The following is a 288358-nucleotide window of genomic DNA, read 5'->3' as shown; positions in this document are numbered from 1 at the left end:
GACTCTAGGGCAGTTCTTGTGCCTCCACCTTGGCTGGTTCCCCCCTGCATCTCTCCCCTGGCCCTGAGAACATGGCCCTAATGGAAGCTTGCTTCCAACGCTCCTTCTGCCAGTCACTGCCTTTGGAATTCCACTTCAACGCAGGGCGTGGGGAGGAGGGGCTCCCAGTTCAGAGAAGACTCCACAAGAAAGTTAATGAAACCTTTGGCAAGATTTGTTTACTTCAGTGTTCTCTGCCGAGTTGGTGGAGGAACAATTCAGATCCCACACACAGCCAGCCCACTCCCAATCCCAGTCTCTCCCAACATGTGGAGTCCCAGGCTTGTGGAGGGTCACAAGCAGCATCTATGACTGATGGGGACAATGCCATGGGGACAGATGAACTCCTCCTGCATCTGGAAGGGATGAGATCAGCATGTGGAGGTTCCTCTCTGTGTCCAGAGCTCAAAGATACAGTCCTCTCCCCATACCCAATCATTAGGGCCCTACCAAATTCATGACCATGAAAAACATGTCTCCCCCCGTGAAATCTGTATAGTATAGGGTAAAAAGCACACAAAAGACCAGATTTCATGGGGAAGACCAGCCTTTCTCAAATTGGGGTCCTGACCCAAAAGAGAGTTGCTGGGGGTCACAAGGTTATTTTAGGGGGGGTCGCAGTATTGCCACCCTTACTTCTGCGTGGCCAGAGAGTGGTGGCTGCTGACTGAGGGCCCAGCTCTGCAGGCATCAGCGCAGAACTAATGGAGGCAATACCATACCCTGCCCTCCTTACTTCTGCACTGCTGCTGGCTCCGCCTTCAAAGCTTGGCTCTCGGCCAGCAGCCACCACTCCCCAGCTGCCCCGCTCAAAGGCAGCAGCGCAGAAGGAAGGCTAACAGTATCACAACCCCCACTACAATAACCTTGAGACCCCCCCACCCACACACAACTCCTTTTTGAGTCAGGACCTCTACAGTTACAACACCATGAAATTTCAGATTTAAATAGAAATCATGAAATTTACTATTTTTAAAATCCTATGGCCACGAAATTGACCAAAATGGACCGTGAATTTGGTAGGGCCCTACCAATCATTATTTGGTCCTGATCCAATGCCCATTGACCTCTATAAGTGTCTTTCCATTGACTTCATCAGGCACTCGATCCGGATCTAAACCTGTAAACCCTTCCAGGCAGGGACCGATCATTTTCAATATGTCAGCAAATTGCCTTCCATACCTATGGTGCAATCATCATCATCATCATCATGCACTATGATTGCTATGATTCCTTGACCAATGCAAACTGAAAGGGCTGAGATAGCAAACCCAGAAATCTATGGTTTGATACTGGAGACAGTTGCTGACTCTGCATTATGAATAGGTAGGAATGAGACTGTAAAAGACCTTTATGTAAACAGACGGGGCAAATGAGGAGTATGAAATGTAATTGTCATTTCTAAGTGTGTGATTTGCATAGTGATTAAACAATAGACATTCTGGGAGGGCTTACTAAATAAATGTCAATTACCAGGATATACCGTCCTTGGCTAATTTGCAAAGCAAAAGGAATTCATTTGTCCTGCTATGCAAAATGATAGCAGGATTTATGTTACTGGCTGGTGCACTAGCAGCCTTCCCAGAAACACTAAGCGACCTTTACAGTCTGAGTTACGTTGGAATTTATTGACGATACACGGCATAGCAGACACTCCTCTACAAAGTGCCTTTATTAAATGTGCCTTATGGTGGAAGCTGGCATTGGAGGAGGAATAGTTTGGTTGTTACAAACTAAGAAAAATTGTCTGTTCAGGAAGGGGCCCTGAGGAAGGAGATTAGCTTAAGAAAAATAATTGGGGATAATGGAGGAAATATTGGGAACAGAGAAAAGTAATGATACAAGAAGGATCATCCAGCATTGAAATGCAGGGACCCCTGAGGTGGAACACAGAAGATGTTTAACACTGCACATAGGACAGGAAGTGAAGAAGAATACTGTATCCAATGAAATGGCAAGGGGGAAGGGAATTAGGCATAATTAGGTGAAAATTTGGCCAAGAGACTGTCGTTAACATGCCAATCTTTGCAGAACCCGCAGTGAGATCTTTAATGGCCCCAGGCTGTCAGCGGCTTGGCTATAAATTGTATCTAATACTTGGCCCCTCCAGCAGCACTGTGCTCTGGGGCATTACTCAAGTATTGACTTAGAAATAGCCCACCTATGGAACTGCCAAGACTGTACAAAAAATTCAAGCCATAGGATTTTGGAGGCTCTTAATTTAACCTCAACCATTATTTTCCTTACGCAGGATTTCTTTGCATTTGCAAAAAGGTTTTGGTCCTGCGTTTAAAAAAATTATGTATCATAATGTCCACTTTTCTGGGAATGCCACCAGTTAGACGTGTAAGAAAGCAATTTTAATTTTCCAGACTCAAGGCATTCACAACTGCATCCAGATTTTTGGATGCTTATTTGAACTGAACCTTGGGAGGTTCACATATCACTAATCTGAGCAAGCCCATAGTAAGTAGGTTGCATCACCAAAGTAACACCTCTTTGGCCCTAAGTATCACATGGAACATTTAAGAGACTCATCAGGTTTGGATCTGACTTCATTTAGAGAAGAGCCTGTCACCACATACTCAGACACCCCCAAATCTGAACAATTGAACTTTGTGAACTTTTGGGAATCAAATCTGCTTCCAGATCTAATTTTCCAGCTGGTTCCCATCTTCATAATGAGTAAAGATAAAACCCTTGATGCAAACCCCCCACAAACTCAGATTTGGATCTGGAATTTTTAGCTTTGCCTGCATCTATGAACACAGCTCTGCCTCTTTAATTCATATTCATTTTGATCTCTCGGAGCAAAGCACAACATTATGTGGAGGCCTCTTCAATCTTGTAGATTTCTGGGAATTTCATTCAAAGTTTTCAGATTTATTTACAATGCCCCTTTATTATTTATAATGCTTGGCTATATTATTATTGTCTTTCAAGGCCTTCAGCCATTATTCCAAGGCATAAACACATTCATATGTCAATGCTAACCCATTACATGATGAAAACTGAGTTCAGCTCACAGGGAACAAACTAACTGCTATTGGCCCTGACTATTAAAAGTCTCTCCTTCATTAGAGAATGTTCAAGGAAAGTTTATATTTTATGCTCTAGAAGTTTATATTGTATGCTCTAGGCTACATGACTTTTCCCCTGCAAGAAAGGACAAATGAAAATTGCTGTTTGTTATGTAAAGCAAGGAAAGATCCACATCTATGTTCAGGATCAGCACATTGGACTGACTGAAGAAGAGCCCTCACATAATTCACCCCACGATTAAAATGAAAACCAGTGCATGCATGGGTGATCATCTGGGGGACTGTGGCTAGTTCCAGGTAGGTGGCCAGCCTGATACTGAGCTGTAGTAACAATATGGGACCAGACCATAGGGCCACAAACTTTTAAGGTCTGTGAAATCCAGATCAAGCTCCACATTTTGTTGCTTGAACCCAACTCAGAACTAACGGTTCTCAGTAATCTGGAACACAGTGGAACACACAAGAAGCCAAATTCTGCCCTAGCTAATATGTGCATTACCCCATTGCCACTAATGGTGTTACATTGTTGTAACAGGGTAAAATGGATCCCTGATTTTTCTAAGACCTGAAACACTGTCTAATTCTTGCCACTAATGATGAGTGTTAAAGCCAAACAAAAGTATCTTTTCACCAAGCCTCCCAAACTCACAGGGCATTTCAAGGTCATTCACTGACTAATTCTGCGTGGTGTAAAACTCATGGTCTGACTTCTCTCCTTCTGCTTTCCTTCCCAGCCAGCAACCTTTGGTCATTGCTGGTAGCTCCTGGATTTGAACTGGAATCCTATGCCCGACGGGCTCTGAGTTGTATGATCACTCCGTTTTCCCTGTGCTATACTTCCTGCTCTAATCCTTCCAACCCAGACTGCATACTACTTTTCTATTTCTTCCCATCCCTTTGCTAATCTTTTGCACAGAAACATTGTGGGTCCACACGTTTATCCTCATTACATTAGGCGTTTGGTACAGGCAGGCAGCTGGCCAATTAAACTGAGCAGTGGCTTAAATGCTGGCTGTAAAAACTGCCACAGTCACTATTTAGTTTATCAGTTTTATTGGGTCACATGTGTTTAGTTGAGGGTCAAAAATCATAAACCCCCTCTACTTAATACGCCAACTAATCATCGCAAGTGTTACAGTATGAGAAGAAAATTAAAACAAGCTGATGATAATTTTTATGGCCTCCTCTGTCACATCTGTGGCTAAAATAAATCACCCAAATAAAGGCTTTAATTCCATGGTAGTGCACGCAGCAGTTTATCGAGTTTATGGCTGACGGTTAAGGTTTGCAAAAGCACTGCAGTATTTCAGGGCTACAAGGAAGGAAGTGCTGAATGCAGACTGTTTGCAAGGAGTGATAATAGGATAATAAATTACTGCAAGGTAAAGAAACTCTCAGCTCCATAGACTTATTGCTCTTATTTATGAAGCAACAATATCTTCATACGTGGTGTAATAAGTTGTCAACAATGCCCGGCTGGTGTTGAGAGATGCATAGATGCAGGACACTGCTTGGTGCTTAGGGGATGGGGTTTGGGCTTGTTCCAATCAGCGTGACTGCAGTGTTCCCTGTCTCTATTTCTTTGAGTCCTCATTTGATGGTACGGGCTGAGTAGGTAACCCATACTGAAATTCAAGGATGCAGTTCCAGAGCTTTTGAGACTGCCAGAGGGGCACTGGGGAGGTTCCACTGGAGGAGAAGACAGTCTATCGCTTGGGTCACCAACAAAGGGGGAGTGACTAGTGATTCCACATTTGTCCAGGTGAAGTCTAAATGGTGTTCTTCACAGTCTGAAGGGTTCGAACTTAAGAGGAGTGCCCAGAGCCCTGGATCTGAACCCATTAGACTTGGAGAAAGGTAATTCACATCTGGCTTCTATCTGTCTAATCAGCTGACTCTCTGCATAACATACCTTCTTTATACAGCCTATACTGGTAATGTTCCCAAACCAGAATCCCAAATCCAAATACTGTTGAGCTAGAGACAAGGGCAGATCTGGGTCTGAATTTCATAGCAGGGGCTCAGCTTCGCTTAACATACGAGTGATCACAGTGCAGTCTGAAGAATTTTGCCCTATCTCCTCAAGGGCCAAATCCGGTTCCTACTGAAGTCAATGGAGACACTCCCATTGAGCTAGTGGGAGTTGGATCCTACATTATTGGGTGCATATCAGCATGGGGCTGCACACCCCAGTATGGTATCAGGGACTTGGCCTTTAAGGGCCGAGTTTCCGAGACAGAGCCTGTGTGGAAGGCTATGAAGCGCTAGTTGCTGGTATGCCCAGGCATTTGGACCCAGGCAGGCACAGAATACAGCACAGCTCTTGCAAGCACCTTAAGTGCTGAGTGATCACTGAACCCCGCATCCAAGATGTCTTGTTTTGTTCGATTGTACCACCGCTCAACATCATGTGAAAAATGTAAGATAAAATTCACTTCTATTAAAAACTCACTGTTCAATAGAGGTTAAAATGGTTGTAACTTTGGTGTTTGCAGAGTTGTTGTAACTGTTGTCCGCAGGATATTATAGACACAGGGTGGGTGAGGTCATATCTTTTATTGGATCAACTTCTGCTGGGGAAAGAGTCACCAGCAGAAGTTGGTCCAATAAAAGATATGACTTCACCCACCTTGTCTCTCTATTACACTGCGAACATCAAATCTACAACCATTATAACCTTCAGGAGCTGAAGAAGAGCTTTGTGTAGAAGAAGAGCTCAAAAACTTTTCTCTTCTATCAACAGAATTTGCTCCCCTCACCCTTGTTGTCTCTGTCGATTTTATGACTTTATGCTTTTATATCCAGACACAATTTTGCAAAACAGGTGCAGCCAGTTGGCTCATGGGGAGGTGCCACAGTGGCCTTTGATGGAACAAAATCTGGCCAGCTGTGACTTAACTTTTAATTGCCTTGTTTCTACTAGCATATGTGATTATCCTCTATATGATCAGAGTAGGAACTGGGGTAGATCAGGTAGCAGACAAATTCTTGTGTATGCCACCTAGCCACATTCCTTCGCATGTGTATCAAAGTTGTCACCACTTGAAATTCCTCAAAGCTCACAAGTCTGTGGGAGTCTCTTTTTCTCGCTTCTTCCAGGTAGATCATAAGTGAACCCAGTGGAGCAGGACGAATGCACCTTCCTGGGCACTATCTGTGTTTGGGGCATGGGTTATGTGTTTCAATTAATTTCAGTTCAACACGCTTGCTTTTATTCCCCCTGGTGCCAGCAGATGATGTGCAAAGGGCTGTGGTAGGCTGGAATCACTAATTAAACTTCCTCTCTCATTTAGAAGACAGAAACTCCCTGTGAGGCAATTGTGCTTAACAGGCAGGGGGAAAAATACATTACGGCAGATCAATAAGTAAAATGTTCTCCTTCTTTTCTGCCAACTTTGCTGCTTTTCCAATCCCTATTTAAACAAGTCACTTTCTATTACCCAGGGATAAAGAATATGAGAGAAGTAGGGACTTTGCTTACATCCTGTACAGAGGTGCAGGATAAACTTGTGAATAGACATTGGACTGGCGTCTGGGAGCCCTTCCTGTGGGACCATAGACATGTCACTTAGAAGCGCTGCACCTTAGTTTCCCATCGATAAAATCTCCCAACCTCTCGGAGGGCAGAGCTCAGATACAATGGTGAAGGAGGCAAGGTGCACACCCGTCCATCTCATCGATACACTCCCCCGTTTGGACTATGAGGCCACTACAAGTTTACCAAAAAGTTGAGCTCAGTGAACATGGGGGCGGGGCGGGGGGGGGTGTCAATTCTGACATGTTTTCAGCCCCCCCAGTCTCTAAGTGCCAGTAATTTATCTGCGACTCATTCACTGGGTGGGAGCCACTGGCTCTGGCATGCACTGGCTTCAGATTGCAGGCATTATTCACATTTATTATTCAAGAAGGCATATGTAAATTTCAGAAGGGGAATGTATGGGGAGACAAATGTTTGTGAACAGTGCCTGCCTCCAACACCAGCACGGGTCTGGCTGGAAGACGACGGGTTTGCACAGGGTGCAAGTGCCGTAGACTCTCTGCACTTTTATCTCATTAATACTGTCTTGCACTTTACAATCTACAAGCCCCATTTCCCCCTCCAGGGATTATTCCCACCTGGGCAGGGCAAATTTCTCAGGGTTTGCTTTTAATTCTTCCATGAATGGGGAAAGGAGATGCAGTTTTCTCTTCCCTTCACTTCATCCCAGGGCAGTGACAGGGAGTCAACCTCCCTCACTGCCCTGCAGACCTCAGGGGATCTGGTATGGGCAAGAGGCATCTGCAAGGAGGCAGCTTACCTCCACATTGCTGCCTGGCTCCTTCAGATCCCTGAGGCCCCAGCACAGCCCCTGCCCTCAGGGACAGAGGGTGCACCATGGCACAGAGGGAAGAGCAATGCAAGTTAGTGCAGAGTTAGGACTTGATTGTGCTCTCATTCTATGTTCATGTAAGTCAGAGGAAGTCCAAGGCAGCCTGGCCAAGTGACACCAGTGTAAAGCTTTTGTGGGCTGAGAATCAGACCTGAGTCTGCCATAACTTATTCTGCTTTTCCCTGCATGTTTACAGATGTGGAGAATCCATCAGACACCACACCCCCTCATACCCTCTCTTGACAGAGCAAGAAGCAATGGTCTCAAGTAGCAGTGGGGGAGGTCTAGATTGGATATTAGGAAACACTATTTCACTAGGAGAGTGGTGATGCACTGCAATAGATTACCTAGGGAGGTGGTGGAATCTCCATCCTTAGAGGTTTTTAAGGCCCTGGCAGGGATGATTTAGTTGGTGTTGGTCCTGCTTTGAGCAGGGGATTGGACTAGATGACCTCCTGAAGTCTCTTCCAACCCTAATATTCTCTGATTCTATATATGAGACCTCCTAAAATTGCCTCTCTGTTGTCTCTCTATGTGGTCTTGAACAAGAGGCAACATGAACTAAGGACTGAATAAAATATTTGCAATGAAATTTGAAAACCTTGACATTTGGGATTTTTGTGTTTTGTTTCCATTTTGCGAAACTGACAACCTCAGGGAAAAGTGTGAAATGCTGAGATTTTTCAGTCCAAAACAGGCCCATTTCCAAGTGAAAATGAGCCAGTTCTCATACCAAAATGGTCCTGGTTTTGAGAGAAATCTTCAAAATTCAATGCTGATGAAAATCCATCCTAATGCTGAAACACGGGAAAGTTTCAAGAGTGGCAAAACTGAGGAGGCACCAAATGAAACGATGAATATTGTGAAAGAACAAACGGCTATTTTCAGATCTGAAAAAGACTGAAAGGGATGCTGGAATGGCAACCTTACCTAATATGTAACATGCTGCTGATCAAGCATTTTTCTCTACTGACTTCTTTTTTTCATATCTCTGTACTTGCCTCTGTACCTGCTAAGGCCCAAATATGGGGTGCAAGGCAGGACAAACACCCCAAACAGAGGAAACAAAAAAATATCTCACGCGGGAAACTTACAATGCTGTGCGATTCCTACCATTGGTGTGGACAGCTCCTTCTAGAACCTCAGCTCCATGATTCTTTCTGTCCGATACAAACAATTTCCAGCATTAAAACTGAGGAGAAACCACATCTGTGCAGAAGCTAGGAACAGTTGGGACTGAAAAGGGGACATTTGAGAGGTAAGCCTGCACTTGTCCTTTTCTTTAATTACTAGCCTTGCACTTTGCAATGTCACCTTAACTCAGACCCGTTAATAATACTAGTCTTGTGTACTAAAGGAGAAAAAAATGCTCAGCTATCGAGTGCTGAGAACAGCACCCCCCGTGGCCGTGCTTTGCTATACATAGTGCTGAAGGCTAATGAAAGATGTGGTAGCATATTGAATTGGCTGTGTGAGTGGCAAGAACACGCTGCGTTTAATGCATTGACTAGAAAGATATTTTGAGTACACAGAGCCAGCACACTCCATTATCCGTTTTATTTTTTGATCAATATGATCACTCTATTAGTCTATTGGAAAAGACGGCTCATTGACGTAGATTTCAGAACCCATCACGTGAGTCAGGCTCTATCTACAAGGTGATCAGCCTTGACTGTGCAGGTCTGTGGTACAGAAAGCCGTGGTGGAAAGTTGCCGAATGACCTACACTGTGACACTGCAAAACCACAGCTCAGTGGAAGACTGAGCATCCGAGCAAAGCAAAGGGGGTGGGGCGTAGTATCTTCCAAGTCTTCAGAATTCTGGATCTATAAGCTGTGCAGCCACCACCAAAAATTGTCCGTAAATATTCACACTCTGTCCATGTTTGTGCCCCTTTCATGTGTGCTTCCCATGAGCATTCAAGTGACCAGCTCACAAAAAGCTAGCACTTCGGAGTACTTGTGAAAAGAACGGTTTGGAAAACATTGGTATTTTGATATTTTGAAATTTTCCCACACATACAAAATTAATTTGGGATCAGTCAAAATGTTTTTCTTCTTTTTAAAATATTTTACATAAAATACATTTAAAAATGAAGGTTGTTTCAAAAGGAAAAAAATCTAAATTTTCATGGTTCAGACAATGTCAAAATGTTACATTTAGACATTTTCAAAACTTTTTCCCCAGTGCTTTTCTCAACAAAGTGTTGTTGAACTCTATACAATTTCACAAAAAGAATTCATTTTTGTTGAATGGTATTTTCCAATAGAAAACTCTTTCAACAATTTTTTTCCTGCCAGCTTTCCTTTTGAATGGGATCCTGGTTAACAAGGCATGAGGAGAAACCCCACAATAGAGTCCTGGTACAGAAGCCATTAGATGACAAGGATCGTAGCACTAAGTTCACACAATAACACACAGCTGGCTTTGTGTGGGCAACTGTGATGAGACAGTTACATATCTGGAATATGCTTTCTGGGCTGTGATGCTGCTTGACAAGACAGAGGGGTGTGTGGGTTTTTGGAACACTGTTCCAGAGCCTTCGCACACAGGCAATTAAATGAGGATCTTAACCTTTGCAGCTAGGACAGCACGTGTGTGTGCAATTATTTTCTGTGCATCTAACTAATACATTTTACACCAGCAGAATTTTTCTAGGGATGATGTCTCTTCAGTCAAAAGCAGTGTGGCACAGACAGGAAAAGTTTTTAAAATGTCTAATTATCCATAACCCTGTTTATCTTCCCCCTTTTCCTGAGAGATTCAAGGGCCCAATGGCTGATTAAAACAGTTATGCTCATCCAGTCAGGGATATAAAACAGCTAACCATAAAACCCAGGGAGCATGAGGAAGAGGCAGGAATGGAATCCCGTTCTCCTGGCCCCAATCTTTGACTTAACTAGGAGACCATCCATCTTCCCCTCCCATGGTGTACCTCATTATTTAGCTCATAAATTCATTATTTACACTGTAATCTCTTTGGGTCAGGGCACTCGTCTAGAAAGCCCCATGCTCAGCAACGCCACTAAATAAATAAAAGAGTAATCACGCTAACCAATGCTATCACCATGGAGGACACTTCCTAGTGCTCTCTGCTGACCTAAGGCGCACGCTTCTATTCCTTTATTAGGCCTCCTGGGAGAGCGAGAGGGTTTAGAAGCGTCGTTAATATTCATCTTCCTCTGATATGATTTGGTTTCAGAGCCTCCATGGGAACCAGACAGATTAGAATAATAAAATAATAGCAAATTGCCCGCGGCAGAATTTGTATATAAAGTCTCTCTAATACATTCAGTCTCTGGACAGCAACAAGAACATGATAACTGAATTATACTTTTAACGAGATTTCAACGATTGATGAAACAAATACTGCCTTAAAAAGAAAAAAGGATTCCCTCCTCCTAGCCATGTCTGAACTGTCAAGCGGGGACATCTTCATGAATTAGTCATTGTATTTATGTATTGCCTCTCTCACGCTCTCATAATTCCCATTTGCTGTGAAACAGCCCAACCCAGCTTATTTTGTCCAGGCATTATTAAAATTACTATTACCATTGCAAATGCTTCCAGGGGAGATAGTATTAATAACAATCTGTTCCATCAGATCCTGTCAGTTCCCAGGGTGATTAATATTCCTGTCTGCAAGAAGCATTATATCGTTTAGAGAGAGCATATTGCTTGGCTGGTAGGCCATTCTTCATCGGCTGTGATAAGTGCATTGTGAGCTGCCATTATTGCATTACTGTTTACACAGCTTGAGATGCCTCATAAAGCAGTTAGGAATGAGACCAAATGCAGATAGATTCAGATCTGCAAAATGAGAAAACCCATCACAGTTATTGTCGCTTGGACTGTTTGGCTCCCCTTCCCCCTGTAATTGTCATGTGTGTTTTATCTTTCCTCTTATGTTTGGTGGGCAGGACACATGAATTCCCAAGAACATGAACAGTGAAGGAATTCTTACAGAACACAAGTGGCTAAAGGCAGCCTGCAAACTATGTAGTTCCACAAGACAGACTGCAGCTACCCTACACTGATGCCAGCCTGTAACTCACAGCGACTACAGGTCCTAGTATACAAGGTTCCATTGTGATTCAAGTTATCTCCATTCAAGCATTTGGCATATGTTGGCTCAGGTTAGCTGAAATCCTGCTTTTATTTATGTGAGAGGCATCCAAACTTTGAGTGAGCTGGGATTCCTGAAGACTGTCTCTTATTTGTATAATAAAGTAGGTTTCAATAGTCCTCATCTTCAATCAACAGGTATGGCCCACAGATACTACAGGGCCCACCATATAACACTCCACCCAGAGATATAGAAAAGACCAAGGATAATGCACTCTGTTCTCTTTTGTATAAATTACGTATAGCCCTCAGGTTCCATAGCAAGTTGCCAGAGCAGTCCTTGACTGGGTAAAGTCTGAAGGCTCCTGCCATAAATGAACTAGGTTCTGACTGCCTTAGGCACTTGGTTTTCCTGTCTGGCCTAACGCAAATCCCCAGGAATGTTCATCTTCACAATGTTAAAGCCATCTGATACCTTCAGTGCTTAGGCTGCAGATTATGTAGATGGACTCACCCCTTGAGCGGTTGCCTCGAGAGATCTTTACAGAGTCAGTCAAACCCCGTTAACATCACAAGGCTGGACAGGAAGGGCTACATGGAGTCTGGGAAGCTGGCCAGATTGTCTTTGTCTTGAAAACAGCATGGAGAAATGGGGATGGATCCAATATTTAAGTTAGGTGAGAGCATCTTCAGTGACTGAAGTCTCCACAGCACCTTTTGTTCAGAAGAGAAAGGGATGGATGCAGCAGCCACCGATGCATACAGCAGAGGACTAATTAATTGCCGTTTTCAGCTATACCTTTCTACCCATATAGACAAACAGGAATGCAAACGAGCTAACTTCCCACCTAGCCCTAGAACAAAGTAGGAGAAAGGAATAGGCCACCACCATTTCAGTGACCTCCAGGGTAAGTAGGAGGGTCCAGGAATTGGAGAGAGAGAGTTTATGACAGGGGTAGGGATATCTGAGTGAGTGTTGTCAGCCTCTCTCTGTGTAATCCATGCCAGAATGTGGCACTCTGTCCCTCTCTAATGGTGGCTGGGCCACATTGAGCTCAATGAGCCCGCTAGTGCCTGGGCCGACAGACACTGCTCTTTTAGCTCAAGCAGTAGAAGCCTGTGTGCTAAAATCCCAAGATCCCAAGTTCAATCTCTCTTGCCAACGACCCACTCTGAACTGAGCCATGGATTCAGCGTTCCACCTGTTAGGGAACCTCGGGACTATCAGGTTTGAGGTTCAAAGTTAGTATTTCCCATGGCACTGCTAGGAGTGGGTTGGGGCAGAGGGATAGCCAATCTGTCTTCCCTTACGTCTTTCCTTTTGTCTCGTAGGGACAGCCAAGGTGCCTTTATGAAATGTTTTCACAGCTCTCTGCTGCTGTAACCGTAACCGTACATTCCAAGTTGCAGCCTGGAGCACATTTTTATAACTAAATTATAAACTCTTGCAAAACAGAGTTTACAATGGAAATGCTGACAGACCTTTAAACCCAAGCAGATGCTACTCAGTGCTGCTCGAACACCCCATAGAGATTAAAAAATTATCTCCAGCTCTGATGAGCCATTCACTGGGACAGGCCATCCACCAACTGGCACACAGAGAGGATTCCAAAGAAAGTACAGTAGACAATACAGAGCTCTAGAGACAACTAGGGGGTAAATTGTAGCTACAATGTCACAGCCCCTGTGCCAGGAAGGGAGCACTCTATCGGTACATGACCCCAGCATAAGCGCCCAGAGTCACTGGGCCTGACTTGGGGGCATCTGAGGGGAAGCATGGGCCAAAGCAGCCCTGCTACCTGCTTTGAGAAGGTGTAGCATATAGTTCCCTAGCCTGCACACCTTAGCTCCACTGCCTGGTGCAAAGGAACAGGCATAGCCATAGCCCAGCCTCCTCTGCAAGGGGTTCAAAGGCTGGGATTGTGACTAGTGCCCAGGAGCACAAAGCTGGGAAAACCCACACTCCCTCTCTCACCCATGCAGGTTTAAGCACAATCTAGCCCTTAATGTTTGGGCAGGTATATCCATTAGGAAAGAGATTTTGTTAAGACGTAAGTTGCTTGTACATTTCCCTGATAAATCATTTTATTTGCATTCCTCTGTGTGCTGTCTCCATCAGGTCACAACCTGAACATCTGACTCAGGGACCACAAATCCTTACTTCCGAACTATTCACCTCGCCAGAGCACACCCACAGGAACCAAACATGTTGAATCTCTGGCACACAAACACACACACACACAATGAATCACTCTGTTCAATTTCTGTGCCTCCCGGCCAATGCACAATGAAACCAGACTCTAAAATGATCCTTACAATTTCTCTAACTAGAGAAAACATTGCTGGTATCCCCAGCATTATTATAATAGATACCAATCCCATCTGACTCGCAATCCTGATGTATAGTATCAGAGGGGTAGCCATGTTAGTCTGGATCTGTAAACACGGCAAAGAGTCCTGTGGCACCTTATAGACTAACAGACGTATTGGAGCATAAGCTTTCGTGGGTGAATATCTACTTCGTCGGATGCATGTCGTGGAAATTTCCAGAGGCAGGTATAAATATGCAATCAAGAATCAGGCTAGGGATAACAAGGTTAGTTCAATCAGGGAGGGTGAGGCCCTCTTCTAGCAGTTGAGCTGTGAACACTAAGGGAGGAGAAACTGCTTTTGCAGTTGGCGAGCTGTTCACAGTCTTTGTTTAATCCTGAGCGGATGGTGTCCAATTTGCAAATGAATAGAAGCTCAGCAGTTTCTCTTTGAAGTCTGGTCCTGAAGTTTTTTTGCTGCAGGATGGCCACCTTTACCTCTGCTATTGTGTGTCCAGGGAGGTTCTACTATGGGTTGTTGTATTGTATTGCCAAGACAAAAACCTATAGGAGAACGCTTCAGACTTCAAAGAGAAACTGCTGAGCTTCAGTTCATTTGCAAATTGGACACCATCCGCTCAGGATTAAACAACAGCAGACTGTGAACAGCTCGCCAACTACAAAAGCAGTTTCTCCTCCCTTGGTGTTCACCCCTCAAATGCTAGAAGAGGGCCTCATCCTCCCTGATTGAACCAACCTGGTTATCCCTAGCCTGATTCTTGCTTGCATATTTATACCTGCCTCTGGAAATTTCCACGACATGCATCCACAGAAGTGGGTATTCACCCACGAAAGCTTATGCTCCAATACGTCTGTTAGTCTATAAGGTGCCACAATCCTGATGTATGAATGTGCTATGGGTGTGTGTCTAGTGTAGCTGCACAGGGCGTTCCTTCTGATATCCAGTAAATATCAACATCTAGAATACATTTTAGGACACACAAATTTCTACTATCAGTGGGTTTCAAGTGAAACAGCTTAATTTGGCTGTGGACTTCCAGAAATAGAATTGCCACTGCTCAGAAAGAGTGGATGGGAGCTGGAAATGTACATCGTTGCTGCTGAGACACACATGCATTCATCTTCCCTCGCTGACGCTTATAGCTTACTAATATACGCATAGCCTTGGCAGTCATGATAATTATGTTCAAGCTGGTAATTTGTGAGCATAACATACCATTGCGCCCACTGGTTTATATAGTGCATGGCCCTGACATTCAGAAAAATGGGAGCACAGTTGCATGCTCAAAAGTGCACTCAAATTATGTGCAAGCAGCTGAGCTGTGGGCCACTGGCACATGCAATTACCTTGCTTGCATGCTTTGGCTTTTCTGAACATTCAATTCTGAAAATCTGGGACTGGTTTTTTTAATGGTTGAGAGCTATATGTGGCATAGTGAGTTAACAAAATATTTTGCCCTTCTATGGCATTGCCATCCAAGAGTTCCAATGCACTTTGCAAACCTTCTTAAGCCTTCCAGGCCCTTTGTGAGACTGTCGGTGTTAGTCCCATTTTACAGATGAGGAAACTGAGACACAGAGCTGGTTCCATAGTCAGACAGGAAATCAGTGGCAAAGCTAGAATAGAACCTACCTCTTCTACCCTGTGTTTTAACCAGTAATCCCTGCACAAGCCCTGCACATCTAGAGAGCTGTGCTCCAAGTGTAGAGCTCAAATGACAATAATTGGTCTACATTTGTACACATCACAAAACCACCATATTTTTCGAGACAGTCTGAAGTCTCTATTCACCCCAGATTAGAGCAGTCGGGGTGCTGTAGGTCAGAATGGAGAAACACTGACAAAGCTGGGTGTGGGGTCGGTTTGGGCGGGAAGGCTGTGCTGCAGGTCAGAGTTGAGGTGCATTGGCAGAATGAAGTGCAGGATGTTTTCACAGCTCAGCTCCACTCCATGCTATTAATTCCTCACTTTTGGAAATATGAAAATGACAGATTCAGGGACAAATCCTGAAGTCCTTGTTCAGGCAAAACTCATACAAGGCCAAACTCTGATTGCAACCCCATTAAGTCTCTGGGAATTACAAATCTCAGGTGTTGACCCATTGACTTTAAGGGGAGTTTTGCCTGGGTGAGGCCCTCAGTATGTGGCCTTTAGAAAGTGTTTTCAGGAGCAAGTGCTGGGGTCGGGGTATGTTGTGCTGAAAGGGTTGGGAACAGACGCAGGGAAGATTAAAGGCAATAAGGTCAAAAAGAGGGGGTGTTGGAATATTTAGTACAAATAACGAGGATTTCCTTGCTGGTAATGGACAGTGTAGGAGTGACCGGCTGCCTGTAAATTAAACAACGGCTGCTGAAGTGTGCTCATGTGGGTTCAGATGGGAGATACGATAGGTATGGCAGCTTGCCAATGCCAGGGATTTACAGCAGAGTGCTGTTGAAGAAACTATGCTTTATTGTGAGATTGTTACATTGCCCCATCACTTGATGGCTGTATGGTATTTCAACCTGGCAATAGACCCCAGTGTTTGGAGCCTTATTTGATTGAACAACTTACTCTGTGCCTTTGTAATCACCTTAGTGCCTGATCTAGCCTAAAACAATGGTACTCTGGAGTGTAGTTGACTTCCACAGCTGCCTGTTAAATCACCTGTACAGGGAACACTCTTAGTAAAGGTATCTGGACATTTGGACCTTGGTAATGGAGTTGCTGCTCTGTAATTATTGTGATAGGCTGCTCCATGTGGTGAGACCACAGCACAGGGCATCTGGAAGGTAGATTCACTAGCGTGCTGTGTTCATGCTTAGGGTGTTCATGCTTAGGCTGTGTTCATGCTTAGCGTGCTGCATACCATAGATGGCATCCCCCCAAAGTACATTAAATCTGTTTATTAAGCAAGCAATCCACATGGTAACTGAATTTCAATTTGTTGGCCTTGCTAATGCAGGACTGCTTACTGATAGGGCCAAAATGCAACTGGTTTATGTACTTGATCTAATCAGGCTCTCCCTTTCTGTTCCTTCTTGTCATTTTAAGCTTTCAGGTGCCCTGTAGAAAATTGGTCTAGTGCCGGGAAAGCACCTTGTACTCTCTCTACCACCTTTTTCTGGCCAACTTTGCCTTTCTGTAACAGACTAGGACCTCTGGTCGTGAAAGTGGAATAATAGTGTATCTTCATCAGTCACAAATAACTGTCCTCAGCAGTCCCTGGTCACTGCCCTGAGCACTTCTTATGATGGATGGTCCTGAACCAAACCCCTAAATCTTAGTGACCACAGACTTCAGGGTGGTTCAGCTTTGGCTCTGAACTTTGTAGCTGGTTTCTACATTGGGCTAAAACAAGGCCTTCTCAGCCCTCCCCTAGTTATTAGCCTGATGCGCACAGGCCAATGAGCTGCTGTTTTATAGCTATACTAGTAACCCGCTATCAGTACTGTCTGTAAAGAAAAACTCATGAAGTGTCTGCTTATCAGGCGATCTATATCTCTGACAGCTTAGGCCAGGGTGGTATATGACTTGTCAAGAAGGAGGCAATGACAGGCACACAGAAATCTCTCTCTCCAAAGATAACCACTGGCAAAGCTAGTGACTATAGAGACACATAGGAGCAAAAGTCACACTTTGTGGCTGTGCGGAAGCAACAGCATCTGAGTACCTGGCGGTGTGTCAAGGTGACATTTAAGTTGCCATTCACAGATAAACCCACTGGTTGTCACCTGGGGAACCCTTTCGCCTTTAGACAAAGAACAGAGGCTCCCCTTTCATTCCTTGAAAAAGGGCAGAAAGCATTTTGTTGCTTGCATGGTTAAAAGGAATCTGATGTCATATTTGGGGGACGGGAAGCAATGGCTGTATTTTTAATTCGCAGGTCCTTGGATGTCACTAATATCCACAATGGGAAACTAGAAGACAGAGCATGTGCCTTTGAGGGCCTTTAAATCATCACATTTAATTTTGCCATGGTATTTGCAGCATTCCTGGTGCTTAGAACGGGGATGCCAGAAGAAATGTCAAGACTTCCACTAGTAATTGCCAAGCTCTTAGTAGTGCTCGACGTAGCTATGCTGCGTTGATGACAGAAATAAGAAAAGGCTAAGATACGACTATGTTACCAGTGGAGCTCCCTATTTAAGCAACAGGGATACATTCAGCCCTGGTGTAAGCAGATGGAACTAATACGAATTCCTTCACTTTGGTGCCCAGTGGAAATGCAGATGGCTTGTTCTACTCCACTGCCTTCACAATGCAATAATTGATCCTTTGTGGTTGCTAATATGCTTTAATAATAACCTTTCTTATCCCTCTTTTTCTGAAGGAAACTTCCCTGAGGATCACTAGTGCAGTTTATTTGAGCATAGAGAACTAATGGGGTAAAAGCTAGGCTAGTGATGTGGAGTCTTAATGGTTTCCAAAGGTGTCCTATTAAGTGTCCATAGAATGACTTTGTTTTGCAAGCGCACTTCTTCAGCTGAGCGCTGCTAACAGCACAAGAAATGCATCTACCAAATGTGACACTGTAATAAAATTCCGAAACTATTGCTAAGCCCGCGTGATAGTTTGCATACACTTTTCACTTTGACTTTTTGGAGTCTTCACTAGAGCTGGGCAAATAACTGATTTTTTAGTTCGCTGGCAGTTATGAAAAAAAATCAGTTTGGCTTCAATGAAACATTTGGTTTTGAGTAGAGCTAGCTTCACAGGCTACAACAAGAGGAGACGCCCATGCAAACACACCTTTAAATCCTGTGGTTAGGGCACACATTTGCAATACGGGAGACCCGAGTTCAAATTCCCTTTCTGGAGCAGGGACTTGAACCAAGGTCCCTGCCCTACCCACCAGGTTATAGAGTGCTCTGGGGTGAGGTGCTCTCATTCTATCCACTTTGCTGATCTGTTACTGGATCTAAAGGATCATTTTACCTAATCTGAACTAGAGATTCTGAGTTGCATAGAAAGTTTAGGGTGGAGAGAACCACCTATCTTCCAAAATGCATCCTCATGCTCTTAGCAGGTAATCCTACCTATATCAATACAGTATACCCTGAAATACTCGGGGGGAGTCTGGCAAATCACCATTTTCTTAAGCACCTTTGCATTAACTGCTTCTGCTACTCCTTGGACAGATTGTTCCAAACTCCAGTAACCAGCTGAGAGTAAAAGCTCTTCCTGACATCTAGCCTAAGCCTTCTCCTCCTCAAGTTTCCAGTCATGACCATGTGTGATGCTCTCTCTCTCTCTGAAAGCTGGCAAAGTCTTTTCCTTAATCCTTATATAACCTCTGACGGTATTTACTGATGTAAGACTTTGTTATATCTCTCCTCTCTGTCTCCAAAAGCCGTTATGTTGGAGTCAATACCTACACAGAGGTGGATACAATGGAAAGTTTCTGGGACAACTGAAATGAACTAAGTGTTTCCTAAGCAAATCTCTTCAGTAGTTGAGCAGCCATGTAGTTTCGATTAACTATTCACTCACCTGGTTCAAAAACCAGATACTTTTAACAGCTATCGGTGAACATGTGAGAAACAAACCAACCCCACTCATATGAGTTCTGCAGTCATGCTGCAGTTTCACATATAATATCTTGTTTCTCAACCTGTAGGTCACAACCCAAAATAGGGTCGGCAGAAAGTGTCAAAGGGTTGGGAGTGGGAAGGAGAGGAGCCAGGTCCTACCCTCTGGGGGAGTGGGATGCCCTGGGAGGCAGTATAATGACCACCCTGCACACACCCCGCAGTGGCGACTCCAGTTGAACAGGGCTGGCTGGGCTTGGCTCCCCACTTCAAGCACTGAGACCTTGTGCGCCTGATCACAGTGGGCTCCTCTGTCATGATGATGGGGGCCGGCCAGGCCAAATTTGTGAGAGAGATCTTGCAACCTGGCAGATGATATTGTGACCTGGCTAGCCCTGGGTGGTGCTGCAACCCAGTGTGACAGATCATAGTGCCCGCAGCAGGTAGCCAGGCCCATGGGACCAGTGCTACAGGAGCCACCCCTGTGGAGTGAGTGTGGGACTGGTTCTGTAATAGCCCCTACCCAGGGCCTCCCACATGACCCTTTAACACATTCTGACAGGCCACAAGGCCTGGAGCTTGGCTCAGCCAGCCCTGCAGGAGCTACCACTATGGTAGACATGGTGTACTTATTTATTACGTATGTTAATGGGTATATTATATTGTGATGCTCTGTACCTTGGGGGAACACCTAGCACCTCCATGTTCATCCTTGTAAAATGATTGTGTGGTATCCAATGCAAAATTTGTCATGTTGGGTGTCTTCGGAAGGTTCATGAAGCACTGAGCATTGTTATTATAGTGATATTATAGTAATTGTTGTTACTGTAATGTTATAGGTTATAATTTCATGTGTATAGTTATGAGGCTGAAAATGTATCTTCATGGCTTAAAATAAGCCCAGACAAAAACTTTCCAAGAGCAGAGAGGCAGTTCACACCTCATCAGGGCATGTATGGGACAAACCCAGCCCAGCCTCTCAGGAACAAAGGACGCTGGCCTAGGTAGCAACAAAAGGATCTGTTAGACTCTCGAGTGAGTCACCCCCTCTTCCTTTGGTCAGTTTGGGACTGCGATGAGGTAATGCTCACCTGACTCTGAAAGAGGGGGGGCAAAGCCAAGAGGAAAGAAAGAACATGATAAAAGGGAGAGATGCTCTTCCTCTCTCTTCCACCTAAATGTACAGACACCACCACCACACCAAGCGACTGAAGTGCTGATCAAAGGGGAGAGCCTGGCTGACGGGCAACCTGCCAGCCTGTGGTGAGAAGCATCTAAGTTTGTAAGGGCGCTGAAAGTGTCAAGATCAGATTAGAATGTGTTTTGCTTTTATTTCATTTGCCCAAATCTGACTTGTTATGCTTTGACTTATAATTACTTAAAATTTATCTTTGTTGTTAATAAATCTGTTTGTTTATTCTACCTGAAGCAGTGTGTTTGGTTTGAAGCATGTCAGAGTCTCCCCTTGGGATAACAAGCCTGGTACGTATCAATTTCTTTGCTAAATTGACGAACTCATATAAGCTTGCAGCGTCCAGCAAGCATACCTGGACACTGCAAGATGGAGGTTCCTAGGGTTTTGTCTGGGACCAGAGATATTGGCTAGTGTCATTCAGTTGCAAGTAGCTGGGAGCAGCTTACATGCCAGAGGCTTTGTGTGAATAGCCCAGAAGTGGGGGTTCTCACAGCAGAGCAGGGTAAGCCTGGCTCCCAGAGTCAAGGATTGGAGTGATCTAGCAGATCACCGGTCCGGATAACACCAGCAGGGAACGTCACATATATATCGTAGGTAAGAAATAGAAAGCCAGATTTTTTTTTGCCTGGGTCACCACAGGCCATCCAGGTGTACAGATGGGTCCCAAAAAGGTTGAGTACCACTGCTCTGGCTATTTTCCCCCACCACTACAGCATATAATATGTGACAACAGTCAATAATAATAACATTCTACACATTTACTTAATACCTTGCACCTGAAGGTTCCCCAAAGTGCTTTACAAACTAATTTTGCACACTGCCCAGGAATCTCTTCATTTACCACTGAAATACAGCAGCTTTTTAACAAAGTGCTGTCACGTGATGGTTCAGGGACTTCAGGACAGCAAGTGCATAAGGTTGTTGTAGCCAATTAAAGGTGCAGGGGCACTGTTTGCTATGTGGAAAGTAATTACCTGAATGATGTTTGGGCAGGGCATGTGGGTTAACATATGAGAGTTGACTGAACTCTTGTTTTGAGTAGGCAATACCCGGAGGGATGAGCTGGAGTGCCAATGAGAAGCGCAGCCAGGAAAGTAACTCAAATACTTTCCTGGCGGACTGTTTTTTTTCTTTAAATGAACACCCTATCCTAAATTCTGAATTACTGAAGGACAATCTCTGTATAACTTTTTTCATGAGTAATGTACCCGAATACATGGATGCTAAATATCTAAACTGTATTCTTAAATTCATTCACCTAAGTTTGGGTTATCGCTGATTATATGTATCTTAATGACTTTAAAAACAAACTTTGTATTTGTGGATAATCTAAGCACTATACCCAGAAGTACAGACACTCTTTTAACAACCTATATATTATATATGTACTTTTAATATTAGCATTAATAAATTTTTTAATCTATTATGAATCTAGGCTCCTGTTTTGGTTAGTCAATCATTCATGGATTGAGCTGGGTTTTTTTAATGTTTTCATTACTCTTAAATACAGTTGCAATTAATAAGTTTCAGTTTATGTGTTATTTGTGAGCTGATTGCTTACACTGTTCAGTACTGATGTGATCTAATTGGCAGGGGTGGAGTGATAGTGGTATCTAAGTCACATGGTTTTTTTCAGCTCTCTGATTGGATGGTTGAAATTTTTTTTAAAAGGAGAACAATGAACTTTATTACAAAACTTTAAACAATTTGTGCTAAAATCCATGAAGCTTCAGGATCCACAAACATTTTCCCAGCTATCCACCAGTCATGAATGACCAAGAACATCCTCACAATGTTCACAACATCCTCACAAACCACAGTGACCCAAACTTGGCACCTTGATTCACAAAGTTTTCATGTAGCAGTTGTTTAATTACTAAAACAGTTATAGTGAGTACCCGTCCTCTTATAAAAAAAGTAATGGGACCTTTCATGACCACAAGTCATGAGGTGTGGACAGGACATTGACTTTATATTTCAATGGTGAAGAGGTTAGAATTTATTAAGCCAGATACCTATTGGGTAAAAAGTAAAAATTGAACAAATGCCCTTTATATAAATATTTAGAAGCCAAGGTGGTGCTCTATAATCTGAAAAAGAATAGAAAGACTTTGCAAGATACACGGCTTCACACTTTGACTTTCAAGGAGTACCTTAGTAAGGCCTCCCTGAAAATAAAGACAAGAAACAACCTTATCAGCAAATTAGCTGGTTCCCTGGGGAACCAATGCACAGACACTAAGGGTATGACTAAACTACAATAAGACACCCACAGCTGGCCCATGTCCCCTGACTCAGGCTACAGGGCTACAAAATTACTATGTACACATCTTGGCTCCAGCTGGAGCCCAGGCTTTGGGAACCTGTACTGCTCACTCCAAGCCTTCCCTGCTATTTCCCTGAACCTATTCCTGCCAAACCCTTTTATCTCAAGCCCTATCTGAGGGCCAACATCCTCAGATTCTCTCTGCAATCCCAGCCATGTAACTTCAGCCAGCCATAAACTCTGTCTGATTGTTGGGCTTCTTTGGCTGGAGAGGCACACCCTTCTTCACTCCTCTGGTCCCAGCCAGGGATTGAACTGCTAAGGCCAGGCAGCTCCATTTATCTGGGCCAGCAAGGCCCTGATTGGCTGTTGCTAGCCCCTCTAGCCCTTGGATGACTAGGTCTCTGTGGTTTCCAAAATGGTTGCTCCGGAGCAACCTCTCTAGGGAAGCTTGGGAGGACTCACATTCACTGCTTATTTCCTTCCACCTTGTTGCTTCTGGGATGGGGGTGGTGTGTAGTAGGACCATGGAGCCTCCTGTAGGGAGCCACAGAGGCTATGTACACCCCTTCACACCTTCCCTCAGCTACCGAGTGGTTAAGACAGTTAGGCCATATCTACACTACTCCAGCTGTGCCATTGTAGGACTGTAATACAGACGCTTCCTACATCAGTGGAAGGAGTTTTCCATTCAATGTAGTTAATCCACCTTTCCAAGTACCAATAGCTAGGTCAACAGAAGAATTCTTCCATCAGCCTAGGTGCATCTACAGTGGGGGTTAGGTCGACCTAACTACATCACAGAGGGAGCAAAAATTTTTACAGCCTTGAGCGATGTTGTTAGGTCAGTCTAATTTATAGGTGTAGATGAACAATAACATGCTCGACTTGATCATCTATGTAGATGCAATCACTATATATATACACACACACAAACACCTCTGTCAAATTTCTTTCTACTAAAAAGGAGGTCCAACAATCATCTTTACCATCTTCACATAGACACCTTCTCCCTCAGTAACACCCCTCAATATAAGGTCCCAGTGGAAGAGGGCAGCAATCTATTTTGTGTACAGCAAGGCAGGAGGTATCATTGAGCCAAGGTGCTAGCTGCTTACTATTGTTTATATGGCAATGATGAGCATGTCATATTAACAGCATAGAAGAATACAAGCTCCCTATCCCAAGGAGCTTGCAGTCTAAATTAAATATCTAACCTAAAAGGTAATAATATCCAAGGTAGGCAGACAAGGAGCAAAGAGTAAAAAGGAGAATGGAATACTGCCTACAGAAGAGATCAAGGACATTAGATCATCAGAGTTGTTTTGTTTAATATATTGCATGTTCATTAATATATGAACCTGGTCCAAGGGCAGAGCAGGAGTGGATAGTGCAGGAGTGGAGATCAACAGTGGAATGTTGCCCAAAAGATATACCTTTGGAGGAGGGACGGCAGACAATTTAGTGTATAGTCCTTGGTGGGCTGTGATCTAACCCAGTGGTTCCCAAACTTGTTTCGCTGCTTGTGCAGGGAAAGCCCATGGCGGGCCGGGCCAGTTTGTTTACCTTCCGCATCCACAAGTTTGGCCGATCACAGCTCCCAGTGGCCGCGGTTCGCTGCTCCAGGCCAATGGGAGCTGCTGGAAACGGCGCGGGCCAAGGGACGTACTGGCCGCCACTTCCAGCAGCTCCCATTGGCCTGGAGCAGCGAACCGCGGCCACTGGGAGCCGCGATCGGCCGAACCTGCGAATGAGGCAGGTAAACAAACCGGCCCACCGAGGGCTTTCGCTGCACAACATTTGTTTCCCTGAGGAACAAGTCTGGGAACAACTGATCTAACCCAATGTGGATATATCATCAGTTCTAAAACTTGGGAAATCCACTAGACACCAAGTGATCCCCATTCCCAGAAGTATCTTTAAATGTCCACAGTGAAATTCAACTCAAACTCATAGATAGATTCATACATATTTAGGTCAGAAGGGACCATTATGATCATCTAGTCTGACCTCCTGCACAATGCAGGCCACAGAATTTCACCCACCACTCCTGCAAAAAACCTCACACCTATATCTGTGCTATTGAAGTCCTCAAATCGTAGTTTAAAGACTTCAAGGAGCAGAGAATCCTCCAGCAGTGACCCGTGCCCCATGCTACAGAGGAAGGCAATGGTGTCTTCTTGTTCACTTAAAACAGTATTGGTTTTCTTCTTCTTCAGACAGAGGTATTATCATAGAGTGTAAGGCCTGAATTTTCACCTCTCTTAGAATAGTCTATTACAATCTGATAGAGTGATAGAGTGTCCTTCAGGCCGTAAAGATAGTGTGTATGTGTGTGTGTGTACACCATATAAAATCAGCTTTTTCAGAGACACACAAGAATATCATCTATGTTCTTAAACTTCTGGGTGTAAGCATTTTTGCTTTAGAACCTCTGGGCTGTATGGCCAGCTGCTGAGGTTTTGGTTGGTTGGTTTTTATGTAGGGATGTATGACTGAAAACCTGCTCCCAATGCCCCAGTCTCTGACCTTTTGCTGAAATGGATCATTTCATATATTTTACAATCTATCTGTTTATCCAAGTAAAGCGTTCACTTTGCACTTATTACCATAGTGTCTAAGTCCCTTCCAGAAATCATTAAACACATTGTATAAAGTCCTTCATATAATCTAATATAGTTTCCTCCTTAATTTCCCGGAAGTAAGCACCTGGAAACTAATGCAAAGGATTCTGAGAGACAGCATGCATTTGAATTTGAGGCTGTGAAACGAAAAAAGAAGAGGAAACTTATTTAGATCAAGGGCTGTGATGTCAATTTTATCCTCTTCCTTACTCTGTTTGAATAAAATGCAATGTATTTTATATCTGTTTTTAAAAGCCATTGGCTCTCTCTGTAAACCTCCTTTTGCCCTGTAATTGTAATGATGCGCTTTTGCAGTTGGCTTGCTAAGGTCAGTAAATGTAACCAGTAAAATAGCTGCTTTGCCCAAGACTTGATTTAATTAGCTCCAAGGAGCCAGTTTGTGAGGCTGAAAATGTAGCAAAATTCCATTCAGGTGCTAGTTTGAATAAATTGCTCCAATCATTGAAGTTGGCATGCCAAGGAATGCCAAGGGATGCCAAGGAATTCCCAGCTGCACAATGACACATACACACTCTTCTGGAACCTGAAAGCAAGAGCTTGCTCCTGGGTAGCTGCTTGTTGCATTGGCAAGGCAACAACATCCATCCATCTCAATTTCACAAGACACTGCTGATTACAAACACAGATTTTCTCATTCCAGACAGTCGCCAGCTAATTTTAGTGTCCCCAAAATTGTGGCCATCATGAAGGCAACGTTGGGAGACCCCTGTTGCCTCACCACAAAAATTTACTCCTTGTTTCCTCGGAGTTCTCTTACTCCAAGGGGGCCGTAATAGCTCTTATCGCTTCCAGCTGTAGTTATTAGCTCCTTCTAACATTCTATTGGGCATGAGTAATCCACAATTAAATTCGAGGCGCAAAATCTACTGATCATTCACCTCCAGGAGGTTGCACGATATTTGACTGGCAACAGCTCAGTGTGGAAAGCAATTTCAGTTTAATGGGAACTAATTATATAGGAGAAAAATCAATTTCCACAAAGCCTGTGTGTGTGTGTGTGTGTGTGTGTGTGTGTGTGTGTGTATTTCAAATCCTTGCAGCACCTCCCATCTTCTAGTCTTCTAGCAGTAGGAAACACTTCTGTAATGAGCTGCTCCTTTTCCGGCTGCACACTCTGATAACACGCAGGGGGAAGTGGCAAGGCTAAGATACCATTATCTAGAGGGAGCGCAGTCAAGTGGCAAGGTAGAGGAAGTGATGGAGGCAGTAGGATAACTGGACTATGGAGAAAGGCCTTGAGCGGAAACAGAGATGCCTTGAAGGACCGAAGGGGACTTACAGGAGTGGCATTGAGTAGAGAGAGAAGCCAAACTGCATTAGAGAGCGGAAAAAGGCTCACAACCAGAGCGTGGGAGGAAAAGGGAGATGTTACCACCTGCAGAGATGGAGAGAAAGGTCCAACTGGAACGTATCAGACCCAGAAAGATACATTTTTGCTAAGATAGGATCTATGGGCCTGATCTGCAGGTGGAGTAAATCAACATCTTTCCATTGATGTTAATGCCACAACCAGTTGAGGATCTGATCCTATATATTTGCTTTCAGATATTTTTGCTTTTCATTCCATATAATGGTGATTATTCTCCTGTTTAGTAAGAAATAAACACTTGGTGATGCACTGAGGAATTTCCAGTTGCAGTCAGAGTTTTGGGGATTACTTTAAAGTAATCCAGACTGAAGAAATAAAGTCTCCTCCCTCCCCTCTACACACACACACACACACACACAGCTCTAGGTGAATGCAGTCCATACTTTATGACACTGGACATCCAACATTTGAAACTCACCAGATGCCCAACGGCTGCACTTGACTTGAGTTGTGTCTGAGTGTTCCTGTAGATTGGAGATGAAACTGAGGTGCAAAATCTGGATCTGGATTTTGAATACCCCCTAGTTCAGGAGTGTTTGGATCCAGGGTTCTGGTTCAGCCCATTATAGAAAGAAGAGCGTCCTGCACAATTCGAATCCAGATCTCAGATCAGATTCCAAAACTCCCTTCTTTCAAGTGAGTTCAGGTCCAGGGTCTAGGTTTGGGGCCATCTCTGTGGAAGATTAGATAGAGATTATAAATACAATCCTCCTATTTACTTTCATATTGTTTAAGAATTTCTACTGGGGGGAGGGGTAGAGGAGAAAAGGAAACTTTTCAAAAGCTTTTTCAGAATGTTTCCCCCCTTTTCTGACCAGATCTGATTTGCCCATACTTATATTTTCTTTAATAGATAGCTAGGAATTGCTACTTTTGCAGCAAGAAACTCCTGCATTTGATCTGCTGTGTTGCCACCATGAACATACAGGAAGATGACAGCTCTTCAGAACACTGTGCCCATCCTTTTGGGCTCAGATTATTCACACACAGAGTGTGTGGCATTCAGTGGCAAATGATTTCCCATTTCTCTTCCCTAGTTTCTGGAAAGCATCTCTTCTTCATCAAAAATTAGATCTCTGTTGCCAGACAGCAGCTCTCTTCCCATGGCACAGTATGCCTTCAGTTCCAGCAAATCCCCGCTCACTAGGCTGATGATGGTTTCCTGGAGTCTCCCCTGGCAATGGTATCAGGCCATTGTGCTGTTGTATTGCTAATTGATACATAATACATGTACCTTGTCTCACATGGGGGCACTTTCAAGCGATGTTTTTTTTCACCGTGTTGTTTCCGTTTATTGTAGCTCTGGAGAAGAGCTAAGCCATAAAAACTGGAAACAGGCCCCGGCTACAAAGCTCAAACCCAAAGAGTGAAAATGTTTGGATTCCGGTGTCAGTCTGTGCCCATCTCTAATAAAAACATGTCTTTCGGACAGTAGCAGTGTGCACACTTCAAAAGCTGTTCATACAAATGAAATCCTAAGTGATAGTCCACCTAATTAGCATATATGCAAAGTGACCTGCAAGTTCAGAGAATGAGTCACAGCCATATCTCTGGCCTTAAACCCATACACACCCACAAGCCCCATGGAAAAACCTGCCCACTAATAATAAACACTTTGGATTTCTACAACTTCTTTATATCTGAGAAGCTCTAAGCATTTTATTAACATTTATTAAGCAAGCCTCAACACCTCTCTTATATACGTATTATCTCTGTTGTAAAGCTGACTCCACAGCCCAGAGAGATTAAGTTACTTGCTTGAAGTCACACAAGTCAGTGGCAGAACTGGGAATGGCCCGATAAATGCTGGCTCTCAGTCCCAAGCTGCAGCCACTAGGCCACATTTCCTCCTAGAAGGTTAGTAATTAACCATTTTCTGAAGTCCTCTGAACTGCAGTGGCTGCTGCTGGTATTAACCTGCTAGCCAGGTCTTGACTCTGCAGCAGTAGCAGCACCTACGCCTAGTCAGCGAGAGAGAAAGGACTCCACTTCCAGATACACCAGGCCACCCTGACAGCATCAGAGCAATTCAAGCAAGAGAAATTAAGCACCCAATGTCCAATGGAACAGACAGCACAGGAGGAAGGGATAGAGAAAGGCAGGAGTGAAAATGACACCCACCTGCCTCAACATGTGGAAAACTTGAGGGAACCAGTGGTGACTGCAATAGCCCCGTAGGAAGTGGGAGGTGAGCAGTCAGTTAGTTGAAGCCCCAATTTTCCACCAAAAAAGAGTTTCAATGGAAAATTTTCAACTGGCCCTAGAAGACATAGATGGAATAGTGGTCTGGCCACTGCTATAATCCTCTGTTTCTCTGTGGAACATCAAACCCACAAAGTTCACCACTGGTGGTAAAATTCACTCTCTCTCACACCCACCCTCAAGACAATTCATTGAAAAGCCAGCAGCAAAAAGTGGCTGAATAACTAGTCTCTAGATCTGAGAACCAGGCACATGCTTTCCCTGTGTGTTGAAGGAGAAAGATACATAGCCACAAGCCTCCTGCGGAAGAGAGGAAATTGCAGAAAAGGTTAACAGACAAGAAGAATGATACCCATACCCATCCTGTATGATACTGTGCATCCTACTGACCTTTAGTGGGGAGTGAAAGTATTCTGGACCTTGCAGACCTAGAAGACCGAAAGACCCCAGCAACTAATGGGTCTTTACAAACCAACGATGTCTCTTATCTCATAGTCTGGCCTTGTGACATGATTATAAAAAGCAAAATCTGGCTTACACCCTCATTTTCCACTGCCCTAAATGCTTCCATTGTTTGAGAAGGACCAGCTTGCAGAAACCTCTAAAGAGGAACATGTTTGAAGGGTGAATTCCCTCTCCTCACTAAACTGTGTGAAGCAGGAGCCTTCCTACAATGGATCACCCTTGCTACAAGTCCTACAAGTGCCACAACAGCGAGCTCTCGAGTTAGTCAAGAAACATGAAATGCTTTTAACAGAGCAGTCAGGAAGCTGGTGAGCAACCCAAACACTGTTGCTGGGGAAAATACATTCCAGACCTTCACACATCTGGATTTTGCAGCTGACAAGGTCACCTTGTGTGCAGGGATTCTGGCAAGATGCTTCGGAAGTGCACTGCTATCTTTAAAAGGTCAAGCTGCATGCAGCATGGTCAAATCAAAATAGAAAATGCAAATGGAGAGAACTGTAGCAAACGGGAACATTTAATTGTTTCTGCTTCTGCACGGCTCCTATATTTAGACCTTCTTGCCAAAGTGTTGAGTGGAAAAGACAGTTTTTGAATCTTAGTTGTAAACATTAATCTCACTTAAGAGCTTTTTTTATTTTATTTTTTTAAAATTGTGTTCCACAAAACCATGACTCACGTCTCACACAATACATGCAAACGAGCGTGTGCGTGCGCGTACACACACACACACACACACACACACACACACACACACACACACACACACACAGAGCAATTTTTATTCTAGGCTGAAATTCATTTTCTTTTTCATTTTAAAGCTATTTTTGTAGCTTTTTTTGCCCCTACAAACATTGTTCTGCAAAATCGAAGATTATTACTGCATACATTTCCCAATAATAATCATAGTAGCATTTGAGTGCTCTACAGCTCAATGACACTTGCAAGTCCCATTAACTCAGTATCCCTTAGGATCAGGCCCTTAACTAGCAAACGGAACTCAAGGAGAGCTTGCACATGTTGGCAGACGGTATCACCTTGGTGTTAGCAGAACAATTGACTCTAATACAATAACCAATGTATTAGACAATCAATTGACCAATTCAGTTTAATTCAATGAACTGAGGTTGACTATGTGACACTCAAAATTATTCAATTATAGAAGCACTGAGCTGAAAGGGGATGCAAGATCAGACACGGGGACAAATTAATTCCTGGTGTAACTTCACTGAAGCCACTGGAGTTACACCAAGGATGAATGTGTCTTATTATAACAGATGAGCCAACTATTGCTTTGGCTAAGGGTCACCTGGTGAGTCAGTCAGACCCTCAGGGTAGCAAAATGAATTTATCTTTACATTCTTTCTATTGTATTTCAGTAATGAGAAGGGAGGTTTATGGGGGACTTCTGCAAAGAGCAGGGTTGATATTATTACCCAATGTAGCAATGTCAATTACTCTTGAATCCACAGACCTTAGGGCAGGTGCCCTGGCCCATCTTTTGTCACAGGAATACTAGTAGTGTTACATAGTACTGGGAATGGCTCAGCAAATCTCTCCATCTTAATGCAGAAGGTGATCAGAGTCAGAGCCTTTTGTATAAATTTCCCCACTCCCTATCTGTTTTTCTGCGCTGCCCCTTATTCACAGAATCCATTCCACCTTATGGTCCACCAACACACCACTTCTCCATACTCCTCCTTCTGCGTTGCCCACAAGAATGAGTCAATAACAACAATGACATAAATAAAACATCCAAGTCAAGGCTGCCTCTGGGCTTCCCCTCGCCTCCTGTCTGCTCTGCGTCTGTCTTGGGTAGACTGTAAACTCTGTGGGGCAGAAGCTGTCTGTTTTTCATGTGCTCTACAGTGCTGAGCACATTGAGGGTGCGTGCTTAACAAATACTAGTAGAAACTCCAGCTAAGAGCTCCTTAATGCACAGACTATGTCTACTAGTGTGCATGTAAAATGTCCAGGTGGATCTTGATCCTGATTAGGGTTTTTGGGTGCTAAAGCTCACTGAGTAATTTCACAGAAGGCACCTTTATACTATTGATTAGTGTTACTATGGATTACACTGTCCTTGGTTTCTTGTACACATAACAATACTGCTTTTTATACTATGTTTGTAACAGAGTAGATTATTTGTTCGATTAATCTAGATTATGCATAGGCAATTAGGGATTTAGATATGATAAGGATGAGACAGACAGACATTTTCCTTGACAGACGATAATCCTTGAAAATGAAATATCCATTCTGTGTTTAGGTGATTAAAGAAAATTAAGAAAAGGGCTAATTATTATCAATAGATTAAGTACATTCCCGCTGATCCTATCTGCCCATCAAGCCATCATTGACTGGCTGGTTTCTTATAGGCCTGTGGCAGACGTGGGTCTTGAAGAGGGCTATAAAGGAGAAGAAAGTAATGACCCTGGGGATCGGTTCAGGACTGGCATTCCATGTTAGGAGTAGGAGGAGAACATGTGGAGCTGTTTGGAAGGGAAGCTGCAGGGCAGATGGGACTTGCAGGTGGAGCTGAAGATGCAGGGGGGCTGTGTGATAACAGACAAGCAGAGCTGTGAAGGATCATGAAGGTGAGGACCAGAAGGTTGAATTGGGTGTGATGAAACAGGGAAATATGGAAGAAGTCAAAGGGGCAAGGAGTAGTTTGGCCAGAATGGCAAGCAAGGAAGATGATTATCAACTGTGTTTTGTATGGAGCAGAGTGGGGTGATGTGGGTGTCAGTGAATCTGGAGAGGAAAAGGTTACAGAAATCAAGAAAGAAGATGTTGAGGGTCTGGAGAAGAATTTTGGAAAGAACATACAGATCTTAGAAAAGTCATGGAGGTAGAAGTTATCCTGTATAGTCAAATTATCAGTTCCCCTGTGGCATTTACAGATTTCCCAGGATCTTGTTTACCCTTTTAATTTCTATTTGGTGGCGTTATTGTCAAAGCGCTTTCGAAAGCCATGTAAATTTAGTAGCAGGAAAAAAGTTTGTTGAGTGTAGAATCCACCCCTGTTGCTCCAAAACAATCAGAGACAGGAAAAAGTAATCAAAGGGGAGTTTAATGAGTTATAGAGCCATTGTTTACTGGGGAGGGCTGAAAGACTGAAGCCCAAGCCTGCAGGACCTCCATGACCCTGCACTGCCTCTTGGTGGCAAAATATTTGCTTGAAATTCCATCAAAACAAACACAATGTGTATGTCTGAAGGCCAAGAGGGGAAAAAAAAATTGAGAAAAATAGTGGAAATTCCCTAAGTCTCTGAATGTACTGGAGGCTGTTCCTGAAAAACAAGGAGGTAAACAGCAGCTGTATTTACATGTTGAGCTTAGAGTGGGCAGTTTCTTTTTCAACAAATGTGAAGGTGTAGGCTTTATCTGACTAGCACCTCCAAAAATATTTGTAAACCTTTGTTCCTCTCACCTATTAGCAAACCTAACCCACTTGGGGTGTCAACAGGGGGGCAGAGAGAGAGTGTGTGTGTGTTCTGAATCAGGAAGTAAAGAAAAACACTGGTAGTAATCCAGAGTCTGTCATGTGTGCAACAGTTCCAGCTGGGAGCTTGCCCACAACCTTTCTTTGATCTGCAAAGCCCAGGTTCCCTCTACTATAGCTCAAGAAGGACATTTGGGGGTTCAGCAGCTTTGTTAGTTTGTGAAACAAATCACCCCAAGACAAGACACATAGTCAAAGTGGAAGCGTCAATCAGTCTAGAGCAAGTTCTTGTGGAGAGGTTCTGAGAATAGGAAATTCATTTTCTTAGGAAATAAATGTATGAAAGGCTTTTTTTGGTTCTTTTGTTCAGTACCACAGCAATTCCCTCTGAGGCATATCAACAGTTACTGCTAAATGGTAATATTTACCCAAAGGAGAAACAGGAAAATTTCCATGATGGAATAGAGCAAAGGTTCATTTGATCAAGAATCATGCGTCTTTCAATGGAGAGTGATGCTTTTGGGTAAGATATATCAACACCAACAGCACCCCATGATGCATTTCATTTTGGATGTAAGGATTTCTTCCTGAACCCCGAAGTCATGATAAATCTATGTCCAGAAGAATGAAGATTCAGTAATCTTTGCCAGAAATACTGCAGATGCTACGTCTAGTCCTTAAACTTACTAACATATTTGACACAATAATTTCCTGCAGCAGCGAGTTCCACATATTAATAATACATTCCCTATTAATTCCATTTTCTCCTATGGGAAATCCAGTTCAAGGTACATGATCTGAGGAGTAATAACATTGGTTGTTTTGTTGTCACTAATACAAACTTAATTACATGCTAGAGTTAGTTAGAAATAAACTTGAGACAGGAGATGTCAATATTTTATTGAGAACTCTCTGTAAGCTCTCTCTCAAAGCCACTCCACCCTGCACTTGAAGGCAAAGACTAAATATTATATTTGTGCTGTGTGTGTTAAAGAGCCTGATCCTGGATCTTCAAAAGGAACTATCACAGAAGTAAGTGGGAGCGCTTCACATTGAAGGCTGGACAGATTGAGCTTCTAGCCTTTATTGCAGCCTGCAGGACCTACCATACAAATGCAGACCATTGTTATATCCTGCCTACAGAGTGGCCAGTGCCTGATGAAAGCTAAATCTTCTACCCACAGTTGCACAATTGTGCAAAGCTTTATCAAAGGGAAAGGGGAGAATCAATTCTTTGCACATTTGATCATTTATGCCCTGAAGCATGTGGGGTTATCCTTTGTGTTCCAAGCTGTATCTAGCTTCCTTAGTTCTATGTAGCTAGATGTCTCTATCATGCCTCCTTATATCTAGTCCTTCTGAAAATCCTGTTTGACAAATGGTGCAACTAGCGACTCAACAGGATAGCTGATTTTAATATTCCACTGAACTGCTCCAACTGCATGAGAGCCTCCCTCTACAGTTAGCACAGCTGCATTTTTAATACAATATATTGATTTTATACAAATTTGAGCTGGGATTCTGCTGACGGGGCATTCTCAGCGACCGGAATTCTCGTTTGCAACAAATGATTATAGAAATCCTTTTTGATCAAAATTCAGACAGGGAGAGGAAAAAAGAACAATGGATTTACTGGGACACAACAAATAAATAGGCCTGCTGCCTCTGCTGCCACCCCAGCATGATCGTGGTTTTCTTCGTGTGTTCTCTAAGAAGGCATGTTATAAGGACCCATTGCATTTGCCCAACATCACAACCAACAGGCAGGTTTACGAGGGTAGCTCTCTGCAGAATTAGACCAGTGTATGTTGCAGAGCTAATGCAATGATCAGTTAATGGCGTAGCATTAGTCAGCACTAATGAGAATCGATGAAAACAAAGGTGCCAGAGTGGGAGAAAAGTCAATGGGGACAAAGATAACAAAGAATGTTAAAATGTTTGCAGAAGAAGTGCCCTGTTTAAACCACAGTAGACCTGCTATGAAAGAAGCTAGCTCAGAGAACTATTAAAGACCCAGTGAGTTGAGCGGGCTAGTGATTACACTGGCAGCATGAGAGCAGATGGATTATGGCATAAAATCACAGAATCACAGGGTTCGAAGATACCACAAGGGTCACCTAATCTAACCCGCTGCCAGGATAGGCAGGATTTGTTGTGCCTAAACCATCCAAGCCAGATGGCTATCCAGCCTCCTTTTGAAAACCTCCAGTGAAGGAGCTTCCACAATCTCCCTAGGCCGTCTGTTCCATTGTCCTACTGTTCTTACCATTAGGAATTTTTTTCTGAGATTTAATCTAAATCTGCTATTCTACAGTTTGAACCCACTGCTTCTTGTCCTGCCCTCTGTGGCCAGAGAGGACAACTTTTCTCCATCTTTTTTATGCAGCCTTTCAAGTATTTGAAGACCGCCATCAAGTCCCCTCTTAATCTCCTCTTTTCAAACTAAACATACCCAGTTCCTTCAGAAATGGCTTGCATTCCATCCCTGTGATCAGCTTTGACTTGCTTATTCTTGCTTATTCTTACCATAAGCATAGCAGTGGAAAAAATAATATTTTGCTTGCCCATCAAATTAATTTTCTCACCCCAAATCCTATTCATGTTCAATATAGCATGGCTGGACATCCATGGAGCTTTGCTAATTTATCTTAACTGAGCATATCATCCCACATCTATATTGATTATTCCAATTATTCCATTTGCAATGGTGCTGCCTGTGCATGGATTTAGGATATTAACACCTGGACTGAGACCACCAAACAGTTAGCAAAGATTATACTTTTGCTCACTGTTGACCACGTAGTGGTCTAGAAGTGAAGAGCTTCCTATCCCCTGATCCATCCAGTTTCCTTGCAAATGTAAATTCTTTCAGTAACCATCTAGGAAGAAAGCCTTCCTTTGGCATATAAAACTCCAGCTGGCTTTATTTTACTAACAACCTCTAAACACTGTAGTTATTGCAATAAATAAAGAGTCAGCTGAAAGAGATATATCTTCATACTGTCCATTAATGGCAATAGGGATGAAAGCCAGCAGCTCAAGTGGTGAAGGGAGGAGATGCATGCTAGTTTTTATAGACTTTGTGAATTATGGGAACTGGGAATTGCATTTGCCACAACATTTGCAATGTTAACTCTAACTTAGCTCTAAATGTTATTATCCCCATTGATCTTCTACATCAGACAGAACTCCAAGCTGGCCCATATCTTTTTATTTAGCCATACAATTGCTATAATGTATTACTAATAAACTTGCTTTCCTGGATCACTAAAATGGTGCAGGTACTTATACATTATCTTGGTTTGCCTGTACGAAACCTATATTTTGCTATATAATATAAGAGGATTATTTGCTGGAGTACCTCATCATAAATGGGCATGGTATTTCCAGGCAAAATATATGGTCATGTCACACTCACATGTGTAATTCCATCAGCAAGGGAATTTGCATGAGAATAAGAGTGTAGAATCAAGGTCCAAGTTTAACAGAGTATTTAGTGACGGAACACACCTGCAAGATCAGGAACATAGATTTTCAAAAGCCTCCATTTCTGGGAGCCCATTTTGAGACATTTGGGCCTGCTGAACTTTCACAGCCTCACTGTCTTCAACTAGAATATCACATGCTCAGCACCACCAAAAATCGAGCACAAAGGGTTTCAGGTTGGACTCCACAAAATTAAAGCACCCATCGTCAGTGATTGTATTTGAAACTTCACATCGACTATCTATAATACATACACATATGAGCCTGAGTCTCTATTACTTTACACCAGTGCAAAGTGCATGTAAAACACTACCAAGAAAGCTATACACTAGTGTAAATAACTACAAAAGGTACAGGACAATGGAAACTCAGCCCCATATAGCTGTATACATACATAAAGTAATCCACACACCTGTTACCTACAAATATGTACCTATATACTGTAATGTTTTTGATCAATACTTAAGCTATTAAAAGTTTACCTAAATATATACAGCATGTCCAGTGTAAACAAGCTAACGTTACTATGAGAATCTTAACTCTTGTATTGCAGATGTTTTGGGTCTGTCTAATTCTGCTCTCAGTTCTGCCAGTTAAAATCCAGGATAATTCCAATGAAGCCTGTGGATTTACTCCAGATATACACTGGTGTGAATGAAAGCAGAAGCTGGGAATTTCTGTTTAAATATGTAAAGTTAAGTCTCATGAACATGGGGCTTTTTTCGCATTTACAAGTCATCACAAGCACTCATATGGTTGTCAGTATGGAAAGCGCCAGCATATTGCAAAATATTTACAAATGAGATGTGGGTCATAAAGGTAATCTCTAGGGTGGAAGAAGGGGTTGGGGGGCTTTTTGTTTGTTTTTTGTTGTGGGGTTTTTTTTTTTAAGCTCTCAGAAAAAAGTAGCTGTAATTTCCTTTCTTGGTGAAGGAAAACATGTTTTGCCTTGTCTTATGTCTGTAAGAAGAATTGGACTAGGGGAATAAAAACCTAAAGGTAAAAGGCGTGATTACCCCCTGCACTTTTCCTAGTTGCTCTTTTAGAATTCTGGTGTAAAAATGAGGAAGTAAAAGGCTCAGACTGACTGCAAAACTGTTTTCCTGTTTTCCTTTGAGACTCCATCTGTAGAAATATTTATAAGTTGTTGGGAAAACACCAAAAAAACTAAAAAGTCAAAAACAAAAGTGCCCCCTTTCTCTGAAAAACAGAGGATGTTTGAAATATTTGCGATGAAAACATGTTTTTCAGTTGCTGTTTTTTCTGTTTCTTGTCCATTAGAGGTTGCTGAAGTCGCTTGGCCTGCCTCTCGACTGGTTTTCCCAGGCTGAAATATTATTAACCCCACAATAGATTGGGTTGTTCTCACCAGACATGTCTTCACCCTCTAGGTATGTCTACAGCACAGTGCAGCTCCGGTCGACATACACACACTAGCTTCCACTGAGCTGGCATTGCTAAAGACAGCAGGGTCGATGTGGTGGTGTGGGCATCAGTGGAAGCTGTACCAGTGTGCTGGGACTCCTAGGTACATACTCATGTTGCTAGCCCTGGCTGAAGTGAAACCTGTGCGGCTGCCTATCCATGGCTATTTGTAGCCATACTATTGCAAATAAAGATAGCACAGGCATGATAGAAATAGTGCCTAGGAGCAGCTCCAGCCATGGACCAGGTAAGTACTGTGCAAACACAGAGCAGTTATGCCAGGGATGTTAAGAATCCCTTTGATGCCCCTGTATGGTCCACCCAGATCTTGGGTCTAGGTGTGCAACAGAAAGTGTGCATGCCCCATAAAGCCAGTGGACAAGCACTGAAAGGGGCTAGGTGAAGCCTTAGCTACACTCAAAACCTCCCTCTGCATGAGCTGGTCAGCACAGCTGAGAAGGCAGATGGAGTGCTATACTTCCCTGTTGCCCCAAGCCAGCAGCAAATTATTAGACGTACACTCCCAGAGCAAGGGGAAAGCAAGACATGAATGGTTCCTCAGAGGTGTCTTTCTGGGCCACACTGCCTCCCAAGGAGGGGTGCAGTTTACCCATCACCCTTTGACCAGGGTTGTGCCAGGCATGATCTAGCCCATGGTAAAAAGCCATCCAAGAGCTTTTATTAATGTATGCATTAATTTATTACATGCCTATCCCACAGTATGTGAGTAAAAACATGGCAGCTGATAGAACAAAACACTACACAAAATGGACACTAAATGAAGCCATTCCCCGCTCCCCACCAACCGATATTAACACACACACAGGTGACTGAAAAGCCATATTGAATGGATGTATCTTGCACCATTCTCTAAAAGTTGCTGAACTTAAGACTTCATAGTCTGCCAGAGGGAATGAACTCCAGAGCTAAGAGTCATGTTTCCGTTATGAGAGCATCATGCTGTCCAGCCCCAAAAGTCCTGTCCCTGAAACAAATCACAACTTCTATGCTGGGGCAAAGAGAGATGAGCTGGGAGAGAATTATAATGGATTGCTTTTAAGGAAGTGGAAAAGAAGGCTAAGGGCCAGATTCATTTAGGATACTTCAGATCTATATGGATGTGATTAAGTTCGGAGTCTGGTTCTAAATAATAAACAGTAGGTAACATGACTACTTTGTAGGGGGCTGGACTTATGGAAAACCTGGGTCAAAATCAGAGGTGATGTGTATGTGGGGATAAATGAGGCCTAAGGATATTTATCATTTATATGCTGGGGTGGGGGTTGTAATCAGAAAAAAATAATTAGCAAAAGGGTGTGAGATGGCATAAGGTGCAATAAACCCCCCACATACACACTGGAATGTATACCTATTTCCAGCTCCTCACCATGTAAATTACATCTACTCAGACTCCCTTCTAACTACTTGACACTCACATGCCAATCCTCCCTCCATGTGGGGACAGCTAGGCACTCTGGACGGTGCTAGCCAGTTTGTGAGTGGAGCCAACAAGAACTATGGAGGTCTCAGTATCTTTCAGGTTTTACTTTTATATAAATAAAACTAATTATGATGTCTGGCTTGGAACATTCTGTGGCAGCATGAGCAAAGCAACCTGACAGTTCATGAGAGTCAGAGAGCAAAACTGGTTGGGAACTGACTGTACGAAACCAACTACTTTATTTTCAGCAGCGAAGCAAAGAGCACTCAGCACTAATGCAGAAAATATATTTTAAAACATTTGCCCATTTTTAATAATCTCAAGGGTTATGACATGAAGGAGAAATGTGTCTGGATTTAACCTGAGCTGCCAAATTCAGTATAAAGACATATGTAGACACTCCCAGTGACTTTATTAATTAATATCAATGGCAGTCTGATTTGCATATCCAAGGAAAGAATCTGAACCAATGTGTTTTAACAAAGGACCGAGCATTTATAGGGCTTATACAATATGCAATATCTGAACTTGACTGGGGCCTCTGAAGGGACCCAGATTATGAATATTAAATAATAATAATGATGATACAATAATTAATGAGCAAAACAGATTTGACTAAAACAAGAATCATCCCAAATCAAATTTTCTTTTGAGGTTTAAAATGGCTGCATTTCAATGGTAGTTAAAGCCATTCATTCATATTATTACAGCAAACTGATGTCCACTTAGTTAGTCACAGCATTGTATACCATGTGCTGTATACCATGGGAATTCAGAGCTGCTGGATTAATTAAAAAAAAAGTGAATATCAGCTCTTCCTGCTTCAAGAGCACAGATCCTTAGTGACTGCCCTAACGGGGCTATGACACAGTAGATTAATTAAGACTCTCCTGAAAAGGGTGGTGATGTGCATACACACTAGACCGTTCATTACACTATCCTGTCTACACAGATTCTAAAGTGCTTTTGGAATCCTTTAGACTAAGAAGCATGGTACAGATGCAAAGTATATTTATCACCAGTACTACATATGGATGAAATGCAATTTGATCCTGTGCCAAAGTAGCAATTTACAGGTGATTTCTTCAGAAATTCAACACCTGACCATCCTTTTTCAGGAGGCTGCTGTTTCTGATTTTGAAACCTTGGGTGTTCTGGGTATTTCCACGTTAGTTTAAGAGGGTTGGGATTATCTCAAATTCCATCTCCTTTGTTTTCCTTCATAAATTGATGATCAGGGAGACTATTCCCTACTTCGCTGCACGCTGTTGATCAGCAGCTTGGCTAATGGCAGCTCTCAGCATCTGGTATGGTTTTTGTCTTGGAAAAGAGCAACACAAAGTAGGAGCCACTTTTCTACCGCACCCCGCTGCCCAAGTAAGAGTCTTAAAAAATGTGCTCTCCTTATGTTGGGAAAGTTGTTTCTGACCCCAAAGAAAACAAAAATTTTGAATGTTCCCTAAAGAGAGCTCAGTGTTACCCTCCAAATTGGACTTAAACTCTCCTTCCTGGTGCCCTGAAAAAGGAATTTGGAACAATGTTCTTTTCTTCTTTTCCCACTCTATTTCCTAAGTGTCCATTATGCTGAAATTGCAGCTGTTCTCGAGACTTTGTAGAGCGCTTCACTATGGAACAGAGAAGGCCTCTTAGAAATGTGGAGAGCTTTCAGGGCTTAAATCTCCGAGGACTGCCATGCCCAGAATCCTAATGACTTCAATAAAAAGATGTGTAGAGCACTACAAGAGATAAAAAGAAACCAGTGTATCTGCTGGCTGGAATTATCTGGAGGTATTAGGCCAAATCCACTCCTTGTTTAGGCTGGCTCCTTCCTGCTATCTCCCTTTTGCTGAGCCACCAGTAAAAGTTGGCAGAGATGTCCAGGGAGGGGTCATGGCTAACAACGCCGGGACATACACTGATTCAGTGCATCCACTCAGCGCTCTCCTGCAGAGGAAACTGAAGCTATCCTGTGCTGGCATAACCCCAAGGGATGGCAGTGAAAACATTGCCTGCCTCAGGCTGAGCGAATCCCCCCTGGAAGTGAAAATCCTGGTTTTTCTGAGGTGCGAACATTAAACAAAGCCCCCTGACTTCCAGGGGAGTTGGCAGGTACTTGGCAGTTCTGAAAATCAGCCCGTAAAGGGTGAAGCTCAGAACACTCAAACACACTGCTGTCACCAGGTAGCTCATACTGAGGGAGGATGCAGAGAGAGGAGACACCAGCCCCATTATTAGACTCAATTAATTATATTAATGGGTATCTGAAAAGAGGAAATAAAGAGAACCCCAAAGTGGCGCAAGCACATCAATATCACGTTGATTTGTCATATCCCTGCTTGTAAATTGAAACACTTAAGCAAATTAAATGGCCTCTAACAATGTTCCTTGATTTAATGGCATCCCCTTTTTTCCAGTTACATTTGGTGTGGAACCTCTGGCTCAGGATTAGAAAGCAATAAATAATTAAACCGCAGGATGAATTATGATAGTTTCTCTCCGGGTTTCTTCCACTCCCTCGTATTCAGATCCCTTAGGCTTGTTTCCTCTCAATTCGTCCACTAACTCACCTCTTCTTCTCTGGGGTGGAAGGAGAAACCTGGGATTGAGAGTGTAAAGGTGGGGAGCACGGTGGGTAGGTGGTTTCTCAGGCTGATCCTGAACTAATCATAGGCGTTAGGGATGGGGAAAGGAACATGTGAGTTCATCTAGTTGCCCTCCCCGCCAGCTGGCATTGGTACCGTTGGCCTTTGCCAGTTAGGTCACTTGTAGAGTATTTATACCACCAATCTACTTGACCATATTCTTTCACCTTGGCCTGAACCTGAGCAGCCTCAAGCAAATCCCCCATTAGGGGCACCACACACATAAAATGACAGTACATCGCATCACCCTGAGCAGACAGACCACCCAGGAACTAATGAGATGACCTGGACTAAGCCATCTGAGCCCCAGGAAGATAAATAACAACGCACATCACTGCAGATGGCCTTTCAAGACAATCAGAACATATTGGGTCATTTTAATAACAGTTCAGCTTTGAAAGGCTGCAGCATTTTGGAAAAACTTCTTGTGAAATGCTCCGTGAGGCAATATCATTCTGTATGGAACAAGCCTACCTCACTCTGCTCGTGCTCCAGAGGAGGAGCTTATCAGAGGCGCAGAGAGCGCGGTTGGTTCCGTGCAATAGGTTTCATCTGCTCTGTGTTGTTTACCCTGCAAACCCAGATCAATGCTCAGATGCTTTAATTAATGATCAATGCCCTAGAGCAATCTGAAAAAACTATCACAGAGTGCAGTGAGGAGTGAGTCAACATTCTTGGAATGCCTCACGCCCTTCCTCAGAAGCGCACCCACTTGAAGTGCATTGGGCTGCGTTGCAACACAGCAATATATTAACCCACATGCAACCAAGAAAGCACAGGGTTGGGTCTAAACACACTGGAATCAAAAACAAATGGTCTTGCTGATAAGGACAGGAGAATCATATAAGATGAAATAAGCACAGATATGAATCATCAGCCAGAGCTCACAATAAAGCCAAAATTAATATTTTGGGGTTCAGAATTGTGGAGCCAACTTTTCTTTTTTGTTTCATACTTCTGGGTCCTGGAAGGACTGGAAGCAGACTGGAAATACCATATGAAAGGCAGTTCTTGCAGTATTTCCAGCTCACTCTGAAATATGGGGTATAGATCTGTAACTGTTATGGCTCTTTTCTGAGTACTGCTCTTTAAATTTCTAAGGAATAAGCCTGCCTGCATGCTATGAGGCCCTCTATTTTAGACAAGTTTCATTTTCAAGATGGCTACTCTTATGGAATAAGTCACACATACTCTGATAGAACAAATGTAATGTCTCTAGTTTTTCTTCTCTCATTGCTTTCCTTAATTTAAATTCAAAGTCATTCATACTAAAAGGGCATATTTGCTTCTGTGTATATGGAAGACATAACAGAAAGTACAGAAAATGTCACAAACACTGAACAGTTTGGATAAATATCTGAGTACTTTTCCAGAGTTTTGTAGATAGGTTGGGACAGATTTGTGGTTTTGCGCTTGATAGTAAAGGTGAACAAGGGAGCAAATTTTAGTTATGAATAAAGATTTCACACACTGAAACATTTTTGTTTTACTTAATGACAGGTTTCAGAGAAACAGCCGTGTTAGTCTATATTCGCAAAAAGAAAAGGAGTACTTGTGGCACCTTAGAGACTAACCAATTTATTTGAGCATGAGCTTTCGTGAGCTACAGCTCACTTCATCGGATGCATCCGATGAAGTGAGCTGTAGCTCACGAAAGCTCATGCTCAAATAAATTGGTTAGTCTCTAAGGTGCCACAAGTACTCCTTTTCTTTTTGTTTTACTTGTTTGTTCCCTACTCATACTTTGTCTACCCATGTTTCAGATTTATCTGATCTGTGTGTCTTTAAAGGAAATGTGTTATACAGCTAGGTGGGTAAAATTTTCTATTCAAATGTGACTGTTTATATTAATCTGAAATTACCAAATTTAATCCATATCCAAATTTTGACCAAACTCTAATAGATATGGTAGATGTAGATATAGCCTCAGACCCTGATCCTTTAAAGACACATATACTTATCTTTATGCGTGTGTACAAATTTTTGCAGGGTTAGGGGCCTACAATTTTCAAAAGTTGCTAGTGATTTTTTTGAATGCCCAACTTAAGAGTTCTTAAAAGGGTCTGATTTTCTTAGGGCAGGTGCTCGAAGTCTGAAGCATCAGATATATTTAATTATATTGACAACATATAAATGTATAGTATATGGCCGAGTCACTTTTGAAAATGTAGACTGCGCAATAAATATGCAAAAATCTTCACAGATTGTGACCATATTGCTATTCAATATTATATCTTGCCCATTTTATAATGTACAGCATTATAAAATTATTTCCAGAGATATTTGGGTCAGCACTTAGACACTAAGGTGAAAGGTGTCTTTAAAATGCTTCATATAGTTAACTAGGATAGTCATTCTCTAATCAGCCTCCAGCAAATTGAATGATGCAGCAAATTATATAGAAAAGGACGTTGCGCAGTGATGATGAGATAGGGACTACACAGTAAAGGCTCGTTCCACCCTTCAGGGCAGGATTGTGGTTTAAATTATTACCTCCTACGGTATCCGTAATGGCACCCCAGTGGTTAATAGGAGTCCTCTTTGTCCAGCAGTTGCTAGGGGAACAGTTCCTGGACTTCAGGAAGCAGGGAGAGCAGTTTCCTGTTTTGAAGAAGGTTTAAGGACTGTTTTCCTCCAATCAGACAGCAGCTGCCTGAGCAGGAAATGGAGAACACAGCTGCCAACACCAGTTTGGGTTTTTTAACTGTTATACTAGGCAAAGTTTACAACACCTACACCCAGCCCCATAAGATAAGCGGGGTACTGAGTTAAGGGGAGGACTTGCTGTGGAAGGAGGCCTGGTCTGAGAATGACACTGGATGAAGACCAAAACAAATCCAAATACTCCAAGGAAGTGGGCGTTTAGTTTCCTCCGTCTACGTACCTCACACACGGTACATCACACCCATTGTATAGCCACGATAAAAGTGCTACAGGAGCTAGCAGGAGTTCAGATAACTGCATCTGACTCAAAACAAGTGTGATTGCCATCAGTGTAGTCACTTTCTCTCTTGTAAACGATTCCTCGCCAAGAAGGACTTGTGTATGGTGAGGACTTGTGTATGTATCTGTGTATGTGCCAAATGCAGGAAACAAAACAATTACTCTAGATGCATTCCTTTCTCTTTAAGATCAAGTTAAGTGCACATTTGTTTGCCCCCAAAATTAAAGTTCAGCTCCTGGCCCCACTGAAGTTAAAGATCCTGTCGATTTCAGTTGTAACAAGATTCAGCTCTTACGACTCAGGGCCTGTTTTTCACTTATATCCGTTTTATACGTATGTAATGCTGTTCCCTTCAATGGTGGCATTCCTGATTTTCACCAGGTCACATTTAGTAGTGTCTGAGGCTCAGTTCTGCATTCCTTCAGCACGCAAAACTCCACGGGAGTCTATAAAAAATTAGTCCTTCTCATTGTTGTTTATATAGCATACACAGGGCGCCAGCTAGGGCGTGCAAGGTTTGTGTAGCGTTGTGGGTTTGCAGGAAGTGCAAGACCAAGGCCTGAGTAAGTGCAAGTAAGCAGAGTTATAAAGGACACAATGCTTCAGTTACTTTACGAACACTGAGTAAATACACACACACAGTTCTGAAGTGTGGAATCCTTAAGTCCCATTTAGTAGAGACAATCTGTGGGATACATCCTGAAGCCCTTGCTCAAGCAAAACTCTCAATGATTTCAATGGGAGTTTTGCCTGGATACGAATGTAGTAAAACCTGAACAAAGACTTGAGAATTTGGCCTTGTGGAAGCTATGAAGGCAAGAACGCCTCCATGACTTCTAGTCAGAGCTCAGCAGTGACTTGGTCATGAGTCCCCTGCATGGGGCTGTGCACAGATGTGTTGCCCCAGGGGCAGAGTGAGAAGCAGATTATGTTCAGTCACCACTTGCCTGGGATGATCCCTATACCTGGAGCATGGTAGGTCTCCCAAGGAAGATGTGCTAACTGGGGTGGGGGGAGAGCAGAGCCCAGGTTCCACCCATTCCTGGGGTGGTCCCACAGAGATAACCCTTCCTCCTTGCACAGCTACACATAGTAGGGGTAACTGGTTTAAATGACTAAAGGGCACCTTACACATCAGTACTCTGCTGTGTAGGCACATAAAACAGACCACAGTCTGGCCCTTAATAAAATCCCTTATGTTAAAAAAACCTGCCACAATCTAGAGTAATAATACAATAATCTGAAGTAATCTTATTTGAAGTTTCCATGTTTTGCACCATTAGTGCAAAATATTGCTGTAATTTTTTTTTAAATAAGGTGCCAAAGATCCTGAGAGTGGAGTATAGAGCTGAGAACTTTAATGTTAAAATGGAATGAAACCATATAATGGTTTCAATTATTGTATTTATTTTTTGCAAGTTGTTCCTCGTATAACTTCCCAGGAGTGATGTACCTGCGTGTTTGAATCCTGATATTCAAATTGTACTGTTAAATGTCTTAACCCTAATTTGGGATATTGCAGATTATATACTATATGCATATTAAGACTTTTTAAACCAAACTTGCTACTTTTGGACAATGTAAGCATTATGCCCAGATATGCTCACCCATTGCTGGGTTTTGGAGTAAAGACCCCAATCTTACCCAATTACCATGTTTGCAATTCATCAGTTACTTTAGTAAGTGCAGGTACAGTCAAGGACATGTCTGGTGACTCAGCTGTCAGCCCTTTTGTGCATGGTGAGTACTCTTTGCCAATGTGGAAGTCTGCTAAGAAATTCAAAAGGGAGAAAACCAGTTTTCTGAGAACTAATGCTTACATCCTTCTAGGCTTCCCTGCAGTGCTAATTGTCTTTATATTTCAAACTTCCTTAGAAATCTAGTGACCTCCTAGGGTATGTCTATAAAGCCATTAAACAACTGTGGTTGGCCCACATTCACTGATTTGGTCTTACAGGGTTAAGGTGAAGAGGCTGTTTAACTGGAGCATAGACATTCGGGCTCAAGCTGGAACCCAAGCTCAGGGATCCACATGGGGAGAGGGGGTGCGGAGGGAAGATACCAAAGCTCAGGCTCCAGTCCAAACCCAGACATTTACACCACAATTTTACAGCCCTGCAGCCCAAAGTCTTCTGACATGGGCTGGCCTCGGTTGTTTAATTGCTGTGCAGGTATACCCACACTGTTTACAACAAACTCCCTTTGCACTTAATAGCATGGTTTCATTGTTATTCATGAGTAACTGGTCATCATAATTCTGTTTACAAAAGAATTTAAAAAGCCTACAACAAATCAAAATAACTAACTGCCAAGATGCATGTGGAATCACCAAAGAAAATTCATCATCTTGTCATTGTAACCCTCTTCTTCCTCTCTCCCTACCCAGTTCCTTTGTGTACGGCTTCACTTGTCTTTTCTTGTCTTTGTTTAGAATGTGACTGAGAATGTGACTTATTTGTCTGTTGAGCTCCTAGCTCTCATCTTGGGTAGAAGGAGAAGAGTCTAAAACAGAACAAAGGCACTGAGTAAGCTGTCTATAATGAAAAGCATGTTGACTCACAGGGGGAAAAAAGATGAATTTTGCATTCAAGAATTGAAGTATTGAAAAGAATTTCACTGAGCTGAGGAACTAACCCCGTTACCTTCAGCAAAAACAAGCACAGAATATCTGATAAAACACAGCGGTAACTCAGGACTGTCTTTCTAAATAGTCTTTGGCATGACTGCAGAAAGTCAATGATCTCCGCTCAACACCCAAGTGACTTAGAATGATTCTTTGGCAGGTATTTGCATTAATTTATTTCTTTCAGTAAAATAAGGGATTAATCACCTGATTTCAGTCAGTCCAAGTGTAACTAAGTGCCCTGCGAGCCTCAACTCTACCTACACATAAACAAAGTTCTGCTAATGAACCACAGTCCTGAACTGCAACATCCCACCTGGTATTTCAATCCTAGGTCACGTGTGCATTCCTCCCAACACTCCTCAAATCTTAATACAGCGCATCCCTTGCTATTGGTCTCCTGGATCCCCATGAAACTCTGCCAATGCCGCTCAGTCCTGATTTACAACACTCCCTTCTATTCTGGTTTTGAGCCTCTTATGAAAAGAAAGACTTTTGTGGAGTAGGGAAGAGGGCTGGAGAGGTTTACATCCTCCCCCCGCCCCCCCCCCCACACACACACACCCAATTCATCTGAAAACAAAAAAGGAACAGTAGCAACTGCCGTGAAATAAGAAAAAATACAAAGGTAATGTCAGTATCAAGCCATGTTAATCATTCCACACAAAACTGTTTTCCATTTGTCCACTGCTTTATGTTGGGAGAAAATTTAGGGAAAAGGAACCAGAGCCAAGAACAAGAAGAAACAAGGGATAGGAAATGAGGGAAAGATGACACATCAAACATTGTAGGGCAGACAAAATACCAGGAACACACAGAAGTTGTCATCATGCAGCAATGACATCAACTTACAACTGTCTCCAGCATTGTCATAAAAACAAAGATATGTCCTGAAACACAAAGTCACCAGCTGTTCTGGCCTCAGGGGAATTACTATATGCAGCTGGCCAAAGTCACCCAAACTTTTAACGTATGCTTTATCTCCAGTCATTCAGAATGAAAGTGATCATTATTCTTATAATAGTGCCTAGGGACTCCAGCTGAGATCAGGGCCCCATACAGACATAAAATATGAAGCAGACCTTTCCTCAAAGAATTTACCATTAAGTAGACAAAACAGACAAAGGTTTGGGTGCAGGGGAAGGATTTTCACAGCAACCTCCCCTTGATCAAAAGGTTTTTCCTTTTGCAGATTCTGTAGCAGGATGTCTGCATAGGGAGGCCATGCCAGATATTCCCAGATAGCCTTCTTCAGCCTCCATGGATATAGATTTACTCAATCAGATGATGAACTACACTAATATCATGAGCTGACATATCCAATATTTAGTCTTCTGGGTGATCTGTATGGTGGATGGGAAAATGAGGAAGTGTGTCAAGTTTTACATTCAGTAGGTGCCTATAGGACCCTGTGATTCATGTATTATAAGCCACTTAGGAATGTGCAAGATGGAGAACACACCTGAATGTTTTCTAACAGCCTCTTTTTAAGAGATGACATACTGACTTGTACAGTGAATAGCAACAGGCTTTTGGATTATCACTCTTTTGAGGAAAGAGTTCTTCAAACTGTTTCTGAACCCTGCATTTTTCTTCTGTTTCAAAAACTCAACTGTGGGTGAATTAACACGCTAGAGTCAGATTCATCACAAAGGTTGATATAGGTTTAAACTCTCATTTATTACAGTTTGAATACTACAGCAGCACCTCTAGGAGGTGCCATTAACATCCATGTCTCCCACTGGCACTTTATATGATATATTCTACCAATAAAATCAAATCTGAGTAACGTGGTTCCATAAAAAGTGTGATCACATTCATCCAGTGATGTATGAATGCCATTCAGAGCTGGCCAGAAAACAACAATTCTATTTTGCAGCAATTTTCAAAGTTTTAATTTTGCATTGGAATGAAAACAAAACCTCTCAAAAGATTTTCCAAATTGGAATTGCATTAAAATGTATGGTTTTGGATTGCAGAGATCATGGTTTTGATTTGGGTCTCTCTCTTTTTCTCTGGAAATGACCAAAGAGTCCATCATGGACTTCAGAAACCATCCCACTGAAATGGATATGTATCTGCAAAATGTTTTGGCTTTGACAAAAAAAAGTTTCATCAAAAAATGTTCCAACCAGCTCTAGTGACATTTATTCAGCTTATTTTGAATTTATGAAATGCATCCATCAGTTATCCCTGAACAATTAAAATATCAAAGTGCAATATTTAATAAATTGGTCGATACCAGCCTAATGGATTCACCTCACAAATTAACCTATTTATATAACCCAATTGCCCCTTTAAGGAAAAACCTGAAAGATTAAATGCACCTTACAATGTACCCTAAAGATCAACAGACTCGGGCTTGTCAGGACACTGATGGAAGTAAATGTCAAAGTCAAGAGCTCCTCCCACTGATTACACCCAATGCGTAGATTTTCCAGTTGATGGATTGTTAATAAGCATGCCCCCAAATGATCTGAAATAGTATGATGCATGGCTGCACTTACAGAGAAAGTTTCATACGCAGCCAGGACCTGATCCATGCAGAGATTTATAGAACAATGTTAGTTTCTTAAATTGCACCCAGAAGGAAGGAGGACGTTCAGTGTTGTCTTTGGAGAATTCATTGTATTATCAGTCCAGTGCCACTGAGTTTATTTTGGCCTTTTCTATGGCTGTTTACACCCTAACAGTGGAAAGGATGCTATTGGATGTAGCCCCATCTCAAAAAAGATATATTGGAATTGGAAAAGGTTCAGAAAAGGGCAACAAAAATGATTAGGGATATGGAACGGCTTCTGTATGAGGAGAGATTAATAAGACAGGGACTTTTCAGCCTGGAAAAGAGACGGCTCAGGGGAGATATGATTGAGGTCTATAAAATCATGACTGGTGTAGAGAAAGTAGATAAGGAAGTGTTACTTACTACTTCTCATAACACAAAAACTAGGGGTCACCAAATGAAATTAATAGGCAGCAGGTTTAAAACAAATAAAAGGAAGTATTTCTTCACACAATGCATAGTCAACCTGTGGAACTCCTTGCCAGAGGATGTTGTGAAGGCCGAGACCATAACAGGGTTAAAAAAAGAACTAGATAAATTCATGGAGGATAGATCCATCAATGGCTATTAGCCAGGATGGGCCGGAATGGTGTCCCTAGCCTCTGTTTGCCAGAAGCTGGGAATGAGCGACAGGGGATGGATCACTTGATGATTACCTGTTCTGTTCATTCCCTCTGGGGCACCTGGCACTGGACACTGTCAGAAGACAGCATACTGGGCTAGATGGACCTTTGGTCTGACCCAGTAGGGCCATTCTTATGTTCTTTAATGAAGTGCAAGCATCAGGGTGAAAGACAATGAAAAATGCCATGTGAGTCTGCTTATAATGAAGTAGACCTCGTCCTAAGTGACCCCATCTGTAATAGCACAGAGGAGCTTTAAAAATAGCAATTAGGAAGCATAGTTAGGGTAGTATGATGGATGAAGGTCCTGGAACTTCATTAAAATGGCAAGAACAGTGGTAGTCTATGATAATGTGACAATGACAACAGAACTCCACATTGCTATAGAGCCCTGATCCAGCAGAGTACTTGAGCATGTGAGTAACCTTGCTGAAGTAAATAAGACTGCTCATATGTTTAAAGTTAAGTATTTGTTCAACTGCTTGGCTGGTTTGAGGCCTGTGAGCCTAAAACATTGATTTAATAAATTTAAAGCTAGTCAGACTTACCAAAAGGACCCTTAGATTACAGAGTGCTTTAATAGAATTTTAGATTATTAAACCGAAAATTATTATAAAAATCTCATTTAGTTTCCACTGTTACTTCATTTGTTTACCTTTTGCATTTCTTTCCCTTGGGCAATGAAAATGGATTAGTCAATTTCACCTTTGTTTCTAGTCTGTTTCTAGTCAATTTCACCTCAGGTACCCACTAACAGGAGGCTAGAATGGCTGGATTACAAATCCTGCAGGGGAATGTTTACTACTACTTTTCACACACCCACACACACCCACACACACCCACACACCATCTCTTTTCATTGTAATTTAAGGGGGGAAAGTAAAAAAAAAGGTTTTGGTGGTTTTAAAAGCTTTTTATGACCCATTGTTGTTCCTTGAACATGTTCTTATTACAGTCCTTTTATTTTTAACAGGAAAAGCTAATCCAGTTAATTCTCTTCTACTCTTCTGCATTTGCTTGTTGATATGGGGCCAAAAAAATAAATAAACACACAGACAAATGTAAGCAGTTTTATGGTTCTTATTTGCATTTAGCTATAAAGCTCTTAAATCTTTTCATTGTCTTTGGTATAGGTAATTATACCCTAGATTATCTTTTAAACTGACAATAAAAAGACTGTGGGCCTTTTGCTTGCTGCAACAGTTTCAGATCTTTTAAGGTGGCAACCGCTACATGGAGTATTTTTTCCCCCTCCTAAATTGTAGCCCGATTTCCCATTGAATTGAGTTCTTTGATTCAAGCCTTAGATTGAACTGATCAAAAATAAATTCTTTGGTAAATTAGTAAATACTGCATTACCTATTAGTAGCAATTTTAACTCAATATGAACCAACAGGGATCCAAGTTCAAAAACAACTGGATTGATTGCTACCCAAGAGCCCAGTCTATGGGGTTCTGAGTGCCTTCTGTGAGATGCCCAGGGTCCTGGAGCTCTCACAGTAGTGCATGAAAGTTGAGGACATTCAGCACCTTGGTCAAAGCACTCAGCATCTCCAAGGATCAGCTTTCAAAGGCGCTGTTAAATAAGGCCTATGTTCAGCAAAGCTCTAAGGCATGCGTCAGTTTAAGCATGGGAAGAATCATATTGTATTAAAGTTAAGCATATGCTTAAATGCTTTGCTGGATTGGGGTCAAAGTGCTGAGCACCTTCTGGAACTGAGTCCCAAAGTATTTAATGCAATTTAAGCACATGCTTGACTGCAGAGAGATTTAACAACTTGCTTAAGTGTTCCTCTGAATCAGTCCTAGACCACTGAGCCTTATTCTCCGTTGTCTTGCACCTTTTGTAGTCATTTACATCGGTGCAAATTGGGTGTAAACCACTACCATTCTGATGTGGTAGCATTTTACACCCACTTTTCACTGGTGTAAAATAACAACCTAGGTGTCAGGGCATCAAAGAACCAGACCTATTGCTTTTATAATAGGAAAGACTGTTTTCTGTCTAAAGCGAAAAAGCAGAAGAGAGGAGTTCCTTGTTCAGCATTAGAAGAAAGCAGGTCTTTCTGTTTTGCTTTATAATTGTCACACAGCATCTTCCCTCCTAATGTAAGTTAAATTAAAATATATGAGAGAAACTGACATATTAGTGAGATGGAACCTGACTTTGTATTATAAGTCTCTTATTCTGCACTCTACTCTTGCAAAAACAGGCAAACACACCTATTGTTTGAAGCGAGCTGGACTGTATGTTCATCTTTTCTTACATAAAGAAAAACATATATTTTTGTAACTTTTAAAATTGTTCCTTCTCTCACTGTTATTTAGCATTAGCCCCCAAGAAGCTTGAAATTAATGTGTTGATTCTTATTGGATTCCAGTGGGTGCTGTGCGGCATAGCAGAATAGATGTCTTGAGCTCCAGAGACATCTGGTAATATCCATTTCCATTCAGAGTCCAGGGCCCTGACCAATCCCCCCCGCAATAAAGGAATAGGTACCCCAAAATCTCTCAAATGTCAGCAGGCAAAGGTTTGTCCACTGGGAGCTCTACGAGTAGCTAAAAAACAAGGAGAACAGAGACCATTCACCCCCTGAGCAAGATGGCTGCTCCTGAGGGCACTGTGTCTATGATGGCCATGCTGGAGAAAGTTGCTGCAGACACAGTAGATATCAAGGCCACAATACAACTGGCTGTTACCTTGATTAACTCTTTTCTGCAAGCACTGACAGATGGGTGAATGAATCAGAAGAAAGAATATAATGGGGGGAAGATCAGGTACAAGGGCTCTCTGCCCAGGTGCAGAGAAGCCTCACAAACTAAGCTTCTCTTAAATCAAAAGTAGCAGACCTTGAGGGAAGGTCTCGACACAATAATCTGAGAATTATAGGAGTATGTGAAGGAACAAAGGAAGATAACCCTCTATAATTAGTTCACCAGCTCCTTTCAGAAGTGCTTAGTCTGCCAAATGATTTTAAATTTGATTTAGAGAGAGCTCCTAGATCCCTAGCTCCTAACCCAGCCTCAAATGCCAAACCTTGTGCACTGATTGTCAAATTTTTTAAGATTTACTGTAAAAGGAAAAAATAATGCAATAATGTTTTGGGGGATGCCACAAAATAAGATAATGATTTTTCAAGACTTTGCAAAGTATGTGATTAAACAGAGATCAGCCTTTAAATGATCAAGGAAACTTGCCAAGCTGCAAGGGCTCAAATATTTTATAAAGTTTCCACGTGAGGGAGTGCATCTGGTCCAAAAGCCACAAGATGCAGAATGTTTTTTAAATAGCCTATTTTTTAAATAGCTTCAGTACCTGTTCTGTTTTATACCAAGTTTATTTCCCAGTTGTTATGTCTGCCCCATCTGCACTGAAGAAGTTAGCCAGTTACTGTTACTAACTTACTTACAGATTTAGGTTATCTCTGGTGCTCCAAGCTTATACTTTATTAACTTTTGGGACATGCAGATCAATTCTCATCAAATGGCAACTTACTGAAATTTTATCAGTGACATATGATGAACCTGAATATTAGCCTTAGAGACAGAAAAGTCGCTTGATAGCGTGGGCTGGAGGTATATGTTTCATACCCTACAAGAATTTGGATTTTGACTCGTATTTAGCTCCTAATCCAATGGTTATAGTCTCACTTATCCTTTTGCATTACAATCAACAATGTGACCTGGGATACCTCCAGCCTCTTCTGGGCACCAGGCAAGGATGCCTGTTGTCTCCATCACTTTTTGATTTGGCTCTAGAGCCCCGGCAATAGCTATCCAGACATCTGAGGCATTCAACTTGGTTCCATGGAGCACGAACTGATGTTGTGTGCAGACACCCTTTTGTGCATACGCAAACCAGAAGCCACTATTCCAACCCTCCTATTGCTCATTCAAAAATTCAGAACAATATCTGGTTACAAAATACATTAGAAAAAATTGACAGGTTTCAGAGTAGCAGCCGTGTTAGTCTGTATTCGCAAAAAGAAAAGGAGGACTTGTGGCACCTTAGAGACTAACCAATTTATTTGAGCATGATCTTTCGTTGGAAATCTCCCATTGTCATGTAGTGGGGCTTCTTCTTAATGTGATTTCCATAGGCAAACTGATGCAAATAAGTCCCTAGGTATATAAGTATCAAGAAACATTAATAAACTAGTGAAGATAAACACAGATCCTATATTCTCTCAAATAACTAGCGATACAAATAGGTGGCAGTATATGTGTGTGTATATCTCTCTCTCTCTCTCTCTCTCCCTCTGTCTTAATTTAGAAAATGTAACATTATAAGAGCCTTTCTGTGCGGCCCTGGTCAATGTCCAAGCCTAGCACTTAAAAAACACACCAGCTCCCTGTAGTCAAGGGACTTACAAAATTACTATTATGGTTTTATCATGTCACAAATGTCAAATTGGTTCCAGCATGCTAACGCTCTTATTCCCACATGGGTGGGAACTGAATGGGTATTAATGCGTCCAATTCCCCCTGTGGGTCTGCTTGGTTCCTATTTTTCTCCATCAGACAAAAAGAAGGTGCCCACAGTGGTGGCTGTGCAAAGGGTCTGGGTACCAGTTTCATTCTCACCACCATGAAAAAGCACCTAACTGGAGGAACGCAGACTTGTAAATTTGGAAACAGCCTGATTTGGAAGAACTGACTGAGCAACAGCCTCATATGGCTTTCCCAGTTAGTCAGGGAAAAGGGCTTTGTTTCTTTTCTAACACTGACGCAGTGATTCTCAACCTATTTACCACTGTGGGCCACATATGTGTTATGTGGGCCGCATGCACAATATATACACTACCTGTATGGCCCTGAGGATGTCATATGGGCTGCAACTGTGTGCTGATTGGGCCCCCGAACGTGGCCCGCGGGCCGTGGGTTGAGAACCGCTGCACTAAAGCAATGACATGACCTTCCACCCTCAGTGGAGAGGCAGTACTTACAACTAAAACACTTGCTAACGTTATCAATTTGGTCCAGATGCCCTAGGATTGCCAGAGGGAAATTTGGAAATGCTTCATAAATTCCCCAGGCCCGTGTCCACTATGTATACTTCTCTAAGGAAGAGGACCTCCATTTGTCTGGAGTTCTTTGTGAAAATGTGGGAAAGGGAGTTATCCCAGCCCTTAAAAGAACTCCAGTGGCAGAGCATATTGTGGAATGTTAAAAACACGTCTGCCGATCTCAAGTTATACCTAATACAGCAAAAGATTCTACTGAAAATGCAGTGGATGCTACAGAGGTTGTGCGAGACAGAGGCCCCGTCCTCTGGTGTTTGTTGGCGCTGCAGTAAAGAAAAAGGAACCCTGATGTATGTGCTGTGGGGCTGTCCAACAGTCAGACAGCTGTGGAAAGAGGTGGACACAGGGGTGAAAGTTGTGCGTGGCTTCAGCCATGGCAATACATGGAGAGGGGGGAATGTGGGGTCAGGTGCCGCTCCAGGTTGCTGCTCGGCCTGCCAGTGCAGTCTGGGGAGAGAGGCTCTGTCCTTCTTCCGCTGGACCTGCTCCCCAACACCCTCAGCCCATCCCTGTCAGCCGGGCATGGGCAGGGAGCCGAAGGAGTGGAATTAGTCACTTCTCCCTCCGGCTGCTCTGGGTTGATGCTGGGGAGGTGGCAGTGGCGGGGGCCACTGACTGGGCCCAGCTGTTGGGGATGGGGACCGTGCGAGCAGGAGGCCACTCTCCCCTCTGGCACATTTCTAGCTCACTCATTCCTTGTCCCCAGCAGCCGAGACCTGGCATGGAGCAGGCCACTGCTACCACCTCCCCAGCCAGGCTGTCTCAGGCAGATGCTATGCTGCACAGAGCAATGACCTGGAGCAGCGGCCTTCAGCTGTGTGAGAAGTGGCTCCATTCCACTCCCCACCCAGGCCCGGCTGCCAGGGAGAGTGGCCGAGCATGCTGGGGCTGAGGCACAGAGGGAGAAGGACAGAGCCCTCCCTGCCCCCCAGCAGGTAACATTGGTTGGGGAGAGTGTAGCAGCCCCAACCTAGGCACAGGGCAGGGGATCACTGGGCAGAGGAGACATGTGGAGCAGTCATGTGTCCTCCCCTTTAGATTGTGCCCCACAAATATAGGGAGGCACGAGTCATCTATGGTCAGCAATCAAACCTCAGCTGAAAATTATACCCTGGTTTATGTACCTACTACACCGGGTTTACCCCACCACAAAGACTTTGGTGCTTGAGGGCCCCAATGATGCCCCAATGATTTTACAAAAATAGACGAGTACGCTTATGCCCAGAATAGAGCAGCAGTATTCCGACCTGTCTGCATTCTCAGCAAAAGAAAGAACAGCTTATCAATGTAGAGAGCAATTATGTAATTCAAAGAAATTTGGACCCTGTTTCTTGATACATTTGAATAAAGAATGCAGAGATAGCTCAAATAAAGCCAAACTTCCCATTCCATCTGATCTCTCCGCTTTTCCCTCTTCCCACCTTTCTAGTCCCGAACTTCCTACTGGTGCCTATTTGTGTATGTCTTTTATTGCTGTTGTTGTTACTCTCACCCCAACATATTGTGGCTGTGCAAAATTGCCTGATTTTGTACTGTCCGGTCTTACAGCTTTGACAAGTTGTAAAGTTGTGTAATTGCATAACTTTCTTGGATATCCTGAGAAGTGTGTGGTATCTCGTAACATAGACAAGCTGTAAGTCATTTATCTTTTTGTATGTCATTATTTGTTTATGAAAAGTAATAAATTAATCACCTCCTCCCCCACCCGCCCTCCAAAAGAAATCTGTAGTCACTTTTAACCTGGACAGGATCCTTTCAGATTCTAAAAAACAGGGCTTTGTGGCTGGAGGACATATTTGGTGGCCCTCTTGAACCAACTGCAGAGTTAAAACAGATTGAAGAGACTCATATGTATGTGAGAAATATCCAATCTGGCTCCACAAACAGAGGAGAGGGGAAAAGCTCAATCACGCTGTCCATGAAAAGACTGTTGAGATTTGGGACACAGATCTGTGAATTTTCCTGGCTTCTTTTTACCCTGTAGAAAACTGCAAATCATTATGTGTGAAGAGAACTTTGGACAAGCTGTGTTGGAGAAGCTTCTATGAGACCTGGTGATCTCACATTTGTGACACTAATCATTCTATTAACTTTGCAATACTGTTCAAATAAAATATCTGTCAAATATTTTTTCCATTAATCTTTCTAGCTCTAGTTAGGAAACCCTTTGCTGCTCAGAATTAGTTATGCACAGTATAACCACACCCAAGCTTGCTTCAGTGGACATCTCCTATAAAAACAGGATAAGAAAAACTCCATTAGTGTGTTACAATATGTAGAAACTGCCTGTTTCCCTTTGAACAAGTTCCCTTTGCTTGAATACTGGAAAAATAATAATGAGCACAGCTCCTAAATTTACTAAAAATATGCCAAACAAATGAAATCTGATAAGCGAGCTAATGACATGAATTCATCTTGATTTGGACTAAATCTGCTGCAAAACATTTGGTTGACATTGCTCAATAGTAAGAAACTTTTTTTTAAAGAGCTGATCAGGAACCAGTTATTTTTCCCATGAAACATTTTGAGAAGAACACTTTCTTATTTGTTTTCAGCAAAAATTTTCAGTCACTGAAAACCCAAAGAAATTTGGTGCTTGTTTTCCATTTTTTCCAACAAAAAAAACACTTTTTCACAAAAGTTGAGCTTTTTAATTACATTTGTTATTGAATCAAAAAGTCATTTTCCTTCAAAAATGTGTTTCAGTTGACATTTTTCAAATCATTTCTGCTTTGAATACCTAATAACTACAGTCTCTGGCTGTCCATCATGTCCCTGACCTTAATTTCCATGCCCAGTTTCTTGTTATGTAGGTTCATATTTAGAATTTTTCTGACATTTTTAGTTTCTTGCAAAAATGCCAAACCTTCCGTTCTGTAACCCACCTGAGTGCTACTTGAAAAGCAAGTATTAAATTTGCTCGTTTTCAGATTCCATATTATGCCCTAGATGATCAGGCACTTTGGATTCACACAAACTGGTGGTTCCGGAAACATTTCTTAGATTGATTTGATTTGACTAAGTGGATTAGGGCCTGATCTGGTCAGATGCCATAGTGATGAATGCAATGCAGGAACAGATTAGCCACAGTGGCTGAGAAGCAGCCAACACAAACCTAGTCCTCTTTTGCTCCTCAGGTTAGTGAATTTGCTTCCGTTACCTGTACCTCTTTAGAATGAAATCTATTTAATATCAGTCACAAGGAAACAACAGTGAAGAAGGCTTTTGAACGTCTTTGGTCGCTCTCTTTTCAGCTGTGTCTTATAAATTAGCAGATAATGACGATGTTTGTTATTAGATGCTTTATAATAAAATCAACATGAAACAATGCTCCATGAAATAAAGCTGCTGTACACTATCAGCTTACCTTTATTAATGCTACTTGTCTTTTAACATAAACCACCAAACACAAATAATCCTTTCGGTGCATAAAATATTTATGTCACTTGTAAGCTATCCTGGGGCCAGGTATTCGGGAGCTTCTCACTTTCTAATCTTACATCTGAATATTCTGCCGCTCAGTAAAATCAAGTTAGACCCAGCCGTCTTTGGGACCAAACAGATTGCTCTGTGATGCACGAGTGCAGAGACCCGTAGGTGTGAACGGGGCTGTAGACTATAGCAAACCCCTTGGCTCATGGAGTTGCAGCCTATAATGATCCTACCTTTACAAGGGGAACAAGAGCCCAGCGTTTCCTCACTTATTCCGCCCCCTCACCTCCCCCCCCCCATAAATTCATAATAGTGAGTTTGCCAAATTAGGGGATGGAGTGGAGGGGGGGAGATCTCTCACCTTTGGAGAATGGACATTTTCTAGCCTCCCGGATTTATTTTTGAAATTCCTGAGCACAGTGGGGAACCACACCAAGGTCTTGAAGCTTTGGACTGAAGCTAAGAGCACACAAGAACAGCGGGCCTGAGCTGACAGCACTGACTCGCACGAGTAACCCTTACTCTCCCGAGTAAAGACGGCAGGATCGGGGCTCTATTTCGCACAGTCTACTGCAAGCCGCACAACTATTGGGGGGGGGGCAGACGGATTCCTTTTCTGGGGGCGTGTTTCGAGCCAGAACGTAGACACACCTTTGGTGGGAAGGGAGGAAGGAAGAAGAAGGAGAATTTCTGTCTCCCCAGTTATTTCTGCGCAGAAAAGGCTGATCACAGAGACCAAGGCAGGGCTAGCTAAAAAGAGGGGGAGAACAGAAGGAGACAAGGCAAACCTTTCCTTTAACTTGCTTTCTCCCTCCTCCTCCCCCCCGTGTCGGGGCAGGGGCTGCTTTTGTGCAAGGAGAGGCACTCCTCTCTAGTCTTCACGCCCTTTCACTTGCCCGTTGTCCACACGCTCTACCTGTGGCTACCGATCTCCAGTGCCTTTGGTTCCCTCTGCAGGGACGTGCCGGGCGGGAAGCGGGCGGAGAGAGCTAACCCCGGCCACGCCGGGCAGAAAGGCTCTGCTCTCGGCTCCGGGGGACTGGTGCGAGCTGCCCTGCCTGCCCGCGGGGGGAAGGCACATCCCGGCCTCGTCTGTGAAACAATCAGTGCTTTGCAACGCTCGTTCAACCCTCTGCGGCTGCAGGATCTGGGGACGAAACGGTCCCGAGTGTCTCCTGAGAGCCGGTTTCCCTGGACTTTCAGCTCCACGCACAAACTTCCACGTTCATCATTTCTTTTTCCAAACGCTACCAGGGGAGGAGAAGCCTCTCTCCCCATTCCCCTCCCCCCGCTGCTTGTGCAAGCCCCATTCACACTCCTTGAGCTTATGCAAGATCCTGAAGTGTGTGTGTGGGGGGGGGGGGACATAAAGGGGGTGAGGGAGAGAACAGCTGCTGTCCCTTTAAATCTGTTTGTTTGGCACCCGTGCCCCCCTCCCTTGTTTCACTGCAGCTTTCAATCCCTGAGCGAGCCAAAGGGCTTCCTCTGCAGGAAAGGAAGGGAAATGCCAGTGAGGAGGAGGCGGTGGCGAGCCCTGGCCAGTGCGCTGCGATCAGGGAGGGCCCCTACAAGCTCCCTGCAACCAGTCTGCCTTGCCAGGCTAAGCATGGGGCAGGACGAGGGCTGCCAGCGGCAGTGATCGCCCCTCCTGAGCCGACACCCTCCCCACGCAACCCCCCCCCCCTTCTCCCCAGCCAAAGAGGCTCCGGCCACTGCTGACTACTTATCCCCTCCCTTCTCAGCCCCGTGGGCTGGCCACACCGACCCCCCGCTCCAACTTCGTCCCTGGCTGCCGGGGGTTAAGGAGGTGCGACCGACCCAGGCGCGCAGGACCATGATCTGAGGGCGTGAGACCTGAAAGTTGGGGGAGATGAGCAACGCAGGTGAGTGCCGGCTCCTGGGGGCCTGATTTGGGAAGCGGGTGGGGAAAGTCTGGGGCGGGGAAGGGCTCGCTCCCGGGGAGAGCGGCGGAAACTGACCCACGGGTGCACTGGTGCTATAGCCTGGCGGAGGCTCCTGGAGACATCAGCGATCTCCTCTCTCTCGCCAACACAAGTTGCTCGGATAAGAGATTATTACCTGGCCCGCCTTGTCTCTCTGAAGTTGAGTGCCCCTCTTGTGTAACCGGGCTGTGCGCAGCCTGGTCCTGAGCAACTAAAGGGGAGAGCGGCGCCTTCCCCCTCTCACCTCTCTCTCTTTCCTTTTCTTTTGCCCTTCACCCCCATTTCTTTCTTGGGGTCGTTTATTCTCTGCCAAATCCGAAGCCAGGGAAAGGGGCTGGTGGCGGGGAGAGGCACGCCTTGGCTTCCACTCCGGAATAATGGCACGGTCCTGATCTGGTCAAGATGCGGTTTATAAAGGGTGCCTAGGTCCAGAGGTGGTGAACCTGTTTGTACAGTGGGGGTGCTGAGAACCATTGAATCCAACTGTAAACCCTGGATACCAGGGAAAGCACTTCAAGCCAGCGGGGGCGGCAGCCCCCCCCCCCGCCCCCAGACTTCCAGCACCTATGTCAGGGACTAGAAAAGTGAGTGGTTTGGAGGTGGGTTTTATTAATCACTAGAAGGGAACTGCCGGACACAGGGAGAGAGAGAGAGAGAGCTAAAGGCGCTGTATGTTGGGGGGGTAGATGCGTGATGTGAGAAACTCTTCGGCCGGCTGGCAAGTTGACACATGGATGCTGGAGCCCTAAGGGGTGTTTTAGCTCCTGGCTGATTTGGTGGCAACTTGGAGATGCCCAACTTTTCACCCCCTCCCTGCCCCGTCTGCTCCTCGGCGCGAAGCCGGGCTGGGAGAGGCGAGGAGCGGGGCTTTACTGCGGAGTTTGTTACCCTGATCCTGTCTGTCTGCGGTTTATTTTGCGGTTGACTTTGTGAACAGATTTGCGGTTTGGGGTAACGGGGCGGGGCGGTGCCTTTTTCTTCTCCCTCGGCGGCGAAGTGCTGGCTGCCGGGGCGTGGGGAGGCTGGGCATATGTGAAACAAACGAGACAGTTTTAACCTGCAAAATCACAGCGTCATTTGCCACACGCATCGATTTCCCACCTAGAACGCACCCGGTGCGAGCAAAGGACGCTCCCGAACTCTGCGCCTCAGAGCGGGCAGATTTTTAGACCCACTAGAGAGTCATTGATTGTCCCACGCGAGTTTTCACCGCCTGTCTCTGGCCTTTTCTCCCCTCCATTCTCCTGCCCTGAGTTCCCAAATGCCAGGTCCTAAAGAGACCCTTGCCGGTAGAGGGCACAAGCATTATTACACGGGTTGAACCCGGAGGAATCTCTTTGCCCAGCGTTGGGGGACGGATTTCAAAATTGCTCCGCTCCCCTTGAGAACGAAGAGGTCGGATTTTGAGAAGTTCTCGGGACCTAGCAGCTCCCATTCAGAATAACAGGAGCTACCGGGTGCTGCTTAGAGGTGGCGAAAAGGGGAGTGTTTACTGTGAACATTTTGGAAAGACAACTTTTTTTAAAAGGGCAGAAATTTCCCCCCTTTTTTGGCCACACTTTTTTTGTTATTGAGTTTTCCCCTCTATTGGTCTTCCTTTTCCCCCCTACTGGGGGAGGGGGGGAGGATACTAACCTCCAAATGTTTAAAAATAAAAAATGTTTTGTTTTTCATTGAACGATAGGAATGTTTTGGCCAAAATGAAAATGTCCCAGGGACCCTTTTGTTTCTGGGGGGGGGGGCGCGGAGGAGGGGGAGTTGATGAAAAATTGCCATCAGCTGTAGTGGTGAGCTCTCTGGAAAATACAATGCCACAGCCGGTGGCTTGGTGGAGTAGAAATAGGTCCTCTGCCCCAACCCCCCAACTCTTCCATTTAGTTTCATTCCCCCAGACGATGAAGACTATTCAGTGCCCTGCTTGAGATGACGCATCATGGAGCCCAGTGGTTTTCCTGCCATAGTCACACTCACTTTCAGACCCACGTGTGTTGGGAACTGTGAATCAGTGTTTACCAAACTAAACGCTCTCTCGACAGGTGGGTGGGGTGGGGTTGTATCCTCTTTGCCCACTCAAAAAGTAACATTTTAATTCTTTTTTCCTAACCCTCCCTGGCCAGCTTGGACTCCTTTCTGCTTTGTGCCAAAGAAACTTATTCCAAGTGTAGCCATCTGGTAGAGAGTGGCTTTTTGGCGTTGGTTTAAAAACTTCATCTTGACATAATTTAATACACAGGGACTCCAGCCTGATCCCAGTCTCAGAACAATGTGTACTGTCAGCACTATCAGGCTTGTTTCTTTATAGGACCATAAGTTTTATTTGCAATAATTGTTATTTGATCCACAGCAACATAAAGAATGTATCCATCAGTGTGAAGCACAACTCTCCATTGAATTCAGAGGAGAGTTTTGCTTATTAATTGATGCAATATATTGTCCATGTGCTCCATTATTTATATGACAGTAGCAATTCGTGGACCCAACCAAGATCAGAGTGCCATGGTGCTAGGCACTGTACTATGCATATTAGGGCATTGTAAATTCTTTGGAGGCATAGACTATCTTCATAGACAAGGGAGAAAGGAAATATGATTATCCCCATAGATGAGGAGTTAAGGCAGACCAAGATTAAGTGACTTGTTCAAGGTCACAAAGGAAGTCCATGGAGGAGCCAAAAATTGGAACCAGCTCGCCTCAGATCCAATCCAATCCTTAACCACAAGACCGTCCTTCCTCTAATTATTCAATTGCTTGAAATTGTGCCACACAAAAGGAAAATTGCAATTAACACTGCCAGTTGTTAAAAAATGTAAACCACCTGGTATCATTTTAAAAATGGTTATCGAATATAATAAACGTGAAACTACTTTAAGAAATCTGCAGGAAGCTACCATCATACCTGCTCTTTAAACTGAAGCCATATCCTACTGCCATAGACTTTCATGAAACACTCCTATTGATTTCAATGGGACCTCAGCATGTGAAATGATAGGAGGGTATAAGCTCTCTATTTTTGCAGACAGGGCTTCCTGTTGGGAAGTAGCTGTAAAATTGTAGCATTCGTTGAGGCACCAGAGCCATTCACAGTTATTGGGATATTAAACTAATGGCATATATTAAGTTTTGATCATTTGGATGTTGTATGTATATTTTTTTCTAGATATCCAGTCTAAGCCCACAATCCTGCAAATATCCTCAGGTGCATAACTTTTCAACCCATTGAAGCAATGAGACCACTCACATGAGTAAAGTTCCATACATGTTTAAGGATCAGAGCTTTTGGTATTAGAATTAATCATTTCCCTTTAAAAGCAGGCTTTCCACTCAGTTTGGTACACATGGACTTTAGGTTGTATTTTTCCCCAGTAATGCTTCTCTGTAGGATGGTATATGATTGTATTATGGTTATGAATGGTGGCCATGAAGTTCTATAGTAAGAGAAAGTTGGAACCTACTGATGTGATATCCCAAAGTCATAAACCATTGATCCTATCTCAGAATGACAGAGTCCAATAATTGTATTAGAATGCATTTTATCTTTGCAGAGTGGTATCTGCTCTGAAACCCTGGGTGCTAACATTCCAATTAAAATCATTTAAAAAGACAAAATGCATAAGAGAATTATGGCCTTTTTTTGAAAATTCAGATCTGCCATTTAAATGGGTATTCAGGAGACCTTATTTCAAAACCAGTCAGGTAGGGCCTGATCTAAGCCCATGGAAGTCTGTTGAATTCCGACAGGCCCTTAAAGCACAGACGCTAATAAGTGTGAGTAAAAATTCTGAATGACTTAGGATTCTCAGTCCCACTGAAAATTTTACCTCTAGGCTCCTAAATCATTTAGGTTCTTTTGAAAACCCCATCCTATGTCACTTTCACTTATTTCAAATGGTTTGAAACACACAGTGCGGGACCCATATGTCACAAATATAAAACAACAAAAGATCTGCAGTCAGTGGTGTGAAATTAATGACATCTTGGAGTTATTTACTGTACATCCTGGAGTCCTGGTGATGACAACTCCAGTGGTTTATAACACAAGTGGAGTCCCCTCAATGGAATTACACTTTCCTTGTAAATCACTCTAGCTCATCTAATTTCATCTCGGTAACATATCAGAGCAGGTTCCATAGCATATGCTACGTATTTATCTAAAGTCTGAATGATGGTAAAATGGCTTATCTACGAAGGACTATTAAACACTGGTTTATTGGCTGGTTAGGGTAGCCTGCAGAAGGATAATTGCCATTTTGGACCTAGCGCTTCAGAGTGGAGATGAAATAAATGAGGTTTAGGACTCTGCTCTCCGATTACTTTATACATCACATAGCACACAGCATTACTGGGGGGTTGACAATAGGCTGACCAGCTGAGAAGCTAACTCTGATTTTAGAACGTTAATAGTTTGCTGTCCCCCCCACCCCCTGCATATTCAGGATGACCTTTGTGTGTGTTATTTCAATAGCAGGTTCAGTCTGGGCTCCACCATTCTCACCTCCAAACAAAGTCTTCTTAAGCTGTGTGCACACCATGCTCATAATTCAGATACCCGCCAGTTAGCTAACCGGACAGAGATACAGGAACAGAACATTTCTATGGAAGCATTATTCTGAGTGAGAGCATCACTTTACCATACGCACATGGGGCCAAATTCATTCCTGGTTTTGCTCCATTAAAAGCAAATGGAGGTAAGCCAGGGATGTTGTTAGCCCCTTAATACAATCCATTATTGGTAGAAACCTTTTCTTCAGTTGTGATCACAGCTGTATAACTGAGGAGCTTGATCAATCCACCAGTAAACACAGGTATGAGGAGCAAATTACAGCTGTGCAGTTGAGCATTTTGGCTGGTTTTGGTAACTCCAGAGGGAAGGAGCAGACCAGAGAAAGAACGTGCCCAGTGATTAGGACACCCCTATTAGTTCTATGGCCAGCTGGAGAGTAGGAAAAGACACATCCATTCTGCCTTTCATGCTAATGGATAGTACTCTGAGGTTTCCAAGCTAGGCTTTGGGACCTATCTGTAGTCCGACGTTTTATTCAGGTCCAGAATGTTATGATGTGACAGATTCAAATCATGGCCCAGTTTTCATTGCTCCACCATAGCGTAGAGAAAATAAAGGAATGAGTCCATGTCATTACTTCTTTCACCCTGCATTTGGGGAGTGATTGACTATGCTCAGATTTCCACTGTGTGAAGCTAGCAAAAAATGCTTTGACTATGTCAGCCCTCTCTTTGCATCCTTCTACTGGCTCCGCCTTCTCCACCACATCAAACAGGAGTTATTTGTTTTCATTTTCAAGGCCCTCCATTGCCTATCCCACCCTACCTATCATCTCTCATTCACTATTAAGATGTTAGGTCCCTCCTCTGTTAGGCCGCTGGTGTCAGGCTCTGTTGCCCACTTGTTAAATTTTCAAACAAACACCTTTGTGCTTTTTCCCATGCTTGGCCCTCACACTTGGGCCCTGCAAACATCCTCAAAGCTACCTCACTATCCTTCAAATCCCTGCTTCAGACTCTCCTCTTCCACGATGCCTACACAAACCGTGACAACAGTTAGACCACTAGTGAACTCATACCATCGCCTATCAAACTGAATATTGTATCATTGTTTCCTTGTACTCCCCCATCTGTCTGTGGCTCTTGTCTTAGATTTAGATTGTAAGCTCTCTGGGGCACAGACTGCCTTTTTGTTCTGTGTTTGTACGCACCTAGGACAAATGGGATCCTGGTCCATGCTTGGGGCGTCCTACGTACTATGGTCATACAAATAAATAAATAATAATAGTGCTGAAAGATAAGAGAATATTTCAGCAACATGAACATGTAGAGAGTCTGAATTGCCTAGAAGGCTGGTCCTCACACTGTTTCTTCATTTCCTTCCCTGAATCCTCTGTATCCCTTACAGCAGTTACAGTGTTTGGCTACAAGAAATGAAAATGAGTTTGCTTTGGATGATTCTGGCCCCTCCATTCAGTTTATATTTGTGCTACTTATTCCCTGTCCCTCTGGGAAGGGATTTGTTCATGTGGAAGCTGCCCAGGTCACAAGCCTGATTTAATTCTTTGAAAAGATTACAGGTTTGGTTTGTAAAGGTAACTGAGTAGATATAACATACTTAGACTTCTGTAAGGCATTTGACTCAGTACCACCTGACATTCTGATTTAAAAATTAGCACTCTACAATATCGCTAAAGCACACATTGAATGGATTAGGAACTGGCTCACTGATGGATCTCAAAGTAGTCGTCCATGGGAAATCATCACTGAATGGGGATGCGTCTAGTAGGGTTCTGCGAGGATCAGTACTGTGCCTGATGCTATTTGACATTTTCATCCGGCAGAAAATATAAAATCATTGCTGATCAAATTTATGGATGACACAAAGATTGGCGGAGTGGTAAATAATGATGCGATCAGGGCAGTCATACAGAGAGCTCTGAACCACTTGGTAAGCCAGGCCCATTCAAACAAAATGAGTTTTAATACAGCCAAGTGCAAAGCTATACATCTAGTAGCGATGAATGCTTGCTGTACCGACATAATTGGGGACTGTGTCTTGGAAAGCAATGACTCTGAAAAGGATTTAAGTTTAATAGTGGACAAGCAGCTCAACATGAGCTCCCAAGTTCACTGCTGTGGGGAAGAGGGCTAATGAAATCCTTGGTTGTATAAACAGGGGAGTAATGAATAGGAGCATGGGGGTGATTTTGCCTCTGTATATGGCAGGGATCGGCAACTTTTCAGAAGTGGTGTGCCGGGTCTTCATTTATTCACTCTAATTTAAGGTTTCGCGGGCCAGTAATATATGTTAACGTTTTTAGAAGGTCTCTTTCTATATATATATAACTAAACAATTGTTGTATGTAAAGTAAATAAGGTTTTTAAAGCTTCATTTAAAATTAAATTAAAATGCAGAGCCCCCTGGACCGGTGGCCAGGACCTGGGCAGTGTGAGTACCACTGAAAATCCGCTCGCGTGCCGCCTTTGGCACGCATGCCATAGGTTGCCTACCCCAGTATATGGCATTGGTGAGACTGATCCTGGAATACAGTTCTAGTGTCCTCATTTTTAAAAAGCTGTTGAAAAATTAGAGAGTGCAGAAAAGATCCACAAAAATGATTCAAGGACTGGAGAAAATGCCTTATAATTGACAGCTACCTGATTACAGTGTATAAGCATCTTCCTGGGGAGAAACTACCTGGTACTAAAGAGCTATTTAATCTAGTGGGAAAAGGCGTAACAAGAACCAATAGCTGGAAGCTGAAGCCAGACAAATTAAAGTTGGACATCGGGCACCCATTTTTAATAGTGAGAGTGATTAACCACTGGAACAGAACACAAAGGGACATGGTGGATTCTCCATCTCTTGAGGTGTTCAGATCAAGACTGGATGCCTCTCTGGAAAGTATGCTTTCGTCAAACACACGTTATTGGGCTCAATACAGGAATAAGTGGATAAAATTTAGTGGCCTGTGATAAACAGGAGGTCAGACTAGATGTTCTAATGCTCCCTTCTGGCCTTAAACTTTTTGAATCAATGAACTATGCAGTTTGGACTGTCTTCCTCTGTGCTAGCTATCTCTCCAGTTGTGGGTTGTCTGAATATTTGCTCACGGTTGAGTTTATGCCAAAGAAACATCCAACACAAAAGGAGGAGCCACTAAACAGGCTACACAAAGGTGCTGGAATTTCTGTGGTACACAAAAAGCCTTTTGGAACTCTAAAAGACTCTTGAACGGAATCCTAGCTACCAACAACCTGGACTGTTGCTAACAACATCTTGAAGACTCATGGATGCTTCACCCTTGTAGCCAAAGCAGCACTACAGACCACAGGTCAGAACATTGGCTAGAACATATTTACAAACATGCCTGCTTTGCTTGAAATATCAGCATTCAACTAGATGTTCAAACCAAGTCCACCAAGTCCCTGATGGCTTTACTTAAACCTTCAATAAATACGAAACCATATTAATTTTGACGAATGACCAGGTTTGGAGAATATTAGTAAACGGACATTTTGCAATGTTTCAGGTGATAACAGCTGCATATTGAAAAGCACTTTCCCTCTCTTTTCTTGCCTTCAAGCTCCAGCACAAAAGATATCTAAAGGGGCTCATGAGCAAATCTATGTATCATTAAAAGGACCTTTAGGATGATGGCAGTGTGGTTTGGATGCCATTACAGGACGGGTAATGAGCTGCCGTTCACTCCCTGATGACTCAGCTGGTGGTCAGGGATTGCCATTTAATGTGCATTGTGAAAGGGATGCAGCCCTGCTGGAATTAATGCTCACCAAGAGGAAGGTAGTCAAGGAGAGGAGGAAGCAGTGGCTAACTAGGAAGCTTCAAACAATAAGGGGAGGAGAAGACTAAAAGAGCATCTGGTCCCAAACAGCTTCCCTTAGGCACAGGGTGTTTCTCTCTCCTGAACACAAAGATTCACAACTTGAAATAAACATGCCATATTTATTATTTATAAACAAGCACATTTCTTATGGGGTGGTGTTATTTTTGCCCTTTAATAAGTTATGTTAGAATCTTCTTAAGTCCAACGGAAGCAGAAGCAAACATACCCAAAGTGAAATTGCCCTGATCATCAAAGGCTCATAGGGATCCATTGTGCTGGGACAGATTTGCTTTTATTTCATGATTTAAAAAAAAAAGAAAAGAAAAATAAACATTTGTATATAAAAAAGAAGTAAACAAACAATTTCACAAGCTCTGTGAAGGGCAAGAGCAACATGGTGAGCAGTTATAACAGAAAGAGGAAGCATCCTGAAGTGAACAAAGGCTGGCACAGTGGGAAAATTAGGCCACTGATCGCTAATTCATACCAGCAAGCTACTGTGAACAAGGCTACATACAGACTGTACCAGTCATACCACTGAAGGGCTGTTCTGGTAATCACTAAATCCACACAATTTTTTAAACAATTGAAGTTTGTGTATATGAAAATTATTTGAGAATAACTAAATACTCCTTAAATACTTTACATAAAATGATGCACATAGAGTTGGAGAAAATTTGGGACCTATGTATGTACTTCTAGAAATGCATTTTTTAAAAATGCAGGAGATGGATAGATAGAAAAATCCTGGTTCCCTGGCCAGATTCAAATACATTCTGTCCCACTTCATTTTCAGCTGGATACAGTATTCGTTACTTCCTGTGCAGAAACGATGCATGGAATGGTTGCTTTGTTATTTCATTCCAAAAAATTTGTAAAGTGCTTTGGAATGAACAGCTGTATATAAAATTTAAGACATTATTAGCCCTACAACCTGATTAGAAGCAGCAGAAGATGGTGTGGAGAGGAAGAAAACAACTGTATTGGAGACTGTGAGATTATATAGCTTTCTCTTCTTACTGCACACCTGCTTTAAGCCTCTCTTATTTCCCTCCATTCCCCCATACATTGGTATTTCTCTTCAAATCCACTGAGGAAAGATATCTCCTTCAATGTGTGTGCTTTGTACTTGGCCTGGAATGTCTAGCTCCTTCAGAATAACTGGGCACACAGTTGACTGCTACCTTTTGAGCCGCAGACATCTCAAATGAAAACTAAGGAGGTAGAGGACCAGAAGAAAGGTCTCAGGAACAGTTGAGAGGCAGAGAAGTTGTCTCTCTCTTGTTTTTTGAGCTGTCATCTCTCACTCTGCACCCAAGTCCCCAGCCCAGCTAATGATGGAGGAGCAATCAAGATGAACAGTGATTTCCTCTGTCTGCTGATGGACCTTCAACATGCTGGTATTCTCCAGAGACCATTTGATTTGTGGAAAGAAAAAGTTCTCTGGAAGTATTAATGGAATCACTCGTGTCGCAGATTCCTAAAGTGAACAAAGTGATCACCATTTAGCTGAAATAATCCAGTCAGTGGATATTTATTTTTACAGACTCATTTAAAGATACCACTTGCCAGTTGCAGAACATGTTGATTTAATTCATTTCTGGAGCTTGAAGAGGTAAGAACCAGCAGGATGCTATACTCTGACTACTAAGCAGAGGAGCATCTCTGATGCAGATACTGAAGACAAAGATGGAAATAACAGAAGCCCAACTCCCTTTGTCCTCAGAACTGTCTGATTTGGTATTAAGGAATCTTCATAGAGATTGGACACTGGAAGCTACAAATACTACAGTAAATTATCTGATAAGGATGTGCTCATATTGTCATTTTACCTTTGCTACATGTGATATTTCTAGAGCTAACATATATGTTATCAGAGCATTGTTATACATTTAGCTGCACTTTGTGGCATGTTAAAAGTACATGAAATGCCCAACGTTGATAGTTAAGTGAGATTAGACTTTCTTTCTTTCCTTCTTAGCATCCAGTAACTGTACTCTTCTTCCCTTATCGTGCGTGGTTTTAGTGGTGAGTGCCTTTGCAACTTGCTCAACTGAAGCAAGGATAAATGTGTTGAATGACCTCCAGTAGTTGCCCATGCAGAATGCAGGGGTTCCTCATCTTCCTTTTACTCAACCATCAGAGACCTTGCCCCTTACATTTGCATTTTCCCCAATTAAAAGCCAATGTAAAGAGCTGCCAGAAGAAGCTATTTGCATTGTACAAGTTTGATTAGTCCTACAAGATTCAGGATCTATGCTACATATTCCTGAGTGCCATCTAGTGGCACCTTATCTATTAACTATTTACCTATATACAGTTATAGAGCACTCCTGTAACATCCACCCAGTTCATCTTAAAGTAGCCAGAACTATTGGCAGTCTAGACCCTGCTGCTGTACACATGACTTCTAGATAGGATTTCTCCTCTATCTTCCTGATCAGGAGATATGTGTCTGATGACCTTCAGCAGCAGCAGTTTTGTTTGAACAGGGTTTCCTCCTTGGGAAATAGGAAACTAGATAGGACACGTCATTAGATAATGTACTGTAATAATTTTTCATTGGCTTCTGTGAGATTGGGATGGATGACCTAATGAACAAATTTATTCTAATTTTAATTTCTATGAGGCATATTCTGAAATCCTTTGCTCAGTTTTAACTCAGTTCTTAAATCCCACTGGCTTCAAGATGTGGCTTTATGATTCTGTGAAGATTGTTTTCTGAGTAAAACAAAGAATGCAAATCTACAGCATCAACCCGCATATTAGAAGCAATTGCATCAAGGGTAGGAATTTCAGAAAAACCCTCCAGTCATGTCTCTGAAAATCCAATAAGCCAAATATACCTTTTAGTCAATAACAATGTTTACTTATGCATGTGTCTCAGCATTTTCATTTATTTATTTTAAAAAACAGAAACTTGGTTGCAGACATTGGGGAGCAGTGCCATATAAAATCTTACTTGTGAGCAAAACATTATTTTGTTGAATGGAGTTATCAGTGTATTCTGAGTTAGTAAATCATACAACTTTTGATTGAAAATGAGGTACCAGGGAGGCTATGGTATAAGGAGCCTTTCCGTTCCAGGCTGTTGGGTCAAATCCAGGCCAGGATGGTTGTGAGGTAAAGTTGTCACCATCTGTTGGCTATTCAGTGGCCCAGGTTGGGGTCTCAAGTCCAGTAGCAGAGGGCAGGTATGTCTACATCACGGGGATGATGACCATCACCACACCTGGCACATATTGACCACCTTATTTGCTGTCACAGGGGAGCAGTGTGAATGGGAACAGATGCTCTCCTACCCTCTCCCTCACTGAGGTGGCTCCTCCATTACAGAAATGAGGCATCTTGCCAGGACTATATAGCAACTTTCACTAATGCTCTCCATGCTAAACCTGTTCCAGGGACGAACAGGAAAGAAAAAGAGTACTTGTGGCACCTTAGAGACTAACAAATTAATTAGAGCATAAGCTTTCGTGAGCTACAGCTCACTCCATCTGTAAGTCTCTGGCTTGTGTTCCTGACATGTCCACATACTGGCATTAATGATATATATGCTGTTCATTAACAGACTTGAACCACCATCCTTGAGTCACTTTATTCTGGTGCTTATCTAGATGACCAGCATAGTTAAATGCAGACCTAGAGAGTGCAAGAAACTGAAATTTCACCTCAGAAGACTGCAGTATGAGTGATACTGTAGAAAACTTCCAGAAAAATCACATAGCTTGCCACAAATTGTATCAAAGAGACCTAATGCTTTGTAGCCTACATAGGCCATTAACACTAATATAGAAAAAGTCTTGGTGAATCCAAAATATTGCAGGATAATATTTGACAATTTTAATATTGCAGCCCTGCAGTTTTGCTTCTGAATATCTTTGGGTTTGGTGGGAATCCCAATAGAAAGATAATTTTAATCAGGATGGTTTTCTTGGCTCTGATTAAGGTGTTTCAAAATAATGCTTTTAACATTCTAAAAATCATCACCAAAAGATTGCATTTGGTAAAACTTCTTTTGTCACAAAATGTTGCAAGTGTCCATGAAATGTTTGAGGTGCAGGGTGTTACAAAACTGCAGTACATTGCTAACTTGCTGGGCAATTCCACAAGGGATGGCAGCTTTAAGCTCTGGTGCTAGGAAAAGGAATCAGTGCAGCTGCTAGTTACACTGGCCATGAACCCTGGCATGGTCAATGGCACCCATCTGGGGGCTCTGATACACAAATTCAGGCCCCACCCAAAAAGAGACTGGAGGTTGCAGACACCCTGAACTGTTCCAACCCCTCTCTGAATAAACTTTCTGTCACCAGGGATACATGTGTATATGCTGGGATGAATACAGCCTAACAATGGGCTTTTAAAATACCAATAGGACCTTAGTACTGGACAAATTTTCCCTCCAGATAAGGAACTAGTAAATTAAATTGTTTGAGAAAGGTGATTGGACAGCTCATATGAATGGTGATGAGATATTGAGCCTTTCATCTCAAACTCACTGCTTCATGCCTTGCCCAGGTCATCTGATGGCTATTCTGTGGCCTGCATGACCTGAACTGAGGGTCTGTCTAGTTTGTAGTGGATGAGTCTCTACATCACAAAACTCACCACAAATTGGCATTAAATGGCTCTCTTGTTGGCAGTGTACCACCTGAGGGCTGAATGTACATGGATAATTAAATACCACCTCACCCTATAGGTGGGTGGCCAGGAAAGCCCAGGTTGACATAATGGAGTCAATGTTGGTGGTGTGGAAAAAGCTTGCAGTCTGCTATGCTCTTCTTCAGCTAAAACATGGCCTTCAGTTTCCAGGGCCATCCATGTTCAACTTTTAGGAGTACCAAAATGTACTCTAAATAAAAGAGAATTGCTTGCCAAGTGGGATTGTCATTTACATTGTTGTTGTGTCTTCTGAACAGTGAAGCAACTGAAGAAGTTATACATTTTGAAAACTGAACTTAAGTTGACACCAATTACCTCTCCTCATTTTAGGGTACAAGGATTTCATTCAGTGTGTTGTAGCTCAGCTACATAATTAATGTAAAGACTTAACCAAGCCTTCAGAAATTCTTTTCGCCCTGGGTGAATAAATTAGTTGACCAGCAAGTAACATATCATTGAGTTTTTCATTATCAGTCACCATAGTAAAAGTGGGAGAATAGATTTTGTGCTTTGGGCTGGTAAACATTCATGTCAGTTTTACAAGTCTGAATTAACCATTTAAATTGCTGGCAGAACAAACTGAGTGTTGGATTTGTTTTGCAGTCTACAATACAGATTAAAACATTGCTACAAATTGCTTGCACTGCATTTTTATGGATTAAAACTAGAACTGGTCAAAATTTTTCTGTTGAAAGACTGTTTTATGATGGAACTGGGTGTTCCAATAAAGGTTTCTAAGTGTCTTCTTTCCACTGAAACTTTTGATTTTTAATTGAAAATCTGAACATAAAAAACTGAAAACATTTGGTCAAAACCCCAAAATTTCATTTTGGAAATATTGAAACATTGTTTCAATATTTCTGATTGAAATGAAAAATTTTGACATTCCTGTATTGATAGGTTTCTGTTTGGCTCAGTCTGATATTAAGCTGTGTCCGCCTGAGTGGCCACATGCTTCATGGGAGTTGTAGTTCAGTGCTTCCTGCCACCATTCTCCTCTATGGCCCAGCTGCACTACAATTCTAGTCAAAATTACTATAAACAAATTGCAGTGGATTCTCTGGTGGCTTCACTGCCACTAAATTTCTATTAAACCAGTGAATAGATATTTGTTGAAACCAGGATGGCAAACTGCTAATATGGCTTTTTTGTTGTTTCTTTTCCAGACTTCACAAAACCACCACTAGCACCAAAACCAAAGATTATCAGTCATCTTTCTTCCGTGGCTGTCTCCAAATTTCCTTCTTCATTGTCAAGGCCTGATATTCTTCATAATCCAAACTCTATGTCTAGGGGTCCAAAACCACCCATTGCTCCCAAGCCAAAACTCTCAGCTGACACCGAGGGCAGATCCAGTGTTTATACCAACAATAACTTAAATAAATTCACAAATGGAAAACTGATATGTCCTGATGGAGAGCTGTATGAAGGAAATCAATGCAACATTGAGTGCTTAGAATCTGAGGCTGGTGATGAATACATCGTAGTTCCTGAAGCTCAGCTGACTGATAAAGACTGTGATGACTTTGAACATGCGCATGACCAGTGTTTAGAGTCATCACCAGAGAATGAGGTCTTAGAAACTCCAGAAGCAGCAGGGGAGGTAGAGGATCACAGCATAGCTGATGAAGAGGAGATCTGTAATCCAGAAATAACTGAAGCCAAGGACAATGACTGTTCAGATGCTGTGGAACATGTGGAACTGGAGTCAGATGGATCAACAGAAATGAGAGACTGTGACAGGTCTGAAGCACTTAGTCAAGTGTCTTCAGGAGCCCCTGAAGTAGATGTTGCTTCTAAGAATATGGATGAAGAGATGGACTGTGTAGATGATCCGAAAAACTATTTCAAAGGTGAGGCTGAGGAAACGTTTAATAACCTCGATCTGGTAAAGGACAATAATGAGTATAACCTGGAAAACTGTAAGATTTTGAATGGAGATGAGGACTTGACGGGCAATATCTGTGAAGACATTATTCTAACACATTTACCTGTAGATGATGAGCCAACACCAGAAGAGAATGATGAACTGCCCCAAACTTTAGAAGATGAGCTATCAAATGATGACACGGAAGTGAGTCCAGCAAATAATGGTGACCTGGATGATAATGCAGAGTTTGTATTGAGTACAGAAACGGAATTAGTAAATTATGATTGTGCAAATGCCGATGATGTTGATGAAGAAGAAACAGACATTGGGTTAGGACTGAAAGAAAATGAACCTGATGCAGAAGAGGATTTGGGAGGTTCCATCAATGAAGCTGCAGCTGAAGAAGAGGAAGTAGGTCCAGATAGCGACAAAGAAACAAATGTGGAAAGGGAAGACTATATAGATGATGGGTACCAAACCATTGAGATGAAGAGTGAGGAGGAAACATCAGAGACAACATGTGAGCCTAGAGAAGACTCTGAAAAAGAGGAAGAAGTGGTGAAGGCAGAAAATATAGATGATAGTTGTCAAATTGTTCCTTTTGAGAGTGAATGCAATGAAGAGGTCATTGACTCACCCCAAGAAAACTTAGATGAGAATTTGCAACTGGAAAGGACTTTGAGTAATGATAGCCAGCTCTCTAGCCCTCAAACTGTTAGTGAGCCAGAGCTGGAAGTGGAATCTAAACCAAATGTGTTTGTTGAAGATTGTGGTGACAATGAATGTGTCTTGGGAGAATCTGAATCAGATGAGCAAGTGTTTGAAGGCAACAAGGTCCGTCATAGTAGCTTTGAAGAAAGCTCCCCAAATCCATCCGAACAAGCATCAATTGAGGATAAATACCATACAGCGGAAGAATTAGCTAGATGTGATGACAGTAAATTTAAAGCAGACTGTGCTAGTGAACATGAGTCTAGTGAGTATTTAGAAGTCCCTGAAGCAGTTGTTGTACATGAGGAAGGAGAAACAACCAGTGATTCTCTAGATGATCCTTATGTGATGCCCTCAGAGAATGCAATCCCTCATGTTAGAGAAGTGGTGCAGACTGAATTAGAAGATATTCCATGTGATTACAGCATAAGAGAAGAACTAATTGTAGACACTGAAAACAACCTGCTATCCATTGATCGAAAAAGTATGGTCACTAGAACAAGGTCACTCTCTGGGAAAGTGCCTGGCTATGTGCCAGAAACTGTTCCAGAAGAAACTGGACCAGAAACGGATGTACAGTCCTCAAATGATGATTCTATGACTGAATATTTAACCAATAACTTAGTGCCATTGGAAGGAAAACCAATGGAAATCAATAGGGCCTTACCAGCCACATCAAGACGCTTTATTTTATACCCACGGTCTTACTCGGTAGAAGGGAGAGATATGCCAGTCTCTGTTTACAGAGAAACCGATGGCTCTACGTTGGATGACAATAGAATAAAGAGGACAGAAGACAACCTCTCTTTGCCCTGTGTAATTGGTTCTTCAGGTAGCTTTTCGCAGAGGAATCACCTTTCATCAAGTGGTGTGTCCACCCCATCCTCAGTTGTTGATATACCACCTCCTTTTGAACTAGCCTGTATCACCAAAAAGCCAATCACTAAAAGTTCCCCCTCGCTTTTAATAGAGAATGAATCTCCTGATAAGTACACTAAGAAAAAGAAATCATCTTTTAAGAGGTTCCTCACCCTAAAATTCAAGAAGAAGACAGAAAATAAGGTCCATGTGGATGTTAATGTTTCCTCTTCAAGGTCCTCTTCAGAGTCTAGCTATCACGGGCCTTCTAGGATTATGGAACTGGACAGAAGGAGCTTGAGTAGTTCACCTCAGCTAAAGTCCCATCCTGGGAAGCTGCGAGCTTCTGAGTCTCCCTCTACTGTTCTTTTCTACAAGGATGGTAAAAGAAAAGGGACACCCAAAACCTTTAGCAGGAGTGTGTCAAGAGTGGAGTCCTTTGAGGATCGATCCAGACCTCCTTTCATGCCACTTCCCTTAACTAAACCTAGGTCTATTTCGTTCCCTAATGCTGATACTTCTGACTATGAGAACATTCCAGCTGTGAGCTCTGATTATGAAAATATACAAATTCCGCCTCGAAGACCAACTAGAGCAGGAACTTTTACAGAATTTTTTGAAGATCCCAGTAGGGCATTGTCTGCTGCTAATGAGAATGACGGCTATGTGGATATGAGCAGCTTCACAGCCTTTGAGAACAAGCAGCAAACCACAGACCAGGAAACAGAAAGGTACTGTAGTAAATTATTATGTAAGACCTGCTAGCCTTGACCAATCAAGACTTCCTCTGTTAGGTGTCATAGGCAGATCCTCCGTTTTGCTTGGCTTATTCTCCTTGTTCAGGCAATGCTTTCAAGAAAGAGTTTGGAAGAATACAAGATAAACCATTATCAATGAAAAGAGACTAAATTAAGATGTATTGAAACTCTTTTTGTAAACACATACTAACAAACCCAGTGGAATTGGATGATCATATCTGGGTAGAGGACATAAGTCAAACAAAGTGCATTTAAAAATAATCATTTTACTCTGGTGGACCTATTTTTTTTTATGAGCAATATTTCTGAATTCTTGTTTGAATGGAATTTATTACAGATACAAACTATCTTACTGGGTCCTGGAATCTCGGCTTTCATTTCATCATTCTTGCCAATTTCCATATGCAACATTGTGTACTTAATTTATCCTTCAAAGTACAGCAATTAGATATGGACCAAAAAATGCCAAGCAAACCAGGACCTAATCTGAACAGTCTATTAATTTATTAAATTGCTTAAAAATCTTTCATTATGGAGTTTTGGCAGCTTCTGACTTCTGAATGAATTACATAAATGTTTTTTCTGAAACTGCATGTGTTGCATTTTGTGATTTTTCAGCTTCGCTTTAACTATTTGTTCTGGTGCAACTCTATTTGGGACCGTTTGTCTTCTCCTTGATATGCCACTATAACCTCCCTATTTCATTTTATAATCATATCATAGCTTGAAGCCAATGGGGTGAGATTAGTGTAAAGGAGAAGGAAATTTAGCCCACTGCTTCCAGTTAGAACAGGTAACAGGGAAACAAAGGAAAGGCACCTGAATGAAAAATCTGGGGTAAGTTACATGAATTAAAGTCTTCCAGCCACATTTTAAATGCATCTTTTGTTCTTTCCCACCTGAGCTGTTTCACACTCATGTTTCACTTTTTCATGAAATGTGTGTTTTCAAATATCCTCCTCCTATGCATTTTGCATAGGGCAGGAAATCAAAATGTTAACTGCTTGGGGAAGCTCACATTAGTCAGATCTCACTAATGGTCCACTGTCATTTTCCTTTCAGCAGCTCTGTTTCCATTGAGAAAACTCACATTTGCTTTGAAACTGGGCCATTTGTTTGTATCAGAGACATACCACCCATTTTGGGTTGTTCTTTAAGATAAAAATATTGAACTATGTAAATTGTTATGACTTAGACATATGGGGAAAAGCCAATCAGAACTGGTTCAAGGAAGTCTCGAGGTCAAGGTTTGAACATGGTATTTCAGGTTGTTTGTTGTGTATGCTGTTTCTGCTGCTAAGGGAAAAATGAAAATTGGGCATTCCTAAATAACCCCTTTCTTGGCAGAAGGCTGTTTGGGGAGCAGAGATGTGCATGTTACTAACAAGTTTTTATTGAGCTTCATTCATGTATTCAATGCTGTACAAAACAGAAAAAGACCATGCACAAAATGGATTATCAAAATGGATAAAACAATATAGTTCTGTTCTAATCCAGCGCATTATGTAACTGAATAGTCTAATCTCAAAATAGGGTAATTGTACATAGTGTGTGTGTGTGTGTACTAACTAATATATATATATACACACACACACACACACACACACATAGTTAGTATATTTATTGTTAAAATGGTGCTTCTTAAAACGGACTTCAAGGGCCCTAACTTTAGAGTATGGAATCATAGGAGAAGTAACCCTGCCACAGAAAGCCTCATGATGATATTAACTTAAAATTCCTGGCCTACTTTTCTTATGATGCTTTTTTTACTCACCTGAGACCCTGACTGCTTTGAAACAGCACATATGTAACACATATGGCACCTCACTATATTCACCTAGTGTTGGTAGCTAGCATCTGTCTGTATATTGGTGAAGGGCTACATAGTTGATGAATGAACCAGTGCAAATCTTCATTAAAGTTTCAATGAACAGAATTTGAAAAGGATATAGAATTATAATGATCCAGAAACCACCACGTTCTGAATGCTTGTGATTGGGTGGGGGGCATTGAAACTGACAGATGAGAAGATTCACTTTTTAATTTTCATACGTAAAAGAAAAGCCATATGGAGTAGATTTAAACCAATAATTTTTAATTAAATGCAATCAAATTTCTAGAAAGAGCTCAATAATGCAAGTCTGCTAGAAATACATCTTATCTTACAATTACCATTGCTAGGCTAGTGTTTGCAATATTGTCCCCTGATGGGCAGTTACTGTAGATCCCCCAAATTTAGCTATGTGGTATGCATAATTAAAATCCGATTCAGAAATGCAACAATAAAGATGGTCATTAGCAGGCTGCGCTGTGGGGAAAAGAGTTAGCCGTATGTGGAACCAGTCTTTAGGCCCCTCAAAACTCCTTAACCATGAACCCTTCCTGATTTGGGCAGCCAAGAAATGTAAATTTCAGCTTTCACTTAATTGTTTAGAAAGGAAGAGTCTATCCCTTTTCTTTTGCAGAGATGGCCCTGAAAATGTAAATGGATGTAAAACGACTGCTAGCATTGAAAGGAACAAACAGCTGGGCTCCACATCTGCAGTAGGAAGCTGCTCTGGCCTAAGCATCCCCTTGCCACCTACACACACATTTTGGGCTAGATCACTGATGCTAATAGAGCTATGCCTATTTACAACTAGCGGAAGATAGGGCCTGTTAAGGAAAACGAATTAATTACATTTGGGGTGTATCCCAAAGAACCATTTCATTTGCCCTCCCCAGAACCCTTTGCCTACACCATGTGGCGTGATAATGGTCAAAAAGAAGCTGTTATTTTGGGGAAGGGAAACAGGCGCAGCAAACACTTGTTTCATAGGCTGTCTCTGGTCACAAAACTTCAGGAGAAATAGAAGGGCGCCTTTTCCACAGTTTTTAGAGTGATGGCAGGAAAATGATGCAGTTAAGCATCTGCCAGAACTGATTTCTATCATAACCTTCCTGTTACCTTGGTTTATCACTTGGCTCCAAGAAATTTGCTAGGCCCAAATAGTCCCTTCTGCTTCTCTGCTCAAAAAGTTAGAGGGAAGCAAAAGGAAGATAGCAGCAGCCCCACACAGTGTGCTCTCACCTGGGAGTTCAGACTTCCTGGGAGGGGATGAGCTGGGAAGACGCTCCTGTCCCTCCTGGGCATTGTCCACCCAAAAGTCCACAGGGTTCCCATCCACAATGGTGATCCATTCTGCACACAGTGAGCCATAGTCAGAGGACTCAGGGTAGCCAGCAGCAGGGACTATATGGGATGGGAGTCCTGATGTTGTGGTGCTAAGTGGTCCAAGGAGTGATGTGGAGACCCTGTGCCTCTGTGCAGATGGCCCAAGGCCCACGGCATTTCCCAGTAGGTCTCACAATATATGAGGGTTTAGAAGGTCAAGCACCAATCCTCTGATGGGACAGTTTGGAATAAAGTCCAGGTTTCCTTTCCACAGATGTCTTTATGGAAGTGGACAATCTGGTCATCCATTTGCTCAGCTAGTGGCACGTGAGCTGTAGCTCACGAAAGCTTCTGCTCAAATAACTTTGTTAGTCTCTAAGGTGCCACAAGTCCTCCTGTTCTTATTCTTCTCTCAGTGAACATATGCATCCCTCTCACATACATGGTGTCGGGAGCCCACAGAGTTTGAGCCTGGGAGTAAATCTATCTACAGATCTTTAGGAGAAAGATGGGGCCACAGGATGGTTTACATGAATAAGGCAAGTGGGATTTGGCCTTTGATTTGCCTGATCCAGACTGGGCATTTGCTCAGTGATCAGCGAGCAACATGGCTGAGCTAAAATCTGAAACATTTAAACTGGATACGATATTTAACGTTGCCAAGCACCCACAGCCCATGGGCAGTCACTGCCTGGTAAAGAAATTTCACATGGATTTTCCCCACAAATACTGACTGCACATACATGCTGTACTTGTCCCACAATAAGTACAGATAAAAGGGCTCTGTCAGCTCAAGTAGATCCAAAAATCTAAAATGTATAAAGTGCCAGATTCCAGAGTTCCATGCTAGATAGTGCTGTTAAGGTCTACCCAGCATTTAAATTACATTAAAAAAACCCAGATCTAACGTTACATTGGAACAATTGGTTTTAACAGCTAAAAAGAACATGTAGTTTTTAATTTCCTCAACACTTGTTCACTTCCGTGGGAGATTCCCCCGACACACACACGCTTTTTTTTTTTTTTTAATTATAAAGTGGATTTAGTGGCGGTGACAGGTACAGGACTGATAGCCCTGCAGAGTTAAGTCCTCTAGCAAGAGACATAGGACACAATGGGCAGTGGAAAGGCACATATGCCCCACTCCACGAGGATATGAATAGGGATCAACAATGGGGTGAGAGAGTACTTTAATCTCCAGAATATGTTTATTTCTCTGTCTTCATGATGAATCTACCAACAGAGGGTCTAACCAACTAGTGCCACTAGTGATGGTGGCTTTGTGGTACAGACACTTGCCGCTAGGAAGTGGACTGAAACCATCATCTCCATTTCACATAGGTCACCAAAGAGCTATCAAATGGTACAAACAAACGGTTAGTCACTGCTGTCTGGGGGAAGATTCAAACCCACGAGCTAGGGGTGATAGACTCCAGATCTCATTGGTGAGGCCCCAAACCATCCTATCAACTTTTTCCCCTTTCCCTTTTGAAAGGAACACTAAAAAGGCTCAAAGAAAAGTCACACAAAAATATACTTAGAAGGTGAAATTCACTCCATTGAAGAGGGCCTGGTTAACAGCCTGTGTACCTTAAAATGCATTTAAAATAGGGGAGATTAATCAAAGCCACAGTGGTGAATTTCACCCAAGCATTCAGCATTCAAAACCTAGTTCTGACCAGTAATCGGGAAGCTGTATCCTCAGCTCTCTGTGTTGTTCCTTGAAATTGCCAGCACATATGTTATATAAGATAAAAATCACTCTCACTTCGGAGACTGAGTACGATGTCCAAGTGCAGTATGCTAAGGCTAAAGTGCAGGTAGAGAGATAATACATGCCATGGATGTTCCAGTGTGAGCGATCTACATTTTGAAACAGCCAAACCAAGGAAAGGATGATCAGTGTTTGTGTATTCAAGTGGAGCAAGAATCATACTGGAATTTTATAGATCATTTGCCTAATAATAAATCCAGTGAATCACTATTGTTGATATAGCAGAGAGGTGCACCATATGTTAATGTAGGTAACACACCAGCTAGCTTGTAAACAGAATGTTTTTAGAAAACATTTCAAAGGGACACTGTTGAGGCTGCCAGGCCAAAAATGTGCCATGCCTGCAACTAGAGAGATGAGGGATAGATGTGCGGACTCTGGGAGGCAGCCATGAAAGTAACTGGAATGGGCATCTCAATGCTTTTATTCACACTTTTACTATCAGCTCTTTATCTGATATATAGCCAGGCCTCCAATTCAGCTCTACTCTCTGCAATTATCATTAATCACATTTATTACGGCAGTGCCTCAGGGCCAGCCAAAAATGAGGCTCCATTGAGCAAGGCACTGTACATAAGAACATATGAACGGCCATACTGGGTAGACCAAAGGTCCATCTAGCCCAGTATTCTGTCTGCCGACAGTGATCAATACCAGGAGTCCCAGAGGGAATGAACAGAACAGGTAATCACCAAGTGATCCACCCCCTGTCGCCCATTCCCAGCTTCTGGCAAACAGAGGCTAGGGATACCATCCCTGTCCAACCTGGCTAATGGCCATTGATGGACCTATCCTCCATGAATTTCTCTAGTTCTTTTTTTAACCCTGTTATAGTCTTGGCCTTCATAACATCCTTTGGCAAGGTTGACTGTGTGTTGTGTGGAAAAAATACTTCCTTTTGTTTGTTTGAAATCTGCAGTCTATTAGTTTCATTTGATGCCCCCTAGTTCTTGTGTTATGTACAACCATAGTAGACAGTCCCTGCCCCCAAAGAGCTTATAACATAAATAGACAAGACAGACACAGGCTGGGGGGAAAGGTAGAACTCACAAGCACAGTGAACAATGTGGTAGCAGCAAATGTCATGTTAACTCCACAGGGTTGTGGGTTTGGATGGGTTACTTATGAAGATTTCAGCTAAAAGGGAAGGGAAGGGAAAGGAAAGGAAAGGAAAGGAAAGGAAAGGAAAGGAAAGGAAAGGAAAGGAAAGGAAAGGAGGGGAGGGGAGGGGAGGGGAGGGGAGGGGAGGTGGGCAGAAGAGAATAAGAGGGGCTGATGTGGAGTGAACTGTCAACTTGGACTAGTCATATACTAAAAGTTAGACAAGTACATTGCCTAACTGGAGCGTCAGTAAAATCCAAGTACGGATGAGAATTTTGCCTGGTGATCAGAGCAGGAGGGTCCCGCAAGAGGAAACCTTCAGTGTATACCAGTACACATGCCCCTTTGAATATGCAGCACCGTGCTTTGGTTTGTTACTATAGGGCTGTTGAAATCCAGCAAAGAGTAGGCCACTTGCGTAAAGCAAGTAAAGTGGAGCTAGACGCAGGGTCACTGGATTTTTTTTTTAATTAATCTAATAAAGCAGATTTACAGCTGTAATTTTGTCACTTTCTTCTCTTTCTTTTTTCATTAGCAACACATTTGAAACAAATTCATTTAACTTTTAAGATAGATCAAAACCCCTTAACACAGATTTAATCCCCAAGCATGACAGACTAAAGCTTTTGGATACATGCACCACATCTATAGTATGCATGCTCTTTCCTCATTACTGGCATCTGAAATGTTGTCTATTTGGCAGCCTACTGCTTGTACATTCAGGCTGTTGGGCAAGTAAATGTGGCTCCAACAGTGGCCCATAAACAGCTTTCTTCCCTAGAAAAAGGGACAAGAGCTGTTTACAGGCGTGAGGTCTGTTTTACTGCTTTTGTGAACAGACACAGTTCAGCTGAACTTCTTCCAAGAATATAACAGAACTGGAAAAGGTTTCCATGGAGTGTAGTTTGGAAATGTTGGAAAGCTCCTCTTTATGATTTGTAGGTTAAAGATCCCTCCTATTTAAATACTGTGGGGAAAAATTCTGATCTTAGTATAAATCCACTCAGACAGCATTGATTTCAGTGGAGTTTACATCAGCATCACAGAGATCAGAATCTCTCCGTGTTTCTTCAGAAAGAGGCGCTCTCTTCTGATTATAGACAAAAGCACATTTTTGCTTTAAAAATATAACTGCGTTTTAGTCTTTAAACATTTTAAGAAGATAGGACTTCCCTCCAGTCCACTCCTGTGCTTTCTGGCCAACCCGCTTATGCTTGGGCCACCTCCTCCTCTGCTGCATTTGTTTTAACTGATTGGATTTGTAGTAGCAGGTGGATGGGTTTGTAAAAGCTGGCCTAAACTATTGGGTGGGGAAGCAGAGTGGTTACACACTGCAAAGCAGCAGATATTCCATCTGGCTGCACTATGTAGCCCTAGAGGTCACTAACTTCAGAGGCGATGGCTCTAAGCAAGTTGTTATTAAAGGTGAATGTGGAGAGGAAGGCAAAAGGTCTCTACTACAGAGGCAATTGTTAATAACTGAGATTGCATCATGGGAAAAATGGAATGGCTTGCAACCACAGATTTGTTGTTTTAAAAGATTAATCATGCTGATCCTTCCTTGCGCATACAGGGTAAAGATGTTAATCAAATAGGTTTAGGGGGGATTTTTCGCCCATGGTTCAGTTACAGGAGCGGAGGCTATCTGTTAGCATTAAGTGAGCGTATCTTGGGTTCTCCTAATGGTTGCCCTGTGCATGAATATCCCACATCCATACGGTCTTTCTTTTCTTATTACAAGGTGCAAACACAGAGTCGCTGCCCTAAAGAATTGACAGCATAAACAGACAAGATAGACAGAGGACGGGAGGAGAAAGAGAGGAGCAGTGATCTGCCCAAGGCCACATATAGCCAGTCCATGGCCCAGCTGGGACTTGAACCCCAGCCTCTGTATTTTAAAATGGAATTAGTGCTGGTGACAGGTGCAGGATTGGTAGCCCTGGAGGACGAAGCCCTAAGCCATAGAACAAGGGAACATAACCTATCTACTAGACCACCGTGCCTCCTCTTAGGTATGCTTTTGCCAGATACTGCTATTGTCTTGGATGTAGTGCACAAATTAATTTTAAGGTCAAAATCCTGGATCCCAGCACCAAGCCTCGTGTCTGGGCTGTTTCATGGGGGTGGAAAGGAAAAAAGCCTTTCCCCTCTATGATAGCACCACTGATGTCCAGCCACCACTACTGCCAGATGATCCCTCACCAAGGGGAGACTAGCTAGTGGATCTATATAGCTGTGCACTGGCACCAGCCACCCTTACCCCCACTGCACCCCGGTGCGGTGCAGTGCAAGAATTCTCCAGGGAACAGTGCTCTGTGGTGCACAAAGGGTGTGGACTACCCAAGGCCAGCCTGGCTCCTGTCGCCAGCTTTCTGCAACAGTTTCCCTGAGCAAGGGCTCTCTGTGACTATGGAGGAGGGGCAGGATTTGGCCCAACAGAAATGATCACTAGTTGGTAATGTATTGCTGACCACAGAGGGTCAAGTCAGGGTAGGCTCCTCAGTAAATCAGAGGAAGGACTAAGCAGGTAATGCAATAGTCTAGCATGTGAAGGCGGCTTGTATGTGATTAGCAAAAGGAGAAAGTCCCATCAGCCACAGGTGACTCGAGGGATCAGTCCTGACTCAACAAAGAAGGGTGTGGCTGTGCAACATGCTGCCGTTTCCCGCCTCATACTTAGAGTGTTAGCTCTTTAGGCTATTTGTTCTGTAGTCATACAGCACCTAGCACAGAGTGGTCCTGGGTCCATGACTGGGGTCCTAGGTGCTAGAGCAATACAAATAAATACTACTCCTATCACTACACAGGGGAACGGAGCTGGAGCGTCACTTGGGGCTTCTATTCCCTGGACTAGCGGAGATCGAGTATGGCTGGAACATGATCTCTGTCACTGAAGGTGCAAACTGCCCGAGCCTGGACTGGGCAGATAATGGAAGAGCAGAAGCTTTGATCTTAAAGGAAACCACCTGCCTTTTTTATTGCTATGGTTCACAACTCTGGTGAGAGCAAAGAGGGCAGGAATGGCAAATGAGAGGGGTAATATCAGAGCTACATAGGGAGAAGTCCCAGCACAAAGAGCTGGGCATGCTACACACTCAGGAGCCCAGGGCCAACCTTCCAGCAAAGAGAGAGAAATAGAGCTTGGGATTTGTTTTTGGATGAGTCACTTCCCCAGGAAGAGTCAGCTCTGATAGAGCAGCTGGTTTCCAGGGTGGTCTCAGGTTTTCCAGCTGGTCAGGCTGAAGCACAAGGGAGCCAAGTGACTTGCTAAAGTTACATAAGGAAATAGGGAGCCCAGCTAGAGCTTAAAGAAGATTTGGTTGGTTTCTGCCTTCCTTATTTTCCTATGTGCATTCTTTTCTGATTTTAGGGCAGGGGCTGGACACATGATGCACCCTCAGCTCATGCTCACCTCATCTCCTCCCTTCACCACCATTTAAAATGTGAACAGAGAAATTAAGCAGACATTTTGGGAGAAAAGAGTCCCATATAGTCCTCCCTCCTTTCTTAGGAGCAGTGTTACCAGTAGGACAGTCTACCTATAAATAAGCATAAACTAAGCCTATTTCTCTGCCTCTAGTCATCTGCTCTACCATGAAGCTAGCTACTGTGTGTCCTTGAAGTGAGAGAGAGAGAGCTTCCCAAGATGGAGGATGTTTTTTTATAGGGTAAGCCCCGCCCCTGGGTAGGGACTATGTTAATTAGGGAGTGGATTGGGTTGCCTCTGAGAGGAATGGAGCTGGGATGCCCTAAGGAAGTTCCAGCCCTTAAATCAAAGTAGCTCATGTCAGGCTCTGCAGAAGGTTAAGCAAGGGAGAAACAAGGCATTTTAGGTTTCTCTACACTGTTTTTAAAAATATATATGGAGCTTTTCCTGCATTCTTTCTTTCTGTGATTTTTATAGCATGCTGCACCTATAGCACCGTGCTGTGGATAGTCCAATACCACACAGCCCAGTGGGCCATTTTACATTTGTCCAGCAGAGAAACCACCACCTCCAACACTTACTGTTTTCCAGCCCCCAGGAAGATATTTTTAGTAGGCATTTTTGGGGTGACTGTCCAGCTCCTCAGTGGGTCAGCCACGCTGTCCTGGTGCTGATCTTGGGATGATGATTGTGCTCAAATCTCCCCCATTCTGCGCTGCATTAAGACTTCTCCAGGGCCAGTGCTCACATTCCCTTCTGGGATGTCTTGGAGCAGAATGCTCCATACTGACAAGAGCACAAGGGCTGGTCATGTACAATGCAGATCATGCAAGGATCAATTTGGTGAAAGGAAGGATAGTTAGAAGGGCCGGGTGCTACTCTAGGAGTTAGGAGACTTTGGTTTAATCCCTACCATACTACTGGCTCCCTCTGTGACCTTAGGCAAGTTTCTTAGTCTCTCTGTGCTGCACTTCCTAGCTGTAAAATGCAGATAATGTCTCCATAGCTCTCAGGGGTATTGACAGTCTAAATAAATTATAGTTCAGAAGGTGCCCAGATGCTAGGGTAATAGAAGACCAGTATCCTAGACAGACTTATGTCAGGTGTGATGGTGATAGTCTTATAGTTGGGACTCAAAGGGTCTGTGTTCAGTTCCTCCCTCTACACCGAACTTCCTATGTGACCTTAGACAAGTCAGGAGATCTCTCTGTGCCTCAGTTTCCCTTCTGTAAAACCTCCATTGAGATGGTGGGAACGGACAAGTTCATTAGCGTTTGTGAGGTGCTCAGATACTAAGCTGATAGGAGTGCTATAAATACCTGATAGATGCAAGGGTGATTCCTAATGAAGACACTCTTGTGCCATTCATATGTGACCCTTGCTATTTTGCTAGTTTGGAAACCCAAAACATACAAAATATGGACAGGAAAACCAGCCTGGACCTTGCAAACCCATTAGGACCTTAGGATGAAAAGATCACCAAAGTTGGGCCTACTGGGGGTCTGGAAATGGAAAAAAGCTCTGTAAACAGAGATTGTAGCTTTGTACTTCAAGGAAGGGAAGCAGGGTTTGGGGTTAGGTCCAGAGAGGGGTGGAGAAAGACAGATTTCCATTTGGAGTCAGTGGAGAGAGAGGACGCAAAGCAGTGCAAGAAGGAGACCTCAGAAGATTTAGATCAGCTGCTGAACTTCTTGGGGTTCATCTGAACCAAACTTTGAGGTTCACCCATTGCAAATTAGAACCCAGGTTCCCAGAGCTTTACGCTGACCATCAGACCACACACAGCCTCCTATTTAAACCCCTGACAATAGATATGGTCAGATCAGAGATGAGTCACATCTTTCCTTCTGTTTACTTTAAAGTTGTTTGAAATGCCATTGGGAGTTAGAAGGTGATGGCATTAACACAGGATTTCCAGCTGCTCAGCATGGAGAGCAGTCTGCATGGATAGAGCATTCTTCCATACTCAGAGATGGGCAGAAATTGTGCCTCTGCCTTGTATTGTTAGGCCTCGGAGGGGTGGGGAATTGTTCTTCAGAGAAAACAAGGACAAAGGCAAGTCTGAAAGCTGGCTGATGCTGTGGATTCATAAGCAGTTTCATAAAAGTTCCCATCAACCCAATTTATGCTAGAAATGTTACTGTTGTCAGGGCTTCTGGAGGGCTATGGGCAGTTTTAACAAGATGACTGCTGCTCACTTCCTGCTCTAAAATGCCTGGCACTTCTTTTGACTCCCTCTGTAAAGTTCTCAATGCACCTGAGACAGCAATTAGAAGTCAACAGGAGACGCGAATATGACCCTGAGTACAAAGCAATGAAGAAAGTGTGGAGGTCAGGGTTTCCTTTCCATTCTGTCTTCTATAATAAAATTCAGCTTCATTTTGCATGTCTGTGTTATAAACTTTAGCCCCAAATCCTACCCAGTTAAAAAAAATGCCCGTAGAGATTTATGTAACAGCAGGAAAGATGAAATTAGGTAGAATAGCCATTTTGTCCACATAAGGCTGTGATTCTGCCCAGCACAAATGTGGAACATTGTGCCTATAATACCCAGCTCTCATACAGGACCTTTCATCAGCAGATCTTAAAGCACTTTACAAGAGAGATCAACTTCATAATCCCTGCTTTACAAAAGGAGAAACTGAGGCACAGCAACATACTCCATTTACTCTGCAGGCTAGTGCCAGATTTAGGACTAGAACCCGGGTCTCCCCCACCCAAGGTTGGTGGCTAAGCCAATGGGCCACACAACCTCTTGCAGAAATGTGATAAAAAGTGATGCCCATGACAGAGAGACCAGGGCACCTTTAGGCTGCAGCACTGAGAATGCAGCTGCATGGACACCACATTGCCCCTACCTAGCAGCTAGAAGTCCAAGAGGGGTGCAAATAACTAAGTGTCTGGCACTGTCAGCATGAGTGGGGGTTCCTAAACCCCAGTCTCCTCAGATGCGTCTGTGCTCCACTCACACTCTGCCTTCTTTTTTTAAAAATTCCCTACTTTTGAGAGTAAGGCAGGGGCTTGAGGCTTACCATGAGTAAGTGCAGAGAGCATCACCTACAGTGGCCTGATCTTCAAGGTGCGGAGCACCATTAATTTCAGTGCAATTTCTTGGTACCGCTAATGCTTAACCTTACTTTCATCCACCTCAGCCTTGAGCACCCTGCTGCTCAAGGCTTTTGTTACAGACGTATGGCAATTAAAGGCTATGGGAGTTTGTGTCTGGTAGGTGTCTTGACCCAGCTGAAGTCTTTTAATCTCCAGTCTGGATTTATAAGGAAAATAGTTAATTTCCACTGTGCACAGCAGCAAGTGACAGCATTTAAATCATTGCAGAAGGCAAATACAGAGTAAGAAGGTAGTGGACTTTTGCTCAGGGAAGCCGCAATCTTGGATGGTTGGAGGGAGTATACACGAGTTAGCTGTGTGCAAAATCATGGGTGAAACATACACACACCGCACTTTTATATTATTGTTCTTGGGAGCCTGTACACTTGAGTCATATTCAAGCAATTTGTGTGCAATAATGATGATCATTTTAATGGGGAAAAAGGGAAACCGAGAAGGTAATGAGGAAGAAATATAAAGCTGAGAACATTTGCTTTCTCTAGTATGTAGGGCTTCTTATATGCTTTAAAATTGACAGGATGTGTAAGTGTGTGGGTGTCATTAAAAAGATACAGCCTCCCACATGTGTGCTCTGATGGCTGCTATTGCCAGGAAATACTTATTTTCCTATCAGACTAATTAGGAGACAGGCAAACCACATAACTCATTTAGTGGATTAAAAATAATAAAATAATGCATTCATTCATTTCCCTCCCACACCCCAAAAAATGGGTCAAGAAGAGTACTAGAGCCAAGCACTATGTGCAGAAGTGCTGTGCAAGCTTCCCATATGCAGCCAACGCATCTCACTCCTGCCTGGCAGCATCCTCTGCTATTCCAATCTGGGGCTCCTCACATGTAGCTCTGCGGATGTATCTCAATTCTCCTTTGCAGCACTGCCTACTGTTCCAGTCCTGGCCTCCTACTACAGCTATGCTAATCTAGCTTAGTCCTGACCCATAGCCTCCCCCCTGCAGATATGCCAAACTTTGGCTTCTCACACACATCTCTGTCAAGGCATCGTAATGCTGCTATGTGGTATTCCCTACTATTCCAGTCCTGGACTCCCCACACACAGTTTAACCAATGCCCCTGAATAGTATCCCCTACTATTCCAGCCTTGTACGCTGATTTCCAATGTGAAAAAGGGCCCATTAGGAAATACAGTAGAAACCAAGCCATCTAGGACAGGACTTATATTGAGATGGTAAAGAGCTGGGAAAATGCTAAATGTTGGCTCTCACATCTAGCCTGACTCTATTCAAAGCTTTCTGAGGTTTGGGTAAAAAATTAAAATACCTTTTAGGGCTGAGATTTTCAAAGCTATCTTGGGTTTTGAATATCCAGGGGTGTTGGACACCCAGGCCCCATTCATTTTCACCAAAGTATCCGCATGCAGAATGCCTCATACACAGTAATGAATCTATTCTCACACATGCCCCTGTGAGGTAGGGAACTGAAGCACAAAGGGATCATGTGTCGTGCCCAAGGTCATCCAGGAAGTAGGTGACAGAGGCCTGATCCTGCATCATTAAGGTTAATGGGAATTTCACCATTGATTTCAATAGGCATAGGATTTCCCAGGCAGTGAACAGGAGTGGCAGAAGTAATTGGTCCGAGTGGTGAGGTTTCGAGGCCGTGAACTTCTGCAGCATAATTTTCATGGTCTGATTAAATCTCTCTACCAGCCCATCGGATTGGGGATGGCACCGTTGTTCTGAAGGCTTTTATTTTCAACAGTTCCTTCCTAAATTGGGACATAAGCTTGCTGCCCTGATCTGTGATTATTTCCCAAGGGCCATCGCCTTCATGGGGTGGAGCAGAAACTCCTTGGGGTTCGTAGGCTCATCTCATTGGGTCATTTCTTTGTTCTTCCACAAAATCCATGTTGTCGGACAACATGTCGATCACTGCTGGCTCACTTTATTGTCTCCATTGGGGCAAGTCTCTCCTGCCCCCATCGAGCCGTCGTCTGCGGGAGGCGATATTCCTTCTCCTGGGTCTTCCTCCTTGCCTTTGCCTGGTAAGGCTTGCATCTCGGTTGTCTCCCCATCTCCAGCATCACCGTCTGTCCCTTTCAGAGGCTCCCCATTCTCAGACCTCATCAGGTCTCTAAAAGATCTCCAATCTCTCCCAGTTATCACTGGATACACAAGGTTTAAGGCTATGCCCACCCAGATATCCTCATTGTGGTCTTGCACCCTCAACTGCAACTTCTTTGTGGGGTAAGGGCACATATCCCCAACGATGCACGGCAGATAGATGGTGCCCATGGCAACTGTTACTAGGAACAGCTCCAGGTCATCCTCCAGCCCCATTTTTGTTAGCTTTAGTGGAGGACTCGGGGATGGGCCTGGGATAGCGTTGCCCACTGCTGACCTCCCTGGTGCACTCTGGGGATGAAACAGTGTGGCCATCTGCTGCACCAGTTGTTGCTGCTGATCTGTTTGCTGGGCTGCTAATTCCCTGATAAGCTACTGCTGCTGCAAGGCTTGGGGGTGTTGCTGGGCGGCCAGCTGCTGGAGCAATGGGGTCTGCTGCCGCTGTTGGTGGTGCTGCAGATCCACAGCCCATCTTTAGCTCACTCTCCTTTTTCCAGGTTGCCCGCATTCACCAACGCTTCGTAACAGGCTTCACTCTGGGGCCAGCAGACCTAGTGGTCAAACCACAGGCAAAAAGTCTCTCTTGAGTCTGGGACAGTTGTTCCGGGCAGTGCAGGGGCCCAGCATCCAAGGCACAGTTCATTGCCGCTCTGGCGGAGTCCTCCGGAATCTCTCAGGCAGCCAGGGGGAAGAGGGAAGGGTAGAGGGATCCAGGCTCTCCCTCTCCACTGGGTCCTGGCCCAGGGAGAGAGATGAGGAGTGGCTCAGTCCCTTCTGACTGCTATTCCAGATCAGCCTCTCCTGGCCACTTCCTACCTTCCCTGTTTTCCCTTCAGTCTGGGGCATGGCCCAGCCTTCGCCTTACAGTCACAGTAATTCAGAGCCTCAGCTGGGGAGCACGGGGGCTTTCCAGTTCACTCTCAGACTCCATTTGTGCACCCTGGTCAGGGAGAAGGGGGAAAAGAAGCAGGGTCAGGCCCCCGCCCTCCTGGCTGAGTCTTACTCACAGCCCTAGTCCTTCTCCTGTAGATCACTCTACTTCAGCAGCATCTGCTTTCTTACAGCCAGTCCCTCCATTACTCTCTCGCTGGCTAACTGCTGGAGCTCCCTTTTAAGCAGGTCCTCTGAAGGGAGCATGTGTTTCAGCTGCTGAGGGACAATGCCTCCTTGGCCCAGTACTGTTCCACCACTCCATTAACCTTAGTGCGGGGTCTGTAATCCCCATTGCACCGCCACAGAAGGGCAGTCAAACCTGTGTGATCGTTAATCTGAATTGCAGCCAGGAAACCCTGATTGATGCATGCATGCTGAGTCATTACTGAGGTTCATCGTAGGTATGTCTACATTGCACAGTTAACTTGGGTCCTTACCCAGGTTTTATAGTCTTAACCCCCCTGTTGTACACACACAAAGCTTCTGGCCCAGTTTTGGAGGTGCTTTAAGCCTTACAGGGCTGGGGAGGTTGGAGCCCTAGCTCTGCTTTATCTCACACTGGAACCCACCCACTTTGCACAATCCAGACTAAACCACTTGAGTGCTGACAGCTCTCCAATGCCTTCCCATAATTTCCCCTGAATGACAGACAGGTTGTTCTCCAACTGTCTGTGAAAGACTCCTAGAGCATCTCAGCACAAAGAATCATGGGATTATGCTCCCCCACACACAAGTGAGTGCATAAACAGTAAGGACACAGTAATGTGGGTATGGCTTTGTCCTGGGAACACTCACACCTGGGCTAAGCTGTCCCAGGTGTTCAGACTCAAGTGCCAATCATCTGGGCGAACTAGGTAGCTAAATTCCCTCTAAGTTGCACAGCCATGCAGCAGACTATCAAGGGATGCACCAGCATGCAGAGAGGTGTGCCTCTCCCCAGCCCTGGGTTGCTGCAGTGAGAGAGGGCTGTGGGGGAGTCCTCCCCAATGCTTGCACCCCAAATCCCTCATCCCCAGCCCCACCCCAGAGCCTGCACCCCCAGCCAGAGCCCTCACCCCTCCACAACCCACCCCTCTGCCCCAGCCCTGAGCCCCCTCCTGCACCCCAAATCCCTCGTTCTCAACCCCACCCCAGAGCTCACACTCCATCCAAGGCCTTCATGCCCCCCATACCTAAACCTTCTGCCCCATCCCTGACCCCCCTCCCACACTTCAAACCCCTCAGCCCCACCCCCCGCCACACATCACCTCCATATTGGTGCGTATAACAAAATTCATTCCACACATGGATGTAAAAAATTAAAGGGAACATTGCTATGTGGTGTAGATATAGCCATAGACTTTGCCAATACAAACTATGTATGGTACTGTAGGTGAAATTTATACCTACCCAATGTGACAGGGTGTCTTTGATTAATGTCATCACAAAGAACCCCTTTCAGGGTGTTACTTTTCAAAACATGATGCCCTTTAAGATGTTATAAATGTCATTCTTTGCATAGGCCAGGAGACCGCAAGTGGGAAATGCAAAACCCAGAGCAAGGTGAATTTGAAGCAACTAAGCAACTACTTGGATGCAATAGCAGGTGAGCTTTGCAGACGAAATGCAAAACTGGCATATTGCATTGCAAGGTTTTAAAGGTGTAAAATCCAGCACGTTGCAGAGAGCCAGCACAAGTCCCACACACCACTTAAGTCTTCATTTGAGCCCTTAAGTGCTCATTAGCCCTTCAGAGAGCACCTTGAGCTTATCTATAAATGTACAAATTAATAGAAGGCACATTGGATTTATGTAAGCTGATTTCTTAGTGAGTGAAGCTTTGTTGTTTGGTACTTCTACTCGTGGGTAACCCTGGTTCCTCATCCCTCACAGTACATCCTCCCAGCAATCTGATGAGTTGTAAACACATTTTAATTTGATATCATTTTTCTTATCAATTGGACATGTTTCAGAGAGTGACTTTGTAATCAGAATAAGAGTGCTGAAGGGTGTCTACCACATACTTGGGGCCCTTCATTTGGGGGTTTTATTTTAATTTTCCCCTGGAATTTATCAGGGTTTATTACTCCAACAACAAAAACAGGTGAAAATTGGTGGAAAAAACTATTAATATTTTTTCTGGGTAAATACTGGAGTTTATTTTTGTGGATGGCAGAACAAGGGGGAAAAGTATTCAGTAGATTAATGCTTTGATGAATGGAATTCAGTGTGGTTTGCTGCAGAATTAGAACAGAACTCAAAACAAAATGTCACCTCGGAGTTTAAGAAAACAATAAATCTCTAATCCCCAAATAAAACTTTTCATTCGAATAAACAGTTTACTGTTGTTGACTTAGAATTATTAGCCTATAAATATTTACATTTAATAATCAGGCCATACCATCTGCAGCGCACACACTCAACTTCATCCTTTCCTCCTGTTTTTTTTTTTAATTTTTGAATACTTCCTTGTGTTCTGAAATGTATTCTGATACAGATTTTCGTTTTCTTCCTATAACGGGGTTCACTCACCACTGTGGTGCCTCCTGCTGGCTGTCTTGGGAATTAGCTCTGCCTGTAAATGTGCCCTCTTTGGGTGGTGCCTCGCCACCATCGCTCCTGCTCTAGGACCCATGCCCCTCCAAGGATCGTGGCATCCTCTTCAGTGACACAGCCCTCCAGCCATGACACACACTGTGCTCCTCCCTTCCGGGAGACCTGCAGTCCACTGTTCAGCCACTTCCATTAATGGCTACCACAGCAAACTGTCTGGTCACTTTCTTGTGGCCCCTGCATCCTTTTTGCCCTCACCTCAGGGCCCCACCCTGCAAACCCTAGCAACCAGCCAGGAGCAGTCTCTCACTCCCCTGGTCCCTGCTAGCAGCACTGCTCTGTCCAGGGTGCTGGCAGTTCTCTAAGGCCTCCAGAGACACAGTCCTTCCCCCCTGGGCTCCCACCACAGAACTGCCCTCCTCTGCCCTGCAGCTCTCTTTTTATATGGGTCTGCTTGGTCCTGATTGGCTGCTCCCCTCAGCCCTTCTCTGATTGGCTGCCTCCTGCACAGCCTCCCTAGGGCTCTATTAATCCCTTAGAGCCCAATGTGGGGCAGGTGCCCCATCACATTTCCCATTTTAGTGTATCAGATCTTTAAACTGTTATCTGCTAACAGCTTGAAATGTGTACATAGTCAGATTCATCAGTACGTTCAGATGCACACGCATTTCAGAGCCTGTTTGTTTATTGTGTGTATCTTCTAGACTAATACATAGCCTTACTTCAACAGGCAGCTTTGCATCTAAGCACAGACTAATGTATTATCGTAATACATATATCTCATGCAATGTATTATATTTTCCTAATAAAACAAATTATTTTTTATATATTTGAACAATACAAAAGTAGGGTGAAAATCAGAAAAAAATTAATAATTCCTTTTGTAAAACCTGAGACTTTTTGTATAAAAATTGCTTTAAACTGAAAACATGCAGTATCACTCGAAGCATGGATGTAAGAATGCATATGCCATTTATTCCACAAGGTACAATTCTAAATTTCCTGGAAGTAATGTTTCTGATTACCATGACCGGCAGGGTTGAGTTTACGATTATTCCTTTATTTGGCACATGCCCAGATTTCCTTGAGCTAATCTGTTCACAATCATATGGGCCAAAAGTCAATTTCAATGGAGTTAAACCAGGGTTGAACTGGGCCCCTTGTGCATAGCAGCAGATTTACCTTGGGTGGTGATTATAGGACATAGGATGAAATCCGTGAGATGTAATGGTACTCAACACCTTGTGGAAGGAGCTCAGCTCCAAATAGAGGCAGGGAGATGAGGTGTGAGAGACTGGCCAGTGCATGTACAGATTTCAAATTACCAGGTCCATCCTTGATGCAGAATATGCCAGGAATGTGTTATCTCCCACATACACCCTGGTTGATCTTATATTTATATTTGAGATTTATAGAGTGAGAGATTGGTATCACAATTCTGAGGCCGTTCCAGAATCCTCTTTCCTTCACTGCTAAATAATACAGTGTATATATACCATACCATTAAAAATGCAATTGCTTTTTTGTTGTTGTTACAAATCTAATCCAATAGTTTATGGTTTGTTGTTCAGGCCGACGAAGTTATTTATAGCTGATAGTACACTTTTAATTATCCTGCAAGAACTCTGCTTTCATGGGACCCATGGGGGTTTAATGTAAAGCAGTCTTAATATAGGCTTTTCAGTGGCACACAACAATTAGTTTTATCTTAATGGACCAATTAGAGTTAATGGATGGGAGAATGTATTTAAGAGGCACTGTCTCTTGCCAGGACCCCCCCTTTAAAGAACTAATAAAGGACCCTTTCACTTGAGTAATTGGTTGGCTTAATTAGATGGTATCTCTTCAAAGGCCTGAAGGTAGCAGATTGAGGCCTATCAGCAGTGAACACCTTTTTGTGCTCTGTCCACATATGCTAAACCTACTTCACCTTTGGTTTATCGGTAGCAACACAGGGGTTCTTCTGGCTTATCCTCTGCCTCAAAGGGAGCATAATTAGGCTACCAGTATCTGCCAGACTGTTAATTTTTAGATCCTTATTTCTCTGGCAGTCTTCATCCATCTGCTCAACCATTCCTTCTTAGCCCTCTGATAGTAAAGACCTCTTCATTTATTCTTCATCTTGCTGAAGGATTTGGACCCATCTATTGGACACAGTTAGCCAATTTGGGCCAGCAAATCACGTCTTAGCCCGCTGCATCTCCTTGCCAACTTCACCTTGACTGACTGACCTTCTGACCTCCCCACCCAGACTATCACTCCAGTTTCCGGAATGGAACTTGAATTCCAAGAAATTAAAGCAAAGCTGTGGGTCAGAAGAGCACAGAAATTTCTTCCTCCTCAGCTAATTTGACTTTGGTAGCAATGGCTTGTAAATTATATGACACCTCCTTAGGCCTGATCTTGTAGTCCTTACACGGGTAAAACTGCCATTGAAACCAACAGGAATTATGCCTGAGTACGTACTGTAGGATTGGCCACTATAATGTTTTTCCTATAAACTTGAACCCCAAATGCTTCACAGACTTAAACAATACAAGATAGTATATGGCAGTGATGTAAAGAAATTACAGGGTGAATAAACTCAGGCCAATGATTGAAAATGAGATAGATGCATAATGAAACAAGGGAAGAAAAAGACATTTTAAGCTGACAGCTAAAAATGGAGGACTGATGAGGTGAAGTGTTAGCAATGCTAGCATGGGATTTCTGTGAATATTATGCAAGGTTGGGAGACTTAGGAAACACATTCATTGTGCCTTCAGAACTCACTGTGCAACCACTTCACTGTCCAGATTTCTTGCTTTGAGACATGACAGCAGATAATTGGAGGCCCAATTTCTTACACCACACACGTTAGCAAATCTGCCTTTCAGAGACTGAGGGTAAAAGGGAAAGATGAGGGGATGGGAGGAAGTGTTCAGAGTCACACAGCTTCTTGTAGAGTCCCAGATGTTAAGCATTCAGCTTTGCTTCTCTGCTTTGGAGAATTTTGCAGCTCCTCCACTATTACAGAGACGGTTACTGCAATACAGGGAAATTAATGTTACTACATGTTGCCCCCTAGTCTTTGGGAGATATAAGCCAGTTAGTAAGGCCCCAATTATCTGTATTCATGTACTTGCAGAAGAGACCACTGAGCAGCTTCAACATTCCAGAAGCTCAGTTTATTTTCACGGTACAATTGCTGAGTAATTAAGTCTTAAATCTGCCATGTGCTTTCATATCCAAAGGGAACCCCGGTCAAAAGGACATCCTTGAAGATAACAGCTTTCTAACTAGGGCCAGCAGTTTACTCCATTCCTATGTCCTCCCCTCCCTCTGAGCTTGATAGGAAAGGCTGCCACACCTTCCCCTACTTCTGATATGGACACCCTCACATCACTTACAGGTAAAGTGGCCTGATCACACTGAAGCATAGGAGCCATGTCATGTTTTCAGTTTTTGGAGGAGCTAGTTGCAGACAGGTGCAAGGGAAATGGATGGCAATCTCATCAAAATCTCTACATTTTCTTGAGCTTATTTCCCCACCATGATGGCATTCAGAAACCACTATTATATATGGATGTCAGAATAAGACAGTTAATGAACAATTAAAACATTCTCCTGCCTCATGCCCAAATATCAGGGCAACAGCACGCTGGGCTGAGAACGACATTGGGACTCACATTTGCTTGTGCTGCCCTGCAATCTAAACCTTCAAAGGTATTCTCTTGGTAACAAAAGGACATTGCCATTCACAGCATCAGGTTTTCAAAAGCACTCAGCACTGGTCTAACTTTGCTCGCATTGAATTCAATGGTAAAATTCCCAATTGATTTCAATGAGAGCAGAGTTAGGCCTTGCTGAATGCTTACAAAGGTACCACTCACAACACTTAGTAGACTTTCAGTCAAGAACAAGCAAGATTGTGTAAACTGTACAGATCTTTTTCCATTGACAATGCAAACAGCTGGAAGGTACATGCTGTGGGCTATGATAGATGCACTGCTTAATCTCTCACTCCAGTCACAAACAGGTTTGTTTGTTTGTTTGTTTTACTAGGCGAAATACTTTTGTGATCTTTACAGGTTTCCATGTGAGCCCACCACAATACATTTCCCTCTCCCTGTTCCGCCTGTTCCCAAGCTGGCTGCACACAGTTAATAAAGTAGCTGATCCTGTTAAGTCTGTACTGCTCCAGGGAATGACAGTTCCTCTTCCATCTTAGAGTCCTCCAGAGCAGAATGGAGCTGATTAGGTTGAACTTGTGGTGAGTGTTTTCCATGGAAAGTATGGAATAGAAAACTGGCAATAAAACCAAAATAAAATGTAAAGCGCCTTGTTCCAAGTTTTAGTTACTAAGTTATGGTGCCAAAAGTAAACAAAGGAAGATTAATCGTTTGGCTAAAAAAGGAAAGAAAGGGAGGAAAAAAATAATCAGGGCCATGCTCTCGGTCCCAGCTCTACAGTATGTGCCATGTTATCAGTGAGTTACTTTGTGTGATATGTTCTGTCTTCTTCCTAGTGAATCCAGAGCACAGAGTCAGAAAAAGAGGGAGAAGCCTTTGTTATAGTCAGAAAAAGGACCACAAAAATGAATCCAGATGAAAAAAGAATGAGCTAGATGCTCATTCCAAGTAAAGTAAATTGGTGCTGCACTAAATAGCGCTATGCCATTTTATACCACCTGGAGAGCTGACCTGATATTTCTAATTGTCAGCCATGCTAATTCAGTGTAGAACCTGCAAACTAAAGCTGGTCTGAACAGTTGTGACTAAATGAAATTTTGATGATGGTAAATGTTGCTCAGAGTCATATTGGTTTCGACTCTCAGATGCTATAGCATGGGGGTTGGTGTACTAGCCTGGTTCTAGTACCTGCTCTCCTATGGCAGTGTGACCTGGGATGAAAAACTTTGCTCTAAATCAGACAGCGCACGGCCTGGGTCTCAGACCCATTTTCATGGAAACATTAAGGTTTTGGAGAAAACCAAATTTTGAAACCTTGAAAGTTCCTGCGAAATGGAATTGCCATCCTCTGGCCAGCTCTACTGAACGCCACACTGGATTCTTTCTGCCCCTTATATGATCACTAGTAACAAAGATTCTGCAATCCGAGTTTACCATTCTGCTGGTTATGCAAGAAGCAGAATAGAATGCAGCTTCCTCTCCCGTCGCAGCATTGATTCTGCAGTGCTTACGGAAGTTAAATCTTATGCTGTCAACAAAGCAGGTATGCGACTGCATACACACGGGGTTGCAGATCTGTTGAGTGAGAAAGTACATTTCTTAGACACTAACTTGAATGACTGACGCCCTGGAGTTTTTGATTGTTGGCATGCAGGAGCTAAGGCAGAGCTTGAAATGATTCTGTTAAAACAATTATCATTCTCTTTTTTTTCTCTTAACCTCTTCATGTGAATTTAAGGTGATATGGGGACTTCTTTTTACCCAGAGAAAAGCATGGGCACCAGGAATACAAATATCCCCAATTCAGCCCCAACAATAAGCCTCAATTTAGACATATGAGGACCACAGCTAGGTGTTAGAGGGTAGTTCCATCTCCATGGCCTCTTGGCCTCTTTATTGAGGCCTGGTCTACACCTAAAATTTAGGTTGCCCTAGCTGTATCACTGGGGGTGTGGAAAATTAACAGCATGTGAGACATAGTAAAACTGACCAAAACCCTGGTGTAGACACCACTGGTTGGCAGAAGAATTATTCCAATGACCTAGCTACTGCTTCTCGAAGGAGTGGATTTACCTCAGACAAGAAATAAAAACTTTCCATCGCTGCAGCAAAAGTCTACACTGCAGTAGTATAGCTGTAGTGCTTGTCGTATAGACGTACCCTGAGATTGCCAACAAGGGGACCAATTAGAGCCAGCTGTGCTGATGGGTTTTGTGGTATAAACACTGAATCACTAGGAACTATGCTGAGGAGCCACCAATTCCTTTAACATCGGTCAACAAGCACCCATCAAATGATAAGAAAAGGAGGACTTGTGGCACCTTAGAGACTAACCAATTTATTTGAGCATAAACTTTCATGAGCTACAGCTCACTTCATCGGATGCTGTAGCTCACGAAAGCTCATGCTCAAATAAATTGGTTAGTCTCTAAGGTGCCACAAGTACTCCTTTTCTTTTTGCGGATACCGACTAACACGGCTGCTACCCTGAAACCCATCAAATGATAGTAACTTGCAGTCAGTTTTCCTTTCTTGTAGGGTTTCCTCCCCTTTCTTCCAAGATTTTACAGGATCCACGGCATAACTGTCAGGTGACATTTTGTCAGTGACAACAATATCACATCAGGCCACAAGCTGCAGCAGTACCTCTCAAGGCATAACACTTAATTATGGGATACCTCATTGCCCCATTGTAACATGTTACAGAGAGTCCCATCTCATAGGGGAGCTACTCAGAGAAGTAAGAGAATATCCAGGCTCTGCATGAGATGAAATGTCTCTGATGAAAAGCCAAGAGAATGGGATGATAACCCTCCTCCCAGTATGCTACAGGACTAAAGAAAAACAACAGGATGTTTGAGGGAGAGTCTGGAATGCATCTTCCACAGATGATGGTGGTATCACCTGAGCCATGGCAAAGATGTGTGAGTGGATTCTTTTGGAGGAGGGACTGAAGGAGAGTAGAAAAGAAAGTTTTTGGGATATGGGAGGAAGCATGTTAGGTAAGGAGTGATTTCCTGGGAATTCGTTGAGTGGTGTCCGATAAAAGATGCCTATATTTGCAGTGTGTTTCATTTCAACAGATGATTAAACAGATTGCTTCTGATCTCCCACAATTTTGTTTCCCAGCTTCACCTCATGTGATTTGGTATGGAGCTGGGACAAGCTCTTTCTCTTGCTATCTGGAGCTACCCCTTTGTCTGTTTGTAGCCTTTCTGCCAATGGCTTCAGCATTATTGTTTGTGCCTGACTTCATATACACAAAGATATTCTTGAGTTGGGCAGCATTTTTCCTTTTTCAGGCATGTACTTTATGTGTAGGACTAATTGGTATCTGTGAAGAACAGAGATGGCTGGGCCACTGATTATACTGGTATGCTTCCATCCCTGGAGAAAGAGAAAACAAATAATTCACTATATTGCTCCCACAGGGTTTAGGGATAACTGTTATCAATCAGTGTAGAGCATTGCTGTAGAGAACCACAGAACAGAATTATAGCAGAGTATACTGGGACACTTTCCGAACCTGTGATGAGATTAGACAACTTCAGTCCCTTTATCCAGGCTCTCACAGATCGCATCTTCCAGGGCAAAATTCACCTTTCGGATTCACCCTATGGATCTGAGCTGAGGATTCCACACTGGTCAGTTTGCAGAGCTTTCAGTAAGATCAGTGGGCGTAACACTCACACAATGATGGCAAAACACATTGCAGAGGCAGGCACGGTCACTCAAAGATGAGAAGTTTGCCCCCTGGCAGGTAAAACAATAAATACTGAGTAAAACCAAAATTAATCTGCATCCAGAGCATTTTGTCAAATAAGCAGAATCAAGTTTAAGAAATAGAAGTACCCCTGGCTCTTGCTAGCTTTTGTCTTTTGTTTTCCTGCCTAAAGTGGTTATAACTGGGCCATGGCTTCTGGCCATGTAACGACACAGGCTCCATGAACTGACACTTCTGAGGCTGCTTGTATTGCTGGATCAGTTGTTTGTGGGTTGGAAGGAGTGATATGTGGTGTGGTAGAGCACTGCTGATCTCTTTCTTGGAGTTACCAATCTGTATTTAAAATTCTCCTTAGATTTGTTTCTCTGTCCCAATAGCACTTATTGCAGCAGGTTCTGTTTTATACATAGAATCATAGAATCATAGAATCATAGAATATCAGGGTTGGAAGGGACCCCTGAAGGTCATCTAGTCCAACCCCCTGCTCGAAGCAGGACCAATTCCCAGTTAAATCATCCCAGCCAGGGCTTTGTCAAGCCTGACCTTAAAAACCTCTAAGGAAGGAGATTCTACCACCTCCCTAGGTAACGCATTCCAGTGTTTCACCACCCTCTTAGTGAAAAAGTTTTTCCTAATATCCAATCTAAACCTCCCCCACTGCAACTTGAGACCATTACTCCTCGTTCTGTCATCTGCTACCATTGAGAACAGTCTAGAGCCATCCTCTTTGGAACCCCCTTTCAGGTAGTTGAAAGCAGCTATCAAATCCCCCCTCATTCTTCTCTTCTGCAGGCTAAACAATCCCAGCTCCCTCAGCCTCCCCTCATAAGTCATGTGTTCTAGACCCCTAATCATTTTTGTTGCCCTTCACTGGACTCTCTCCAATTTATCCACATCCTTCTTGTAGTGTGGGGCCCAAAACTGGACACAGTACTCCAGATGAGGCCTCACCAATGTCGAATAGAGGGGAACGATCACGTCCCTCGATCTGCTCGCTATGCCCCTACTTATACATCCCAAAATGCCATTGGCCTTCTTGGCAACAAGGGCACACTGCTGACTCATATCCAGCTTCTCGTCCACTGTCACCCCTAGGTCCTTTTCCGCAGAACTGCTGCCTAGCCATTCGGTCCCTAGTCTGTAGCGGTGCATTGGATTCTTCCATCCTAAGTGCAGGACCCTGCACTTATCCTTATTGAACCTCATCAGATTTCTTTTGGCCCAATCCTCCAATTTGTCTAGGTCCTTCTGTATCCTATCCCTCCCCTCCAGCGTATCTACCACTCCTCCCAGTTTAGTATCATCCGCAAATTTGCTGAGAGTGCAATCCACACCATCCTCCAGATCATTTATGAAGATATTGAACAAAACCGGCCCCAGGACCGACCCTTGGGGCACTCCACTTGATACCGGCTGCCAACTAGACATGGAGCCATTGATCACTACCCGTTGAGCCCAACAATCTAGCCAGCTTTCTACCCACCTTATAGTGCATTCATCCAGCCCATACTTCCTTAACTTGCTGACAAGAATACTGTGGGAGACCGTGTCAAAAGCTTTGCTAAAGTCAAGAAACAATACATCCACTGCTTTCCCTTCATCCACAGAACCAGTAATCTCATCATAAAAGGTGATTAGATTAGTCAGGCATGACCTTCCCTTGGTGAATCCATGCTGGCTGTTCCTGATCACTTTCCTCTCATGCAAGTGCATCAGGATTGATTCTTTGAGGACCTGCTCCATGATTTTTCCAGGGACTGAGGTGAGGCTGACTGGCCTGTAGTTCCCAGGATCCTCCTTCTTCCCTTTTTTAAAGATTGGCACTACATTAGCCTTTTTCCAGTCATCCGGGACTTCCCCGGTTCGCCACGAGTTTTCAAAGATAATGGCCAATGGCTCTGCAATCACAGCCGCCAATTCCTTCAGCACTCTCGGATGCAACTCGTCCGGCCCCATGGACTTGTGCACGTCCAGCTTTTCTAAATAGTCCCTAACCACCTCTATCTCCACAGAGGGCTGGCCATCTCTTCCCCATTTTGTGATGCCCAGCGCAGCAGTCTGGGAGCTGACCTTGTTAGTGAAAACAGAGGCAAAAAAAGCATTGAGTACATTAGCTTTTTCCACATCCTCTGTCACTAGGTTGCCTCCCTCATTCAGTAAGGGGCCCACACTTTCCTTGGCTTTCTTTTTGTTGCCAACATACCTGAAAAAACCCTTCTTGTTACTCTTGACATCTCTCGCTAGCTGCAGCTCCAGGTGCGATTTGGCCCTACCTCTGCTTATTTCCCCTCTGATCTTGTTCCTTTATAATGCAAGTATTTTTTGTCTTTGAAACCTGTTGCTGTAAGCCCTTGGAAGGCTGCCACAAATCATCTATCTGTCTATCTATCTAGGCATTTATACTAGCTCATCACTATATCATATACATCTGATGGGTGCTTTGGTCTCCATCTTAAGAAATGACCAGGCAGATTCCTGGTATTTCATCCTAACATAAATATGTCCATTAAGTTCTGTCTGTGTCTGTGTCTCCCATTCTTCCCTCCTCCAACACTTTGTGTCAACATTCCAGTTCTGGATCTGGGCAATAAAGATACGGGATTCAATGATTGTATGTATGAGCAGCATCACGTGTATTAGAACTGCCCATCATCTGGATGTCATGAAAAGTTCTCAGTTCCATATCCCTACAACAGCTGATGATATCAAACAATCACCTAAAATTAAGCAGTTAGCATTTTCCTGAAGTGCCCACTCTTCTTTAAGTGTTTTTCAGTGTCCTTATTTGTTGCATGGGAACCACAGAATCCTGGCCTTAGGACTTAGTAGCTAAGTGGAGGGGACACTGAATTCAAATATTCCATCTTCAAATGTCACATGTAGATCTGGGCCTGAACCAAAACCCTGGATTTGAACCCCATGATACAGGACTTGAAATCAGCATCTGAATGTTGCAGCTTATGTCTGTCTCTGATATCTACAGAGTTTTAAAACCAGCATTTGGGATCTGCTAATAATTTGGGACCTTAAACCCTTTGTTTAGTTAGATTCTCCAAAGCCCATGGAAGTCCATGTGAGTTTTACTGTTGGTTTCAATGGAAGCAGAAGGGGGTCCTCTTTACACTCACACAAAGCCTGGGTGGTAGCTGCCTATTACTAGATTTCCTTCCTGCAGCATTCTTGTTGCTTTCACCTTTAGGGCCAATTTGACTCTTCAGCAGAGTCACATTCTTCTTGAACACCTCACTTCTCCCACGCAGTTCTGGAGGTGATTGTTTAAGATTCTCCAAAACATACCAGAAGTCATTGGTTTCTGCCTGGTTACTAGAAGGGGTTAACCCTTTGATGACTGGAATTGGATCTTCCAGGTATAATGCAACAATATGAAATGCATTGTGGGAGATCCCCACCAGCTAACTCCAAAGCTTAATAATTTTGAGTGGCACTCTCAACCTTCTCTCCCTTAGGGATAGCCCTTGGACCTTAGACATTGGTGTTGTTACTGCCCTGAAGAAAATACCCTTAACCGGCCTAACAGAGAGGTTGTCTCCACTCTAGAAGTGGTAAAAAAAGACTACGGATTTCTCCATATCTGTAGTATTGCTTTTGAAATTCCAGATTCTGTTGTCCATTGTCTTTCCCTACCTGCACATATCCAGCTGTTGACCTATTTTATGCATGAATGAAAGTGAACTGAAATCAATAATGCTGTAAATGTTTAGAGGTCATTCTCTGATTTGGGCTCAGTTACATACAAGTTGTTTGTAATGCCAGTTCGAAGCAGGTTGATTCTTTTGAGGAATCTTCATATTCACTTGTGCTTGTTGACTCAGCCCTTGATACACCCAGCAACCTTTCCTGATTTGAAAAAGATCATTCCTATGTTACAAAAACTCTTGAAAAAAGATGAAGTATGGAAATTCATCATCTGCTATGGAAAGATAACTGGCTCTATTATTGTAAACACTTTAGGAGCACTAAATTTTATCCTCTCTCCTGGCATTATTCCCAACAGTTGTAGAAATTCAAGAACTCATCTGACTGTAAAATTGTGCCCTCCATCTTCAGCCAACTCTGTTGCCACCTCAGGCCTGTTGAGTTAGATGCCAAACACTTAGGGCTCTCTATTAATAAGGAGATTATTAAAAATGTTGGCTACTGCAAGAGGTGTTTGAATCTGGTACAGCGTGTTGTTTGCATCCCATTGAGTCTATTTCTAAGGTGGCATCTTTCTTTTTATGATTTCACTCTTCTTAACTCTAAGGGAATTGTGCCAAATTGTGTTTTCTGTGAGGACTATAATGTGGTGCCTTACTCCATTCCCCTGTTTAATGATCTGATTTACCTAATCTGTTAAACTGAGTTCCTCATATCAAACTCCAGAGTAGATGAATCAATGGTCTGATCCAGAAGGGCATATCAAAGCCTAGAGTGTTAGAATTGCATATGCAAATATACATGTGTAATTGCCATATTGTTTACACCAAAAGCCACCCAGAGAACAGAGCTTTGGAAAGTAACACTTGATCCACACAAGGCAAAATTCTCCTTTCCGACCCACAGGGCACTGGTACATTGTACATTCTTTAAGAGTCAATTGCATGCACGGAGCAAGACAGCAGAATATCCGACTCAAGATCTATTGTGTGGATTTACTCTACAAGCACTGAGCAGTTCAAACAAACTCCACTGCATGCCATTATTATGTCTCCACTCTGTCTAGCCTCATAGCCTTGTGCAACTTCCTCAGGATGACATGATTTTAATGTGCTCTAAGATGCCTTACTGCATTTTTCTTTTTTAAATTGCAATTCTATGGGCAACAGCAGTAGATAAATCTTCCGTCGTTTGGCGCTCTTGTCCTCCATGAGTATATGTACAGAAAGCATCATGCCAACTGTCTGATCGAAAGGAACTCAGCGCCCATAACTCAAGACAACCCCCGGCAAGAAATGACGAGATGAGCAAACACACATGCTAAATACTTCCAGATACATTTCTGCATCCCTGACTGACTACAGGAATGTTATCGTTAATCCACAAAGCATTTAAATAAACATGGCTCTGCCATATCAGGATAGGGCTCTGAGGGATGAATCCTTCTCACCTTGGAATAAATGGCAGTTTTGTTACTGGCTTCACTGGAGCAGGACTGTGCCCCAAGTTAAACAGCCAGTACAGTTCTCTGTTAGATACTGTAGTACCTGAGCACTTCAGAACACCCCCGTGAAGCAGGGCATTGCTTTTATCCCCATGGGGAACTGAGGAAAAGAGCAGCTAAGTATCTTGCCCACAGTCACACAGGATGTTGGTGGTGGAACAGGGACTTGAACCAAGTCCTTGGCTAGTACCCTAGCCATTGGGCCATCCTTCCTCTCAAACATAAATATCCACCGAACGACAGGCTGATGGCCGGATCTCCCAGAGGTGTAAATAACCCTTTTCTTTTTTCTCGTAATATTATGCACTACTTTCTTTGCTGGGTAGCACTGTCAGGGTTTATGGGAGAAATGATTGTCAGAAGGATATGACCGGAGACAGAGGGGACCATATTCTGTTCTCAATTCACTAGTGTAAAGACCATAGAGTTACTCCAGATTTACATCAGTGTATCAGAGACCAGAATATGACCCAGAGTGGTCATCTGAAACAGAAGAATGGGAAGAAAATGCCATATGATTTCATTGTCAGTGGCAGTTTGTACTTGAGTTGAAGGTGCAGGATCAATTCATGCATGTCCTTCTGAATAGTGGGCATTTTCCCTATTTTCCTCTAGCTCTCTCTAGATGAGGTAAGAGGAATATTCAGACATGATACAGATAAATGGCCCATACCATCTGAAGAAGGCAGAGAGGTTTCACATTAACAAAATGGAGATTTCACGAAAGCTTATGCTCAAATAAATTGGTTAGTCTCTAAGGTGCCACAAGTCCTCCTTTTCTTTTTGCGAATACAGACTAACACGGCTGTTACTCTGAAACCTGAGATTCCTATTGTTACTAGCTTGTAAGATCTTCATTTTACTTACGCTAGCTAAGACTTCCAAGTGATACTGGGGGGCTTGTGCCTCAGCATTGTCCATGGGTAAATACTGGAACTGTTCAAGTGTGAGACCCATCCACAAAGAAAGGGAGGAGAAAAAAGGGAGAATTGACAAAGTATAAATAGTTGTGTTGATCCCTTAGAAGAAGCTTTGCCAACTGTGTCCCTTGCTATTGTCTTTTGATAGAAAAAGCTCTTTACATGGAAAGCTAACGATTTAATGAAAGTAAAAGCGCTGCAGTTGCCAACACTCAATGTAAATAATGCATACTGAGGAGTCTATAAAGGGCACAGCAGATTTTAATAACCTATTATGTATTATCAGCCTCCCATTGTACCTTCTGGCACAGCAGGGCTTTGGGTGTGGTGCATCCTAACGTCAGCCATTGCTAGTTCATTGCCAGGTCATCTCTAGGGAGGAAGTGTTCCCTGTTTACAGGAAATGCAGGACAAGGGCCTGTGAGCCAGGCTGAGCTGCAGGCAGAGGTCTGAGGCGGCTGAAAGCCTTGTCCAAGTGCGTGGTGGAACTGTGGGTGTGTGCAGCTTGTCGGAGTCCCAAGGACGCTGTGGTTGTTTTCCAAAATTTCCTAAATTTTACTGGTGCTTTTGTTTTTCTCAGAAGCTTTAGGTTTCCCCTCCTTAACTGGGGGGGGGGGGAGGGAGGAGAGGAGGACGGTCTCTTTTTAAATCAAAATCCAGATCCTGATCATGTGCCAAGCCCAATAAATAGGTTTAGTACAGGGGTTCCTGCTGAGAACAGGCTTCTCCTCACAGACCTCTGCAGCCATTGGAGCCTCAAGGCTCCAGTAACTTTAGCAGTTGGTATGCACCTCCTTTCTGAACATGTGGGGCTCTGGCTGGTGAATTCACACAGTCAGAGATCCAACAAATATGCCCTTATCTCTCCTCTACCCCCATACTCCCTGCAGGCTGGAGTAGAAGCAACACACACATATGGAATGGAGACCTCCCCTGAGTGCTCCTTGCATCCTGCCCTACCTCATAGAGTGGAAAACTGCCCAGTTGGCAGCACGTACACCTGGGATGGGCATGGGGGCAGGGGAGGAGAAGGGGAAAGATTTTACCCCAAGGCAGGTCACATGGGAGCATAGGTTTTGCCATATCTGATCAGACAATTCATCTACCAAATCTTGTAATGCTCCACATCAAGACTAAAAAAAACCAAACAAACAAAAGTGAAATGTACCTAATCAGCTGCACCATTTTGTGATCTGGGAGAAACAATGCCTTCCTGACCCCTGCAGGCACAGAGTTAATGCCCTGAAGCAAGAACTTTGATTATCGTCTCGTTACCTTGGCTTCCACAGCTGCAGGTATTATTAGCAATCATAAAATTATTTTGGCATCTTTCAAAACCCAGCTGCAAATTTGTCCTGATGATCTGCCTTGGCAGTGGGTTGGTTGGTGGAATACATGCTACATTAATAAGTGTTTCCTTTTATTGGCCTTTAATGTCCTCAGATAATGAATCACTGGGTTTTTTTCCCAAAAAAATATTCCAAACCAATTTACAAATTGGGTCAAAAAGAGAAAAGATATATGCAGTTTTTCTAAAACAAGGAAATTCCATGGCTGTTCATTTCTGTCCATTACCATTGGTATATTAAGTTGGTATCTATTTAAGATATTACAAAAGGAGAAGTCACTGTCTGAAAAAAGATAGAGTCTGAGATATTAACTGCTGGGCCTTTAAAAATAAGGTAGTGGACTTGCCTTTACAACAAGAGATGAAGTTAGTCCTTGTTCTCTTTGAATTTGTTGATAAAGGGCTAACTGGAAATTTCCCACCAGCTTCAGTGCGATCTGGCTCACAGCATTTTATGTGTGTTGGCCCACACAGGTATAGGTGAGGGAGCTGGAGTTTATTCTGATGCATTGTCAGATTCATGCTGACTGGATAATCTTGTGATGGAGGATGTAGAAAGGGCACAGCTGGGTTCTCCAACCCCAAGGAAAGTTTGCAGCAATGGCAGCTAGAACAACTGCCTTTTGACTAGTGAATCAAACACATTTGATTTTAAACCAATGCATCAAAGCCATCCTTGGTACAAATCTATCCACTTCAGTGGAGCTGCACCCACTTCCACTGAATTTGGCCCACTGATGAAGAGAATAAATAGTTGCATCTGACAAGGCAATTTCTACAGTCACTGCTGACTATGGGTCCAATCCCAATTCTAATGTGGTCTCTACTGATCTCAGTGGGAGGGCTTCATAATTTCACTTTAACAGAGACTTGGACTTCCATCATTTGTTCAGAGCCCTGGCTTCCCTAATGGGCAGACAAAACATATATTAGACGAAGGAACATTATATTCCCTGATGACAGCACGGAACATACAGTGGTAGCCATTAAAAATCAACATTTATCAACATATACCTCACACAGAGCACAATTACTTCCTATTTTAAAGTACAGTGGAAATGTGGGTATCATATATACATATTGATAACTGTTGGCCAATACTGACTTTTTAAATGTAATTGTACTGTAGAAATGGGTCCATGGATGTGCTTGCTTGCTTGCTTTCCTTCCTTCTTACATAACCAGATTCTGCCCTGATTTACACGCATCCAAGCCCCTTTGAAGCCAATGGTAATGCAAAAGAAATAAATCACTGGATTATTTGGCCCTTTAAGTGTTTTGATGATGGTGGGAATAATTAAATTGCATCATCCACTCTGCAGTTTTCTGTGAATACAAAAAGGGGGGGGAAATGGGGTTGGGGGAGAGAGAATCTCTTGAAAATGTTGGTTGTGGTGTTTGGGTGGAGGGGTTGTTGTTTTTTGTTTTTTAAGAATTCCTGTTAATAAACAATTGAAGACATTTCTCTTTTTTTCTGTCCTGGAAACGCCAACTGACTTTGGGTTTTGTTTTGTTTTTTTTGTAATTAAATGAATACTGCCACAATATTAAAACCCAAGCATACGTTTTAGATCATGTTTCTGGGAAAAGTTACAGGCGGTATCCTTTGGCTGACCTCTGAACGTTGTTAGCTAGTGGTGTCCTTTTCACTGTATATAGGTCATAATGACAAGTTATGGGTTTGGTCCAAGTGTGAACGAAACAGAGATTCCTTAAGTACTACACCTTTTTATACCCATAAGACCTTCTAATCCATCTTCCAGAAGAACTGATTCAGTTACAGGAAGCTAACTTAACTTAGCTGAAGTTGGTGTGTAATGTTCCAACATGTTCTTTGATTAGGAATAGGGTATCAACAATCCATATCTGTTTCTCCAGACACTGCATTCTATAATACTTGTAAGGCAACTTCCAAGGGTCCAAATTTTAGAAACAGAAAACCGGGGCCCATCTGTCTCTGTGAGGTAGGCAAGAATGAGGGAGGGGTTTGGCAGCTGGAATGTGAGCAGTTAGGCTGTCTTTTTGGACTTCATCCTCTGGCCATGCCATGCCCCTCTGGTCCTGCAGACTGGAGGCATGGGACCAGAATGTGTAGACTCTATGGATCTAGTACAGCCACAGAATTGTCCCTTTGTTTTGTTCCCCTCCACAGGGTTCATGCAGGAAGGGTCATCAATGCCAGAATGACAAAATATATGAATTCTGCAGAAACGATTACTAGTTCCACCTTATGCAGCTTCCTGGAGGTGTCAAATCACCTCTATTCACCTCCAGAAGATACTGAATCAGTCCTCACCCCCTGTCTGGCCAGTCAATTTCCTTCACATTTAGACTATCAGTGCACAGTCCGCTGCAAGAGAGAAATGTCTTGTAAACGTCTTCTGGTGTTCTGAGGTCATGCGCCTATGCACAGCCTGTAGATATCCTTTCTTATGAAGCTGCGGTGTTGGAGTCTGCAGGTACATTGACTGCGCTGAGCATCCTTTAACAGCCAACATTTAGATAACATAGGCTAATAGGTCTTTTCCATCTTGGTAGCTAGCTGCCTTCCAGGCTTCTAAGGAGCTATCTGATGGAGAGGTGCATGCTTCAAATGTATCATAAAGCATAACTAAGAGCCCAAGGGGGACATTAATACAGACACCTTATCAGACAGGCATGTTACTACAGGAGCATCTGAGGAGCAAGAACCATGAAGCAGAAGGCAAACAATATGAACTCTCTTTCCTATCTGATCAGACATGTCATTGCTGTAAAAACTCATTTAAAGCAAATCACAGTGTGCCAATCCTGAGAGGTGCAGAGCACCCTCAAATCCCCCTGACACCAATGGGAGTTGCACCCCTCAGGTTTTGGCCCTCTGTTTCCTTTTCCATTTATCTTTGAGACAGCTGGTGACTCCAGAGCAAGACAGTTGGGAACCTGCTTTCCATCCCCAAAATCATGCATGTACGTGGCTAGACAGGTGTGCAGTTAGCCGTGCGTGTGCAGTTACGGATTTGCATGCACACTTCCAATGTGTGAACACAAATGTGTGGCCTCCTTGGGCACTGAAATGTGGGCCCCTCATTACTGAAGTCCTCTTTGATTCCCTTCTACCCTTCCAACACCTCCAGTCAAATTCATATTTTTCGCTAGTGTTGGGTGAATTAAAAAAATAAAGTTTAAAAAATTTATTTGCTCATTGATGGGGCGAAAGTCTGCAAGCAAGTTATTTGATGAACCATATTTGGCCATCCACAGAAATGCTTCAACAACAAAAACATTTATTTGGGAATCGTTTATTTGGGGGTAGCTTATTTTGTTTCTTTATGAATAGCATTCGGCCAGCTCTTCCCTCTGCAGTGTATACCAGCACTCAGTGCATTTCCTGTCCACTGATTGCATGGGTTCAGATACCTTTCCCAACCTGCTGTACCGACATAGAGCACACACTATGCAGAGTCCACACTTGGCCCCTTCTGGGGTTTCACTTTAGTAACAAAATAATAATATAATGATCAGCTCAGACCTTCTCCTGCTCCTATAGTTTCCCTCTTGCTTTGGATTACTGAGGCCACGTGTTAGATCCTTTCTCCCCTGAGAGCTACGCTCCTCTCCCTTATATCTAATGAGCAGGTTACTTTAACTCTTGTTCAGCAGCATCAATACCTGCTAATGGAGTAAGGTGTTTCAGGCAAACACTGCCGGCCTGTTATGCTGCAGGTGTACAAGTTCTCCTATCCTGTAGGTATCAACTCTTCAACTACTTATGATGTAAGTGCTCCTGAACAAAACGACTTTTGTTGCAAAGCCTCCTTTTGTACTGATTCAGTCAGTTAAGGTTAGCCTGTCCCAGTAGGCCCATTGCTTCGTCTGTTGTACTGGCTAACTCTTGGAATGATTACAGGCCATTGCTGGAGGAGCAGCAGATAATGTGTCTGCAATCTGCTCTCATTCAGCCATATCATTGCTACAAGCAAGAGAATTAGTTGGGGATTACAGTGTCTGTTGAGATATTGTCAGCCATGGAACTTTTTGTCCACCCTCTTTTATTAGCATCTTTTGCTGCATTCAAGTTGATTGCTTATATTAAGTTTTACTTTGCAGAAATTTTAATGATCTAAAGAAGAGTATCATTTAGCTGACTTAAGAAATGCACATCTCCTTTTACAGAGGCTTTGAACATTTATGACTCTATAATGGTTAATTTTATAGAAAATCTTAGCCTCGTTGCAGGATAGTTTAAGATAATAAATTGAGGGGCACACTTTACATACTGGAAGCATGTGCTATTTAAGTTGCCCGAAGTACTAGAGTACATTTGAACGCAATGTGAGAAAGGTAACACAACTAGAGTAAGTGATGAACATTAGGTTTCAGAGTAACAGCCGTGTTAGTCTGTATTCGCAAAAAGAAAAGGAGTACTTGTGGCACCTTAAGAGACTTGAAGTGAGCTGTAGCTCATGAAAGCTCATGCTCAAATAAATTGGTTAGTCTCTAAGGTGCCACAAGTACTCCTTTTCTTTTTGATGAACATTAGTATCTTAAAAGATAGCAGTCTCATCATGCAAATTCCTGATGACTTTAGAGGTACTGGGTTTTGAGCTGAAATAACAGGGAAAGTGAAGATAAATTTCCTATTGTAGCATATTTTTCCCTCCAACCCCACTAAAGGGACATTTACTTTGAAGGAGGCTGGCAAACAAACACAAACCCCATTGCTGTTCTTTTTCTCTGCACTGCAGTACAATCAAAGAGCTGGTTGCTTTCTAGAAAGAGATCCAAGTTCACCCAGCCATGTATGCCCGAACTGGGGTAATCTGATGCTGATCATCTGCAAGGGTCAGGAAGGATTTTTCCCCTACCACATATAACATTGGTAAAATGCATTATGCGGGATTTTTGCCTCCCTCTGAAATACTGGCCTTTTTTAGAGATAAGATTCTGGACGTGATAGACTTTAGGGCTGATCTGGTGTGGCAAGCCCTATATCCCTATGCTGGGGAGTGTTAGGGAAGAAATCATGAAGACCTTTTCTTCACAAGGTACAAGGGAACACCAGATGGCAGTTGAGATGAGAAATGCCCGAGCAAAGATAGTTCAAGCTACAGCATTTTAGTTGGGGCAGCTGCTACTAGGTCTGAATAGGCTGCTTGGCAAAAGATTGTAACTAATAACAAGTTGCTAATCAGCTGTTAGTCAGCGGTACTGTCCGTCTTGATCAAGATTAAAGACAAAAGAAATAGGAAGCTGCTGGGGATAATGTGTAACTATCGTTGTGCCCCACTTTACTGGAAGCTTCTTAATTCAAAGCACTGAGACTGGATAGTGAGGTGCATAACTATGAACTTTATTGATCATGTCTGGACCACTTGGGTATTCACACTGCACTTGACTCACCAAACTCCCAAAGTCCTGTCTAAGCATGTCCTGGGCTCATTGTGAAACCTGGCATGGATTCCCTGGCAGTGTGGAGAGAAGGGGGTGGGGGTCTCATCTTCACCTGTTCCAAAGATCCAGTCAGGGTCTATTATCTACTTTATCTTTTCAGAATAATTTCTAAACAGATTTGCTATTGAAATATCAAGAATAGCACCAGTTCCCTTATCAGAAGAGATTCAAACCACCTTGCAATAGAAAGCAAAGGCCAGGTTGCTTTTAAAATCTTCTAGTGCCTATTGAATGCTCAGCCTTACCCTGTCTTCCTAATGACACTGACCTTTGCAGAAGACATTTGGCCATGAAGATATTATAAGGGAGCTATCTCATGGGACCCACTCAAGGGGTTCAGTGAGAGAATCTCAGAGTAAACTCAGCATTGATGCTTTTCCAGCAGAGTTGCAGCCTTCACTGGTCACTGTTCCAAGGGTGGAAGCCAGGGGAAAGGCATAAGCATGCATGAGCCTAAATACCTTTGGAGATCTGGGCCAGAGCGCTTTATTAAAAACAAATTGGATGCACAATTCCACATGAAAAATGCACGTGTGATTTCATGCCCAGGCCATGTGTGCAATTGCCAAGACTGTGTGTGAAAAGTAGCTGCATGTTAATCATGGCTGTTTGGGTACTCAGTTACCCCATTTGCACACATAATATAGGGCTAGTTGCATGCACAAATAGAGCATGTAATTGCTCCAACATTTTATATACACTGTTGCATGCCTCATTGCTTTAATAAAATATTCAGGCCCATTGAATAAAATTGGAGTGGATGATCTGAGGCCCTTGGAACATTTGAAGTGTGAGGTTTTATGGGCTACGCTCCCTGGCAGAGGAAAAGTCTGCTCACTAGATGGGTTCTCCTGAAGTCCCACAGTTCAAATGGAGCACATGGTACCAGAGAAACTCCTGCTGAAGTAAAAGGAATGATCAGCTCTCAGATTCAGCATCTCAAGGAATTCTTTCTTATGCTGCTTTTCAAAAATCTCACATAGCATGGAGGAATCCCATTTCTCTCGGCCAGATGCACAGAGGAAATTGTATGCAGGTATATGGCATACAGAACACAAGCTACTAGAGTGAGTGCATTCCAACCCAGGTCCATTTCTTAACAGTCTGAAGCAGGCCTATTGCAGATCTCGGCTTCCCAGATTTGTGGATATCAGAGAGTGAAGCTCTGTATTGTGGTGCAGAGAAACCAGCATGAGAACCAAAACAAAAGGACCACAGTGCACAGCAACCCGCAGTGTGTTCTCAGAGATGATGAGAACATGTGCTCTTTCCATGCATGGAAAGGGCCAACATGTGAGTGGACTGGAAAGAAAATAATCACTGGAGAGTAAATGTTAATCAGCTTTGATTCTGGACTGCAACCTTTCCAATGTTGCCAAAGGCAGTAACAAAACGTGTAATTAAGAAAAGTAGAGAGCCATTTGGATCCCCAAAAAAGGAGTTTTCTTCATGCCTCGGGTCAGCTGAATAGCTGGATGGATTTAATGTGAGCAGCTGCAACAGCCAGCTAGTTCTCTGTGAGTCCCAGGGCTTCCAGAGGCAAAGAGAAAAGTTTAAGGATGAGTTTTTCAGTGTCATCTGAGGGAGTTGACATTCAATGGGAGTTGGGTGCCCCAGGCACCTTTGAAAATCCCACCCACAAACTGGACGTTACCCATGAAATTGAAATGAATGCACATCTGTGCTGAAGAAGCAGCATTGCAATCTATTGCCCATGGCTCTTTTTCCTATTTACCTGTAATGAAAATAACACTTTCTTGTAATTGAACAAACCATGAGACTTCCAAAGCATAGTATGGGGGGCTGATGTGAAAGTAAAAGGGCAGCCCCAAGTCAGTCAATGATGAGGTCATTAGTAGGACAGAATAGTGTAGATCACAAACCCTGGCTTCTCCTCAACATGGTTATTTTCCTATTTGGCAACCAAGATGGTCTGTGCTCCTCATTACATAATAATTCCTTACACTTGTACAGCACGTCATCCTAGATCTCAAAGTTCCTTCTAAAGGTGGGCAAGCGTTATTATCCCCATTTTTCTGAATGCCTAACAGAGGTTAATTGACTTGCCCAAGATCACACAGTGAGTCAGTGTCAGGGATGGGATTAGAATTTAGCTGTCAAATTCCCTGCTGGCATAACTGCACTGATCTCAGTGCAATCAGCACAATTTATAGCATCCCACAGGCTGCTGTAAGCAGCCCCAGGCAACTGGACCCAGTGCAGAGACACACAAGAATGAGGGAGTGGAAAGATGACTTAAAGACACATTTGCACAACACATCCATTGCCAAGTGTTCCTCAGCTGTAGCTCAGGATCCACGCTCCAGGAGGGAGACATTTTTAGCATAGCATAAGAACGTGGGAACATAACTAGGGATAATGGTATGTAGTTAAGCAAAGGAAAATGGATGCTGAATGTCAGGAAGGACTTTCTGACACTGAGCTTTATTAGACTATGTCTCCCTAAATTGATGGAAGATGCCCCAGGACCTCAGTCAGACTGGTCAGGAGAAGGTGCTGGAGAATATATTGTAAGGAACAATCCTGCATTGGTTCTGGAGCTGGACAAGAGGACCTACTAATTTCATAACAGTTCAATCCACTATCATCCCTTTAAAAATAAACCAGTGCTGCTGGAGTGAAGTGCTCCAGTAAATGAGGTCCCGTGCCACAGGAAGGCAATATTGCAAGGTTTGCTAGTGTACTAGCCTTTAATAGCCTCATTCATAATGATTACCACAGTAATATACTCAGGCATTCTTACCAAATTATAATGTGCTCTTACATGAGCATAATGTAGTCATTTATCTTTGGGAGAGAGCGGGAAACTTAATCCTGCGTCTGCTGGGACAAACAATTACAAATTGCAGAAAGGCAGTTTCAGAGAGGCGGGAGAGAGAAACAGGCTAAGCTGTTCATAAGCCTCCCCATGTATTCCTCTATCTGCTTTGCTGGTGCTTTGGCTTGTGCTGAGCTAGCAGCCTCTTTACCACTTCATAGCTCATCTCTTTTGTGAGTTTTTAATAAAGAAAGATACAGGCCCACTTAAATATCATCAGCAAGTTAACAAGACAATCTACCATAGGTTGCACGCTGGCTTCACAGCTGTCATAGTGCTATTAGGTACCCTTCTTTGGTAGCAGGTAAAACTGTCCCCCTACATAGCCAAGTATTCTGTTTAAATCATTCACCTATGAGAGAAGGGGACCATGACCCTGGAATTTCGCTGTTGGGATGTAGGAGAGCTGGTCTAAACAAATGCCAATTGTTTTTCACTGGAAATATCGAAATATTTTCATTTTTTTAAAATGTCCGGCAAATGGTTTGTTTTTTGGTGAAAAACCATAACCAAGCATTTTTAGGTTTTCAAAAACTTGTTAGCTAAAAAAGTTTTACTGCAAATTTAAAATTTTTACTTTTTTTTTATTTTGGGGTTTTCATTAAAACCCCAGAATGTGTCAGCCATAAGGAACATTTTCCATAAACATTTTTATTTTGATGAAAAAGCCATTTCTCATCAGAAAAGTTTCAAACAATCAGCTCTCCACTGAAGAAAGAGGACAAGGAGGCACCCCCATCTCTTTACAAGTGAAGCTAGGTGAAATAATAGAATCAAACATGCTCCAAATCTGTTGGTGAGCTTTGGGAACTAATGAAATAGATGGGGTAAACTTTTCTTCTCTGATCTGAACTGCTGATCTCTATACCTTTGATGGATCTTCTGACTTCTCTATGGACTAGAAAAGATAATTTTGCCCCACCCATTTTCAGAGGTAGACTTTCGCCTCCCCCTAAGTAGCCCCAGGAAGCAGTCTGTCTCACATATACCCACTGAGTCACCATTCCTCACCCCTTCCTTTGCTCCAGGTAGTGCTAATTTTCCTCTGGGCTATATCAGCAGTGAATGACAACATTCAAACAAGAACAGGGGTGAGGCTAAAGTTCTACCCTTTCCCAACACCCTCCTGATTCACCTGCTCCAGGATGGGAATAAGTGGGCGTGCCGCAACTGGTTACTCCAACATGCATGCAGCATGATGCTGATAGCCTGCACGGGGGCATAAAGGGGTTTTACTCTCCGTTACTCCCTGCATGGACATGTGGGGCAAGTCTCAGTCTCTATCCCTTAAAACACCAAACAGAGCATTTCAGAACAATTCACCAGTCCGCAATGCATCTCTAATGAGCATGGAAACCTCATTGCAGGCAAGTCTTCATTCCGTCTAATGGGAGTTTTTGCTGAAAGAAAGTTTCCAGGATCAGGCCCCCATATCTAGGGAGCGGGACACAGAATGAAAAGGAAATTCAGTCAACTTTAGCAGTTGAGATTGGCATTTCTGTTACTGAAACTGCATTTCAGCTGTGCCTTCCCTCCGAGGCTTCACAAATTGCTCTCCTTTCCCCATGGCTGTCCTGTTCTCCGTTGAATTCTGCTGACTTCTGCTCTGTGTTCCAGCGTTTCCTCTGGATGCTCATTCTCCCCGCGCTGCAGTGTTGATTCCTCATGCTTAGCCCAGAGTTTGGGGGATGGGGGAGAAGCCAACAAAACGATAAGTGAAATGGTCTTGAGTTTGCAGCACTGCTTGCCTCCCAGGATGGCTATAAAAGCAATTGTTCTGGAGTTACTCTCTGAATGAAGCACTTGCACAAACAGAGTAGCCATCAGAGTCCTTGGGCAAGGTTGCAATTGACATAGTTCTGTCTCCTTTAGCATAAAGAGAGCTTTGCAGAGTTAACCAGGCTTTGCACATTGAGTCTGAGAATCAAAAGATCCCACTGACACGCAAACATCTTCTGTCCTAGTTAGGTAAAGCTAAAGTAATGAGCTATTTACAAGTGATAATAAATGGTCTGTTTGGGATGAAAAAATTAGATGGAATCAGAGCTCAAGGCTGAGCATGTTCCTTTGTAATTTGGACAGAGATTGAGACATGATCTGCTTAGCTCCTGCTTGGCAGGGAACATCCTATATCAGCATCCTGTGGTTCTCTGCACATAGGACAAGAGCAGTGGGATGAGTTGTAGAGAACCACGTCCATCCTTCTTTGGTTGGAGCAAGTGTCATTTTTATGTAGGATCTGTGGAGCAGGAAAGCGTAGATGGCAAGGGTGTGCAGTCAATGAGACCAGGTTTGGGTTTTGAATATTTGGGTTCCAAGTTATCTGAACCACCTACATTCACGGGGAAGGAGGGGAGTTGTCAGGTGAAGGGTCCAGTTATGCCCAATCTCTGTAATGGTTTGCGTTTTTCAAAAGCAAAATGAAAATGAGGTGTGATTCCAACCTGGGATTCTTTTTATCCAGATCATTGAAGTTCAAGGGGCTGGAGCAAAAAGTTCTAGTTTTACTCCCTCTAGTCAATGGGAGAAGAAAATGGAGGGAATCCAGAACGGTTCATGTCCCCCCGCACTATACAGTGGCCAGGAGAAAGTTTGAGTTCTGAGACTCTTGTAGTGAATATTAGGAAACAAGGGCAATAATACATATTTAATAAAAAGTAACAAGTACAGCTCCCGGCAGGTATAACTCCAGGGCTTGGATTGCAAACTCGAAACCATGAGCAGTAAATAGGATTAAAACATGATTAGCTTTTCCCTCAACACATTCAGTGGATGAATTACCTAACAGGCTAAGCAAAATATCATCCATTGTCATTTTAAAGGTCTAAATCCACAGATGCTTTGTCTGAACGAAGGAACAGTTAGTTTCTTTAGCTTCTTCCCCACACGAGCACATAATTCTATCAGTGGTCAGAGAGCAGTTAAGGGGACCTGGGCATGAAGCAGAATGAAAACATTTGCTACTAAAACCGTGTGAAAAGTTTATGGAAAAACTAGACCTAGGCCTGTGTCTCCGAGTTTGAATTCAGATTTGAATCCAAACGTGTCTAAAGATCAAGAGGGTTCAGATTTGTGGGATGGGGGTGCAGTTTGGATTGGTTCATTGTACAAACAGAGGGCCAGCTGCTAAATTAATATCTAATCTGATTTTCCCCCAAGTTTGTGGTGTTCTGAGATGCGGGGTTGATTGAATACCTTAAACTAGAGGAAATACAGAGGGCAGTTGTTGCCAGTCCAAAGCTCACTCTAAATTTACCCAGATCTAGAAACCTTTCGGCAAACTTGGAGCTGAGTTTCAAGCAAAGTTGGAGTCACATTTCAGGTGAATCCTAAGGATTTGAGGTTTCGGGGGTAAATGGCAAGAAAGCTGATTGTTTTGCCTCGTATGAACTTAACATCAGGCAAACCTCTTTAGTCTGAGTTTATCCTTGGGACTTGCATGCAAATCCATATGAAGCACAACTGGGGAGACAATGTACACAAAATCTCTGTGAACCAAACCCGTCTGAGTTTCACACACTCTGGTCACCTCTGTCCCCAAACATATAGGACATCTGTGATTTTCCTAGGACCTATATCTTGCCATCCTAGCACTCCCACAGCAGATAATCTGGAATATTAAAGTTGAACATTGCAAAGCAGCTCCTAAATGCGATGGTATTGTACCTTCACACTGTGATTCCATCAGTACATGATACCTTTGTACATCATCATTAAGCTACCCGGGGTGGGGGAGGGTGCACCCTGGTGTATTTCATCTTGTTGATATAAATTTCATAAGAACTGCCACACTGGATCAGACCAATGGGCCATCTAGTCCACTATCCTGTTTCCACTGGCGGCCAATACTGGCTGCTCTAGAGTTAGGAATATGCAAGAAACCCTGCAGTTATGAGTTAGCAGTAGGCAGTTGTTGGGATATCATGGCACAACAGCATCCTGAGCAATTTTCCCCCGAGCAAATATGAATATAAGACAATCCTTGGTGTGTGTGAGATGTATTTTGATTTCTAGACTCAATGATCCAAGATATTACTATCATAGCAAGTCCATTGCTCTTTATTTTACCATCAAGAATCTGGCGTGTCATGTGAAGCAAGATGGCTTTGCAACTTTGTTTATTTCTTTTATTGTGCCCCCCCCCAGCAGTATCCAAGATCTATTAGGCAAATAGATAAACTTGTCAGAAAGGGAGAATTCCCAATATCTCAAACCCATATACTTTCTGATCTCTGACATGGGACTAAGGGGGATTTTAGAAGCACTTATTTCTCTATTACTGCCCTATCGCCCCCTCGTTCATATCCCTGAGCAGGAAAGAACACTTAGCCCAGCTCCTCTGCCTTCTTCCACTGCCCTTTCTGAGATTCTTTCTGCTTAAAATTCTTACACTGTAGAGAATAATAGCTTCTGAGAAGGAGAACATATTGCCCACCATAAATAATCAGGATCGAATATGAATGATTGCAGAAGGGATACATTTGTAATTGTGCAGGTTGTGTGCCCTGAATATCTATGGCACAAAAACCCATCTCTCATTCATATTTCTTTCCAGCCCCATTCAGAAGATAATGCCACTAAATCACTTGTCATTTTAAAAATGCATGATAGAATTAATGAGAGATTATTAAATTATTAATTATTATTTTTATTATTATTATAATCCTTTGGGAAGAAACTTTAGGTTACCAGGTCTTTCCTCATCCCCATGACATTGGATAACATGTCATGGTGGATCCTAAGTGAAATAATCTTTAATCTTTTAAACAGGCAAATTTCAAACCAACACTGGCAGGAGGAGATGGAATTCAAGAGCCTTTTTGTTCTGTGTGTTTAACTCATGGATGTTTATAACGAGAGATGAGTGAACCAGTTCAGATAAAATATGACCCTTCAGCCAAACTCAAATTGCACGTTTTTTGGGGGAAGGGAGGTAGAGGAAGAGAGAGGAGTTGTCTTAACTTTTCTTTTGATCACTATTCACCTTTGCCTGGTCTCAGAAATTTCTGCCCCCTTCCCCTCCCCCTCCACCGCCCCGCCCCCGGGATCAGAAGCTGAAGTACTAAAGTATCAATCATCATCATGCATTGTCAGGACACCCATCCCCATAGTACATTGATACAACTTGCACAGCTTAGATTCTCAACAAAAATATTTTCCAAGTATATGGAACTCGTACCCCATGGCTTTATCTTGCCCTCAGTCCTGTAATTGTGAAGAGAGGAGGAAAACTTTGTGGGTATTTCAATACTTTCTGTGTCACCAGCTTCAGGGGATTGAGACTGCACTCTAGCATAATTATCATCCAAGTTTATCGATGGTGCATTACATAGAAGCAAATCTACACAGGTCAGGAAGTGAAGGATTCAGAATCTACAAAGATCCTGAAGGGAACCCTGCCTTACAGCATATTACATTCCAGTACACAGTATTTCCCTTGATTCATGGAATCAGGCGTCCTGCAAGGCTGGAGGATCTAGCCAGAACAATTCTGCATTTTCCAGGCATCTTCATTATACATCATTATAGGACAAAGTTCATTATCTTTGCCCTTTCCACAGCTAATGAGGCAAAATAACTTTTAAGAGGCTGTAGTGGCCAAACTTCCTTCTCGTCTCCCTTACAATAGTTTTCCATTGATCGCAGCGGGGTTACACCCTCTGTATGCTGGTGTGAGTGAGATCAGACTTAGGCAGGTTTTGGCTCGAGCCACTTCTGTAGGTGATTGTCGCATATTTTTATTTCTTATACTTAGTCTTCTGTCACTTTGTTCACCTGAGGACTGACCAGGATCAGAATGTGTTGTTCTATCAGAGGGCAGAGTCACCAACGGGGCTAGAGAAGTGGGGGAATCCTTGTCTAGCCACATGAGTGGGAGGAGGAATTGAAAAATAAAAGCCTCACTCTTTTCACTAGTGACTCATGTGCCAACAATTAACAGAGGTTTTCAGCTACCCTGTGCTGTGGTATCGCACAAAAAGCCCACACAGTCATTACAGCACTTATTACTTAGCACATGTCATTCACCACCCAACATGCACTCTGCTCTTGGTAGTGTGTCCTGAGAATAAACAGATGTCGTTACACAACAAAGAGATGGACACTCTATTCCCAAACTGTATGTTATTTCAGGCTCTTTGGCCAGTGTGGCCCATTTTTAATTCCCAATAGCCATAGTCAGTTCCTTGCTTAGAGTGCCCAGCTCAGTAGGGTATATCTGCCCTCTGCAAAGAAGGCTTCCGCACATGGTGGCTCCATGGTCCCCTTTCCCTGTCCTTTCCCTATTGCAGGTAGGTTCACCAGGCGTCTGGTTTTTGATCGGAACGCCCAGTCGAAAAGGGACCCTGGCAGCTCTGGTCAGCACTGCTGACTGGGCTGTTAAAAGTCCAGTTGGCAGCGCTGCGGGTCTAAGGCAAGCTAGTCCCTACCTGTCCTGGCACTGCACTGTGCCCCCAAAACAGCCAGCAGCTCTGGCTGCTAGGTTGGGGGGGCCACAGGGATCCACTTGCTGTCCCTGCCCCGAGCACCGGCTCTGCACTCCCATTGGCTGGGAACCATGGCCTGTGGGAGCTGGGGGGACGGTGCCTGTGGGCAAGAGCAAAGTGTGGAGCCTCCCGGCCCCACACACACACACACACCTAGGAGCCATACCTGCTAGAGGTAGGGTGACCAGATGTCCCGATTTTATAGGGACAGTCCCGATACTTGGGACTTTTTTTTATATGGGCTCCTATTACCCCCCACCCCCTGTCCCAATTTTTCACACTGGCTATCTGGTCACCCTAGCTGGCTGCTTCCAGGCATAGTGTGGAGCCAGGACAGGCAAGGAGCCTGCCTTAGCCCTGCTGCGCTGCTGCCCGGGAGCCACCCGAGGTAAGCCCATGCCTCAACCCCTTGCCCCAGCCCTGACCCCCCCAATCCTGGAACCCCCTCCTGCACCCCAAAGCCCTCATCCCAGGGCCCACCCCAGAGCCTGCACCCCCAGCTGGAGCCATCACTCCCCCCTGCCCCAGTCCAGACCCCACTCCCACACCCTGAACTCCTCATCCCCGGCCCCACCCCAGAGCCCACACCCCCAGCCCAGAGTCCGTACAGAGTCTCACATCCCACCCCCCTGCCTCAACCAGCAGCCCCCTCTCACATTCAGAAGCCCTCAGCCCCACCCCCCCAGCCTGGAGCCCCCTCCTGCACCCCAAACCTCTCATCCCCAGCCCCACCCCAGAGCCTGCACCCTCAGCAGAGCCCTTACACCCCCCCCCGCATCCCAACTCCCTCCACCAGCCTGGAGCCCCTTCCCACACCCTCAACTCCTCATTTTGGCCCCACCCCAAAGCCTGTGCCCCCAGTTAGAGCCCTCACCCTGTCCCACACCACAACCCCTTGCCCCAGCCCAGTGAAAGTGAGTGAGGGTGGGGGACAGCGAACAACCGAGGGAAGGGAAATGTAGTGAGCAGGGGCAGGGCCTCGGGGAAGGGACGGGGCTAGGGTGTTTGGTTTTGTGAGATTAGAAAGTTGGAAACTCTAATTGCAGGCCTTCAGGCTCCTCGTGTTGGTCAGCTGCCATGCCTGCATTCTCCACCAAATTGTGATAGGGTCTACTCATCACTGGGCCTCCCCCTTGTGGCTGCATCTGGGGATTAGCTCTGCCTGGACTGAGGCCCCGTTCTGTCACTCACTGGTGCTGCAGCCCCTCTTGCTGTGTAGGAGTCGCAGTGCTTCCTCTCTGAGGCCTGGCTCTGTGGCCAGGACACTATACAGTTTTCCCCTCCTGGAGTAAAAATGTCTCATCAGATCCTCTGTCTGGTACCGTTCCACACAGTCTTCCCAATCAAGACTGTGCCACTTCCGCAATAGCTGGTAGGGAAACCTGGGCCTGCCCACTACTCTGTGTTCCAAGCCAGGGACCTTACAATGAGCAGCCAAGGTCTGCACCATCTCAACCCTTGCTGCCATTTCCATGGGCTTCTTTCTACTCTGCCCTCTGCTGGCTTTCTTCTCCAACACCCTTCTGGGTAACTTCTTCCCTCAGGGTGTGGATCCCCAGGCGTCTGCTCTGCCCCTGGGTTTCCTCCTTCACTCCTCCCTAGACCGAGAGAGTGACTGCAGACCTCCACTCTGTCACCCCCTTCTGCTCTGACTTCCTGGCTTTATTCAAGCCTCCACCTACTCCTGCACAGATGGGCTACATCTTCAATTAGTGCTTGTCATCAAGCCTTAGTCTCCCCCAAGGTGCAGCCTAGCCAGCTAATTAGTCCTTCTGAGCCACTTTAACCCCTCCATTGTAGTGTGGGGTGAGCATCCCATCACAGAGGACTTATGGCTTTTAGGAACAGCTGGGCTTTCATAAGGATTTTGAAGGAAATGAGAGAGGGCATGAGGTTTATATTGGGTTGGGAGGCTGAAGCATAGGTAGGTGAGGGAGCAAGAAGGGGACAGAAAAGTCAAAGAGAACAATGAGGAGAGAAGCTCGGGGGAATGTAGGGAGTAGGACAGGGTGTAGGATGAAGTGAGGCAGAGCTGGTGGAGCAGAGTTAGTATATGAGAAGGAGATACTTTTATTTAGGGCCTGATCCAAAGCCCGCTGAAGTCAATGGAAAGCCCACCATTGATTTTGATGAGTTTTGGATCTTGGTATTAGGATGGGAGAAGAGTTTAAGACAATCAGAGATTCAAGAAAAGAGTTACGCCTCGAAGCCTGACTCAGCCTGAGGACAGACCATAGGTAGCAGAACCAGAGGAGGACGGGAGATCAGTAGAAATATAGCCCCCTAACACTAATAGAATTTGTCTAGACACACCTTTAAAATGATATGCTTTGGGAGCATCTGCCCCTAGCGTTCTGCTGCCAATGCCACCCACATACATCACTTATAAAACAGCAGCCTGTGACTCCACAGTGTCAGACTCCCTGATAGATGAGAGGGTTAGTGAAGATAAGCTGGCCTTAGAGTTGTATATATTTCAGGCACTAGGAGTGAGGAAAGTAAAGTAATAAAGCAATTACCATCAATAAAAGCTTGGAAGTGAGGGGTGGAGCTGATCCACAGAGGCTCCTTTGTTGTTGCAGCTAGGCAGGGTTTAGGAAGTGCAGTGATGCCGCCCACACTGAAAAACCACAGACACTAATAATAAACAAGTGAAGACAATGCTTAGGAACAGAACAGGCTCAACCTCTCTACCTACAACCATCCTCTTGCCGCAGAGTATGCAGAGCAGCTCCCCGAAGCTTCTCTCCCCTCTGAACCATTGGAGCGATCTCCACTGCACTCCGGCAATGAGGATCTCGGAGGAGCTGTGACAGAGCTAACTGTTTATAAATAAATGTAAAAATCAAATAATTTCCCCTCAGCGGGGAACTGCATTCCTGAAAGAAAAATCAGGCCTGGTCCACAGTCATTCTCTTCAGCAGGTTTTGGATTGGGCCCTCAGAGCATAGGGACTAAGGGCTAGATTCATACTCTACCTTTGGCAAAAAAAACTTTTTCTGTGTCAGTGGGTGTCCAGTCACTGCAGTGCTGATTCACACTGAGGACGCGCAGGTGATGTTTCCACCAGCAGCCATTCCTTGGGGGATTATACCTTGGTAGGACAGCTTTAGTTTCCTCTGGGAAATGAAGCCCCCACCATAGATACTCCCCAGGAGATCAGTGATTTCTCTGGCCATGGCTTCTCCCTAGCCTGTGCTCTCCACATTTCGGGTTGTGGAGGTCTCCTCTGCCCCATTCACCTTTACCCCAGTGCCAGTGAAATTGCAGCCTATATGTACTGTTGTAAACTCCCTTCCTAGTGGACTTTCTAAGTGAAATCCAGGGCAAATCCAGCCCTTAGTCACACTAACTCACCCATGGCCACCTTCATAGTACTCTGTGACTGGCATTCAGGCTCATGATTCATCCACATTGGCAAAATGATTGGAGATCCTCAGGTGGAAGGTGCGATCAAATACAGAGATGAGCCAAAGCTGCGGAATCTGGATCTGCGTTCAGATTCCACTGAAACAATTCACAAATATTTAGATCTGAGGATTTGGTTTGAGCCCATGCCTAGCACTTTATCTATGGTTATTGGTGTTACTATTGTGCTGTTTTATTGATCTGAAGAATTCCTAGAGAACCAAGCATCTCAGTATCTAAGCTCTATTATTAATTAGCATTGTTAGTCATTATTTTATTATATTCATTTTGGGGTGGTTGTATCTAGCAAAGGGCAAACCAGTTCGAATTGTGGCCCTAAAATATGAACCTGGTCAAACTATTGCCCCAAGCTTGGCCTGAACCAAAACACCATACTTTTTGGGAGGTTTAAAGAGTTTTGTTAACTTTCCTTCTATGATGTTTCACATTCATGGTAGCCTCTGAACTTACTGTCAAAAAGCAGGAAGTTCCAGGAATCCTGCTCCCCAAGTCTAACAGACCTACATGGTTTACCTGCCACTAGCTGTGTCTGAGCTGCCTATGGAACACTTATGTCTGAGTAACAGTGACGAGGAGTGCAAGGTGAGAATGCAATGGGCTGATCTGTTCCTTTTGCTTACAGTGCCTATACCGAGCCTTACAAGGTGTGCCCTGTCTCTGTGGTACCCGTGGAGGACGTCACATCGGATGAGGAACAGAAGAGTTCAGAAGACGAGGAGAGTAGCCAGGGGGATCCCAGCCTCGTTCATAAAGTAAGAGATCTGGAACAATCTGGGGAATATAGGAAACACTCAAGGGGGAAGGGAAGAAAAACAAGGATGAAAACATCCTTGACTCTTGGATATGTCTACACAGCCCATGGCAGCGAGCCTCCCAGCCCAGGTCAACAGACACAGGGTTGCGGGGCTCACAGTAGCACTCTGGAAATAGCTGTGTAGACAATGCTTTGAAATTGCTGCTCAGGCTGGAGATCAGGCTCGGATACCCACCCCCTCTCCAGGCGTCGGAGCCCGAGCTCTAGCCCACCCTGCAATGTCTCCACAAGTATTTTTAGCATGGTAGTGCAAGCCGCATGAGTCTGTCCACCTGGGCTGGGAGGCGCATTGCCGTGGGCTGTGTAGGTGTACCCTCAAGTAGCCATCTCTCCCCGCTCTGTGCTTACAGCTAGCCCAGGAGTATCAGAGCTATGAGCATTGCATTTCTTCAGTACTATGGTAAGGAGTTACTTCTGTTGAATATGGCAGAGCCCACAGACCTAAGAAGGGAAGCTGAGGCAACCAGCCAGCAGGCCAGGTAGGTCCTGATCCAATGCCCACTAATGACAATGGGAGACTTTCTAGTGGATACAGCACCAGATCCACAGACCTGGAGTCTCTTGGAGGTTGAGGGATGACACGCGTGATCAATGCAATGAGATCTGATCTGAAAAGTTGTGAGCCTCTTTCTTAGTCCTGCACTCTGGGGATTGGAGGTGGGGAGAAATTGCTGACAGATGGCCAGTGAAGAGCCCATGCCATAGAACTTAATCTGCAGAAGGAAGAGAGGGGTCACAGCACTGAGCCCTCCACTTACGATGGAGAATTCCACCTCCAGAATTGCAGGATTATGGAATTCCACCTGTGGCCATGCATACCCAGCTTTCCAGACTCTTCACAAAAACCTTGGGCCATTATTGGCTCATTGTGATTGATGGTGAATAGAATAAATTCCAACCCCCTGTTGTCCTTCCCTCAGAAAGTGCTGATATAGTTAAAGAATACTGACAGTGGATTGTATTTCCTACCCCCACCATTCCCACCTCCTTTTGTTGTCTTCTCACGCAAATCTTCTGGGTGCCAAGGGAGCATTAGCTGCCCTGTAAAAACACCGCCGTGCAATGATGAAGTGTAGAAAAATTGTCCAACTACCCAATGAAGTGATGTCTTCTCCCGCTTGTAGCAAAATCCTCAGACAACACAGAGCAGTTGTAAAACATGAAAGAGTTCAGAAGTACTGTCGCTTGGGGAGAGTTGGCAGAGGTACACATGTCTGGATGCCAAAAATAGTACCATGAATTTGGAAATGAGCTAATCTTGCTAAAACAACTGTTTTGGGGCTGGCCTAGCAGAGCTGAATTTGGATTAAAAAAAAAATCCAACAACTGGAGTTTGTTGTTTTGGTTTATGGTTTCTCACTCCCGAGGGAAAATTAGCCTGAATAAAGGCATGAAATCACCTAGCTGATAAGATCTTCTTGCTGTATCCAGAACATGTGATTCTGACTGGTGTCTAGCTGGGATATACTTATTTCACTCCGCTGAAATGCGGATTGTCAATCCCCAAGTATTATGATTTGCTTTGCTTCTTTGCTTTTTGTCTGTTCATTGGAGATTTCCAAGGCTTCCAGTTTGCGGATTGGGGTGGAGGAGGTGTTGTTTTCTGTTGTTTCTTTTTTTAAGGCTCATTTTCTGAAGAGAAAAAAAAAGTCAGATTTGTACACAGGTTTCCTGGAATTGTTTGAACATCTGGCCCCCTTTGAATCCCTGCTCTCCTGGGGATGAGCTCTGTGTGAGTATGAAGGAACCTTTAGGACTTGCCGGCACCTCCATTCTGCAAACAATTTAAATGATGGACAAAATGATACGTTTGGGGTGTTTTGGTGTATCAGTTTTATAAAAAAACCTAGGGCTTTGATTTCCACTGGGTTGCATAATTTTTACACCAATCTAACTCCATTGGACTGCACTGGAATTGGACTGGCATAAAAATGATGTAAAGAAGTAGAAAAGCAAGCCTGTCTTCTCCAAGTTTTGTTTTGGTCAGGGTTCTAGAAGTGTTCCCTCAATCCAGAAACCCTGAGTAACAGCACTTGGTACTTTTGATTATTTTAGTTAAAGCTGATTTTGAGAATGTGCTCTTTTTGGTTAATTGTGCACTTGAATCCCTTTCTTTAAATCTCTGGCAGATGGTACCAGGTTAGAAAAATAGGATGAAAATGCTGTAGTTTTTTTAACCTCTGTGATTCTATTTGGTTAAAACCACCAAAAGGGGTGCACTTCTCTTACATAACTGACGGAGATTCTCTCTTTTATCCCCTGCACTTAGCTAATTTACAGGAGCTCTGGAGTCATCCCCCATGTACGTGCCTGCTACATATGCTTATTTACTTACATCCATCCAACTGGTAGGAAGGTGACACTTGACTTTTCAGTCGCAGACTCTGAAGTCACCCTGACATCCATAAACAATGGAAGTCATCCATAAACAATGGATTTTGGAGTCTTCTTTGCCTGCATAGAGGAAAGCATCAGATTAGGGATGGCAAATGGCAAATGTGGGTTCCAGGGAGGTGTAGGCATGTACAGGTTCAAGTGAAATAAGGGATCTTTTCATCTCCAAAGCCTTCACTTAGTACTAGAAAAACATCCAAACCAAATCCATCCCACCCTTTGAACTTGATCCAGACCTAAACTTGGTGCTGGTCCTTTGTTCTACACTGAAATGAACTAACCACATAGCTGTGAACTTTAGGGGTGCTCAGATCTGGATCTGAACTTGCAGTTCAGACCCCACTAGCCCGCAAACTCAGACTGCCCTCTCACTTTGCCTATGCTAATACCTTTTGGAGCTTTCTCTGAAATTTCTACTTCCAGCCAGGACCAGAAATAGAAACAAGAAGATGCCCTCAGAAGGGCTGCTCTTGTGAGACAACCAGCTCAGTGTTGTTCTCTAGAGATTCAGAGAAGGTTTAGAGACACACAAGCCTTTGGGCTTCTCCCAAGCTAGCTGTGCTTCGAATGCTTCAGAGCATCCCAAAAAGCTTGGGAAGGATCCTGCACTTAGAAGGCCTGAACCACAACCCTGATTTAAATTTAACTACTCTACCAGAGATAAGGCCTCAGACTTTAGTGTCAGGACTCTGGGAGTCCAAGCAGAAGTATTCAGTCAGATCACCCCTCCTGGCTGCCTCTTAAGACAACTGCCCTCCCTGACTTGACCCCATTCCCAGCTACACCTTTATCTCCTCAGCAATCTTCACCCTGAAACTGAAGTGACTCCAAGGACAATTCCTTTGCTAGGCCTGACACTTTGCCCATGAAGACAAGAGACTCTGTGTGGTAGGGAGTCACTTCCACATTGGATTACGAAAAGAGCAAGTCAGAAGATGCTGTAGATCGGGGCCACATTTTAAGCTCTAATAGCTGGTGGCGAATTGGAAGGGGTTGTGGGGCCAGTGTTGGGGTTTACCTGGGTAACTTCAAATCCTATGGAGTTTGCTGGATAGTTTCAGTTCCCTGGCCCCTGAAACACCTCCATCCTTCTTCTGCATTGTAGTGCCATCATGTTGAGAGCTCTGTCAGGAACAAACAAAAGCCCAGTAAAGGAGAAGCACTTTTTGGAGGGTTCAATGGGGATGCACGCATAAATGTGTGCACCTTCAACGCACCCACAACAATGCATGCACTCTCACTGCATCCACAAAACTCCAATATCAAGCAATATAAGACTGTGAAGCAAAGGTTGCGGGGTGTGAGCTTGTCGGAAGTGGAGATGCAGCCCCTGAACTGGGAGTTAACTTCTCCAGCCTCCTTTGTTGGGAAGCCAGGCCAAGGGAAATATGACAGCTGCAAGGCATGAGGGTGCCTCAGGCTGCATTTTGTGATGTCTGGCTGCCTGACCTAGCCTGGGTGTCACACACAAGGGTGTTGGTCACAAGAATAGGCAATGGGCTTAAAAATAGCCCCAGCAGTCAATGGAAGGCATTTAGACTCAGACTGACAAGTTGCACCATTGCTGATAAGGAGCCAACCTTCTATACAATGGTGGCTTTGGAAGGGTACAGTAGTAACAGGGTAAATATCAGCTCACTAGGGAATATTGCATCAGCATCAGCTATTTCAGTGTTCCTGTTATACTCAAGGGTGGTATACAGTGAATCGTACATTAAAACACCACTCAGGGAAGAAGGGTCTGTTAATAAACATGGCTGGGTGTTTGACATGAAGAGTTGAAGGGATTCCCAGGAAAGATTCAATTAGACTAGTTTGATCCTGCAATAATGTGATTGTTTATAAAGCATCAGGTGCTTTTAGTGTAATACAAATAAAGCCATATTTCAAATGCAGAGTTTATTTCCTCACACTGAGGGAAATCAAGAGGCACTCCACTGAAGCCTACAGCTGTGTACAAATGGTGTAAATGAGAGTAGAATCAGGCTGTGTCTTATGGCCGTAGACATCCCAGATCATTTTAGCTGCTCACCTTGGACAGGGTGCTGTTATATGTGGATCCAATACTGGTCATGCTGGAGAAGTGGTCACCCAATACAGGTAACTTACCTTTGTGTAATGCTAGTGGATACCTTGGTGTAGTGGAGACTTAATAAAGGAGTTTAGTAAATTATTTGATCCTGAGGGCAGCGTTGAAGATAAACTACCATGACCCTCTCTGAGGTGCCAGGAATGTAAGGCAGCAGTGGGACAGGGAAGGCAGTGAACCATCACAGCACACAGAGGAGACCTGTGTTGTGTGCAATGAAGGAAATATCAGGCTAGAATACAAAGGTTTTGCAAAGACCAAGGCAGCAACCATCTCACTATTACTGCATGTCAAATTGCCTTTGCTGTTCCTTATCTTTCCACTGGGTGGGGTCGGTTTCCAGGCTCCATTAATCACTCTGTTTTGCAAACCTTTAACTTTCATACACTGAAACACACCCACACCCCCAAAACCCAAACATAAGCTCTACTTGGGAGCAATGGATTTGTGCCCCTTAAGGAAGTGACACATTTAGACAGCTCTTAATGGGCCACATTTGGCCTTGTATAATTGAACAGATTCCCCAGGACAGGTTGCAATCTAGCCCCGAGAGCAAAGCCATTGGAAGTTGACTCTCCTGGGTCCCATCTCCAACTGTGTCACTAATTCATTATGAAACCTCGAACAAGGCCCCCTGCTATTTCAGTGCCTTAGTTTATCTATCTATAAAATTAATAATAAGAATAAACCTATATTATAGAGGTGTTAGGAGGGTTATTTAATATTTATAAATCCCTTTAAAGTCCTCTGATCATTCTGACAGCAGCATTGTGCCAGGTATGCTACAGACACACAGTCCCTGCCACAAAGAGTTTATAATCTAAAGCAGTTAGACAGACAAATCGTAGGAGGGGAAGCAGAGGGACAAAGCGACTTGGCTAGAGATATGCAGCCGGCCGGTGGCACAGTTAAGAATGAAACCTAGCTTTCCTGACTCCTAGTTTTATGCACTACACCACGCTGCCTCTGATGAAACACAAAGCATTATTATTACTCCTCTGTTTCCTGGAGCACTGAGAACTTCAAGCTACTTGAATCTCCCTATCCTTGTGTCATGTATGAAATGTGTGATCAGCTGTCCAGCTCTATGCTATGCAGTAGCACTTGGGCAAGTGACATGTTAAGCATGCAGATGAGTGGTAGGCAATGGGTATTGACTGGTCCAGTTGCTGTCTTAGGCTTGGTATTGCCCAGCACAGGTGCAGAGTACATAAATACAAAGTCAAATGCGATGCTCTGGAGGGACAACCCCGTTCCTGCCTCAGTGAGTTTACTGCTTTGTCTCTGCCATGCCACTGCTGTCGAACTGGAGCAGTGAAGCCTGTCAGGATGCTTAAGTGCTGTATCAGCATGCTAAGAATGGTACCTTCCCTGCCCCCTTCCCCCCAGCCCCGGCTTTCTCCTCAGACATGCTCATACTCTGCTCACCCCAGCCCCACCCTCATCCTTTTTTTTACCCTGAACCCTGGATATTAAGGAAGTAGATGCAGAAGGGACATGAGACCTAAGACCCGCTCAGTGCAGAGCACTTAGCCTAGCACTTAACCTCAGCTGGGCTCACACGTGACCTCTGCTCGCCCCTGTACATGAGTGCCACAGTCTTGCGCTCCCTGCTTGTGCACTCCATGGAGATCTAGACCTTAGTCTGCAAAAGTTGAAGAACTGATTGGCCACCACTGATCTGATCTCTAGACCTTTTCCACAACACTGGTAACCTTTGGTTTGGCCCATTCCTAGTTTGTCTGTCTTGTAAGCAGGCAGCTGAGACTCTCCTAACAATAACTGTCTCCTCTGAAACAGGACTTTAATCATCAAGTTTAGTTTACGACTACCTGGAAAGAGGTTATCCTGCAGGAAAACAGGAAGCATGGTCGCTGGAAAGCAAAGACCCTACCACCCCACCCCCACCAAGAGTAACATGATGGGATGGGAGGATGTGAGCAATAAACCATACACTCCATGTGCCATAAGCATGTTAAGACCCCGTGAAAGTGCAGCTATATTGTGAAGCATTCATGGGCTCCTGATGTGTATGGGCTTTTGATAGCCTGCAATGCTGAGCATCAGCAACTGGCCTTTGTTTCCTTATTATTCATCATTTTATTCAGCTCCCTCGAAGACAATGAAATAATATCAATAATACATGTCTATTCCATCAAAGGCAGAAAATTGCTGTTTTTAGCCAAGCTGTCTGTGACTTTTCCTGTCTTTATCTATGTGATGCCACCTGAGCACACATTGTCTCAATCAAGCTAATTGCACTCTGAGAGCAGCGAAAGAGAAAATAACAATGTAGAGAATGTCAAGAGAGGACACAGTTAGGGTTGCCAAGTTTGGTATTCCTGGAGGCTTCATCACATGGCGTAATCTTTAATTAAAGATTAATCTTTAATTCCTGGGGGACTCCCAGACGATCCTGGAGGGTTGGCAACCCCCACTGGAGTCTCCAATCTCAGCAGGCAAGGTCTACCTCTCCAGCACTCTTGCCACCCTCCTTTTACTGGTCTACTGAAGGCCATTAGAGCTTTGATGTGAAGTTCTACACAAATTGTGAATCATGCTGTTTGCTAGAGTTTGCTTAGAGACAGAAACTGACCTTGGGCACGTCACATAGCATCTCTGTGCCTTAGTTTTCCCGTCTGTAAAATGCTTAGTCACATCATGTGGGGATTGTGAGGCACAGTTCATTAATCTTTGTAAAAGCAGTTTGAGATCCTTGATTGAAGCAGCTACGTATGGTATGTGTTGTTATTTTTATTTGAGGTAATAAATATAGTAATTGTGTTAGAGTATGTTCAAAAGCATTAACGCTTGACAGTCCATGCCTGAAGAAAGAAGTTGATTTTAGTTTTCTTAATATTGTAATGAATCATGTTGTGTGTGTTTATGGCCATGTGTGTGCACACACCACTGCGCTCCTCAGGATGGAATCAGAATTGCTGAACTGTGTGTCATAAAACCTACACTGCTAACAGCTGATAGGAGAGTTCCCATTCGTTCAAGGCCTATGCTTTTGGAGCAGGATGTAATCTGAATTCTGTAGATTTTGTTGCTGTGAAGATCTGGGTGGCCATGGTATATAGCATAGTGACAAATGTGTTGTTCTAGGGGGCCATGGTTTTGTTATAGTACAATATCTATTTTTCTTTTCTTTTTCTTTCTCTTTCATTTAATCCTTTTTATTATTTCATTTTATCTTTTTCCCATTTCATATTGTGAGACCTTGATTCTCAGTCAGGAGGACATTCCTCTGGAGCTGCTTTGTGAACCAAATCAGGGCACTAGGGTGCCATGAATTGAAAATGGGTCATGTGGAGAATATCCAGGTCATCATCATTCCCCTGTGACCAGACCATGCTGTTGTAATCCTTGAGAGCTTGGAGACTGAGATGAGAAATGCAAGGAGGTCGAGGAGTTCTTAGAACAAGGCACTGAAGCACTAACAGAGCAGGGAGATGGGATAGAGATACACCAAAACTAGCTGCTTTGTGGGTCAAGTAGTCTTTTTCCTGTCCAGCAAGACCTTCAATCTTTAAGAAATAATCCACTGATGAGGCTTTATACTTTTCTAAATGAAGGACAACGACTAGGCTGAGCAAACTCAACATTCCCAAGTCTGGTACAGTGAGCTCTCAGTTACACAAAGCTCTGTGTCTTACTGAAGTCAGTGGGAGCTCTGTATGCCAAAGGCTTGCAAAATCAGGGCCATTCGAGTTTTAGGTTCCCATCCTGCTTCCATTGACTGTTCTGGAAGAAGACTGGGCCCTAAGTTTCAGGTTGATATCCCACCATGCAGAGTGTGTAACCAATTAATCTGCGGATTCTTTATCCTAATACGAGTCTCTGTGTGTTAATTAGATGTTTCTGGTAATTTGAGGCACATCATCTGCCCCTGCTGTCTATTATGCCATTCATGAACAGGAATAGGTTATGTCAAGTGACTTGCAATCAGCTGTTAGTATTCATATATGATAGTTAGAGCACAGTGTTTGATATACAAACTAAAGACTGCCATTGAATGAGGAATATTGTGGCTGACTATTTGGGTGCAATTTTGGAAGAGTCACAAAAGCATATTCTTTGGGTAGGCGTTAGATATGAGTGTTGTTTAGGAAAACGTGCAAGACAGCTTGATGATTACATTTCCTGCTTTGCACTATCTCTCAAGAGATGGTTCAAATCCAGAGAGTCTGATTTTATTCCCCTAGGCCCATGGGAGTTGGAAGCAGCATGGAAATCATGTGCTTAACTAACAGGGCACTCCATGGCCCTCCCCAGACCAGTAAGAGTTCATAGTATTTAGAGATGGAAAAGGCCTTTAGAGTACTTTGTCTAGTCAGTGCTCCCCAGCATATTCTCCAGTGCTCTGTTCAGTCCAGTTTTAAATGAACTAGCAATGAGGCTTCCACCACATCCCTCAAGAGACCATTCCCCAAAGTAAGAGATCTCACTGTCAGGAAGTTATACCTGATATAGAAGCAGCTTCATTAGCAGATGAAAACTCCATTGACTGTTGAGGGCAGGCAATCTGAGGGGCCATTTTGCTTGTCTATAGCATATATTTTAGATTGTGGGACAGATAAGGCTAATAAAGACAACAAGACTCAGTTAGGCACAGAGCCAGAATCCTCTGTCTAGATCCATCGCTACCATCTGCTGAGTACAGACAAACAGCAGGGATTGGAGTACACAGCTACTGAAGCAGCAGCCTGGGGAGGAAGCGTACAAAAGTGCTTACTGCTGGGCTGAAGAGCACACAGTAAAGATCACTACAAATGTGGTAGCTCAGTCATGTTTTAATAATCACTTGGGCTTTGTTTTAGAAGGTTGATAGTTGAAGGACCCGCACCCCCTGCCTCCCGCTATTCCCAGAAGTCCGTCTCCGGACACTGTCGTCAATCTCAGAGTTCATTTCCTGGTTAAGCAAACAGTAATTAAATAACACAAGACGGGCAACGCCTAGAGACACTGTCTCAAAACTCACCCTAGACTGGTCATGTGACACCAGGGGTCCCAGTGTTTTGTCTCTCAACTAAGACATATTAATCACAAGTAGAATTACAGACCGTGACAATCTGTATACATGAAAGGCGAGTGGGCCCACACCAATGGTGAAATATACTTCGCTTCTTGGCCAAGCCTGTCAAAAGAGGACGTGCAAACTGGCCAGTATTAGGTTTGGTAATCCAGAAATAAAATTGCCATTCAATTGATTTATGTCTGCAAGTCAAAAGGGTGGGGAAGAAAAAGAGCTCAGAATATCCTGATGCTGACCAGCGACACGTGATAGCTCCTGTGTGCCGACAGTAGTGTATGCCATGTATCATCACTGGTGACAAAAAGAGAGAAACAGGGTAACCCTTTGGAAATGATTGTAAAGTGTAAACACAAATAGATAGTGTAGTACAAGGAGTATACTGCAAATAGTGGAATGAAATTAACAAAGGGAAAAGATGTCTTTCAGGGAAAAATGCCTATACTACCATCTGTCCCATGGCAGTAGAACAGTGTTATACCAATAAATTAAAAACCAGCAGGATCTTATTAAAGGGAAAAAGGCAAAATACCACATTTATTGTGAATACAGAAAGAATCATAGTAAGCAGTTAGTTATAGTTATAACATTCCATTCAATCTCATATTTATTCACACATTCATTCATACAAACACATACACAGGTTCTGCAAGGTTGTTATCATAGTTACCAGCCTTAGAGTTGCTCATGCCAAGCCACTGGCCAGGTGGCCTGGACATGAGGAGGGAGCAGGGCCTTGTCAGATGCTCATCTGATGCTCCTGGAAGTCGGTTTGCAGAATCAGACCCCAAAGTTCTCACTTTTTAGAGTCTATTTTTATAGGAATTTCTTCCTATGCCAGTCTATGGGAATTGCTTCATCATGCTGTTGCTGAATCAATCAGCAGATAGCACATTCCTGACGGCTCCAAGATGTTATCTTGTTCTTTGGTTCTCCCATTCTTGAGGCTGTTGGGTGGATTCCAGTCTGCCCTCCGGGGGGTCCTCTGGTTATTTCCACTTGACGCCTTCTTCAGCCGATGGACACTGGATTCTTAGGCTGGCACCTCCCTGATCATTCAGTTATTATCCACACCAAGCATCCATCCACATACATCCTCTATCTCTATTTTAATCACAATTGTTAATACAACAAAAGGGTGGGGAGTCTCTGGGTGCTGTTTCTGTTGTTAGAGTATTGCTTTGAGTCTCTCTCTCTGTGAATTGCTTTGAGAATAGACTCTGTCTTAGAATGTACTAACACAATTAGCAGCTTGCAAGTTTCACACATAGAGGGAGAGAAACAATACCAAAAACCAAGAGACCTCTTAATTAGTAATACCCTGGAATTTAAACTCTGGGGAATCAAACTCATTTGTGATTTTAATACAGAACTTCTTTAATATGATCCAACAACAGTGTCCCAAAGAAAAGTGGAAGAAGCACCCCTCTTTGGACCATTTAAACAAGAATCAATAAAGCCCTAGGTAACAGACCGTAGGGAACAATCTTGTATTGGCAGAGAGATGGATTAGATGACTGAATCTAATGAATGATTAGATGATCACTGGGTATGTCTACACTATGAAATTAGGAGGATCTTTAGAGACTCAATGGACCAGACCTTTCCTTCACTCATTTGTACAGTAAAAAGAGATTTACTTGCAGCGTGTTTTGAATAACCCTGCGTCGCTCTGTTATAGACAGTTTTAGGACTCATTTGTTGCTGCTGAACGTTTTTATATTAAAGGGGCACTGACAAAATAAAATGCACTACTTTTTTTAAAAAAAATCCTTACTTGTGTAGGGAACAGCACCTTAAAACTGAAAGAATTTTTAAAATGTAAGTTTGCTTTTCATTACTTATTCCGATTATTTTCTTTCTGTGATTTATTAATGATGGGCATGGAAACGAGATTGGTTGATTTCATTTCAGTCAGTTTTGCATCTGGGTTTTCATGGTCCAGCTATCATGCTTCTGGATTTCAGTTTCCAGCACTTCTAGGGAATGCTTAAATCTTCCCTAAGCTGTTTTCAACCTTTCTTATTACCAGCCTGAGTGGAAGCAGGAAGGAGCAGAAACTTTGGGTAAAAAAAACCTGATGTCACAAGATTACTAGTCCAGAGTCGAAAAAGGCTTGGGGAATTTGAAGAATTACTGTTCAGATTTCTATTACTACAGTGTTTAAACACTGGAGATGAACTGCCAAGCTTGAATGTGCTCTAAACTTTAGCAAGGTTGATGGAGTTTGAATCTGGGAGTTTGGTCCGGGGCCCTACAAATGCTTTTCATTGAGGGGCTGAATTAAATGATTGCACCATGATCCCTAACAACCCAAGCACCTAAATTACAATAACCAGCTTAGTGCAGGACAGCTCAGCATCTCCCGGCTGCTTGATTGTACACCTTCTAAAGGAGGCTCTTTAAGCAATGAATTAATGACACACCTGGTCCCTTTAAACAATATACTTGATGCTGCCTCCTGCCTTTTAAGAATAAATGGCATGTTGTATGGCCTCTTGTAAGGCTGCTTCCTTGCTTTAGTATCGCTGCTGTGTAAGTCAAACTTACTTTAGTATAAGATTTCTTTCTCAATAAAGGTTTCAACACTTTGTCCATTTCTTACCTTGGTAAAGAGGCTCACTCTGTAATATGGTAACAACCTGTTAAATAGAGGGATCTGCTGATTATATCACTATATAATTATTCTCTAAACAAAAGCTCATTCTTGTAATGATTAGCATTTTGTCTCTGATATTTATATGGCAGTGTTTATAAACCTGTTAAAAATGTCCTAAATAAATAGACTAAATAAGTAAATCGATTTAAAACAAATGATTCATGAAACCAGAGCAAAGCATCATAATTAGCCTCTTGAGCCTTGAAGAACCACTGCCATTGCATTCTTTGGCAGATTTCTGCGTCCTCTGAGATCTCTGCCGATTTAAATGCATTCCACTGTGATCTCAAAATGATGTTATTTGCTTTAATACTGCACTGTTTGCTTTCAGGATATATCTATCACAGTTTAATTTCATCAAATGTGCTTAGCATGCAATAAAGCCCTTTGAACTTGTTTTCTTCTGTAGCTTGCACTGGAGTAGGAACAGTTTGGAATATAACTATTTAAAAAACAAAACACTTTTCTTTGCACATGAGCGGCCTGAACAAAGTTGATGAGCTTCGCCTCCTGCAGTCATGAAATTACCCTTCTAGAGTTAGAATCTGTCTGCCTTTCTTTCTGATGAATTTTTGCCCTATTGAAATCAATGGGAATTTTCTCTCTGACATCATTATGGTCAGGAGTCAGTCCATAGCCACCAAAACAATGGCCTGAATCTTGAGAGCATGACCCCATTTCAGGCTGTATGTTATTTATTTATTTCTATTGCAGCAGCAGAGCTGCAGTTGTGGATCAGGACCCCGTTCTGCTAGGCAGTGTACGAACTCAGAATAGAAAGACAGTCCCTGCCTCAAATTCAAGGATCATGCAGATTGCGGGCATTCTCTGGCTCTTCCTGTTTTCTGTTTGGGGAGGGGAGATTTCTTAACACCTGTGGTTTCCTTTTCAACAGAAAGAAGGCCAGTCCAGAGCTTACCTCATAGCCCAGGAGCTGGTGTCTTCGGAGAAAGTGTGAGTTCACTGTTAAAATCTGGCTGCTATCTTTTAAATGAAGCTGCACATTCCACCCTGATTCATTCAGTGCTAGCTTGATGGCAATTAATATAATTTTGTCTCTTTCTGCAGATATGTGGAGATGCTCCGGCTGTTACGTGCGGTAAGTCAATCATTTTAATTGTTGAAACCTAATTGCCCTCTTACTTAGCTGTAATTTAGGAGACAGAAAAAGCATTGAAGAGGCTGAGGTGAATTCTGTTAGCAGTGGCTTACAGTGGGGAGGTGCTTGCTGAGGCTTTGCAAAGAAATCTGTCTTCTGATAAACTACTCTTTCTGTGTGTGCCAAAAATCTGGAGTTTCTCATCCATAAGAAAGAACTACGGGCAACAAACCTCACCAGGCTTTTATTTGTGGAGAGTAGTTTTCTTTAGAGAATAACATTTCATAGGTAGAAGAGAGAAGAAGAGTGAGTCAGAGAAGGAGATCGTGATTGAGATAGAGGGATGAGAATTCTATCTTAGGGAAAAGCAGCGTAGGTGAAGAAGACTTGCAGAGGGTCCATGTGAACTTGTTTGAGTGGATTCATTTTGCTCCCATTAAGTTGTGCTTTCTGTTTGGGGTACAGCCAATCATGCCATGGGCATGGCTAGGCCCACACCAAGCCAGAGACAGCTAGTGGAGAGCAGGCAGGGTGGGCAGTGCAGGGGTCAAAGTAACTTAAGGGACTTACCGGTACGCAGGGCCGGGGTCCCGAGCAAGGGAGGTGGGGGGCCTCGGGGGGATGGGGCGGGGCCTTTAAATCCTGGGGCCCTTTAAATCACCACCGGAGCCCAAGGGCTCCCGCCCGCCGCTGCTACCCTGAGGCTCTGGCGGTGGGGCTCTAGCGGGGATTTAAAGGGCCAGGGGCTCCAGACGCTGCCAGGGGCTCAGGGCCCTTTTAAATTGTCAGCCTGGGGAAGCTGCCTCCAGCTGTGTACCGGCTCTTTCTGGTACACTGTATCGGACTGGTTTATTTTCACCTCTGGGGCAGTGCTTGAGGTTTGCTCACAGAATCATAGAAATTAGGTACAGAAAAGACCTAATCAATCATTCCGTTCATCTCCTGGACAATGCAGGCCTGTTTCCTAGGTCCTCTAATGCTTTGTCCATACTGGTTCTAAGTGTCCCAATCCACATTTCTTCCCTAGAGACTGTGCCACAGCTTACTAGATCTCATTCCAAAAGTCTTGCATGGCTGTGTTTGGGAGGGGATAGCGAAAGAACAGAGCTTACCCACCCCTGCTGAGGAATAAACTCTGTGACAATGCAAAAGATAGTACTGGGGTGTCCTTGGAAGATTTCCCAATCCTTAACAGTGGGGAGCGTCTTTCACAAAGAACAAAATAAGGAAAATAGGAAATCAACAGGGCATTTCTGCCTCCTCCTTGTGCCTCTCTCAGGCCAATTGTGAAAGCTGAAAAGCCTACCCAAGCTTGGGCAGCGGGACAGCGGTCTCCAGTATGATGAACACCTTGCAGACAATTGCTTTTTAGCGAACAAACTGGAGATTGCTGAACCTGCCAACTGGTAGCCAGTCATTAAAAGAGACTTCACCAGTTAGCGGAGTCTCTCATCCATTGGACCAGTTGGTAAAAACAGCACCTACTGCCAGTTTTGTCTACACGGGCGCTCCCACCAGTACTAACCCAGTTCAGCCAAACTGGTGGTAGCACGTTTTTTTATAGAATTCCCTGCCTAGACATGGCTAGCGGGTGTGTAGCCTCCGTGCTACTGCAGCTGGGACTTCCATGAGGAGCTTCATGATCTGGAGGGAACAATTCTGTGAGGTAAACCAAAGGGAAGCTTCCCATTGGCTAAACTGACTGGAATCATGCTAAAGTTCGCCTCAACTGGAAGCTAGATAGCACCTAATCTTACAGGGTGTTTGATTCTGGGATTATGTGCAGGTTATAAGAGCGTTTACTGCCTGGGAAAACCATTTGGAAAGAACAGGAAATGTCTTTTTTGCTCTCATTTCCAAGCTGACAGCTGTATCCAGGGGATGGGGCCTTTGTTTTATGCCTGTGCTTAGAAGGTTTTAGCTTAGAAACATTCATGTGAGAGAGTATGCGCCACTCCATTCCAGCTGGAAAAAATCCTAAACTGCTGGTAATCCATAATAGAAAGAACTCCCATAAAAATTACAGCTCGTAGACTAGTTACGGGAAAACTCTGCTTTGACACTAATTTTATCTACTTAGCGCCACAAAGTTGGCTTGAAGGTACAAGTGAATGAAAACAAAGAGGGCTTTCCTGGTCTGACCCCAAAATGTAAACCACACACTGCTATCCCTTGGGGGAAGTTGTATAGTTTCCACACAGCCAATGTGTATTGCAGAAACTGCGTAGCATTAGCTGTAGGTTTGTTAGCCAATATTGAAATGCTGTTTTAAGACAGGAGGGAAATCAGCCCAGTTTTCATGATGATTAAGACATATGGCTTAGATCAGCCGGTTAGCCTCATTAGAGCGGGGAAAGAATACCTGTGATAGCTATGTTACTATGTTGGGTGATTCTCTGTGTTCTTGTTAGTCATCAATTTCATGCAGAACAGTTGGTGTTTTGCTTTCAGTGTAAGTGTTTGGGTCCATAACTGAATGTTTCACTAAATAATCTTCAGCTAGGGATTTCATCTTCCTTGCCATTCATTCATTCCCTCCTGGAGAAAGCAGCATAGTTGTTTCCCTTTGCACTTTATTACATTAATTTTTAAAAATTTAGGGAAACAAAGGAAGAATTTTAAATTTAAAAGGAGAGTTGGGACCATGCCAATCCATTGCATTTGAACACCCCAAACTCTGAAGGACTTCAGATCCACACTTCACAGCTCTTTCTCCCTGCACCCTTTCCATTTCCTTGATGAGCCAAACCTCAGGATCCAAACCACCCCAAACTTTGGTCTTGAACCTTGCAGCTGGGGTTCATCTGTGGGGTACTGAGAAGTTTCTGCTTCAAGTGGGTTTATTTTGTTAGCCATATTTCATTTTAATATTATTACACACAAAAAAAACAATGTTACTAATGTTAAAAGAACATTAAGGTTGCAAAGCCAGACACTCAAAAATTAGAAAATACCACAATTAATATTGGCTGTTCACTCCTCTTCTAACCAGTCACAGTTTCTACCTTCCAGGTTCTTCATCCCAGTCAGACGCCATTTTTAAGATAAGGTTCCACCTGCACAACTTTAGTTAGATCATGTTTCCATTCTGGAAATATACCCCTTCATCTTCCCAAAAATATACAGTGGCTGAAAGAACACAAGGACTCTGGAGGACTGTTGTCCATAAAAATGATCAGCAAGTTTGTTTTTTCAGATTAATCTTGATTGTTTCTATTCATTAACTATCCCACTTCTTGTGAAGAGATAAGGCATAAATGGTTCCTTGGAAATAACATAATGAGAAGGATGAATTCATCAGAAAACTTTCACCTCTTGGTCACTGGTTCAAATCCACCTCAGGTTAGCAGAGATGGAGATCCTTGTGAAATGAATTTGGTGGTCTCATTCCTATCCTTAGTGCACAGGTGCCTACCTCACAAGCAAACTTCATCACACGTGGCAGCAACTGGTACCCTTGCTGGCTACCGCATCACAGTGGCACTCAAAAATAGCTAGACAATTGATATGCTGTGACTGCTGCTTGTTATACTAAATGTGATCATGTCATTATTACCGAGTCTTCTCTCACTGCCATTCATTTGTTGTATCCACCTATTGCCCCTCATCATATGCTGAAATTGTAAGCTCTTTGGAGAAGGGACTGTCTTTTTTATTGCATATGTGTGCTGTCCTCAGTCCAATGGGTCCTTGGCCCCAGATTGGAGCTTTGAGATGCTATTTTACTACAAATAAATAATAATAATTAATAAAGAGGTCGCTTTGTGCATTTGCATAGTATTGGGGGTGCCTCTACAAATACAAAATATTACTCCTCTTTGCACCCCGGTTGATGTAAGTACCACATTGTATCACTGAAACTGGCACAAATACCCCATTGTGCACCCCAAACTCCCACAAATGTCCCAAGAAAAGCAGTCGCTCCTTATCCACAACAAAAGTGGCATTGAGAGTGCCCCCTGGGAAAACTGAGCTTGGACAAACTATTATTTCTGGTTTATTATCATCTCTCTCAATAAAACCTTTTGAAAGTGCTATTTTTAATGTCTCATCTTCTTTTACAAATCCACATCTCAATAATGAAGACTGAGAACTAAACCACACCCTGACTGGTTTTGGGGGTGGGGGGGAAGTCTTTTCTTAAGACAGCCGCAGGAGCTGCATTTTCCATCAATCTGTTTGGCCTTTCTGCAGAGACTTTAATAGTTTGATTGATTGCCAAAATGATGACATTTCCATACACCCACTCTGCTATTGAGCTGAAAGAGTGGAAACATTGTGTTAACTCAGAAACTCTGTATCAGTTGGAGTGGTAGTTGTGATAATAATCTGGAGGGTTAGATGTTATTTGCCCTACTCTAAGGGTATGTTATTTGCCGTTCTCTGGGGTATGTTCTTTACAGGACTCAGAACAGGTGAACAAATCAGGCAGTCTGGACCTTGCAAAGATTCCCCAAACTCTTGGTAATGGGGCAGTCTTTCCCAGCATCTGTTCTGGCTTCCTCACCCCTTCCAGGGTTGCTTCTCCCTCACTTTTCATTTTTTTAAATTTAGGCCATAATTAGCCTCAATCCATCCTTCACTCCAATGTGTGTGCATAATTCCCATTGAAATTATCATCACTTATCTCTTCAAGTCAAGGAGTGAATGAAATTATCCCAAGAGATTTGTCTGCACTGAAAAACTGACACCCTAAATTCCCCAAAGTTTAAGGAGATCTGATCTTCTATTCTGGTTCAGGTTCTTTTCATAAAGATGGGCCAGAACTTCTATGCTCATATTAGGATCCAAATATGAGTTTCATCAACATTCAAGGTGGTTTGGGTCTTCTGTTGCAGTTTGGACTCACCTCTAATTTTAACATGTGACCAAGGTTTGCTAAAGGCATCCCTCCATCTTACACAAAGAATTTCTCCCTGGGTAGCAAGGAGTTGCACAGCATGGAGCAGATTGCACAAAGGGCAGTGTACTAAAAGACGCAAAATATACCAGGCTCTGCACAAGCTGGGAACCCAGACTTGGGCTGGACTCCATAGCTTCTCCAAGGCTATTAATAGAGAAGTAACATTGAGGAAACAACTGAGCGCAAAAATATATCAATATGCTCTCGCTGTTTACTTGAAAATGTAGCATACCTGAGTTTTCAAGATCTAAATATGGCTTACCTTAAAAGTTCGTCTTGCTGATTGAGTTTAATTTCCAGAACTCTTCTGAGGTAGCACTATCTCACCAACATTCTTTCATGCACAAGAAAATAAGCGGCACCTAATTTAATTCCTTGATACAAACAGAGCTATGACTGTACATTATCAAATATAGCATGCAGTGCACTATATCTATTCAGGTTTCAGAGTAGCAGCCGTGTTAGTCTGTATCCGCAAAAAGAAAAGGAGGACTTGTGGCACCCTAGAGACTAACAAATTTATTTGAGCATAAGCTTTCGTGAGCTATAGCTCACTTCATCAATTCAGTACTATTTAGATGGACATCATGTAAAGACCTAAACAGGCATGCTAGATAACATAGCATGCAATCTTCTCTCTACTCTTAGCACACTATTACGTTGGGACCAACTCTTACAGAAAGTAACCTTTTTGGCCCTAAAGTCTTGATAGACCAAAGATATCTTAATCACTACTTAAATGGAAAAGGCTGGAAGAGATCATCTGGTGAGTGATTGGCTGAGGCATATTTTTGTTTCTGCTGTGGATTCCTTGGGTACTGTTCAAAGTTTGGTTGGACCAATCAAGTGATTATTTTCCCAATGAAATGCTTTAGTGAATGGAGAAGCCTGGCCAAAGGAAGAGCTTGTTTGGCTGATACACTGTCTGAAACGCTTGACAAAAGCCTAAAAACAAATTGTGTCAGAGAACAATAGCCCATCTTCAATTTCGTTAGGCTGAATTTATTTTCTTTATTTATTTATTCATTGTTCTCTTCATCTGCAGTGGGAAAATAGCTCTGCATGCACTAGAGGGATTTTACAGTGTGAACCCTGAGCCAAAATGGCTGTCAGACCATTTTGTACATCTCTTAAAAGGAAAAAAAATCACGCTTGGCGTCGGGTCAAGTTCCTTGTAACAAGCCCTATTGATACAGTATTCAAAATGTGCACACTACAGTTTGCCAGTTCTTAAACTCATTTGCAGTGTTTTGGATTTGTTTGTGTGTGTGTGTTCGTGCTGAGGTCAGGGTCCCTGACCTAGATTGTACCCAGCAATAGCAGGATAAGAGACTAATTGTGTCTGCCGCGATAGTTAGAATTTCCTGCCGTTCATCTGGCATTGTTTCTGCTGGGCTCAGTAATGAGAAATTTGGGAAGATCACTGTTCAGTGTAGTGCGTGGGCCACTCACTCTGCCACCGTAGAGGTGCCACTTTTTAATTAGAGGTGCCATTTCCTCTTTCAAGACCAGGAGAGAGGTTGAAGGTGATAATGAGGATGCCCCAAAGAGCAACACGCAAGGCAAACATGGCTCACAAAATATTAAAAGGCATAGCTCCTTCAGCTTTAATATGGAGGTGCAGAAATCAAAGACTACAGGTCCCCCTAGAATATAATGCTGGGACAGTCGGAGAAGACTAGAGCATTGCATCCTGGGGCATGTAGTCTCTATGGGCCACTCCACCATATCAGAGGAGAGGGTGGCTCTAGAAGTCTGCTCCATTTTATGCAAATTGTTATGTTCAATGAAGACTTTGTACTCCCCTACAATTCTACTCCCCCACCATCTCTCATACTTCCCCAATGGGCTGACACTACTGGCCTCCCGGTACTAGTATATATCATGTAGATTATCAGTTTGGTTTTTTTAGACAATGAAAACTCTACATAGACACACAAGGCAATTTCCATTAATATGTAGGTCTTTATCAACTGAAAAGTGTAGAAGTCTGAGAACTGGACAGGTGTTTTGCTGTGATAAGGATAAACACTCTGTGTACAGACATAATTTCTCCAGCTGAAATATTAATGTCTCCACCTGGGAACAGAGTCCTGAAAAACAGCTGAGGTTTTTCATTAATATATCCGGTCAGTTCATTCCCATCCCACAGTTTCTCTGTTATTGTTATTTTTTTTAAGTTTCCTTCTTTATTTGAAAGCTCACAAATCTCATCCTAAACCAAAATAGTCCTTGAGACTTGTTGAAATGCTCTAGGTGAAATTCTACTGAGCTTGCTTCCGTTAGAATGTTTTCTGGCCATTATGGCTTATAGGGTCAGATCTTCAGCTAGTGTATATCAGCATAGCTTCATTTTAATAGATATTAATAAAACTGTGTCCGTTTACACCAGCTAAAGATCTGGTGTCATCTGATTCATGCAGTTCCCTTGAAGTAAATGGGCTACACTGATTTACCCCAGCTGAGGGAGGATTTTAAGCCAAGATGTGTCATTACTTAAAGTACTGTTCTACTCCAAAAAGTGATTGCAAAAATGGCATTGTGGCCATGTTTATTTTCTCTCAATACCTCCATATCAGATATGCTCTATTGATAAGTAAGAAGATGTGTTTTTCCTCATTGCCAGCACCACAAACACATTCTGCGATCTGAAAGTCAAGTTGTTGTTTTTTCCTGGTTTGTGCATCACCACCAGGGATAAGATTCCACAGGCCACATTCTACCCTCAGTTACACTCATCATGGCAAGGATCATGACTTCCATTATGACTGAATAGTACCTTGTACACTGTGGGCTCTTCCAGAAGAAATAATAATAATAATATGATGATGATGATGCTTTAACTGATTGCTTATAGTTTATAACCTATTTAGGAAGGATAAAGTGGGCAAAAGGGGAGGGGGAGTGGCACTCTATGTCAAAAATGGCATTACCTGTTTCAGAGTCACTGATAACTCGGAAGAAAATTATTTTGAGTGCTTATGGATCAATGTCCTAACAGATAAAGCACAAAATGGGGTAATAGCTGGTGTCTGCTACAGACCACAAAATCACAGTAGGGAACAGGATCTTTACACACCTATCTGAAATGTGTAGGGGAAAAAAGCTGCGTAATCAAGAGGGACTTATAAACCAAATCAACCGGGAGGAAAAATTAATCATAAAAATGTGAATGATAATTGGGAATTATTTAAGAACACCAAACACTTGCTAGATGCCGAAAAAGCCACAATCCCACAATTGAGGAAGAAGGATGTATTGGTTAAAAAAAGACTTGCTTTAGAGGGGAAGTGAAGGCAGCTATAAAAAATTATAGAGAAGGGTATAATACAATCCAATGGCTGGAAGTAGAAGCTAGAAAAATTCAGACTGGAAATAAGGCATACATTTTTAAGTTAGAATAGTTAACCACTGGAACCATTTACCAAGGGTCATGGTGGATTCTCCATCACTGGCAATTTTAAAAACTATATCATATGTTTTTCTAAAAGATCTGCTCTAGGAATGATTCTAGGGAAGTTCTAAGGCCTGTGTTATATGGGCAATCAGACTAGATGATCACAATGGTTCTTCTGGCCATGGAATCTATGAATCTCTGCCTAACTTTGGGAGTGAAGATGTAAAATCACTTTTGTTTTTTGCTTCATCTTCAGGCTCTTTCTTTTTCTCTCTCTCCACTTTCGTCCACCCAACTTTCTAATCTAACCTAATTTATTCTGTCTATGCATGAGACAAGCAGACAGGTATCAGGAATCCTATGCAAAATTGCTCTATACTGTATTATTTTTAAGTAGAAGTGAGAAATTAGGGCAGAACACATTCCCACTAATGCCAAAGTAGCTGTTCAAGTTTACTTGAGAATCTACTAGTATCTCCACATAGTTTTGCCTGCTGGGCACTTGCCTTGCCTGAAGTTGTTGCTTAGTGCAATGGAGAAAACAACTTAGCCTGATCTGATTGAGGTCATGCAAGGTTAAACATTCTAAGGCCTATGGGGCTGGAAGGAACAAACCCGAGGAAAAAAAAAGCACCACAAAAATGTATGAGCTGCATGAAACTTGCAAATTGACCTTTGACACTTACATGAAATCGCTGCACCTGACTGTTTACAGCCGGCCAAGGAAGCAGACTTACTGTATTATTGGAGGGAATCTCCTCCCAACCAATGCGTGGATTTGATGTGCACACGTGCTAAGTGAACAAATGATGGGGTATTGAAGAAAAGCAAATGGGGGCAGGGTAGGACAGCAAAGAAAAAATTTCTTCCAATTTTTAATGCTTTCACTATGTTGGACATAAAAAAGCCATGTGGCCAGGATAAAAAAAGGGCATCTAGAAGGTATCAGAATCACAGCTTCTACTACTAACACTAATAATTATTAATAATAATACATTGCATATCTAGACCACCTTTTCATATGCAGAGCTCAGATAACTTTGTATATAAAGAGAGTCAACTTTTGATACTCTTCCTCTCCCTGAGTTGTACCTTTTCTCACAAATCATCTCACTGAAGTCAGTGGGACTACTCAAGGCATAAAGTGCTACTCAGTGTGAGTAAGGATGTAAGAAGCAGGCTTCAACTCCTTAAGCTTCACAACAGATTTGTTGGAGAGGTAAAGAACACAGAGAACACCTCTCCTGCCACGGAAATGCAGCTTCCTTTAGGGTGGAACACATAGTATTTGTTCACAGGGCACAGCAACACTACACAATGGTCTGACAAGTTGTGAAGGAGAACAGACTACCCCTTGGAAAATGCAAGGGGAATTTAGTGAGGCAGAATAGAACTACCTGAATAGGAACATAGCCAGCACATGACGGTTGACTAGTCTGATGGAAAGAGTCATGGAATCTGTAATGGCCACAGGTGGTCAGCCTCATCTGCCACATGCCACCCCTTGCAGAGTGTCCCTTAACATTGTGCTGGATATTGGTTCAGTGTAAAGAGGGGACTTAAACCTGAACACCAGATCTGAACACCCCAGATCATTAGGGTGTTTGAAATCCAAACACACTTCTGGCTCTGGATCAGAATTTTAACTCTGGAGCCAGTATTCACTTCAATGCTTACTCAGAGAGAAGAGTGACGTATACTGACATCCCAGCACCACTTACTATGAACATTCGTCTCACTGTCTATGCCTACATAGCAATTAAACGCCTGTGGCTGGCCTGTGTCAGCTGACTTGGGCTCGCTGGGATTGGGCTGTGGGGCTGTAAGATTGCTGTGAAGATGTTTTGGTTCAGGCTGCAATCCGAGCTCTGGGAACCAGCAAGTGGGCAGGGTCCCAAAGCCCATGTTCCAGCCTGAGCCCAACAGTCTACACAGCAATATTACAGCCCCGCAGCCCAAGCCCTGTGAACCTATGTCAGCTGACACAGGCCAGCCGCAGGTGTTTAATTGCTGTGTAGACATAGCTTTAGTCTCTCTGAGCTCCATAACTTTCACAAGATCCAAGTTATATGCAGTTTCCAGTGGCAATCGAGGCTCAGAGATTCTGTTGGGTGCTGTCCTTAGGCAAATATCTCATGACAAGTAGCCGTGTGCACAGATGAAAAAGCAAAACATTCTCTTTGCTTTAATGATAGTTGTGAACATCTGTGTGCCTCCTTTTCCTCAATTTCCAAATCTATACAACTTAGTTTTCTAGGGCTTCCAGCTGTGTAGTATCTGAGCAACGCTGGAGGTAAGAACACCATATCCAAAGGGAGATGGGAGATTTAGTTCATGAATGTTTGTCAAGTACTTCGAGAGCCTCACGTAGAAGGTGCGATATGTGCATTATGTTTTTATATATACACTTGTTTGTGTACACCAAAAATTAATACAAGACTTATGTTTCAATAATTTAGTCTTTTAAAACCTTGCGCCTACCCTGTTATAAGTGAATGTGGGTCACCTATCCAGTTTGTCAACTTACATGCATACGCAAACACTAGAGCAGATTTTACAATGTAGTGTAGTACTGTGCGCCCACGTATCAGAGTGCAAGACTGAGTCCTTTTGGGGATCGATTGCTATGAGCAGAGGCTGAAATGGAATGGTTTTGGTTCATGCCTCTGTTTTAAGGAAATTTTGATCCAGCAGGAAATTATATGGACTCAGTGTTTGGTACCTTCTATGTTTGGCTGGGTTGTTCAGATAATGAATTTGGAGGCCTTCAGGTGCCATAATGGATTGGAGTTGGACTGCACAAGAATTTTACCTTTGATTAATGGCTTCCCAGGCACTCAGCACTTTCAGCAAAGGCATAATAGTAATAAACATCCATTTCCAAAAAATTACTATTATATTTCAGGATTTGATACTAATTATTGTGAGGCTGGCTATCCAGGCAATTGGAATTCAATAATTTCTCAGAGAGTTAATTATAATCACAAGGCTGGGCAATTAATGATTAATTAAATTTGCTGACATTGAGTGGAAAAGAGGTGCTAGTCTTTTCATTCCTTTATGGTATAAAATGGGCAGTTATTTGTTCTGTGGATGTTAATTTGGAATGGGTGGCAACTCCTTAACATTCTAATCAGTTACTTAAGCAGATTTGGGGTGAACTTGCTACAGCTGCTAAACTTCTCTTTTCTAAACCCTGAGTTAATTGCAATGACTGAGGAACTTCAAAATGATTAGTAGATTCATTTCAATTAGGACAGGCACCCAGAAGGGGGATTGGTTGCTACAAAGAATGGGAAAAAAGAATCTGAAAGTTTTCCACCTCTGTATGAACAGTTTAAATTCAGCTGGGGTCTTTATTGTCTGAAATTGTAACCAGCTGAGCATGTTGAAACGAGGAAAACTTGGACCTGTAATGGGATAGCCATGATGGAGGCATCGGTGGTGGAGTGATGTAGACATGGCACAGACTTGACAACTAGAACTGGACAATTTTTGAAATTTTGAAGGAAAAATGCGATGAAATTCTTTATGAAAATTTTCATGAGACTTGTATCCTGTTTGGGGCCAGCCATAGAGTTGATCAAAACATTTCAAAATTCAGAAATATAGGTGGAAATGTTCATGATTTTTGGTCCTCTTTTTTTACCAGCTGTAGTAACACAGTGATAAAAACACTTGCCCCCGTCTACGCTACAGCTTCTACCATTTGTCCGCCAGTGGAGAATTAGAGATCCAAATGTTCCCAGTGTAGATACAGCTTCTGAGCACCTTTTGGTGGTTTAAATTAAATAAGTCCCATTCTGGTTCCCAGTGAACTAGCATGTTCACCACACCTGGCACTAATTGGCTGTTGCAAAAGAGAATCCAAAGAATGAATGGACCATCTTCACTCTTACCCATAGTCAGTTCTTCCAGGTAAGGTGGAGGATTACATTAGGACATAGGACTGGAAAAGACCTCCTGGATCACTGAGTTCAGTCCCCTGCTATCACAGACAATCCCATCATATAGTTCTGTTCATAAGCTTATCAAGTTGCATCCTTAAATTAGTTAGGTTGTTTGCCCCCACTGCTCCTATTGGGAGGCTGCTCCAGAACCTCACTCCTCTGAGGGTTAGAAACCTTCAACTAATCTCCAGCCTAAATTTATTCATGGCCACTTTATACCCATTTTTTCTTGGGCCAGTGTTGTCCTTTAGCTCAGAATAGCTCTTTTCCCCAGCTCTGTCTCTGTCTGTGCTGTGCTTGTTCTGCAGATAGAGACAGCAGTTCAGACCCCAGTACTGTTAACCTAGCACCTTTCACCAGCACTAAAATCACATCTACATAGCCCTCAGCTGGGGTAAATCCAGATAGCACACTGAAGTCAATGGAGCTACCATGATTTACATGAGCTGAAGGGCTGGCCTTCACAATTATTGGAGATGCGGCCCAAGGTAAAATTTGGATCCACCTTGGAATAGCCTCAGAATTCGTGGGTATTTGTACCTGTCGGTTACCAGATTTCATGGAGGTTTGTACTTCCAAGCCTATCTCTAACACTTAGGTGAACTATCCAGACCTCTTGGATGGGCAAAATTAAGCTGTCTCAGGACAGATTCTTGGCAGCATCTCAGCAATTCTCATTACCGGCAAGCTGTGAAATTAAAAATGGAGAGGGAATGAAAAAAAAAATAATTTTTCAATCCCTAAAAGTTTGACATGTTGGAAGGCTCCTAGATCATGTCTACTAGATCTAGTGGGAGAAGATTCTTAGCTTCTCCAAACTGATCTACTCATCCTTGTTCATGGCTGGATGTAAGAAGCAGTGCATCATTGAACGAGATATACGACCGTAGCGGTTTCTTTTTATTGAGCCTTTGCTTCCTTTCTCAGCACATTCAACCACACTACACACAGTGTGGCAGGAGGCCAGGAAATTGTCTCTGAGTGGAAAAAACTTGCTACCATTTCTATTAACTCACCCAGCAGAATCAGCTTCCCATGGAGTGTTAAAACAACTGCATTTTTTCCCATCAGATGAATAAGCTGATGTGGGCAGACAGTGTATGTGGTTAATAGATCATTTTAAATAAAAAAGAGAAGGTTGTTTTTAATAATAACTTGCGGTTTTCACAGTAGTGTATGAAGAAATACAGTCACAGCATGGGGTCACCCAGACCATTAGGATACTGAATCTGTCTGTCTCAAGCCAGAGAGTTCAGGCTAAAGCAGAATTCAGCTTGTTTGAACCTGTTGGAATAGTGACCCCTGATACTCTTTGGTCTTTTGGCTAAAGCCCTGGACTAGGAGAATGCAGACTTGGGTTCTATTTTGAGCTCTACTATGACTTGTTGTGTAATCCTGGGCAAGTCACTTACACTTCTCAGGGCTTTAATTCTATCAATGGGGTTGTGCTTACTTGATCCTTGGTCTCCTCATGTGCAGCGTCAACAGAATCCTCACTGGAATACTTCATGCTTTAAAAGGTTCTTCCTGCATATTCTATACGTCACTGTCAGGATAGAGTGGAGCAGAGTCTTCATATCGGGTGCAAACATTCACCCTGAGCTAGATTTAGCAGCTAAATCCCAGTATATTTTTAATAGCAAATTTGAAAACAAATAGAACTGTGGCTGTTTTTTCAGGACCTCTAAAAGAGTTGCAATCAAATAATTACATAAGACACCAGACCCTTTTTAATGGGATGCACTAGGGCAGTGGTTCCTAAACTTGTTCCGCCGCTTGTGCAGGGAAAAGACCTACCACGTCCGCAGGTTCGGCCGATTGCGGCTCCCACCAGTCGCGGTTCGCTGCTCCAGGTCAATGGGAGCTGCTGGAAGTGGCGTGGGCCGAGGGACATACTGGCCGCCGCTTCCAGCAGCCCCTGGAGCAGCGAACCGCAGCCAGTGGGAGCCACAATTGGCCAAACCTGCAGACGCAGCAGCAGGTAAACAAACCGGCCCGGCCCGCCAGCGGCTTTCCCTGCACAAGCGGCGGAACAAGTTTGGGAACCACTGCACTAGGGGATATAGATTAACCTTTATCTGTAAACTGTTAAAACATAAGTGATGTTATATGCTACATCTGCACAAGGGCTTTGATGGCCTTACGGGATGCATGCACTAAACTTCCACTTCTGGGGGCTTGAGTTCAAAACCTAAACTTAGATTAGCATTGAAATTAAGTTCCCATCCCCTGTGCACCTTTGTCTCCACTGCCATATCAGTACACTATAACTTAACACACTTCTCAGACCCTACAGAAAATCTGATCAGGACCAGTCAGACAGGGTGGCTCAGGTTGAGAAGATTCAGGTGCTTTAGCGCAGCCTTACAAAGAAGCCCACACTAATGGGGTCCCTGCTCTTTTTGATGCATTCATGTTAGTGCTAATTGTGCATTGATGGAGCCTAAGTATTTGTACCTAATATTTTCAGTCCTCCACTGTCATTAGTTTCCAGTGCACAAAATGTGCCTCCACCCTAAACCTGAAATATTGACTTCTATGGGTGAGAAGTTAATTCATTCTCTATGGCCCATTTAATCCATGGCTTCTCTGCTGAGACTTCCAATCAGATTAGCCCATGAGCGCCACTTGGGGTGACAGCTTTTGCTATGTGGACACATAACTCAGCTTTTAAAAGTCACCACTGAAGTAGTCTTAGTCCAGTTCCCTGGGGACAGATATCCACATCACAAAAACCACCAACCCCATTGGCTCTGATTGGCAACACTGCACTCAGCAGAGAAACTAAGTGGACCATGGAGGCTAAGCTCCCCTCTTGTTTCTAGAGGTGGTTGCTATGGTCAGATAAGAGGCACGTTCATGAGGCAGTGTGTGAGGAAGCTAGCTCTGCTGATACCTATTCTGTAGACACTGAGTTTCAGTGACCAGGGCAACCAATCTGGTGTCTCATGATTCTAAGCCTCCCTGGGATCTCTCACACAGCAGTAGACCCGCCTGCCAACCCCACCTGGTAGGTGACAGCACATCATCAAGGCCTACATAGACACATACACACAGAGAGTAAAATATTTCTACAGATTAAAACAATGCTGGAATGGGTGCAGGAGAGAAGGGGGAGATCATGAGAATCGTAATAAAAGAAACAGGCTATCCTGTGGTCAACTGCATCTTTTTCCAGGATCTGCTTATGTGACTGACCAGGCTATGTCCTTCCTGGTGCTGTCTTCAGACTCCTGCAAGGGTCTGGCTAGCTTTACCTTTAGCAAGAGCTAATGGAGCACCCCCTTGCTTTATAGTCTCGCACTCAAAAAGCAAAGGAAGGTCAGATAAGGACAGATAATTTTTTCATGAAACAGGAAGTTTTATAATCTCCACACCTGCCACTGCTGCTCTGTGCGTAATCATTGGGAGTTTTCAAACTCTACAATTAATAGGCCTCACTTTCAAGCTGGCTTTGCAATTAATTGTGATCCCTTTCTCTCTTTCTTTCCCTTTCTCTCTCCTCCCACCTCTCCTTCTGCAATAAAACTCCAGACACTTCCTAGTTTATTAGGATGCAAAGGAAGGATTGGGAAAAGTTCTGAATAACTTTTTAAGTGATTCCGTATGACTCTCCAGCACCTGCCCTCATCACAAGTTGGAATGTGCTTCCAGTTTCCCAAATGCTCATTTATTTTCATAAACATTGTGGAATCCAGTTATTTCACCTATAAAGATCCCATTGGCGAAAAACAGGAAATTTGACCACAAGAGCCCTACCTGGTCCAGACTAAGGAACACCCAGCTGTCTGGCTCAGACTCATCTCCTAACATCCGTTTCAGGGGAATAAAAAGGAGAATTTATATCCATTAACAGTTCTGCATGATGCTCTCCAGGCATATTTCTGAATTGCCTAATATCCTCTCTGTTCATTCCAATAATGCTTTGTTGTTGTAGTGATACTGAAGAATTAGGTGCTGGAGTGTTATGTGTCACAGCAATACCCCTAGTTTTGTTCTTTAGAATTTTCTTGAGCTAGGATTGCCGCTCTCTAATAATCTGCACTGCTGTATAGGAGACCTGACGTCTAGCCCCTGAGCTGGCAAGACACAACAGTAGCACTAGTTTAGGATAAAGATTCACCCCACTCAACAACAAACTATTCACCTTTTGAGTACAGAACATGATTTTGCTGCTGTGCATTCTTAGAAGGACACACTATTCCAATGGAATATCAGCATTTTAGTTCAGAAAGCTCATAACTGGATAGATTATCAGTTCTGAAGCCATTAAGATGGCTTCTGAAGGGAGTTCCATCCAGTCGACCTTGAGCAAAAGAGATAATACACTACATTTTTTCCTGATGTTCCTTGTTTCCACTGAGTCTAGTGGATGAATTTAATCCAATACCACTACCTTTCATTTATATAGTACTTTGCATAACAATGTACTTCCAAAACTATATGCATACACAATGGAATTACTTTCCTACCATGGAAAGGCAGTCACCTCTGATGTTGCGCACCACCCAGCAAAACAACCCAACCCCTCAGGAGAGGTAGTATAGATTATGATGTTTGTGAGACTTCAGGCTGAAAAAAAATGTGGGCTGCAAAGTGGCATTAAAGTAAAGAAAAATTGGGGGAAGCATTAGGGATCTTTAATGGTCCCATGAGAAAATTAGTCACTTCATTAAAACCTTGCCCCAAATGTATCCCTTGTGTAATTACATCATTCTGTAGTTACAGTAGAATGATTCGCAAAAAGAAAAGGAGTACTTGTGGCACCTTAGAGACTAACCAATTTATTTGAGCATGAGCTTTCGTGAGCTACAGCTCACTTCATCAGATGAAGTGAGCTGTAGCTCACGAAAGCTCATGCTCAAATAAATTGGTTAGTCTCTAAGGTGCCACAAGTACTCCTTTTCTTTTTGCGAATACAGACTAACACGGCTGTTACTCTGAAACCAGTAGAATGATTGTGGACTGCTCTATTTTCTCTGACTTCCCATACCTTGTTTCGCAGGGTTTCATAAAATAATGATGTTTAGGTGCTTTACCTGCAGTTTCAGCAGTGTTGGTGATTTACCTCCTATTTTTAGTCTGACGTAAATTCTCTAGAAATGGACCCTCCGACTATGCCCGCTGCATTGCCCTGATGTATGTGCAGTTAGATTCTTTGGGAATGCAAAAGAGATGAATAGATATCAACAAATTTCTGAATTACAGAAGAAAACAAAGAACAATGGGAATTTGATTTACAATACCAACAAAGAGATAAGAATTACTGTGTACAAGACCTTTTCGAAGTTCTCCCTGGAAAACTCCCTAGTAAGAGGTTTTATTTTATTTTCTCATCCCACTTAAAATCCTACTACGCATATATTACATGTCCTGATGAGCTCCATGTTAACTGTATTCTTGTGAATGTAACATATGGGATGCCCCCACCTTTCTTGAAAAATAAGAGCCTCCAGTACAATATATTTCTTTCATCTAATTCATTCTTTTATCTCTTTTCATGTCATGATGGTATTTCAGGCATATATGTATTTTCTATCATGATGTTTGTATTAACTAAAATATGATCAAGCACCCTGATGTCAGTGTTAATTGGGAAGAGTGGATGCCATAATGATATTGTACTAATAGGTACCGTCGTGACGCTGTAGGATTATATTTTCTTCATTTTCTAAACAGACTCTGACCTGGATATATTTTAAAGTCAATTTCTGTATGAAGGTAGCTCTAACTGATTCTGTGCCATATTTTGCAAGAATATAAATTTGTTAGCACCACTGTTTTGATCATCTTTTAATCGGCACACCTACTATAAATTCCCCCTGCTGTTTCAGTTGGATGTGTGATTCTTCACTTCCAGTGCTAAACTGTTGGATGATTTTGCAGTATGCTGTTAAACAGCTGTCACATACCACACTAGAATGGCTGCTTTTGAGTTCTGGAGAAATTATTCCTACGTGCATATAGTATTTAAACCACATTGAGATTAAAGGTATTTTCCAAATATATTATCATTATTTATTATTATATTATATTATTATTATTGAAAAGTGGGTCTCAATTACACTGGATTTCAAATTGGAAATGATTGGTTCGGTTGTTTAATTTATATCTCCTCCATCCTTCCCTCGGTAAATTAGGAATTTGATTCAGTGTTGCCAATTCTTGCAATTTTTATGACAAGACTTGCAATATTTGATGTTTTCCATAAAGCCCCAGCTGCTGGACTGATGGAGTTATGCAAGACTCACATCTTTCTTTTTTTTCTTTTTCTTTTTTAAAAAGGAAGTTTCTAGCTGACAAATGCTTGAAAATGTGACCCCACTGCAACCTAAAGGCTCAAAACCCAGAAAGCAAAAAGTACCCAAATTTATTTTTTAAAATAATCTGATGGGATTGGAGGGGGGGGGGCACTATTTTTTTTTAATTTTACATGTTTTGGGTTCTCAGTATGTGGACTTTAACCTGGAATTTACAGTAATTGTGAAACTAATGGGTGAAAGAAAATGCATCCTATGTTCTCCTTCCTTTTTTGCCCACGATATGCTAGTACAGTATTTATAGTGTATCTTGTAATTCCCATAAAGTTTCCTGACTGTTTGTAAATGAATTTTGGAATTTAAAGGAAAAATAGTAATGGTTTAAATGCGATAAGGAGCCTTTGATCTGTTGCCTTAGCCCCTGTGTAACTGGTGATGTATTCACAGGATTTCCATGAAGAGGTCTTGAAAGTGCTGGGGGATGAGGATGAAAATGAGAGGGAGGAGGTGAAGCTCAAGCAGGGCTTGAGTGAGATCCCTGAAATCTACAAACTACACCAGGAGATACTGGGAGAGCTGGAGGAAAGAGTCCTCAATTGGTAAGTGACAACTTAATGGCTTCATCTCATCCTCAATATATTCAAAATATTTTTATTTTCCTTTATTCCAGGAACCATGGGCAACAGGGTTAAGATTCAAACAGAAGAAAGAAAAGATGCTAAACATCTTTAATAGGGTTTACATATAGGTTGACCAGGATGGGTAAGGAATGGTGTCCCTAACCTCTGTCAGAGGGTGGAGATGGATGGCAGGAGAGAGATCACTTGATCATTACCTGTTAGGTTCACTCCCTCTGGGGCACCTGGCATTGGCCACTGTCCTCAGACAGGATACTGGGCTGGATGGACCTTTGGTCTGACCCAGTATGGCCATTCTTGTGTTCTTATGTTGAGGGAGGTAAACTTACAGGGACACTGTAAGGTTGGGAGACTGAATTTTCTTGTCTATGCCATATTTCTGTATTGTTATTTTACCTACCAAAAAAATACAAACATCTCAGTGCTCCTGCGCTACCCTACAATGATAAACCATTGTATACAGCCCCATACTCCTAAGCAGCCCCATAAATCAGCGTGTGTGCAGCCCATCTCACGTGAACTGTCATTTGCTATCTGTTTGTACAGTGCCTAGCCCACTGGGGCCCCAATCTGGTTGAGTCCCCTAGATGATTGTCAAAAAACAGTCTAATGTGTATGGACTGTGATAGACTCAAATACCAGGAAGGGGGAACAGGCAGAAAAAAACCCTCAGAGGCATTAAAAAATATAGGAAAATATCTTTTCTTAAATTTTAGATCTCATAGAAATTGAAATAAATTAGAGCAATTCTCATGGCAACTTCCTAATATTATAGCTCCCGGATAAAAGAAACCCACTCAGAGTTTGAACAAGCCTTTGCTGGGGTGAGCTTTCAGGCTAAACACAATCTTTCAGGGTTGCTGAGGGTCTCTGCCTAAACCAAACTGTCCTAGCTGGACTAAATCTTACCAGGATAAAGCACGTCTCTGTCTTGCCTAGACAAAGTCTTTCAGTGCTAGAGCAAATCTTTTAAGCTGGATAGGTCCCTGTCTGAGCCATGCTTCCAAACTAAAATGTATCAACTAGCTGGGACAAGCCTCTGACTAAGTCAGACTAACTTCACTCCCAAACTGGCTAAATCAATGAAATCCACAGAAGTCCTCTGTCTAATCCAAACTCCCTGGCTAATCTGACTCTTTCAGAAACTGGGGCAAGCTTTATAGCTCCTTAACTCCACCCCCACTGAACTCCAGCCAATCAGCAGTCACCTTCAATGACAGACCACTCTATCCCAGGGCGTCCACAAAATAGATTATAAATAAATAATAGTAACAAGCCTATATGCACAGTGCAGGCAGCACTCCTGAACAGCTCTACAGCAAGAAATCAGAGTGCACAACAGAGGAAAAGTTAAGGGGATATCATATGTGGGTTTCCATCTTCCAAGGGAATTGTTGTAAACAACAGTGAGGTTGAAAACAATTCTGTAAATGGTTATGCTAAATATGCTATTAAGAAAGGTGGGTTCCCGATCCTTTTTGCTGCTGTAGATGTTCCAGGGGCCTAAAATAAATGTGCAGTGAAAAATCTGAAAATGTGCACTGGCTTTAGACTTTAAATACTAAGCAGGCCCCTGAATCCCCAGTACCCCTCCCCACATCTGGCACTGCATTCTCTGTTACTCCCAGGGCTGCTGGCCAGTCCCTCTGCTGTATTCTCGATCATTCTGAAATTCACGAGGCCACTGTTTAAAACCAGCCCCACAATCTCCATTACCCTGACGTCTCCTTGGCCTCTGTTCATTAGCAGCCCTGTACCCTCTGTTACGGCCCTTTTTGGCTGGCTCTGTCTCCTGTAGATAATTCACCTTCGGTAAATAATTAAATTGTGTGCCCAGATGAGGAATTGTAACATGGGTAAGGAGAGGGAGCTGTGAGTGAAGGGGATCCAACGATGGAGCTATTCTCACACTAACACCAGCACTCAGAGCAAAGGTTCTCGTTCACTCTGGTGGAACTGGAAAGCTTGCTTGGAGAAATGTGAGCTATGTGAGCCCATAAAGAGGACATTCTGCCCAGCATGTACATATATAGCTGCGGTAGGTAGAGTTACAGAAAGGGGACTGGCCCCAGACAAGGCCCATTCTTCCACAGCCCATTCTGTTGCCCAGCACTTTGGTGCAGTGTTGTCCATTTCCTGACAGTTAAACCCAGGCCTTAACTTAGATCTCCTAATGGCATTAGCAGGTATGGGGCTGATTAATAGAATTTGTGTAACCAGAATGAAGTGGGGCATTTTTTGTTACTTATTGGCTTGTTCTTCTCTTTCTGTGGCTTTAGGGAGGAACACCAAAAAGTGGCCGATGTTTTTCTCTCAAGAGAATCAAGGTTCAAACACCACACAGCATACATTATGCAGTTTGACAGGAATTTGGCTTTGCTCGATGAAACCTGCCTTAAATCTTCCCAGCTGGCTACTGTCATCCAGGCATTTGAGGTGAGGCCCCTCTCACTTCTCTATTTGCATTAATTTATGGTTGCTCCGCATTGCTTTCTCAAAGATATTCCCGCCTGCAACTTCACGAGCCTTCAGACAGGGTGTGGAGGAAGAATCTTAATGATCACTTGCAGAACACCCTCTGGAGAGACACATGGAGTGAAATGTCTGTGTGCGCGCACGCATGTGGATTTGCATGTGTGTACGTGCATGGATATATGAGTATGTTTGCTCATGTGTGTATTGGGGGAATCCAGCTCAGCCCTGTTTTTCTCTCCCCTTTCATTAATTAGCATATTTAAAGCCCTTTAAGCTGTATAAATGTTATAATATATAATTGTATAATAAGATATACATTATTATCATCATCCCTCCTCTTCTCTGCCCCTCCGTCTCTCTTCTCCTCCTTCCCTTTAAAACTGCATCTTAAAAAGCCTCCTTCTGCTGCCACCCCTACTTATCGGTCTGTCCTGCTACCCTATGAAGCCAGCATGCCTTCATAATAACCAATAGGGCGTGCCGTGGCAGGGAAACAATAACAGGAAAAAAGGCATGCAAAAAATCCACTGACAAGACCAGAGAAATTTGGAAGTCAGAACTTCTAGGCTCTCTTCCCATCCCTGCCACCAGCTCACTGTGTGGTCTTGAGTGAGTCAAGTAACCTTTCTGGCCTTGTCCTGATGGGCAAAAAGCGTGTTTTTTAATTATGTTTAGCTCAGCTGGCTTCACACAATTAACATACTGTGATGATAATCGTGGTATAAGAACCTATACAGAACAGATTGAAAAGCTCACCAAGATGCAGACTAGTGCCTCTGAAGCCATAAGGTCTAAAAGGTGGCCAGCCTACCTACAATACAGCCAGCTGATGTGTTATCCTGTATCTTGATGGGGCTTTTCAATCAAGGTAAGCTAACCTGACTGAGCTTATACAATTGAAAAGGATACCCTTTTTTGCCCATTGATATAAGGCCTCTCTCTCTCATTTTCGCCATCTGTAAAAAAGGGAATAAACAACATTTAGGTGATAGGGAGGCTGTGAGGATAAATAGGCTCTGATACGTTAAAGGTTATTTAGAATATCAGCTCCATGAGGTACGGATCGTGTCTTCCTCTGCAGCGTGTCTGACATTTTAATAGCAATAAATCATTGCAAGAGCCATTTGAAAGTCAACATTTGCCAACAGATACCTCATGGTCACTGATGTAATTTCCTGTTCTAAGCAGAGGGGAGGGCTGGAATCTCACACTCCACTGGGCAGAAACTTGGCAAATGCAGGCTTTTTATTGACAACCACTGTGCTCCTTGTCATGCTCAGCCAACCTACCCTGCACCTTCTTGTCTTCCTGATACAAACTGAGGACCAAATCCTACTTACAAAGAAGCCAGTGGGGCTTTCCTATGAGTAAGATAAGCAGGATTTGGCCCTAAAATTGAACAGAAAGCTCATCCAGAAAAAGGAGTAACATTCAGACCCTTCTTATCTCATTCTTAGAAATATGAGCACCTAAGATTTATTACCCTTCTAGCTCATCAGCTCAGAGCTTAGGGCCCGATGTTGATTCTGCTGCAGGCCTGGCTCCCCTTGACTTTAATGTTCGGGGTTGAGGGCGCTACGTATCACCCAGAAGTTGGTCAGCACTTTGCCGGATTGGGCCCTTAATCCCCTTCATGTTGTCTAGGGCAGTGGTTCTCAAACCTTTTTTTTCGTGGACCACTTGAAAATTGCTGAGAGTCTTGGAGGACCACTTAATGATCTTTCCAAATGCTGTTTGTACTGTTAGCTAACTATTGTAATACACTTTGGATAAAAGCGCTATATAAAAAAACCTTAATAATAATTAATGTTTTTGTTGTTCTACAAATAAAAGCACACAACTTGTATTTTAATATCAGTAGCTTTACATTTCTAATAAAAAGAAAAGGAGTACTTGTGGCACCTTAGAGACTAACCAATTTATTTGAGCATAAGCTTTCATGAGCTACAGCTCACTTCATTGGATGCATACTGTGGAAAATACAGAAGAGGTTTGTTTTTATACACACATCATGAAAAAATGAATGTTTATCACTACAAAAGGCTTTCTCTCCTCCCACCCCACTCTCCTGCTGGTAATAGCTTATGTAAAGTGATCACTCTCCTTACAATGTGTATGATAATCAAGGTGGGCCATTTCTAGCACAAATCCAGGTTTTCTCCCCACCCCACCCCACCCCCACACAAACCCACTCTCCTGTTGGTAATAGCTTATCTAAAGTGATCATTCTCCTTACAATGTGTATGATAATCAAGGTGGGCCATTTGCAGCACAAATTCAGGGTTTAACAAGAACGTGGGGGGGGGGGGTAGGATTAGGAAAACAAGGGGAAATAGGTTACCTTGCATAATGACTTAGCCACTACCAGTCTCTATTCAAGCCTAAGTTAATAGTATCCAATTTGCAAATGAATTCCAATTCAGCAGTCTCTCGCTGGAGTCTGGATTTGAAGTTTTTCTGTTGTAATATCACAACTTTCATGTCTGTAATCGCGTGACCAGAGAGATTGAAGTGTTCTCCGACTGGTTTATGAATGTTATAATTCTTGACATCTGATTTGTGTCCATTTATTCTTTTACGTAGAGACTGTCCAGTTTGACCAATGTACATGGCAGAGGGGCATTGCTAGCACATGATGGCATATATCACATTGGTAGATGTGCAGGTGAACAAGCCTCTGATAGTTTCTAATGTGATGGATATGCCCTCTCTCCCCTGCCACAGCAGCGCCCAAACTGGGGCTGGGAAGGAGGGGGGGGTCTCTCCCTCTCTCCCTGGCCGCGGCAGCCCCCGAGCTGGGGCTGGGAAGGCAGGGGGTCTCTCCCCCACCACAGCAGCCACAGACCTGAGGCTGGGAAGGAGGGCCGTCTCTCCACAGCAGCCACAGCCCAGGAGCTGGGGAAAGTCGCCTCTTTCTCTGGCTGCTGCAGTCCTGCACATCCCAAATTCCCCCCACCCCCTCTTCTAATCCCACTGCCCCCTCCCACCTACTCCCCCATTCCTCCCAAGGCCACCACCTCACCTTACCCGTGCGTTGTCTCCACGGCCCAGGCACCTAATTAGTGGAGCCACGCGTGCAGGGCTCCACTAATTAGGTGGGTGGCCCTTCATTCTCTTGTGTGCTACCGCCCAGGCGTGCACCTTAGAGGGAACTATCCGCGGACCACCTGAATGGAGCTTGTGGACCACTGGTGGTCCACAGATCACAGTTTGAGAATCTCTGGTCTAGGGCATCAATCAGTTAAATTGTTTTCTTCTCAAACTGCCTTTGGTGTTTTCCAAATGATTCTGACTGTCCCCTTTGCCGTCCGCCCAATGCCCCTGAGGCAGAGCAATCTCAGAGGTGCACCTTGGCCCCTGGTACACAGCAAGGGATAAGGGCTCCAGTGTTAATGCTTTTCGTCAGTGTGTTGCTTTGAAGTTCAGCTACAATCAGAGTTAATAGGATTTTGATTTGAGTCATAAATCCAAGCTCAGGAGCGAACTGTGCTTTTGCTATCCTGGGGTTTCTGTTCACTCACAACTGTGTAAAGAAAGGAGTAAATAATCGTAAAATTAATGATGCATTTAAAAAAGAAAGGAAGAAAGGTTAGGGTTCCCCCCTCCCCCGATTTTTAAGCTGGCACAGCTGTTTGCAGTTTTCACTACTTTAGGTGCTAAGGGCCAATTTTTCAAAAAACAGGATTTTTTTGATTGGATTGGGGTAGCAATTGCAAAATAGGTGCAGAAATATTTGCACCTCTGTGGTGGGTTTTAAGAGTGAAATTACAGGGGAGAGAGGTGGTGATCTTATTTCTGAAATTCTAGCCAGAACCAAGGCAGCCTGAGTTATCCCAAGCCATTAAACAGCCCTTCAATGCCAGATGATCCTTATGAACCTTTAGAGTTGGCCTAGATCAGGGGTGGGCAAACTTTTTGGCCTAAGGGCCAAATCGGGGAATAGAAATTGTATGGCAGGCCATGAATGCTCACAAAATTGGGGTTGGGGTGCAGGCTCTGGGGTGGGACTGGGGGTGAGAGGTTTGGGGTGTAGGAGGGTGCTCTGGGCTGGGACCGAGGGGTTCAGAGGGCGGGAGGGGGATCAGGGCTGGGGCAAGGGGTTGGGGCATGGGGAGAGGCTCAGGGGATGCAGGCATGAAAGCAGTGGCATGTCCCATCTCTGGCTCCTATGCCAAGGGCAGCCCGGTGGCTCTGCACACTGCCCCATCCACAGGCACCGCCCCTGCAGCTCCCATTGGAGCATGTAGGAGCCAGAGTGGGGCCATGCCACAGCTTCTGGGAGCTGCACGGTGTGGCCTCAACCCAGTGCCCTGGCCGGAGCAGGGACTGACCCAGCGCCCTGGCTGGAGTGCCGGAGCGGGGCCAAGCCGCATGGTCCAGTGCCCCAGCCGAAGCGACCCCCAACCCAGCGCCCTGGCTGGAGCACTGGGGCGGGGCTGAGCCATGTGGTGTGGCCCCGACCCAGCGCCCCAGCTGGAGCGGGGCTGAGCCGCATGGTGTGGCTCACAGGCCGGCTTAAAACATCTCATGGGCTGGATCCGGACATGGGCAGTAGTTTGCCCACCCCTGGCCTAGATACATCGGTGCACTTGACCAGGTTTCCTCGGTTGAAAGATTGCTGGACCATTAATGTTGATTTTCAATAAGTCTTGGAGCACTGGGGAAGTTCCAGAAGATTGGGAAAAAACTAATGTTCTGCCAATTTTTAAAAAGGGTAAATGGAATGACCTGGGTAATTATAAGCCTGCCAGTCCGACATAAATCCCAGGCAAGATGATGGAGCAGCTGATATATAATTCGATTAATAAAGAATTAAAGGAGGGTAATGTAATTAATGCAAATTAACATGGGTTTATGGAAAATAGATCCTGTCAAAGTAACTTGTTATCTTTTTTTGATGAGATTACAGGTTTGGTTGATAAAGGTAATAGTGTTAACATAATATACTTAGACTTCTGTAAAGCATTTGATTTGGTACCGCACAACATTTTGATTAAAAAAACTAGAACAATATAAAATGAACATGGCACACATTAAGTGGATTAAAAGCTGGCTAACTGATTGGTCTCAGAATGTCATTGTAAAAGGGGAATCATCATTGAGCAGGTGTGTTTCCAGTGGGGTCCCTCAGAGATCGGTTCTTGGTTCTATGCTTTTTAACATTTTTATCAATGACCTGGAAGAAAACATAAAATCCTCACTGATAAAGTTTGCAGATGACACAAAAATTAGGGGAGTGGTAAATAATGAAGAGGACAGGTCACTGATTCAAAGGATAAACTGGGCACAAGCAAACAATGTGTGTTTTAATACAGCTAAATGTAAACATATGCAACTAAAAACAAAGAATGCAGGCCATATTTACAGAATGAGGGACTCTAGCCTGGGAAGCAGTGATTCTGAGAAAGATCTGGGGGGCATGGTGAGTAATTGGCTTAATATGAGCTCCCAGTGGCCAAAAGAGCTAATGCAATCCTAGGAAGCATAAACAGGGGAATCTCAAGTTGGAGCGCAGAGGTTATTTTACCTCTATTTGGCATTGGTTCAACCACTGCTGGAATACTTGTCCAGTTCTGGTGCCCACAATTCAAGAAGCATACTGATAAATTGGAGAGGGTTCAGAGAAGAGCCACAAGAATGACTAAAGGATTAGAAAATGTGTCTTACAGTGATAGACTCAAAAGAGCTTAATTTATATGCGACATGCTTTAAAGGTTATTTAGAATGACATGCTCCCCTTTTGCTGATAGATGGAATGATTCTTAATTGCAGACAACATGCATATCTTAAAGGTTGATTGCCTGCTGGGTGGCCAGTGCTATGTGCTGATCCTTTCCCGTGTCTCCCCACAGTTAAGAGAAAGGTTGATCCCTCATCTGTACATGTCCATTTATCTAGAACTTGCTGTAGCATGGGATGGTGGGCAGAGCTAGTAGACTGAACACAACATTAGGTGCCAAGAACACAAGAGTTCTGATCCTGTCTTTCCCACTGGGTCAGCGTGTAACCTTGGGCAAGTCATGTATTAACCTGATTGCAGTTCAGTTTCTGAAGATGCTAATAATTACCCTCTTCAGAGAGGTGTGGTGAGGTCTGATAAGCTACTGTTTACACAGCATTTTGAATCTATAAGACTGTCAGAAAGTGTTCCCCATCTGTGGCACCCTCTGGCATCAGCACAACCAGTATGCCAGCCTCATTTTCCCCTTGAAGGGTTCCAGAAATAGTCCAAGCTGTCTTTCTGAGAATAAATAGCCCTTACTGGGTTAATTTATTACAAAAGAAAACCCCATGCATATAAGCTATAAAAAAAACCAGGTCCACCAACATACAGCCCTGGCATTTCTCACCATGCTCAGGCTCTCTGCAGCTCCAGCATCTCTCCCCACAAAGTGAGAGCCCTCACCCCAGCCTCCAGCCCTCTCTGATCCTCCAGATTCAGCTCTCTGGCTCACACAGCTAGCAGGCATCTCCCTCTGCTGCTCTCTGCCTTCAGTCCCCCCCAGCCTTCTCTGGCCAGAGCTCTCTGGCTCAGGAAAGCCAGCAGGCAACTCTCTCTGCTAGCTACCTGGCAATTCCTCCCTCTTTCCAGTGAGGACCTGAGGAGCTTTCTGATTGCTGCAGGTTTCCCCAAGCAACTCTCTACAGCTCCTTCTGTCTATTCTCTGCTCAAGGAGTTCTCACCTGCCCCTTCCTATCTTTCTTCAAGGACCTCCTCCCTCTAGGGCCCAGCTGCCCTCTTTTAAGCCTACCTGGGGAGTCAGGTGCACTGGCCTCTTCCTCTTAAAGGGCCAGTGTCACCCTGTGACAAAGACATTAAAGTGTCATATCTCTCTCTCCATCTATACTACCGTATTTCCAGAGTGCTCATCGCCAGCAGCTAAATATAGCAATAACATAAAGCATCATTGCTCTCTGAAACCAGACCTTCTTCTGTCTGCCTTCTTTGATTAGGTCATATTCCTATCGCTATTAACATTGTCCCCCTTCCTCTCTTTCCAAGTCACTGCTAGAGCTGTGCAAACATTGAACAACGAAAGCTGAAGCCATATGAAACTCAGCTAGTTTGGGGAGTTGGACATGGAAATCAAACCAACTGAGGAGTTGTTGATTTTTGTTTTGTTTTGTTTTTTGTTGGAGGACTTTGGCAAGGTGTTTGGAGGATCAGCTTCCCTAATTCAGTCTCATTGGGGTATTTTGCTGTATTTGGCCCACACAAGCCTGTTACTTAAAGTGAAACCCAATGGATATAAAATTTGAAAAATAGCAAAAAGGCTTATGCGAACCCAGCAAGCTTCATGCTGATTTGATTGCTTTGGCTCCTTGGATATCATTCTAAAATCTCTCTTCTGACCTTAGCTTCTGATTGGTTCTCTGCCTCTCTTTTTCTTATTTCCTCCATCTCGGCCTGAACTATTTTGTGATATTGAATATGAATGGTGCTATCAAATGATAAATTTTCCTGTATTGGTTCTTTATAGAGATGAAGATGAAGATCTAAGCTCTGATATATATGCAGCTAGGCAAATAAATGGGAAACAGCTCAGTAGCACTTGTGTATGTAGTCACCACGGCAGATTCCCCAGGGGGTGCAATAGGCATGTGAGGTCATAATCCAGGACTCAGACTACAGAGCACTGACTGTTCTGTTTTTCCCCTTCTCTTGAGGACAGCAGAATCCTGGCAGCAGCCCCCTGAATGTGAAACACCAGTTTTTGAAAGTGGTACAGCGCATATTCCAGTACCGCGTGCTACTCACAGGTCAGCAATATTAAAGCACTTCTAAACTTGCTATAGCAAAGACACGTCTTTCCATGTCGATGGCAGGCCAGGGTTGGGGAGGACAGAATGCGATCAGAACAATGGGCTGGAATCTCCGGGGAGGAACAATGTGTTTAATATATAATAGAGAAATTACCATGTATTAATAGAGATATGCCTGAGCTACAAATGTTTATCTAGGTCTGGAGAATGATTGAACTGCACACTGGACAGGCCACTGGGGGTTAATAGCAGCTATGGGCATTGTGAAGGGAGAAAGACCCCTATTTGGTGAGATCATGCTGAAGTGTAACTGTAGGATTGGAGTGTGCAAAGTCAGACTCTTGTAAGCCTCATTTTCCTGGATTTACCCATATTGGTATCCATGGATAGGGAAGGAAGCATGCCCAGACACTTGTTGTAAGCAATATGTTTGATTTTACTTATGATGCCATTCATAGCTTAGCCCATACCTGGGTCACTTAAAGCTAGAGATGATCCCAAACCAAAATCCTGGAGCCAACACCTCTGAACTCTGGAAAAACTCCACTCTAAACTTTGCCACACCACAAAATCTCTCTTTATGCTCCCCCCTATCCCTGACATATGTCACACTCTGTAGAATGCTCTTTTTCTCCTCAAGAATGTCCCCTGAGGTTCTGGCTCCTTGTGGCTGCTCCTTCTCATCCTGCCCACTGCTAATCCACTCCAGCCAAAGCTGCAGTTTGTGGGAGGAGCAGCCTTTCATACAGGGATAGGACCCAGCACCATGTCCTGAACACTCAGTGCGCTGGATTAGGATATTGAGGCTTCCTATAAGGGAACAGCAGTGAATTAGTTGGTGAGGGAAGTGGTGAAATGTAACAGCACAGCAGAAGTGGTGGAAGGTCAGTGCATCAGATGGAATCACAGGAAACCAGAGATCATTAGATGTAAAGATAAAGAACCATATTGGGTGTATGTATGTGTCTGGGTGGGAAAAGATGGGAGATGACCTAAGTGTGGGACAGGGAGAAGGAAACAGTAAATCCGTCCCATACTCAACAGCTGATAAAAGGAAGAGCATATTAGAGGGACTCCTATAAATGCACCAGAACAAAGGGATTGTCTGAAATTATATTCACAGCACAGATTAGCAGCAGTTTCATCTTGCTCCAAACACATTGATCAAAGATGCAACTCATTTTTCACAGCTGTTTCTGCTTTTTTAGTAACAGTGACTCAAGTGAGCACTACATACCAGTAGGAGGATATTTTGGACTGACCTGCTTCCCTCTCTGGGTATATCTACACTAGGCAAGGGAGCCTTTCAAGAAACAGCAGTTGCGTGTGACATTTAGCTGTCTTGCTTTGTCCTTATAGAGGTTTAGTGCATCCATACAGCAACACTATTCTGATAGAATGGATTTAGTGTGTCCACACACATAGTGCCCCTTACCACCACAGTATATTCTGGGACTTCAGGTGCACTTAATCCTATGGGAGCCAGCACTATTGCTGAGAGTTTTAGGGCAGTTATCAAACACAAGGAACTGCATTGTCAGACAAAGTTAAAAGAAGCAGTGCAGCCGCAATGCTTGTGGCTTCCCATTCACACTTGGGAGAAACTATTGTAGATAGTATTGTAGATATCTACTGTAGATAGCACTGGTTCACGCAAACATGAGATAGTCTTTGTTCCGGGCATTGCAGCCAACTGGTATAACCAATGCTTGTAAATCACCGAGGATGGCTGTTGCATGCAGATACAAGGTATTGTATAGACATTGCAAGACATTCTAAACACTGGAAAAAGGCTAATGTAGTGCCCATCTTTAAAAAAGGGAAGAAGGAGGATCCTGGGAACTACAGGCCAGTCAGCCTCACCTCAGTCCCTGGAAAAATCATGGAGCAGGTCCTCAAGGAATCAATTCTGAAGCATTTAGAGGAGAGGAAAGTGATCAGGAACAGTCAGCATGGATTCACCAAGGGCAATTCATGCCTCACTAATCTAATTGCCTTCTATGATGAGATAACTGGTTCTGTGGATGAAGGGAAAGCAGTGGACGTGTTGTTCCTTGACTTTAGCAAAGCTTTTGACACTGTCTCCCACAGTATTCTTGCCAGCAAGTTAAAGAAGTATGGGCTGGATGAATGGACTATAAGATGGATAGAAAGCTGGCTAGATTGTTGGGCTCAACGGGTAGTGATCAATGGCTCCATGTCTAGCTGGCAGCCGGTATCAAGTGGAGTGCCCCAAGGGTCGGTTGCAGTGGGGGAGATTTAGGTTGGATATTAGGAAAAACTTTTTCACTAGGAGGGTGGTGAAGCACTGGAATGTGTTACCTAGGGAGGTGGTGGAATCTCCTTCCTTAGAAGTTTTTAAGGTCAGGCTTGACAAAGCCCTGGCTGTGATGATTTAATGGGGGATCGGCCCTGCTTTGAGCAGGGGGTTGGACTAGATGACCTCCTGAGGTCCCTTCCAACCCTGATATTCTATGATTCTATGAATGGGTGGCTGCAACAGTTCATCTAGTTTAGAGAAGTCATGGATGCTAGCAGATGCCCTCGGATGATAGGACAGGCAGGGTTTGTTAAGGTACAGTCATTCAATTTCTCTGCACAGTGTGAAAAATAAAATACACCGGCTCTTATGTTCACAACTAGCTGTTTCTACCCAGATAAGGAAAGGTATTTAATCTCAACACTGGTTGCCAATTACTGTGCTACCGCCAAAAGGAGTTGCCCACATTAGTTAAATGTCTCTAGCCAAGTGCAGAGCATGCAGCTGGGAAAGGGAAACCTAAATACGGCATGCCAACACAGCACATTACCTCCCTGCCAGATTAGGCATTGAAAGGCACAATAGCAGACGCCTCCTAACCTTCCAGAATCCAGATGAGAGACCAGTACAGTTAAGAGGTGTGGGAGGGTCTGGAAGAAGTTGAACTCACATGAGCGGGGAAGACTGAGGACGGGGGGGGCAAAGGGGGGGATGTAGATCTGATTCTCAAATGTGAAATTTGGGGGCTTGCATGAATCAAAGAGCTAATTTAAAAGAGTAGATGTTTTCAGGATTGGGATTTTATAAATAAAAGCACCCAGATACTACAGTGATGAGGGTCACATAAGGAACTAGAGAGAGAGAGAGACAGAGAGAGAGAGAGAAATACCCTGACTCACACCAGTAGCCCTACCAAAGCCAATGGAACTACTTGAGTGAGTAAAGGTTTGCAAGATTGGCGTTTAAGCAAGATTTCTATTATATATAGTTTACAGAATCTATTTTCAAATTTTAATTTAGCTCCAGTGATCATTACTGAAATTCTCTATGTCCAGAACACTGGAACGTTGAGAAATATTGAATTGTACTACTATGTCCACATAGTCCATTTTCCTATGAATATAGGAAATCAGTAATTATATCTAGTACCATGCTTTCAAATGGGAAAATAGAAAACATTCATCAGAAGATCATTTGTTATCAAACTGTGTCACACTCAGCAGCTTCTCTTGGCTGAGAAACAGGGAAACATTTTTGTTAGTTCCAGTTATGAGGTTTTACACCTGCCATGTTTTGCTTTGAATCTCAGATTTGAATGAGTCCAAAAATATCAAAAACAAAACTTGGTAAAAAAAAAAAAAGCCAGGTTTAAATTTGGAAGGAAATTAAATCTGTCCAGACCTCCCTTTGTTTTCTATATAGGTGATTTCATAAAAGAGTAAAGGGTTATGGGATATTATGTTTGTGTGTTTCAGCTAGTCAAACCAAACTCTTTAATTATCTGGGAATTTACTGGGTGCTCTATATCTGATTGTTTCCTACAGATTACTTGAATAACCTTTGTCCTGACTCTGCAGAGTATGAAGACACACAAGGTAATTTCAAATGGCTAGAAGAGAAACTTTTATTTAGTATTATAAATAACTAGCAATGAGATCTGTCCCAGGAATATGTGAATGAAGCCCAGACTGCAATGGCATAGGTCTGATCTGAGGTCTCACTGCTCAAATGAACTGTCTCACTTAGTTCATTTCATTCAATGAAAATGAAATGTTTGTTTTCATTCCCAAAAAACATACCTTTTTGTGTTTGTACAGGGCCATGTATATTAATTATTATTAATACAACAACTTATGGCATGACCGTCAACTCCCAATGGTATCAGAGCAGGCTGTCTGACCAGTCATACATTCAGAATGACCAAACTATATTATGAAAAAATCTGCTAAGAAAATCTAAAACTTCTGGATAAAAAATGAAGAGGTCTGATTTTTCTAATAGGAAAAAATATTGGCCAGAGTGATGCCGTGTTCATTTGTACAGTGTGATCTCACGTTGCAAGGGCCTGACTGTTCTCTTACACAAGTGTAAATCAGGAGTAACTCCACTGGAGTGAATGAGTTTATAGCAGTGTATAAATGCTGTAAGTAAGATCAGACTCAGGCACAATGAGTTTGAAAGGCACAATATAAAGCTGCATTCTGTCCTGTTTCCGTATTTCATGTGGAATGGCCTGAGGCAGGGTCTTCTCACAGAAATGGAAATTCAAATTCCAATTCAGTGGCCGGTCCGGTCGTTTCTGGTCATTGTCAGAGGCCTATGGTCACATTAACAAGGAAACTTGACCCACCTTCTAATACTGTGAAGAAGAAGGAGGAGGCAACCTTTCAAAGCAGGTTTGAGGTCATGTGCAGGGCAAGTGAGAGGGAGGTCAGATTGCTGTTGTCTGCCTCCTACCTTGCCTCCTCAGCTTGTGAATAAATAAAGGCAAGCATGAGCCACAGAACTGGGATCCAATCCCATATTTCAAAAACTCAAAGTTCTGAATTGTTTGGGCTCAGCACATTGGGCTACCCAGAGAATTTTAATCCAGATCTGTATTTAGGGATTCTGGAAACCACCTCCCCAAAATTCAAGGTTGATGAAGGATTGGTTCATATCCAGCTCTAGAACAGAAAGCAGAGCAAAGTCTCTGACAGTACCTTGCTACTTCACAAGCACAAGCAGTAAAGGTCTGGAGGTTAAGATTTGAGGCATTCCTATAGCTCCAGCATGCAGAGCCTACAGAAAGAGAACTGAGTGAACATAAGCATAGCTCAAACTTTTTGGTTCATTCCCAGAGCTCAGCCACCAGCTAAATCCTAGTCCAGTCTTGGCATACCCATGCTGGGTATGATATTTCTGAAGTGAAGTGGGATGGCCTGATGTGTTTATTTGCATGCCATTACCCAGAATGAACTTGCAGCTCACCATTGTTTTGCACTGGTGCTGATGCTGCAGAGGTCTGGAATCAGCAAGAAGGCTTGGTCTTTACTTGTTCCTTGAGCTCTGACCAGCACACGTACACTTGAGAGACAACGTATCAAAATCAGCTTGTTCAAAATAAAGAACAAATGAGGTGCTCAGTACCTATCAGGATATGGTCTTCTAGTTGCTTGGAATAATCTTCATGGGCTACTCCCATTGAAGTCAATGGGAGTAGTATGAGGTCACAGGGGGATCAAGGCTAATGTTATATTAATCAAGCAAATACTGTTCTCGGCCCATCCAGTCTGAACCTGGAGTAACTAAATTGAAATGAATTGGGTTACTCCTGATTGACCTTATACATAACTGAGAGCTGAACTTGGCCCACCATTTAAAGCACTAGCCATAAGCTAAAGATAAACTGTCATGCTTACAAAAAACTGCTACTGGAAGATATGTCACAAGATGATTTGGTAAAATTCAAAAGCACTTAAAGATGGTCTCATGAGCTTTCTTGTCTGGGGCAAGCTTGGCTCATGGTATTATAGCAAGAGGGAGACAAAGGGAAGGAAAGAAGGGACCCGATGTGGAAAGCAAGTAGGACTGTTTGGGATCCTAGTTATTAAGGGCAGCTTGCCCCTGAAGGTGCCAATGCAGCTTAGCCAATGCATTTCTTTAAAAGATGTATTTATAACAAGGTGGGATATAGGTTGCTTTTTCTAACCTCTCATGTGCATTGTGCCTTTCTGTGTTGCTTCACCCCTCAGCTGCCTTACTCATTGTCTCTGAAATTACGGACCGAGCCAACGACAGCATGCAGCAAGGGGTGAGTTGTGATTTGATGATTAGTACTGTCTTCTCTGTGAGTTTGCTGAGGAGTGTGTCACCCCACTGTACTATCCCAGAAAACCAGATCCTTTAGCCGAGGGTAAGTACTCCACGGTGTGCTCCAGATCTAGGCTCCATGGGTTAGATTCTGCTCTTGTTTATTCTGGAGTAAATCTAGAGCAACTCCACTGACTTCAGTATAGTTTGCAAGATGTAAGCCAGTGCACAATTCAGCCCAAAGTCTTTGTTTTCTCTTTGGCTGTGGGTGTGTTAATATTGCACATTGAGGAATGAGTGAGTGGGACACTGTAAATTTCATGGACTCTGCTTCCAATCTGGGATGTATACAGGTATGTAACCTTAGTTGAAGACATCATAGGTCCGATTTTGCTCCCACTGATGTTAACAACCCTGATTCTGAACTCACTAAGGGTATGTCTACACAGCAGAAGCTGTGCATGGGCTACCCTACCGGCGCTAGCTTGAACCAGGCAGTGTGGGTAACAACAGCCGTGACGATACCACAGTGTGGGCTTCAGTGCAGGTCGTAGAAGCCTGGCATGGACCCTGGGTATATATTCGGCTTGCTAGCCAGATCTGAAACCCATGTTATGCTGTCTTTACTGCTATTGTTGCTTGCGCTAGCCGGATTCCTGCTAGTTTGAGCAGGCTACCCTGTGTACAGCTTTTACTGTGTAGACATACCCTTATGTGGGTTATAGGTTTTTACTAATGCATAATTCCATTGACTTCAGAGGAGTTACTCCTGATTTACTCTCATGTAGATCACAATCCAGTTCAGTTGGACAAGATTTTCAAATATAGGATCCTATTAGAGTAGGTGTCTAAATACAGATTTAGATATCTTAAATAAATTATCTGATCTTCAAAAGTGCAGAGCACTCAGCAGCTCCCATTGAAGTCAGTGTGTGTTACTAGCACCCTGTGGCTGGAGATTAGAGCCCCAGGATGCTAGCAAATATAGTCTGCAGATAACTGTTCTTCTAGCCATTTGCTCACAGAGAGCAAAATCCTGTTTCCATGTAAGTCAATAGGAGTTTTGCTATTTACATTAGTAAGAAGCAATATCAAGTTCAGAATACAGGAGGTACTGGGCTTGATCCTGATCTTACATATATTGGTTTTATATCAATGGAACAAGTTCCACTTGAGTTATTGCTAACTAGTACTTTCCCATTGGTTCCAGTGGAGTTCTTCCTGATTTACATTGGAGTGGCAACATGATCAGGGCCACTGTGGTTCTCTATACTGCATTATACCAGCCATTTTTATCTTATATAATTTGATCGGGGGCTCAATGCTGTCCTTGGATGCATGTTCTCAATTCCATTGACTTTAGCTAAAGCACAAGAGACAAAATTTAACCCAAAGAGACAATTAAGAGCACCACAGGTTTGTACAGTGCCTTGAAACACTGCCTTAGAAATACCTTCACAAACCAACATAAAATATTAATAATACTATTTGTGAAGCACATGCTCCTCCTCTTACCAAGGCACTCTGGCCTCTACACTAACCATTCAATTATTATTATTATTTTATTATAAATAATATGTAGATTTTAAGGTCAGTGACCTTCTGTATACCTTGTGGCTGAAATGAAGCATTTCTTTTAGGAGGCCTCTAATCTGAATTTAAAGACTTCAAGGGACAGGGAATAGATCATATCTAGGGTCTTCCCAAATTCACGGCCATGAAAAACTCATCACAGACCGTGATATTTGGTCTCCTCCTGTGATATCTGGTCTTCTGTGTGCTTTTACCCTATACTATACATATTTCATGGGGGAGACCAGCGTTTCTCAAATTGGGGGTCCTGACCCAAAAGGGAGTTACAGGGGGGTTGCGGCATTGCCACCCTTATTTCTGTGTTGCCTTCAGAGCTGGGCGGCCAGAGAGTGGCAGCTGTTGGCCAAGTGCCCAGCTCTGAAGGCAGTGCCCCGCCAGCAGCAGCACGGAAGTAAAGGTAGCAATACCAGACCATGCCACCCTTACTTCTGCGCTGCTGCCTTCAAAGCCGGGTGGCTGGAGAGTGGCGGCTGCTGACTGAGGGTCCAGCTCTGCAGGCAGCAGCATAGAAGTAAGAGTGGCAATACCGTACCCTGTCCTCCTTACTTCTGTGCTGCTGCAGGCCGTGGTTCTGCCTTCAGAGCCGGGCTCCCGGCCAGCAGCCACCATCTCTAACTGCCCAGCTCTGAAGGCAGCGCCACCACCAGCAGCAGCTCAGAAGTAAAGGTAGCAGTACTGCAACCCCCCCTACCATAACCTTGTGACTCCCCCCATAACTCCTTTCTGGGTCAGGATCCCTACAATTACAACACTGTGAAATTCCAGATTTCAATAGCTGAAATCATGAAATTTATGATTTTTAAAATTCTGTGGCCGTGAAATTCACCAAAATGGACCGTGAATTTGGTAGGGCCCTAATCATATCCCTGGGGAAGCTGTTCCAATGCATATTTACCCTCCCTGTAAAAATTCACATTTTATGTCCCGTTTGAACTTCGCTGACTTTAAATTTCCAGCCTTGGGATCTTGCTATGCCTTTGTCTGCTAGACAAAGAACCCATTAGTACCAGACACCTTTTCCCTGTGTAGGTAATTATATACTGCCATCTAATCACCTCTTGCCCGTCTCTTCAGTAAGCTAAATAATAATAATTATGATGATGACAATCATTCATACTTCATAAAATGCACAATGCAAAAGATGAACAAAATAGACAAACATCCTGGCATCAATATGGAAAGGAAGAGGAGAATGATGTGAATTAAAGTATCAAACAAGTGCTTTTGAGAAAGGTTTTATTTTCAGACATGATTTTAAAAGCCCGTGATTTTAAAGGTGACAAAATGGATGGATTTAGGCAGAAGCTATGAGGCACGAAATCCACCCCTTTGGGGCTGCCACAGCAACATACTTGTCACCTGCTGTCCTAGGGATTCTCTAGGTGCCCTGCCAGCATGAGGAATGAGAGCCTTTGGTAAGAAGTGGAACCCCAAGTGTTCAGCATGTAAATCCACATTGTCTTTCAGCTTTTAAAAATGAAACCTTCATGTTTTGTTCAGACAAAAAGTGCAAGCAGCTGTTTGCAGCAGATGAGTCCTTGGAGCCAAGAATGTCAACTTTTGCTCACATCTGGCAAGCTCTGATGCTCAGGTTTAAAAGTCATGTCTCTGATATGCGCGCCAAGGCCATAAACACGCCAGCATTTTCACAAGCTGTTTAACAGCACAGATTTCAGTGACACTCTCCTCACGGATCGAGACCAATCCTCCGCTGCAACTTTTAATGTTTGTACAGCAGAGAGATAGGCAGCAGGTAAAACTGTTCCTATGTTTCTGAAGGGGAGAAAACTGCTTTAGCAGAACTACTGTGAGCAGTGCTAGGGGAAGAGACTGAAACTCTAATCCAGCTCCCCTTGAAGCCAATATTAAAACCTCCGTAGAGTTCCAGAGGATCAGGACTGATCCCAACATTTTTTGCCATATGACCCGAGCAGGTTTCTCTGTTCATGCAGAGATGGACTCCAGCCACGAGAATTGGATCGGTAGTTTTAGGACCTAGGGTTTTGGTTTGCCCTGATAACGTGCACCACAGATAGAGGCCATTTGCAAAATTCTGATCTCGTTCTGAACATCCCAAAGTTCAGGGATGTTTGGATATGTGATTTTTGGTGTAAATCCATTTCCACTTCTTTGTTTTAAAGTTTATTCCTTTTTCTTTGCCATCTATCTGGGAACAAATCTCTGTTATCCCTTAGTACAACAGTGTCACACATCTGGCCCAATTAGCGTATGTATGTGACCTCCCATGACATATTCAAATTCTGCAGAAGCTAAACCTTCATCTTAGAAATAGCACCAGAAAGATGAACTCTTCCATACTTGGAAGCATAGATTCAGTTCCTATACAACTGGCTCCCTAATGCCTCCCCTCCCCCATTTCCTCCCCTGGAGGACACATCAGAGAATCTGGGCCATAGTTTGCACAGCATTTGGAGATTCTTTGGGCATTATAGAAGTGGTGGACTGTATAATTTTTGCTGATTAGGAGTTTATTTCAGAACCATTTCCTCTAAACTTCTATATTGACTTTTGCACTTTTTTTTATCATATTATTATCACAATAATAATATCATATTATTAAACCAGTGACATGGAAGAGATTAAACACAATTTCCTCCTTCCCCAACTTCTGTAAATGCACTTGGTTTTTTTGAGGGGCAAGTTTCTTGAGAGTCAAATTGTTGGTCTTGGAAGCTGTATTCCCGCTATCGTAACCCACTCATATACAAGCAAACAGAAATCCGCAGCTCCTTCTTCTCTTATTCATAGATTATCAATGCAAAGCAATTAACAGCTGACTCTAACTACAGAACAGACTCAACAGAGTCATTCCGAATACAATATTAATAACTTGATGTGTACCTGGATGAATTCCTAGACTATAATTTAGACTTGGGATAGGAGGGAGAGTCCTGTTGGTACTAACACATTATACTACACTTCCAAATCTAACAGGAGCATTGAATTACAGATAGTGTTTTCTATGGCACACCAAGCATTAATTTATTAGCTTTTTCTTTAATGGTAACAATACTCTAGCACCTTTTCCCCTAGCAACTTTTATCCCAGGAGTTCAAAACACTTTACAAATATTAATTAGCCCCACAGCACTCATGTGAGGTAGGAAAATATTTGCATTTTACACATGCACGAATAGAAGCTCAAAGTAGACCACTGTCACACAATATTAGAGGCACCTATTGTTCTAAGTAAGAGGCATTCAGGACTTTGAGCTAAGAAAGGGATGTATTACCCGTTAAACCTCTACAGTCTATTACAGGTCCTGAGGCACTAAGAGTTATACATCATAGTTGCTGTTAACTACTGGTAAATTCCTAAGGAAATTTGTCCACATAGACAAAATGATGATAACTTCATTGCCTTATAGAAGCTGTAGTTCATGGTTAAGCTAGCCAGATATGAATTTCCTACATCTGCAGTATTAATTGGGTGGTGCTGTTTTTTGACTCCTGGGTCCTAGCTTGTAAATGTGAATTGGAATAGGGAGAGTTATTAGCATTGTTTAATGTAGGTTGAATGGGATGGGTCAGAGTATTGGTAATAGACTATGAAGTCTTTCACTTCTGGGTCACTGGTTTGATTCTTGACAGAATAAGCACTAAAAGTAATGATCATTTATGGCTGTTTGGTTGAAATAAGATTTTGAATTTTAAAATATTAACAGCTTGATTTGTTTTGCTTGAAATTAGGAATGCTTGTTCATGAAAATAGAATGATATCCTGATACTTTGCAGGCTTGTGTGCAAATAAAATCCTTGGAATACTACTCACAGTCTTGAGTGTGTTGCTGATCTGGGCTGTTACACGGTCTTTTGGAAAAACAAAGCTTTTCAGTTTAGTTTTTAGTCTCAATTTAGGACTGTAACTTTTAACAGGAAGGTAAACCCATTGCATTGGGCAGGACAAAAACAAGCCATCGTGAGCTGCAGCACATCATGTCCTGTCTCAGCATTGAGACATGAAGACATCACACTGGCCTGAAATATTTTCAGGACACTCTGAAGGTCCTGAAAGACGAGACTGCAGGATGCATAATGAATAGTGCCTTCTGAATCTGTATTGACAAGATCATAGACATACCTACTTTACCCAACTCCTCTCTTTGTCAATGATCCTAAAAGAATATAAAATGCACTGGAATCATCACTAGGGGGACATATAAGAGATCTCAGTTATACCCATGCAATCTCATTGACTCTGATATTTAGGGAATATCCTGATGTAGATCAACGAAGGGTGGGGGGAGCAGCCCATTGTCTACCAGAGCAGAAAACTGCAGTCAAGACAGAAAAGCTGTTAGACAATGGAGCATTTTCCCGTCTTTGCAGTGACCTGCATCAGGATGGTCCCAAGGCGGATGTCGGACTCTGTGGCTTGCACAGATATATAGCTGAAAATTTAGCCCAAAAGCAGTTAGTTTGGGCAGCACAGTCCTAATTTTTAGCCCTGAATGTACCCCAGTGAGGTCCCATTGCTGTAGCTGGGCAGCTGCTTTTGGTCTCCTACTGCAATAGTGATCAGAAGAAATCCTAACTAAATCGCCTGAACTTGTCATCCAGATCCCTTGGTATCCAGGATTTCAACAGTACCATCTGCCAAGTAAAAAGGGGCTGGGGAGGGTGGAGTCTCACCCTTAACAGAGAGGAGACCTGAGATGCTGATAGAGACTCTTTACCAAAGTTTTCAAAGCATGACAATAATTAAAACCTCTTCCCTTCCCCCAGCACAAATAAGTGCCTTCTGATCGATACCATTCCTTTAATGGGAGCATCAGTTTGCTTAGATTCATTTTACATGCCGAGTGCTAAGTGGATACAACTTGCCCCCGCTCGTTTATTGTGCCTGTGCTGCTCAGGCCAGGTAAGCAGGGAACAGTATCAGACTTTGGTAATGAGCTCCCTGATCTTTGCAAGGCTTTTGAAAGGAAGGACTGTGCTCTCTAGTTAACCTTTCAGACCCCTGGTACAAATCTATTAATCCTGAATGCAAAAACCCCAGATAATCCTAGCAATGGTTCTAAAGTATAAAGACGTGCTTTCAATTACCCTTGTCACCTCAGCAAGAGCAGCTATTTGGTAAAAGGAGACAGCAGTGAGTGGGCCCTTAGGGGGTGTATTTACGGGAGAGGGGAGCAGCATACTTTGCCTCCAGCTCCTGGCTTCCTGGGTTGTGGAGGAAGAATGTCACTACAGAGCATAATGTATCCATGTATTTATGGACTATAGGGTGGATAGAAAGCTGGCTGGATCGTCAGGCTCAGTGGGCGGCGACCAATGGCTTGATGTCTCGTTGACAGCTGATATCAAGTGGAGTGCCCCAGGGGTCGATCCTGGGGACGGTTTTGTTCAACATCTTCAGTAATGATCTGGGTGATGGGATGGATTGCACCCTCAGCAAGTTCACGGCTGACACTAAGCTGTGGGGAGAGGTAGATATGCTGGAGGGTAGGGATAGGGTCCAGAGTGACCTAGACAAATTGGAGGATTGGGCCAAAAGAAATCGGATGAGGTTCAACAAGGACAAGTGCAGAGTCCTGCACTTAGGATGGAAGAATCCCATGCACCGCTGCAGGCTGGGGACTGACTGGCTAAGTGGCAGTTCTGCAGAAAAGGACCTGGGCATTACAGTGGACAAGAAGCTGGGTGTGAGTCAGCAGTGTGCCCTCGTTGCCAAGAAGGCTAATGGCATATTGGGCTGCATTAGTAGGAGCATTGCCAGCAGATCAAGAGAAATGATTATTCCCCTCTGTTCGGCACTGGTGAGGCCACATCTGAAGTACTGTGTCCAATTTTGGGCCCCCCAGTACAGAAAGGAGGTGGACAAATTGGAGACAGTCCAGCGGAGGGCAACAAAAATGATTAGGGGCTGGGGCACATGACTTATGAGGAGAGGCTGAGGGAACTGGCTTATTTTGTCTGCAGAAGAGAAGAGTGAGAGGGGATTTGATGGCAGCCTTCAGCTACCTAAAGGGGGGGGTCCAAAGAGGATGGAGCTAGGCCAGTGGAACGACTGAGCTAGGCTGTTCTCAGTGGTGGCAGATAACAGAACAAGAAGCAATGGTCTCAAGTTGCAGTGGGGGAGGTCTAGGTTGGATATTAGGAAAAACTATTTCACTAGGAGGGTGGTGAAGCACTGGAATGGGTTACCTAATGAAGTGGTGGAATCTTCATCCTTAGAGATTTTTAAGGCCCGGCTTCACAAAGCCCTGGATGGGATGATTTAGTTGGTGTTGATCCTGCTTTGAGCAGGGGGTTGGACTAGATGACCTCCTGAGGTCTCTTCCAGCCCTAATCTTCTATGATTCTATGATCAGTAATGGGCACTGTGTTGGGATAGGAAGCGGCAAGTGGGAGTGTCATGGGCAGACAGATGTATGGTAACCCAGCCACAGGTGGGGAAGCAGCTCAATAAAGCCCCACAAAACTGTTAGGCCCCAGTAGGTCAATCTGGTCCTAAAATCCCATTTGGCCCTACCCTGTCTGGGTGTCTCTGCTTTGACTCCAAACTGCTTAATGTCAATGTTATCTCTTGGTGGGGAGTGAAGGGAGGGTACGTCTGCTTATCTAAAGAACAATCACCATCCCACCTCCTAAACTCTCTTTTTCTCCCTCAGGAAAACTTGCAGAAGCTGGTACACATTGAGCACAGTGTCAGGGGGCAAAGCAACCTCCTCCAGCCAGGAAGGGTGAGTGCTGCAGTCAGACCTCCTGTGATAAGGACATTGTTTTCCACCAGCTTTATTTCTGTCTGTATGGATGGCAAGCTTTCAGACCTCATGTCTACAGGTGTTGTTTACTGGGCCGTTCCGATAAGAGTTGAAGCCCTGTTTTATGTAAAAGGCCTTCACTCTGCCAGCACTCAGACAGACATGCCAAGTGTCTCTTGTTAGGAGCGACAGGAGCAGCCCCTATTTTCTAAGCAAAGTAGCAATCAGTTTCCCAATGTAGCTGTCCCCAAAGCTCACCAATACAGTGTATTTTATTAGAGTCACTATCATTTTCCCCATAATGTCCATGTTTAAAGTTCTCAAGTGCTGGCAAGTACAGACTGTTGGCCTCAGAGCTTTGCAGTTGTATTTGGCTGGGTGAAGAGCCTGGAGTGAGGGAAAATGGTGTGTTTTCATTATTGTTATTTTTCTCATTCCCCAGAGGTATTTTTCATGTAATATATAATTTATAAATGATACAGAAATAGAAGTATCACATACACTGTACCTAAGTATCTCTTCACTAGCTTTGCCTTGTCTTCCACATTGGATTCAAGCTGCTTGTCCTCACTTTCAAGCCCTCACAGTTCAGCTCCCCTCCCCGCATCCCTCTGCTTAATCTTCCTTTCTTGAGCCCTACAAAACATGAAACTTCCCTTCAGTATAACAACATCTTAAAACAAAAACTTTAGGTAACTCTCAAAACGTGCATACTACTAATCTAAGGAACTGCAGAATCTCACCATTGCAGCCCTCATCTACCTTTTCCTCTACCACGCTAGGTAATGTTTTAACTTGGGGCCTGATTTTACCATCCCTAACTCATGAGAATTGCTAGATTGGGCACTTCAATTGTAAACTATTCTGGAAGGGAACACTAGGTCAGATCCTGATCTCATTTACAGCAGTGTAAATCTATACTAATTCCATTTACTTCAACGGAGTGACTCTGGATCTACTCTCGGGTTACTGAGATCAGAATCTAGTCCATTGTCTTGGCTGGTGTGAAAAGGAGCCTATGTATCTGTGGTACTGTATAAATAATAATAATTATATGGGGAGAGAGATTGTTTTTTATACACACACACATATGTGCATATATGCTGTGATTCTAATACTCTTACAGCCCATGTTCAGCTGGTGTTTGTTGGTTCATTCTCATTGTAGGGAATATTTAAAAGATGAATGTCCTTTTCTCGGAGTCCATTAAATGTTGGCTCCACTACCCTTGACAGAGTCTTTTCTGTATAAACACAGCTGATAGTGGGGAAGCGAAGTAAGCAAGAAACTGCCCTGTCCCTGACAAATGTATAGTATTGGTATGAAAGTAAATGGTAAAAAGGAGCAACACTGACACTTGGCTGACCCAGGACAGATAGGACTGATCTGAATAATGAATAGACCTCATTGTCATGAGGAGGATCGGGCTAGCAGAGACAGGAGTGTTAGAATCTCCTCCCGTAAAGGCAAAAGCATTTAATGCCCTCCTTTCACTTTGAGGGGTGTTCGGTGTTCACAATAATGATACTGATAATGTTTCCTCCCTCAGGAGTTTCTGAAAGAGGGAACACTGATGAAAGTGTCCGGGAAAAACAGGCATCCCCGGCATTTGTTCTTGGTAAGGATATTTCATTGGTTTGTTGCCTTTCTCATATCATATCATGGGTTTCCATGACTACTAAGGAGACTGGATATGACCCTGAACTACAGCTGAGCTTGTGCACATTGGGGCTGCCTGGTAATTTAAATAGTACTGGTGATATAACGTATTGGCATGTGTGAATGAGTGAGAGATGTTGACTTCTAGGATGTAATTTTCAGAAGGGCTCAGCACCTACAACTGGCAACTGAATTTCAGAACAGCTCAGCACAATGGAAATGGCTGTGTTGCAGGGCAGCATTTCCTCTCTAACTTTGGACTAACAATTAACTCAGTTTCTCCTCAGCTTGAATATCCCAACCTTCCAGCCTAGTTTGGTTGCTCCAGTGACTTGGCCTTCCAGCTGTTTCATTAAAGAAAAAAATTCACCCCTTTCAGGGTATCCGAGTCGAAAACACACACACATGAGTCTTCCACCCCCAATCCCAAGCTGGGCACAGCCTTTCCTGCCTGAGGGTCCATCTGTCTTCGCTCTGGGGAACTTCAGACACTCTTCAACCTATGCTTTGGGCTTTGCTCTCACCCCTCAGGCCCTCCTGGGCTCCTCTGAGACTCTCCCTGCTCTCTACCAAGCAGTGACTCTCAGGCCTTCCTACTTAGAGTCTCCCTTCTCTCCACAAGTTTCTGTCTTATCTCCATACCAGAAGGCTGGACTTCGCAACATGATCTGTCTGCCCCATGACTGTTCATTTTCTCCACCGAGGAAGGTGAGCTAAGGGTGTCATAGATGGAGCTGGACCAGTCTCCCCTTAAAGGGCCAATCACCCTGTGACAGGCTGGGTGCTGAAAACCAGACTCTAATTGGGGGAACTGAGAACTTGAAAATCTGCCCCTGAGCTCTTCTGAAAATTTGGTCCCTAGTGTCTGACCAACAGAGAGGATAAGGAAGCCACTACTAGCAAGAGCTAAAAAAAATTATTTTGGCTCAAGCCGTAGTTTTCGGAGCTCAAGGATGTGAGTTCTAGTCCCAGTTCCCCATTTGTGCATGAGCATATGGTATCTAGTTATTATATCTGTTGTCTGTGGCGCATTCTTTCTTTCTGGAAACATAGCATCTCTTCACATTTGGCTCGAGGAACTGCTGCCCCAACATCTTTTCTAATGTGTTTCTTCTTCTTGTGTTTTTTTAACATTCATGATTTTCCTTTGTATTAGACAGTATTGGCTAATGGCTAGAGCAGAGATCTGGGGATCAAGACTTCTGGGTTCTATTCTCAGCTCTGCAGATATTTCACTCCATAACTATAGGCAAATAATTTTGCCTTTCTGCATCTGATTTCCCACCTCTATACCCTGGGGATAATGATACTTACTTGCTTTCTCAGGGCTTGTGATGCTTAATTTATTGATGACTGAAAAGTTCTTTGAGATCCTCAAAGGAAATGTGCCATGGAAATACTGAGTAGTGTTATTACAATACAGTGTTGCAAAATTTAATTTAAAGTCATAAGATAAATGCCTAGGATACTGTATTTTCTGCAGATTTTCTAAATATTGAACAGGGAAATTTAAACTGGGGCAAACATGAAAATGGGAGAATATTTATACCAAAGTCACATACTTTGCCATGGATTCTTCATATTTTCTTTTCAGATTATTATTTCATAGTTTTGTGAAAAAGCTTCCTTGCTTACTGCTCAGCTTCTCTGCCGGCTTCATCATGAGAGGCTTGATTGATTTTGTGTGGGACACTATGCTGCCCTTCTGCTTCTTAGATGGCCTCATTGATTTCTGCAAAACTCAAACTTTTATGTATTAGAAGTAATGGGTCTAGCCAAAATCTTCATGATGTGATATCACTGCGATGCTCATTTGTTGAATCTGCCTGGACAACCTTAAACCATAGCACTACTGTGCAAACCATAACCAGTTTTAAGTCTGTGGCAAAATTGCCATTGATTTTAACTGGACCAAGATTTGACCTGAAGAGATTATGGTCATAATTTCACTATAGGGACATCATAATCTGTGGCCGTTACTATTACGGCAGAACCACAGGACCAAACAGGAGGAGCAGGAATCAGATAGAGAGAAAATCTAGTTTAAGTAATAAACAGGGATAGCAGAGTAATTTAAACTCGGGTGAAAGGTAAACTGAGCCAAGTTTCAAATAAGATATACTTGAAAGTTTATCCTCAGCTTGAAAGTCACAGAGGCAGAAAATACTATCAAAATGAACCAAGCACTGAAATAAGTGTAAAGTTGTTATTAGTGGGCTTTGAGGTGGCAACTTCCAGTTGAGGAACAATATCACGCTTCAGCTAAAGATTCTGCTGCTCGAAACTGGGTGTCAGCTACAGGGAGTGAAATAATCCCTTGGCAGATGGAGAGATTACATTAAGTGTAGCCCAGTGATTCTCAACCTGTGGCCCATGGGCCACTTGCAGCCCAATCAGCACATAGCTGAGGCTGACGTGACATCCTCAGGGCCATACAGGTAGTATATACACTGTGTGATTGCAGCCCATATAACACATAGAGAACTGCATATGCAGCCCACGATGATAAATAGGTTGAGAACCACTGCTGTAGCCCATGAAAAAGGGGGGAATGATTGCAAAATAAAATAACTCATGTTAAACTCTGAATGTGTTTTCATTATCTCCCTGTCCCCAGTAATACTGCAGAATCTGTCATGTTACAATCACTCAGTGGGTGTGTTTACTGGACTATTTGTCCTGTTAAACTATCAAGAAGACTGCTGCACAGCTCTGGCACTTATCTCATTCTTGATATATAGCACACCTCCTATATGAGCCCTGAACCCGTACTGTACATCTCTGCCAACGCAAGCAATCCTGGCCTGCAGCACCTCATTCAACCACCAGCGCGGGACATGTATCCATATTACATTTGGCTCTGCCAATGCACTTCATCCCCTGAGCTGCAGGGCCCTGCAATACCAGTCCTGAGGCCCTGGCTCAGGGGTCCATCTCAATTCTGACCTCCAGCAGCCCCTGCTATTCCAGCTTCGGAATCCTCTGGATTTGACTTCTAACGGTACTAGCAAAAATAACGTAATACTCTCCCAAAGGAGGGGAAAGGCTAGATTTTAAAATCATTCATTCAAAACCCTGAAAATTTTCTAAAGGCGCTACCCTAATCCAATTGAAGTCACTGGCAAAACTCCAGGGGGACCAGGATTTGGCCTGACATGTTTTGTAAAATGTAATTTTCAGATCCTTTGTGGATTTTTTTATGGTCCCTAGTGTGTCAACTGCTATGCCAAAAACGTGCATTAAAATGGGATACGTGTGATTGGGTTTTGCTTTGTTTTTGTTTGGACGAAATAAGTAAATATGCCTGAATAGACCTAAAAAAAAAAAAAAAAAAAGATTGGATTTCAGATGTCAATTCTGTTTCCATTGACATCAAGTTAGGCCAAATCTGAGTGCTTTGCAGAACCTCACCCAGAAAGCACATGCTGGAGCAAAAGCCTGAGAAGGGATTTTATCCCCCAATTTACTGTAAGAATAAATCAAACTAAAGTTGTGGTTAGAACATGCTGTTAAAATGGTGTGTGTATGTGTGCCATGCCTTATGTGTTTGCAACCACACTTTGTGCAAGTCTTTGTGTTGTGTGTATTTGTGTTCACGTGTGGGGCACAGGTCTGTAATGTGCATTTTTGTGTGTGTGTATAAGCATGTGTGTGGCATGTACATGCATGTATTTTATGCAGGTATGTAAATGTGCATAAGTTGATGAATGTCTGTTGTGCGTATTGCAAGGGTACTGAAGCTGGCTGTCTTGTGTAGGCTGATGGTATTGTTGAATCTGGTGTTTCCTGGCAGGATGTTTGGTGTGTTTTGCTGGGCGCCTGTTTCCTGAGTCCAGTCTCTGTTTACACGGATGTTGGAGCCTCTTTGCAGAGAGCACAGAATGGGCCGCTGAAGCTGGCAGGCCTCCTAATCGCCCCCCGACTACGGGACTCTTCAACTCAGACACTATCTCTTATCTCACACTTCCAAGAATTTCTCTACAAAAGCTGCTTGTGTTGGACGTGAGGCGGGGGAAGCTGCCATTGACTGGGAGATTTTGTTCAACACTCCAGACAACCAGGCTGGAGTTTAGCAGAATTCTGAGAAGTGCAATGCCATCCCAACTTCAGGCTCAGTCTTGCACCCTTGAAGTTCATAGGAGTTTTATCATTGACTTAATTGGGAGCAGTATAGGGCTCTTAGAGAACAGACTTAAGGACAAGCAAATGTGTGGCAGAAGTTTCTGGAGAATCAATGCACTGGATGTAGTTAGTACTAGGGGTGTGTGAACTTGTTTGACCTAATTTTGAATCCACTTGAACATCATAGGTTTGGAAATTCAATGTGAACTCTAATGTTATTGTGTTCACATCACACTTAGAAGGGACTGTTATGAAAAGAACCGAGGGAGAAGAGTTAGAGCAGGGAATATGTTCGCAGACAGCAGCCAGGATTTTCCAAGGGATTGGGGCCGTTTGATCTCCTCTACCGCAAGACAGCCAGGGAAAGCAGCAGGAAGGGCAGCGCCTCTGTGCCCCTTTTACACGGCATCCCTCTCCTGGCAAACAATGAAATATTCGTCCTAATTTCATTGCAAGGAGTCATTGCTAGTGGGACCTTATGAGAGATTGGAGCCACATTTCTCCTCTGTATGCAGCGTGGCAAAACAAACTCCACCTCCAGTGGGCAATTACAAAACAAAGCCATCGTCAATTATTAATAAAATCTTGGGATACTAATCAGAGCTGCCATGGCAACAGTATGCACTTGGGTTTTTTAAAAATATTTTTTTATAAATAAAATAAACAGGGTTTGCTGCCAAAGAAGCACAGCAGTGCAGGCTACAAAGATCCTAAGTTTTTTATGAGATTTTTGTGTTTGTGTGATTTAGTGCCCTTCATTCGCTGCCTTTTCTGTGGTTTGGAATGACCCCGAAGTATGTGGCACTGTTAACTGGCAAAGGAGAGGACTGCTTTCTTCTGTAATCCAGTAACCTTTGAAAATTCACGGGATGCTTTCACCCCCAACTCTCTGGCAGAATCTCCAGGTGGAGGTGAAAGTAAACAGAAGAGAATCAAGGTCATTTTCAGATGATAATAAAAAAAACAAATCTTTCTTTTTTTAGCAATTGCTGCCATCCCAGCTGATACTAACTTCCATTAAAAAGCTCATCCCTCCAGTGAGATCATGCAAACAATAGTTTATTCCAACTGCTTTTCAATGAACAGTTTATGATAGGTTTACCTCCCTTAACCTCTCTGATCCCCAGTTTCCAATAGGCTGTGATGAATTCCGTTCCGTCGCTAGCACAGCCCTGGTTAAACTGAGAATCATAATATGATCAGTACAGTGCAGGTGTCACTGCGCTGATTAGATTAATGTTAGCACAGATGGTAATTTATGAAGCAATAAGTAAATGGTATAAAAACTCCATGACAAGCCATTTGTCACCCAGCTCTATGGAAATTCTCTTGTTATGCCATTAGAGGAGTAAACACTTCACTTCAGAATAGAGAGACTACAGCTTGAGACTTTTCTTCCTCCTCAGAGTTATAGTTTCAATGTGATAATAATACTTTTCGTCTGAGGATCTCAAAGAGCTTTACAAATACTCATGAATTAAGCCTCATGACTGAGACGTAGGCACCCCCATTTTAAAGATGAGCAACTGAGGCACAGACTTGCCCAAAGTCAGACAGTGGCAGCGCCAAGAACAGAACCCACAGGTGAACTCCTAACCCTATTGAAGTCAATGGGCACTTTGCTATTGACTTCAGTGTGGCCAGGATTTCACCTACGAGTCCTAATTCCAAGTCTCCCTTCTCTAGCCACTAGAAACTGTTCCATCTCTGCAGGAAACCTGAACCACGACCTTCTAAGAAAATATTTAGAGGGTCCCAAAGGTTCCATTTTTTCAGGCAAGGGCATTGGTGGGAGCAGAGGAGGACAGAAAAACATTTAGGGCCCAGCAAAGGAAATGACCAGGCAACAGCTCAACTTCTCGTGACGTTCAGTGCCGATGACATTCTCGTGATCGGGAAGGGGGTCAGCAGGGTTCAAATCTAGATCCATTGAGCCCAGCAGAGTTACACCAAGGATGAATTTGTCCCTTTGTGTGTGAAACTATTTTATAAACAAACAAGTCCAGGCAGGAAGAAGGGACTTTAAGTAGCAGATGGATTTTTCTCATAAATGAAACAGAGCTCTCTCAGCTCTTTGGTGTCTATCAGATGAAGCACAAGCACTCAGTGATATGGTGGTCTGTTGAGGATAACCCAACAAGCATTAAGTCAGACCACACTAGGGCCTTGGAAAACATCACAAAAGGGCTCCTGGCACCTTCCCTGAGATCATTGCAACTTATACCCACATTTCACTCTGTTTTCACTGACGGTCCACAGCGAATGGAAGACCATCTGATTCTGTGGGGTCTGTACATGCCAAGGCCCAGCCCTAATCACATTTCATTGGCATTTTCATTGGGGAGATAATGCAAGGTAGTTCATGGCTCAGTGTGAAGGATAACATTTTCAATACTAGGGGATGGCATCTCCACTGCCTTTCCCGAGCCTCTTGCACCCAATCTCTCAAGATTTCTCTGATGGTGGATGCCAGAGTTTCTCTAAGTTCTGAGTACTAATGTGTATGTGCAATGGCAAGAGCTCCAGAGCCGCAGGTTTGAAGGGGGTTAGCCGGGATGTGTATGTGCTGAGATGGTGTAATCAAATCATCTGTAGCCTTTCCCTTAACACAAATAGCCATTCCACCTGCACTGAGCACTTAGTAATTAACAACAGTCGAAATGTGCCTGAACCAAAATCCAAACACTCTTGAGCTTTGAGAAGTTTGGATCTGGGTCTGAACTTTGTGGCTTTAGTAACAATTCATGCAATACGTTAAGTCACTGCTGGCTCTGGGCATCCCTCCCACCCAAGAATAATAGTTAGGCTTGCAAGACATATTGCAAATTATTGATTTTGCCTTTCTCTTCATATAGATGAATGATATTCTGCTGTACACGTATCCCCAGAAGGATGGCAAATACCGACTGAAGAACACCTTGGCTGTGTCCGGCATGAGGGTAATGCTTAGTTCAGACCACAGCCTGCCATTAAAGTTTATTTGGGGCTTATTGGCACCTTGTTAATGCTTTGCCAGTTTATGTCTCCTTTCCAGTTGACTGAAAGGAACAAGCGCATTTTATCTAACGAGTCCCTTGCCTGTTCCAGGAATTAAAGAGGAAAATATAAAGTACACAAATAAAAGAATATCTAAAAGGTTGCAGATTAGCATGACTGCCTCATTTGGGCTGGTGATGAATAAAGCAAACCAAACTCAGAGTTACTATCCAATCATAGTTACTATCCAATCATATCACAGAAGCTAAAGAGGGAAAAGACATCCCATCTAGTCCTTTCCCCTCTCCCTGTTCCCAACCAATGCATGATTGTTCCCTACAATATACTAACCAGGGTTTTAGCACCTCCTAAAAATTCACACTCATGTCATTCCCTTCTCTGGGAGCTTTCATGTCCATCTCCTTCAGCCTATGGGACAGACCACCCTGTTACACCAAGGCTGAAATGATTAGTTGGAGATACCCTACGTTTTCTGGATTCCACCTGGCATGTTGAAGGCTGAGTTTGGAATCATGCTGGAGAGCTGGCGGTTGGGTGTGGGTTCTGTATTTGAGATGGAATGAGATCAGGATGTTCATCTATGGAAACAGTTGCGAGAAGGTGCCACAGCTGAGAGGAAAGAAGGCCCAGACTGGGGACCTGTCAGCGGTAACAGGGCATCAGACCTGAACACCCCTTAAGTTTGGATTGTTTTAAATCTAAATCCTAATACACATTTTGTCCCCATCTTTATAATGGGCCAAACACAAACTCTGGCTATACCTGTCTCTATATCCAAGACATCACCATAGTATCTATATGTGGAACACCCCCCAAATTGGCAATAATATGGACCCACCTCGATCAGCCCAACTGACCCTGCACCCCATTGTCACATTGTGCTGAGCTGCCCACTACCTTGTCCCCACTAGTCACTTAGCAACTGAGAACACTGTGAGTACTAGACTTTGATGGTTAACACTCAAACTGTTGGAGCTTCACAGATCCCTGTGCATCAAGAGTTTTACCATGTGCTGACCACAGATGGTTTAAATCACTCGTCCTTCATTTACATGTCATTTGTTTCTAGGTCAACCGCCCAGTGACAGAAAAAGCCCAAAACATCCTGAAGATTGAATATGCTGAACACTGCCTGAACCTGTCAGCAAGGTATTGTCTCATACCAGCCATGGCAGAGGGTGTTTATTTTAGCTATATCTCTAGACCAATCCAACTACTGTCCAAGACTTAATTGGTGCCCCACTGTTTTTAAACTCCATTTCAGTCCATGCAATTGTGACAGATAATGGCCAAGTGCTTGATTATAAAGAGGGCATTCATTTCAATGTAAGACTCATAAGACACAACTAATTCAACACTTATAATGAGTAAAAAGCTGGGACTTAGCACTTGATAAGATTTGAGCAGAGTAGAAAATCCATTTCTAATCAGTCTGAGCCTTCTTCCTTGATCTTTTACAACTTTTTCCCTGTCACACTGAGAATCCAGTTTTGTCTACCTCCCCTTTATAGTTTGACTTGTCAGCTCACATCACTGGGGTTACCCAAGGGCTAATGAAAAATAGTAATTAGCTAATTCCACGCCATAGATTTAAAGGCATTTAAAAGTACTTAAATGACAGTTAAAACAGAAATTAAACTTTACCGACGATGTAATGAGGTCTTTTTGTTAAAAGGAATTTTCCTAATGAGTTTGGACAAAGTTGGTACTGATCACAATCAGGGAGGGTGTTGTGTCTTGTGATCACATGCTGACAGCAGCAAGAATTTGTACATCAATTTCTGAGCTGGAGGATAGAGTATACCATGTTCTTCTTGGTTTTAATTCCAAAGATGTCTTGCAAATTTGGTGCAGAGGAACAACAACAAAAAAGGGGAAGTATATGATTTTCAGATACATTGTTTAAAATTAAAATAATTTAGTCTCAGTGACAGTTGATCATATTGATGCGGTTATCAACGTTTTAAGAACTGAAGTTCCCATCTCAAGTCTCCACCTACAGTATGGCTGGAAGCACAGCAGGCTTCCCCGAATGGCATGCAGACTGGAACCAACCTAATAGACTGGGAGGGTGTTTTCTTTTCAACACACTTTGAAATCTAAATCCTTCTCTTACAAGGAACATATGTCATCTGCGCCCACCGCTCAGAACCCTGCCAAAGACCTTGAATTTGGTACCTTTTCACACTAAGTAATAACATTTTTGATACTTTTATTATCAGTATTGGATGCCCATCCAGTGCCCCAGAGGGTCCAAACTATGCATCTGCGCTACCCACTGTCAGTTAAAAAAATAGGTGGTATATGGATTTGTGTTGGCTGGGACAGTAAATAACTAGACACCAACCGCCTTAGTGTAGAGAAGTTCTAGTGCAGATGAAGCCCACGTGTCAAGGCAGAGAGTTACTTTGCAGCATACTGGGAGCTGTGCCTGGAATTAACATCCAGTCGAACAGGACCCTGGTGGCTCTGGTCAGCAATGCTGATCAGGCCGTTAAAAGTCCAGTCGGTGGCGCAGCAGGGCTAAGGCAGGCTCCCTGCCTGCTGTGGCTCTGCGCCGTTCTCAGAAGCAGCAGCATGTCTCCCCTCCAGCTGCCTGACCGTGCCTCCACATAGGAGCTGGAGGGGGGACATGCCACTGCTTCCGGGAGCTGCCTCAAATAAGCGCTGCCCGGAGCCTGCAGTCCTGACCCCCTCCCACACCGCAACCCCCTGCCCCAGCCCTGATTCCCTCCCATCCTCTGAACCTCTCAGTCCCAGCCCAGAGCACCCTCCTACACCCCAACCCCTCATCCCCAGCCCCACCCCAGAGCCAGCACCCCCAGATGGAGCCCTCACACACCCCTGCATCCCAACCCACTGCCTGAGCTCGGAGCCCCCTCCCACCCTCTGAACCCCTCAGCTCCAGCCCGGAGCCCCCTCCTGCACCCCAAACCCCTCATCCCTGGCCCCACCCCAGAGCCTGCACCCCCAGCCGGAGCCCTCACCCCTTCCCACATCCCAACCCCCTGAGCCAGCCCGGTGAAAATGAGTGAGTGAGTGAGGGTGGGGAGAGAGAGCAACAGAGGGAGGGGGGATGGAGTGAGTGCGGGCGGGGCCTCGGAGAATGGGTGGGCCTCAGAGAATGGATGGGGCAAGGGTGTTCAGTTTTGTGCAAGTAGAAATTTGGAAACCCTAGCCTGGATTCTCCATTGGTCTTTTTGTGCTGACATGCAGCTGATGCTCTGTTAAAGGCTGAGCCAGTGACTCCTGTGGGAGTCATTGTGAAATTAGGGCTTGAAGCAGAGAGGTTGCCCTTTGGGTACTAGAGGTAGATAGTGCTCTTTCACAGGGGCCAGCCACAAGTACAAGGAGCCTCCCGCTCCTTGTGCTGTTCATTCAAGGGCCAACCATAAGTGAAGTCCCTGATAACACACCCTAGGGCACAAGTCACCTCTAGGGGCCAGAGAGGAGGCCTGGCTATTGCTCCACTTCCTCTCTGCTCTGGCTGGCAGAACTGACCAGTCACAGATGGGAGAACATGCTACACTCTCCTAAAAGATGGCACCATGGATGCACTCCACGGGGCACTAGGGAATGCCAGGAGGCTTTGGTCCTCACTGAGGTATCATGTCTTCCATTGCTTCTGGGTTGATACAAGCCCCCAACAAGGTCCAGTTACCAGCTGCCAGCCCTTAAGGCCTTTGCACTTGGATGAGGCAAGAAATACACATAGAGGAGCAGAGGACATGGCATAAGCAGCAAAGACCAAGACCACAGAAAAGGCACTAAAATGATAATAAGCAGAACCTGTGGTTCTGGTTCATACAGCAATGCTGTATGAAAATATGGCAGTGTCAAGCACTTGCATCTACCACTGAAAATGTCCCACCCAGAGAGCATAATTCTTTGGCTTGCAGGGAGCAGGTGATGGTACTGAGCACGCAGCCCTTACAAAGAAGAGTTGGATGCTGCTATACCTTTACACACATTTCAGAATTCTCTTCTTCAGAGACAATCGTAAGCAGATGGTACCCATATGAAACCTAATTAAGGTTAAAAGAAAAGGAGTACTTGTGGCACCTTAGAGACTAAGGTGCCACAAGTACTCCTTTTCTTTTTGCGGATTCAGACTAACACGGCTGCTACTCTGAAACCTAATTAAGGTTATGTCTACACTGCCATTGAGGGGAAGGAATTGCAGCACATGTAGACATATCCATGCTAGTTTTAATCTAGCTAGCTCACGTTCTGATAGCAATGAAGCAGCTGTACAAGCCCACCCAGGACCTTGGGTACTCATTCATGCAGCTAGCCTGTGTGGCCACGGCTTCATGGATATTGGTACTCATGCATGTTGCAATCACACTTCAATTGCAGTGTTGACATACCCTCAGAAAGCCAAGTGAGAATGCAGTCAATCAGTACGACGATACAGAAAGGCTGCAGTGGCATTATGATCAGTAACAGAATCCTATTCCAGACCAAGTCAAGTTTTTATTAATAGTGACTTAGCCATAAGCCAATCTAGAGAAAACAAAAGTATATTACAATAAAACTGAAAATTAAATCCATAATTATAAAATACAAAAATACATGTAAATAAAGATTTAAAAATACATAAACCATATATAATCACTGTGCCATTTTCCTTATTTTAGCGGCTGACTATGCAAATAGGGCAACCTCTTGGATCACAGGTACTATGTCTGTTCCTAATAATACTCTATTTTCTGAGACATCATAGAAAAAGGCATCTGGGATAAAAACACAGAAAGTCCTTTTGACCTCAAGTGGCAACACAAATTACAGTGTAATAAATCCTGGGGTAGGTCATCCACCTGCCCTGAGCCACATGGACAAAGGCAGTGGCTTTCTCGATGCCAGCATATCAACCTTCTAGGAAAACTGTCTGCATGGATTGAAAATGGAGAGCTACAAAGGCCCTCCTTAACATGTTATTACAACAAACTATCTAAATATCTGGCATACCCTTTTTAACAAGGGGAATGAAGGTGATGTGTTTAACATAGAAACAACTGTCATATCCATTTGCTTGCTAATATCCTCTATTCTTGATTTAATTACACATTAATTTCACATTTTTAAATTTATATCAAATCATTTCCAAATCTGAGAAACTTAACAAATGCAAACAATATTGAATAGACTCTAACCAAGGAAATTACATGAGAAAGCCCTACTGAGCTGTTTCTCTAAGCATAACCTTGACAAACACTGTGGATGCATGCTGAATGCAAAGCCAAAAGTTAATATTACTGTACTGCACTTTGGACAGACTAGAATTCATGCCTGTCCTGCTCTAAGAAGAGCAACTGGAGTATTATTTGAAAGACCAAGAATCTTTATGAAAAATTAGTTTTGAATCACTTCCAATCCTATGGGATCATTCCATCCCCATATTTTCATAACAAACAAATTTGAATGCATACCTTGTCCATTCCAGGCCAGTTTCTGTGGTGCACAGATATCCCCTGCAGTCAGTGACAGTGTAGTGACATTTGACCTTCTGTTTTCTGTTAGACTAAGCTTACTGTAAAAGTAAATGATGTGTCACCTTGGCTAGACCCCAAAAATCTTTTCCGATGCCTAGTGTGGCAATACAGAAGTTTGTGGGTTGTGCACTCTGAGCTGTTCACAGCCTCCAAAACTTCAGCAAAAATCCCTTTGATCCTTCATACAACCAGTGAGCTAGTTAATTTGGATCAGGTCAGTGCCAATTGACATAATTCATTTTACAAGCCAGCAGCTATGTGTTATCCTCACACTTAGACACTATAACAGTCTGTGATTATTGCCTAGAGATGTTTAATGGAGTGAAGAGTAGGTGAAAAGGGCCTGTTGGAGATTAGGCTTTTATTGATAGATCATCCCTGATCAGCTGTCCTTGCCAAAATGACTTTAATTCACACCATGCTTTTTTTTTTTTTTTTTTCAAAGCCAGGTCTTGAACCTCAAGTGGTTAGAATTTTGTGTCAAATGAGAGGTTGATAGAGCTGGGGGGAAATTTTCATCCACAACAATTTTTGATGAAAAATGCAGATTAAGCAACATCAAAACATTTTTCAATTTTGTGTCAGTTTCACCAAATTGTTTGTTTAAAAAAATTGAAATATTTTGTGCAAATCCTTTAATTTTATTTTTTAAATGCAAACACTTAACAAATTGGTCAAATTGAAACAAAATGTTTTAATGTTGAAATAAAGCATTTTGTTTGACCCAACACAAATGTTTTAGGGACTTTTCAAAATTGCCAAGGAACTGACAACTCCATTATTTACCCAGCTCAAGAGGTTAACCTATGTTGGTGCCACTTCCACTAACCCTTTGGAGACTGGGGACATAACTACAGACCTGTGAGTCTTCATGTGGCTCGTACAGTCATTTCAAATGTGTTTGATTATGTCCCCCTTCTTTGTGTCTGTAGTCTTTTAGCCCCCCCCCCCCCCCCCCCCCGGCCACACAAGTACATATAGCATTGTCCAGCTCTGAAGGCGGAGCGGAGAGCAACAGCTGCTGGCTGGGCGCAGAAGCAAGGGTGGCAATGTGAAAAGTGGTCTTTGTCAATATCACTTTTCACAGCAGACTCAACGCCCCATTGCCACCTTTACTTCTGTGCTGCTGCTGCCACCCCGGGCTGACAGCTGAAACCCTGCCACTTCCAGGTGAGAGCCTGGGAGAGAGGGGAGGAAGGAGGGCCTGAGCCCAGGCTGCCTCCTGGTGGAGGATTGGGAGGGTGGAAGACAGCCCAAACTCAGGTGGCAGGGCTCCAGCTATCCCCTTTATCCTCTCCCCCCATCTCCTGGGTGTGCATGGCCTTTCTGCCCAAGCCCCAGCCACTGGGCGCTGACACTCAGAGCTCTTTTAAAAAAAGGCACACAGCTCACGCCTCCCTTGACACATTCCCGTGCCTCCATAGTTTGAGAACTGCTGGGCTAGTAGGTTGGGAATTATAGGCATCGTAGGCTTAACATGCTTTCCATTCAAACCAGTCATATTTCCCATAAAATCTGTACTGGAGGTGGAATTTGGGGGAGGGGGGAGGAAAGGAGCAGAGTTGGCTTTGACTAGTGGAAGGGATTGAATAGTCCTGTAAATCTTGGCAATGAGGTGATGTACAGTATTGCAATTCTTTGTCATGCAGCAACTAATACAAAACCAGTGTGTATTATACACCTGTCCTGGACCCTCTTTGTTCCGATAGGGTCATTAAGTTTTACAGAGGCTGGTGTTTTTCACAGATGAGTGCTTGCTCACAGGGTGCAGGGATTCTAAGCCAGGGGTCATTGATCAAGTCATGTACTTCCCTGTTTGGTTGGTTTTTTAAGATTATAAAAGACAAATTGTTCTCATATGTCTTGTTTGTTGGCCTTCTTGTGCAGTCAGAGGAAATCACAGCTCAGCAGCAGCTGGCATTGATGCCACTACTAATTTTACAGGGAGCCCTAGTGGGAAGAGTGCTTAGCTTTAATGTGAATGCCTGGTACACCTTGTGGAGGACAGAACGCTCTGATCCACGTTCACACTTGGAATTTACATCTGATGTAACTGGAACATGGCACCATTTACAATGGAGAATGAAATACAGCATTCCTTTGCCTGACCCTGAACCTGCATGGAACTGTTGGCCTCCCTGTTGGCTTTGGAAATTAATTAGATGTTTATACAATTTAGAAAGAGTGGTCCAAACTGGGAAGCCATAGTACAGACAGGATTCAGGGAGAGGTTCACACACAAAGCTGCCACGTAGCCTGGCACAATGTTATTCTTCCCTGCACACACTGGTGTATACCAGTGCACCCCAGTCAAGCAGCTACTCCTATCTCAGCCTGAGACGGTGAGTAATTTTGATCCCTGCAGAAAAACTAACTGACACAGGGAAGGTGGCTAAATGGGGATTTTGTGTATGCAAGACAACACACATTACGCACAAAGTTTCATTTCTGGAATCAGCAGAATCTCAGTCCAGGACCTGGGAGATTGGCAGGAGAGCTGGAGTGGCGGATAAATGCACTACTAGCTAGTTTTGATGGTGAAAGGGTGACATCTAGTGGCCACTTTAAAGAATCACAGGATTGTATTTTCTGTAGTTTCTCCAATCCTATTGGGATCTGGGAAGTGGGCGGGCAAAGCCCATCCACTGCTAAAGGATATTCCCCCCCCCCCCGCCCCCCCAGCCTAAGAGGGGGTCCACAGGACCTGGACACCAAATAAATACGGGGGACAATTAATGAAATAACAGGGACAGGAGTGTGGTCAAAGGGTCAAACAAAGGGAACTGGACAGGGACACCAAGCAGAGAACCCCGGACAGCGCCCACTGCTCCTCAAAGGCGTCAAGGGAGTCAGTGGACGTCGCCCAGAGGAACTCTGCTCGGATACGTGAACAGACCGAGGATCGGAAATATGCCCCACAGTCACAGGAGACTCCATGGGCCAACTTCCTCACGCTGTTTTTATAGATGGCCATTTTAGCTAGGGCCAGGAGGAGGTTGACCAGGAGATCCCGTGACTTTGTGGGGCTGCGGATAGGGAATGCATAAATAAGAAGGTGAGGGGAAAAGTGCAACCAAAAACGTAATAAAATATTGGTGAGGAGCCGGAATAGGGACTGCAGCCTGGTACACTCCAGATATATGTATGCCAGGGTTTCACTCACACCGCAAAAGGGGCAGGTGTCTGGGATAGAGGTGAACCGTGCCAAGAACACACCCGTGCTCACGGCTCCATGAAGGAGCCGCCAACTGATATCCCCGGTGGGCCTCGGGACCAAGGTGGAATATAGGCTGGCCCACCATAGCTTCTCCAATCCAGGGGAATGCAAAATTTCCCTAACAAAATGTCACATTGGCATCTTGCCAGTATGTTGAGGGCAGTATCTAATTTGCTTGAAATGGAATAAACTGAAACCAGTCGTGCGTGCGTGTGTGTGTCTGTCCGTCCCAGCATGCAATTCTCCCTCTTTACCTAAGCAGCTAACACAGAGGTGACAAGTATCAACATGCAATACTTTACCATGATCTGAGCAACCCAGGCAGAGGCTACATGCCCTGGAATGCAGTTCTCTTGCTTTCTGAGTGGCAAGCACAGAGATGAAAGAAGCAGCATTGCATGCTGCCACATGTGGTTTACGTTGGAATCTCCACATTACAGTAAGAGTGGCCTTGAGCCACATTGGAAAATCCGTGGGCCAGAAATGGCCAGACTGCATTTTGGCCGTCCCAGTCATGTTCATAATGTCTCAAGCATCCTAGGTATCAATCCAATCAGAAATATCAGAAGTCCAACATTTAATTTTGTTTTTGGCCAAAGAATTAATGTGGGGGAGAGGGAGAGATAACTCAGTGGTTTGAGCATTGGCCTGCTAAACCCAGGGTTGTGAGTTCAGTCCTTGAGGGGGCCATTTAGGGATCTGGGGCAAAAATTGGGGATTGGTCCTGCTTTGAGCAGGGGGTTGAACTAGATAACCCCCTGAGGTCCCTGCCAACCCTGTGATTCTATGATTAATAATTCAACATGCTGATGAGAGAAGCAAAATGTCAGTAGATTGGAGCCTTCTCCCTTGATCCAGAAGCTTCTTGATTCAGTCACTGCAGGTCATGGCATTGATTGTGTTGCTGTATTTCATTCCACAGTTCATGCTCTGAAAGGGACGAGTGGTATAGCTGCATCAGCAGAACCATTCCAGATGACTACAAAGCTCACAATGCATCTACCTTTCACAACAGTATTGAGGTAAGAATGAGTCCTGGCATTGCCTAAGAGGATGCAAAGCCATCTGAATAGTTAAAAAAAGGAAAAGGAAAAACTCCCTAATGGCAGAGTATTCTAATTATTTTTATATAAATCACCATGCTAGGGCTAAATGACAAAGGTCATCACAGCACTTGTGTTTAATATTCAGCCTGCTGTGGCTGCTACTGGAATTTTAAACGTTGCAATTCCACTTCATACTGTGGGTTTCATTTAAGTCAATGGGAGTTTTGATGTAGTAACACTAATCAGATTTAGCCCTGTATGGCTACCATCCTAGATGCTATCAAAAATAAGTATATTCCTTGCAGATGACTGTAAAAAAGCAAAACTAGCCATCAGTAATCCTTTTGTCACAATTTTATCACAAAGGATCATTAACTCACGACCACTAAAGCCCTCAGCAAAACGGCCTGATTGAAACCTAACAGTCAGTTTATACTGGTGCAACTCCATTGACTTCAATAGTTATTCCTGTCTACACCAGCATGAGAGGAGAATCAGATCCAAAAGAGTTTTGCTAAGGCTGAATTCTCTTTTCCTTCTTCCTGCATGAGTCTAATTCTCTCCATAGCAAACCTACCTGGGTGGGGTAACAGACGTGTGCAAATATGGGTAAACAGCAAAGGAGTTTATGAGTGCAGAACAGTGATAGAAAATGTGGGCCAGATTTGGATCCCATTCATTCAGAGTAACTCCACTGTCTTCCGTGGAGATCTGGGTCCAAATCATGGTCTGAGTTACAAGTGAAAGGAGTTTGGTGACTTCTAAACAGCCCCTTCCACTGGTCATAAAACCATCCCAAAAGATAGTGGCCTGCACAATAGTCAACGTAGCCTTCTTCATTCTGAGGTTGATACATTGAGTGCCAGGCAGCTTATGGTGGGGATGCGGGATTTTTTGATTGAGACCTAAAAACCATCTTCTCTTTCTGGATATTAAAGTGTTCATGAATACCGTAATAAGAATATGAATATGCCCAGGTGGTCTCAGCCAAAATTGCACATAGATGCTATATTCTCACCTAGTGTAAACCAGTACAGCTCCATTGACTTCAGTGGATCTGAACCAATTTACACCAGCTGCAGATGGGGGCTCTGCTATTATATCACATGCGGTGTACTAGTTGGTATCACCTTCCACCCCAGAATTGACTGCATCTCAGTGCTGCTATGTGTAAAGTGTTTGTGGAACACTTTGGGATCCTTCAGAATAAAAGAGGGGCCCAGAACTTGAAAAACAGGGATTGTGTGCCAAGAATGAGGTGGACTGGCAGAAATGGGGGTGGGGAAAGGCAAGCGCAGTTCAGCAGATGTTGCTGCAGGTAAGGTGGGAGTTGCATTAGCAGAACTGGGTATGCTTTGGAAGTCTGGGTATTTCTTCGCTTTCTGTTTTAAGCTAAGGGAAAGGCTGGGAATATCCTTGGGTGAGAGGCCTCCAACTTTGGTACCTGTGTCCCACGTCATGATGTGCATGAACTGCGGCTGTGATTTTACCCTCACTCTGAGACGCCATCATTGCCATGCATGTGGGAAGGTAAGTGTCACGTAAATTCAGCTTCATTCAGACTCATCAACAGTAGGGAAAGCCTCTGGGACAAGTTCTCCTCTTCATTACACTAGCTGCAACTGCACTGACTTCAGCACAATTGCACCTGCGTACAGAGAGAAGAATCTGACTCCTCAGAAAGACTGCCAGTAGAGCTTTGCAAATGAGAATTAAGCATTCAGTGGTTAGTGACTTTGGTTGGAACAATATTAAGATTCTGCTGAGTGGCAAACTAATTCCTAAAGACTGGGTACTCAACCTAATGAAAGGGTCATGAGACATACATTGCCGAGCAGAGCTTTCATAGGGGACATGCCAGTAGCACTGGGGCAATGCAGCAATCAGACTACCAGTTTTCCAGTTGCTGGTTTACATTTTAGATATGGAAAGCTGCAAAGCTTTTGGGAATGTAGATGCACAAAGCTCCTATTCTCTATGGCCATTGTTCTTAAATCACTTCACAAGCGAGTGATGCATAGGAACTGCCAGACTGGATCAGACCAGTGGTCCATCTAATCCAGTATCCTGTCTCTGACAGTGGCCAGCACCAGCTACTTCAGAGGAAAGTACAAGAAACTCTGCAGTGGCTCTTATTTGATTATCTGCCCCCAGAGATCATTTCCTCCTAAGCCCAATTAGTTAATGGTTGGTTGATGCCCTGAAACATGCAGGTTTATATCCCTTTCAGTGTTCTTGGTTCTTGTGTTAATTCTTTCTATTATAAATCTGGATAGCCACATAAAGCCTCCAATCCTATTCTGAATCCAGTTTAGCTCTTAGCCTCAGTGATGGTTTCTGGCATTGAGCTTCACAGGCTACTTATACCTTGTGTGAAAAAGCATTTCTTTTTATCAGTTTTAAATTTGCCACCTTTCAATTTCAGTTAATGTTCCACTATGTCAGTTTTAATCTGGATTTTAATTTTAAAATCCTGCCCCACTAAAAGTCTAATCCTAGTTCAATGATTCTTCAATTTCACAAACAAAATACTTCTCTGCCTCTGCAAGCAGAGTAGTAGTATGACATGCCAATCCACTTCTGAAAATGATACTATTAACAGCATGATCAACTCCAGTTTAGTGGTACCATTGCCAGCATGAATTTTTATATCAGGGAATGTATAATCCCCATGGAGATGACCATAAAACTATTGCACAATTATGCTTACTAATTTTTATATTATTGTAGCAGCTAGGACACCCAGTCATGGACTAGGCCCTCATTGTGCTAAGCGCCATGTAAACGTAGAACAAAAAGACAGGTTTCAGAGTAGCAGCCGTGTTAGTCTGTATCCGTAAAAAGAAAAAGAGGACTTGTGGCACCTTAGAGACTAACAAATTTATTAGAGCATAAGCTTTCATGAGCTACAGCTCACTTCATCGGATGCATGAAATGGATGTAGCTCACGATAGCTTATGCTCTAATAAAGTTATTAATCTCTAAGGTGCCACAAGTACTCCTTTTCTTAGAACAAAAAGACAGTCTCTGTGCCAAAGAACTTACACTCTAAGTATAAGACAAGACACAACAGATGAATACTGACAAACCGGCAGGGGATTATATATTGGTCAGCATGACAGACAGTGGTCTTGCCACATCAGCAGCCTAACCGTTGTCAAGATTTTTGTAGACATCATGCTAAAGAAGAATTTTAAAGGTGAGAACTGAAGAACAATGAAGTGGCAATTAAATGTACCGGGCTAAATTTTGCTCTGAGTTTACAATGATGGAAATCTAGAGTAATTACAATTAAGTTAAGGGAGTAATCCTTATTTATACTGGTCTAGTCAAGAGCCAAATTTAGCCCATCCTGCCTCTACCCTGCCAACCAGCCCAGATGATCTGTTTGGTAATGTACACTGGTATGGAGAAATGTACATAGATACATATCTATTTTTTCTGTGGCAGATCATATGTCGAAATTGTTCAAGAAATAAGCATCCCCTGACGTACCTCAAAGACCGACTAGCAAAAGTCTGTGATGGCTGCTACTCAGAACTGAGAAAGAGAGGTGAGTCCTCTTCATTCCTTGAGGAGTGGAATAAAAATGCTACCTGCACATGAAGAGAGAAGGTTCTGCTTCATTAGAAGGAATTTCTCCTTCAGATATAGGTATGAGCTATATTAAGAGTGATACAAATGCAAGGTCTGGGGAAATAGCAGACTGCATGGTGGGTGAGAAGCTTTTAGCGAGCTGGAACCTCAAATTCTTCCTGTGACTTCTTGATGAACTAGAATAATAAGCAATAATACGTGGTACTATCTTCCTGTTTACAACTAACAGCGCTTCCCTGTAATTTCCAATGAAGTGCTAATGAAAGCAAAGCACTTACTTAAAATTAAAGAAGCTATTGACACCTATCTGCCTCAGTGCAAGGAGTTAGCATTTCCCATGGTGAGGGGCTAAGGTCAAATGTATGGACAACTTATAGGCAAGAGCTTTTTCGTTAAGGGCTTAGGCGTAGGGCACTAGGGACAGGTGCAATTTAGTATTTTCTGCTTGGTTAAAGAGATCCACACATCAGCTTTAACAGCACAGCGGACATGCACTGTTATTGCTTAGTGAAGGAAGACATGCACTGACCCTGTCATAGTGGTCTGAGCCAAGGGACAACTCAAGGCTGTACTGACCCAGGGCTGTGCTCCATTCAGGTTTTCCAGGTGACATGTATTGACACAGGTGAGACTCAGAAGAACTGTAACTCAGGTGATGGTACTGACTGGTACAATAGTGTCTTTGTTGATAGGGCTATAGGGTTTGTTGATAGGGTATGTCCTGGAGGTGGAATAAATTGTCTCCTGTGCTCAAAACACAGTGGAGAGAAGTTCAGGCTTGAAAGAACATCGCCAAAATGAAGCTATTTATTTGCCATGGAGGTGCCCCAGGAAGCAATCAGAATAAGTAGAGTGAGCAGATGGCAGAGACACATAGTCAATGCTCTTGAACAGTCATTAAGTATGAGAACACAACATAACAATTATTTTCCTTGTCATCTTCCATACAAGCCGTGTGTGTTTGTAGGGGATGCGTCCACCATGGCATGCCATAAAGTTCATTGAACAGTAATTCTGCTAACCAGCCTTACAAGGGGAGTTTGATAGAAAATAGCTAAAGGAAGATGAAGCAACTATAGGTTAGGGCCAGCATTGCATTTTCTTATCCCTATTTGCATTCGCCTGGAGTTTAACATCTCCTGTTGTAGACTTAACTTAAGGATTTGCACCAGTTAATCCATTCTTTCCCACTTCCTATTTTTCCTAATATTGTAGAGCGGCCAGTAAGTGTGAGCTTCCCTCCAACTTCATCCAGGTTTTCAGGCAGTGCCTTCTCCTCCGTCTTCCACAATATTCACTACTCATCCTTCAAGAAACAAAAGAAGATCCCTTCTGCTCTTATGGAGGTAGGACCAACGCTGCCTGAGAAAAGGCAAGGAAACTAGCCTGAGGGGACTGTGCGTTAGCACTACAGTAGCTTTCAATCTCATTGTTTATAATTTGTTCTATTTGCTGCAGGATCAGCCCACTCTAGATCCTCTGTATCATGAGATTACATTTTACTCAGTGTAATAGGGCGAAATACAAAACACTCCAAGATCGGATGCTGTCACTATAGTTTCCGCTTCCTATTAAGACCAAGTCAGCTGAGCCTTTAACCTTCATTTTCCCTATATTTAAATTAAATCTTAACATCTACATCAACCCCAGAAGCTTTTTAAAGGTCTAATAACAAGCTCAGAGGAAGCATCAGAATGATGGGTTACAGAAGTCACTAGTTTGAATACAGGAGTTTGGTAATGACCAGAAACCACTGCCATCCAGCTGTTCTGTGGCCTTACTCCAATCTTTATTTCCAGCGTGGCCCCATGCATTTCAATCGCACTACCTTCGAATCCAGGCAGTGAGAGTTGTGGACGAGGAAAGTAAAAGCTAGCCCTTTCAAAGCAATTGATGAATGCAGCTGTTTAATTGTGTTGCCTGTAGCTCATCCTGGCCTATCTGAAATAAATGGATGAAATCCTGACCCCACTGAAGTCAATGACAAAACTCCCATTGACTTCAGTGGGGCCATGATTTCACCCAAATATATTGTTTTCCCTTCTAGAACTAAGCATCAGATTCAAAATCTGACTACATTAATAACCTCTGACTATCCATGCTGTCTACTCAACTAAACATGTAGGGCCCTATCCTGGGAATTTAACTTTAGTTAACTGATTGCAGTGAGATCATGATCTGGACCTTGTGATGTGCATGTAATTACCTTCCATGAAAGGAAGGTACTCGCCTAGGACTCTCTTAACTTTGTTTGTGATGAATTGAAACAAGGATCAATGTACAAACACAAAAACAACAAGGAGTCTAGTGGCACCTTGAAGAATAACAGATTTATTTGGGCATAAGCTTTTGTGGGTAAAACACCACTTCTTCTGCATCTGAAGAAGTGGTGTTTTACACATGAAAGCTTATGCCCAAATAAATGTTAGTCTTTAAAGGTGCCACCAGACTCCTTGTTGTTTTTGTGGATACAGACTAACACAGCTACCCCCTGATACTGTACAAACACAGTATGTAAAACATTCCTGGAAGATACTGCAGAAACCAACATGACTATCAGGGTTAACCAAGTTAGAGAAGTAACATTTCAGCTCCATTTATTTATGAAAAATAGAGATTGCCTCTTTAACCACAAGGTGGCAGCACACATTTAGTAAAAGGAAGCTTTCTATCACAATCTTGATCCCAAAGCCATTCCCAGATGACTTACATGGGGTCTGGTGGACTTTCTCATGCTCCAACCTGCTACAGAACAATAGTATAAATACAGTTAATTCCCCTATTGTGTCTTTGTTATCAAAGGCTGATTTTCAAGTCCCTTCCCTCAGTTCACTCTTTGTTTTTATTCAGATATCAGAATTATTATAATTAATCATGCATACTATGTTGCAGTTATATACCACCTTTCACCCAAGGATCTCAAAAATCTTTACAAGCACTAATGAATTAAGTTTCAACACTCCTTCCCTCCCTCCAGGGTGTCAATTATTTAATAATACTGAAGAAAGGAGTATTCACAGATGAAACTGAGCCATAGAGACGTGGCTTACCCAAGTTCACACCACAAATCCATTGCCAAGCCAACAGAATCCATCTCTCTTCTGCTTTAGACATAACACTATCCTTCCCCTCTTGAAACATGCACCTTTGAATATATAAAAACAAGACAAGGAAAAGGAGACTCATTCAGTTCCTCAACTGCACCAGTAACAATCAAATGGCTTCAATGACTTGGCTTCCAGAATGATTTAATGGTCTTCTTTGGTGTCAGTGAGAACAGTATTTGGCCTAAGATAAATACTGCAATGCTCTTATGCAGAATAGCATTCTTGTGTTACATTACTCTCAGATTTATGCCATCTCAGTATTTTTGATTCACTCCTTGATTATATTCTTAAGTAAACAGGAATATGTGTAGTTTTTTTTTAAATGGGCCTCGTTTATGGCATGCTTTCTGCTTTGGAGGGGAAAAAGGATTTGATGTCATGAATCCCTTGATTATCCCCTATGCAGGTGGCAGCTTCAGGAGAGGGATCTTCTATCAGTGGCTATCTCAGCAGGTGTAAGAGAGGCAAAAGGCACTGGAAGAAGCTCTGGTTTGTTATCAAAGGCAAAGTCCTCTACACTTACACAGCAAGTGAGGTACTGCCTGTCCTGATATGACAGAATTTCCCAGTCCTGTTGTCAAATTCATTTTCCCACTCCTTACCTGTGACAAATGCAATTTGAGAAGTGTACCTGCTAGTTCGAGGGTTCTCAAATTGGGGGTCAGGACCCCCCAGGGGGGTCGCAAGGTTATTACATCAGGGATCACGTGCTGTCAGCCTCCACTCCAAACCCCTCTTTGCCTCCAGCATTTATAATGGTGTTAAATATATTCAAATGTTTTTAATTTATAAGAGGGGGGTCACGCTCAGAGGCTTGCTCTGTGAAAGGGGTCACCAGTACAAAAGTTTGAGAAGCACTGTACTAGTTCTTGTGTAATAGTTCTTTATGAAAATACTTTGTATTGATGCAGTGGCATTATATCACCTCAATATGTTATGGTGTCCCAGGCCTGGAATCCCATCCCATCCCCACCCCTGGTTGGCCTGCTTTCCAAATTCCTTTTCCTCAGTACATTTGTTACATTTCATGCAGATTGTAAATTTCAGTTAGAAGAGGCCTGGTTTAATCTGTCAGGAAGCTATTGCAGATCAATATATAAAGACTTAAAATCCTCTTTGACTTTTCTCTGGTGCAGTACCTATATGTTGTGAGACAGTAGCTGAGAACTGACTGTTACATAAATAAGAGTTCTTTCTAAAGAAAGGAAGTCCCAAGCTTTGTCCAATCAAAGTTCAAAATGGCAGCTTTCCAGGAACTAAAGGACTGCCCCAATTTCACCGGAGTAGACTGGATATGCCCATTGGATAGATTGCAGCTATGAACTTCAATATGGAGGTGCAGCTGGTGAAGAATAGAGGGGGAAGCATGCCATTCTCCATATTTATCTGAGCAGCCTCTGCAGGCCCCTCCTTCATGTGAAAAGAAAGGGTGGCCACCAGCTGCACCTCTATTGTAGAAAAAGAAGATGCAAGGGTGATCTGACTAATGGGCTTCATAACTGAAAGCCCTGAAACAGGGCCACTTTTGCTGAACGAAAGACACAGGGCTCAGAGCACAAGCGACTGTAGTACTACCACTTGGCATGTTAAATATTCAAAGTGCTTTGCAAACATTAACTTTTACACTTTTCGTACCATTAGAGGTAGGGAAGTATTATCATCCCCTATAAATAGATGACGCTGAGACATGAAGAGGTTGCATTACTTGACCAAGGTCACAAACCAAGTCAGGGCAGATCAAGGATTAGAACTATAGTAACGTTGACACCCATTCTTCTGTTTTATCTGTTGGCCTCGAGTTCCTCTAGGGTTAAAATAAAACATCTCGAGTCTGATTTTCAGAGGTGCAGGCAACCGATAGCTCCCACTGACTTCAATTGGAGCTGTCAGAGCTTAGCTCATCAGAAAAATCAGGCCCTGAGAACGAAGTCCTGCCCCTCATGGAGTGGACGCCTCCACTATCCTTAAAAGGTTGCACATGGTGTTAGCGATAACCCCTCTTGAGATGTGAAAGAGCTGTGGGTGCCTAACTGCATTGTATGCTTCACCTTGGCTATATCTTAAACAGAAAAACTAAAATCTAAAAAGACAAAGAACAAAACCCCAACATCACCTTAATAGAGGTATAGGGACCAAAACTGCAGCCCTCAGTAACAGTTAAACTGCAATTCAATTAAGGCTTATTGTTTTTCTTTATTCCACTTGTATAGTAAACTCTCTGGCAAGTGAAATTCATGGAGGTTTCTTGGGAGTAAATTAACAATGAATTGCATTACCAGCTCATAAATTGTAAAATGGTGTCATTAGAAGCAAGCATGCGGTGTGAGACAGTGAAAATGAGTCTGTTACAAAACCGTGGGGGCTGTGGAGGGAGCGGGAGCCAGAGCTGGATGCCACCAAACACAGGTGACACTCAGTAAATAATGGTTTAGGGGACTGGTAATAACATATAGGATCTTTCATCCCTCTACCCTTGATACAAACCTAGCCAAAAGATAATAGTAACCAGATATTGTTCCCATCAGATCTTCAGTGGCCCATAGATTGGTGAACTAAGTCTGAGCCACATAAACCACTGGTACTAAATTGGAACCTCTTGTTAGTAGTCTAAACAGGGCTGAATGAATATGGAGAATTGCATCCCAGCGGCAGTTCTCCGAGTTCAGGGTTTTGGCAGAGCAATGTGTGAAGGATACTTCCACTGCTGCTGCCAAGGCTGCACCTAGTAACTGGACAACATAATTCTCTAGGATTTTCAATCCAGCACCAGATTATTCATTTTTAATATTAATAGGGCTTCCAGTTGCAGAAGCTCCTGGAAGCCCTATTAAGAAGCAGGAATCAGATACTGTAGATACTGGAAAGACATCCGTTGCCCCAAGTAGACTGCAGCCTATTTTGAAGTGTTCCTTCTAAAGTGTGTTTCCCCCTCCACATTGATTTTAGGATAAAGTCGCCACAGAGAGTCTGCCTTTGCTGGGTTTCACAGTTGCCCCAGAAAAGGAGGAAGGAAGTACAGATGCAGTTTTCCATCTTTACCACAAGCAAACATTGTTTTATAGCTTCCGTGCGGAGGATAACAATTCAGCACAGAGGTACTGCGCATGGAATTGCAATTACATACTAACCCATGAAGGAATATAAAGTGTGAGCAGCGCTCTTCACTCTAACATGCCTCTTCCCATTTCCTTTCCTTTTGAACGCAACTCAGCTACAGATCAAACTGAAAAATGCTAATTAGAGCCAATTATAATACAACTGCCTGGATGGCATTAAAGCATCAGGTAGAAATTACTCCATCTTGGCAAGATGGAGATTTTGCTTCTTTGTATAGGTGCAACTGCAGAAGCTCAGATTCACAGATCAACATGTAGCAATCTGTCAGATGTCATTATAAGGATGGCCATATAAATCCACTGTATTTGACTCATAATTTGATCTTTAATGAACATTTTCTGTATTTCACATGCTTTGTTACTAGTGCTGCATGACAAAATCATGGAACTAATGATAAAATGATGCCTTAAAATATACAGGCGGCAGAGTGGGTGGTTATGGAGGTTTGTTTCCCCTCCCTCCTCCCCCCAGTTTCCAGGGTCTCATCTCTCTCAACACCCACTCTCAGACAGCCCACGTAATTTTCACAAGATTACACAGTAGGTCAGTGGCAAAGCTGAGAGTGAAATCTAGGAGTCCTGGCTCTCAGGACCCTGTTCTAATCACCCATCTAAATTTCTTCTTTAGACAGAGCTATTATATGCAATACAGTCTTCTCTGAGCCCTTTGTTTTAACATGTGTTGGCTTGATCCACAAAATAAAATCTGGCTCCTCTATTTTTTTCTTTTTCAGGTGGATTGAAGCCATGGAAGAAGCAACCATATTATAGCAGTAATCAATCAAGAGGACTTGGAATAAACTCTCAGATTTCTCTACATTCCCAACAGCCCATTTCTATTTCAAGAAGCTGAGTAGTGTATTTCAAACCACCTGGCTATACGCACTGGATATGAACTGTTTCCAGGTTGCTATCTTTCTTTTGCTTCCTTCATTTTAAATCCACATTTTTTGCAAGTTGAAAACTTTAAAATAGAGAATATTCATGGTCCTCTTTATGTCTGTGCAAGTTCAACCTGCGCTATAACTCACTCCCATAATCCCACAGTAAATTAAGTTTTAACATCAAGACAAGAAATAGATACAAATTATTTCTGAACTCACATGGAAGTACTGGCTAACAGTAAGTAACAGGCTCAATTTTACTTACCCTAGAGAACTATCAACTTTCATTTTGTTGGTTTTGGTGTCTATCATGAAATAAGAAACAATGCAGTAAACCACAGATTCTCATTTAAAGCACTTTATTGTTTTATTGTATTACAGCTTCATTTTTTTCCAATGTTTCCAAGGAATTTTGTGGACTGATTTACCACCAGTCCATTAACAAGTACCAGCATGAAGTCGTGCACTGCATACATTAAATTGCTTTCACAGACAATGAATGAATAAATGCAATGCACTACGTATGGTCTGCCAGTACTCCAATAGCTAGGAACCAGGGTGATTACTTACCAATTTATAATTTTACATAAATCACTGTATAATTTATTTAATAAGTTTCATTCTTACCACTACAGTACTTTAAAATGCACTATGATATCTCTCCAAACCCACACGCTGAATACAGTTTTCCCCTGTAGATTGTATCTGACTGAAATCCAAAGGATATTTTAATTTATTGTAAGCCTTAAGACAGTTTTCATTTGACACCAATCAACTTATTAGTGTTAGATTATTTAAATATCTGATAGAATCTTTTTATTTTAAAAAACCATGTTGTTACTGCTTTGATGACTTATGATAAATGTCATCAAAAATTTAATTCCTGTTACCAGCATATAGTAATAGATATGCTGGCTGGCTGAAGAACACTTGTCCGAACATGGTCTGTCAAAGTGATTTGGAATTCCTGTGGCTAAATGCTGCTGTGCATCAGCATAGCTCCACTGAAGTCAATGGAGCTATGTTGATTTACACCAGCTGAAGATTTAGCCCTACACGTTGGGTTTTGTTTTGGGGTTTTTTTATATAAAGAGAAAAAAGCAATGTTATAAATATTGTAATAAAATGATTTAATGTCATACATTTCTGATACTACTAGACTGAGGAATAGAATGGCAATTATGGTTAAAGTAGATCTTTGTATGAAATACAACAGTCAAAGATTTACTTACATTAAAATACGTTTTCAGGGGAATTTTTTTTATTACTATTAATTTTTAATATTTTTCTTCTATAATTTGCATCAAAACCTGAATTTCTGGTTCAAATGGTGACTGGTTAGAATTGTCCATATTTTTTAAAAGTTTACAAAATGTATTCAGGTGAAACTAAATAGTCAGTTCTGTTCATCATTTGAAAAAAATAATTACAAGTTTAAAAAAATCAAATATGGACCTAATCTAACAGTGAAATGCAGTTGTATAGTTTTGTTGATACATTTCAGTCTCTGATACTCTGTTGCATAAAGCACAATCCTATGCAAAGAGGAATTAACTATAAAAAGAATAAAGCTTTTGTATTATCTTAAAAGTGGGTAAACTCCAATGTTAACTCTGTACATTTTGTGTTACAACTATGGCCTTGCTTCCATTGGACTGTAAATGTTTTCTTTTGGTTTGTTTGTTGTTTTTTAATTCCCCCCGCCCTTTAAAAAAAATCATTTGTTGGATTTGCACTGACAAAAACAAAGAATGTTAACGACAAAGTATAACAGATTTAAATCACTAACCAAGATTTCAAACAAAACTGTGCTACAAATAACAGTATTATGAACATTTAGGTGCTGACATTTAGGTCCAGATCCTCAAAAGGTATTTAGGCACCTAACTCTCCCACTGAAATCAATGGGAGTTAGGCCCTTAACTACCTTAAACGATTTGGGCCTTGGTGACTTGTATGAAGTTTTCAGTAACTGACAGGAAATGAATACATGAAAATATTTTGTTGTAAAAAATAAATACAGTGCTATTAAACTTCTTGTTTTAAGTAATGTGGAAAAATTAAAAAACATAATTCCACTTTCACGGGTTTTTCCTTTACATTTTTATTAATACATTCTCTCCCCCCCACCGCATTTCCACCTTAGCATTTCATACGCTATGGTATTAACTAGCACTTACTTTGAGGCTGTCATGTCCAAATCTCTAAAAATGGGAATCTTCAATATCACAAATTTTGAAAAGCAGAGAATGAAGGATGGGTCTAATAATTAGGATGTTAGTTAGGACTAGGGTTACCAGATGTTCCGATTTTATTCGGGACAGTCCCGATAATTGGGGATTTTTCTTATATAGAGGCTTATCACCCCCCACCCTGTCCCGATTTTTCACACTTGCTATCTGGTCACCCTAGTTAGGGCATGGGAGAGAACTGGGTTCAAGTCCCTGCTTTGCAATAGACGTCCTATGTTACCTTAGGCAAGTCACATTAGCCTCTGACTCCATTTTCCATCTGTAAAATGAGGATTACACCACTTCCCTACCTCACAGGTAGGGCGCTACCAAATCCATGGCTGTGAAAAATGCATCCTGGACTGTGAAATCAAATCTCCCCCATGAGATCTAGCTATTGTAGGGAAGTAGGAGGGGCAGAGCTGGGGGTGCCCCAGCCAGGGGCTCCTACCATGCACTGGGCTCCAATTACTAGTCCCAGTGGGTCTGGGGAGGGATGGGACTTCCTCTTTCCCTGCACGGCCACTCTAGGTGGGGGAAGTCAGACCCACCTCTGGGTACCTTCCCTGGCTGCTGCCTTCAAAGCCCAGCTCTGAAAGCAGTGCAGAAGTGAGGGTGGCAATCCCACAACCCTCCTACGGTGGCGTTACAACCCCCTTTTGGGTTGGGACCCCCACAGTTACAACACTGAAATTTCAGATGTAAACATATGAAACTGACTATTTTTAAAATCCCATTACCATGAAATTGAGCAAAATGGACCATGAATTTGGTAGGACCTTACTCAGGGGTGTTGTGAGGATAAACACATTAAAGATTGTGAAGTGTTCTCATACTATCATAACAGGGAGCCTATACGTACCTACGATAGGATAGCTCAGCTCCAGAACAGTAGTGCTGCTGGGGAACTGAGAAAAGAGAGGCTACCAACAGAGCCTAATTTTTCAAAAGTGATAATGATTTTGCGTGCCTGGAGACACCTTAATATGGCCTAATTTTCAGAAGGCCAGTGCTCCACACTTTCTAAAAAGTAATCATCTTCAGAGCAAAGAGTGTTATTTCTAAGGTAGCCTGCATTACAATTTGCAGCCTGTCTGATTGCACTGAAAGTTATCAGGGAATACATCCATCAGTTTTAAAGCATTTTACTACAACTGACAAAATTATATGTATAGACACAGTAATCAGAAGGCACATAGTATTTGTTTCTCTGATATGAGATCTTTCCTTTCCTGTAGATTACATAGTAAATTGCTCTTAAAAATCTTATTTCATAAATGCTAAGTGATTTGGCTCAAACTCTGCACCTCAAGCCTGGGTAATCCCTTCATTAGGGAGGGAAGAAATGGAATGAAAATATTCATTTTTGTATTCCTTTGCCCAACACAAACATAACAGAAGTGACAGTTCAGCCTACCAAGGATGGAGCATGGCCACATATTCACAGGCCTACATTGGAATAGAATGCTTGAATAAGGGCAATGGGAAGCAAAACAAAAAAAAAGAGCAACAGCTCAAGTCTTAAAATCTAGGGCTTTTATACATTTTTGACAGCTAACTTCAGAGCAGTTTCAGAAAGAAACTGGCACATACCTTCAAGTACATTTCAAAATCATTCAAGCTACAAGGCTGAATTTTTGCTCACAGAGCCAGATCCCTGAATGATCCTGTGAAGGCACTTCCTTTAAAACTCCCAATATCACCTGCATTCCAAAAAGACATGGTTGTATCAAACTGAGAAAATGTAGCACCAGTGTTAGGGTGGAGAGGGGTACATCAAGTCTGAAGTTGGTAGGAGAGGCCTTCAAGTAGAAGGAGAACTTGACATAATGCTGTAATCCCGTTTCAGTCTATATTGCACAGGACTCTGTTCCTTCTAGAGGTTTCTGCACGCTGCACACCTATCACCAGCACTTTTGGCATGGATGTAAAAAAAAAAAAAGACCATTTTTCTCTTTCTGTACTAAAAGGAAGGGAAAGATTTCATTCAATTTCAGTCCAACTCCTTAGCCTACTGAACCAAGACAAACGCACACTTATAGAACAGGCAGAAACTACCTTAGTTTGAGTTAAACCAGTAATCCAGACCTGGATTAATGTTGGTAAATCCCTTTTACAAAAGATGAATCATCTCAGAACAGAGGCATTTAAAACCTTGGTTTGGCCTGTGCTGCCTTTATGGGACATACATCTCAGTTATGTCCCTCCTGATTTCCTTGTGAATAATAACTGTCACCACTTCTCTATAATCTCTATCACGTTATTCTCTTTTGTACTTTTTCAAGTGTTGCTATTATAGTCCTTGTAATAAGGCACCCAAAACTGTGCCCAATACATCAGACACTTTGTCAGTAGCATAGTGATCTGATGTTATTCCAGTGATTTAGTCCAACATTGTTTGCTTTGCTAACTGCTGACATTTTAACTGCTATAACAACCAGTCTTTTTACCTACATCTTGCACTATATGCCTATTTAAAACATTTAGAAACAAATTTTTTTAAGTCCTCGACAGTTTTTTCCATGCCAAATTATATAAGCCACCTGTGTGTCTAGCTTAGCACTTTTTCTTGTTGCTTTCGAACCATTCTTCCTCCTATTGGCATACTAACACTGTTGATATGTAAATATGTACACTTTCTCATAAATCCTCTCTTAGATCATTATTGGCTACCACTCCCCAGGACTCATGCTATGCCATATATATTAACATTGGGCCAGATTCTGGTAACTTTGCTCAAGGTGAACAGCACTACTCCACAAGCAGTCCCATTTACATCTCTATTTAAAAAGAGCCCAAATGAAGAACAAATTACAGAGCCATGTGAATTGTATCACAGGAACACCACTAGTATAACTGATTAAGAACCAAGTGGCCTTAAGCTACCTTTGTGGACTGCTCCAGGCATCAATGCAGCCCTGGGATAAATTACAACAGCTTCAGAGGCTGTTTAATGTATGGCAGACTCCCCACAGCTTTGCAGTCCAATCATTGATATCCCTGATCTGGTACTGGCTTGCCTGTATGATGGGATGTATGGGGAGGGGATGTATGTAGAGCCATGTACACTAAACATATGCTGCTTCTGCCCCAGGGATCCCCCTAGGGGCCACTACAGACCCCACACACAATTGAGGCAGCATAAAAAGAGCTAGAATCTTGTCAGGTGAATTTCAGTGCTTGTGAAAATGAACTGTCAGAGCACCAGGGTTAACTCTACGTGTGCAACTCGGGGTGCTTATCTGCAACACCAAGTTATTCGAATAAGTCCTCTTTTTAGCCCACTTCTAAACTGCATGTGGAAAAGTGTAAAGAATGAGGTAACGTGAACAAATGTCATCTGGACTTTACACTGAGACTACTAAAATCTTCTTTCACTTGTGACTACCTTGACAGAACCAAGGCTCTGTACTCAGCCCAGGATCTAAAGCCAGTAGATCCTGAACTTCCAAACTCTTTATGTAACTATATTCACATATAAAATCCATGGAACTACTCACATGAGCGAAGCCATTCTCATGTGTAAGTGCTGCAATATCAATCCCTTAATTTCAGCAACCTATAGGAAACTGGGAATTTTTAAAAATACATATGAAACTGTAGGATGGGGGTTGTTCGGTGTGGCTGGGTGCCAGGGAGGGGAGGGGGAGTAAGGTATTCTGTAATAGTTGACAATTTATTTTAGTACAGCAGTCAAGTATGTGTTGGGTATGATTTCTGGAAGAATAATTTTATTGCACACATCAAGCTTCTTTTCTCCATGCATGCAGTTTACCTGAGCAGATTTTTATGAGCTGCACCTCCTTCCTAAACAGTAACTGTCTGACAAGGTGTCTATTAATTCTCTGCTGTAACCCTTATGAAATCTGTATCTTCCACTGAAAAACTAAGCCAGTGTTAGTACTACCCTTTATGAAACTGATGACAAAATATTCCATTTATTATGTTAGGCATCAAAATTCACACCAATTAGTATGACTTTTCAGTGGACCATAGTTAGAAGGGATGTAGGAATGTATATGGCATATAGCCTATATTAGCATAAAAGATCATAAGAAAGCAAGAGATTAGAACTATACACAGAATGGTTCCTAAACCACTGGTGAAGAGGATACAATATTTAGTGGTGCGAAGACAAGCCCCACTGATTGGGCACCATGTGAACCTTCTATGTACTATACTTAATACACAGTAGAGCTGGTCAGAACTTTAACAAAATATTTTTCATCAAAATAGGCTGTTTTCTCAAAGTCAAAACATTTCATGGAGACACTGATTTTGACTAAGTTTTCAATGAGGTTTCTTAGGTCCAGGATGGACTCTCCGGTCACTGCTAGAGAGACCTGAATTTAAACAACCACCATCACAACCACCAAAAACAAACCCCAACCCTGACTTTTGACACAATTCTGTTTCACAAAAACATTCAAGACATTTCGTTTCCATCCCACGGCAGAATGAAAACAAGTTTCAAGGCCTTAAAAGCTGTCATGAAAAGGAAGTGTTGTTTTCCAACCAACTCTATTTCTATCACCACTTAGCTATGTGTTTTGCAAATGAGACTTTTAAAATCAGAGTTTGTAGCCCCTTTCAGATGTGTTGGATCTATGCCCTGTGAAGAAGATTTCTTTAGGCCCTTTATTCATGAGATACGTTTGTCCAGCGTTTTCCTTTTACCTTTATGTCCTTTCCTCCCTCTTGTTAACAAGCACAGACCACGAAAATGAAAATCAAGTTTAAAAGGAATCGTATGGACAGCTTAAATAAACTGATAACACTTTACATAACCTTTTATCTTACCAGCTGAAAAGGGGCCAGATCAATCAGAAAATGCACTATTGTTGTAGTCAAATTGCTAGCAAACAGTGCCCTCATAATGAAAGAGCCATAGGAACTGGAAATAATTTGAACCCACACTGACACTCCCAACAGAATAAAAGTACTGCAACGTCTCAAATGAGTGTGTCATGCTGAGAGGTCATCTATGCAGGTGAGTGTTGGGGCACACTGAATGGACAGTGATTAAAAGGTGCCCTGCTGGTGCTTTTGATTTACCATTTCTGTAGACAAAGGAATTTCGTTTCTAGGGACAATAATGGATCATCATTAACAAGCACTAAGTGTTTTAAAAAAAGTCTTTCACAATACAAGGAATTACAACAAAAGGGAACAATTATTTCCACACTATTGCTTGTGGTATTTCACTTCAAAATGCAGCTCACTGCAACATACTGACAAAGAGCAAAGATTTGTTCAGAAAACAGATCTTATTTCTTAGAAATGAAAACCTCACTCCCATGGGTAGCAAAAAAGATAGTAACAAGATCTATTGCCTCATCCAAAGCCTACTGAAGCCAATGGAAAGACTCTTAGGGTATATCTACACTGGAAGAAAAAAACCTGCACAGCGTGACTGTCTTGCCCAGGTCAGCTAATTCAGGCTCAGTGCTAAAAACTGCTGCGTAGACATTTCTGCTGAGGCTGCAGCCCAGGCTGTAGGACCCTCTCTCCTCTCAGGTCCCAGAGCTCTGGCTGCAGCCCAAACCTCTACATAGCAATTTTACAGTCTTTAACCCAAGCCCAACTTAGCTGACTCAGGCCAGCCCCAGGTATACCCTTACTGGCTTCAATGGGAGTTGAGTCAGGGCCCTAACATCATATTCTCTTCCCAATTAGTTTATTTTTCCTTTGTTAAGAAAGCAGTTCTGAAACTGTTTAGGGTTTGCTTAATAAGACTATTTAATATTTGGTTTAAAAAGACAGAATTCAAATTAATATTGGATCAATTCTGTAGCAGATCTACAAGCTCCAGAAATATTGTCAGCTGTTATTCCTTGTAATGAGAAGTCTTTAGTCTACCATCAAAATTGCCTTTTCCTTTCCCAGATATTCTTAGAAAACAAATCAGTTTCATAAAAAAAGAACTGTCCAATTGTACTATGAGTGCCATAATCCAATATCTGATACAACTTCTCCTTCCTTTTCAAAACCATGATTTTAAATGGTCTGCTTTTCTTAAACTAGAGTGATAAAGATCCAGAAATTATGGAATTAAGACAGGAATTGCTGGGTAAAATTCTACCATCTGTTTTATGCAGAAAGTCAGACTAGACGATTACAAAGGTCGCTTCTGTCCTTAATCTGTAAATCTAGAAACCCCATGTACTGTTCTGTTTATTTTTTATAGTGCCCAAAAGTATAGTAGATACATCACAGAAGACATACGAAGACGTGGTCTCTCCCCCCAGAGGACCTATAATCTAAATACAAGATATGACATAATGACAAATAGTAGGGAAGGGATAGAATGAGGGGAAAAAGGCATATAACAATCATCTCACAAACACTTTATTTTTGCATATGCACACCTTGATAGTTCTTCAAAGTCTATATGCATACAGAGAGATGTAAAGATTAACTAAAATAGCATTATTGGCTCACTTGTGTTTCTGATGACCCGCTGTTCCACACTGAGAACTGCCCCTTTAGCAGTATGAACTGAACACACCTAGGTATATCATGTCAATTGGTCACATACTTTTTACTGTCAAAAAACATTGTGATCACAGACCTACAGAAGATACACAGAGAAGCAACAAAGTTTGTTTTAAGGTGCTAGCAGACAATCAAGATCATAAATTAATTTGATCAAGTTGTCCCCGCACCTAAAATACAAATTAACTAGAGCGATCCATGCAAATTATAGACAATCTAAAAAAACCCCCACAAGAATATCTTTTTTCAAGTCTACTCAAATAGTATTATTGGTGTAATGAAGAGGGAAAAGCAATAAAGAAACCATTACTGAATAATTAAGATATAAGATGTCTGTATATATAATAGAAAAAGAATACCTACTCATGAATCTATGCAAACTGAGAATGCTAGAGTTCAGTGCGAACATAAGCATTCCCCAATCATTTGCAGTATGTCAAGACAGGCTGATGCATTCAAGTCTTACCCTCCCCATGAAATTTGTGAGCTCAACGTGCAGGGTGAAAAAAGTTTCCATTTAACACTAAGACAAACACTTAAATTCCAGCACTGCATTTAAACACTCTTCTACACTGAGCATCTCTACAACTGGTGAGATAACTCGTTTTGGAGCTGTTATCACAGCAACAGGTGAAATACAGATTATAGGTGGAGCTGGCAGCAATGTCTATAGAAAGGATAGCCTAAACACTTTTCATTATAACAGCCTGTTTTCAGTTACTTAGAGCTTTGCTCAACTTAAATGATTTAGGCTGAAATTTTCCATACTGAACATCTGCCTCATTCTAAAATTATTTTTTTTTTGGTATTTTAGAAAGTTTCACAAAAAATTCTTTAGCCCTTTTTGAGAAAGAGGCTAAAGAAAACTCTTATTTTACCATGTTAAATAATCATTACAACCACTTCATTGATGGGACATTTTGGCATCAAGCATGAGAAATGAAAGGAGGGAGAGATGAAAGGAGTGTCCTCAATGTTCCTCCTGCAGGTGCCAAGGCAGCATGGTGGAAAAGAAGGCATCCTAACTCAAATGAAGAATGGGAAACACTATGGGCAGACAGTAGGGACACGCTAAAGGGCGTGTAGGCTAGAAGAATGAGGCAAATAGAGGGGAAAACAAGGAAGAAGGGGAAACAGGGACAGAAGGGCTTATAGCCACTGGAGCACATACCCCTACAGGCCTCAAATAGAATCCAGGATTGTTAAGTCTCAAAATTCCTCTGCTTTCAACAAACATCTTTGAAACCCACTAGCAAAATGTATGTACCATCCACCTCTAGTGGCTTGCCCACATAAAAGATAATAGCCTACCACCAACATCACCAGTTACTCTGCAGGGACTGTCAGAAGACAGGATACTGGGCTAGATGGACCTTTGGTCTGACCCAGCATGGCCACTCTTATGTTAATCAAAAGTATTAGCCTCTCACTTCATTGAGGTAAAAAACTGCATGTGCCTTGTTTACACTAGGATTTTAAATTGATATCTCACTGTAAAATACACCTTTTTTGGCTATGAAGGCATAGCCTTTGAAGGTTTCATGAGCAAACTCTACGTTGAGTAAAAGCATAGGGCATCTCCCTCTTCAACTGTTTTCACTAGTAAAAAAAGTGAATTTTCCATTGTAAAAGGAACACCTTTTTACTGGTGAAGACACAGCATGAGAGTATGTCTACACAGTTAACTCATACTCATTTAGACATATGCTAACTAGTTAATTTTGCCAGAAGGAGTATCAATAGCAGTGAAGCCATGACAGCACAGGCTTCAGTGCAGGCTAGCTGTCTCAGTAACTAGAGCCAGGCATCCCTGGTAGGCTTACACTGTCTGCACTGAAGACTGTGTTGCTGCAGCTTCACTGCTATCGGGATGCCTGTTAGGGCTGGTCTACGCATAAAACACTGCAGTGCGTCAGTGAAGACACTACCTACATAGACGGGAGGGGTTCTCCCGTTGGCATAGGTAATCCACCTCCTCCCAGAGGCAGTAGCTAGGCCGATGAAAGAATTTTCCATCAACCTAGTACTGTCTACACTGGTGGTTCGGTCAGTTTAACTGTGTCAGTCCCAGGTGTGGATTTTTCACACTCCGGAGTGACATGCAGTTATACTGACCTAATTTCCTAGTGTAGACCAAGCCCCTAGACTAAAGATATCTTGAGTACGCCTACTCATGCTGCAGTCACACCTCTGATTGCTGTGTTGACACCACAGAAAAGCTTTGGGAAGCAGCCACACTGGCCTTTACAAACACATAGTTCACCTTCAGTTAACAGACCATCAATTATCTCGAAGTAGAAGAGTACAGGCAAACCTTATGGTCCAGGAGGTAAACCATGACTGCCCACAGTACCAGTCTGGGATAAAGAGTTTCTCCTCACAGCAAGGCGATAAGGGTTGGGAGAGGGTGATCTTCACGTCTGGGAAACCTCCTCAGATGCTCTCCCTGTCACAACAGTAACTGGGGTGAGTGAACGCATCTGCTCACCCCCCAACCAAACAACAAATGGAGGGACACACAGCTTTGAGCCGCCTCTCCAGCGGCACGTGTGCGGGGGAAGCACCGCACACCTCCCTCCCTGTCTCCAGCAAGGCCGGGGAAGGGGGGCGGGAAAGCGCCCGTTCGGCCCCCGGGGCCGGCTGGAACGTTGGTGTGCGAGCGTTCCATCCAGGCGCTCAGGTAGCCCCTCCCCGCCGCTGCCGTCCCCCGGCCCCGCCCCGCAAGGAGGCTGGAGGAGGGGGCTGTGGCCGGCGTGGGGCTGGGAAGAGGAAGCGGGGAAACGCTCCCAGGCGGCAGCAGCGGCGGGCGGGGTCACGAACTCTGACCTTTCACAGGGGCACGGCACAAAACCCAAACAAACCCCCCCCATAACAAATAATACTAACCCGAGCGCGCGCCCCCCCTCCACCCTCTCGGGGCCGTCGCCCAGCATCGCTGCCTAACAGGCCCGGTTGGACCCGGGTCACCGTCGGGGCACGTTTGGCGCCAAAACCGGAGGTAAATGGTTTTTTCCTAAATTAAAATACCCCGCGCCGGCTGATGTTAACGGGGCCGGGCGGCGGGATCGTGGCCAGGCGGCCCCTGGGGAAAAGAACACGCTCGGTTTAAGCGGCGGGGGCCCGGCTTTGCGAGCACCCTTGTTCCGATTCCGGGTGTCGGTGGTAGCTGGGAGCCGGCCGTGCCTAGGTCGGGGTGGGCTGACAGGTGGCTCCCTGAAAGGGTCTCGGGGAGCCGCCGGGCCGATCGAGCCGGAGTCCGCTCCGGAGCCGCTCAGCGGAGCCGGGCCCGCCTAGGTTCCGAGCCGGTCTGGCGTTCGTGCGAGCAACTTGCTGTCCGGGCGGGCTGGGTGGCTGCGGGCGAAGGGGTCCGGCCACACTGTAGAGAAACCCTGGCCACACACAAGGAAGATGGAGTCTGAGCGGGCGGAGGCGGCGGCTTGAACCCGACCCTTTTACCTTTGCCACCGGGAGGGCGGAGGGGAGGGGGCGGTGGGTACTTTGCATACGGGGCCGGGACCGCCGCCATCTTACCGGCCGCTCCCCCACAGCCGCGGCCGGGCCCTTCAGAGATCGACAGAGCGCACACCGGAGGGGAGCGGGGGTCTAATGGCGGCGGCTCTGCCTGGGACTTGGCCGTCAGCCAGCACCGCCATCTTGTGTTTTTCCGCGTCCCTCGAGTGTTTTTCCTCTGAGGCGGGAGGCGGGCCAAGTGGTCTAATTGGCACACCCGTTCGCCAATCCGCTCTTTGGGGCTGGGCATTTTTGCCTCTAAAATGAGCCGATTGGTTGGGACAGGACGCGGGAAACGGAGGCGTGGTTTCCTTGCGCGCAGGGCGAAGGCGCGCTCGGGGCGGGTTAAGGGAGGGGGCGTGGGAAGGGCTGGGAGCGCGGCGCCCAGCGCCCAGCGTCGGCCTAGGGGGCGCGCGAGTGTCGCGACCGACGGGAAGGGAGCAGCGGTCTGGTCCTCCCTTACGAGTATGCCCCTTCCCTGGGTCCTGCACTGCCCGGTCTTTCCTTCCTGTCCTAAGTAGCGAAGTACCGGGCTGCTGGAGTAACTCTGTTCCACTACAGGCTGTCAACCTCCACTCCGTGGCCTAACTGAGGAGAACCGTGATGGTCTGTCCTCCTGGCTACTTCGTGTCCTGAGTGTCTGGTTTGAAGCACTCAGGTTTCTTGGGACCTCCAGGTGTAGATCCCAACACTGTTGGACTAGGTGTCCTTCCTCCCTGAAATGACACAGCTTCACTTCCACCCAGTGGAATACATGGAGTATTTCACCTCAGCGCTTGGAGTTTGTGACTGCTTTCTTCTGAGATTAGAGATTTGTGGCATTTTTGGTAGAACAAATTTTACCCTAGGTTCTTGGCCAACCCTGTGTCCTTTGCTGCATAACGAGTTGGCTGCTTCTTCCACCTCTGTTGAGACTGCATTAGAGTGATGTTGTACTTAAGTATTTTGCAAAGCACATGTGGATCTGTCACAATGAAGTGTGTCACACAGCTGTTGGTTGACTACGAAGATAGAAGGGGTAGGGAATGAGCTCCTATTCGTTCAGTGTACACGCTTCTTGATTACTTGTTTTATTTAGCTGTTAGAATTTTTATAAAATACAAAAGGCACCAGGAATCTACACTATATGATTTAAAAAAAACTAATGGAGTGGGTGAGATTGCATCCCATGAAACACAAGCCCAGGGGGCCTTGAAGAGAATTTGTTACTGAATAGGGTATCTGGTATTCAGGTCTTCTTTCATCTTTGTTACAGAACTGAAAAAATGTGATGAGCACATATTAATATCTTTTTCTCCTGAGCTAAAGATATTAAATGTCCTGGTGGAAATGGTTTGTAAGCTTATATGTACAAGTTGAGCAGCCTGGGGGAAAAATGGAGAACTAGAAGACAATTCTGAGAAATACAAATACTGTATGGTTTTAACAGAAAACCTGTCTTATTTTTGGCTTTGTTTTGTGTTATGTCAAGTATTCTGTCATATTAACATATGCAAAGTCATTATTTGCATGTGCAACTGACCACATTATGATTCTTATTTTCCAAAGCTAATGTATTTTGACATTTACGTCTTTCAACAATGACATTAATTTGGTAGCATTTATGCCATAAGGATTTTTTTCTTTGTGTTGAATAAATGCATTTTTCTGGTAGAGTTTTGAAACAGGTGGTCACATTTTTGGTGTAAATGTGCAAATTATTTTAAATATGACTAGCTGGTTCCCAGTAAAATAATACAGCACAATGTAAGGAGATGAGGAATTATTATCCCATTTAACAAGTGCTGCTGATACAGTGCCTCCAAATATACTATGGAAATTTTAGTGTATGGTAGCAGAATCCACATGACAATTTAGGGTGTGGCAGGTTAGTGTACTGTAGATTTACACCCATGCTTGCATGCACATGTCTTCGTGTAGACGGGTCCTAAGTGTGGGTTCCAGAATTGGACTTAATGATGTTAAATAATTTATCCAAAGTCACACAATGCCAGAGCCAGGATTATGACTCAGGAATCCCTAGTGTTCACATGCATGTTCAGTTTACTAGATAATGCTGCCTAGTTTAAAAATACCGTTTTCCAACTGTACATAATCTACAGATGTTTTTTAAAGGAAAGCTACAGCAAAATTGACATTCAAAAATCAATTATTTCTGAAAATCTGCAACTTTTCAGTAACTAGGTAACCACACATTCACGTATTCATGACTAGATGCAAGTACCATGCGTATGACTGTGTAAATACTTAGCTAGCTATGTGTGTTCTCAAGTCAGGCATTGGTACTCATGCATTTGATAGACAACAATTTGTATGCATGCATATGGCTATGTAAGTATTCACCGAGCCATGCACATACATGAGTCCGGGATTTGTACTCATGTACTTGCTAGACACCCATTTATGTATATGCAAATGATCACATATCTATAGGCAGTATAGTCTAGTGGTAGGTCTCTGAACTTGATCTCAGCAGATCTGGTTTCTATTCTTAGCTCTGCCATTGGCCTGCAGGGTGACCTTGGGCAAGTCACTTCACCTCTTGCCCTCTGCCTCTGTTTCCCCATCTGTAAAATGGGGTTAGTGATACCATCTTTGCTTTGAGCTCACTGATAAGAAGCTCTGTATAAAAACTAGATATTATTTATTTATTACTATTACCAAAACTCAGTGCCTGCCAGAAAATGACAACATCTTCAGTGTGCTGGCAAATTAGGTGGATCTTAAATCCTCTTTTTGTGTGACATTTTCTTTGTTGAAAGACCCTGATCCATATATTTATTTTCTTAACTTCTTTTTTTCTGACAAACCTTTAAAGTTTCTTTTTATAAAAGAGTGTATGGTAGATAGTTGTTCAGATTGATTTAAAAGGATTGTAAGCTGTGGTCAACCTAATACAGTGAAACATTAATAAATGTTCTGTTCAAGTCAGAAGATTTCCCTAAATTAAAGTTTTGAAAACAAATATCAGAATTAATGCCTTTTTAATACTTTCGTTTTGAGTTAACTGTATCAAATGTGCTAGACACTGTGCATATGTCAGCAGCAGATTTTCAATGGAATATCAAGCAGTAGCATGTATGTCATACCAGCCTAGTGGAACATGTTTCTAGATGTCCTTAATTGTACAGATCAGCCTAAACAAAACCTTGGATCTAAACTCTATCTCCATAATTCTGAGATGCAATCTCAATCCCAGATGCAAATCTGAATTTTTGGATTTGAAATCTGAATTTAAATTTCCCCTAGCTTTGGAATGTGTAGATCTAGTGTTCAGATTCTGTCCATTTTAGAGAAGGATTTGAGCTGGAAACTCTTAGCCAGATCTGGTGTTTAGATACAGGGCTTGGGGTTAAGCCTCTCTCTACTTAATATTTGATATGGAAGGAGTACATATAAACATGGATTTTAAATGTTCTTAGAAAAATCATATCATGTCCTTGCAAGTTAAGATAAAGATGAACAAAACTGCAGTCTTCAACTAACATATAGATCCAGGGTGGTCAAAATAAAGATTATAGGATAATAAACAAAAGCCTGCATAGATATTGACTGTGTTTAATATTATTATTTATTAACAATTGCTTGAATTTTTCCATTTATTTATAGAAGTCAGTATCAGCAAGCAGAATTTTTAAGTTTGATCTCATTTAGTATTATCTAAGACAGTTGTCACAGTCCAACAATTTTATATACTATCCAATGGATTGTGTTGTCTTTTCTAATTCAAAAGAAACCATAACCAGGGGTGTAGTTCACTTGTACTCAACATTCAAATTGAGAAGTTAAGTTGCTCAGTATTGAAAACTAATAAATCAGTGTAATCCACACTACATTCAGTGATTCCAAACATGTTTTAAGATGTTCTGTATCTATTGTAATGAGATAATATTTTGATGCCTGTCCCATCTTTCTACTGATGACGGTATGATAAGTGGAACAGGAAAAAGAGGGTCAGGCTTCAGGAGGCATGACACCAGGTGTTCATGGATCCAAGTCAGGCCCAGGCTGATTGCACATAGAACTCCAGAGCTTCATTACATAACACTGGCCACTCATCATGCTGAATAAAGTTCTCTTTTCTGTAACTCTGCATGCATGCCTGCCAGCTGCATTGCCTATTGCTAATGAAACAATAACAATATAAACACCTGAGAAAGTATGATATGCCAAGGAAGTGAAGAAGGATGGTACAAAGGAGAAAGTATGTTTGCCTTTTTTTTTTTTTTTTTTTTTTAGATTATTTGCATTCAAAAGCTGTGGTTACCATCAAGACAGATTTTCCTTCTTTCTTCTTTTTGGAGAATGTGTGCTAACATTATGTCTGTCAATCAGCAATGGTTTTAATCAGAGGAATCTAATTTGACTAGCTAGCCACTTATATTTCTTGGAGTAAGCACTTTCTCTTATCAATATTCATCTTCCCTAGTGTAATAGTTTGCTTACCATCTCATTGCTTCAGTTGCGGCCCCATTTTCTCTCCCTTGTTAGAAAAATAGTTTAGCACCCTGGCTAAGCCAAAAATACTTCACCCCTTCAGGATAATAAAAGTCCAAAACCTTCATCTAGACTCTTCCTTGGATCACAATCTTCCATGAATCTATTAGTCTTCTCCCCTCTCAAAGAATAACAACACCTCACCCAATCTTTCTCTGAGTCTGTGCCCTCCTTCAGTGGATTATGTATATTCTCTTTCCAGGATCTATATGCTGCCTATTTGGTCTTTCAAAGGGTTGCTCATGCTCTCCTTTTGCAATCTCCAGCTTTGGGCCTAGATTGCCACAGTTCCTTTATTCCTCTCTCAAGATATGGCTTACTTTTTGACTGTTTTACCAAAGCAACACCCCCTCCTAAGGGTCCCTTACTCATCTGTCTGGCTGTCTTTATAGGTCTTCTATTGGGCATTGTCACCTCCTTTTTCAAAAATCCATCCCATGCTTTCCCAGGTCCTTCAACTGGAGAGACTCTAGTCTCTATCTCCCTCTCTCAGAAGGGAGATTCACATTCTTTCCCTGTTTGCTCCCTGTTCTGAGGAAAGGATTGCTTATACACTCCTTACTGATATTCCTTGCTGCAAGGCCTACTACTGCCATCGGCCTTGGAAATTACATCCCTTCCTCCCTCCCCCAAAATTCCCCTGCTTGGGCTGAAACTGGGAACAGGGCCCAATTTTTTAAAAGGGTTCCAGTAATTACAGGCCAGTAAGCCCAATTTCAGTGCTAGGCAAAGTGGTTGAAACTGTAACAAAGAACAGAGTTATCAGATACACAGATGAACATAATTTATTGGGGAAGAGTCAATACAGCTTTTGTAAAAGGATATCATGCATCACCAATCTATTAGAATTATTTGAAGGGGTCAACAAACATGTGGACAAGGGTTATCCCATGGATATAGTATATTTGGACTTTCAGAAAGCTCTTTTGACAAGGTCCCTCATCAAAGACTCTTGCTCAAAGTAGGCAGTCATGGGGTAAGAGGGAAGGTCTTCTCATGGATCCATAATTGGTTAAAGGATGGGAAACAAAAGGTAGGAATAAATGGTTAGTTTTCACAGTGGAGAGAGGTAAATAGCAGGGTTCCCCAAGGAGCTGTACTGGAATCAGTGTTGTTCAACATATTGATAGATGATCTGGAAAAATGGGTGAACAGTGAGGTGATGAAATTTGCACATGATACAAAATTACTCAAGATAGTTGAGTCCAACTTGAGTGTGAAGAGTTACAAAGGGATCTCACAAAACTGCATGACTGGACAAGAAAATTGCAGATGAAATTCAACGTTAAATGCAAAGTAATGCACACCTGAAAACATAATCCCAACTATACATACAAAATGAGGGGGCCTAAATTAGCTATTACCACTGAAGAAAGAGGTCTTGGAGTCGTCATAGTTCTCTGAAAACATCTGCTCAATGTGAAACAACAGGCAAAAAAAGCAGAAACAGTATTAGAAAGGGATATCCAGAAAAAACTTCTTTTTTCGCAGACCACTTGAAAATTGCTGAGGGTCTCGGCGGACCACTTAATGATCTTTCCAAATGTTGTTTGTACCGTTAGCTAACTATTGTAAAGCGCTTTGAATAAAAGCACTACATAAAAAAAACTTAATAATAAACGTTTTTGTTCTACAAATAAAAGCACACAACTCATATTTTAGTACCAGTAGTCTTATCTTTCTAATGCAATGGATATGTCCTCTCTCCCCTGCTGTGGCAGCCCCCAAACTGGGGCTGGGAAGGAGGGGGGGGTCTCTCCCTCTTTCTCCCACCTCAGGAGCCCCCAAGCTGGGGCTGGGAAGGCAGGGGGTCTCTCCCCCACCACAGCAGCCACAGACCTGAGGCTGGGAAGGAGGGCTGTCTCTCCCCAGCAGCCGCAGCCCTGGAGCTGAGGAAAGTCACCACTTTCTCTGGCCTCCGCAGCCCTGCACATCTCAAATTCCCCCCACCCCCTCTTCTCACCCCACTTCCCCCTCCCACCTACCCACTATTCTTCCCAAGGCCACTACCCCACCGTACATGTGTGTCTTCTCCAGGGTACAGGCACCTAATATGTGGAGCCATGTCTGCACGCATCTTAGAGGGAACTATCTGCAGATCACCTGAATGGAGCTTGCAGAACACTGGTGGTCCACAGACCACAGTTTGAGAACCTCTGGGATAGATAATAAGATAGAAAATATCATAATGCCATTATATAAATCCATGGTTATGGATATGGTTATATCTTGAATACTGCATGCAGTTCTGGTCACCCCCTCTCAAAAAAAGTATATTAAAATTGGAAAGAGTACAGAGAAGGTCAACAAAAATGATTAGGGAGTATGGAACAGGTTCCATATGAGGAGAGATTAAAAAGACTGGAACCGTTCAGCTTAGAAAAGAGATGACTAAAGCGGGATATAATAGAGGTCTATTAAATCACAAATAGTGTGGAGAATGTGAGTAAGGAATAAGTGAATTCTAATATATTTTTTTTGAGCTAGGATGACCAGAACTGCCTGCAGTATTCATGGTATGGGTGTACCATGGATTTATATAGTGGCTTTATGATATTTATTGTACAGTGCATAGCATAATGGGGCCCAACCTGTGTTAGGCTTTTTAACACTACTGCAATATAAATAATATACAACACTGTGGGAGTGAATTCAAAAATTCACAGGAACAGGAGAAGGTGGACCCCAAATCCTAAAATGTAAAGAGTTAATTCTTGATGAGCAGAACTTCAGCTGTGCAGTTTCATTTAATGCTTAACAGGAGATGCACAGATAAAGCTCTGAACACTGAAATGACTATACTCCTACAAATCACTGGTAAAGAGGAGGAGACCATTTAAAGATGAACTATGAAATCATGGCCCCACTGAAGTCAGTTGCAAAGCTCCCATAGACTTTAATGAGTCCACAATTTCACTTGGAATGTGTTGAAAAGGACAAACTTTATTCAGCTGTTTCAGCTAATCATTGGTAGACACTGCTCACCAGCGTTTAACAATGGCTAGCCAAAACGGTACTGAACATAATTTGTTCTTTTCTAAGCTTACTGCTGCACAATATTCAGCTGCTACTGTTGCAAACAACTGTCATCTATTTCATAGTATCAGCAGGTCCCAGTGCCCTCATGCAATCAAAACCACATTTTCCTTTGGCTACTAGACTTTTTCATACACTGTAAATACAGTATTAAAATAACCAGTTATAATTTGGTATGTTTAAGAGGTCTGTTTCTCTTTTCATCAGAAAGTTATTTAAATCCCTGCCCCAATCCCGCCATCTATTTACATCATAACATTGTATGCCTATCATATTAGCAAGCTCCACTGGTATATAATTCATCATTTTATTTAACAATTTAACTCATAATAATGCTACAATAAAATGATGCAGCAACAATTTATAATTCATAGTGTAAATACAGACATGCAGTTACAATAAGTTCTAGTGGTATCTTCTGTTGGGATAGTAATTGACTTGTCACCACTTTTCCATATAGAGTCTGGCATCTAGTTTGAGGAATTAAACTGATATAATAACCAGGAAGAGTCCACTGAAATTAAGGTCATGACTTTCTCTAAAAATGACTTAAGATAAAAAATCAGAAATGTTTATTTTCACATTCCTAGCTTCCATGCTCTACCAGGGATTTTTACTACTCCTAGTCAATTTCATGCTTGACTAAGATGTGCAGTGATTGTCTGTGAAGACATGGTACAAAATATTACTGGAAAACTGGAACATTTTTCTTCCTCCTTAAATATTCATTTGCCATTCCTCCAATTTCTTCAGAATCGATGTGCAAAGCTTTAAAGCTCAAGGTGAATATTTTGACCTTTTGAATGGTTATTTAGGTTAGGGTTCGCAACCATTTTAGTAGCAAATTGGGACTAAAAATGATTACAGACAAGTAGAGAGTCTGTTTAATATGGCTATTGCAAGAAAGAAAGGAGTTGATTATCTTAGCATTATCAAGCACTACATTTTGCCAGAACATTGGCCAATGGCCATCATTGGCTTTTGCTGATACTTAACTTTCTAGGGCTGATCATGCAAAGTTTTTAGTATAATCATTTTAAAATAGATTATTTCAGCTGTTAAGTTTTCAGAGAGGGCACAAAAGACTTCTTAATTTAAAATAGGAATGGAGAAACGAAACTGTGTTAAGGACCATCGTTTTAAATTTGTGTGCTGGTGATTAATCCCTTCTTTTTGTTTTACATCTTGTTTTTATTTGTGAGTTTGTCAGAGAATTAACTTGCAGTTACATTCACCAGAGTTTCCGTCTCACAGTTATAATGGTATCATAGTATCATTGTAAAATATAACATAGAAGTTAAAGATTGAAAAGATACATTAGATATTCTAGGCCATTTCCCTGCCAATGCAGGATTATGACAAAAACACAGGTGATAATGGTAGTCTGGCAAAAGAGTTCAATAAGAATGTGCTCAAATACCTTCCTCTGGTAGCCACCTCCTTGCCCAGCACAGCAAGACATAGAGGCTTTTCATTTAAGTGTATTTTTTTCTTCACCTCACAAACTAGGAATTAATTAAAGCTTTTTTAAGAAGTGTGAATTCCACAAATTGGACCAATAGTTGAAGTTCAAATTTGCCCTATCTCATTTTCAAAATAGAGATCTCTTAATTGCCAGTTTTTAAATGGTGGAGTACAAATATTTTATAAAATTAAAATTATAAAAGTAAAATTATATTTTTTGCTTATAATTTTAGAATATCTGTGTCTTGAAAACAGTAGTCCCATATTTGCAGTGAATATGTGCACTGCTTTCTTATTTGTCAGATGTATTTGGCAGTGGTGTAAATTCATATAAAGCTGCACCACAGATTTAATTTTAATTAATAACAGTGACAAAAAGTCTCATTTTCTTTGCCTGATGGAAGTTGCTGGCATCTTTCCAAACAGGTTCTCTAATGATCTTGCTTCACCATGGCAACCAATATGGAGGTGCTGGCTCAGCAGATAGTGGAGACACAGCAGGTGGCTGAGGTGAGTGGCAGATGATACTACAGTAGCTGGCATACTTGATTTTGAAAGGAAAAATATATCAGTGTTTTCCGTTGTTTACAACTGATCAGAAATGAAGCAGAAGGTAATTATAGAACAGCAATTATTTTACATGAGAACATGTAAGAAATGTAGCCAATATTTGTTTCAGTCACCTTACTTCATTCTAGTGGATTCCATATTAGATGTGTAAAACAAGAAAATTCACCCGTGACCTACATGGAAATTTGGTTCTTTTGCCTATTTTATAATTCTCATAATTTGAAATAAAAGATATGAGAAAACCAATGTGTTTAAGTGACATAGTTTAATAAATAAGGGTTTCTACTCTTTAGTTGATATGCCGTTTAAATCTTGAACAATGTTTCAAGTACCATGTATACTACTATAGTGAATATGGTGAACATGCATTAGAGAGAATCTTGTGAATCATAGTTTGGATTTTTGTCCCAAGTATACATGTATAACAGCACAAAAACAGTTTTAAGATAACATTAATTAATGGCCTTACTTATGTTTGCCATAACTTGGACAGCTGAAGGCTAAAATGTCTAAATCAGCTTCTCAGCACTGAAAATGCACTTTATCATGGAAATAGAAGATAACCTACATATTTATTTTAGTTTGCTAATTTTAATCAGGTCCTTAACTGTATAGGGTTTGTGGGTTTTTTGCTTGGCTTAATATTCTTGAGAGTTACTACAGCCTATCATATAATTACATAATGAAGGGATTTTGTAGATTATCTGTACTCAGTAGTCCGTGACATCTCCATAGTCAAGGCCATGTTAGAGATTTTAATTCATAGATCTCTGACCCAGTGAACTGTAATTACACCTTGAAGATACTTGGTTTGGTGGGCTAATGTGAGAGGTGCATATCTGAGGGAAATCCACTGGCAAAAATACTTTCAGAAAAGGATTTGCAAATGTATTTTTATATCCAATAACTTTATTCTACAAAGAAATATTAATTTGTTCTTTTAAAAATATATTTTATGGCAACAGTGATTAAGTCAAAATCTGGACTAAGGGCTACAAAGTACAGTCAAATCACTTTTAAGGACTGTTTAAAGAACAAACTAAAATTTCACCTTAGAAACTGACAAATAGAATTTTTTTTTGTTTTATTTTGCTCTTTCAGGTGTTTGTATAGCAAGTTTCAGCCCAGAATTAATTTTTACAAACTAGTCCTAGAAGAGCCCCCAAAAAAGAATTTGTAATGGAAAGACAGGCAAACACTTAACTATTTTGGTATGAATGGTGATGCTATAATCACATCTAAGGCACATAAAATATGTGACATTTGTAATTCCTCGTGCAGGAAATGCACCGTGGTAACATAATGTGATGGTTGTATCTTGCCACTGGAGAGCTCGGTCCTTCCCAAGAGCATGTGAAGCTCTGTGATTTCTTCCTGGCCGGTGGGTAACTAGGGCTTCCTCTCTTTACACTATTCAATCCCTCCTTAAATTATATGCTTGTCTAATGCATAACACCATGATATTTTTGTTCATGGAAAAATATTTATAAAAAAACAGCATGGTCACAACATCTGTTAATTCTTAAATAGATAATGTTCCTTTTAAATCTTGAGCCATCTTTGTTATAAATGACTGGCTTACTGCTATGTGTCCTTCTAAGTCAGATACATTTTTAGTCCAGTTTAATAAATGACTAATCTTTTTGAAATATATTAGATCTGTGTATTTGTATTCATAGTAGTTTCTTGGCAAGAAGGGAAATGATTAATTGGTTTAGGGTAGTGTAAAAATTTGGCATTGGCCTTAAAAAATGAGAGCTTTCTTCATAAGCCAGATATTTCATCAAGGAAAATTGAATTGGGGGAAGGGAAATATAGCCATTAATCATATACTGAATCCTAAAACATGAATTTTAAGTGGTCAGTTATGAACAAGATAATTTAATGCAAATACTGGCATGTTTAGTTATATATACAGTAATTCTTCAAACTGATTGCTGCCTATGTTGCACGTGGGTTTACTGGGGACCAAGATGTCAAGCAGCAAACATTAGATTGTCCTGTAAGTAGAGAGTCAGCAGTGCTGTGTTTTTCAATCCTGTGCAGTAATTTTTCAGGTTTTATTGTCTCTCTGAATTATTGCTCCAACATGGCCATTAATGACACAACACCCCAATACCGCTTGTATTTTATATACTCAGAATAAGTGAAAAACATGGAATCAGTTCTTGTTTTAAGAATGATTTTCTAAAGCAGCTCCTATGATGGTTTCATCTACTGAGTAGTTCAGAGTTCACTGCTCATCTTTTTTCTTTTCTTTCTTTAGAGCTTATTATTGCTTGTTCCATTTCTCCAACTTTCTAGTTCCAGCTGGATGAGATGGGATGGCACTTTATGTCATTATTTACACCTTGAGCTGTTATTCAGTTGGTTTTACTCAGAATTCATCAGCTTGGAGTACAGAGAACAGCTATGCCCAAGAAAGGAAATGTCAGCAGTTGTTTCACATTTTGAGCAGCTTTTGCAAAATGTCATTCATATTTTATCCTTCGTGTATAAACTACTAACACTACTTTTCTCAAGGTTTTATCTTGTACTCTGAGTATGCTGTACACTAGTAGTGTCCAATTTGTAGCTGAGGGGCCACTTCAGGCTTCAACTTCAGCTCTTGAGAGCAAGTCTGTTAGGAAGAAAATTTGTGTGGAAGTATGTTTTCTGAACTGTGTCCTGCAATTTTTAAACTGAAGTGTTTGAATCAGGCCTGTCACTCTGGACTGGAGGCAGAGGGCACTGCCTCCCATCTCTTTCCCTGAAGCCTCAGGACCAGCTCTGATGGGAGAAAGGAGCACTATGAACAGTTGCTGATATTGTCCCTTATCCTGTTCCAACTGCTCACTAGCTGTCCTTCTGCATCACAGTAGAGGGAGGTCAGGATAGCATTAGCTCCTCCTTTGCCTGCTTGCCTGCCAAACTGTAAAATCTAAGATCTAATTTAAGAAGTAATGTTTTTGAATACAGAACTTTATAACTGTTCCAATTAAATATTTACTGTAAGCTGTAAATTTTGTGAGAGTAAGTTTGTAAAATATTTTAAATTCCTGTGGAACAGTTGGGTACAATATAGTCTGGGTTTGCTGTAATTATTTCCTACTTTAACTTTTATAAGAATCTCTTTTGCACTAACATTGCTTATACCCAGATTATGACAAATTAAGAGAGATTGATCACTGTATTTAAGAAATACAAATACTTTTGATCTTTAGTGATGCTTATAAAGCAAATGCTCTTCTCCTTAAATCAGAAATGCTAAGTGGCATCAGTAAAAATATCTGTAGAGATTTCTATGAAAAAGTATGAACTCAAAAATCAATTAACTGTATTGACTATTGATTTATTCTGTCAACATATTTCTCAAATAATGTTCTCATAATCAATGTAGTTGTTTGCCTTTGCAATGACCTGTCTGGTAATAAACTATTGAAAAAAAGGATTGAAGGTTCAGTGTATAAATGTGTAGAGTTATAACTTCGGAAAATGAACCTTCGTTCACAATTGCAAACTGAGATAAATATATATCTCTATATAGGTACATGTACATAAAATCATGGAAAAGTCACATTGGTGAATTAGCATATGAACTAGGTATGCAACTGCAGCTGTGGAGAAATCTTGTTAGTTTCAAAGGATGTAACAGTCATGAAATGAGTTTGGGCGATCTAGGTTTCTGTTTATGCAAATTTGAATACAAGTAACTAGTCCTTTTGGTTTTTCTAGCAGTTTTCAAATATTTAAAGCGGTCAGTTTTAGTTCCACATTCTAGTCATGATTACCTTATGTGGACGTTCCTAGTATGTAAAGTGGGGAGGGGACACGGGGAGAAAGATAAAAATCCTTTCTTTAGTATTTTACAGTATGTATACTGCATGCAGATTTGTTCACCCCATCTCTAAAAGGATACATTAGAATGGAAAAGTTACAGAGAAGGGCAACAAAAATGATTAGGGGTATGGAACAGCATCCATATGAGGAGAGATTAAAAAGACTGGGACTTTTCAGCTTGGAAAAGAGATGACTAAGAGGGGATACGATAGAGATCTATAAAATCTTGACTGCTGTGGAGAAAGTGAATAAGGAAATATTATTTACTTCTTCACATAACACAAGAATTAGGGGTCACCCAATGAAATTAATAGGCAGCAGGTTTAAAACAAACAAAAGAAAATACTTCTTCACACAACACACAGTCTACCTGTGGAAATTGTTGCCAGGGGATGTTGTGAAGGCCAAAACAATAACAGGGTTTAAAAAAGAACTAGATAAGTTCATGGAGGATAGGTTTATCAATGGCTATTAGCTAGAATGGTCAGGAATGGAACACCATGTTCTGAGTGTCCCTAGACTCTGTTTGCCAGAAGCTGGGAGTGGAGGACAGGAGGATAGGTCATTCGATGATTGCCAGTTCTATTCATTTCCTCTGAAGCACCTGGCATCGGCCACTGTCGGAAGACAATATACTGGGCTAGATGGACCATTAGTCTGACCCAGAATGGCCATTCTTATGTACCCAATGAATTCAGTTGATGGACTCACACGTTGAAATGGGGGACTAGGGGTTTACATAATTTAGTCCATCATCATACCAGTGTAGGATTATTCCTTATTTGTAGGTTTTAATAGTGCATTGTGCAGTCTAGATTTAAATGACAAAGGTGACTTGGTAAATTTAAATAATACTGAATGTGAAACAGTAATCTTGGGTATTATGTATGAAAAATTAAGGTAAATGTTTGAGGTATTCGAAACATTATTTATGTTTTGAATACATTTACTGCTTGTCTGTATTCAAATAAGTCCTGTATAATATATATACGTTTGTTGTGGACAATAGATTGTAGAAGTATTTCTCATATTCCCAAACCATGACACTTTAAATCTCATCCTCCTTTCATTGGTCAGGAAAGGAAGAATAATTGCCATATCCAGGCATGTTTGTTAGTTTGAGGCTGAGTCTGCTGTTTATCTAAGTTCTCTCTACAGAGGCTAGAGCTGACATATTATCATGTCTTATAAAAATCACACATGGCTTGCTATTGTAGCTGTATATCAAAAAGAAAACCAATATACTGATTAATTCTGCTTAGAAAAATATTTCTAAGTTGTGCTCAATAAGCCTTCAATGTAGTAAATGACGAACTTTTGTTACTATAACCTTTCTATTGTATTTTTTAGGCACCTGTCAGCTAGGAATGCAAAAGACAAACATAGTTATGTAAAGAATTCACAGTTTCCAAGAAGTTTCAAGTTTTTTCTGTGTTAAGTTTATGAAGGAAGTTGTTGAGAGGGGAAGGCAGGTTTATCATAAAGATGGGACTACAGTTGTGATCTGAACACAGTTAGACTTGGTTGCGCAGCTGGCATCCTGCTATGAGGGCACTTTGTCCCTGGTGCTGAAGAGTGGTACCCATGCATTTGACATTTCTGACTTTTTTTACAAAGATCCAGAATGGTATTTTAAAGACTGTAATCTAAAGCTATTCCTCAGTGAGATAAGTATTTTTTATCCCTGTGGAGCTGGGTTGGATTCCAACTGGTGACCTACAGTTGAAAGGCATCTGCCAGTCAGACATCACAAACCTATCTAAACAACACTTTCCTTAGCAAGGTAGACACGTTAAGGCCCAGTTCAACATGGTATTTAAGTATGCATCAAACTTTAAGCACATGAGTAGTACAATTGACTTCAATAGGACTACTTGCATGCATAAATTTAGGCATGTATTTAAATACCTTTCTGAATCTGGACATAGGTTTGTTGACTAAATATTGCTGTTGGGTCTGTGCTACAAATATGCACCTATAATGAGTGAGGAGAAATTATTCTATAGATGTTGCCTATAATTTTTAACCTTTCCAAATTAGTAATGTTACACAGTACATAAATTGTATCTTCAGTATTTCCTCACTGTTGTGAAAAGGGCCTAATTTTAACAGTGAGCTCATTTCAATACTCAGGTTAGGAGTCCTTGAAGTTGAAATAAAATATTTGTGTTACTTAAAATCAGCTAAGTCATGTAGTTGTTACATAAGCTTGTGTAATGGAAATTCACTGTAATGAAATTCATTATCATAAAACTTTTCAAAGAGTTCAGTACCCCCTTTCCCCCTCAAAGTGTAGTCGATATTATGAGGGCAAAAAAAATTCCTCCTTGCTGATATTTCAAAATGTTCTATTATTAATAGTGTGTTGTTGCCTTAATTTGCCAGATTTCACTGTAGTCTGATCCAAATGTTTTGTCAGGGAATTAAAATAATGAATCATAACTTTCTCACATGCATCATGTATTTAATATATTAAGTCTTATATGTAATAAGACTGATTACATTACTACATGTGTGAGGGGCACATAGGAATTTAGAGAGGCCCATGTTCCTTTAAATACATTAGCTTAATGAACTATAAAGATAAAGATGCTCCACAGGGAACATGGTGGTTTTCCTTTTCCACTTACTGATTTGCAAATAATTCAAGAGCTGGGCAAACTCTTTTCTCATAGAATTCTCTTTTTCTGCCTTATGGAGAGGTAGCAGGTTTGGGGACTGAGGAAGAGAAACAGGGGAGAAAGCTTTGTAACCTGGCTACATCTTCTCCAGATGAAATTAATCGTATTATTAGACAAACTGCTTCAGCAGCTGGCAAAACAGCAGGAACACGTCGATTCTGCTTCCTTGGTTACAGGGAGTGATAGTACACTTGACCTTCAGAGGAGCAGGGTCACAGAGAGGGCATTTTTAAACAATTCTGTCTGGTTTCAGTGATTGGAATCTTCACTAATGGAACCTGGATGCAAATGTCTGTGAATAGATTGTAATTGACCTCTGTATTCTTGTTGGATTGTTTTGGCCTGAGAGGTTTGCTGAGAAAAAATGTAAATAAAGCTGCAGGAAGGATTTGACACTGTAAGTACTAGAGTCTGTACAAAATATAGGTAGGCAGCACCAGGAAGCAAACAGTACAAAGGTTATTGAAGCAGTTTTTCTATCTTCTTTTAAACTATGTATATTCAATAATTTTGCTTAAAGAAATCTATTTTTAAAGGCCTTTTATGTAGCAAATGGATTAATTTCAGAGCAAATGTTCATTAAAATATTTAGTGATTATTTTTAAATACTTATTGATTAAACATGTTTAAAATTTAGTATGTTGAAGTTTCTTACAACTTAAGGCCTGTTTTATTTATTTTATCATCTACTGATAGACTTCTAATTAGTTGATAATTTTTCTTTAAAAATGACAAAAAATAGACGTCATTGATTTTTTTAACTCATTTTCATTCTTTGCATAATAGATTATACCTACCTTACTTAAAATTGGTGGAGTAGATATTTGCTTACAGTTTATACAGCTTCCATTGTGGCTGCTTTAAACATGTGGTACAAGTTCCATAGTGTGTGATATCTTTTGTACTATAAATTTGAATAGTGAATGCTAGTTATGATCTCAAATCTTAAAAATAAACTTAATATGAAGCAAAACTGTTATTTGTCTCAAATAAATATTCACAGACCCTTTTTGTTGAGAATATTTTTCTCATATAAGCTGAATTCTACTTACAGCCAAATATGGTAGAAAAAACATTCTTGTATAATAGCCACATGAAGAGAAGCTGGACAGTTTCTGATAGTAACATTACTTAAATCCATTCAAAAAAGTTATATATTTTTAGAGTTGTATTATTTTTCTATTAAATATTTAAAACTTGTATAGGTGTAGCTAATTGGTTAGGGTGGTAATATAGCATTTTAGTGTTATACATTGTAATCCTTTGTATGTGTGTGGCAAAGGTTAGGGGAGAAACTAAGCTTTAATATAGGAAGCTGCTTGATCTTTTCTCAATCCTATAATTTGATTATTTCAGAAAAACTAACCTTTTGTGCTTCTGATTCTCTAATACACATGCTGTTCTGCTGTCAACAATTAACATTTCATTGAAATCAGTGGAATAGTAAGAGGTATCTGGTATATTCCGTAGCACAGCAAGTGTGTTCTGTAGATGCACCTGAAATGTTCAGCAGTTGTGAGGCATATAAAATGATTGTTATTTCATATGGCATCATGTAGATGAGTCTAAAGAAGCTGTACATTAATAAGGACATAAAGAGAATCCTAAAATATAAGATATGCATTCAGACAGCAATTAAATAAACAAAATATGCAATATATCCTTTATTGATACAGCATATGTTTTTTCGACATAAGTTTTTGGGAAAAAAGTGTTTTGTTTTTCAGGTTAATAAATTTAGGTGCATAAATATTTTTCGGTTTCTGAAGAAAAATGAAAACGACACATCAATACATCACTTACGCAGTGGTTCTCAAAATGTGGTCCACCAGTGGTCTACAAAGCCCTTATTGGTGGACACCTGGCTGATCATATTGTACTAGCTTTCTCCTTGTTGCCATCTGTTGAATTTTCTTTAAAATAGTTAAAAATAATTCCCATAAATACTTACTAATGTTGCTTTTTCATATAAACAATCCCACAGGGAAATTATGTGATGATGGTGAATAGGTGAGGTGATTTGTTAGGCACTATACAATACAGAACACAAAGGCTGCCCCTGCCCCAAAGAGTTTACAGAGGAGTTATATGCTAGTTTCTGTTTACATAGTGACATTATTTCATGCATGCCTGTGCAAATCCCCATACATTAGGGCAAGAGTAGACTCCAGGTGCTTTTGTAGTCTAAAAGGTAATTAAAATACTTCAAAAAGGATTAGCCTTCCACAGGTGAGGATGAAACATCTAAAAGATCCTAACAGCTAAAATGTACATCTTTTAAAACGTGTGGATCTCAGTTAATGACTTGGCACACAGGATAAGGAAATTACTGTTAAATTAGATCTTCCAGTAGCCTTCTGATACTATCAGTTAAATTTTTGTTGGTCAGACATCTTGTTTTCAGCTATAGGATATACTATATCTGCCAGTGATTTAGAGATCCTTCTAATTGTATTCCCCTCCCTACAATTTTGTGCCATTGTAATCTGTGTATGTATGAAAGATAATTATATGAGGTATTGTCTTGCTCTTTCATGATTTAGTTTATTGGATTTGACTTCCACACTACACGTATTACCTAGGACTTAAAAGCACAAAAGAGTGAAACTGCCTGATTCAATTAACGTAGTGTTTATTTTAACAGGTTTGTCTCTGAGATATTATACAGTAATGTCTGACTCGTGCCTTAAGTTCTTTTCTTTTGTTTAAATCGTAGAGTAACTAAGCTAATTCTTTATGTTAACCACAAAAGGTCACAGAAGATTAGGGCTTCCTATACAAACTCAGTTTATGACTAGGTGCAGAGTTAACTGTTCTCTAGCAATGCAAACACTGATCAACAGGTACTTCTGGGATTGTCGTCATCACTTAAATTGAATAGATTCATGTACTTCAGTTTGGAAACTCAATGGTTTTATCTCCAAGTAAGACCATTCAGGGAGATAGTGAATCCAAGAACAAGTCCCAAAACTACAAAAATAGTTTCAGAGTAACAGCCGTGTTAGTCTGTATTCGCAAAAAGAAAAGGAGTACTTGTGGCACCTTAGAGACTAACGAATTTATTTGAGCATGAGCTTTCGTGAGCTACAGCTCACTTCATCAGATGCATACCGTGGAAACATACGTTTCCACGGTATGCATCTGATGAAGTGAGCTGTAGCTCACGAAAGCTCATGCTCAAATAAATTCGTTAGTCTCTAAGGTGCCACAAGTACTCCTTTTCTTTTTACAAAAATAGTGTTTAATTATTCTCTTGAGAATTTCCAGAAAAGACATTTCCACTCAGCAATGCTAATATGAAGCTGTTAGGGTCAGTCATGCACTGTAAATACAGGATTACAGACTCTTACATCAGGACAATATAAATGTGTGTTTAAAGACTGTTTAAGAAACCCCATAATTTATATAATTTTATTAGAAGAGGGGACTGGCTTACATATGATTCTGAGTTAACCAACAATTCAAAATCTATGTGATAATGTTTGTGACAGGTGTCATTTAATATCGGGATAGACTTAACTAAGAATCCCAAGCTTTTAATTAATTAAAATGAAAGAACAGCTATCAGAAGGGCAGAATTGTGGACAATTTGTGCCTCATTGGTTTCAAATAAATAGATATGGCAGAAACTGGAATCTTCTGTAACCCTTATTATTTAAGTTAAGTATGAGGCACTATGGTTGTCTATCTTGTCTATTTCTATGGTCCATATCACCTTGCTATCTGAGTTCCCTGAGTTCCCTAACTGACTGTTTAATTTGTAGATTAAAAGGGATATTTTAAAATAAATTGTCATTTTGTATCACCTGTAATAATAATCTACAGTATTAGTTATTCAAATTATGCCATGTATATAAAATCTATTGTCAGTTTTTCTACAACAAGATAAAACAAAATGAATCAATAACAATATTAATTACTCTCAATAAAGCGTGTGACTGAAAAATGTAAACATGTTGCAGACTATTGATTTGACAGATTGTAATGACACCTCTGGAGCTTCTAAAGTCTGTTGTGTAAATATTTATTAACTAATTAAAATTATATTAACTTCTTCTGAGAAGCTGTTACAATCTTTCATGTGAAAGCAGTGGCCTCACATCTATATAAAATCTATATGTTAAAGATATTTTAAGATTTTTTTGTGGAAATATTGTTGCACATTCATGATATGTGATTTTCTAATCAAATTATCACCATTGTTTTAAATTTTCTGAGAATAGGCAAAGGCATTTGTCCACATCATGGATTATTGACCTGCAAAATTTAAAAGTAAAATAGAGCCATTTTTCGTGAATTCTGCACAAATAAGTATATGTAATGTTTGTACAAAAATTTTCTATAATTTGGAACTAGCTGAAGGGATTTTTGAAATTTTTTACTGAAAGTATTTTAACCTGAAATATTTTACACTAACTGTAAGCCAGGGGATTCAATCTTGCAAGCCATCCAAGTGTAGAATTCCCATTGATTTCAGATGGCATCTTTTGTGTGGAAGGTTTGTAGGGCCAGGTCCTGAATTATATATATAATATATACACAATGGCTGTGAATTTTATTTGGGCTTAAACACAAATAGGCTTGAAAATATTTCTACAGCATCTTCCAAATAGTGAGGAATTGTATACTAGGCCCAGTTCATATTTAGATATGAATGAGCCAAGTAAGATTAAGTAAGCTGGTTTTTAAAAGGCCATAGTGGGCCCTAGAACTGAAGGAAATCTTAACAAAAAGAGAGTGTTGGAGGGCTCTGGGGATTAGTAATGGCATATAGGCACCTTTTATCTGTAAGTTGATTGTGACTGAAAGTTATTACCATCAGATCGTCTCTTAACTGGCCTTTGTGAAATCCATTTGGAGGTCTTAGTCTGTTTCCTCGTGGGAAGGTGTCTACCTCAAATAACCAACAATCAAAATCAGTACTAATTGTTTCCTCTTGTTGCCACTTGCATCAACAAGGGTGAAGATTGAATAGGACATGGAGACTGAACTTTCCGGTTGTGATGGTTCCTCCGGGTTGGGGTATAATCACAATTGACCGAGTTGTACGTGTGCAAATTTGCATTGCTTGTGCTGTATCAGTTCTGCGGATTAATAGAAATCTTCAAGATTGTCAAGCCAACATCTTTCATTCACTCTTACTTCAGTTAAAGCCCTCACCCTCAAAAAATCTTCTATGGGGCATTCTGCCACCAACATCCAAATCGTACATATCCTTCTAGGGTCACAAAATTCCTAGAGTCTGATTCCAGTTTATCCAGGATCTTCCAGGGTTTGAGATAGCTGCATTTCCTAAACATCCATGGGGCATCCTTCAACCTCAAACAACTGTATTTAAAATCAATTTCTGCTCTGAAAATTAACTGTAAAAATAGCACTTGTTATGAAATTTATCTGCTTCCTGCATGTATCCAGAGTCAGATATGCTTACTAACATGACAAAAATAGATTTATGCTGCATTTTACACCTGTTAGTCCTGCAGCAGGGCCAATGCAGACAGGTGTTGTAGAGGGAGATGGTATCTGTTTGTTTTCGCACACCAACAGAATTGTTAACTGAATTCCAATTGGAGGGTCAATTTTTACCCTCAGTTACATCTGTGAAACCCTCACTAAGGATAATAGTAATTAAACGTGTAACTAAGGAGAGAAATTGGTTTCCTAATATTAATTTCTGGTGATGGTATGTGGGAAGGTAGATCCAAGTCTGCAGCACTGATAGCTAGTATAAAACCAACTTTTTTACATTTGCATACTGAGCAAACAATAAAATTCAAACTTTGCCAAGCCATTTTTATAGAGTTGCTTATCCAAACACTACTGTACTCTAAATAAATGTCTAAATAACACTCACTGCAGTTGAAAATTGCTCTCACAACAGCTTCGAAAACAAGGCTGCCACTTATTCCAGGCAGGCTACATAGTTTAACCAGATATTATGAGAGACTTTAGATTGACCACATAAAATCAGGGAAATAAAAGGGGTAAATGCCAATTTGGGCAGATTGGAGGCATGTGGACTGCCCAGAACATTCTCCTCCTCCTCTATCCCCAAATACCTTTTTATTTAGGTCCAGGCTAAGAGTCAAGACATCTCCTGACTCTCAAGGATATTTTGGAGCTATATAACAAAAGGTAGGATGGAGGAATGGAATCTGAGACAGAAAAGTCTTTCTCTTCCATCTCCAACATTGGAGAGGGTGGCTTTAAAAGCATGGTCTAGTGGATAGAGCTGTGGTCTCAAAACTCTGCACTCTGCAGGTCACTAACCTCTGTATGCCCAACTTTCACCCCCATCTGTAAAATAAAGGTAACATTACTTGTCTGTTTCCAAAGGATTGTTGTAGGATCATAGCCAATACTTTCCAACTTGGTTGCTTAAAATTAAGCATCTAAATCCATATTCAGGCACCTAACCAAAAGCCGTAAATTTATTAGATGCTGAGCACTCACCCATTCCCTTTGAAATTAATGGGAGAGTCAGGCACTCTGGTCTCTGGAAAGTAGGCCACTTTTAGTTAGGGTCCTGAGTATTGATTAAGGTGTCTAATTTTTGGCAAACAGGTCTGAAAATTTTGGACTTCATTGTTCATAAAACATTTTAAGATCCTCAGATGAAAGGTGATACATTAGTACAAAATATTATTACTAATATGTCGAACAGCTTTATTTTAAAAAGAAGCAAAAAAAGATTTATCAAGTAAATAACTGGAAGTTGAAAAAAGGTATGTTTTTTCATTTCAGTAATAGTGACCACACTGTTTAGATTATATGCCTCTTCTGAGAAGCTTGATCAAGTAATATTATACCTAGACTTGGAAAGATTAGATTTTTACTGGTAACTGTCGGTAAACATCGATTTCACACCATACACATACAAACCTATGAAAAAATATTTCAATTGATATTAGTAGAAACTTACTGATAGACAAAGTAAGAAAAATGCTGCTTGACAACTTAATAGTTTGATTTAAGTGTATTTTACATTGTATATGTTGACATATGAAGTTGACAATTTGTGTTTTAGTGGTTATGCAGCTTTAACTTTTTGACTCTCAACATCTATTATCATTTAAATAATTGTCTGACCTGCCCATAATTTCCTGCAATTGTGAAAATTTTAACAGATAAAAGTTGAAAAAATGCTTAATATCCATAATTTTGCACAACTGTGAAAATTAAAGTAGATAAAAATAGAAAAATACTTAAAAATAAACATTGATATTATCCATCAAAATAAAAAATAAAAATTGAATTCTGCCAAGTCTAATTATGTAGTGATTATTCTGGAGCATAATAGATTCATTCTTGCCAACAAAAACGTACTCTGACAATTCAGTGAAAGCAGATACTAGTGTGTTTTAGCTACTGAAACTTTTTATTATAAGTCTAGAATCCACGATGGAGTTGTATAATGTTTAAGATAAAAAATATCCACTATGTTATAATAGTACATGAAGTGAAATTTCTATCTTGTTATTTACAGGTACAGACTGTTCAGACTTCATTATCTGAATCTCCAGTGATGACCAGCCCCTCTCAACGCATCCAAATTATTTCTACAGACTCTTCTGTAGCTTCACCACAGCGCATTCAGGTAAATTCTTTAATTTAAATAACTCAATCAATGGGCCCTTATTATGAAAGCAAATATCATCCAGTTATTGTCCAATTTTATTTCTTTGTTTGAAAAATATAGTTAGCTCTTGTTTTTAATGTACCAGATATCACAGAGGTCCTTTCAGTGACTAGAATTCAAAATGACCTGTACAAATTGGAGAATTGGTATGCATTCAACAAGATGAAATTCAATAAAGATCAAGTGCAGATTACTTCACTTAGGAAGGAAAAGTCAAATGCACAAATACAAAATGGGGAACAACTAGGTATGTGGTAATACTGATGAAAAGGATCTGGAGGTTATAGTGGATCACAAATTGAATATAAGTAAACAATGTGATGCACTTGAGAAAAGGGCTAATGTTCTGGGAAGTATTAACAGGAATGTTGTGTGTAAGACATGGGAGGTAATTGTCCTGTTCTACTCAGCACTGGTGAGGCCTTAGCTGGAGTAACATCTCCAATTCTAGGTACCACATTTTAGGAAAGAAGTGGAGAAACTGGGGACAGTCTAGGTAGAGCGACAAAACTGATAAAAAGTTTACAAAACCTGACCGGTTCGGAAACATTAAAAAAACTGGCAATTATTTAGTCTTGAGAAAAGAAGACTAAGGGGGCACCTGATAAAAGACTTCAAATATGTTAAAGGCTGTTATAAAGAGCACTGGGCTCAATTGCTCTCCATGTCCACTGATGGAAGACAAGAAATAATGGGTTTTATCAGCAGCAAAGGATATGTAGGTTAGATATTAAGAAAAACTTTCCAAATATAAGGGTAGTTAAGGTTTGAAATAGGCTTCCAAGAGACGTTGTGGAATCCCCATCTTTGGGAGTTTTTCAGAACAGGTTGAACAAACACCTAGTCTAGGTCAGAGATGGTCTAGGTTTACTTGATCCTGCCCCAGTGCAGAGGGTAGTACTTGATGGCTTCTTAAAGTCCCTTCCAGCCTACATTTCTATGAATCTGTGATTCTATGATTGTCAGTTGTAGATAGGCACTGAGAGTTGTCCTCTAGTGTATATATATATTACCTGCAGTTTTTGCCTATATATTCCCTCTAAATCTAGGAAAAGAAAAATCAGGCAATTTATGCCTCTTCACTGTTTTACTTTCTAGAGTCTATCACTATGGGAGGATTCTCCTTTGCAGACATATTTCTGGTTAAGTAACAATAGCAAAAAAACTTTTTTATCTACTGGATCTACAATATCAGCATATATCTCACCACCCCATCAAAGGATTTATATTTCCTCAACATGTATGACTGAAGAATACTAGGACATTCTGAAGTTCATAGAGCAGATCCTCCCAGCATAACTTTAGTTTTGGCCCACTTGGGCAGAACAATTAATCTTGTTCCTCATATCTCTACTGATTGTAAAGGAACTAACAGTCCGTGCTGAGGGAGAATACTGGAAAGGGAAAAGACAATTCCCATCTCTGTAAAAAATTTACAGGCAGCATCATAGAGGTATCAGTCTTGATCCCACAGACAAGATTTCACTGTGACTTCATGCTACCAGCTAAGATTTTCAATATAGAACACTGTGATGGCAGGTAAGAGCTCTGTGGAGCAGCAAGATAGCCCAGAGATCTTTTGCCTAGTGAGCTCCTTAATTATCATAATTGGCTGTTCCATATGCTTAGATTTTTTTTAAATGGTGATGATAATATGTTTATTTGTTAAGGATTATGTGTTCTATGCTACGAAACTTTATTCACACAAGTGATCAGATTAGCATATAAACCTTAACTGTAAATTAACTACACACACAAAAAATGTTTTGAAATTGTGTATTTATTTTTAACCAAAACAGAAGAAATCTCAACTATAGTCATGAGGTGGAATGCTTTTAATTTTCTGTCTCTAGTATTGTGTGCACAACACCAAAAGACAAGCCTGGGAGCTTAAATTCATAATTCTGCTAGACACTAAAAATGATGGACTGAACAGAGACACTGGATTTATGGCTTATTACAACAATCTGTAGCTCACTAACCTCCTCTTTTTGTCCTATGACTCAGAGGCGTTAATGGGCCACTCAACCTCTAATGGTCCCTTAGAAAATGTGCTAACTACTTGTGCTAAACAATCTGTTCCACCTTGCATTTAGCTGTGACACTCAAGAGTACTTTCCGAGACCCAAAGAAGAGTTGTTTCAGAGTAACAGCCGTGTTAGTCTGTATTCGCAAAAAGAAAAGGAAGAGTTGTGTTTGCTCAGAAACTTTTTCACCAGCAAAAGTTGGTTCAATAAAAAGATATTATCTGACCCACCTTGCATCTCTGCCTGTAGTATTGACCAGAAGAGGCTAGCTTCACAGTTTACTAATATGTTTCCCTTTTTCAGAATGAATGAGTTTGACCTCATAGAGTTTTCCAAAGTATTTTTACTTTCACTTTTAATTCTTTAAGTGAGGAAACTTTGTGATTATATCAGATTAGATTTTCTGTGTATGTGTACTGGATATGTGCTTGGTCATACATAGCCATGTACAATATGTTACATATTTTTCACTTAGGTGAACATAAGAACCTTGGTCATTATACTTCATTGGTATTCATTTTATACTATTTGGATCACATAAGAACATAAGAATGGCCCTACTGGGTCAGAAGGTCCATCTAGCCCAGTATCCTGTCTCCCAACAGTGGCCACTGCCAGGTGCCCCAGAGAGAATGAACAGAACAGGTAATCATCAAGTGATCCATTCCCTGTTGCTCATTCCCAGTTTCTGGCAAACAGAGGCTAGGGACACCATTCCTGCCCATCCTGGCTAAAAGCCATTGATGGACCTATCCTCCATGAATTTATCTAGTTCTTTTTTGAACCCTGTTATGGTCTTGGCCTGAACAACATCCTCTGGCAAGAAGTTCCACAGGCTGACTGTGTGTTGTGTGAAGAAATACTTCCTTTTATTTGTTTTAAACCTGCTGCCTATTAATTTCATTTGGTGACCCCTAGTTCTTGTATTATGAGAAGGAATAAACAACACTTCCTTATCTACTTTCTCTACAACAGTTATGATTTTATAGACCTCACTCGTATATCCCCTTAGCCATCTCTTTTCCAAGCTGAAAAGTCCCAGTCTTATTAATCTCTCCTCAGACGGAAGCCGTTCCATACCCCTAATCGTTTTTGTTGCCCTTTTCTGAAACTTTTCCAGTTCCAATATATCTTTTTTGAAATGGGGCGACCACATCTGCACACAGTATTCAAGATGTGGCATACCATGGATTTATATAGAGACAACGTGATATTTTCTGTCCTATTATCTATCCCTTTCTTAATTATTCCCAGCATTCTGTTTCCTTTTTTGACTGCTGCTGCACATTGAGTGGATGTTTTCAGAGAACTATCCACAATGACTCCAAGATCTCTTTCTTAAGTGGTAACAGCTCATTTAGACCCCATCATTTTATATGTATAGTTGGGATTATGTTTTCCAATGTGCATTACTTTGCATTTATCAACATTAAATTTCATCTGCCATTTTGTTGCCCAGTCACCCACTTTTGAGAAATCCTTTTGTAGCTCTTCGCAGTCTGCCTGGGTCTTAACTATCTTTAGTAATTTTGTATCATGTGCAAATTTTGCCACCTCACTGTTTTCACATTAGAGAGATTCCTTCTTGACCTGTTTAGTGTGATTTACTATAGTTCAGCTACTTCCTCACCTTTCACATCACCAATGCTTCCCATTCCACAAGCACCCTTCTCTGCAGAAGCACTATATATACATAAAGGCCTGATTCCACTGCCTTGCACTTTGTGTCATCATTTACACCTATTTTGCACAAGTATAAATGACTATGTAAGTTGCAAGGCAGTGAAGAGCCATTATCAGGTAATAAGATATAATTCTGAGATAGAACCAAAGATTTTAGAATGTTAAATCTTATATTATGCCTTATAAAATCCTTCAACATTTCTTGCAGATTGTGACAGATCAGCAAACAGGACAGAAAATCCAGATAGTGACAGCAGTGGACTCATCAGTGTCTCCGAAGCAACAGTTTATCTTGGCTAGTCCAGATGGAACTGGAACAGGAAAGGTGATATTGGCAGCACCTGAAACCTCTAATGCCAAGCAACTTATCTTTACCACCACTGACAACATTGTACCAGGCAGAATTCAGGTAAATACAATAATTAAAACAGGCTATACTGCTTCAATTATTGATTTAAATAGATTTAATTGTATAATAGCCCTAAACCCCTAGAAGTTTTGATAGTTTTCTAAAAGCTAAACTTCCTGTGTACAGGTTTTTGAAAATGTTATATAATCATTTTGTTCATTTCCATTGCTAACTTTCCAATTTACTTCCTAAAATGCCACAGTAAACTGCAAGAGAGGGCTGTTATAGGTTCATAAAACAGCAAATTATAACACTTCATCTATGCAACCTTGTGTCCTTTTACTATTATTTGTCTCCCTCTTCTCCCCTCACTCTTTCTACCGTGTTCCAACACCCATTGTTGCATGTTCTCCTTATTAAGGTCCTAATTCAGCAAAGATTTAAGCAGATGCATAATTTGATGCCTGTGAGTAGTTCCGCTGAAGGCAATGGGCAAAGTTATTTTAATCTTTGCAGGGCTCAAGGCCTTGGAATGTAAGCTCTTTGGGGCAGGGGCTGTCTTTACAATATGTTTGAATGGGGTCCTGGTCATGATTCAGATGTCTGGGATCTATCATAATACAAATAATACACATTAATAAACATAGATCAAACTTTTTCTACTAAAGTAGGAGCTTTTTTCCCCACATCTACATCCACCTCTTTAAAATCGATATCTACTCCCTGTTGCTGTCAATATGATAGAACTATCATTTTATTTGACAGTAAAATTAAAAGAGTGATTTACAGGAGAGAAAATTTCCATCTGTGCATAAACATCTAAATAACAACAATTGTTTTTAAGAGATTTTTAAAATAACAGTTTATTGTAAATTACATTTCTTATTTAAATGCCTCAAAGCAGAAAACCTTCTGTTTTGAATCATATTTTTATTTAATGTCTGTGTTTAATGGGATGATTTGGGCATTAAAATACAGACAGACCCATAAAAGAAGGAAAAATAATCATGTTATATTCACCACAAAGACAGTGGAAATGTACCAAAATAAACAACAACTCCTAGGAGTTAACATGAACTGTAAGTGAATATTTAAAGATGAGACCTTGTTTCTTTCCAGTACTACAATGGTCTGTAATATATTATAATACACTGATTCTATGCCCCAGTTAATAAAAGCCAATAAAACCAAGCACAGTGCTAGTATAAGCTGAATACTGTATATGGTTGGAAGTTTAATTTTTTAAATTAATAAACATAATTAATTTAAAGCTGTTTTTTAAAAGTTTTTTAAAAACTTTGTCAGTGAGATTAATTTTGTCAGGATTAACTTCCTTGCTGATACCATGAAAAAAGTATGAGTTTATTGGATTATACTCCCCCACTTCCCTCCATCCACTCTCTCTTCCTTTCCCCTCTCTTCCCTTTTCTTCTCTTTTAGGATTTAATCCTGCCTCTGATTTATTGGTTTGCAAAGGGTTAAGGACGGACTATTTTCATCCTGTATTTTGAACTGAACAGAATTTTATATTATTGCATTATTTAACTTCCTTTAATATAGCACTTTGTCTTGCCAAGCATTCTTGTTTGTATGTTCGCATCATTGAATGATATCCCCAAAGTTCTAAAACAGTGGTGGGCTTGCACCTGCCCACCTCCCAGGTTTTCCAATAGGTGCAGACAGTCAATGTAAACAAACTGTCTTACCTCCTGCCAGCGGATTACCCTGACAGGCTGCGTGCAGGCCGCAGGTTGCCCACCACTGCTGTAAAAGGAGTGGGAATGAAATAGAGCTAATGTGAGGTGCACAAAACGTTGTGGGCCAAGTCTTCAGCTGCTGTAAACCAGCATAGCTCCGTTGAAGTCAATAAAGCAATGCTAATTTATGCCAACTGAGGATCTGGCCCTCTATTTTCATAGGAACTACAAAAGGTAGTGGATATACTTTGTTTATGGTGTCTAAAAAGAGGAGTAATAACTTTAAAACAAAACTGGACAGGCCTATATTTTCAGAAGGCCGTGTTCCCATTTGTGAGCAAAATTTGTGTCCACAACATTTGTACCTTCTTTTTTTTGTACTTACACTTTATTGCAGGTATGAGTATTAGCAGTTAGATGTTTAGCTATCTGATTTACAACTCCAAGTGACCAGTTAGCTATCCAAATGATAATATTTGCTCCTGTGGTGAAGTGCACTGTCACACAGTGATCTACCTATGTGAATGGTGTCAGAGGCTCAAATGCAGTGAAAGGGGAGGAGCAGAAAAAAACTCAGATATTATTTTATAATATTAATCCACTTTGGAAGTTGATTAAGCTAAACTGGAAAAAGGCACTCTTATTCCAAAATAAAATTACCTATATGGTGAAGTTATTCCAGTATAGCTATTACACTTAAATTTCTTTATTCTGCAATAACTTCTCTATGTAGACAAGCCCCGAATCTTTGAAGGCTAATGCAAGTCTCTGCTTAAGATGAGCCCCAATCAGGAATAAATCTTTCAGTTCTGGATCAGGCCTCTGCCTAAGCTAAACTCCCAGACTGGACTCTGTCTTTCCAAAACTGCAACAGGCCTCTGCCTAAACCAGGCTTCCAGACTAAATTTAGGGGCAGATTTATAAAGGTATTTAGGTGCCTAATGGGATTTACAAAAGTGCCTAAGCAGGTTAGGTGCCAACTTCTATTGCAAGTACTAACCTGCAAGAGTTAGCAACGCTAAGCCAATCAGTTGATCTGAATATGAAATCTCTTTAGAGCTTGATTTGATGTGATATATCAAAGCAACACCTTAACTGTTCTGGCATTTTATTTTAGATTGTGACAGACTCTGCTTCAGTGGAACGTTTGTTGGGTAAAGCTGATGTCCAGCGGCCACAAGTAGTAGAATATTGTGTTGTTTGTGGAGATAAAGCATCAGGTAAGCAAATATACTCTTGTAACAAACGTGTTACTAGTAAAGATGGAGTGATGATGTGTTTATGTATAATGAGAATAGCAATTGAGACTTGGTCAAAAGAGGATGAATTTACAGTACAGAAATGTGTTAGCTATCACCACCTATGGCTGATATACTTGTGGTTTGAACATAATTGTGAACAAATAAGTTAAAGGACATGATACTTGATCATAATTATGGCAAGCTGTGCTTGGTATCACACTAGTTAAACCCTCCTTGAACCAGTACTAGTCTGAACTCCAATATTGGCAAGAAAACTTTCACTTTTGACCAGCTAGCAACAACACAGTGTGAGGGGTGTAAGTGCCAGGGAGCCAGCTGCAGCATGGTCAGTATCCTAGCAACATACTGGACACAGCTGATCCTAGTGGGGCCGGGGATGGGGGGGAAGCTACATGATTGATTGCACTTCTTGATTGGTGGAGGGGAGGACCCACCTATTATTTAGCACAGCAACAGAGCTCACTGGGTCCTCAACGTGTTCCATGTACACAGCTGCGCATGTTCCTGCTTCCTACCCAGCCTGCTCTTGTGACTGCTTCAGCCCCTGCCCTTCTCCATCGTTGGCATCCCTGGCTTCCTGACCACATCTCTAGTTCACACATTGGCTCTAGCATTCGGCTTTTGATCCCTGTCACTAAACATCAGCTCTGCTCTTAACTGTGCTCCCAGTGTATCCTGTAGTCCTGATCCTTAACTCCAGGCCTGACTACCTCCATGGCTCCAACCATTAGGCCTGACCACACACATCCCACTCCTGTCCCTGAGAGTAAGTTTGGGGTCCAATGCTCTTTCATTTCCTGGGCTAGCTTGGGCTGAGAGTATAGTGCAGGGAGTTTGCAACTCAACTGGTCAGTGAACACTTTCCATCCATTTAACGCACTAAATGAGGCGGAGTCCTGTGAAAAAAGTAGTATGTGATCATGTAATTAAAGGCAGTATCACAATGCATACACAAAGGAATCTGAATTAATGTCCCCTGGATAACCTTTATTCTGGAATTTCCTATACTTTGAGTGATTGACTTGCAACTTTAATGTTCTTTTAATGTCGTTTTTGCATGTAATATCCTTTGTATATTTTGTATCCATGCATGTGACTTCATTAGCAGTTATGTAGCTACACTGATGGACTCCAAGAGGAACCATTAGTCCTGGGCAGAAGTGGGTGTTGCCATTATGCATACTCTTCGAGGATGGTGGGAAATGGGATGATCCTGGAGGATCTCCTGAAAGAAATGCAAAACAAAACTGTGACATCAGACTAGAATAGTGCTTTCACCATCAGTGCCTGCAGATATGAGGAATAACCAAGAATATAAAACAAATCTAAGGTGTGATTTGTCAATAGGCTCTGCCTGCTATAAATAAAATGTTGGTATTAAAAATATAAATAATTTCCTTGTGGTAACCGAGCTGCACATGCATTTCCTTTTCCTTTAGGTCGTCACTATGGTGCTGTCAGTTGCGAGGGATGCAAAGGTTTTTTTAAGAGGAGTGTAAGGAAGAATTTGACCTACAGTTGTCGTAGCAACCAGGACTGTATCATCAATAAACACCATCGGAATCGTTGCCAGTTCTGTAGGCTTAAGAAATGCTTAGAGATGGGCATGAAAATGGAATGTGAGTGTTCATTACCCAAACCGATACTCTGTCTACCAAGTAATAAATATGTAGATGACCGGTACTGTTAAATATATTTTCAATTTTCTATCTCTGTCCATGTGAAACACCAAGTTCTAAGACATCCACAATACTTTCCTGAATACAAATCAAGAAGTATCTTTGTTACAGAATTTTTGTCATCCCAAATATCTGCCTCACATTTTCTTCTCTAAACCTTTTATTTAGTTCACTTTTGTAGAGGAAGTTCAAGCTACGGTGATGAATAACTTTGAAATCAATCTCTTATGTGTGATATTATATCACATCCCCTAAGAAGGGGTAGATAGCGCCTCACTTTTAGTGCATTTTACAAGTACATTGTTTGTAATGGAGAATGACACTCCTATTTTCTGCCTGTGGCATGTGTTTGTGTGGTTTCCTGTGGGTTGTAATGCTTTGGTCTAGTTTTGGTTGTTGGGTTTAGTGTGTGGATGTTGGGTGGTGTTGGTGGCGTGTGATACACAGAAGGTCAGACTAGATGATCTAGTAGTCCCTTCTGAAACTCTGTGGCCTCATTTTGGAATAACTTCTTGTGTATGGATAGATTATTTTTTTTTGCTGTCAGATTTTGGATTTATTTCTCCTGTTATAGAATAATGTACCATAAATCCCACTTGGTGCAGATTTCCCATTAAATAAGGCATGTTATGTTCTGTGAGATGAGGTGCAATGTTCTCTACGTTTGTGGCATACTATTGCAAAACAATGTACTTACCCCAAATTTGTTTTATTAAAAGAAAAGACATAAAGCTAAGTTTTATATTCATTGCAAATATTATTCCAATACCTTCTTTACAAATCTGGGATTATTTTATTGTGACTATTATTTAACTCTAAAGTACCTGGAGTCAAAGGCTGTCACCAAAGAGTATACAATGCAGCTTAAGAGGGAAGTGCAAAGATATCTTTAAGACATCTTTGTGTTCTCTTGGTCCTGGGCTAGCTGTGTGCCAGTCCCCCCTTCATGTAAATTAGAACAGTCTGAAAACTGCTCTGAATTTCTCTGCCTGCCCATGATCCTAAGGGGCTGTTACACCTTCTGGGATCTATGGGGCACAGGGAAGCACCAGCCACTGCCTTATCACTGGCAATGGCCTCTGTGCCAGACACAGGTGGCAGAGAAGCTATTATGCTAGCTATACACCATAACAGGATCCTTCTACTTTGGGATGGGCCTCACATGGCCAGCTATGCCAGCTGTAGGGCTCTTTTGAGCTGGCAGTTTAAAATGTCCTAATGCCACTTTTAGTGGCAAACTGCAGATGCTGCTGCATTTCTAGAGGTTGATCCAGGGTCCACTGCAACCAGTGGAAAAGACGCCCAATGATTTCAGTGGACACTGGATCAGACTTCTGGTTAATAAGTGTAAATTATTTGCACTGACAATCATTTTACTTAATCCAATGTTAATAAACAATACAGCAAATCCTTTCTATCCAAGGTATTTATATCATGTTCATAACCTAGTGTCTGGGCCTTATGATTTCTAATAGACATTAGGATAATTTTCTCTCCATCCCCAGTCAGTGGGGAATTTTTTTTTATTTCTAAATTTTATTTTTGTTAAGGTGGGAAGGCTAGGTCAAAGCAATGGGTTTTATATTTTGATTGGAAGAAAGTTAGTTTCATGAGGCCATGAAGAAGAACTGCCTTATAGTTGATTGCTGTATGAATGGTACAATAATTGTAGAGTAATGCTCTGTACTTATATAGTGCTTTATATTCTATGTAGTGCACTATATGTATATATAGTGTTGTACAAACATTAACTAATTCTCACAACACCCTTGTGAAGAATATCAGTTTTAATATCCCAGTTTTTGAGAAAATTTTTCAAGGGAGCACTATGTAGTTAAATGACTTACCCAAAGCCATGCTGCAAATTAGTGGCAGGAGCTCCTGGCTGCCAGTCCCATGCTTAGTCCACTCAACTATGATGACCCAGTGTTACAGGGGATACATTTAATTTTCTTTAAAATCACAACATTAATGTTGTTTTCTGATTCTTTTGCTTGAGATTCATCCATATCCCTTTTAGAACCTTGAACAATAAGTGTTTTTTCCTACACTTTAAAACTAGAGGTATTTTTAACCCTGGAGAGATTTTTTTAGGAGCCCACTAGACCTTCTTAACTGGCCAGAATCTGTGCATTACCTTTAAATCATTTACAGATCCACTGTGCCTAGGCATTATATGCTCTTCTGCCATATAGCAGTGCAAACATTTCCTCTCAGCCTGCCTGTCCTGCTATGAATTTTAGCATTGATTTTTTAAATAAAATGTTCAAGAAATATCATTGGTCCTAACAGCTACATATTCCTTTCCCAAAATCATAGTGTGAAAATGTGTCGTCCCGAATGCTTAACTTGGTTAAATGCAATGCAGTAACAAGCTCTAACCCCAGTCCCGCAAAACACTCAAGAATATGATTAGTCCCATTGTTTTCTTATTTAATAAACATGTGATTAAGTGCATTGCAACACTGGGGCCTATGTCTCTTCAGTTATCATACTGAATTTCCAATATTGCATTGAACTGAAATGAGCCAACACATTTCATGCAAACTGAAATCCTGCTTTAAGATTTTCCTTTATTTTAGTTTTTGGATGAATTATTTCCTTTCAAATCTGTATTTTTCTATTCTGATGCAGCGGTTCAGAGTGAAAGAAAGCCTTTTGATGTGCAACGGGAGAAACCAACCAACTGTGCAGCTTCAACTGAAAAAATCTATATCAGGAAAGACCTACGAAGCCCTCTCATAGCAACTCCAACATTTGTAGCAGATAAAGATGGGGCCCGGTAAGTTTTTAGGTGTAAAATGGGTCTGTTTAAAATGCCTTCAGGCTAGAGCTCTTATGGAGTCAGTTTTATAAACAATGGACTCCAGGGGGATGTAGGATCAGGCCCCAAAAGTATGGCCTCTTTTTCAATTCTAGAATGAAAGTTTCCTTCTTACATGATGGTGGTTATTCTTTGAGGGTTCAGATATTTCCAAACAAATGGGCATGGAAATACATTTGGATACAACAGTAATGAATACTGTATAATATCCTAACATAGATAGAAAATAGCAGTCTAGCTTAAAGGCCACATTTTCAAAAGTAGACACAATTGTATGCACAATTTTTTCTGGTACAAGTTTTGTGTTCAAGAGCACAGTGAATATGAGCAGATAGTATTTGCAATAAAAATTTAGTCATTTAGGAATCTGACTATCTGATTCACATATGCAATGACTTCAAATAAAAATGCCTTAGCAGTTTGGAAGGCTGGACTGGAGGCTCCTTCGAAAATTTGCTGCTAAATATTTGCATTCGTGTTATGCGTGAAACTAAGCCCGGGTCTACACTATGAGTTTAGGTTGAATTTAGCAGAGTTAGATTGATTTAACCCTTCACCCGTCCACATAACAAAGCCATTTTTGTTGACTTAATGGGCTCTTAAAATCGATTTCTGTACTCCTCCCTGACGACGGGATTAGCGCTGAAATCGACATCGCCGGGTCAAATTTGGGTTATTGTGGACGCAATTCGACGGTATTGGCCTCCGGGAGCTATCCCAGAGTGCTCCATTGTGACCGCTCTGGACAGTACTCTCAACTCGGATGCACTGGCCAGGTAGACAGGAAAAGCCCCACGAACTTTTGAATTTCATTTCCTGTTTGGCCAGTGTGGCAAGCTGATCAGCACAGGTGACCGTGCAGATCTCATCAGCAGAGGTGACCATGGAGTCCCAGAATTGCAAAAGAGCTCCAGCATGGACCGAACGGGAGGTACTGGATCTGATCGCTGTATGAGGAGATGAATCCGTGCTAACAGAACTCCGTTCCAAAAGACGAAATGCCAAAATATTTGAAAAAATCTCCAATGGCATGAAGGACAGAGGCTATCACAGGGACCCACAGCAGTGCCATTTGAAACTTAAGGAACACAGGCAAGCCTACCAAAAAACCCAAGAGGCAAACGCCCACTCAGGGTCAGAGCCCCACACATGCCACTTCTATGATGAGCTGCATGCAATTCTAGGGGGTGCCCCTACAACTACCCCACATCTGTACGTGGACTCCTGCAAGGGAGTCTCACGCAACAGGGATGAGGATTTTGGGGACGAGGAAGATGAGGAGGAGGGGGAGCTTGAAGATAGTGCACCCCAGGCAAGCGGAGAAAACTTTTTCCCCGACAGCCAGGAACTGTTTATCACCCTGGAGCCAATACCTTCCCAACCCTCCCAAGGCGGGCTCCTGGACCTTGAAGGTGGAGAAGACACCTCTGGTGAGTGTACATTTGTAAATATAATACACAATTTAAAAGCAAGCGTGTTTAATTATTAATTTTCCCTGAAGACTTAGGATGCATTCACAGCCAGTACAGCTACTGGAAAAGTCTGTTAACGTGTCTGGGGATGGAGCGGAAATCCTCCAGGGACATCTCAATGAAGCTCTCCTAGAGGTACTCCCAAAGCCTTTGCAAAAGGTTTCTGGGGAGGGCAGCCTTGTTGCATCCTCCATAGTAGGACACTTTACCACCCCAGGCCAGTAGCACATTGTCTGGAATCATTGCATAAGAAAGCATGGTAGCGTGTGGTCCCGGTGTTAGCTGGCATTCAAGCTCCATCCATTCTTTATCTCTCTGTGTTATCCTCAGGAGAGTGATATCATTCATGGTCACCTGGTTGAAATAGGGGAATTTTATTAAGGTGACATTCAGAGGTGGCTGTTCCTGCTGGGCTGTTTGCCTGTGGCTGAGAAGAAATCATCCTCGCTGTTCGCCATGCAGTGGGGGGAGGGGTGAAGCGATCATCCCAGAGAGAATTGGGTGTCCGGGGGGTGGTGTTAATTGGGTTTGTGCTGCACGTTAATCCGAAAACATCAGCCTCTCCTTTTAAATGGCCGATATGTCTTTTTCAGTTTTACTCTCCCTTTTTTCCCTCCCGCAGCTACAAATGTTTCAAGCTGCCACTAGCATCTCTGTCCCAGAGGCTAGCGCAGATAAGAAGGCGAAAAAAACACATTTGCAATGAAATGTTCTCTGAGCTCATGCAGTCCACCCAAACTGAAAGAGCCCAGCAGAGTGCGTGGAGGCAGACAGTGGCAAAGTCCAGGAAAGCACAAAATGAATGCAAGGACAGGAGGGATGCACAAGAGGACAGGTGGCGGGATCAAGAGGAAAGGTGGCGGCAACATGATGAGAGGAGGCAGTATGCAATGCTGAGGCTGCCGGAGGCTCAAACTGATATGCTCCGGCTTATGGTTGAGGTGCAAGAAAGGCACAGACCGCCACTGCAGCCCCTGTGTAAGCAGCCGCCCTCCTCCCCAAGTTCCATAGCCTCCTCACCCAGATGCCCAAGAACACTGGGTGGGGGTCCTCCGGGCACCCAACCACTCCATTCCAGAGGACTGCCCAAGCAACAGAAGGCTGGCATTCAATAAGTTTTGAAGTGCAGTGTGGCCTTGTCCTTGCCTCACAGCCACTGGAAATCATTCCAGACCTGCAACACTATGCGGTCCCACCAGTCTGTGCTTGTTTCCTGGGCCCAGAATCGGCGTTCCATGGCATAAGCCTACCCCATTGCTACCAGGATGGCCAAATTCCAGGGTTCTGGATCTGCATATACTGCATGATAATGCGCAAGGTGTTTACAATGCTCATAACTGCTGCAGTGATCTGAGCGGGCTCCATGCTTGCCGTGGTATGGTGTCTGCAGGAGAGCAGAGTTGCAGGGGAAGCGGTGGTTGGATGACCAGTTTTGCAGACCTACTGCACCGTCTGCTGCCAGGACACAACAGCTGAGCGGGCTGCACACTTGCCGTGGTATGGCGAGACAAGAGCAGCCGAGCAGAGTTGCAGCAGAAGCAGCCCTGCGAGACCACCGGGAGAGCAGAGTGCCAGTGGAAGTGGTAGATGATGACAGTCATATAGAGGACCTGCGAAGTGGATTCATAGCATCGGGAGAGCAGAGTGGCAGTGGAAGTGGTGGATGATGACGACGGTTAGCAGTCCTACTGCACCATCTGCTGAAAGCAGTATGGCACCCGCACGGAAAAAAGGCTCGAAACAATTGTTTGCCGTTGCTTTCACGGAGGGAGGGCCGACTGACGACATGTGCCCAAAACCACCCGTGACAATGTTTTTGCCCCATCAAGCATTGGGAGCTTAGCCCAGTATTCCAATGGGCGGCGGAGACTGCGGGAACTGTGGGATAGCTACTCACAGTGCAACGCTCCGGAAGTTGACGCTAGTCTCGGTACTGTGGATGCACTCCGCCGACTTAATGCACTTAGTGCATTAGTGTGGGGACACACACAATCAACTATAAAATCACTTTCTAAAAAATCAACTTCTGTAAATTCAACCTAATTTCATAGTGTAGACATACCCTAAGTGTCTGATAAATACTGCGGTCAAAGACATTTTGTTCTTTTATATTTTTTTCTGTTGCACAGGCAAGATGTGTTCTCCTTCACAGTCCTAATAACCACATTGCAATCAGTAAGTATTATTATTAATATCATGTATTTGTTATTTATATAGAACCATTCGTTTGCATGACATAACACAGTTGAAAAATGCATGACAGGTTCCTGCCTCAGAGAGTTTACCATCTCAGTGCCTGGCCTTGAGATGATAAACTCCCTGAGGCCAGAATCTGTCATGCATTATTCGTCTATATTGTGCTATTCAAACCTATCATGCTATATAAATAACAAATACATCATAATTATACTATTTGACTACAAAGCACTTCATAGATCAAGCCCTAAGTTAGGTATGGAGAAAGAACATTAGACAAGGGGCATGGTAAGAGAAGGACAAAGATTTAAATAAAATTGGGATATGTGGTTTTATGTAAACATTGTTCTTTCCTACCACACTTCTTCATCTGATGTGATCCTTGTCTTTGCCCTGTCTCACTTGGAATACCGTTTACTTGGGGCATGATCCTTTGTGAAGTGCCATGCAATTTACATAGCTAATAATGGCTTACTGGTTGTAATGAAGAAGACGACACCTGCCAGCATGACAGAAGAAATCAAATCAAAAAGCTAATGAGCGGAAAATCAGGTTGAGAAATCACCAGCACTTTAGCAAAAGAAAGAAAGGCATTAATTTGCTGTGGGAAAATCACCAACCCTCTAGTTAAAGTGCAGTTTCTTCCAGGATACAAACTATTTTTTGGAAATAGTTTTCAGCAGGACTAAATTCTGATGGATGAATTCTTAACATCAAAAATGGAAAGCCCAATAAAAGTAATCCTCATTATACTGCACTGAAATAGGTTCCCTCTTAGATTCTTTACATTTCTGAACAGGTCAACAGGTCTTCTTGATCCAGGAATGCTTGTGAATATTCAGCAGCCTTTGATACGGGATGATGGTACAGTCCTGCTAGCTACAGACTCCAAGGTAATATTCCTTTCATTTTTTTACAAATCTTACATTTTATTTACTAAATTATTTTGGGTATGTTTTTAAAAAGAAATCCTTCTGACCCCTTTACAGTCACAAAAGGTCCTTACCTCAGCCGAACATTTGCTGTTCCACTGCAAAGAGGTAGAGGGCATTAGGAATTGGAGAGACCACCACAGTGCAACAAGTGGCAGGTCTACTGGCTCTGTCTGTGGGGATTCACTCACTGATTATTGTCCCCTGAGGAAGAAGATGGAGTGGGGGGAGGCTGCTGCAGGCAGCCCTGAAGTTGTTGTTGCCTTTCTGTAACATGTAGTCTGAGGTGATAATACCACAGTGCGCTGAAACAAATCCTATATTTAAGGAGAGAGAGAACGGATGATCTAGAAGATCTTTTCCATCTTCAGCTTATCTGATTCAGTGGGATGTACTTTTTTCCCCCGGATATAATTATGCATGAATTTAGGTTGATAACCCTGTAGTTGATCCATCACAAAAATACACATCAGAAGTCAGGAGGAAAAGTTTTGGCGAATTTAATGATCACCCTTACCCAAATGTCAGCCACTGTCCTTCACTGTGGATATTCAGGAGGAAGTGAAACCTATGTGGGAACAGAGGAAGGAGATACACAGGATTTAATAATTATCAAGAGATTACATACAGCATTTCACCTAACTATATATAATTTTGATCCATTAATATGGTTTCTTTCTTTGTAGGCTGAGACAAGTCAGGGTGCTTTAGGAACACTGGCAAATGTTGTAACGTCCCTTGCCAGCCTTAGTGAGTCACTTAATAATGGAGATACTTCTGAAATCCAACAAGAGGATCAATCTGCCAGTGAGATCACTCGGTATGAATTTATATTAGCAGCTTATTTGGAAGGTGAACCTATACATTATAGGTTCATGCCACACTAGTAATGACCTTTTTAACTCACTGTATAATTTCATTAATGGTTTGGCTGCTGACATCAACCTGAACTTCTGTGACTCCGAAGAACTCCTTTCATTCATGTTACTGTTATAGATGCTCTCCCCTATTTAGTAACAAATGCAGTATAATAAAGCAGGGTTGTATTTCATATTTAATAAGTTACAGGAAAAGATAACTGGTTTGTGACACAAAAATATATTTCCTTCAAAAATGCTGAAAATCAGTAACAGTTTTGTGTTATTTCAGTTTTTTACTTTGAGTGTGCATGTGTGTGTGTAGTGTTTGTGAAAGTAAGGAAATAATAGCTACAGTGCTGTGTCAAGTATAGTACAGGCAGATGGTGTGCAAGCTTCTCCCAGACAATTGTCATGAACTTCAGTCCTGGCCTTTAATGTTTCCAGATTTACTCTTAAATTTTCCCTAGGACAAGGCTGACAATGTGGTTTGTAATATGGAAAAAATTGGTATTAGGTTGAGATCAACAAACCTTGTCTTTTATGGCAATGCAAGGCAGAATTTGAACCCCAGCTCTCCAAAGTGATCTCAATAAATTGGTTAGTCTCTAAGGTGCCACAAATCCTCCTTTTCTTTTTGCGAATACAGACTAACACGGCTGTTACTCTGAAATCAATCTCTTTTGTTTATTTCAAAATAAGGAAACAAGGGAAGTAAAATCTTGCAGCTCCATTTTTTTAATTGTTTTTTTTTCCCTCAAAAACGATAATATGTAATGCTAATGTATGAAAACAGGAAAAATTTGGATTTTATCCCATCTTTTCCATACAGGTTCCTAGGATAAGATTTTTAAAAGTAGAAGCTATATTTAGACTCCTAAATAAGCTAACTGATTTTTAAAAGTGCAGAGCACCCGGCTGCTTCTGCTGATACCAACTATATACTTTTAAATCTTGGTCCCAAGGAATAAATAGTTAACTTATAAACAGATTGCTTGGAAAATAGTTGCATAACAGCATTATGAAATACCATAACGTGAATATGAGTATGAAATGGGCTCAATTCTCCTCAAAGTCTGAGCTCCAATCATTATGGGAGAAGAGTTGTGGGGTAACCTCAAGGAGCTGTTTGCATTTTCCTGATTTTGCACTGGCCTAGCTGCAATTTTAGTTAGAAAGAAACCTAGGGGCTGCTGAAATATATGCCATTCCCATAACATCCCTAAGAGATCTTATGCCAGTGGAGGATCCTTGTAATGAAGCCTCAAGGTGAGAAAGAGGAAGGTGGGTGAGCAGTGCAGGAGCCACCGTTACTAGAGTAGGAAAGAACAGCTGGTGCAGGGCTTATGCCAGGGGAGAATTCCCCTCTGCAAGGGAATTTTCCATCAGACATATATGGCCAGAACCTGCCTGGCCCCTTCACACTGCCTGAGCAGAGCAAAAGACCAGAATGTATTGGAGAATATGGCCCAGAATCTGTACCAAAAAAGTTTCTGGCTCATCTTCTAGATGGAAAAACATGTAGTGTTTGATTTGCCCTCTACTCCAGATGTGTTAATGGTTGTAAGGAAATAAACTTGCATTGTTTCTTCATTTATTTGCAGGGCATTTGATACTTTGGCTAAAGCACTTAATACCACAGATGGCACAGTAGCTCAGAATTTGGCAGATGGGATGGATCCTACAGGAGGAGGGAATATTCATGTAATCAGCAGAGATCAGTCAACACCAATCATTGAAGTGGAAGGACCCCTACTTACAGATACACATGTCACATTTAAGGTGAGTGCTTCCTGAAATATCCTTTTGGCAAAGACATAATCTGGAATGATTTTAGTATCGTGTTTTTCTTCTATTGTTGTATTTTGCTGAAGTCAGTATTGTCTAGTACATTAGTTGTCATAAATATAAATGGAAGGGTAACCACCTTTCTGTATACAGTGCTATAAAATCCCTCCTGGCCAGAGGCAAAATCCTTTCACCTGTAAAGGGTTGAGAAGCTAAGGTAACCTTGCTGGCACCTGACCCAAAATGACCAATGAGGGGACAAGATACTTTCAAATCTGGAGTGGGGGAAAAAGGCTTTTGTCTGTCTGTGTGTGTGTGTACCTTTGCCGGGAACAGATCAAGGATGCAAACCCTCCAACTCCTGTAAAGTTAGTAAGTAATCTAGCTAGAAAATGCATTAGGTTTTCTTTGTTTTGGCTTGTAAATTCACTGTACTGGAGGAAATGTGTATTTCTGGTTTTGTGTCTTTTTGTAACTTAAGGTTTTACCTAGAGGGATTCTCTCTGTTTTGAATCTGACTGCCTGTGAGAATATCTTCCATTCTAATCTTACAGAGTGTTTCTTTTATCTTTGTTTTGTTCTTCTAATAAAGTTCTGTTTTTTAAGAATCTGATTGGGTTCTTAGGGTCCTAAGAAACCCAAGCTGGTCTGTGTTCAACTTGTTTATTCTCAGGCCTCCCCAGGAAAGGGGATATAAGGGCTTGGGGGGATTGTGGGGGAAGAGAAACTCCAAGTGGTCCTGTTCCCTGGTTCTTTGTTAAAGCGCTTGGTGGTGGCAGCATACCCTAGTCCAAAGGCAAAGATTTTGTGCCTTGGGGAAGTTTTTGACATAAGCTGGTAGAAATAAGCTTAGGGGGTCTTTCATGCGGGTCCCCACATCTGTACCCCAGAGTTCAGAGTGGGAAAGGAACCTTGACATTAGCTATTGTTGTTAAGGACATAATAAAAGATTTCCACATTTCCCTTGCACTCTGTATCCTTGAGCACTGCATATGCAGTCTCATTGGGACCTTTCAGTTGACAGTGGGATGATGTTTGTTTTAGATTTAGATCTTACATATAGTACCACTGTGAATCACTTTTAGTGTTAAATATAACAAATAATATCAGACGTGTAATTCATATACATTGTTACTAAAAATTATTTTGAACTCTTGACTTTCGTTGTTTGAGGCATCCTCACATCAAGTATGTTAAAATTTGGGCCGTTTTTTAAGGATTACAACTATGTTCTTGATGGTCGTGATTTGACGAACTGTAGTTGTGGGATTGCACTTTGAAGCAGCTGTATCTTCAAGTGAATTTAAGCAAGAACATCTTTTAGATGTATTGTATGGGAGAAACCAGTAAGGATTTTCCTTCTTTCTGCCAAAGTGCATTTCCTTGAAGCAGATAAAAATCATCAAGATAGTGAAATAAGCAATGTATAGGAAAGCTAGTCTGTGTACTTCAAGTAAAATTGTGTTTTTTGCAAGTGTAGATTCATATGGCATGGCTTTGCCAGAACAGTATAGATTTTAAATAAGTTGTAATTTTAAAGAATTGCACTTAGTTTAAGACCTGATTCTCATCAATTTTATAGTAATTCTGAAGCTAATAATGCTGCATGCTGCAATGAAAATTCAGGGATAAGTGTTATTGAATTAATACTAAAATACTTTTAAAGTAACCATCCCATTTGGTTTCCCATATTATTCCTTTCACACCTCCCCATTCCCAGCCTGTTCTACTTATCACTACTACTAAGTTATATGCTGAAGTTTTACTAATCTAACTTCATGATAAATGACAGTTTTCAGCAAAAGACTCTGAATGCAGATTGCATGTTTTTATTCAAATTTATTTCATTCATAATAATCGATTTATGTCTGACCTGTACAGACTATACTGTACTCTTATTTCCGTGCAGCTAACAATGCCTAGTCCAATGCCAGAGTACCTTAATGTACATTACATCTGTGAGTCAGCATCACGACTGCTTTTCCTCTCAATGCACTGGGCTAGATCTATCCCTGCTTTTCAAGCACTTGGGTGAGTGAATATTTTTCTATTGAGTGATTATTTAAGTATTAAGCTGAACATTTTGCAACTGCGTGGATTTTTAAAAGATAAAGTTAATTAATTTATAATAAATTGTTTAAAATGTATAGACATTATACAGCATTTTTCTACATTTTTAAGAATATGAAAAACAAGATGACTGATGATACTTGGCATTATAGTGGGTAATGAGGCTGTATTGTGAAATTGAGTCAAAAGCAAGCAACTAATTTTTGGACATATAACTTGGCAACTCTAAGTAGCAGTATCTCCATTTTGCAGATAATCTGCAATCATTTCTCATAGCCAACGCATCCAGCCCCAAGCATTTTTGTTGCTGTTTTTTTAATTTCTGTAATTTGTCAATATCTGCTTGTTACTAAGATGCCCAGAATACTATCATTATAATTTATAACCATAATTTTACACGTCAGATCTACAGGATAATACCAACATGAGTTTAATACTTGCTAGAATTGTTTGTTTGATTTGTGTCTTTATAGACAGGACTGTAACACAAGCCTAGTTCGTGCCTGCTGGAATGAGCTGTTTACCTTAGGCCTAGCACAGTGTGCACAGGTGATGAGTCTGTCTACTATCCTAGCAGCTATCGTCAACCACCTGCAGAACAGCATACAGGAAGGTATGTGTTAGGTCACGCTAGATATTAGGTACATGTTAGGCGGGCATGTGCTGCTTTCAGCAGTAAAGAGTTAAAAACCTGTGTCTGTACATTTTTTTTCACAAAGTATTTTCCAAGGGGGGACAGGTATTGTTCCCCCTGAGATCCAAACACAGAAGGAACCCTCCACTGTTCCTGCACGGGATGTGGGAATCAATCTCACCAACTTCACAAAGAGCTCTCCATAGTTCTAGGCTACATCTACACTACAGCAGGATCGAGGCTCTGAGATCAATCCACCTGCGGTCGATTTAGTGGGTCTAGTGAAGACCCGCCAAATCAACAGCAGATCACTCTCCACTTGACCCCTGTACTCTACCCGAGAAGAATAAGGTAAGTCAACGGGAGAGTTTCTCCCATCGACCCCCTGTAGTGTAGACCCTGCGGTAACTCGACGTAAGGTATATCGATTCCAGCTACTTTATTCACGTAGCTGGAGTTGCGTAGCGTCAATCAATTTTCCATGGTAGTGTAGACATAACTCTAGAGATCAAAACATGGGGTGGGGCCCAGGCTAGAGGGGACACACACAGTATCTCTCCTTCCTCCCTTTTATCCAGCTGTGAGTCTACAAAAAAAGCTGATGCATCTCAAAGCTACATTAACTTTTCTGTGAACTGCGTTTATGGAGAGTTCCAAAGGAAGCCCCAACGTGGAGGTCTCTGGCAGCACAGAGGCAGAACGGGAGCTCAAGAAGCTTAGAAGGGCACTGTAATGTGCTGATACAGGGTTTTAGCATAGATGCCCTTTCATGTCCAGCAGATTTCTCAAGATATGGGCTGAAATCCTGCACATCCAACAGAAGAATTCAAAGGAAGCACTGTAGAGTACACACCATAGAGTTTTCCTCCCATCCTAGAATTTCATATGAGTATTTTTCTTTGCTGGAGGTGATGAAACATACACGCCCACCACCAGTTGGTTACAGTTACACTTTTGAAATAGTTGCTGACCATCACTGCACAATTATTACTGCAAGTATATCACACTACCAAAATATAAATGTTTAATAATTAATTAATGGCTGTGTCACAAAGTTATATCAAAAAGCTCAAAACAAACTGCCTCTGGCGTCCTTAAGAAGATAGGTATCTTTTTTGATTCTGTGTTAACCTGCTAATTTTTATCTCTAGAATGGAGGATGATCTGGTACAGCTGGCTTTTTTTACAGGGAGGGTTATGCAAATTAATATGATTGATATGGGTAACTTTTCTTTTTTTTATAAATGGGGGAAATTATTTTGTCTGCAGAAAAAAAAAATCAGTAGTGACAGCCTAAAGTGTGCAAATACAATTTATCTTTACTTACAGAAGTAGAAGAAACCAGATGTATATGTAGCCAGAAAATTACAGAATACTACATATGTCATGAAACTAGCAAGGATTAGTACCAGGATGAAGGTACAAAGATAAATACGTTTTTAAAATCTACGTAAACCATGAAAACATAGTTTCAAGGTGACTGCAGAAAATAGTCACAATTCAAGATAGGCAAACCTCAAATGATTTACCCTCAATAATAATCATAATTTTTCTTGGAAGGATTCTTCCATGGTGTGGAGAGCCTTTAGATACAATGGAACTGATGTAATTCCACTGTTTATGTGAGGGCAGCACACAAAGGGGTCAGGATTCTGTGTGCTCTATATTAGATCCCAGCACACCATGGGGTTTTGAGGGGATGATGGAGAAGCAAAACCAAGGGATCTGTGACTATGTTCACTGAACATTCTTTTTACCCTTCCCTCCATTACATCAATGAGGAGGATACAGGAGCTGCAGAGGTCAACTGCAGTTGCAGCTCTGAAGTAGCTGCTGTAAATTAGAGCAGCTCCTGAGGCTGTTCTAATATATTCCAGGAGCCACTCTTGCCACCAGCCAGTTCAGAATCTAGGCAGTAAAAACCGTATTAAAGCCACCTTTGCCACTCCTCTTCCTGGGCTGTGCCTTCTATGGGTGCTTCTTGAAAGCTGAGCACAGAATCTGTCACATCATTTTTATATCCTGTCACTAAAATTTCTTAATAATAAACTGACAGCCATAGCGTACAAACTGTCTTAGCAGGAGAGGGCAAACTACGGCCCGTGGGCCAGACCCGGCCCATCAGAGCTTTCAATCCAGCCCGCGGGATTGCCAGCCCCATGGCGCAGCGGGGCTAAGGCAGGCTCACTGCCTGCCCTGGCCCCACGCCACTCCCGGAAGCAGCCGGCACCATGTCCCTGCGGCCCCTGTGGGGGGAGGGCAGAGAGCTCCATGCGTTGCCCTCACCTGCAGGCACTGCTCCCCGCAGCTCCCATTGGCCAGGAACGGGGAAACGCGGCCAATGGGAGCTATGGGGGTGGTACCCACAGGCAAGGGTAGTGCACGGTGGAGCCGTCTGCCCCACCCACCCTCAGGAGCCACTGCCGGCCATGCTGGCCACTTCCAGGAGCAGTGCAGGGCCAGGATAGGCAAGGAGTCTGCCTTAGCCCCACTGCGCACCACTGCCACCCCGGTGCTGCTTGAGGTAAGCGGCGCCGGGCCAGAGTCCACACCCCGAACCTCTGCCACACCCCAACCCCTGCCCTGAGCCCTCTCCTGCACTCCACACCCCTCCTGCACCCCAACTCCTTGCCCCAGCCCTACATTCATGGCCCTGCATACAATTTCCCCACCCAGATGTGCCCTAAGGCCAAAAGGTTTGCCCACCCTGGTCTACAGGTGCAATATGTTATATATTTTTAATTTCCACCACAATACATTTCAGTTATCAACAATGTGCATTTTTTTCATGAGTTTTTTTGCTTGGTTTGGGGAGGGGGGGAAGGTATGTCTGGAAGGGGAAAATCAGCACTTACTGATTTAAAATGTAATCCGTTCAAACCTAATAATCGTAGGCAAAACCAGCCCCTCAAAACACAACATAACTGGTGGTGTTCTACTGCAATGGTTCTCAACCAGGGGTCTGGGGCCCCCTGGGGGGCCGCAAGCAGGTTTCTGGGGGCCCTCCAAGTAGGGCCAGCGTTAGACTCACTGGGGCCCAGGGCAGAAAGCCTAAGCCCTACTGCATGGGGCTGAAGCCCAGGGCCCTGAGCCCTGCCACCTGGGGCTGAAGCCAAAGCCTGAGCAACTTAGCTCTGCGGGGGCCCTGTGGCATGGAGCCCCAAGCAATTTCCCTGCTTGCTACCCCGCTACTGCCGACCCTGGCTTTTATATGCAGAAAATCAGTTGTTATGGCACAGGTGGGCCATGGAGTGTTTATATCATGTTGTGGGGGGCCTCAAAAAGCAAAAGGTTGAGAACCCCTGCTCTAGTGCACAGGGAGAGGGGCATGATGTGAAGAGGCCATGGAGGGGGGGCTTGAATACCCTGCATTCCCTGAAGAGTATGCCCTTCAGGTTTCTCTGCATCTGAGAGTGGAGGGGGCCTTGAAGATGAAGGATTAGGTTAATGCCCTGTAAGGGGTTGGAGGTTACAGCAGTTGCAGGAGCCATAAGGTGGCTTTACTATTCCATAGCCTGAGTGAAAAGAATTTCATCTTCAGCCCTGACCCTTCCACACCTCCTCAGTCAGTACCTAGCCTTGTTACTTGGGATTTGCATTGAGAAAAGTATTTGGTTCTATATAAGGTCATGTTATGTCACTCCAAGGTACTAAAGTAAGGGTATCAAGTTAAGTTTTGTATTATTATTTTAAAATGGTGAAGACAAAACACTAGAAATTTATGAGTGTTGTAACCATTCTGGGAAACTAGAATTCCAGCTGTTTTCCCTGTGTACTTTTGCACTATTGTTTCCCATACATTAAAAAAATAAAAATGTGGTAGCACCCGTATCACCCTGAATAATCACAATACCAGAATCAACGTTTATCTGTCTTAGAAATTTTATTGTATTTTCATTCTTGTTTTCAAGACATTATGTAAAAATGTCTAGTTTTTTTTCTTTTCAATTTTTTATTGCGGTTGCAGAAAAAATATACAGTTATCCTAAATTGCATCAAAAATCCAATTTAAGACACACAGGGCTAAGCAAATCTATGCAGCCATTAGCAGTACAGATGAAGGCAAAAATACTTAAGTTATAATGATATGAAATATAAGTATTAGAGGTCATGCATGGAGTAAAGTTCTTTTAATTTGTATTTTTTCATCTGAAAAGTTTCATACATGGTAGGTTTCTTGATCTGACTTATCTTGATGAAGTTAGTGAATGGAAATCATGTGTCCAGATATCTGTCTTAATATAATCTCATGTTTCTATCTGTCATATTTCTTTGACTGGTCTATAAATATACAGTTGGGGGAAGGGGAAAAGGAAAACTGTTTCTCATTTTCTTACCAAAGTAGGAGTCTTTTCTTCCCTTTTTTAGCTAATGCTTCCTGAAACACAGTGCCCCTCATATATCTCCTCTTAAGGCTCAACTAAAACTGTGGAATTTTAGAAAATTCTTAATTGGTGTAGCACTTTTCAAATAAACATTTTTAAACAGAAAGGAGATGAAGCCAACACAAAGGACATGGTAATATGAAAGGCTGAGGGATCAACCTGTGTGTAACCGAGTTAATTCTACTCCACAAGAGGGGAAAAGGGTACATACTATAGTGAACAAACAGTTTATTTCTAAAGGAACAGATATGGAAAAAGGTGGCACAGTCATATTGCATTAGCCTTTCATTTCTGGACAGCCAGACTGACTCCCGATTGGGTCACAAGTTACAATAAGGTAATATGGTAGTCTTCACCTAATCTCTCACTTTTGTCCACCTCCCCAGAACCCCAGTTTAATTTATAGCACCATTCAGCACATTCTGCTTAGGAGAGGCTCATCATCAGAATAACATGGGTGTTGCTGGTTAGGATTTAGATATATTGGCAGACCTTTATGGAAAAACATTGCATTATGTTTGCCAGTACTGTGCCTGACTCAAGTTTATTAGATCCTCAGTCCTCACTGCCATGAGTATTAATTCATGCACGATATATTTTTATATGGTCAAAAAAAGTTTATAGTACAATTCAGAAGGTTTAAAATTTCATTTGATCTATTCCTATAAAGGGGATGGGTGTTGGTTTCATTAATTTTTCAAATGTATTTGAACTCTCTTAAGAGAGTATGTAATGTCTATTTGTAGATAAGCTTTCCGGAGACAGAATAAAGCAAGTCATGGAACACATCTGGAAACTTCAGGAGTTCTGTAACAGCATGGCCAAGCTTGATATTGATGGATATGAATATGCATACCTTAAAGCTATAGTCCTCTTTAGCCCTGGTAAGGCATTTGGCAACCATTATAATGATCTTCCCCTGTGTTTCTAACTGCAGTTCAGATGCTGAACTTACAAACTATTAATCTTTTGGCACCAGGAGATTTTAAAGAGAACCAAATATCCAGTGATGAAGAAGAGAGATGAAGAAGAGTTGTTCATAAAATATCTCACAGCACCATAAGACTTTATCATCAATAACGCCTTTTAAAAAATAACTTTTGGGGCACTTTTGGGGTAATTGATTTAAGGCTCCACAAATTCCACATGTTGTATACATACTTACATATATTTAAAGGCCAGATTCTCGGTCCCCTAGCCCTTTCCCAAGCTGCTTTGTGATACTCTGACAGCACAAAGAAGCCTGAAAGCTGCTCTAATAGTGCAGCTGGGGATTATCTTGGTGTAAGGGGATCCCTGAGTGGCATAAAGCTGTGCTATCCATTTCCAACCCCTCCTCTAGGCATGGGTCATTTCAGGATTGGGAGTAGGCATGTGTGACAGATGACAGAATTTGTCAGTTTTCGTTTAATATGGAATATAATTAATGGTAAGAATGGTGTGGGGAAATATATCCTCTGGCTATAAGTGACTGTAAGGAATTTGATTCAGTGTTTACATTCTTTTATTGAGAATGTCCAAGAGGGGGTAGAAGATGCAAATGTGAGTTGAAAGTCTACTATGGTTTAGATACATCCTCCAATAAACACAATATCCCTCCCTCCACCAATTTGTTAATAAGGACAATGAGCATAAGAGCTGATAACTAAAAAATATACAATGGACATTGTGTATGAGATCTGAGGATTTCATCAGAGAGGACACCTTAGTCAGGGTTATCCATAGGCATATCAAAGTACAAAGTGATAATCAGGCAGGGGAAGGGGAGTTAAACATGTTCCCGGGACATTGAAAGGGTAGAGAAGAAGTGCTGACAGGCTGAGTGAGAGGGAAGCTCTCTCTTAGAAATGTAGGGTATTTACTTTTATTTCCACTGTAACTAATTCTAACCTATCTACCTCACTGAGTTTTGCAAAGTATTCAGACTAGGGATGTCGGGCAAGCCTTTTCTTTTGCTTTAATATTTTCTCTATCTACTCTTAATAAATCTTATTTTAATTAGATTAATTTAGGGTCTTGGACTGTTGCTTTGGGGAATTTCTCACAGACTGGGCCTTGGGTTTTTCTCTAGTAATAGTAATAATAATCCATAGCTCTTATCTATGAGCTTTTTATGAACAGATCTAAAAGTTCTTTACAAGGAGGTAAGTTTCATTATCCCCATTTTACAGATGGGGAAATTGCGCCACAGGCAAGTGAAGTGACTTGCCCAAGGTCACCCATGAGGCTGTTGGCAGAGTGGAAATAGAATCCAGATCTCCTGAGTCCTAGTTCAGTCTCTCTCCACTAGAGACTAGACCACACTGTAAGAGATGCTTCTAGTTGATGTGGGAGGAGAAAGACTCCAAGCATAGGCCTGCTCTAGTCGTTTTCGAGGGAGAACAAGAAGGAACACGACACTTGTGGCCCTATGAGCCTGTCGCTGAAGAAGTTTTGGCATAGCCACACATATGCCATTTTCTGCCCTTCTGATCATTTGACTGCTCAGTGAGGAGCTGAAAGCATCTGGAATTGTGACAACACAAACCAGTGGAAGTTTGGAAGTCAAAAAAAATCTTGAAAGCTAGAAATTGGTTACTCTACCTAGTGAGTTCAAACAACAGAGGGAAACCCATTTGAAATGAGGAGGAGCAGAAACAGATGATTATGCCCTCAAAAGCTGTCCACCCTGTAGCCTGACTGGACCCATTGGTAGCAGGTGTGCACTCAGAATTGTTGTGCTCCCAGTTCTGTGGGCCCAGCCAGCTGCAGAAGGAAAAGTGAGTGCACTAATTCTAAAGCCAGGAATGAAATTTTAGCCAAATACACGTATTACAGAACCAACAGTGAGCAGAAAGTACAATTACAGCATCAGCCTATATATTAATGAGCAATATCTGTTCATATTACAACTCATAACAAAATTATATTAAGCATGTGTATATAAATGATAACGTTATGTATTGTGTCCAATACATTAGTTGGCAAATAATTCATTTAATAACATATATATGAATGTCTTTTAAAATAATGTACATCATCTCAGAATGATTTATTGAGATTTAATGAGGTACTCCTTACTGCATCTATCATATCAACCATGGTACCCAAGAGGAAGAGTTGAATGAAATTAAGTGGAAGATTCTTTGTAAGTACTCAGGACTTATTTTATATTTAAACCATACACATTTGGAAATGTTTTCTTTCTTTAGATCACCCTGGTCTGACGAGTTCAAGCCAAATAGAAAAATTCCAAGAGAAGGCACAGATGGAGTTGCAAGACTATGTCCAAAAAACCTATCCGGAAGATACTTATAGGTATTTTTTTTTTTTTTTTTGATAAATTCTGTGAGCAATGGTTGCAGCATAAAGACATAAGACTGTTGTTAAATTTAGTTTTGTGGGCACTCAGATAAAAGATTGAGGCCCTCATTTGCACATTTATAAAAGCAGACATGTTTAGTTTAAACAGGGCAAGAAGCAGGATTGACAGCCTGCAATTTTTTTAATTTTATAGAGCCTGGTGTAGGTATGTGGGAGGGAGTGTTGCAGGAGGCTCTTATTATTTTTAAGTTAGAAGAGCCAAATAGTCTGAGACCATAAAAGGGCTGAACCAATTCCTGTCCTTTTAAAGTTTAACAGATTATGTATGGTAAGTTTCATCCATCTTCAGACTACCAACATATAAACCTTTGAAAACCAAGTTTTAGATGGCAAATAGTAACTAAGCCCCTTAAGCTTGTAATTAGAAGAAATTCTACCTACCTGTGTTTTTAATTTTTGCCTCCATTTTTTAATTTCCAAGGACATTTGTCTGAAATGTTGGTTGCACAGAACTTCCTTTGTTTCCTAATTACTCTGGCTTTATCCCTCAGAAGTGAAAAATAAAACTGAAAAATAAAAATCTTCTCCCATACAGTTATACTTCTTAATAAAGAATGAGGGAACAGAAATTCATAAATGGCCAAATTTCCCAAAGATTGGCTTCCATTTTTGTGAGTGCAGTTGGCACCCTCTTGTTCACTTGTGGGTGAATTCAGAATACTTGCACTTCTAAATAATTGACTGTAGGCATAAATCAGATAGATAAAGTATTCAAATTTATGGCTACAAAAAGAGATGCCAGACTTCAATCCCTTTACCCTCACATTTACAAGAGATGGTGTGTTAGCAGAATTGGTTCTACACATAATGTTTTCCACAGCTAGCGATGAACCATCAACAGGTCTCGTTTATTGCTAGAGGGCTTTGCTGTTATGTGCTTAAAATAATTTCTTCAAGAAACTCACTTATTTTGATTTTTTTTGTCATGTGATCCTGCTATTTAAACATGGTAGATATGCCACAGAATTACTGTAAAGTAAAACTCCTTTTAAATGTCAGCAGTGGTATAAGGTTAGCTTCTGTATATTTGTATATTTTAGTTACTGTCTGTACATTAACAAAACATGGGGTTTGGGACTAGCATAAGAGGGAGCAACAGACCCTTCAGAATTCCCCTTTCTTTTCAGATATTTCTGCTTCCTTTTTTATACATACTCATGCCCCTCTTGCTATCTGGTTTTTCATTAACAAGTTGCTAGGCAACTAAGAGTGATGCCATATAGATTATTTAAACTAATTAAGCATTTTGCTCTTAAAAATGTGAAAATGTCCTCATTACTCAGTATGAGACATTGTCCTTAGCCATAAAACACTTGCAAAGCTGGGAATTTCAAAGACAGTAGACTTAAAGAACTGTGCATTTTTCATTTAATTTGCAAAGTGGAAGAATAAGCATAGACATTCTTTTCAGAGTAGCTAAATTAACATAAATTGCCTTTCTTCTCACTCATGAGTTACTTTAACAATAAAAGCAGGCCCAGCTCTTTAGCAGCACAGTAGTTTAGATTTATTTGCATTATACCTTTTCATAATCTTCTGAACTTCTTTTCTAGGTTAGCCCGGATTCTAGTTCGCCTGCCAGCACTTAGACTGATGAGCTCTAGTATTACAGAGGAACTTTTTTTTACTGGTCTCATCGGAAATGTTCCGATTGACAGCATAATCCCATACATCCTCAAAATGGAAACAGCAGAGTATAATGGTCAAATAACTGGCACATCTGCATAGTGGGAACAATGCACCTTGGTGGATCAAAGTAATTTTAGTAAAACAAGTAACTACACAATTAAGAGAGATAAGTTTAAAAAAAAAAAAAAAAGACATTTTGGTATGTACAAATATTTCCAACATGTTACCAGTTTCCTACCAGACTGCTCCTTGTCTATTTATTTCCAGTGACAAAGTATAAAAAGCTATTAAAACACCTCCGACTAGGACCCTTTTCTGCCATAAGGAGTGTTTTGATGCCTTTCATTCAAAAGGCTGTAGATTACTGAACATACTTTTAACATGCTTTGTATTTAGAAATTATCAATGGGCAAAAATAGAGTTTTATAATGTCAGAGATTAGTATAAAAAATTGCTAAAAGAAGAACAGTATGTACATATTTAAATTTTTCCTTGAAATTAATATCTAATAATTACCAGGATATAATGATGATAGCACTTTCTAAGCACTTCTTGTCAAAGCGATAATGTCATCAACATTTTACTTATGAGCAGGGCAAATGGAAAATTGCATATGTTTTTGGTCAAATTGCTAGTGATTTCTGTGAAGGCTATAGGAGACAATCATTTATACTACAAAATATTGCTATGAATAATGTTATGTATTTAATGGTAAAGTGGAAATTTAATGCAAATTTCTATACTGTTAGCACTAAACTCTGCTAAATTAGTGAAAATGAGCTTTATTTGACATAAGCATAATGACTATAGTATAATTAGCAACATTAATAAATGCTACAGAAATTGCCCAAATTGGAAGGCAGAATACCAATTTTTTGCCATAGTAATAATGAAACTTTCAGATTCCTGAAAGTTTCAATTCCAGCCTGACATAGATGTTTACACAGTCATGATAGACGTTATTCCAACAGGACGACTTTTGTTTGTGGTGGAAATCAGTCATTAACTGGCAGGGAAGCAATCCTTCCAACTAGAATCATGCACTCCTAGTCTCTGTGTATACTTTTTATACTTCCAAATTCATTCCTTCTGTCTGCAGCCGTAAATGACCCTCACCATCCTAGGAGCCAAAGGGGATGATTGTGACTACGTTAGAGCCCATAACGCTGCTGTCAGATAAAGGATAAGTGCAGAACATGAAGTTCTCTTCCTTCCCCAGGGACTGAGCATCCTGTCTTTGCAGTTCTCCCTACCCTGTTCTGATCCAGTTCTAAATTGGAGCGTCAGCTGGGTTTTTTATATTCATTCATGTGCAGTTACAGTTAATGACCGATTGTTTGGAGTTAGAATACTAACTATCTTTGTTTTTATCTTGGGTAGTAACCTATCAAGTCGTTTTCTAGGATTCACCTTTTCCTGCTAATATTGCATTTATTTTAGTATAATTTATTAATATTAACACAGAATATTTTAAACAATCAAAATTCATAAAAAAGCATTTTGTCAGAAGAGTTATAGCTGCATTAAGCTGATTCTTGCTTATTACATACATTCATTAATTACTTTAATGAATTTACATGGCAGCATCATTTTCTACTTGCATTCTTGTGACAAAAATATAAATAATGAGTTCAGCACTTTTTTGTTTCTGGTATTGACATTGATTTAGAAACATTCCAACAGGGTTGGTTTTTGTCTCTTAAGGGTCTGAGCTGTAGCCAAAGGATTTTGAGCAACTCCTTGCTACTGTATTAGTCAGTCCTGTCTTGGTACAATTCATCCTTATAGTAAGGCTCTCATTTGTAACACTCATTCTGACAAATAAGGCTATGTAATTTTAGCTCCTAAGTACATTAAATTCAATTACAATCTCCATCTTTATAAAGTTCAGAAATCTTGGTTCTCAAGAACAGTGGTATAGACAGAGTGCAATATGAAGGCAGACATCTGAGATATTGCACCATCTTCTTCCTAGGCTTTTATTATAGTAAATGAAGTTTTTCATTTCTTTAAAAGTGACAAAAGGACTATATTTTGAACATCCTTAGGCCAACTGGAATGCAGACCTAAGCCTTAGCCGTTATATTATAGTATCACTACTTGTAGGGTTGTGTCAGCACTTCCGATATAAAACCCCTGTTTTAAGGGTTTACTTCTTGGCCTTAGAAATTAGTAGTAGCCTGAATTTTAACATACAAGTTACTTGCCTTGGAAACAGAATTTCAAAGAAAAGTTGTGGCCATTTTTGTGCAAAAGTGAATGTTAGACGTTTACTGTTTTGATTGTTTAAAAATATAGCGTGCACATTGAACTGTTTTTAGGGGGGCTATGGCAAAAGATTAGCAGGTGATATAATTTAATCACTTGTAATGTGTAGTAAAAATCAATCAAACAGTCAAGTAAGCATTTTTAGAGGAGTGTGAAATATTCATAAACAAAAAGTATACTAAACCACTGGAAATCAACGTTTTTCCAAATTTTATTGTAAACTTGAGACCATTTTCCATGAAAAATGTTGTTGGACATGTACATTTCTCTAGTAAAGGGTCTCATTTGCTGATAAAGATGAGCCCATGTTTGAGTAAAAATGGCTCCTCTGTTGAAAACGTGCAAAAAAAGTTTATTTTTTTTCATTGTGAAAATAGCCATTTTGAAAAAGGTAACCCACAAGAAACTAAGCTGTAAATCACATGAAACTGCTAAAATTTATGCATTAAATTTCATAAATAAAAAACGATTAATTTTGCACAGCACTGTTAACATGTACAGAATGCATCCTACAAACATAGGACTATACTGTTTGTACCTCATTCTGCAAGTAGTCTCGTAGACTTCAGGAGGACTTTAAGTAGAGTAAAATGCTACTCAGTGTGAGTATGGGTATTGCAATCAAGCCCCATACTTAGGATTTATTTTTAAAAAGTGTAAATGTACTTAATGTACTTGAGAGTGAAGCAGTTCCATAATTACACTTTTATTTTAAAACCCTCAAATTACTACCTTTAAACTATGAAGACTCTGTTTGTGTAGCATCATTGGCATGGTTTGTCAGAGCTGAGCTAACATAGTCCCCATGTCATTAATAAAAAGGAATGTTTTCTGTGATCATATGTTGTTTTGATTCTAACACTAACAGTTTAGATGGTTGAAATTTGTACAGCAGGTGGTGGATCCCACAGCTTAGGAGATATTTAGGGTATCAGCTATTTGAATACAAGTTACAGATAATAGAATAGGTGTGGATAATAAGCTTCATGCTTCTTTTTCACATGCTGCTCAAGAGCTACCATTAACACTGAGCCAAGGAATTGGTATGCTGCAGGGAGAGAGATGCTGTAAAAGAGGCACTTAAAATATTATTGTCCTATTAAAAATGATGGGCCAAACTCCATTGTGGTGTGGCTTTTTTTGCACCAAACCACTGAGGTAATCTAGCTGTGGAGCCATCTTAACTGGATCCAGAAGGACTATCCTAATATAAGGCTGATCTACCAGAGGGGTGGGGCTGATTTAGGGGTTCTTGTGCCGTTCCAGCCACCTGTGGCTGGGATAGCAAGGGAAAAAGGCATGGCTGGGGAAAATGGGAGATGACCAAGTTGCTCCTGCATTATGCTAATCATTGGCCATATATTCAGTTCCTTGTGGCCATTGATACTCACATGCTGTTTTAACATAGCACGGGAGGAATGGCCTGCACACAGCAGCTACCAAGATCATAGGAGTGCAAAGGTGCACTTTCAGTCATCTTTGCACACCATTGACCAACACTCTTCACAATTTGGCTGCCACATGGGACCTGATCCCATATGTTCAAATAGTAATTTCCTTGCCTATGTTACTAATAATGCATTTGATTATTAAAACTGAAAGAGTATTGCAAGTGTAAATTATTTTCTGCCATTTATTGGCTTGTTTATGTACTCTTTCCATTTCTTAAGGATTGGGCAATGAGAATAGACTAGTCTGGTTCCCTTTGGTTTCTATCAGTTTCACTTTAAATATCTCCTCTCTAAGCACAAGACTGCACTTTTGTATTGTAAATATAGATTGGGAATATTTGTGTTTGTTTTTCTTTTGAAATAACAACAACAGAATTATTGGAAATATTTGTGTTGGTCTTAAATTTGGTAAAAACTTTCTTTTACAAACCTAATTGTGTGGCCAGATTTGACCTGACAAAACTAGGAGCCAAAGTACCATAGCCTGATAGTGATTCTAGAAAACCTTGCATCCAAGTAAAGTTCCTGCTACTGCCTCAGAATTAACGCTTCTTCAAAACCTGATAAAGTCTCATTGTCCTACTTTTAAAAGTAAAGAGTTTTTAACTCAGTAGAAGTGTCATGGTGAATCGAGCTTGACCATCCGTATATAGCAGTAAGATTTAGTTCATACAAAAACTGGAATTCTGTGTTGGCTGAAATTGTTTGGAATGCAGTGAGTGATAATCATTCCCAAGTCTGTTGACCATCAGGGTATGCTGTGAGGCATGTCTGTTTTCCCATTCTTTCGAGAAAGATGTGAGTTTGGAATTTGTATGTGGGTATAAAGGAATGCTTATTGATAGTTATGAAGGGTTAATTTGGGTAAGCAATATTTGGGCTATTTTTATAAGATTTGTAATTGTTTTTACTGTATATGCACCTAAAACAAACAGCCATATTTAAAAAATCTAAATAAAAGTAATTCTCCTTAGTCACATTGACTTGTCAAACAGCAAGCAGGATTAAGATTAAATTATTTTCCTTTCACTTCCACTATTTGTAAATTAGAAATCACCCTTGGAAGCCAATGGTGTTACTCTTATGTAAAACTGGTGGAAGGGAAAGGAGAATCAGATCCCAAATTTTTAGGTGGGTCACACAGACCCAGATTTTGACTCATCTTAAAACTGATAGAATGTAGACAATGTTTAGATTATAAAGGCCCCATGCAGCAGAAAACTGACTGCTGGCCAATGGAAGTTTTGGCTCGCTGTGTAGTCACAGATGGCAAGACTTATCATTGACCTACAGCCCCCTTGCACTGTAATTCCTGACACAA

The 288358-nt window shown here is 42.2% G+C and overlaps 2 protein-coding genes and 1 long non-coding RNA gene across 7 annotated transcripts; 2 read left to right on the top strand and 1 right to left on the bottom strand.

The window, feature by feature from the left end:
* The first annotated feature begins 75372 nt into the window (after positions 1–75372).
* Positions 75373–216498, top strand: FGD5 (FYVE, RhoGEF and PH domain containing 5). The gene is made up of 20 exons (XM_077823061.1): positions 75373–78272; positions 130063–130192; positions 143327–143385; positions 143500–143530; positions 162488–162639; positions 164958–165114; positions 172827–172914; positions 176722–176772; positions 178912–178970; positions 187197–187268; positions 188839–188907; positions 195926–196009; positions 197137–197216; positions 205702–205801; positions 207218–207355; positions 209276–209378; positions 210638–210794; positions 212936–213064; positions 215476–215624; positions 216380–216498. Exons 1-20 carry the CDS (start codon positions 75388–75390, stop codon positions 216496–216498), a joined length of 4812 nt encoding a protein of 1603 aa, XP_077679187.1. The 5' UTR covers positions 75373–75387.
* Positions 165773–228952, bottom strand: LOC144268330 (uncharacterized). The gene is made up of 3 exons (XR_013346729.1): positions 228787–228952; positions 227570–227701; positions 165773–166109 (listed from the first exon to the last, which is right to left on the bottom strand). It is a non-coding gene; the product is annotated as an uncharacterized LOC144268330 (long non-coding RNA).
* Positions 228035–284833, top strand: NR2C2 (nuclear receptor subfamily 2 group C member 2). Of its 5 annotated transcripts, none has more exons than XM_077823062.1 (15): positions 228035–228253; positions 238189–238272; positions 252319–252429; positions 256390–256590; positions 259345–259447; positions 260929–261108; positions 263803–263950; positions 268460–268553; positions 269279–269412; positions 271054–271231; positions 273147–273268; positions 273781–273920; positions 279073–279210; positions 281518–281623; positions 283243–284833. In XM_077823062.1, the coding sequence occupies exons 2-15, from the start codon at positions 238213–238215 to the stop codon at positions 283415–283417; spliced, it is 1890 nt and encodes a 629-aa protein (XP_077679188.1). In that variant the 5' UTR covers positions 228035–228253; positions 238189–238212; the 3' UTR covers positions 283418–284833. The 5 variants fall into 5 exon arrangements, with proteins under 5 accessions (XP_077679188.1, XP_077679190.1, XP_077679192.1 ...); XM_077823063.1 differs by lacking the exon at positions 228035–228253 and adding an exon at positions 239614–239713 and having other exon boundaries at positions 238219–238272; XM_077823064.1 differs by lacking the exon at positions 238189–238272.
* Positions 284834–288358: the final 3525 nt, after the last annotated feature.

Source organism: Eretmochelys imbricata, chromosome 7 (genome assembly GCF_965152235.1).
Source record: "Eretmochelys imbricata isolate rEreImb1 chromosome 7, rEreImb1.hap1, whole genome shotgun sequence".
Taxonomy (NCBI): Eukaryota; Metazoa; Chordata; order Testudines; family Cheloniidae; genus Eretmochelys; species Eretmochelys imbricata.
The sequence above is the reverse complement of the archived record's forward strand: the minus strand, read 5'-3'. Positions and strand labels throughout refer to the sequence as shown.

What these genes read in the sequence shown, in the direction of transcription:
- FGD5 (XM_077823061.1), top strand. Translation starts at nt 75,388, where the DNA reads ATGTCTAGGGGTCCAAAACCACCCATTGCTCCCAAGCCAAAACTCTCA. An exon ending in ACCTCCTCCAGCCAGGAAGG is followed by an intron (nt 187,269 to 188,838) that starts GTGAGTGCTGCA and finishes TTCCTCCCTCAG; the next exon opens with GAGTTTCTGAAAGAGGGAAC. An exon ending in CCTTTCACAACAGTATTGAG is followed by an intron (nt 205,802 to 207,217) that starts GTAAGAATGAGT and finishes TTCTGTTTTAAG; the next exon opens with CTAAGGGAAAGGCTGGGAAT.
- NR2C2 (XM_077823062.1), top strand. Translation starts at nt 238,213, where the DNA reads ATGGCAACCAATATGGAGGTGCTGGCTCAGCAGATAGTGGAGACACAG. An exon ending in AGACACAGCAGGTGGCTGAG is followed by an intron (nt 238,273 to 252,318) that starts GTGAGTGGCAGA and finishes TGTTATTTACAG; the next exon opens with GTACAGACTGTTCAGACTTC. An exon ending in GATGGGCATGAAAATGGAAT is followed by an intron (nt 261,109 to 263,802) that starts GTGAGTGTTCAT and finishes ATTCTGATGCAG; the next exon opens with CGGTTCAGAGTGAAAGAAAG.